Below are 288,358 nucleotides of genomic sequence, written 5' to 3'. Positions count from 1 at the left end.
TCTTAATCCTTTGTAAAATGCATGGGAAGTTACTTATGTTTAGGAAATCGGAGTCCTTCCCTTTGGCAGATAAAGGAAAGAGAATGTACAGTAGATATCTAAGCACAACTCATTAGGATCAAAAAACCCCACCCAAAACACATGTTAAGGCTGTACAGTATGGCTCAGAAGACGACCCAGCTTTTTCCTGGTAAGTCATTGTTCATGTCAGCCAGGAGGGAGACAATATAACAGGATATCCTCATTCCAGTGCCACCGTACTCGAGTCTGAAGGTAAGCTCTTCCCTGAGCAGCACAAGCACGGAAGCGCGGCTTTCTCTCTCTGCGCGTCCTTGCCCGTACACAGCACCAGCTGCAGTAGCTGTAGCTCCTACCCCTGTTTTATGTAATCCAGTTTCTTCCACGAGGTGGTCCCGCAGCGCTGCCCCTCCCCTGGTGTATCAGCAGAGCACAGCAGAGCCCGTGCTCTGCCTGAACCTCGGGAGGGCCACGTGTGCAGAGGGCCCGTGAGCGCTCCGGGGGAGGGATGAGCCAGCTGACAGGACAAACGGCACCGGGCAGGCTTGTGCTCTGCCAAAGACCTTGGGGAACAGAAACAGCTCCAGGCTTCTGCTCTGCCCACCTGCTGAAGTCAAAATTGGAGGCCTTTCTCCTGGATGGAATTAACTGAGTGGTTCAAAAACTGTTTGTCAGGAAGTGAAGGAGGTGGCAGAGAGCAATGTGATTGAGTAAGTTCTCTGTCCCTGGAAAAAAGTGGGTAAAAATATGTCATGTCTGTAATGTCAATAGGTCTATTGCCAACAGCACACTGTAACAAACAGATGAAGTAGTCCAGGAAAAAAAAAAAGATTAAATTCAATGCAAGGCACTACATTTAGGCACAACCAACTGACTCCTCAAATACTGGGTCGAGAATGCTTATCCACTGGTGTAGAAAGTAATTGTGAGGTTATAGGATAAGAGAAAACATAAGTAATGTGAAAAAATAAATGGAAATGAGTTCTATAACATCTATGGTTCATGAATTGAATCATACAGAACTCTGTTTTCTTTGGAATTGAAAAAAATGGAGACTTGCATCCAATTTTTCCTTTGTGTCTGTCTTGAACAGCAGTGATAACCAGAGAGACGCCAGAACTGCAACAGTTGTAGGCAGAGCTCTAGGAAGTGCTGAGTAAAGTGCTCTAGGGAACCCTGCTTGGGTAGGGAGGTTGGACTAAATGACCTCCGGGGTCCCTTCCAACCTTACCCATTCTGTAATTCTGTGAAATGAGTGAAACAATTCAGGTCATTTAGAGACTGAGGTGATGTGCTAACCATACCTGCCTGTGTAAAAGGGAACGGAAATAATGTGTAATCTTGCTTGAGAAGACAAGCATTAGCCAAGTCAGATTACAGCATACTTGAAGCCCTGCAAGTTGTGGAGTTTCCAATGCTGAATCTTCAAGGGCTGGTACCATTTTTTTCCATCTCTGTTTTTTTCCAGTTGCATGTAATGTATTTCTGCAGTTTTTCCAGTTCAGTGTTGCCTCTAGAACTGCTGCTGAGGCAGTGGAATAGTCTTACTGTTTGCGTTCAGTTTATAAGAAATCTTTGGATTTGCTATTAAAAGTAGTTCTGCAGGATTAGTAAAAAGTTTGGGCAGCTTTTATAATAATTAAGGGGTATTTTCCTAAGTACTGTCAGAACTTCAGAATTACCACAGATTTCATCAAGCACTAATACAGCAGATCGTCACTGTTTTTCAAAATGCTCACATAATATTCCTGTGCAGAGCATGCCTACATTTTATGTGTACATCTCCTATCCAGCCTCCTTCTTTGAACTCCTTTAGCTGTCAGTATCCTGCTGATTTAGGTAAGAGCTGCAGCTCTTAACTTGGAGAATTTGGACAGTGTATTTTCTGGGCCTGCTTCTAGAAAGGCACAATTTAGTTCTCAGGCTGCTGAAAAAGTAAATGCCATGTGTGAATTCTTTCTGGGAGCTTCCTTCCCCTGGCCGACCACATCAGGTGTAAGAACTGACAGGGAGTTGTACAAATATGTGGTCTGTCCAGCTGGGAAAGAGGGAGGAGTTGTCCATGTTAGAAATATTTGCTCAGCTGCTACTGGAGTAAGGCCAGTCAAAGTTATTGTTTACAGTATGAAGTGTGCTGCAGTCCATTTATCTTCTAAAGATAACCAAACAAGATAAAGAATCCATTCTTTGGGACAGTTTTGGCTTTATTTGCTTGACTGCAGTATACTATTCCCTGTCATCCTGTACTGACCTTGGCATTGTTTAGCCATGCCTGATGGGAGCAAACTGTGGCACAGCTGGGGACCAAAGAGACACCAAGCAGCCCATCCAAGCTGTGGAGCTTCCTTAGTGGCTGTCTAAGCACAGACACATCTGCTTTGCACAAACCCCCTGCAAATGTCAGTAGTGTAATCTCAAGGTATCTGTTGACTGAATGGATGGTACGAAACTCTCCTACAACCCCTGCACACAGTGGGGCACTTGGAATACAAACAGCACTTGGAAAGAAACACACGAAATAGCACTAGTGGTATATGCCCATCAAAGGAATGTGAAAAAAAAAATTAAATGCTTTTCCAGGTAGAAAAGTTTTGTACAAGAAGTTCTCCTGAATGTCTTTTGAAAAGTTTCTTCCCCCTCTGGAATACCAAGAAACTTTGTACGTATTGGGAAGCCTCTATTTACTTCCTTTTAAGAAAATGTTTCTCTTATATCTTATTATAAAGCCATTTTTGTCTTGCACACGTCAAGGAGCTTTAGATATACTTTTAATGCCTTTACTGTCCCAGGATAGCCTTGCCAGGGATTTTCAGTTGTCAAAGAAGTAGAATCATGCTTTGGCTTTTTTGTTTTCTTCTTTCTTGCTCTGATTAGTGCCTGAGGCTGGCAGATGCCAACAGCTTCCATGCAAAATCCACAGTAGCTACGAAAGAGCAAAATACATCTCATCACCTTTAATTCCTTCCCCTGAATCTCTGTCATTGGGTTCATCTTAACCAAAAGAGGGAAAAGAAACTGCTCTCCCACTGTTTGTTTCCTCTATTTTCTTTAATTTTGTGTGACTGTGTGGACACAAGGAGGAACAGACTTTCTGAATAGTGGAATCAGACCTGAGAAGGCCTAGTCTTCGGTTTCACAGCAAAGGCAACCTGATTAGAAAATAAAAGAGATTTTCCTTTTCTTAAGATGATTGCTTAGGTATGTCCTCCCTCCACAAATAATGAATTCTTATCCAGTTCTGCTTTGCTAACAGAGAGTAAATTGTCAGTAGTAAAATGGTAACTTTACTTGTGTTTTTAGCACTGCTATAACCTGTATTTAGGTTACCAGTTGAAGTTCAGGGCTGTATAGGAATGTACAGTTTCATTTTATCTGCTTAGCTGTGATAAAATCTAAATGTTGTCTTATCTAAATGGAACAGAGCAAACAGAAGAGAGCAAGGCTGATAGCTGGATGTTCAGCAGAAAACTGTAACTTCAGACTGATTTTGTACTTCTTTTGCATGTTGCCTCTACTGTCTAGTTGTCATTTCCCACTTGGTCAGGGAGGACAGAGGTTAGATCAGTATCAGAGCATGGAAACAGAAGTGCTAGAAGATCATGTGAGTAACCTCAGCACTTTCTGGCAAATCCTCTTAAATGCCGCAAAGGAATTGAAGCACAGGTCAGCATTCTCCTCAACCCTCACCCACATTCCTCCACATCCACAGAGCTCCACACCGTGGAAGTTGTGCCTGTGTCTTTGGGACAGGTGCTGATTTCCGGGGCTGTACATTTCCAGTGCATCACATATTTGCTGAAGATAATTTTGTATGCATTGACAAATTTAACACCAGTAAAGGGGGATAAAGAAGGCACCCAATTAGTGGCACCCAGCAGGGTTCTTAATGGTTTTCATGGACTACCCTTGTGACCTAGTGCAAACATGATGGCCAAGGCAACAGCAACTTTTATTTCTGTAGTTCACTGAATGTGTGTAGCATTTCTTGGGCTCCTACTTAAGCATTACTTGAGGTAATTCTGTGCAGATCTCCAAGAACTATTATAAATTCCAAGTACCTTAATGATGGGAGAGGACAACAAGCAAATGTTGTACTGAATTAGCAAAAATGCATATTCAGATAATGATTATTACCATTTTGGTCTTCTAATTCTCTTTATTAAAAGACAGAATCAGTAACAAAAATTACAATTCTAATCCTCCTTGTTAATACTTCAGGATAGGAGATCAGTATGTTTTCCTGTTTCTTGTTAGATACATTAAAAACTATTTAGTCATTATATATTGCTGCTTGTGAAAACTGTTACTGAGTAGAAGTTTAAGCAATAAAATAGTGAGGAATAGCTCACTTCACTAGTACTGACTGTAGCAATTCCTACAATGCATTTTTACTCAGCTAACTTTTCTTCCATCTACGAATAACACTGTTAATAAAAAGTGAAAAACCAGTTTCTCAAGACCATCCTGAGGAAGTGATACAAAGCATTATTAGATGTGCTTGAGGATGACTCAGCGGTTCTTAAGTTACATCATGCTAAATAAATTATGCCAGAAGTTTGGCTACGACCACAAAACAACAGGATGGGGAAAGTAAACCAGTTCTGGAGACTGAAGTACAAGCATTAGTTTGAAGTGAGAAAGACAGTTCTGTCTGGGTTTCACAGAGAAGCAAAGTAGGACTGATAGAAGGAGAGGCATGGGAGACTGGGATGATAAAAGGAAGAAGGAAGTGCAGCAGCCCAGCAGGAGTGTGTGACACAGGATATGCTGCAGAATAAGGATCACCGGTTTCACGGGATTACCTCTCTTCTGGTCATTTAAATCACTGCACCCTTCAGACCTTCAATTTATTCCACGGACATTCCCATCTTTCCCTGGTCCCTTACTCTGAAGCATCACTTGGTCTCCTGCAGTAAATTGCCTCTAGATCCTCCTACTGCCTCTGAAATCACCTGGACTAAGACAGTGTGTACCATCCTACTGACACTGACTGAAAGTTAATTACTACAGGTTGTTTGTGTCTCAGGCTCAGTGACTGCAGGGGATCACCATTTCTGGATTCTGAACATCTCTGTTACTTGCTGTTGAAATCTAAACAATTAGGATCATGAAGCAAAATGTGTTTGGGGACTTAAGGAAAAAGAGCAGCCTGTGTGGCAGAGACCAAGAGAAATTACCTAGTTAGAGCTGTGCTGAAGAGTTCAGTGGGTTACTCATGAACTTGTGAGAAATACATAGCGCAAAGGTAACTGTGCTTATTGTGTGTTGAGGGTTCATTCTGTATAGCAGAAATATGTTGCACAAAGCACCTGTAACCCCCTATGCCATGTGGATACAGCAGCTTTGCTAAAGCAGCAAATTAACTCAGCCTGTCTCTTCAACAGACCCCATGTGCCCAGCCTCCCACAAGTTACAGTTCTGTAAAGGAAACTCTGGAAACACCACCCTCTGCTTTCTGAGTGAACTGCCCTCCACAGAGACTGGAGAGCCAGGCACCCATGAGATTATTTTGCTTTTCAAAGATGGATTTTATTTGCAAGAAAATTTATGTAATGATATGTAAGTTATAGATAAAATGCAAGAGCTGCAACTTCAAGTGGCTGTGGCACTGCAGACATTTTTCTTACCCCTCCTATATTAAAAAGGGCATGAGAATGTTTCTTTATGTGATACCCAGACTCTTGGGTAAAGGTAACAGAGCAGATGGTTAAAGGGTAATACACTTTCTGCTTTTCCTAAAAACACCAAGGTGTTTTATATGGTCAGAAACTACATGGATGGCAGTCAGCCACTGCAGAGAGGTAAAGTCAGCCAGAGAGGTGGGATGTAACACTCCCACACAGAGCAGAGAAAATATTTCTTCCCTTCTTAGTTTTCCCTCTACAATTTTGCATTGCCTGTCCCCTGGCACTTCTGGTGAGGGGCTGCTCTACTTGACCTTTCTATTCCTTTCCTTATCCCTCTCCTTATCCTTAACACTCCCAGGGTGAGGGCTGGCAGCCGCTATGGTGCAATGGGGCCAAAGCAAGAGGCCCTGCACACTGGCACAGGGGCTGGAAAGAGGATGGGACTTGTGCTGCTGGATGAGGGGTGTCCAGCCACCTCAGACAGATGTGTCCAAGTTCATCCCAGCACCCTGCATGGCACCCTTGCTGCCGATAAACCCAGGACTTCAGTCTAGGGCTCTGTCACACTGGGCCACAGGCAATAAGGCAGAAGGTAATGAGGCACACAGAGAAACTCAGAGGGCAACTCTTGTCTGTCCTTTCACCGAAGTGATGCTGAAGGCCAGAAAACACAGTAATTACAAAGCCTCTTAGAGAACATGATTAACTCCAGCTGGAGCTTTTCATCTCAAGTTTTTAAAACCTCTCCCTCCTCATTAAGGGCATTAAGCAGTGACTTTTTCCTAGATCTCAGAGAAAATCACTTTCCTCATATTAATACAATCTTTAAGTGGCCAAGAAATGTTTTTTTCTCCCCTTTTAAGAAATAACTTACAAATCATATACAGAGAACATCAGAGTTTCAGCAGGAAGGATTACAACTGAGAGATCTAGGTGTGTAAAATGGCAAGTAAAGTTTCTTCTGAGGTGTGTTAGATGCAGAGAGCTCACAGAATGCTTTGAAAAGGTTTTGGTAACATTCTATTAAAAGCTGATATTGTGAAAGGGAGAACTACTGTAGGAGAAAACATATTTGCTCTTCTCTTTCTCTCAAGGAGACAGAAAAGGTAGGAGAATGCTTTTTCATGCTTTGTGACCAGCAACTAATCAGCAGGTTGGAACAATAGGGAACATTTATAGCTTGTATGTGCTTTGCCAAATGCAATGCTATTTTTGGTATGAGTCTAAGGGCATGATTCAGCAGTTTCTTAGCCAGCAAGTAGTTCAGACCTATCTATCTCAAGAGTATTTTCAGACTCATGGTATCACATGTTCCTTAGTAATAGTTTTCCTTTCTTCTTTTATCTGTGATTACATGGTAATTCCATTAATGCACCACTCATTAGTAAGTATGGGAACACATTGGGTTATAAAATTTAGTGAGAGAACTCAGTCAAATAGATACACTGATCACTAAAGGTGTTCCTGCTGAATAGAAATATCTGAGGTGCTCTTTAACAAACTTTAATTCTTGTAAGACAGTTAATTTGAACTAAAGATAGCTGAAATCCATGAAATATAATCACGGCAGGGTCAACTCTGTACCATATTAGTTTTACTAACTTTGCATGCAGGTAGGAGGGTTAGCACTCTTCTCAAGGCTACTAATACAGAGGAAGCAACTTGCATGTATTTTTAGGATTGGGGTTCTGATTGCAGTTACTCATTTGACATTGTGAAGAAAAAGATGCAAAGGTCAGAGGTCACCTCTAAGGCTGGAAATTTGAACTGTAAGTGTGAACATAAGTATAATGAGAAAGGTAGGATTCAACTATCTTAAAATACAGGGTGTATGTGAGAAGCTCTTGTTTAATCTGCAGTCAGGTGTGCACTAGTCAAGTTCACTCTTTATATCAGAAATACAGCTTCATGAGCAGCAAGCAATGTTCTTGCTGCCTTTGCCAAAAATATCCTGATTAGAACTAAAAAGGAAACAAAACTCACATGATAGAATCTTGAGCAGTTTAAATCCCCTTTCTTTATTCACAATGAACACTTTGCACAGATCCCCTCTCCCCACTGTCCTGCCATCTCAGTGGGTAACTAGCTAAGAGCATGTGAAGGAGCTTCCCTGGGAAGAATCCTGATGTGGTGGTGTACTGTGGGAAAACACTTTGGCCTCCTTGTTACAGTAGCCTTCTTGTTCCATAAACTCAGCTTTCATGGTTCCTTCTCAATTTTCAGGCAGAAAATAGGATAAAGCACACCATGTCCCTTGGCACATTCACCCCATTCCTTGCATGCAGAGGAAAAGAGCCTGTGTGGGCAACTACCAGTATCTGTGAAATCAAACATGTTCCTCTGGAGAAAAATTTCATGGTATTTCCTTTGCAGGGAAGGGCTGGGAATGAGAGATGGAAAGAATCTGACCTGATAGTGCAGTGCTCACTGAAAAAGTGAAAAATAAACAGCACAGTTCTCAGTGGAGGTAGTGATTCCTGTTGCTCATGTGGGAATCGGGCACCAAAATGCCTTTGCACCTTTGGTCCATGATCTAGCTCTAACGTGAAGTGTCCATTAGTCAGTGGAACTAGATATTGGTTCAGTGACTGAGCTGGGGGAAAAGAGACTTCTTGAGTAGGTGAAAACAATCCCAAACACATGGGTCTCACCCAGCCTCAAGGACTTGGATGTTCTTGGCAAAAACAACAAAACATTAACAACAAAAGGAGACACACTCCAAAATATATTTTGGGAAAGACAAAATACTGAGCCTTATCCAAAGTGTGACTTAAAAAGCTGCATCCTCTAAACAAGAGTAACTCTGCAAAGTAGGACATTAAAATGTCAAACCCCAAACAACTTACTTGTTTTTGGTTTGTTTTTTTTTTTAACTCTAGTGAAGAGGAAAATTTGTGTATTTTGTTCGAAGCTGTTCTGTGATTTAAACCAAATTCACACCAAAAATTCCTCAATGCAATAGTCCCAGCCCACTGATTTGTATTTTAGAGGGGTAAAGGTTTATGAAAACAAAATGGAAAGAATGGGTGTTATGTCACATCAAGGCACCAGATTTAACCAAACAATTAACAAAATAAAACTCTTCCAAGAATACATCAGTTGTCCTTTGGTAAAGGTAATAAGAAAATGGCTGTTGAAGGTTTGGGGGCTCCCATGTTCCCTCAGCTGTTCATGAGCAAGGTTAAACACTTCAGCAGTGAAATACAAATGTGGGACATGTCATGTGAGGTTTTCTCTTGTGTGTTTCTGCCAAATCAGGGCTCTTTAGGTTAAGAGATGAATAAATCCACCCTATCAGGCAGTATATGGTGTGTGTGGGAAGTCTTTTTGAGAAGGTATGTTAAAAGAATTCTGTCATAGCTGGGTAGCAGAGTAAAAGCCAACCCCTGACTACAGGCTTAGCACAGTGTGAATTAGTTACTTACAGTGAAAGCTTTCTCTTCCCCCTGGATTCCCACAGAGTTAACAGTTCTGTAAGCAAGTAAAGCCAAATGAAAATATGAAAGCTGCACAGACCTCTGGCCTTGTCAGCCACTATGTAAGGCAAAGTTCAGCTCGCTGCTCTCCATTGCTGAGATTCTTGGCAGGCAGGACAAAGCTTTCCTCCTACCACTGCTGGAGCCTTGCCACAGCTGTGCTGAACCTCTCCCTGCTTAAGGCTCTGAGAAACGGATGGAGGACATTTGACATTGTACCTGTATCTTTTTTTTATGGGGAAAAAACTAAAACTGTACTCTTGCTGCTGTGTTTGTTCCTTGAGAAATTCTCAAAGCACTGAAATTTGGTTGGAAGCTTCAAACAGATCCTTCTATTAGACAGAAATCTTCGGCAATCTAGAACACTGGTAAAGGTAATTATTTTACAATATCTTGCAGTTGTTTCAGATTCTTTTAGTGAAGGTGCTCATGAAATTCCTAGGTGGTGACAGCCTTTTCTTTCTGTCTTTTCATCTCCTTATAAGAAAGCCCCTTACCAACACACACTGTGCTTCTGGATGGAGATAATGCTTTGTTTTTACCTGCTTTAGCTTTATCCTTCTGTGTGAAATATCCTGTTACTCAGACTGTACATGCCAGTGGTTCTGGATGCCTGGAAAATCAAACACCCTTTGGTGTAAGCACTGAAATCACTTCACCTGGATAACAGTGTTTAATGACAATGGGGAAAAATCTGTACAGGATCTTCCAGCATTTTAAAGATAAAACAATATTGCCTTTACCAGTCAACTTCATTTTTGGATTCTTAAAATGTTTATTAGAATGAGGAGGATATAAACTTAAAGGTTGAACACCAGAAATGCGATGTCTATTGATTTGAGGCCTAAACCTTTATTTTTTCAAGTAAACTTTCATTTTAAACTATTACATCAAGCACTTTACACAGATTCCCTGCACGGACTATTGCCGTCAGGAATGAGAAGGAACTAAAACCCTTGCTTGTCTTACTGGTAAAATGTTATCAGAATGACAGTTACAGCTGATCACAGAGTAACAGTCCACTTTTCTGTCTGCAGTTCTCCTCACAGGGTCAGGAAATGTGTGTTGTCTATTCTCAGACAGGTTTATTACTACTAATACATATTTTGAATTGCATTAAATCACAAACCTGAATTCCGATTGCCGAGTCACAAAACTGCTCTTGCAGAACACAATAATGTATCTCCTTAAGTAGGAAACAATTTGTTGCTTTGAGGTAAAATAGTTCAAATTTGGTTGCTAAGATTTTTAAATTTTTTGCAAGTTCAAGTTCTTTTCTAGGTTAGCTTCACACACAAGGAATGATAGGAACCAATCACTAGAATGATTTAAGCTTTGTGGCACTCCAACTCAAATAATGAGTTCTCCCTTTGCCTGTAACAGTGCTCGTTATTGGTTCTGTTTCCTGAGTTAAACAAAAGCCAGGAAAACTGCACAGTTTAAGATGAGAGACTACAAGTGAAAAATCTGCATAGAAGTTTTCCAAGCAGTCTGGGTCCTGTTGACTGGCTGAGGTGTAGGAGTGGACACAAGAAAAATTTTCTGCAGTAACCAAAACTCTAAAAGAAGCTCTCATGTTTTGAGAACAGATTGTTGTTGCTCATCACCCTTTGCAGAAAAACAACACAAATTTGTTGATTCTGGTAACTTCTACCTAAAAACTACCAGCAAGGTAGAAATTTCAGCTGTCCTGCCCTCGAACAGAGTGAATAAAGGCTCTCTATGAACTGGGAGTCAGCCACCGTTAAAGGTTACTTTGATATTCAGACCTGCTGGACATCTTTAGCTTAATATCCAAGCTTGAGGTTTTTCCTCCCCTGTGCTTCCACAAAAGTGGTAGCACTTTGAAGGGGTTTGTTAAGAAATGTCTCAGAGCTCCTGCCCATACTAGCCCCACCTTCCCCTCCATCCTCCCTGGCACACTGCATCTCTAAACACAGTGTGACACAGGCTCAGTTCTTAGGCCACAGTCCTGTCATAGTGTGTCTATAACTGGAAAATTTTAAGCTAATTTTGGGGCAATATCAGTAGTCTTGACTATATTTTGTTAGGCTTCAAATACTTATTTACTGACAAAATAGTAGAAATACTTCCTTAGAGATGCAGGGTACAGTAAAACATTTCTATGCACACTGAAAAGATGTGGATATGAGGTCAGCAATGTAAAACAGTATCTGCAGTGTATCAAGTCTGTGCTTAATTTACACAATGAACTTCACCTCAGCCATGAAATAAATGTCTTCCATGCAGCCACTGATAAGGAAGATTGTGCTGGAGAGCAGATTCATCTGCTTTTTCCAAGGCTGGGAATAGCAAGGATGCATTAGCCACTGAACAGCTTGCTCCAGTGCCTAGTCAACATTAGGAGGGCTTACTGTTCTCTAATATGAGGATCTGTCAACTCCAAAGCATTACTTCTGTGTGAATCAGAAAATTCATGTGGTGCCCTTTACCTCAGGGTCACTTGTTAGAACATTGCTGTTCTTTCTGTACTTAGAAAGAAAAACTCATGTTTTTTCAGCACAGATATTGCAAATGTAATTATGCTGATACTTGTAACTGGAGAGTTTCATTTCCTTGAAGTTCTTCTCTTTCCCCTGTCCTAGGAAAACCAGAAATGCACTTAGGAACTTAAATCGCTGTCCATTGCCTATCTATGGAAAGTTGGCACATTCCTCACATGATCTCTATTTTTGCCTTGAAAAGAGCTAATGCACCCTCACCTTGCATGTGGTCTAGAATGAACCCCTACCTCTTGTTTGCACTCTTTCAGAGAAGTCACTTTTTTTCCTAGGAGAGGCTTAAAAATTAAAACCAAACCAGACCAACTTAAAAAGGAAGATCAATATTTTATGGGTTATAAATATGTGCATAATACTAGTTTCAAGTAACTTCAGATTCTAGGATAAGAAGGGATTCTCAAATGAAATTTTGATTAAAAATTTGTTTTGTAGAAATGGTATTTTGGGCCAAAAGTAATTTTCACATGATGCAGACACTTGCCAGAGAGGCAGGGATGGCAGACAGTGACTGTGGAATGACTGTGTGTTGCCAAGAGGCTCTGAGCAGAAAGATGTTGTAAAGATGTTCAGACACTTTGAGAGGTGAGTGGTGTAAAATGAACTAGAACAGGAAAAAAATCCAGTGACGTATGTAAAATCCTATTCTGTCTGCCTACAGAGCTGTAAGGCTAAATTTGCTTATCTGCTTATCTGCTGAAGTTAGTTAGTCAGGCATTTTTTTTTGCCTTTTGGTGAATGAAAGTTATTTTTCACTCTATTAACTTTACTACAGCATCAGAAATGCAATTTCTTTATAAGTCCTGAAAATACTTGTGCCTCTACAAACAGGGAATGTGGGTTTCTCAGAGGAGTTTGGTGGTTCTCTCTGGCGAAGACATACATGTTCAAGGGAAAACAGGTTATGCTAGATCAGCTTTTGCACTTTGGTACCAAAACCACAATATGTGCACTGTGCATAGTGGTGCAACCTCATCGAAGCATATATGTACCATCAAACTCTACAAGTGCAAAAAAAATTGGTATTTTAGAGGGGAAGTTTCTTCAAAAAGGAAACCTTTGCTGTAAATAGTCTATTTTGATAGATCAAAACCTGAGTTTAGTGCGTTCTGATTCTAGCAATAAGCATGCTCTATGATTTGTCCCTGGGAGCAAGCAAATTCATTGTGCTCATGACATGTAAAAATATACAAGAAATAATACTTCTGAGGTTTCACATCCTTTCACAGTGTAATCAGAAGACCCAGGAGTAGATGTCTGAGCAATGATAGGAGTACAGTAGAGTCATATGTTTCCCATGGAAATCATTTGTGACTTCCCTCTCTTTACTGCCACACATCTTCAAAGCACAAAACCAGCTTGTATTTTAAGCAGAACAATTATTTGCTTTACATCAAAGTTTTATGTAACTCTTAATTCAAACTGGATTTCAAAGGAGTGAAGTTAAGGGAGGTCTCTGTAACACATGGGTGGTGATGTGTTTTCTGCTCCTGGTACACTTTCTATTGATATATCTTGACATACTTTACAAACATTAATAATTCAGCTGCTTTGCCAGAAAGAAAATATGGTTTGCTGTTTCAGAAGAATTATTGCCAATTCCTTCTACTTTTGCAGAGAATTGTAAAAGCAGTCATCTTCACACCTTAACTGCTGTGTGATTGCAGTGTGATTATGGTGTGGTGTATCTCCAAGTGTTTCAGTTGAAGTGTCTGGGTGATCTAATCCTATATTTTATAATTTTGCCTTTCTGAACCCTTTTTGCTGCTTGTGTTGTTCCTATGGGTCAGAGTTTTAAAAAACCAGGCCTGTTGTATTATATTTAATTGGGTTAAACTGCTGTCTGAACAGGTTGTTTGCCATCACACTTATGATACAACTAGAATACTTGGAAAATTAATTAAAAGTAGAAATAGGATTACTCGTACTATAAAAATCAATACTTTTACTATCAGCAGAGGCAACTGTTAAACCAAATTTTTTATCCACATGTTAGACAATTTGTTTCTTCCTCAAAAGAATAGTTCAGTGTTAACTAGTAAAAAAATGGGGACTGTAATATTATTTTGTTTGTGCTGATTGGATCATAAAACAGCTCGAAGCCTTGTCTGTGATCACTTGGTGTGATTGTGTACAGTTTGTGTGGTGACAGTGGCCCTCCTGTACTGTGGGACTCTTAGTTCTGTCTGTAAAACTTCTGGTGCTGCAGATTATTTGTAGAAGGCTGGTTGTGAACATTTTGCTTTTGAAATTCATGCTCAATCCAAAAGTTGTGTGAACTGACTATTGTTTCTGTTTTCTGGAAAGGTCAAAATGGCTTCAATTCTGTAATGAATTTACACTAAACTACCCATTTGAGCTCTTATGTCTGTAGTTCTGTCAAGAAGTTGTATGGCTCCCTAGGACAGGAGGTGCAAGCAGTTGGCTTTCAGTATTACATTTGCCTCATAACCCTTTACAAAGGGCTGTCTAGACTTGATGGTTTTTAAGTGGTATTAGGTCCTGATTATGTCAAAGAACAAAACTAAGGAAAAAATTATTTTCTTTTATACTCTAGTTCCTTGTGGTCAGGAGCTGAGGTAGCAGAACTATTTTGCTTTCCAGGTCACTGTTGCACCAGTAACAGCCAGATTAGGGATGTCAGGTCTTATGTCAGCAGATAAATAACTGTGTCTTCCTGGTTTTGTGACTGAGATAGGCAAAGGCTCCTCTCAGAACAGGGAAACCTCTCTCCTCAGCCCCAAACCTCCATCTCAGGTAAAGTCCCAGTCAGGACCAACAACTAAATATTTCCTTTTAGTGTCTACCTCTTTGTTACTCAGTGATGTTAACATTTGTAATTTATAGTTTTACTTTAAACTTCCATGTTTTCTTTTTCTACTTAAAAACTCTTGATTCTTTAGTAAGATGAATTTCTTTCCAGGCCAAGAGACATGTTTAGGGAAGAGAAATAAAAAGGAGTGTCTAAGGAGTCCAGTTTAAACAGTGTGCTTTCTTCTTATGTTTTCAATCCCCTTAGACAACTCTGCCTGCCTTCAGACGACTTGTTTGTTCACACTGAAAGACTTGCTGGAGTCAAATCCAAGGGGAATAAAATACATTCCATTAACCCCTTTGAATAGTCCAGTTCTCCCATGTGTCACTCCTCAGTGGCTCTGTCTGAGGGCTAATTTCCATAGTAAGGGACAGAAAAACTTGAAAATTTAAATTTTTTCTAGCAACCAGAGCCTAGTGGAAGTCATCATTCCCTTATTCTCCTTCAGTGGCAGACAGGGTGAATTTGCATGTTCTGCATTTTTCTTTTTTTTCTTTTTTTCTTTCTCCCTCACAATGGATTTTGGGTCAGGATGGCTACGTGGTGCTGCTCAGGGCAGGAGAGCTGCTTCCACGCCCAGCCCTATGAAATACATGTCGTCCCAGGAGGGAAGCCAGCTTTGGGGAGCTGGAGGAAGGAAATACATTTCCTGTTTTGTATTGGCCCAGAGACTCTAAAGCTACTTTTGTGATTAATTTAGCCAAGTGCAGTTTGAGAGATGTATATGTTGTTAATCTCTGAATGTCTTTCCTCTTTGGAATTCAAGCATGGTATAAAATCCTTGGTACAGGTATATTCTTTAAATAAAAGGCATATTTTTTTTTCTTAGTTATGCAGTTACCACACATCACAAATTGAAGATAAAAACACTCACTTAAAGGCCCACTTCATGCTTTCTCTATCTCAGTTATTTTACAGTTGGTTTTTTTTTTTTCAAAAAAGTAGATTTTTTCCTGGACAAAAGTTGCCTTTGTTGACAGCTTCTGCAGGATGAGGCCACACAGCACAAGGTGTGCTTAGTAGTGTGAAAAACGAGGTTCACTCTCCTGTAGAATTTAAAAGTTTAATAAAAAGACAGTAAGAGACACATAAAATAAAGCAAAGGGATAACGGCCGGGTGCCTTGGCGCTCTGCCCAGAGCACACCTGATGCTCGAGGTGAGTCCTTTTTATACCATTTTTAACTGTCTGTTCTCTGTGCATATTCAAACTTTTCCCGGAGCTGTTCTGCATGGCCACTCCTTGGTCCCACCTTTTTAGAGCATGCGTAGTTCTCTGCCTTGCGGTTTTACTTCTTTTGATTCTTGGGCTCGGTAGGTGAGAGTTGATAGTGGGGTGGGCCTCTGAATTCCGCAGGCAGTCAGGGCTGATTGCAGCTTTGGGCCTCTTTGCCCCGCCCCGGGCAGAGCGGGGATAGCGGCTCTGGGCCCCTTTGTTCGCCGGGCGGTGTTGATAGCCGCTTTGGGCCTCATCCTCTGTTCGCTTGGAAGTTACCTTGCTCGCTCACACTTGCTAAATTCTTGCTAAAAAGAAAGAAAACTACATCCACACAGTAAAAGCAGTTCTAACATTATATAATATTCACCTTAATATTTGAGAGGAGCCAATATTACGATGTGCGTTTTTAACAGTAGGAAGTAAATGATTAAGGATTGTCTGTGTTTCTTGTTACGGTCCTTTCTGTGGCTCCAGAGGCCTTCGTGGGAATATATTCCAGTGAAACAACAAAACCATCCATTACTTTATCTACTGTGTGGTTCATTCTTTAGCAAAACAGTTAAATAAGCAAGGTATGAAAACTTAATGGAAAAACTGAAAAAAAATCCATGTTAAAACAGGACAGGGGAGCACTAAAACAAAGACTGTGCATTACTCAATAGTTGTTTTGTTTTTTGTGGTTAGTCAAACTGTCCTTTCCCTGCAGAAGTGAGGATTGCTAAGCATGAAACATCCCCTTTTGTAAGTGATCCAAGCCACAGCTTATCTGCTGTGTCGGCTTTCTCATCGCTTTAGGTACTGTGAGCAGCAGAGAAGTGCTGTGACTTGTGACTGGTTCAATGACCACGAGTAATGGTTAAGGAATAAAATCGACCCTCAAGTCATATGATTTTGATCTGGAGAATATGTTCTTGGAATTAAGGCAAAGTTTGCCATGTTTTTCAGCTTTCATTTACTAAAAGACAAGATACTTCACATGGCAATATCTCAATTTAAAAACCATGTGTGAGAAATTAAACACTAGAAAAGATTAAACAGTTTCGGTTTACTGTCCCCAGCAATATTATTGTCCCATGCAAGATCAGCGTTCTCAGTAGTGTAAGTAGTTATGGACCATGGCTTCAGCTTTAATCTTTGGGGTATATGGCCTGAAAACTGTCTAATTGTATATGATAATGCAAATCTGGCACTATTTGTATACTGTTTAAGTTTGTGATTGTAAATTGGGCTTGTTTTAGTTTCTCCAGAAGTGAAAGCAAGTGCTATTTATTTAAACATCACCAGTGTGCTTGGAGGCATTGCTGCTCATTCAGGCACTGGTGCCTCCAGCTGGGTATGCAGTAAGAGGCATTTGTTACCCAGTACAAGATTTCCCTAATCCTTTACATAAATACAGCTTTTTTTTCTCATATTTATTAAAAGGCTGTAGGTTTAAAAGTTTTTCAACCATATGATACACGGAACAAGTTTCTCAGCAGGATCCTTAACTTCTCCAGCAGAGAAGCCTCAAATTGTGCAGTAGTGCTGATGGTTACCCAAATAATCCCAAGAAACAAGCCTTTAGTATGTCCTTGACACAAGAACAGGCTTTTCAAGGAGTTGGTTTTTTTTATCCAAGTGTTCATAATTTAGGATTCATAAATTCCTTGACTGCTGAAATATTGCAGAGTGACATCTTGGCTTTCCTAAGGATGCAGGGAGTTAATATCAAATTACACATGATTTCAGTGCCATGGAGCAAGAGTCCTCGTCCTTTTGGTGGCAGCCTTACTTTCAGGTTTGTGGATGTGTGATATAATTTCTCTCTTAGAATTAAATGGTTTGAGCTTCCCACTGCCTTTACAAGCCTTAGCTCCTTGTCAGGGACTACTGCAGCAGATAACAGCTCCAGCTGTGTTAGGTAATGGGTGTGTTACTCAGAGACAGTGCATCTCAGGGGCATGAGGTAACCTATACCTGTCAGGACTCTGAGAAAGGCTTCATTCCATATGCTTGGAGATAGAGAAGTATGTCATGGAAAATGTGAAAAAGCATCCACAGATAAGCATTGGTATTCCAAAGCCATAAATTCTTTTAAGCCACACAACCTTAGCAAATACAAAGTACAAATATAATTATGTGCCTGATTACCTTGAATTGTTGTTATGCACTAGAGGCATGAACCAAGGAAGATCAAGTTACTGTTTGCTCAGCTGAGACTTTTGCTCAGCTGAAGGGTCCTATCTGCCCAACTTCTCCATCTGATTGATGTCATGGGCTTCAGCAGCATTTGTTTGTAGTCCTAGATGTGGCTGTAGGCACAACTGTTGTCCAAGTAAGCTTTTCTTTTGGTAGATCTAGAAGCTCAGGTCTTCGGGGAGATAAAGAATGTCATCAAATTTTACACCAGTAGCATGTGCTTAATCTTTTGGAACCCCTTCACCTTATGTGGTGTTGGAAAACCAGAAGCTGGTTGAGCAGCTGTGGTGCCGACCTCCTTCACATGAAATTTCTGTCTCCTCTCCTACCCTCATTTCCGCTCCCTGAAAGGATCTAGAAGTCTCTGATCTTTGCAAGTGTGTATGTAAGTAATTCCTAATGCATCTGAATTGTCCCAGTAAATTGAATTAGACTAACTTTATGTGCTTGAACTGATGCAGAAGGACTAGGTCTTCCAGTTTGTAACTCTAGTGCTATTAAAGTTCTGAACAGAGAGAGAAACTGAGAAAAATTCAGATCTTATTTGGACTGGTAAAATTCAACACACTAGAACTGCATCTAGTATTGTAGGAACAACTTCTCTGGCAAAGTGAACAGTTTCTCTGACTAGATTTAGTTAATTAACAGTGTCCCTTGGTCTGCTGCTCTACCTTGTCTGCACATACAGCTTTATGTAGGGCTTGATTTGGGGGGAAATACTTATTTAGTGCAAATAAACTACCATTGCAAGCTAACTTTGATTAGAATAGCTTCTTTTTGTCTTTTTAAGTACTACTATCTGCCCCAGTGTTTTAGAAAAATTAAACTAAGAAAATAATAAATTATCTATGTATATCATCTGGTTCTGATTACCTAGTTTATTTTCTAAATAGCAGTGGAACTTATTCAGCAAATCAGTGTACAGTCCACAAATGTGGTATTAATTAATGAGGTACATGCTTTGGACTTGTCTGCCACCAGCTCAGTGGTTTCTGAGCATGTTGGTGCATTGCTGAGAGTTCCTGATTTCTCTGGCTAGCTCCCAGCTGGGAGTTGATATTGCTTAAACTACAGGCATGGCAAAATACTGAAGGAAATACATTCTTTACTATGGAACAGCACCCTGTATTGTATTTATGGAGTGCTCAGAGGATCATTTTACATTAATTATGATTTCTGTAGAAAAAACTCAGAAGTAATTGGATCAAGTATTATAGGAATATAATTTAATTACAGGCATGAAATTAATGTAAATAAATAGCAGACAGTTTTCTAGTAACTTCTTTTGGCTAAGATGATTATAAAAGTAGATAAATAAAAAACCAAATAGTCCCCAAGATTGTATTTCCTCTTTCAAAGTAACCAGCTGTTTTCAGAGGGCAGAAATATACACCATTGAAAGAGTTTAGTGGAAGAAGTGGTTAGTAAGATCTGTCCAGGCAATGATACCTGTCTTCACAAGAATGATACTTGATAAAGTAAGAAATTCTTGTCTTGTTTTATGGAATATACCACTGAGATGTCAAATTCCTTTAAAGAGGTATGAGACATGTCTAAAATGTGTTCTACCTTTCTATCTTTTCATTTCCTCTGGTTGAAGACAGCCATGGAACTGTATTATATTAGTGATGGGTGCTGTGTTTGCTTGCCAGCCAGTTCTGCAGACCTTCCCTACGCTGTCAGATGGGCCTTGCCTTGTGTCTCTGAAGAGAATATGCTGTAAATCCCAGCATCTGCTCACACACCTGTGGGATGTGCCAGTGCATTTGCAGGAGGTGGAGTAACAGAACAAGCCACAGACCCACTTGCCAGGTTACTGCTGCAGTATTTTCCCTCTCTTGAAAGAGCAGAAGTGTAACAGAACTGTGTCCTCTAGAAACAGGAGGCTGAAGGTAGACTACCGCCAAGAAAACCTTTCAGAGTAACTCATACTTCTTTTATTTCTATCCATTGTACAAGTGTGATGTGCCTTCCACCCCTTGCTTCCAGATATGGCTGTAGCAAAAGAGTACATAAAAAATTAAATTAGTTAATTTCCAATAGTCTGCAAACATGCTGCGAACTTTCTAAACTACTTTTTGAGGTTACTCATTACTTCAATCAATTAATGTTTGTTCAAATGCAAACACAGCTGTTTTGTAGGGTTGTTTGGTTTTTACCCCACGCATGAGGGACTCACAAACTGAGCAAATGAAACACTTTGGGTTAACAAACCCCATTTCTCCAAAGCCCATAATCTCAAATGACAAATATTATTGCTCTCCAAACTGGGGGCTTGAGGTTGAATGGGAAATCGGCTCAGGTTTGTTTGACTTTTTTCTGATGTTGTTGCCTTTTGGTTTGTAACCCTCAAAACCATAAAATTCATAAAACTGAACTTCCAGTAATTGCTTTTAAGATGGATTTTGTCTCTATCAGTGTGCCAAGAAAAGAGAAAAATATGTTTGCAGTGTCCCCCTTGTGCCATATCTGGAATATATATTTGGCCTTGCAGGCCCCAACAAACCTGGTGTTGACTCTCATCCCCGCTTGTGCCAGTGACCACACACAGATCCCCTTTGGCCCAGATGATGTTTGTGCTTTATTTAAACAGCAGACACCCCCCTGTATTACAAGACAGGCTTTGCCTAGTCAGAAGAAGCAATGATAACCTTTCTCCCTCAAAAAACTTGGACCAGAGTAATATTTGCTGGTACGTTTCAACCCCTCTGATCCACAGTATGCACGCTGTAGCCCTATTTCACTATTGTTTTACAGAAAACAGCCCCAGAAATCCCCCCTTTTTTGAATCTCTCTCAATAATACCTTCCTAGAGGGCACTTGAGCATTTCTCAATTGTTCATTTTTCCAGATTTCTAATATTCTAGTTTTTCTTCCCCTAAGCAGATATTTCCTGCATTTACGCTATTTTTTCTTTTGCGAACATAAAACCCTAACCTTTTTGTGGGCAAGTAGTAAATACAGGATTAGCAAACTTGCACAATGGCTTGGTTCACATTTCATTCTTTGCAGTGTGATCTCATTAATGAATAGTCAAGTTGAATTTGGAAAATGAATACAGGATAAAAAAAGCTGCTTTGTACCACTCACATTCTGCTTAAGAAATAATTAATGTTGACTGGATCTAATAAAAAGGTAGACTTTTCAATTTATCATTTTGAATTGAATGTTTGCTATGGAATTTTTTATTCTTCTAATTTCTTGAGAAATAGCAACACCTAAAGATCCTGAGATCATTTCCTTGGAACCCTGCTGATTTCATTCTTACTAAATTCTATAGATCTGAGCCTGTAGTTATTATGAAACTTAAAGTAAAATGACAATTAAAGTGATTATTTCAGTAAAATGTTAGGAAAATTAACCTAATCCCTATTGTTAAGCAGACAGATTTTTTTCCCCTATGGAGAAAAAAGTTATAACTAATAATTCATTAAAAGTTTAAGTTTTCTGAGTTATGTTAAGCTGTTCATATTTTAAATTTTATTTTGATGAGAGCCACATCTGCACAAGTGTGGATGTGGTTTCCTTGTAACTCTTGAATCTCTTTAAAAAAGATGTCAGAAACAACCACATGATTCCTTAGTGAAAGCAGCCTACTTGTCCAGCTCAGGTCTGTTTTCTTGTAATGAATATTTAGCACATCAACCTGAGCACAATGGCTTGTTCCATATTTCAGGCTGGATATCAAGTAGCTGTGAACCCTTCAGTCTCTTGCATTCTGTTTGATCAGCAAATACTTGTGAATGGATTGAAAACAGCACAATTCACAGTTCCTGCCAGGGCTTAGCTCGGGCAAACTGCAACTCACCTATGAGAACCACACACATCATGTCCAGAGCCTGATTATGTGTGGAAATTAAAACAGAAGCAAAACAGTTTCCAGGAGCCATCCATATTATCCTTCCCTCTAAAGCTTTGATATTTTTAAAGAAAAATTTTTATTGGTGTAAGGCTCTAGGTTCTGTGAATTTGGAGCAAGCTAAGATGGTAATTAAAAAAACAGAGATCAAAACAGATGAAAGTAAGAACAGCAGATGCTAAAGAAAACTGTTACAGAAGAAATTCATAAGATAAGACTTCAGTAAATCTACAGGAAATAAACATCAGTTCTATAAACGTCCAACTGATAATCACAGGAATAAAAATAAAAGGAAAAAAAATCTCTATGAAAAAGAACTAAAAATCAAACCTTAGAGTCAAACCCCAGAGTCAAACCTAATCTGTTGTTCTCTGTGGTGTGATCTGCTGCGTTGCACATGTAGAGTTTTTGGGTCATCTCTGGTTGAACAGCTTTTCACTAATTACTGTAATAAAACGGTTACGGAATTTTAGTTATCTTTCAACTCCATTTGATGTGCCTGCAGGAAGCCTCCTTTCTGTTCTTTCCTGATTATCCTTATTTAGAACAATGACCTACACTAACTTTGTTAGATTTCATTTTTTGGAATCTATTTTAAGTCCATGGGTCAGCAGGGTCTTAACTTTGTTAGATTTCATTTTTTGGAATCTATTTTAAGTCCATGGGTCGGCAGGGTCTTAATGTGAGATTCTTGTCCCTGTGCATTTGTGTGTGATCATCTGGATCCTTTTCCATCCCTGGTACTGCAGGTGGCCCAGTGTGTGAGTACAGGGCAAAGGCACAGCAGCTGCCTCTCCCACTTGGCATGATTGCCTAGGAGGGAGTTATACAAAAGGAGAGAATTATTTCTACATCGGTTCCATGAGAAAAATGAAACTTCCTGCAATTTCTCTGTGTTCCCTCACCCCCTCTCCCCTTCCAAATAACTTTTGAACCCTTTGGTCAGTTGTGGCCCTGTTGGATCGGGAGGTTAGGCTGCAGGAAGTTAATTGAGATGAGCAGTAGGTAAGAGGAGAGAGTCCATGAACATCTCAGTAAAGAGGAGCCTGTGGCTCGGCATCCAAAAATTCGTACGGAAAAGAGACCTGAATGCTCCAGGCAGATGAAAAGTAGCCATTGGAGATCAAATCAAACCCAAACCTACAAAATTATGGGAAAAACTAGCAGCACTGTGCTGTGCACAGAACTTTCTGATTTTCTTTCTCCTGAAGCTTTAAGGAATGTTTCTTTTCAGCCTATTCCCCTTTGCTGCTCCTTCGCTTGCTGACACTACTCTTGCAACCTGCGTGGTACCTGTGAGTCTCTGCAGATTCATTCTTTCTTACCAAAGAGCTAAGCATGCTTAAAATGTATTTCTCTGGATGCAGGATTTCCATATTATACATCACACAGTTGTATTTAGTCTGAAAAACTATTTAAGAACTTCTGAATTTTTTTGGAATGGAAACAGGAAGCTCTCCTTTTTTGACATGTTTGTGTTTCCACTGGTATCCATCCCTAAGTTAAGGTCTCAAGCATGGTTGTGTTACATTTATCTATCTTATCTATGGAGAGATCTTTGCAGCATTTCTACAGGAGCTACTGAATTGTTTTACCTGAACTGTGTAAGTGGCTTGATTTACTTACGAGCTGAGAGGGGCTGCTGGAAACCTCCACTGTTTGTATATCCCAGCCTATCTTTAATTCTTTTGTAAGTGGTTCTACTTACATTGCATTATTCCAAGTTGAAATGTTTTTGGAACATTCTTTGCTGGTTAATTGGAAAGCTGTTATTTATGGCTTCCAGGTGATTTCACTGATGGGCATTCAGGGTGGTTTTCTGGCTTCATCTAAACCTGTTGATTTAGAAGTGGGTTTTGATTTTGTAATTGATGTAAGTTTTTCTTTCCACTTAATCCTTGAGATCAGCTAGTAGATTCCATAGAAAAGGAAAGATAAACTGTCTCTGTATCCTGAGCCTACTCACAGAATATGCAGTCCAGAAATAACATACTGTGCAGACTGAGGGAGCAAGCACTAGGAAAATTTTCCTTTCCTACAGATGTGATAGTTCTCAGAAATCCAGCTTTCATTTGCGCTATGCCAAGTGAAAAAGGGCCCTTTTCAGGATGGTTTATTTCAGGGTCTAAACAGTCTCGTTGTACTAAAAGCTCATGCACTGTTTTTTACCGTTTATATTTTTGGTACTTTTCCTTCTTTGAAGTGATAGGGGAAATGGAGCAATCTGCACTCACAGAAAAATCAGGAGGCTAAAGTGATCTGCCCTGGGACTTGCAGTTCATTGTCTTTGCAGCCATGATCCCAAGAGTTGATGTGCTCCTGGTTGGTCACAGGGTGATAACCCAAGGTGTCAAACCCACTCTGATCCTTCCTCTGAGGCATGATTTAGTTGTCTTTCATACTGAGAATTTATCTTAACATAATTGTAATGCATAAGATGAACTTCTTGCTATGTTAAGCTTGATGTTCAAAGTGGAAAAGGAAGAGGATTGTGAAAGATGTCCCTGCTTTCCCTGTATTTCTTCCGTAGAAGAGTTAGGACTGCAAGTAAGAGAGGAGCAGCACCAAGGAAACTCAAAGCACAGAGGAAACTTAGCCTGAACAAAACCTTTCATTGCAGAAGTGCTTGACTTTGGTGAAAATTATATATTGCTTTTGAGTAGCAAACTTTACGAGAGTGCCAAGTTACTTTATTATTTGTAAAGTCAGTGACTAAAAATGAAAGAGATAACATCTCAGATAATGTTAGAGAGTTTGTTTGTTTGTTGGCTTGTTTCACTGGTTTGAGGAAGAAATGAAAACTCCTTTGGTCACTAAAGGAAATCAAATAGCCAAGATATTCAAAGCTTTGATCACAGTCTTGAATCTAAAAATATAATAAACTGAGTAGCACTGCAAACAAACGTAAGTTGAGGCATCAGTAACTGATAGCCAGCTTTATGGCTGGGATAATTTAGCTAGTTTAAAATAAAGGAGCTAGCAGTATAAGAAAGACATTTCGAAAAACTGGCAAAAACTCTTGCTTTTCTGGGCATTACCTTCTACCTCTTCCTTTGTTGCTGCTCTCATGAAGGCATTAGATGAGTTAATGACTGCAGTGTGTGTTCTTGAATGATAAGCCTAATTCTTAGTTACACAGTTGCATCTGGAAAGGTCAACAGAGGACAAAGGTCATGGCTCCAATAATGATACCTACATGCTAAAAAGTTCTTTAACAGTTTTCATTTTAGAAGCTGACAGAATAATCAACCCCAACGGTTTAATGCCATCAGTCTAAAAGTATTTTCTTTGAACTGCTGGCCACTGCTTTATTTGTTTATTTATCTATTATTTTAGGAGAGGAGGAAGAGGGAGTAAGGGGAAACCAGGAATTGCTGCATGAGAGCTGAGCTGTCTCGGGTATCACACCAAACAAACATCTCTTGGGAATGTTCTAGGTGTGGTTGCAGCTCTCTTAGCACAAGGGACAGGCTCTGGGAAAAACGAGTGAAGTTTGGGTGTATAACATTAAAACTTCATGTCCTGAGCATAGAAAAACCTCTTGAAGAAAAGTCCTGCTCTGTTCTCAGTGGGACTGCAGTTCTGTGAACATCTTAAACTATTTATTAATGTATTATCTGGTTTCATTATAAGCAGATTTTTTTTCCCCAGCCAGTTCCCCACAAAGGCAATGGGAGCTTGTGTTGGCACAGAGATGCAGGAGTGGGCAGCAGATGTTGGCTGGAAGGTGGGAAAGCTTCTTTCCATGGTGGCCACTTACGTGTTCAAAGCATTTGAGAAAGCCACAGCCTCAGGAACTGCTGATATGCAGGTTCCAGAGCTGTGTGGTAACTTTCCTTACAGCCACATCATGGTATTTACCTAAAGGGCTTTGCTCCCTGTATTACCAACAATATTAACAAGAAATTCTTTGTAAGAAGCTTGGGCTACTTTCAAACCACACATACAACTCAGAACACTGCTTATAGCAGTATTTTAAGGTTTAGTACTTTACCTTGTTGTTGGCAATGTGACTTTGTGACCCTGGACTATAGAGTCAAAGGGTGCTTTGTCAGTGATTTCTGAAGAGTAGGGATTTCATCCTGACTTGGCTTTATGGTACAAGCACAAGTGTTGTTCATGATTTCTGCCCTCTGATAATGATTTCATATTGTGAAGAGACTGTGCTGTGACACAGCTCAACCCTTTACGTTAGTGAAGCAGTTAAAAGGCAGAGCTGTTCAGAGTATTATTTAAATGTCTTTTGCAACCTTAGAGGCGAGTGACCTTGCTGCCCTGGCTAAATTCCAGTTTACATCATTACAATCTACTACTTAACTCAACGAAATGCTGTGCAGAGGCCAAAGCCAAACCTGCACTGTTCAGTCTGAACTGGGATATCCACAGAAAACAGTGCCCTGCAGGGATTCTGCATCGGGAGAGGTGTTTGCTGTGAAACACTGGGGTGTTAGCTGATGTATAAATTGCTGCCTTTGCTGCTGCCATCACCAGAAAGACTCAGATACTAAAGGTAATCAGCAAGGAGTACAAGCCAGAACAGAGAAAGAACAGGCTTTAGGACTATCCAGAAATGTATTAAATGACCCTGACAGGTTTTGCCCTTGAAATTATAAATTAGTCAGAACAGTATTTGACCTGTAAGCCATTAGCCCAAAGAAGGGCTGAAAGACTATTCTGGTGCTGCTAAGGCCCAGGGAAAAGCAAAAATAAAAAGTTAAAAGGGATGATATTTAATTTAAAGGAAATAGAGTAGCATGATTTCATTTTTTTCTAAAGATTGTTTTCAAAGAATGGAATAGAAATTTTGCAGGAAAGGAAGATTACTTCTATTAGGAAAAACTGTGTCTGTCAGAATAGGTAAGCACTGAACAGATGCCATACCACAGAATGGCTTCTATCAGAGGTTTGCAAAATTAGACAAATATCTGTCAGGAATAAATATACCTAAGTTCCTCGGCTTTGGGGCAGAAGGTCTGTTCAGGTTTCTCTGAGTTATATTTGAAGTTGCTGTTGTTTTCCTTTGTCCTGTTCTCGGCTGGTTCTAATTCTGGCTGTTAGCATGTGCTTTAGAAGGCTCACTGCAGACTGGGATTTGGCAGATTGAGGTATCTAAAAGAGCCTCCCCAAGGTTAGACAGACAAACAATTGTTAGGCTGAAATACAAAGAGCCAGGTGATCCTAAAACACGTGGCACAATTTGCAGGGTTTATTCCCCCTGTTCTTGAACTCAAAAATCCATAGCAACCACTGTTAGTAATACCAGCCCCTTTCTCACAGCTTTCCTGCCAAGTCGGCCCACCAAGGACAGGGCACGTGTTGGAGCTGCTGTTAACTAATAACTGGTTTGGGCTTCACAAAATACCAATGCACTGCAGTGGTTTTCAGTCTCTGTGGAACTACACTTGACTGCAACAAATGGGTTAAAATTACTAGTCAGCTCTTCTGCATTTAGAGCAGCACCTGAGCAATTTCAGGGAATAGCCCCTCAGTCAAAGCCCATTGCCATGATGTACTCCATAAGGCCTTGCCCGTGTATTTATTTTTTGTAATGCTTGCCATAGCTGCTGGAATTTCAGGCCCTCATGTTTATCCAACCCCTTGTCTGAGTGGAAAATTTGTGAAGTAAACAAGTCCCCTTCTAGGCAGCTGCATCCTTGTGTGGTCTGTTCCTCAGCCTAAATAAAGCTGTGACTGCTTCTGTGAAAATTGCTGTCCTGCTGTGATGCGCAAGGCACCCACAGGTATTCAATGCTGACCTCTACATGTCGCTGAGGTATTTTCTTACCTGTTGTATTTATCATGTAACTGGAATAGTGAGATTAAGTTCAATCTACTTCTCTGTGGTCTTTTGTGTCAAATCTTTCTAATAAAGAATAATAAAATCTTTGTAAAGTAGCCTTTAGAAGGAAGAAGGAAAAGCCAAAATTTAAGGTTTGACTTAGGGCATTACAGTAAATATGTGGACTGTTCATGGCTACTGAGATACACGAGATTTAAAAAAAAAAAAAAAAAGTAAAAATACTGAGTAACACCAGGAAACTGTTTTAAAACTGAAGCATTCCAAAGCAGCCACAGACGGATCAGTAGCAGCCCTCCCTCTGTATTCTTCATTGTAATTGCAGTATCATTCAGAAGACATTTTCTAAAAGGTTGGTCTAGAATGTGCCTACTAAATGTAGTAAAACTGTAACCAGAAATGTATTTCCTTCTTGAGTAGAAAACACACAGAACTACAAAGTGAGGTCCCTCTTTGTTATCCCAGTATGTTCAGTCAAAGTGCAAATGTGCAAAGCAAAACCACGTCAGTAAAGACAAAAGATTTAAGTCTAACAGCTGTATCTTGATGAAGATTCCTAACAATGCACTACTGCCTGAACACAACACTAAACTGCACCTTCAGATGCTGGCTTGCATGTGAATTGTCTCTTGCTCATACCAGGATGGCTTCCAGGAAAGCACTTGACTTTCACAAGAACATGTGAATTTAAAAAAACCCCACATGAACAGATAGTAAGGTTTCCTCCTTTTTAAAGCCACACTTAAATGTTGCTGACACAGTAACACAACCAGGCTTTGACACAGCGCTTTTAAAGCAACATGTGTATAGATCTCTGCTCAACTCACACTTGTTTTTCACAGAGCTGAAGTCTGATGTTATGTAAGAAAAAATACAAAAACCTTTCAGTGTGCCTTTCTTAGTATAGTGCATATTTTGAAAGGGGGAAAATCTATTTACTGATCTTTTTATTTTCCTGTATTTTCTGTTTCTTAATGTTTCTGAGTTTTCAAAACCTATGATTTGTCAGTTACAGTCTTAACACAATTTCCCTATTTGTTCTGTTGAAACTTTTCATTTAGGGAAAAATCCACTGGGTCCAAGGTTCTGAAAAGGCTGTATCAGTTTCAGCTCCACAGATAAAGAGGGATGGAAATAAAAATTGCATAACATTTGGGGAGCTGTGATTTTTTTGCTTCAGCTATATATACCATAAGGTTATCTAAAAAGCTGTTATACAAAGGGAGAAAAATGCAAAACCAGAAAACTGGCGAGGTGGTGATGGGATTAGGGTGTTTTCCTTCTCTCCCTGTAAGTTTGTGATAGAAATAAAAGATAGATGAACTGACAGGCAAACTAAATTTGTAAAACTTTTACTGGTTTTAAAGTATTATTTTTTCTGCGTACCAAGGCCTAAACAAGAAAGCAAGATGCTTAAAAATTAAACACATTCCTAAAATTCTCAGCAATACTAGTCCTAGGTAAGTAATCTGATAGAAGAAAATGTGCCTCACAGTCGTAAGTTATGATGATCTGAAGAGGTGCAGTACCTGACTTTATTGTATGAGAAGATGCAGGAGCCCTTTGCTGCCATGAGACTAAGTTAACCCTAGCTGGTTTAGTCTGAAACTGTATCAATTAACTATTTTTCACATTATTGTCTGATGAGAAGGACATATAAAGAGTGGGCAAGGGACTATCATCACTCAATTCAAGCTGCATGGCAGACATTCCAAGGCTCTTTACAGAAACCAACGTCTTCTGAATTATCTTCATATCCCCACATTCATGTTTTGACATCTATGACAGTGAACATAAAGAATAAAAAGGTAAATTTTCTTTAATAACGAGTTTTAAACTAATTTTTGGCTTTTTCTTTTTTTTTTCTGAAGCCAGCACTCAGACCTAGTGGCAGACTTGTTTTTAACAGTTCTTTTCAGTGCCCGTCTCTATGGCAGTGTCTCCATTTCTCAGGGATTAAGACTCCCCCCACACCCTCACCATGGCAGGCCCAACATCCAAAGTACCTCACTCCTAAATGCAGAAGTGAAGTCACTGCTGTGCCACGTTCTGGGTACAACATCCATCCCTCCTGGCTGCAGCCTGGGACCCGTTTGACCCCAAGGCAGCTGATGATGGACCTGCCAGCACACCAAGGGCCAGCGCTGCTCACTAGGAGCAAACACTCTGCCTTCATGTTAAAATGGGAGAGGTAAACCTGCCAGCAAAATAATTCTGAGGTGCTTTCCTTGATGCCTAAGGATGACCTTCAGTCTTTCTGTACATGGGTGCAAGTGACAGATTTTGTCTGTTGTAGGATAATTTCCCCCCAAAAAAGAAAAAAGTGTTGCCACTAACTGCCTTCCACTATACGGTGGTAACAAAAGAGAGGAAGGAAAGGGTCTTCCACTTTGTTTTAAAGGCAGAGTAGGGAGAACTCAGGTTTCACTGACAGGAGTTGGATTGTCCTTGTTCCAGCATTTTTCATCTGAATAGTTTTAGCAAATATTGTTTCTTCAGAACTTTCAGTGACCTGTGCCATTTGCATCTGATTGCCTTCATACTGCAGCACCACAGGCAACTCACTCTTAGGCTCTCAAATTCACCACTTCAAACCAATTCTACACTCTGATATGTATTGTTAAATGATATATAGGAACTCCAGCTGATGCATGAGAGGCCTGTTAAACTGGCTGCCACATAAACTGATACATCTCCTACACGATGCAGTTGTCTTGATATTTGGAAAGGTTTCATTGTGCTCTGATACACTGAGTACCCTCTGCCTAAGAATCTCTATACTCTGTGAACTCCACAAAACACTGATATCTATATTCTCTAACCAGCCATGTTAAAGCACTTCTCATCTCTCTCCACACCTGGAGAGGAACTTCTGGGGAGGAGACTTGTTACTGATCTCTATAGAGCACTAAGAACCACCCTGATTTCCCTTGCCACACCTTGAGCTAAGCTCTATCGACTGAAGGCATTTGCTGCTGCTTCTTTGGCAGCAGTAACCCAGCCTCAGCGGAGAAAATTTTCAGCAGCTGAGCTGTCACTCTGCTAGCTGATCACAAGTCAGATAATGAACTCAGTTTTGCTATTAGCCTTTTAAATATACTTGCAAGAGGGGGGAAAAAAGTCCCCAAATCAGGTTAAATGTTTTCTAAGGTCACAGAGAATCAGTAATAAACTAGGAGCAGAATCAGCTTTTCAAACCTTTAATCCCTCCCCTTAGTTCTGCATTCCTTTGGAAAGAGAAGCTGCTAAAATTTTTGGCCAAAGGACCTGAAAAATTTTTTTAAAGAATATTTAATCCACAGAGCTTCAACTTGCAGTATAAAAAACCATAAGATGTCTGTTTAGAAGGCTGATATCCAACTGTAGTCCGTTTTTCTTATTTTTCGTAGTTCTTTTTCCTGGGATTTAGACAGTTTACATGTCATCTCTCCTAATAATTCCATATGGCTTGTATCTTCTTGTTCCATTTCTGTGGCATCTTCTTCATCTGAATCATCCTCTGCTTTTTCACTTTCCATTTCTACTTCATCAGCAACTTCTTCAGCACTGGAAGATGGTTGGAAACAACCCAATTAATAGGTACTCTCACATACTACAGTACTATGGGGTGAAGTTATCATGCAAATAACTAAGTAAACATTTTATCTTTTTTTTTTTTTCATTTCAGTCTACTTTAAAACTACTATACTTTTCCTGCCATCTCAATTTCAAGCCATTTTTCAAATAGCTTTCTTGTAAGTAAACTTTAAAATAGTTTTCTTTCTTGAAATGTAATACATAACTGCAAAGCAGGCAGGTCAGCGTTATGACAAATGTTACAACATCACAGTCCTACAGGATTAGAAACACTGGATAAACTGGTAGGTGAGACAGTATCAAGAAGGCCATTCTTCTCTTTCAAATCTGAAAGAGGTCACTTGGTCTTAAAAAGTGCAACAATACCTAGAGTGTTACTAGGAAAGACAAATTTTTTTTTTTTAAACATAGTTGTTTAAAGTGGCTGTTCTGTTCTGAGTTCAAGAGGTTTAAGCCTGTGCTGAAGTAGAAAGCAGAATTCCAAAGAATTATATGGAACAGCTACCATTTACAATGCATTAATTAATAGTATTAGTTCATGTATCTGTTGTATAAATATTCCAGATCTCATTAGGAGTGAACTGCATGGCAGAACAGTAGTGGTCTTCTAAAAATCATCTGTTCTAATACAAACTATTCATCACTCACAAAATGTAAATGGAGAAGCACACAGTAATATCATAGTGCCAAGGAAAATAAAAGCATTTAATGTTAATAATTATCCACTGTATAATATATACACTGTACAGGGATAAATTCTGGTCAATCTTCAAGGGCCCACTGCTGCAGCCCTTACATGGACCTTTAAATGCACAGCCATACTAACCATCACTGTCAAAGTACAAGCTCTACAAGTGCAAATATTTACACAGGTCACTGAACTCTCACATTCTTCAGAACTGAAACTAGATGTGAGTTTCCATGTATTAGATTTTTGTTTTGTTGATGTTTTGCTGTGCCATGCAGTAAGAAATCTTGCAGCAGTGGCTGGCACAGCGTGGCAGAAGCCAGGACACTGCTGTTATGGCACAACACAGAGCACACCGAGGAGCTGCTCCAGCTGGTGTTTGTTTCCAGGTGAGCCCCCGCCCAGTGAACCACCCGCTTGCCCGTCTGGCAAATCCACAACAGCTGATTCCAAGGACAGGTTTTCATCTCTGGCCTGGCAGAGTTTAATGAAACACTTTAAAGAACAGATGGCACAAAAATGCAATCATTTAACTGGCTTCAGTGTAAATGACAAGATATTAATCCTAAAACAAAACTACTGTCATAATCCCTGGGCCTGCATTCCTTTTTTAGCAGCACACATTGATCCCGAAGGGGTAAGCTACAATTTTAAATACCTCTCAAACTATTCTATTAAATTGGAATGAATGCATTGTAAGCCAAACTGAGGTGTGCTTACACTTGTATTTTGTAGCTTAATTAGAAATGAAATTTGAATTCTAAACAAATTCTTAAGACCAAGCTTCTAACTTCTTGGTGTATCTAGAAACTGAAACCAAAAATTATGCAGGAAGTCACAGTAATTTCAAATAAAGTTGAGAACCTAATATTTAACCAAAAAAAAGCCATTAAATCCTTGCAATAAAGTTAAATTCATAGAGAGCATCTGAGTGCAAAAGGCAGCATTTTGCATATAAGCACATTATGCAAAACCCAGCAAAAATAACAGCAACAAAAGAGCCAATACACTGAACAGCCAGACCATTGCCACACTAAGTATTCCACTAACTTACTGCATAGATAAAGTGTTGGAAAACTGCTTTTACACTTTAAATAAAGAAGTACGTAATTTAAAAGAACTTTGATAACTAAGGAGAGTTCTTGAAATTTTCTTACCTTTTGTTCTCTTTGGAGATGAGCAATGAGTTAATAAATATAGTGCAGAGGAAGGAAGCAGATGGCAAAACATGTGCTGGAGTGTGCAAAAGCTGCAAAGATAAAACAGAAAGCTTTATGAAAGATTCTGTTTGTTGTGATTTTGCTTGTACATTTGCTGGAATTACTCCTACCTCTTTAACAGCAGGTGAAGCTTGCTCCTGCTTATTATGAACAACTGGTTTTCCAAGGTCTATATCCTCTTGTGCTTGCTGATGTCTGTGCTTTCCCAAGAGCAAACTAAATGGGGTCACAGGAAGACTTTCTTCTACTGCCAGCTTGAAAAAATGTAAGTAGAATTTTAGTGTCACACATCTAAGTTCTATCTCCTTTTAAGTCACCAAAATTCAGAATAAACTCAGATGACAAAAGTTTACACTCCAGTTTAACTCAACTGAGCTATGTGGCTCTTTGTACTCATTCTCAGGGGTCTGGAGAGAATACTGCACAGAGGGTTGCAAAACTCTCCAGAATCTGGACCCAAGAACACCAGATTTTAGTTGGCAGATGTACCAATTAACTTCCAAATATGGAAGGTGGTGCACATGTCAGAAAACCAAGAATGGGTTTTTCAAGTTCCACTTTGGACCAAAAAGGTCTTTTATACTCCAGCATCATCTGCAGAGAGATTAAGTTATGTAACGGGAAGCAAAACATGGCACCTTGTCTTTTGGCATTTTCCTACATCAATGTACCTTCATCTGAGCACCAAATTATTTCCCCACTTTCCAAAGAAACAGATTGCTTATGCCCACATTCCAACAGGATTTTGTATTAGAAAGATACTAACTTCTACTTTGGTCTATTTTATCTAATCAAACAAATCAATCAAATGCTGCTATTTCAGCAAGTATGAAACACGTCTTCAACATGAATCAAAAAAAAAAAAAAAATCCAATTTCCCAGGCTACTTCTCCACAGAAATACATACTAGAATGCAATTCTGGAATTCCTCCTCACTGATAAGTCACAATTGACTAACAACTGCTCATCCTCATCAGAAAGCACAGTTCAAACCACACTCAAGGTTCCAAGTGTTACAGAAACCAAGAAAAGGAAAGAACTTACTCAAACATTTTGCTTCATTTGTGTAACCTGAATCTTTTAGAAAATGATTTTTTTTCCCCCCCCAGGGGAAATGGAGAGTGTCTTACTGATACTTTTAAAAAAAATTTTTACAAATAGCACTTCTTGTCAAAAAATAAGCAAATCCAGATTACTGCTCCTTCAGCTAAGTGCCTCCAGGTAAGGGTCCGGTGTGCATGTCCATGACAGAAGGGAATTTCAATATGACAGAATGAACACCATCTGAATTGTGAACTGCTCTGTCCGTCTGAGTCAGAACTTCTATGAGAGGTACCTGTTTGCTTGATGGTGTAAGCCTTTCTTCCAGAGACTTTGTGCTAAGTGTCATTAGCTCCTAAAATACAGAAGGAAGTAGCACAGTTATCACATGTGAAACTGCTTTCCATATTTCCATACCTTGCCTAGAGAAGCTTCCAACTAGCCCAAAAGCTTTTATCAGTCAAGTGGAAGAGGCAAAACCATCCCTTCCTCTTTATTTTGGAAAGAACCTGAAGAGAAGCAAGAATGGACCTAGAGGTTCTATAGACTTTTTGGGAAAACAAACAAAAAACCCCACACCCCCACCCAGAAATTACAGGGAAACTGAACATCACATGGAACATCTGTATAATCAGCAGTAATATATACAGCTTCTAGGTGATTGTTTAAGTTAAACTGCATAGGCAATGTTCCCAAGTTATCTAGTTTCTTCATTAAATATTCACAGTAGAAAACCAGTAAATAATTTTGAGCTTAGGCTGTTCTGGCAGTTGAAAGCCTTCAACAAAGCATGGCTTACACTGACTTGAAATGACAGAAAGAAACTCCTACACTCATAAGCAGAACTCTGAATTTGCATCCAACTATTTTAAAGACAACAGTTTTTCCCCAGGAACCACCTGCCAATTACTTTTCCTTACTTGTGTATCTGTAAGAAAAAATAGCTGGGATTTTCTTAGCCAAAGGTATTTTTCTGAGCTTATAATTTCAGGTTCATCTCTTGGAACGAAGGCAGCAAGCAGGATCTTTTCTTTACAAAGGTTTCTCTGGATGTAGATTGGCCGTGGCTCATTTGGTTTAAACACAAACACTGCAAAACCAAGAAAATGTTCTCATTAAATCAGGAAATTCTTACCCTCCTGGCAGCTGTCAAAGCTCTGCATTGTCAAAGTCCAGGAAGGCTGGACAGGATTGCCTCCAAGCACTATTTGCAGGAATATAACTGGGTAACTTTACTGCATAATAGAAGGTACCTTTCACAGTACTCCAAATCCAGAGAACACACTTGGAAATTAACATTTCTGTAGGAAGAGTTATCTTAATTTAATGTCAGAGCTCTAAAATGTAGCTGTACAGTTCTGCATTTATAAGAGAGGGTCAAGAACATTTGAGACTGTCACCCAGAAAGTGTGGTTAATCCTGAGCTGTATCCTACACCAGAAACTACCTGCAGGAAGAAAAGATAACATGCTTTGTTTGAATGCTGCTGTCAGATATGTCTCTGTTTCCACAGGTGCAAGCACACACTGAAGTCCATCTTGCAGCTTTCAGAGTCTGAATTCTAAGAAAACCTTTTCTAGAAATGGTGCTTTCCCAGTTTTAAATTATGACTTGTCAAAGAAGGCTTTGTACTTACAGCTGGACTCTTTGGAGAGCCATGAGACTGCAGCAATATGTTCAGAAAGGGGATCAGGTTGCAGAACCACGACGTTGAGGTGGGCACTCCACTCCACTGAAAAGCGAACACAGCAAGAGCCAGAGGTGAAAAGGAGCCAAACTAAAGGTCAAACAAACAACGCACAGGCCCTTAGCTGCTGGAAAAGGCAGCTTCACTCATTCCCTGGTGAATAAAAACACACAAATGCTACCAAGTTCTACACAAGTGTAAGAAATACTACCTTTTATTGGGTTATCATTCACCTAACTTACAATATATCTTGCACATGCACACAAAGCACATGCATGCTGGACAGGATACTATCCTAAGTATGAAAATCATCCCATTTCCACAGGGCATTTTGTAGCATGTAAATCTGGAACTGAACTAGAATTATTTCAAGGTTTCACAGTAATTTCAAGTATTAAATTATTGTAGCACACATTCAAGCTGATCTTACATGCACAAGTGAGCAGGTTCCAGCAACACAGAAAGCCATAATCAGTGGCACCAATAAGGTACTTGGAACATGTTAGTCTCCCAAAGCAGATGTTCCTACAGAAGTAAAAAGTCAAAACAAGTTAGTCACCTTCAGAGTTCATCTTTGTTTCTCTATGTAGCAACTACTAATAAATCACAAAAACCATTCAGTTATGATTTAGTTTTGACACCTAAATCAGAAATTTGCTTTCTCAATTAACCTCTAGTGGTACGAAACTCCACACACAACTATAAGGGAAGTTTGATGATTTAAAGTATGCATAAATATATAAGGATTACATGTTTTTACAGCATTCCAATATAAAGGAGGGATTTAAAATGCTTAAATAGATTACAAACCCATACATAATTTTACGTGTTCATATTGGGATTAGAAAATAACTTCCATATTTAAAGAAGGCCTACTATTGTTAAGGAAACAGAAAGATAGGAGTAGTTAAAAAAAAGTTATTATAAGCTGCTCCAGTTGAAGAAAGCATGTGATTTGATTTCTCAGTCTCTTGTTTGAAAGTAACAGAACAGCCTTATGACTTCTAATGATGAAAGATTTTCAAAAAAAGCTAATAAGGGACAGAATTTGTATATTAAAGCATAGCCCTTTGAAGTTATGCAACTAATACACTAATTCATTATATTCCTAGAGTAATTTGTTTCCTTTTAATATAATAAATAGTAAAGGCTATAGGAGCAGCTGGCCTGGGAAAAGCTTGCCACTGCACCAAGCCGGTGGCTCACATGCCTCCCACAATTTTCCTGCACACCAGTTTCAGAATACATTTCTCAATTTCTAATCTTAGAAGACCAATACAAAACAGACTCCGTAACACGAAAGAAAAGCTTACAAACATACACACAACACATGGAAGGGACAAATCTCTGTATGCTGCTATGATTCTTTGTGTCAGTAGTCTTTAAAACATTGTGACCACAAAATGTTGATGGTATCTTTTATCATGACAGCATAGAATGGAGCATTGCTGGGATAGTCTGCCAGGCAAACATGGATTTTCCAACAGAGGTTAAGGAGGATCAAGATATGTATTTCATAGTACAGGTAAGGTCATTATGCCTTTATTGATATAATTTCTATTTGCATGTATACATACACAAATAAAGCACCACTTCTTGTATTTATACTTTTCCAGGACTTTGATTTATCCCTGGATTAATGTGGAAAAAGAGAAGGGCTATCAACACACTACTTGTGTGTGCCCCATGATACAGATTTAAGGATGGGAGGTACAGGAGACATAAGCAAGTAAGAAGGAACACTTGATCTTATTTGTAATAGTATTTTTAACCAACCACCTAAAAGCCACTTTAGTCTTTTCTATATATGAATTAATAAGACTGTTAAATTCAATGTTTATGTGAACATATACAAGGTCTTGGACTGCTATGAATTGATTCTTTCTGTTCTGAGAGTTCAAATGAGACATAAATGAGCAGATGAAAAATGTACCTTATATTTCCAGGTGGATGGCAAAATGTACACTTAAGATCCCAAGTAAGTGAATCCCATACAGTGACAGTTTCTTCAAAGCTAACAGCAAGCAAAGAGCCATCTTCTGAGAAGCAGCAGTTTGTAGCTTGGTAGTTGTGGTAGCTGCCTACAAAGTCACAGCTCCAGCTCACACTCTGCTGTGCTGCGTTGAATGAACAAGCCAGTTAATTCAAGTCTATACATGACAAAAGAAGAATTCAAGTATTATTGCAAAATAGGCTCAAGAGAAAGGCAGTTTTCTTTCACAATTTTTGATGAGTACAGAGAATCTGCCCTGTTCTAGTATGAGGAACAGCTGGTAGGGTTTTCATTTGTCCTCAGTTTTGCATTTGAACAGTGAACCCTGAGACTGGCATGGTACAATATTCATGCTTAGTTTGCCAACTCCATTAACTGTGGTCTCAAATAGGCAGAGGTTAGATAAAATGATACTCAAATAGATTCAACACTTGTTCTGAAACATTGTTCTAACTCTAGCAAAAACACGAGCATTACTCAAAATTTGAACACAGGCTGCATTTAAGTCCAACAAAGCTCATGGTTCATTTACAGAAGATTCGAGGATCACCAAGTGACCCACCAGCATGCTTCTGTGTGTTGGTTCACCTGCCACTGCATTCTGTTGGGACACCTTTCCCACTGTGGATAATCACCATAAAATAAACCAGAGCAAAGTGATGTACTTACCACATTAACATACATTTCCCAGTATAAAATAGTTCCTACAGCATGCTTTTGAAACATTTGAGTAGGATGAGGAAAAAAAGGACAGTAAGTTCATCCTATGCTAAAATACCCTTTATATAAGGGCTACAAGTTGATGATTAAAAGACCTGACAGTAAAAAAAAAAAAAAAAAAAAAAAAAAAAAGAAAAAAAAGAAAAAAAAAAGCCAGAAACGATTGAGTACTTCCAACTGCATGGCACCATCTAGGGGCCCAGCAGGAGACCTGCTGCAGTTAACACATACCAGAGTGTACTCAACTGAGGAACTCATTGGTAAACTAGTATTTGCTGCAGAGAAGCTGCAGCATGTCAACCCTTTCTATCTGTGCATTCCTACTCTGCCCCAGTGGGCAAATACACCACAGCAGTCACCGCTAACTGGTACTTTTACATATGCCGTGAAACAGAACCATGTAGTCACTTAAAATACATCCTGGTGATGGCAGGCAGCAGACACAAAACTATTTTGTGGAAAGAAAAGAAATTTGGTTTCATCCCCAACTGACACTACACTCAAGACCAAAGTATCTGCTCATTAAGTTAAGATATAATTTAAGCTCAGAATAATTTATGAAAAAAAGCAAAACCAACACTCTTTCAGATACCATTGAGGGGGTTACTATTAATGCAGTAAATAACACAAAGGTTTTGTCTTTCTTCTCATCAGCAGCCACTGTTGAGGAACAAACAGCTTGGAAAAAGAAAGTTGGTTTGGCAAAGTTTGCCAAATGGAAACCCTAATAGCTCAAAAGTACTTTTGAACATGTTCTCACCTGCCCATGAAAAGACAGATTACTGAACTGCAAGCAGTTCAGCAAGACCACTATCACAGCTACTGGGAACATGAAATGACAAGACATCCAAATGGCAGCAAAGTGCCACTTCACTTAAGTGTGCCTGACACTGTAACAACATTTAAGTAAATGGAAATTAGTACGTTGGAAATCTTTTGTATTTCGCATTCAAAGGCATACAGAGCAATCAAAACACAGATGGTCTGTTTGAAGGAAGGGAACTTCATCATGTCTTTCAAGAGGTGAAATTTGGTTATTAAAAGCATCTCAGAAATACCTCAATACCCATTCTATGACCTAATGGAAAGGAAGGAGGTTCAAAAAATGAACTCTGAAGTGGTGCATCTGGAGAATGGCAAAAGAGCTATTATTTTACACTAAGTCAGCTCAAACAGAATAACACATTTCTGCATCCTGCTCCTTTGAGCAGGAGTCTCAAATGAAAAGCCTACCTAGAGGACTGACAAAAATCCATTTTCTCAATATGGAAAAATCATTACCACAAACAATTCTTTAACCAATAAACACAGGCTGCCATTCTCTTCTGCAGCAGCTTGCCAAGGTCTCCCTGGCTATTTCAGGAACCTCAATACCAAACTGTAATACTGTGGAGCTACGACAGAACTGCACCACAGGATGCTCAGGAGAACACAATGCTTCATACAGCAGCAGAAACAGATCAACGCATGGGACTGAGCAAATGAAGGTAGGGTCTTAATTTCTATAGCATGACTTCAAATGTCATTGTAGGTCCTTTCCAACTCAGGTTATTCTTATGGTTCTATGTTACAAGGTGCAAGTAAGAGTAAGTTTATGTTTTGACCATGCTTACCTTCTGGATCAGTGTCTTCTACCATCACCCAGACTTTAAACACACAGTCTCTGCCAGTTGTTACCAGTATGAGAGAGTCATCTCCCAGTTCATCCATGTCACGAAAGCACATGTCTGTGATGTGGTTGTCATGGGGTGTGTTTATTCTGGTATTCAGCTGAAAGCTATAAGAAAAGAAAACAGAAGCTTGCCATTCTATTTCATTTGGAACTTGGGGAAGACTTCAGTTAAAGCTGATTCTGGAATGGGCAGGGAGAAGAGCAATCAAAGTTCTCATTAAGACAGCTAAATAGTATTGCATTAACAGATCAGATTTCCCTAATGGCTTCCACAAAGTAACCCAGCACCAAGAATTATCACTAGGCAAGCATCTCTCAAAGTCTGAACTCTGGGCAGTCTTTCCACTACTTTAAAAATCAGTTACATAGCTGATCTGTGTAGTAGCTTTCTTTTGCCTTGTTTCTTCTTTAAGAAAATAACGATTTGTAGTCAAAATGTAATTTTTTAAATAGGAAAATTAGGGAAAGCGTTATTAACCAGATGCATATGTTTGCTAAAGACAAAGATCAACAACAGAATTATAATCTTCTGTACCTTCCGGAGAAGGACTAATCAATTCACGATGGATTACACACAGGTGGGAAAACTATATGGGCTATAGAACCATTCTGTCAGCTCCCTGATTTTTAATATCAGGAAAATATGTGAATTTAAGTCCCATGGTTACAACAGCCTCTGATTACTGTAAGTGTATTCAGTGCCACTCTGTGTTCTGTTGCAGATGCTGTAGCATGCAGAGTGAACTACCTAGATCTGGAAAAACTGCCTTTGCAAGGCAACGTCTGTGCAGGGATTTGTGTGACAGAGAGCTGGAAGGGCAGCTCTATTCTCACTACCTTTGCATTTCTTCATGGTAGAACCACAGTTTCAGCTGTAACTCGGGATCAGTCACTTCTTCACTCTCCTCTACTGTGGCCAGCCAGGTGCCCTGAGCACTGAATGCCACCTTCACCAGGTCTGACTGCTTGAGACCCGCCTGGTGGATGTACTGGCGCTGCACAATGTCCAGCTGCAAAGCAAGGCCAGAAGTGTATTTTAAAATTCAGGTAGAGCTATAAGAGATACCACTCATAAAACCATGGAGAAAGGATGTTCTGAAGGCTCCAGTTATACCTGACTGGGCTGTGGCACAAAACAGTGCCCCAACATGTGGGGAAAGCAGATTTGGGCATCTGTATTCCAATGATGCGAAGTGAAGAAAGAATGAAAAATAATTTGAAGTTGTTTTACCTAGAAATTTTTGACATTTAACAGGACAGCACACTGTTTTGAAGTACTTTTTTCAGTATCAATATTTAGACTTGCTTAGCAAGTGAAGTCTCAGATAAAGCCAAGAACATCTCAGTCTGGAATCCAGCTTTGTGGAATAGCTGCAAGGTTTTTTTTTCCCCTTTGCCATATTAAGTCTTCAAATAAATTCTGATTCACAAGTTACTTGACTGAGTAAATTAAAGTTTTGGTACAAGCCCATCCAACTTACACTGAACAACTGCTGGTCACTCTGGAGGGAATAGAACTGCAAGTGGCCTGGCTCCCCATTCAGGACCAAAGCTTTGGTTCTAGGATCAACTGCTAGTCCAGTCTTGACATCCCGACCTGGAAATGAAAATCAGGTGACAAATGACCAAAGCTGTCAAGTGACACATTCCACTCTCTAAGTGGAAGATAAATCTTACTGCTCTTACTTTTGATTAGCCCTTGAATACTTCTGGAAAACCTTAGGTTGCTGTTGATTATCGTAATTCCTGAAAGAGAAAGCAAAGTCTTGCAAAAGGCACCCATCTCCTGGTGGGAAAGGGACTGTAACCATCTGTACTGCAAATTTATCTTTGCTCAGTTTATGACACCAAGGTGGAAAGCCAAGTTACAGCAGTCACCAGGCAAATTCACAAAATTAATCAAAGAGCAAAAGATTACTACAAGCATCTGTTTTTTCAGATCAGTAATGAAATTTTATGCAGTTCCTAGTTAATTAATCCAAAATCAACAAAATAAAGCTCATACAGATTTGCATTTCCATTGAAGTGATACTTGGATGTGTTTTGCCTTACTGTTATCTGTGTGCAAGGTGCAGCAGAGAGCGCCGTCGGAGGACATGGAAATGTACTCGATAGGAGACCCCAAACGAGGCAGGAAATCCTTCTGGCACGAAGATTCATTGTGCCATTGGACTAGAACAGATTCCACTCCACCACTCAGCAACCTGGTTCCTTTTCCAGCAATAAAAATACAGTTAAAAGGTTTTGCTTAAAAATAAAATCAGCAGCCTATGTCTTTACAACAACAGACAGACATGAGTTTCTCAAAACTGTCAAAAGCAAACATATTAAGCCTGGGTAATACACATAAATATGTTTCTCATTATACCCTGTTAAACTGCTAGAGAAACTTGGATTAACTAACAGGAACTTGTACCTACAGTGAAATTTAAACAATACTTTGGCAGTAGTAGATCCATCACTTTCTGAATCAGCTGAGTATTTGTGCTAGGATATGGCTGAATTGTTCTCCTTCTGTAAGAGGTATTTTGCACTAATAAATACCTTAAGAATAGTTCAGATCACAAAATTCAGATACATGTGTAGTATTTCTGACAGCAGGTTTGAGCTCAGACAAGACTGGCTTGTTTTATTTGGATGGAAGTAAAACTGGAAAGAACTCATCAGTATTATTAATGAGATGGAAGGGGAGGGAGAGTGGAGGTGAGGGAAAAGAGGTGAGAGAAGGGGTTAGATTTTTTTCTACCACAGAAGGCAGATATTTGACATTATAAATGTCAGTCAAAATATATATAAAACAATAACAACTCCGTTAGTTTTTATTTCAGATCCTTCCTGGACATACTTAAAATTCTAGAAATTAACTTGTTAGTAAGTGGACAAACTTGGAGCTTCCTTGTCTGCTGCAACACTTCAAATTTGAGAAGGTTTTGTTTGTTTGATGGAGGTTTGTTGGCTTTTTGGTATGTTTTTTTTTTTATTGCTCTGTTTTGGTTTTATTTTTCTTTTACTCACCCTCCATAGAAAAAGCCAGATCCATGACAATATCATGATGCCAGTGCAGTGTGGAATATGTGTACTCTTTCCTGTGGTGGAAATTCCTCCTGTGTAGAGAGGAACAGAACAGTTCTTTACTCACAACATCAACAACAGAGTAAACAAAAGGAAATACTGAATTGAATCAATTATATCATCCTGTCCTCTAACTTTTAGACTAGTTTATCCTATGCTTAAGTGATGCAGGAGGGCAGGAACCAGGCTACAGGTTTTCAGAACTCTCCTGGTCCACATCTGAGTTATACTGAGCAACTCAGCCCTGGAAGCAACTTAGCCATGCAACGTTTTTAATCATGTATTCCACTGGTGTGTTCTCCTTAGGACTCATCCATAAAGAGTTATTTAAGCTGCTCTTGCATTACCTTTTACACCTAAGTTTAGATTCAATGGAGCATAACTTAACATAGGCATTTTTTCCACATTATACTGTCAGCACTGCAGGTTCATTGCTCATTCTGACTTCTGAAAATGGCAATGCTAAAGACAAATTAGATTGCTTTGCTCAGGTTTGACTTAATTCCTACAGTGAGAGGAGTTTATGGGATACACAGTTAACCAAAATGCACATACCAGAGGCGAATCTTTCCATCAGCATGGCCAGTTGCAATACAATCCTCCGTAGGATGGCACACGACGCAACTGAAGTGATTGTCTCCTCCTTTTGTCTTCATTGTACTTAAAGAAAACCTTCAAGAGTTAAGAAAGTAACTTCAGTTATAAGAGTTGGGTTGGTTTTTCTAAAACAAATCTTCAAAAGGATCAGCTAGTGCACATAAAAAAAAATTCTGGTTAGCAAAATTAAACATCTTCAAGTTGTTGTGGTTACATGCACTCTCAAAAAATAGTGACAGACTTACTTTTCTCTTGATTTCCTTAATTCTCTGCCTTCAATCAAGCTGAAAGAGATTTTGCTTCTCTCTTTCTCTCCCTCTTCCACTCTCTTTTCTCCTCCTCCCCTCCCACTTCCTGGGCCCTGCCCAAATGATGTCACTTATTTCAGTTCAGCACCAACCTAAGTATTTAACTGAAAAAAATACATTCCTGAGCTGTAAAGGTAAGGTACCACTGCCACTGATCTGCTCACTGTTCACTTCTAGAGGAAACTTCCTACACAGTGACTACATCCCCTCCAGCAGAAAACCAAATATGAGATCATGTGTGCACACATCACGAGTTAATAAACATTTAGGACATACCAGACTGAATCAATACCTGATATTTTCATTCTCATTCTTACCTGTTCAACAGTTTCCGTTTAAAAAAATAAACTTGGAGATTCACATCCTTCACTGATGCGACATATGCACCCTGTTAAAGTAAAGCCATTTAGGACATACAGATTATGTTCTTACACAAGAAAAAAATAAAGCACATTTCACTACAAAGTACTTTACACTGCAGGCAACATATAAGCTGATATTAAGTACTTTTCCATTATAAATGTCAAAGTTTCTTTTATTTTTTGTAATATAAAAGAAAGCATAGGTCTTACACTGATTCATTTACTTTCACTTTTGTTCCACTAATGCTGTGCTTGTATAAAGACATAAACAGCACAGAGTTCATCTGAGAGGAAAAAAAACCCCATCCAACCAACACCCCAGAGAAGAAAAAAAGCCAAAGGCGAACATACTTCTCTTCCAAATGCAATGTGCTTCATTGATGTACCCACACCATCCAGAACCACTGACAGCTCCTTGGCTTCCAGATCTTGGCCTGCTCCTTTTGTCAGCTTAACTGAGACCAGCTGGAATGTATCTGACAAAAGAAAAAAATCTGTTTGAAACCAACAGTAGTACTGAAGAATGAGGACCAGACACTGGATATCAGTGCAAGAGTAAGCAGAAACCAAGGGAAGCCATACAGTATTTGCTCTTGCTCTGAAATAGCAATACATTATAGTACACAGTAAGGCCTAGATGTATTTATTGCAGACAAAATCCCATAAAAAAATATCTAGGCATGCTGTTAATAGGACAAGTCTCTTTATGTTAACACTGCCTAAGGTGGGAGGAAAATCTCAAGCACTCATACCCAACTTGAGTACTACAACCTGTACCTTGGTGAGCAATGCTCAAAGATTTACTGCATCTACAAGATCACATCCATGCAGTACGTGCTTCAAAAGCAAAGATGAGCACTCTTCTAGACAAGTATTGGAAGGATAGATGTCATAGAATGAAAACAAAGGAGTACAAAATGCAGGACTACAGACATCTGCCACAGGATTTAAGAAATATTTCACAACTAACATATTAAAGCCATTCTTGCAGCACACCGTTCACTGCTGGGACAGTGGCACAGACACAGAATGACTGAGATGACATGGATGATGCTACTTGTACTGTACCTCGTTCACCCTTCTTTGGAATGACAACAAACACTGAGTCCTCAGCACTAGCAGGTGTGTACAGTGCCAGAAGTTTGGATCCTACAGTGAAAGTCTGAAGAAAAAAAGAGAAGGAAATCAACAATTACTACATTTGTGTGTATGTCTTTAAAGTAAGGAAATCATATCTTATAGAAACCTTCATGTGTTAACTGAAATTCTCGACTCTAAGTCAAATAAATATATCTTTATTCTAGCAAGGACTAATACAAATGTTAAAACAGTAGTAATAAAATATGAGACATCCAATTTACTGAAAAACCTTTAGATACCTTACCCCTAAAACAGAGCAGAATACCCACCCAGAGGGAAATATTTAGCAGAAAATGTGAGCAAAAGGACAGTCAGCAGCCCACATTTCCAAGCCATTGTAACAATTCCTGTTGGTATATCCCAAACTGCAGCACACTTTCCAGAGCTACACTGGACTCCAAACTGCAACAGGTAGCAAAGTCAGTATGTCAGTACATCTCCCATCTTCTTCCCCAAAAGAATCTGCATCATCATCATCACCATACATTCTATTACTCCCATAATTAGATGGGTTTTAGGTAGTGTTCATAGTAGAACAATCCATCTCAGACTGATTTGTGCCCATTTTTGACATGCTCTTAAAAAGAATAACAACATACTTTAATGGGAATCCCATCCATGAAGTCCCACAGCTTAATAGTGCCATCGAGAGAGGAAGAATAGAGCTGAAGAAAAAAACCAACTATATAAGTAATAGCAATATATCAAAGCCAGATTTTACATACAATCACAACTGCGATTCCAGGTAACCGAATCATAAAAAACTCAGGACAGACACCAGCTCTGTGTGACCTTCAAGGGAGGTGCAAGGGAAGTACAACACTATTACTCTAGTTTAAAATGTACATTGTCACAAAGTGTGAATGCACAGATACCCATCACGTGAACATCTATTAACACCTACATTAGATTTTGCATAGCTAATATGCAGATCAGTCCCTCTTGTTAAATAACTCTTGTTTACATATAGACATCAAAAAAGCCCAAGCAAACTGAGAGCAGGGAAGGCAGGCTGGGGGCAGAGGGAGCCACTGGGCAAGTTAAAGGGATTTAGTCAAATCTGTATCAGTACCAGCAGATACAGAGTGGCTAACACCAACCACAGTATTTCTGATCTTCTCACGTACTTCTTTTACCCTTTCAATCAAAGAACCGGAAATTTTGCTGATATTTCCGTTTTGTTGTCATTCCATTCAAGGAGTGTAATCCAGACGACATTTCACGTTTGTGTTTGTAGGTAACTGACACAGCGTCTACCCTTCTTGTCAGGTTCCGCGAAACATCAGCCCAACGACGCCCTAATGACTCCCAAACTCCAGGCAGCCCCGGGACAGCCCCCGCGGAGCCACATAAGGGTCAGGGGCACCCGCGACCACCCCCAGGCCAGACCTGCCCCCGCAAACCTGCATGTGGTTGTGTGGGTTGAGCTGGATGCCGGTCACCAGGTCGGCGTGGCCGCCCATGAGCCGCAGGGTCTCCTCGGTGTTCACGCTGTACACCTTCACGAAGTCCCCCGAGGCGCACAGCAGGTACCTGCAGGGGGGGAAACGCCGTTACCCCGGCGAAAAGGGCCCGGGCGTCCCGCGGCAGCCGCAGGCCGCGGGGACACCGGTGGGCAGAGCTCCGCTCGGAGCTCAGGAGCCCCCCCGAGCGCGGCAGCCCCGGCCCTCCTCCCCCCTTACCTGCAGTCGGCGGAGAACACGGCCCTGGCGCCGCGCAGGGCGCTGCCCCCGCACCGCACCACGCGGAGCGCGCCCGGCGACACCATCTTGTCCCGCCGCCACCCGCGCGCCGGCCCCGCCCCGCCCCGGCCGGCGCTGATTGGCGCCGCCGCCGCCGCGTGCTGCGGGCGGGCTGCGCGCGCGCCCCCTCACGGAGACACAGGAGCGGCGCAGGTGGGGAACGGCCGCAACACCCCCTCATCAGCCGGAGCCTGGTACCCAGTGCCGCGTCGAGACTCTCCTTAAACACCTCCAGGGACGGTGACTCCGCCACCTCCCTGAGCAACCCCTTACAACCACTTTTTCTCTGAAGAAATTCTTCTTAATGCCCCTCCGCTGGCACAGCTTGAGAATGTGTCCTCTCGTCGGTTGCCTGGGAGCAGAGCCCGCCCCTTACCTGCCCACAGCCTCCTGTCAGATAGTTTGTAGAGGGCGCTCCAACCTCCATTAGTGCCCCTGCCGAGCGCCCCTCAGAGCGCCGGCGAGTGTGGGGAGCTGGGGAGCTAGGGCGTCTGCGGGGCTGCTGCCCCTGCCCGGGGGATGCTGCTCGTGCCCACTGCCATGCTCAGCCCTTCGTCTGAAACATCCCCTGGCCGCTGTCTCCGGCCATTCCCAGGATAAAAGGCGGCGGGAGCGCTGAGCGGGGCTGTGCCGCTGTCACTCCCTGAGCACTCCGGTCCCCCCTGACCTCAGGGCGTGGCACGGGCTGCCAGGGCACTGCAAGGGAGAGTCTTCTGGCTGGGTTTGGAATTGCGCCTGTCTGAGGAGAAAAATGCGTTAACTCCCTTGTTTAAGTGGGCAGAAAGGCTGAGCAGAGGAAACTGATGGGTAAGCTTTGCTAAAACCCCCCTCGTTCGCCGACGTGGACGAGCTGTGGGTATGCTGAGTTACGGAGCACATCGTGTTCTCGTATCTGGAGAAAAACCGCTGTTAGAAACAATGTGAATGTCTGGAATACACCGTGATTTATGGTGTCTGGGCCCTTCACTGCTGCTTTGGAACAGCAATTGCAGTTCTTGCGCAGCTGTGTAGTTTTGGCGGCTGTTTACGCCATTGAAGGTATCTCTGGTATGCTTGTAATTGATTTTTAAACAGTCGCCCTTCACAGACAGTAATAGGGACAGGTGCGTTCTGGGGGAGGTAGTTGTGATCGTCCTGCTGTAAACCAAGTTATGTCCTTTTCTTGCCTGCGGACTGAATCCTAGTTCAGAAGTTAACTGAGGATTGTGTAGGGACAGTAGCACACACCGTGGAGTATTGTGGTCATAGGGAACGGGGGATGAGTGTGAGAGAGCACAATGCACCCAGAAACCTGGCTGCCAATCTCAGATGCTTTGACAATTAAACAGTGCACTCTCTCTGGAGCTGAGAGCAGAATCTACAAGTTCTGCCTAATTGCAGTTGGGTTTAACAGTTGTGTCATGCTCTCATTCTGGTGAATATTTTAGAACCCAAAGGCAGATGCAAGCTAGTGCTCCTCCTGTATGGGACAGTACATCATGTCCAAGTTCTGAGCCAGAGGCACTGAGTAAAGCCAGAGTTCTGTCATAGGGGGAAAAAAGCAAGGTTTCTAGGAAAGGACAGTCCCTTTAATCCACACTATTATGTGAATGGGACTCTTTAGTCCAGGTCTACACTAAACATAGTCAAGTCTATTTAAAGCACAGAAACTTGGCCTGTTCATCTTTCCCCTTAATGAAGGAGAAAGGCAAATACCTTGTGCATCTTCATGCATATGTTTTTGCAATGCACATTTATTTTTATCATTTTAGGAAATCTGCCATAAGCTTTGAAGCTGATAAACCATGCAGAGATCAAGACTACCCCCAAACATATCCTAGGGCAGGAGCACAGATAGATAAAACAAACCATATACCACCAGCACCAGTGCACAGCACTGTTCTCCCACAGCACTGCCACTGCTTTCAGGACTGGGTTTCTCTGCCTCCAGAAGCACAATTAATTCGATTTTCCTTCCCACACTTCAGCAGAAAAACCCAGTAATGCAGCTGCAATTAATGTGATTTCAGTAACAAAAGACTGCTTGCTTGTTACTATACACAGGGCTTTTTCAACTGTAGATGCTCTGTGTAATTCCAAGTAATGCTGCCCAAAGTTATTAGTAGTCCTATTCTAAATATGGAACATGACTGTGAATGAGATTGGGTCACTATGGCAGAGTTTAAAAGGCTTTTGTAGTCAAAGTTAAAATAGCTGCAATAAATTTATTAGGAAATAATAATAATTGTAAATAATTAATTATATATGAGACATAATTATATATAACTATTAATAAATAATGAACACACACGGTGTGTTTTAAAAAAAAGTTGGTTTTTTTTTTTTAGATGCACTCAGTCTTTAATTCATTGTCATAACCTGTATTTTAAGTGTGGTTTAGTGCACAGGTGTATAAAGAACTAAAGCTTACTTGTCCCAGTTTTTGGAAATTGAGGCAGTAGGAGATATTGAAAGTATTATCTGGTATTCAAGGGAGTAAGCAGCAAAACTAATCTTACCTGTTGTTTGTTTTTATTTGTTTGAAGGGGTGGGTTTGTATGCTTTTTATAATTTATTTGTTTAAATTTACATTTCCAGTATACAAAATTCATAGGTTTGTCTGTCTGCAGAAATTTGCTCTTGTCTTTCCCAAAGAAGTAACTTGATTCAGTAAGGATTCTAGTGTATTCAGCTGTTGGTTATTTAGGAGGAATTAATCAATTGAATGTGATTGTAAGTATTACAAGGTGTATTTTTGCAAATTTAAAAAAAATTGTATTGCAATGAATTGGGCAAGTAGCTCATAGATCATAGCAAATAGTTTTGGCCAAAGATTGTTTGCATTTAGAATTCACTGTGTATTTGTGTAAGTAATTATAGGTAAACTATAGTTTCCCTAGTTGGGGAGAATGCAGCTGTAGTTCTGAGACATCTATTTTTAATGTTGTAAATAAAAATAGAATAATTTTAAATATGTTACCAACTTAGAAGGAAATCCTTCAGGCAAGAGGCAAGTTCTTTCTAAACAAGTGTTACTAGTTAGGTTTATGTACTCTGTCTAGACCGTAAGTTTCTAAACTGTTCCAACACTTGTGAAATCCCATGGAAATAATACAGTGTAAGAGTGATTAAGAGGAAAAAACACTGTGACTTCAAGGAAGCAGAATGACCGTCCCTTAAAGCAGGGTGTGATACACTACAGTACTGCTGCAGTTCATTAAGTCAGTGGTACAACACAGGACAGATGTCTAATTTGAAATGCTAATTACATTTTATATTTGACTTTTTTCAGCAGGTTTCTTACTTTCCTGTACCCTATGTGATCTCAGCCTTGCTCCTTAATAGAATATCCAGCGATGTATCACTATCTGAAGCCTGGGAGCTGTGGTAACTCCCTTGTTGTCCCCTGTACTCTGCTTTCCCACTGGGATGCTGGTTGGCCAACATTTCATCATGGGGCAAGGTATCTGGTACACTTCAAAATCTGTTCTGTTTGTAAACTCCACAGTAGCTCTCAAATGGCTTTTTGTCTTCCATTTTGTGTCTTTCTCAACCAGCTTGTGGCTGCAAAGACAAGAGGGTTCTGAAATACATGCCTTGAAGTCTTCTGTAAGGAAATCAGTGCTAAGAAAGGCTGCTTGTTAAATAATGCCTTCATGTAGGAGGTGATGTGACTGACTCAAATAATTGAGTACTGATCTGCCTAAGTAAACTTAAAGCAAAGACAGTCTACTCATATGTTGACTTCAGTTTGGGGAATATATTTATTTGAAGGGAAATCACATTGTTTTCTTTGTGGTACACAAAATGTAGCATCTCATTTGCTGAAAGAAAAATTAACATGACAGAGATGAGAAGTGGGTATGCGGCAGGAACACGTGGTGTTGTGGGAAGGTCCTGCAGCAGGACACATCAATAGTTTTCAAGTTGGCAAAGCAGCTGTGCGGGGAGGGGAGGCTTGGTTTATAGAGAGAGGGTGTCCCCATTATAGAAACGAGTCAAAGCCGCCGTCAGCACTAGAGGGTGCTGGAAGAACGACTGCAACATGAACAACTCCGTGTTTGAAGTCCAGAGCCCCCGAAAAGGGGAGCTTGCCAAAGGTGTGGTGCCCCTCAGAGCTCTCTGTTCTGACCCAGCCTTGCCATAAACAGCACACTGATGTTCTCCTACGGGATCCGCTGCTGTCAAAGGGAAGGCAGGCACCTTGGAGGGACTCTCTTGTGTGACATGCTCTGTTTCCTTAGCAGTGCTCCACAGGTGATGGCAAAACAAATGTAAACACTTAAACCACTTTTTCAAAGAAGTTTTGTTTAGAAACATCTCTAACTAGGGGGACTAAGCATATGGTGAGAATGAGTAGAGGCAAACTTTATAAATGGAAATTTGAATCTTGATAGTGATTCTGAAGTTGCTCTTTAAAATAATTTCCCGTCTGTATGTTTTGATGTCTGATAAATTGTGAAATAGTAAACAGTATAATTTCAGTTTAATTTAAATAGTTGATTTGAATGTCCTTTTTTCTTTTGAAGATCATAAACTGTTTAATACTACAGAGTTCTTGATTATGATGTCATCCCATACTAGTTTGATTTTACAAGTTCTCTAAGTACCTTGGAAATATTGGCCAATACGTACTGCAGTACATTTAGTTTGATGATAGAGCTGTTTGGAATTTTTGTTACCAACTTTTTAAGATAAGGAGATATCAGTTACCTAGTAAGGAGGTAATGACACAAGTGAGAAGCCTTGCAAGTAAATAAAATGGATATTTCATATAAGAATTTGACAACATGGATTCCACTGAAATTTCTTCCCATTTCATGCATTCCTTTTTTTTTTTTTTTTTTTTTTCTTTTTATGGGAAAGAGGGAATAGAATTTGTTTTCTGACCATTTCTAGTAGTTAGAATAGAAAATACTGTAACATACAATGACAGCAGGAGCTCACCTTGGGGTGGTGTGGATGTAGTTGACCTTTTCTTCATTCATTGGATTGTGCCTTTCCCTTGAAAAGGGCATTTTGTGGAGATGTGGTACCAGCTGACCTCCATACGGGCACAGCTGGGCTGTTGTATCCAGGTTGTGAATAACGAATAACCTTCTAGCCTTGCTGTGGCGACTCTATATGGTCCTGTGTATGTGTTCCCATATGGTGGTTTCTACAAGCTGTGCATTGTAGGGTATGCCCAGCCACTGCCCTGGAGGGACATCTGCTGAGATAAGGAGATTGCTCAATCTCCCAGGAGAACTCCCCTGGAAAGGCAGCCACTTTTCAGTTACGGCAAGAGAAGAAGACAAACCCAGAACCCTCTGGGAGACCCTATGCAGATCCTTTGTAGCCCATTGGCCTTTACCCTCTGACACCCCCCCCCTGTATCCCTATAAGAGCTAGCCCCCTGCCCCTGAGAGGGCAGAGAGATGCTCATCCCTGGCTTCCCTTTGCTGGGTACGGACCAATAAAGCTGCCTCGTGTGGAACAGCTACACGGGCCTCTTGTCTCTCTCTGGTCTGGCCTGGAGGCTGCCCTGCAGAGCTGAGCTGGAATCACGAGCTGACAATCACTAAAGAGCTGACAGCTTCTGCACGGGCCCTCCTAGCCAGCAGCTGAGGGAAGACACCGGGCCTCAGGAAGGCGATTCCTTTTGGGACCATCTCTCTGGACTGACCCCTCACCAGCTGTCATAGTGCATCATCTGCATTTTCTGCATCAGTATGTGCCTTACACCAAGGCATTTACAGAAGAGTCAGGGTTTCAACTGGAGGAACAAATGCCTGGTAGGTGAAGTGCCAAGAGTCTTCTAGATTAACCCAATAGCGCGGAGACAGTGTCGCTCCACATGCATTATACAGCTCATTTTCCTAATTGAAAAACAGAGATGATGTCTTGTACACATTTGTAATGGCAATGCTAGTCAAATCCCATGGCTATTAACTGCTTATTAATACCAGTCAGGTGTAGAGGCGTGAGGCTGGTTTTGTGTTCTGGTGTCTCTCCTGTATTCTGGTAATGAAAAGAAGCTCTGAAATAAATGATAATAAGTATTTCCTAATTAGCTATGACACTTAAAGACTTTAAGTTACGTTATCAATAAGGCATTGGCTACTGCTGGACACTTTTTCCTTTCCACAAAAATGCGAACGGAGCAACTCATAACTGCTGAAACAGATGTTGAGTATTCAAAAAATAACCTGAGAAGCCAAACAGAACCTGCACTTCTAACTTCCTTCTGAACTGGAACTGTTCAGTGCAGAGACTCTGCTACAAAAAGACAGGCATACTCTATTTTACTGTATGTGGAGGTCTTGCTTCAAGGGTTTGTTCTTTAAATAGTGGGTGTTAGTAAGCAAGGATACAGTTTAATGGAAGCAGTGCTAAAATGGGCCTCCATTTTATTTATGTTAAGCAGCTGCTAAATCTTTAGTATCTCCTGTCTCATGTCTTTGAAGATTTAATTTTTTTCTTACTGGTAGCAGAGGAGACAAAGCTTTCTTCACCTAGGGAAGGTAAGTACTGCAATAGTTACAAAAAGATTCTGGCTTAAAAGGAGAGACTCTCAGTCTTTTAGAAGTGTTGTGCCTGTAGTCTAACAAATGTTCACAGCCTTTCCTCTGATACAAACCAGCTGTAATCATGCATTACTGTGTGTAAACAGTGTTCTCCTGCTATAAGTGTTTCCAACAACAAAGCAGGAGATACAAGGTTTACTGTTCTCTTCTCAACCGACTTGTGTTAATTCCCTACTACTGATAATCATCCCATTTTAAAAAATCCTGTCCCATTCTTGAAGCCAGCAAGAACAAGGGCCAGCACTGGATTACATGCCCAGTGATGGGATGAAAGCTGGCCTAAGAGACTGGGATCTTGGTGCAGCTTTTAGTGTCTTTGTGAAAAGTCTCATTGCAAAATCTTGGAACTCATGGAAACAATGTACTTTTTATGCATTAGTTCATCAGGATAGCCACGGCACTACTTTTCAAGAAGGAATTCATTGAGCAAGCATAGACTCTTCTTTTTTTCTTCAGTGTTTCATTAATTAATTTTAAAATATTCCTTACTGGAGGTGGTTATCTTTAATGGGAGAGAACTCTAAGAGGAGCCTCAAGGGTTCATAGATCCGAGTTAGTGATACTTCAGAACTGGTGGGTGTCCTGAGTAATGTAATGTAATGGGTCAAGTAAATATCCACTTTTCCTTTTCTGATACTGCAGCTAGCAGGGTTACTTGTTCCTTTCTCTCATACATCTATTTCTTAAAAGAAATGTACCCTCTACTTTTTTCCTAAATTTTGCACTGATGCCTTGGCATTTGTGGCATCTGTCTGACACAAATGGACTGACTCTGAAGGGTGGATTCCCTTTGCTATTTGTGTCTTCTCTGAGATAAAAAATGCCAACAGAACTCTAGTTTGTAAGTGTATTCAAACTGAGGTAAAACTCATTTCCCAAATTATTTCCAAGCACCAAGTCCAGATGCCTGTTGTTAAGGTTTGGATTTTTCTCTTGCAGCAGCTGCAGAGTGGATTTTTTCTGAATAGTTGTATTGAGTTTCATAGCAGGGAAAACTGCTTTGTTGCCAAATGGTTGTTACCATGATTTCTATTGAAAGAAGGATTTTGGAGGGAAGAGTGAGTCCAAGTGTGCTGTTTATTTCAGAGTTGTGTGGTATCTTTTAATGCACAATGTTTTTAGTAGCCTGAGTAAATTCTGCTGCTTTAACTAACAGGAGAAAACCAGCATGAACCATGATGTATTCTGAACTGGGGCTTTGTAACTGTTAGAAACAACAGTTAGTCATCATGGAATAGCTTTGTATTTTAAGGCCTATTGAACTGAAAAGTGTAAATTAACAGGAGAATATCTCCTAGCTAATGTGCAAGTAACAGGTTGTGTGAAATGTGGTTTAGGCGCTACACCCTCCAAATTCTGTCCTGCCTAACCCAGACATGGCTGCTCACTTGTAGTACTGCATACCTGCTCTTTTCACATTCTTCATCCACAGGCACTAATTCTGTCTAAAGGATCTTCTAAAATGCTATGCACATCCATTATATCCTTCACATACTCTTTCCCAAAGTTTGCCAGAACTTGGTAGCTGGTGGAACAAAGATTGCCTTTGGGTTTAGGCTCATGTTGCCTTTAGCAATTGTTGTTATCACTGATGTTGCTAATGTTCTGTAGCTTTAATTAGGGCATTTTTTTTCTGAAGGCTGCATGTTCTACTGGCACAGCGTGCTCTATATCCACATGGTGCACTTGGAGGGCCCTGACAGAGTGAGAGTTCATAGTAATGAACTGCAGCTGATTTTGTGGCTTAGGAGGAAGGCATTGCTCCAATGAACTAACAAGGATAGCACCATATTTTTGAAGGCAGCAGTAGCACAGTCTTTGCTGTCTTCAAATGATGGCAGGTCTTATTGAAGGATCCCAACACAAGTAGTTGCATGAACTTCTGGACTTATTTCATGCTATTCCTGAAATGCATTATTGCAGCAAGAACCTGAAGCTGCTACAAACCATGCTTTTGGTTCATCTGGAGCAAACACTGTTAGACCCCCCTACTTTTAGAAGTCTCAGAAGTGGTGGAATTTACCAGATGTTGGATACAGTTTCTAATTAATTAAATGGAGGTGAGAGAAAATGCTCTGTGGAATGGAATTGTTCATTTGGATTACTTTGGTATTGTTCATGAACACTAAGTCAGTCTTCTGTTCAAAATTATGCTTAAATATAGTTTTGCTCTCTTTCTGTTGGACTAAAAAGTCTTTTTGAATAAGCACATTAGGTTGTATTGTTTTAGGGCACCTTTGTAAATTTATGCCGATTTAGATTCTTTGTACATTGTGGTAAAAGTAATCTTAATCTGATTCACCTGAGCGTCCATACTTGTTGGTCCTGTGAGAGAGAATCTTACTGAGATACTTGTTCTTCTAAATTCTTACCCAAACCCTTTTTCATTGCAATTATTTGCTTATTTGTCTTGGTTCCGTTTGTTTTTTTTCTTTCATGTAAATGCCTTCTCCTATCTTGACTATGTATTTAATTCATGGCTTGCTGTGAGTAAGTTAATACATCCTCAAGCTATTATGGTTTCTATGGCAGATTTTAGTTTGGCCTTATTACTTCAAGTTCTATTCTATCCTCTTTGAAGGTAATTAGTATAAATTCTTGTGGTATGTTCTGTGTAGTTTCACTTCTAGATTCACAATTGCCTTTCATTGTCTTCAGTGCTATTCTGCTTGTACACTGCAGTAAAACTGTTAAATGTGTTATATGTTTGGGATTTTTTTTTTTTTTTTTGTGAAGCTGAGTGTGTTTACTGTGCTACTGCTATATTTTTCCTGCTTAACATACTATTCTTTTTCATTTTCAAATTGTTTCCTTCCAAATTTCAAATATTTCACTAGTTTCTTTATCAGTATCAGTGGTAAATAAACTGACACTCCCTAGAAGTTTCCTCTGTCTCTGAAGAAAAATGTCCCCAGCACAGCCCACAATCTAGGGTATGGTGTGTCCTGCTGTTTTGCTGCCTTAGTAGGTAGGTGTCTGGGTAGCTAATGCCCTTTAATTTCAGCAAGATTCTGCCACATGCCCACTTCTATCAGTTAGATTGACATACCACATAGGTATTTCCTATCTCAGGGATGAATAAATAAGATCATATTTGACATTTGTGGATAAATATTTTGCCTCCATTCTTCCCTAAGACTTGCAGCTGTCATGATTTAGGAGAACTCATGGTTACTGGCTGTGAAAGGCCAGACAGAGCTCCTGCCAGAGCCATGAAAATCTTCTGTTTGGTCAGCCAGCAGACTGGCTGTTGAGCAATTTGAGACCCTCCCTTCCCCAGAGACTGGGTATTTTGTTACCGCAGTGTTTCCAGGCACTCCTGCATGGACGAGAGAAAGCCATCGGAAATGTTTAGTGTCTTACATGTTGGTATAGGAGGAACTGCAGAACTTGGCTGGCAAGGCAGAATTTGATACGTTTTCAGGCTCTCTATAAAACAGATTGTTTGTTAGCCACACGATGACTTCTGTGGAATCTGTGCTCTTCAGTAATTGTCAGGGTTGAGGAGCAGGACCAAAGGTTACAGTTTGCAAGTTAAATAATCTTGTCCTAAAGGATGTGTAGCTTTGGAAATATCCAAAATAATCTAGGCTGTCAAAGTAAAATAGCAAAGGTATCAGCAACTGACATTTTTTGGCTGAATTTTCAACCTCTGTTGAGCAATAAGGTCTGTGGACAAAAAAAAATTCTGAGAGCTCCACAAGAGAGTGGCTGCCAAATACAACAAAGGTTTCCTGTGCAAATCTAGAGAGCCAGGCTTCAGTCAGCCTTATGGCAATTGCTGAAATTTGCTTACATCTGCATTTTTTTTTGACTGGGTGTGCTTCAGGCCCACAGGGGTAACCAGTTTTAACTTTGTGAATTATGAATTTTCAATTTAAGTGGAAAAAAAAATGCAAATAGTGTAAGAGAAAACCATATTAAATGGTTTGAGCGAAATGCCATGAGGTTTACTTTTACTTGTATGCTGCCATTTATTACTAAGAGCCCACAAGCACAAGAACTCTGATGCCGTTGTATTTATAAACTATTTCCATGGGCAGTGCTGCAGTTCTTCCTGTTTTCTGTTACTTGAAGCCAATTGAATGTTAACTGATGAAAGGTAATTTCTGGGTATCGTTCTTTTATGATGTTGTAACAAGAAGTATTTTGTTCCCCACTAGCAGACCTTCCTAGCTGGGTCTGGTGGGCAGGTACCTGGCACCAGCTGCTTAGTTGTGTCATTTTCCATGTTATTCTCTTCCTTGGGTACATGTTGATGTCGTAAGAACGATTTCTCACCTGCTTATGCCCCGCGTTGTGGTTGTAAGTCTCTTACAGCTTTGTGCAGGAGTTGTGGTTGAGATACAGGTGTGTGAAAGGAACTGAAGCATAGCACAAAATAAAATGGAAGGAATATGAAAGTTCTGGGACAAACCCTTCTGTTTGATATGGACTCACCAACAAAAATATTTTTCTCTGCAACATAGTATGTACACTTCTGTAAGCTAGGCTATGTGCTGCTTTGGAAGTCAAAGGGAAATAAATGTTTTATGCATACTTTGTCACACTTTCGATTAAACAGGCTTTCAGTATAGACCCTCCTTTGACCTAGGATGTCCTGATCTTAAAAACACAGTCACCTGAAACTAAATTGGAATCATCTTGAAACAAAATCACTGAAGCTTTAATTTCCTTTTTTATTTGTGGATGCATATGGAATAATAATTTTGCTTCATAACTTCAAGCTGAAAAATAGCTTTTCATATCTATCAAGATTTTCTTTCAAATGCATTTAATATTTTATGCTTGATTCCTAAGAGGTATGTTGATGTTAGGAACAGGGAAATGAAAAAGGACTTCCTCTTCTCAAGGACAGATTAAATTTTTTTTTTTAATTGATTAATTTTTTGTCTCTCTGTGACTTTGAAAGCTAGAGGACAGCTGAATTTTCCAGCGGCAAAAGAAGTGATGTATAAAATACAGGAGGCAGGGCGGGAGAGTCAAGACAATGAAGCAATGTAGTGTGAAAATAGAAATATCAAGTTTTTCTTTTGAAAGTATTGAAAAAGCAGTAGGTGAACAGAGCATATATTAAGTGAGGGGACAAATCTCAGTGTGATATTACGGCTTTCTGACTTGTTAAGCACACCAGGAATTCTTACAAAAGAAGGAAAGACTGTTCAAAGCTGAATGTTGTGAACTATGATTAATCTGAAAAGGCAAGTCCCCTCGTTGAAACTTTTAGACTTAGCAAAGAGGAGTGTCGTTCCCTTTGTGCCCCATATGGAAGGATCTGAGAAGATTTAGATCAAGAGACAGAAGAGATGTTTATGGAATGTCAACAGCACACGAAGAAGCAGTTTGTATTTGTGGTGGAGGACCAGCAGAAGCAGAAAGGACTCAGAAGGCCATGAAACTGAATTACTTTCATTTGACCTTTTTCTGTGGATGGTCACTAGCCTAGAGTTTTGGAAATGTGTTGAGCCTGTTGAAGAGATGCTATATTGCCAACTGGCTGTGCCGTGTGGGTGAAATCAGAGATCCTAGTTTTCATCATCATCTTCCACTTCACTAGCCATTAAGTTACATGTAGTCTCAAAGAAGTGAAAACTGCCAGCATGATCTTTCACAAAATAACAAAATGAACTTATTTGTGGCAGCAAAAAGAGAAGCCTTTTTTCATCAGGGTCTTTGTATCCCTCCCAAAGGTTTTTCACTAGCGGTCTTTGTACAGCACCAAGTATGGGCATCTAACCTTTCAGTTTGCACTGAATAATCACAGAATTGCATACAACCATACTGTAATTCCATCAAAATGGACAAATTACTTGAGTACTTAAGGTCTGTTTACCCTGAATAGGGGAACAGAAGGACTTTTATAGAGGTTTATTTCTATATTCCTTGTGGATGATGCACAGTGCATAGAGCGAAGTGAACTTACCTGAGGGGAGCTTGGTGATAATCTTTTTTTAGGACTTGCAACATCATGCAGTCTGGACGAAACCAGCCGTTTTGCTTTGAGGATAATTTGAAAAGCATCTGTTTTCAGATACTTTCATTAGGTCATTCCATTAGAAATGGAAGCGCTGGAAATATTTTTGATGGGAATTATGCAGTGGAAAAAGAATGCAGTTGTATTTTATCTCTAAATGGCTTTGTATTTCAAAGAAGTTTACAAAAAAAGTGGGCTTCTAAGCATGTCAAGCAAGTTTGAAAGTGTGAAGATCAAACTGTAAGTGAACTTGATAATTGCATCTCCAGTTTTGATGTAAAAGTGGCATTTTGGTGAACACTTTTGTTACTCAATTTAATAATGAAATTATTTCCTGTGAAACTCATTCTCGTATTAAATTAGAATTTTATCTAGAACTCATATTGCCTATATTTGCTTGAGATTAATGTTAGATGTGCAATGAGATGGTACCTTGAGATGTATTTTTAATGTGATTTTATATGTGATACTGAGGGCATGCTATTCTTTGAGAGCAACTTCCATAGCTGCTAGAGCCTGCTGTGCTGCCTTGTTGAATGTACCCCCAGAGCTGAGGAAGTCATGGTGACAGTGTCAGAACTGGAGCATTCTCTTGCAGCAGATCTGCAGAGAGGAGACAGAGACAGGTCATTAAATACTACCTGCAGAGGGTATTGCCAGTGTCTGCAGACAGCAGAGACTGGCATCATGATTAATGAGAAAAAGGACAGATTTTACCCAGAGAGGGTATTGTGGATCTCTGCATCAAAAGGGTAATGTCAAATAATGCCTTTTTCTATCATGTAGATAGAAGCCTCTGTCATTGGTACAGCACGTGAAAACAGCCTGGGGGAAATGGTGATTGTCTGTAGGAGCTGGAAGTGATGGATTATCAGGTGACTGTGTTGGAACAGTTGGATATGTCTATAGCTAAGAGAGCTGACTGGCGCTTGGCTGTGTCTAGGGAGGACATGGTGACAACACTTGTGTTTTCTTAAGTACTGTTTCCCTCTCAAGTTACTCAGTTTAAATGCAGGCATTTAATTTAAAATGCATTAAAGAAACTAAAACTAAGAGCAGGTATGATGTTGGTAAGGGTTATTCTCTCAGGTAACTAGGTTAGTATTTACAGAGAAGACCTGTTTGCCCAAACATTGACAGCAGTGTTTTCAGTTTGCTTCCAAAGGTAAAAGGAAAAGAAAAAGGAAAATCCAAAGAAAAATCAAAAGATAAAATTTCTGTGGTCTAAATTTGTTGAAATGCTAAATGAGGGAGATGAGAGAAGGAAGGTGCTAGACACTCTTTGACTAGAAGGGCTAATATGAAATGAAATTTGAAAACAAATGAAGACAGGAGGTGGATGAATAACTTCTGTGAAGCTTTTGGGTGGATTTGTAGGTTGTTTTGGGGTTTTTTTTGGGGGGGGTTTGGGGTGGTGGTGGTGTTTGTTTTGGTTTTTGTCTTGGTTGGCTTTGGAAATCTTGATTTCTGTTCTAACTGTTAAGGGTATGGAGTGCTAAAGCAGGGAATCTGAGTGGGATAGATGCTGGTTTAATTGCTCTGCAACTGTCAAGAGCGTGCAACCCCTTGGCAACTTCCCTGTGTTCTGACAGCAGGCTGATGGACAAGCAGGCAGAGGAACAATCTGATCACTTTTTCCACTGAACTAACTCCTGAGCACCTAGTGTTATGCACTGGTGTTTAAAAAATTAGCTCTCAGAAAGTGAGTGGGGAGAAGTCACAATTTATGTACAGCAATAGGATATATGTTTAAATATACACTGTGTAGATACTGATAGCTGCTCAATAAATAGTCACCATAGCAGGTGCTAAAGGACATCCCTGTGTTTGAGCTTTGGGGAGAGTACAACTGTGGTATACATTAGGGAATCTGCACCAGATCATATTGTTCCATGGTGTTTATTAGTTCTTTATCTACTTACACTTTCAAAATCCCTTTCTCTGCTTTCTTTGTGCCAGCTCCTGCTTTTGGATTCAGGGGTCAGCCCTGCTTGAATGAGCTTACATGAAGTCAGCTCCTAAGTCCTCCTCCCCACAAGCTGAGAGGTGTTTTGGCATAGAAAAGAGGAGTGGCAGGAGCCTAATGAGTCATACCCAGCTGTTAAGTAAGATTTATGTTGATCAGTTAATTGAAAACAAAATAGTACCATTTCTGTTTCGAATGAACTGCATAGTCTTCTACTTCCCTTTCATAAGGGTCCTTCAACTATTTTCTAGCCATGCTTTTTAGTCCCAGGAGACCTTACTGTAAGTAAAGAGAAGGTTGGAAGTAACTTGCCCTTTGCTTAAAGGCTTAGTTTTGCTTTTAAGTCTGTCCCCTGTCAAACAGAGCATCTGCTTTCCAGAATGTGACTCATAATTTTTAAAGAAAATAAAATACTAATTACTAGCTGAAAATGCTAATTGCTAACTGCTCAAGCAAGAGCAGGACAGTCTTCTATTAAATTTAAGTGAATTCCTTTTGGTTCTCTCTGCACTAAGAGAAGCCTGAATTGTGTGTTTCCATTTGGCCTTTGGGAGTACAGCTGAGACTTGAAAAGATATACTTTAAGAAAAATTTTTTGTCTTGGAGAAGTAATCACTTGTTCTGAACTGAGATCTGAGTGCCAAAATGTGTATGGTGCTTAGGCAGGAGAAGGGAAAAGCCTGTATATCACCCTAAATAAACTAGCTCCTCCTAGGTATATGTAGGAAAAAGATTAACTTGTTCTAGAGTGAGAGATACAGCATGGTTAAAAAGAAAGGCATATTCAGTAGTTAGGAGTTCTCTAGCAGTGAATTTGTCGTGGTTCTTTTGTTAGTTTGTGAATGATAATGAACAATTTGTGGATTGAAAAGAAGCACCGTTCTGCTACATCCAGCTTGCAGGTAAAATTTTGACATGAACAAAACATTGGGAGTCTAGAGCTACACTGGTTAATGTATATAGTTAACAACATGTATTCTGTCAAGGGGTTTCTTACCAACATCTGTCATTACATATCCCACATTCTCCTAGTGGTGAAACTTCTCACTTACCAGTATTCTACACATAGATTACTTGAGCTTATAAACTATTCTTTCATGTTTTAGTTATTTTGAGCATCAAAACAGCCAGGTTTTCTTTCCAGTGTTTACTTAGAACTGCTCCTCCCAGAGAGTAAAAGAAGTATCCAGACCATGTTATTTTTAAGGTGTTGCCTAAACCCATTCCAAAGCCAGTTCTTCAGAGGAAAGCAAAGACATAATTCATCTGCTGAAAAGGAATAACTTTTTTTTCCCCCTAGTTCTGGCGGAAAAAGCATTCCCTCATTTTGTTAGACAGCCAAGCAAATCCATGACAAGTAATTAATCAAAATAATATATCAACTTTTAGTAAGAAAAAGAGAAGACTTGTATTCCTACTCAAGAAGGTGTCTTAATGTTTATCTATACTGCAAAATATGTATTTGTATTAGTGACTAGCAGTAGGGAGAGAATTTGATTGTTGTATGTTTACTTCTGTGGGCCTATTTGAAAGTCGGGGTAAGCATTTTCCTTTGAAATAATTCAGACACCTACAGAATACCATCCTATATTGAACAGGTCAGAGCCAGCATCTTCCAAGGACTTAACATAATGCCATATCAAGTGATACTTGTCTTCCTAATTCTGGGGTTTTGTTTAGCCACCCATCTTCCTGGGAAATTTACATGATCCACTTATTCAGAGAACCAGGCTTTAAAGCTTAGGATTGCAAACAGAGGAATAAAAATATTCACTTTTGGCTTTTTTGTGTTTACCTTTGTTGTAGGGTTTGTTACTTGTAAATATTGTGGATTCCTCCACTCAGCTCTTTTGACTTCATTGCACTGTACAGCAGTTAGCAGTGTAAATTGTGATCCAGGCTGGCCTTGCTACCAGAGATGATGCCACAAAAGGTGGGGATGGGAGTAACTGCAATACTCTCAACCAGAATTTTACCTTCAGGATGACAGCAGTAGTACTATAGTAAGTGGATTCAGGAGGTAAACTGAAAACAAAAGTAATTTGTGTGTTGTAAACTTCAGACTAGTTCAGTCGTAAAGGCAGTTTCATGGGCTATGCTTGAAAGCACACACCCAGAAGAGAAACTTCAGGAGGAGCAGCACAGTACCCTGCACAACCATCCTCATGATGTTGCTTTTCTTCATGTTGCACTGCCCTCTTCACTAACCTCTTGCATTTCACAGACTCCATGGCTGGGCACCAAACTTTTTGTAGCGAGGTTTGTGATTCTCCAGCAAAATGCTATTAACACAAATATTTTGTGTTCTTGCTTCCACCTTGCTTTGGTCAGTAGTGGGATAATTTTCTCTTAATCCACCTACACTGCTTTATGAAAGTGTGGCATTTTAAAAGGGACATGAAAGTATTAGATACCTAAATGAACAGCTTTGGTTTGTATTCCTGAGATATGAATTAAAAATAAATGAAAACAGATGTGTCTTATTTCTCATTTAAGAATGATTTTCTTGGCTAATATACTATATTCTTAGTTCAAGGCTCTCAGAATAAAATACAGAATACAAATATAGTTGTGCAGGTCACTATTTTCAGTCATATTTGCATAGGTTGGGTGATTGAAAGTCATCTAGAGAGACCAGTTCTAGTGGGAAAATACCAGTATATGTTTGACCTATATATGTGATTGTCTCCTAACACCTGCTGTTGGCCGTGGTTGGTGATAGGAGAATTGGTCCATTGTGTTTTTACAGTAGGATTAAAAATAACTTCTGTTCATTCTGGTTTGTTTTTAGTATACTAAACCCATATTCTCTTATTCTTTTTGAACAACATTTTCAGTGTTCATAAAGGTAGTAATATTTTTAACTTGAAAAAATATTCCTGCTAACTGCAAACTATTTTTCTATATTTTGAAGCTGCCATGAGGTAGTTAAGATATGCTGAATGTGGCTCCACAGGAGTTTCTATTCAGCTTTCTGTTTCACTTGGTTACCATTTCATGCAAACTTAGCTAGTGTTGCTCTAATAAAGAATACAGAAAACCAGTAATTTGATCTTAATATCTAAAAGATCTGTACCATCTTGGTTCATGTCTGTTTGTGCCTTTAGCTAATGGGACCAGAAGGGTTTAGCTTTGTGTTCCAAGGTCTGTTTTTTAATAAGAGATTTGGTAAGTTAAGAAAGATAACATATGTTCATGTGCTGCATTACCCAGTTAGAGCCCAGGCTTTGTCCTGTCTTCAGCTGTCTGGCTATATGTGGCGCATCCTGAGCAGCCTGGCATGTGTAAGATCTTTATTGCCCCGTAGCTCTCTCCGATGGTCAGCACTTGCCCCTGAACATCACAGCCCAGCAGTAACTTCACTTTATTCCTTGCTAACTGGAAGTGTGCAAAGTTCTCCTGCTTTGGAGAAGTGACATTTGTCATTTGTCAGGAGCAGAAAGACTGAATAAAATTACTGATGTCTGTTAGCACTCACTTTGCTTTCTATTGGGTGTTCCCTTGTTAATTGCATTAAGGGTGGGATTTGTAACATGTACCTTACAATGCAGCTCAAGCTGTGCCTTAAATTTAAGATTTATTCCAAATTCCTGCTTCAGAGGTGTTCTTCTACCTACTTTACTAAAATCACTGAATCTAATTCAGTTTGTGAATAAGACAAATAGTGAAGTCTTCTAGCAGGACCTGTGGAGAGAGAACTGGAAAAGTTAGGTCATGTTCTTAGTCAGTGTCATGCCCTGCTGGTCACTGGCTTGCATCAGGAAGCTGAAACTTCCTTTTGCTTGGTTTATTGATTATTTAGGGATATTTTTTCAGAATACAGAGAAACAATATTTGAAGACTTGTCAATAAACTTTTTAAACTCCAAGACACTCTGGCATCTGAACTGTAGAGGTTAAATTATTCAGGCAAAATACCCCCAAACAAACAAAACCAAAAATCCACCCCAAAAAGCAGAAAGAAATTCACAGTGATATTTTCACATTATTTAAGAATTGCTGTGTGATGGGTTTTTTTTATTTTGCAAGTCATTACACTTTTAGGATGATGAAAGAAACTATGCTGTAAATGCAGTCATCACAGTTTTGGAATGTCCTTGCTTTGAAATGTATTGCTTTAAAAGTATAACTAGACAACTTTGATTTGTGTTCTGCCAGTGTCAGGTCCCAGGCTTTGATCAGCTTTGACCAGTGCTGTGGTTTTTCTCCAGAGAGAGACTGACACAAGGAGAAGGAAATACTTCAACCCTAAGTATCTGAAGGCATGCTTTAGTGACCATGTTTTTTCTTCATGAAAGAAGAGGATGGAGGAAAAGGAGATGGGAGGCTGAAGGAAAATGAAGTAGTTTTTGTTTTGTTGTTTGCATTATGCCACTGGAATGTTTCATGCACTTACTGGCAATAATTCAGAAAAGTTATCTTGATAATTTACACAGTGGATCTCTGGATCTCTCTGAAGCTTTTCCCCTTCCTCTATGAATGTCCGTGTCTTTTAACAGAGACGACTTGTCAGCTGTGTCTTTGCCTGTGATACCTAAAATGGGTACCAGCACTTGCATTAGAGAATGGTATTTTTCTTCAAGTGGTACTTTGTTGGCACCTGGAATAATGAGATTACTGTTGTCTTGTTTTAGGCATCATTCAGGTGTGTGATGTATATAGTTGACATTACAAGTAGGTGTGCTGCCACACACAGCAGGTACAGCTAAAGAAGTATTATACCAGTCCCTCTGTCCCCAAGGACAGTTACAGCCAGAGGTAGTAAATCATATGCTCTTGTTGGTTTGGATCTCTTCTGACTACTCTGCTGCTGTCATATACATCATTAAAGTAGTTTAAAGGGAATTGCTTCTGTGTGTAGCTGTAGTGAAAAAGAAATTTTCACTACTGTCTTGACTATTATTTTTGCATAACATGTTTGAGATGAATGGGAAGGAAAAAATGTGGCAAGCTCCTACTCTAAGATAAATTAGATTGGTATGTTTCAAAACACTTGAGAAAACTTCTGTTAGGAAGTTGACTTACAGATAGGTTGATTTTGTTTATCCAATGCACAGCCATAAATATTTTGAATTTTTGTTAACAAAACCAAAGATGAGTTGATAGGTTTTTTTTCCCCAAGATCTCTATTTCTTTTGATTCTTCATTAGAATGCCTTGATCCATATACTTAAGAGTCTACCTTAAAGCTATGCCAGTCCAGCTTTTTAGCTGTCCATGTCCAGGTGACTGGTGCATTTTTCTTGAACCTGTCTCTTACTTTCGCTTGACCTGATGTACTCCCCGTTTTGAGAAAAACTAGATAGTTAACCCTGCTGATTTTTCTGCTATTTACAGCTACATTGATTAGCCACCATCACCTGAGTTCAAGGCACAGTTGTCTAGGCTTCTGTATATTTGGGCAAGATATTGACAGAAATAGCCTAATGAATGTTTTTTCTAGAATTCTTAGCAACTGCTTTTGATGACAGTTTTAGTACCACATATATAATCTCCTTTTTTGGAAATTCTACTGACCTTATGATTTGTAAATCTAAAGAAAAGCTCTTCTGTATTTATCTGTTCTCTGTCCTTGCTGTGACAAAGTGCAAAACCTCATGTCTATGGCATGTTTTTTAAGTTAGGGGGGAAGAAAGCGTATTCATTAACCATTTGCCAAAGCATGCCTTTGAATTTTTTCTGTTAATCTCTTTTCAAATATGTATATGCTGTGAAATGAGTGTTTTGTGCATGAAAATGGATTATTGGCAGCTTGTCTTCTGACCAGTATTGTCAAGTACACTTTTTAAAAGCTTTCTTCCCCTTTGTGCAGCATTCCCCAAGAGATTCTATTTTGAAGGAGCACTGAATTTTCTCCTGTATTTCAGTCCCAGTTTGTCTTAATTAAGCTTTTTTTTTTTTCAAACAATAGCCTCACTTTTTAATCTAGTGTTACAGTGAATTCAAACTGAGAAGACATTTTTCTCATGCAGTTCTGTTTTTTTCTGGCGTTTAAATGCTCTTAAACTGCACGTGTTTGAATTTTTAAGAATCTACAGCACTTCTCAGAAAAACAGATGCCATACATCAAAATCCATTTATAAGCTGGTGTAGCTTGCCTCTGCAATCACAAGTTTCTGGTTTGGGTAACAGCTTAAGTTCTAGATGTGTATGTTTTTTACTTTTAATGGGTCTGCTGGAGTGGCAGTCATGACATCAGTCCAAAACAGAATTACACAGTCACTGGAAAATGCACACTTTCACTAGCCAGCAGTGAAAGAAAGAAAGAGTGTGTTAGACTGTCAGAGTTTATACTGTGGAACAGATAAAAGGCCAAGTGTAGCAACTGCCAGTTAAATAATTTCTAAAATAAGCCAGTGGATTTTTTTCAATTGAAAGATCAGTTTTTCCATAACTTCTCTAGTTACAGTTCCTGCTTTAGAAACACTACTGCAAAGCAGAGGCAGCAATACATAATCCAAGCTTTTTTTTTGTTAATGTAGGTTTTATTTACATATGTGTACAAATTACATGTATATAATTTATTTTTTAAAATCACTCTCATTGCAGCATGAGGCACTATTTATCGTCAGTCTGCCTAAGTCTTTGAAATAAGCCCTGGTGAATTTATTTTTTAAGTCTCTTTGAAGAGATTTGGGAAATCTGTGGCATCTCAGATGATGCTATCAGTTAATGAAAATGGGAGCGAGGGTCGTAGGGCTGGAAATAACTTCCAAGTACTGAAGACTTGGCTTCCTGCATGTCTGAAAGTACTGATGTAGGACAACTGGCAACCTCTCCCCCTCTTTCTCCATCTGGAGCTCTCTAAACTCTTTTTCAGGAATTTTTGAATATTTTTTCTTCAGTTATAAAATTTAAAATATTTTGCATGAAAATTATCAAACAGCATCTTAGTTCTGTACGTGATCTGTTCTACTGTGATCTGTTCATGTTGCTTTAGCTTCAGAATTGAGACTAAAGGTGACCAAGGCTTTCAACAAAACCCCTTTGAATTTCAGTTTGGAGTTTAAATTTACTTATATCTGAATCAGCTGTGACTTGCTCACATTTTTGTCTGTGCTTACAAAGCTTACTTCAAGCAGGATAAAAAACCAAAACCCAACATTTTTCATCTCACCAGCCTTTGGAACATTCTGTGCTATTTATTACAGCTCTTTCCATCCACAGTGTATTCAGTGGCAAAAGATGCATTGCAGCTAAAAACCTACTTCTGGTTTTGTAATCCCACTTCTGGTTCCAACAAAACTCTCAGTACAAATGTGAATTGAAACTTTGTCACAGGTTTGTAAGAGATCAGGCATGTGAAAACTAGGTTAATTTAGTAATTGAGCTATTTGCTCATTTAGAACCAGCCTTCAAAGATCTCTTTCAAGTCAGACTTTGGAGCTATGTGTTTTAAGTCATAGCCTGCTTTCTCGTGAAGTGTAGGATTATAAGGTCCAGGACACATTTTGTGTTTTGTCTTCCTTAGTGTGTTTTTGCTTGTTAAAGACAAAGACTATGTATGATTGTCTCTGGCTTTCTTTGTTTCTTATTTTGGGAGGGGGAGAAAAGAGTAATACAACTAATTGTGTTCATGTAAAAAAGATGTTTAGAGCCTGATGGACCATGGAGTTTCCAAGCTTTCAACAGTTTAAGTATTCATACACTGTAGATTTAATTTTCTCAGTTTCGCATACATAAAAGCAAAACTTGGTTGGATATATACCAGCAACTTTCCAACACAGTAAAATGAAACAAACTTTTGAACCTCTTTAAGGGGTTGTTATAGAATAATTTTTCTTTCTCTTCTATTACGCAGTTTCTGGCTCTGTGGAGTATTCATTTTCAAACTAGAGTTGCTTTACCTTACTGCTAAGGCAGTTTCTCCCCATTTCAGGGTTGCTTCACAAATCATTTGGGTAGGTTTAAGGTACAGCAAGACAAAATTTGGAAAAGCTTTGTTGCAAGGGAATAAAAAGTTAAGGGTTTTCCCACTTAATAGGGGGTATAAAACTACAGAAGGAGAATAAACTTGGACAAACTGTAGTAGATATTCCACAGATTATGTCCAACTGGTTTTGATGCCATAAATAGAAATCCAGGAACCATCTAAAACTCTTGCCAGTCTAACAAAAATATCCTGAAACTAACCTTTGAACTTCATTCATATTCCTTGGAACTGCATTGACCAAGTACATAGCATAGCAGCTGCCTGCTTTGTAAATCAATAAGAACTTTATTTACCCATTGATTTCAAGCATTTTAAAGAGTTCCTTTCTGGATCAGTGGAAAGCATGTTAATGGGTTTATGTCTGTCCTCTTATAAATCCATCTTTAATGTGCCAGCACTAGCCTATGCTTTGCAGACATGCTTATTTTTCTTCACATATCACCTTCTCTGCCATCTCCCTTTGTTGGGGTCTCCTCCCCTGCCATGTAGCCCTGGGAGAGGGGCCCTGAGGGCACAGGCACGGGGTTTCCTGCCCCTGCTCAGCCTCGTTCCCATTGGTTGGTTTGTGTTCCCTGCGCGGGCAGAAGGACCCTTGGTCCCGTGACTGGAACAGTTCCTGGGCAGAGCCCCGGCCATGCGGCTGGAGAAATAAACATCTCTCTGAAACAGCTATCAAGAATCTGTCTGTCCATTATATGTATTTCCTTTCCACGGGACTCCTGGTTTGATATATGCATGTTGCAGTATCCCCACTGCAACAAATGGTGGAGAATGCGGGCAGAACGATCCCCGATCCCTAAGCGACTGATTTGTGTGAGTAAACCCTGGAAACTTTGGATTCCTCTTCTTGGTTTTGCTTTGCTATTCCATATCTGAACTATGGAGGAACCGTGGGAAGACTCTTGGCTCTCAGAGCCGCATATGGACATTTATCTTAAACTTAAAATGATTCTTGAACAACGATTTGTAAATTTTAGCTTGATTCAAGCTCAAAAAGAACTGAAACACTTCCTGGCATGGTTGTTTAAGAACTTTTTCTATGTTTCTTGGGATTTAATTCTTACCAAGGGCTTTTGGAAAACCGTTTGGACACAGTTAATACTGGAGTCAAAATATATGCCGATGGAAGAATATTTTCGTGAATATTATTTAGTTACCGAGAGTGTTGAGCAATGTCAGCTGTGTCCTGGCGAAGGGAAGCGTGGCGCAGGGACCGTGCGGCCCAGGCCACGTGCACCGAGCGCCCTGCGAGCGGCGGCGAGGCAGTTCCCGCGTGCGGGCGGAGCCACGCGAGCCGCAGTGTCGGTGCCGGAGCGAGGCGCGGCGGGACCCGGCAGTGCCCGCCCGGTCCTGTGCAGTGCGTGGTGGAGCGAGCCCCATGAATGCCCGACCGAGAGGGGCGGCACGCGGGCGGCTGGCGGCGGTGGCGGTGGAACGGAGCCGTGCCCAGCCGAGACGCGCGCTGGAGCAGGGCGCGGGGGAGTCGTCGCTCGGGGGCCCGGCCGAGACGTGGGTGCAGCGCCCGGCAGCGGCAGCGAAGCTGCGACCAGAGGAGGCGACGCACGGAGAACTGAGCGGCGGGGCCCGGCCCGGCCCGCACAGCCCCGAACGCGACCCCGGGAAGAGCGCGCAGGCACGAGCAGCCCCGACAATTCCAACACGGGAGCGACCGAAGGAGAGAGCAAAGACGCAGCGAGACAGAAAACAGCAGCCACTCGGAAAAAGGAAAAGATCATAGCAACTAAGACCTTAGGGATAGTAAAATGGTATAATGTTAAGCAAAATTATGGTTTTATAACAAGGTGTGACAACCAGCAAGACATATTCGTGCATAGAACTGCTATTAAAAAGAATAACCCTGAAAAATGCATCCCAAGCTTGGGAGATGGAGAGGTGGTGGAATTTAATATTGTACTAGGGAGAAAAGGGTTACAAGCATCGCAGGTCACTGGGCCTGATGGTGTTCCTGTAAAAGGCAGTATATATGCAAAAAATCGTAGTCATGTTAGACAGTATCTCCATTGTAAGCCCCCCCTACAGTTTCCCTTTCCTAATCCCACCTTTCCCTTTTACCCTATGTCCTATTACCCCTAGTGTATTCCCAATCCGTTTTTTCATCCATGGTTTCCCTCACAAAACCATGCTTTTGCCAATTGTTTCCCCAAAAATCCCTTTCCAATGCCGAGTGGGGGATGAAAAGGGGGAGGGAAGAAGTTAAACCCTCTCCTGCCTCAGTTTCCCCACAAAGCATGCTCAGAGAATTCTGTCTCCCTTCTGTCAGCCCTAAGATGTTCCAGAGAATCTGTTTGGACATTTAAAGACTCAGGAGGGTGGCTTGTTTTGTTTTGAAACTGTTCTTGTTATGTTTATCCAGTTGTTTTCATTCTCCTTTTATTAAAATAAAACGGGTGAGGTGTTGGGGTCTCCTCCCCTGCCATGTAGCCCTGGGAGAGGGGCCCTGAGGGCACAGGCACGGGGTTTCCTGCCCCTGCTCAGCCTCGTTCCCATTGGTTGGTTTGTGTTCCCTGCGCGGGCAGAAGGACCCTTGGTCCCGTGACTGGAACAGTTCCTGGGCAGAGCCCCGGCCATGCGGCTGGAGAAATAAACATCTCTCTGAAACAGCTATCAAGAATCTGTCTGTCCATTATATGTATTTCCTTTCCACGGGACTCCTGGTTTGATATATGCGTGTTGCAGTATCCCCACTGCAACATCCCTTTGCTGTGTTATGACTTTAATTGCAAGTTTGAGGATTTACTAAGCAGTTTTATTGCATGCTTGGTGTTAAAACAACTATTCTACCCTTGCTTTTGATGAATCTGCAATTGAGCTCAGAGTTGCACTGATGCCTGGTGCTGTCACTTTACACAAGCATATCACAGGACCATTTCCTCACAAAAATATATTTACCACCATAATTTCTGGGGAACTGAATGCTAAACTGCCACCACAGTAAATGCTTTTAGAGAAAAGAAAATAATAAGAGGGTTTTAGTACATGTTTCCATCTGCTATTGCCCTTTCTGACTCTGAAATAACATGTAGCATTGTCATGATAGAATTTTCCATGAAAAAACCTACTGGCAAAACCTTGGTTTCTGCTATTGGAAATTATTACCTATTTCTAATAAGTAGGCCATTTCAGCCAGATAAATTACTCACATTATTGAAATATTAATTGCACTAAGAAATCATCTCTGGAGAAGGTGTGAAGCTTTGAAATGTAGTACGAGTTCAGTTTTGAGAAGTCTAGGAGATCAGTAATTAATAGGACTTAGCTCTGTGGCAGGGCCAAATAGAAAAATGAAGATGTATGAATTGTATCAAGAAGTATTTTCTGAACAATGAATAATATTTTTTGAACTAGTACATGCATTGATTTCTCTATCCAGCTAATACCCTGGAAATTATGGAGAGGAGATGAAATTCTATTGTATAAAAAAAAAGAAAGGCCCTGGCTATAAAAAGCTATCAAAATGTATATGTGCCTGTGTTGCATGTTGGATTTGAGAGGCCTTCCAGAAAGACACAATACCTTACAGATTCCCTCAAAACACACATTTGTGGTAACTGCTGCTGTAATAGACAGAGCTTTCTCTTATCTGATGGCCACAGAAATTTAATCCAATTCTCAAAAATCTTTCCTTTTATATTTGTAAATCAAACCCATTTTTAACAATAGCTTCTAAGGAGTACCTCTGAAATCTCTCTCCACTCTTAACTCATTTATCCTACATCAGAGGAATCACATAGATCTAATACCCAGCTGACCAATTTTTAGTCCGAAGTCTCTTTCAAACTCTTTACAGGATTTGAATAAAGGACCTGAAATATGTATCTAATAAAAAAGTCTATCATGGCCAAAGGAAATAACTTTTATCTGTGTTCAAATATTCTGTTCTGACCCACTTTCCTAGGCATCCATTAATTGCAGTATTTTTACAGATGTTAAAGGGCATGAGTTTATTTTAGTTTTTTGCAAGCTCTAAATTGAAAACAAAGAAATAATCAACAGCCTGGTAATTAATGTGGAAATAGAAAGAACAGAACACTTAGAAATGTTGAATATGCTCAAAAAGAATCAGCAACTGAACTTGTACGGCCTTCTCTCGAAATAGTCAAATTTCTGTTGTCCTTTGTGGCCCTTCTGTGTGTACATCAGTGCCAGGTAGCTTTGTGCTTCCCTATAATTTATAAACTACCCTTAAAGTCGGTTTTAAAGATGTTTGCTTGAACTCATGGTATTATATTGTTCCTTCGTAAAACTCACACATATAACTCCTTAACAGTAGAGGATACCACATCTATGTAACAAGAAAAACACCATCTGTGGTAGATTACAGAGTAGAACACACATGGTTCAAATAAGGAAAAAAATCCATTGTTTACTAGAATTTTACATTCTGCAACAAATACCGCATGAAACTTAGGCAGGTTTTTTCAGGCTTCTGTGTCAAATGTCAGGGAGTAAAGCAGGAGGAATGCATGAATTGTGGCAGAAAATCTAGTGTTACGTGTCTTTTTTCTTGAAGTATGCCCAAAATTTGTTTGTTTTCAGAAAGGGCAGCTGTAAAGCGGGAAGGAAGGAAGGAAAGAAGTACTTTCTCTGACTGTCTAGGAAGTCAAGCTTAGGACAGCCCTAGGTATTCTGTGCATGTCACTATGTTCACATGGATGTAATAAAGCTTTCCAGGCATGGATGCACTCCAGACTTGCATCCTCACCATGCAGCTTACTACTCAGTGTGCCTCCTGCACAGCAGATGAGTTTTCCATTGCTATCAGCAATGTGGTGACGTGTACATGGCCACCATCACCCCACCTATTTCATGTAAAGTAACAAGAAAAATCTTCATGCTATTACATTTCCCAAACTACTTGAAGCAGCTGTGAGAAATTTTTAAATTTTATTTTATTGTTAGTAGGAAAATCCCAAATATTTATCCCCTACCTTTTATTGTAAACATAAAGGTGTTGTTAAAAAAAAGGTATTTTACATTGTCAAGCAAGCTGTGTGTTTGACTTCAGGGTGAAAAGCTTGCAAGGGCAGCAGATTTGGTTTTGCCTGGTAATTCTGTAGATTTATGTGCACTTGTAACAAATTACCCTTGAACAGGTGTGCATTAGGGAATGCATGGTCTGTTGAGAGAAGGTTTTGGAGGCACGTATCTGCATTTTTAGGATTTGTTTTGGGTAAGTAGCCAAAAATAGCTGCTGCTACATGGTGGCTAAGTAAGGAATCAGCAGAGATCTAGAAAAAAAATTTGAGAATGTAACATAAGTAGTTCTGAGCAAGGTGGGTGATACAAGGAGGTGGTAGTAGAAGTGCAAGAACAATTTCTCTGCATACAGGCAGCTTCTGAAGGCAGTGTGTCTGGGTCTGAGTCTGTCTATTTTTATGATCCTCATGTAGGATGTTCCAGGCTTCCACACTTGTCTGAGCTTCTTGGGTGCCCAGAGCACAAACTTCAGGCAGTATCATAAGCTATCTTGAGGCTTCTGCATATGTATACAAGGTTGGTTTGAAAGCAGACTCCAATCACTCCTTGGGGTCTGTGAGCTGGCTAGTTTTCTGTATGTACAGCTGGAGCTGTCTTGCTGTAAAACCCATCCAGAATGCTGAGAAATTAGCATGTGTGTGTTTTCACACACATTAATGTGTGGAACAGTTGATACCAAGTGCTACATCGCAGGTTAAAATCATATCCCAGTGAAAACAATGGAAGATTAACAATTTCATTGTGTATATCAATATCAGGTTTAACTGAAATTGGTAAAACTGCTTAAAAAATAAGCACAATAGACTGAAGTTGGTCCCAGTAAGATTATTATTTCTCCTGTAAACCCTTTTAGATACTACATGTGTATCTTGTTTAATAACCTCTTACTCAGAAGTCAACTGTCCCACTGTAGAGACTGCAGAGGGAGCAGCAATCCCTCTCTTGCTTTCACAGTGCCTGTGAAAGGGTTCTGGTTGACAGTAGTGGAAACTCAAACCTTTCCTTGGCGAGGCCTTCATGCTGGTTACTGCTGGGAAGGGCAAACTTTTCACTCTGGCATTGTGCCGTTGCCCAGGGAACAAACCCGTCCTGGTGCAGACTGCAGTTCCTGGGGCCATCCCATGGCTCTCACCTTTCCTGGAGCTGCTGGTGAGGTGTTTGCTGCAGCCGGGAGAGCAGCCAGTGCAGGGGGATCAGACACTGCCAGTTTGGTGCTCCAAGCTATGCTGGATAGGAAAGGTTACACAAAAGCAAAAATTTTGTGCAAATTGATGTTGGTCGGAGGGCAGGCTCTTGTTTTGTAGCAGAATAAGGAGGAGATACAAGATGAGTGAAAAAATATTTATTCTGGTAGTTGAATGTGTGTTACAGTTACTGTGATGAGAAGGGCTTGGAGCAGAAATAAGCTTGGACTGCTTCTGTGATTGGAAATTCTTCAAAGACAGACACTTGCTGACATTGTACACAGGAATCAATTTAGTATTCATTAAATTCTTAGATCTTCTTGTAGAAACCATTTTTTTTCTAGTTGGTTTATTTGAAGTCTGAAAACAGTGTAGTATTAAGCCCCAACAGGCCCCAAAACCGAGGATGTTTTGGAAGTGCCTGTGTGACAGTGCAAACCCCTCCCTAGTCCTTACAGTTGTTTTCCAGAGACCTGGGTTTATAAGAGCATGCCAGGAATCCCCTTGTCCTAACTATGGAAAGGATGGGAAAAGGTGAAAAAGAAGGAGCATGACTGAGAGCTTGAAGAAGTCAGAAATGACTACATTGAAGTTTTACAGTCAGACAGGGTACTATTTACTACAGAGAGACTGCCCAAATCTAAAATTGTATAATGATGGGTCCTGAATTTTAACACATACTGGCAGAAGAAAAATATAAATTTCATATTGCAAGTATATGGAAGAAATGTGAATTTGTAGTTCAGTGCATTATTATCAATTGTCATGCAATAATGTTGAATTTTGAAATTGTAGGGAGGCTTTGTTTCACTATGCCTGTGGGTTGTATCACAGAGAACCTGGTTTCTCCTTGGCCATACTTAGTAGGAGATGTAAAGATGTAGAGGTCAATTAGCAGTCAGTAAAGGCATAATTAGAAAAAAAAGATTTTTCTTTTGGCATTGAGCGGGCAACTGCAACATGTTGTAGTTAGCCAAGCAGTAAAGCTGTTTGTGTTGCAGGCCAGTGAATAGGAAAACAATCCATTCTGGTTGAATAAGCTGTTAGTCTGATGATGAAAATCTGGAAGTGAGATAGAAAATAAAGCAAAAAGGACAGTCTTTACTGCAATGTAACATGATTTGAAATTATAAACTGCATGGTGAGCTTTTATAGTAGCTGTGGGAACTTTATTTGCCATTGCTTCTTGCCCAGCTGTCTGCTACTGTGCTTGAATTGCTTTAATTCCCCTCCCACAGTGAATTCCTTCCATCTTATCTATTATCTAGAGAAGGAGAGTTTCACCTTGTTTTCCACATTCTTTGATTTACAGTTATTTTTTAAAAGTAATGCACACTCCTAATGTAGGGCTTAGAGACCATCCATAATTCAAGTGCAATTCTTGTAGTGACCACATACTGAATTGCAAAAGCAACCAGTAAAATAAGGTGCTGTAAACTGTGTGCCTTCTATACTTGCTCATATTTCCTTACAGCAGAAGCTGCTGCTTATTAGGGATTAGAGAACTGAAATGTCCTGGCATCTCCTGCAAGCAGGAAAATTGCAAACCTCAGCCACGCATCTGCTGAAGTAGCTGTGGTACTTAAATAAAGGTCTTGAAACCTTAATTAATTAAAATGGAGTGAAAACTAGTCAGTAACACTTGGCACTGATCAGGCAAATTGTACTTTAATTTTAGTTGTTGCTATTGCACCTCCTTCCCTGCACATACATTCAAAATCCTGAATAGTGTTTTTCCCTACAAAATATAGTCCCTTGGATTCTGGGATTTCAGTATCCCTTGTTCTGGGATTTCAGTATTTTTGACTGTCTCGATTATAAAATAAAAAAAAGAAAAAAAAATCTAAGAAAAAACACAAGGAAACTCTATGTTCCAAAACCTCAAAACTTCACAAAACAAATGCTTTTCCATTCATGGAACTTGCAGAGCTTATTACTGTTTCCGTGTTTTTTTAAGGAGGTGGGGTTACAAAGTTATCCAAAGTGTTCTCTTTGGATGGAGGCTTGGTGTGTTTCTCTCAATCAGGCTTTACTCATGTAATCACAGATTTCTGAGGCAGTGTTAAATTGGATTTCTTAAGGTAACAGAAACCTCTTTGTCTGAAACCTTCAATTCTAGAAATACCAAAGTGCAGCTTAGAAAAAAGAAATAAGAAACATCTGGTAAGTCAGGATGCTGTCTGCACTGGCACAAAGATGCAATAATAAAAAGCCATTTTTTTCCAAGTCTGTTCTTGCAAATAACATTATTACAAGAGTTTGCTGGCTGCAGAGTGCCTTAGGGGAACAAGGACATGTTGCAAAGTGTTTTGCTGCGTGGAACAGCTACACTTTGGAAATAGTTCTCTGTTGGCTACTTGCATGAGAGAACAGTGAGGTTGGCTTGTAATTGGGGCAGGTTTGTGCATCTCGCACAGACACATTCAAGCTAACAGCTGGTAGCAGAACTAAGTGCAGTGTAAAAGCTTAGTTTCTTAGTAGGTAAGACAGTCATACTCTGTTGTAATTGGTTCTTCATAGGCTTGAAAAAAGTCTTTTAAATACCATTGGGATCATCCTCTCTGGTGTGTCAGCCTGTCTTTGATATTCTTGGTAGTGAAAGGCTGTGGCCTACAAGGAAATGGACATTACGTGTGCATGTAAATATTGCACCCCAAGCCTTAACTGTGCTAGACTCATTGATACAGATTGGGCTCAATGCTCCATTGCCTAGGGACAGTTTGTTCTGGGCAAGTAGCCAGAAAATGCTGGCACAGAGGGATTCTCCAGCCCAGAAAATGGGACATGTAGTGGTTGTAGCAGTTCAAGCAAGGTAAGCTCGTGCCAGCCACAATCTAAGCCCTTGCTTTCAGAATGAAACAACTCTTCTGCTTTTTCTAGTGTGCAAACTCTGCTCATCCTGGCACAGATAACCCTAATACTGTTTTCACAAAAATAGAGATCTCTATTTTAGCAGTAGCTAAAATTATCTTGAGGTACGATAGCCAGTAGCACCATTTTGGAAAAAGTGCATTACAGAAAAAACATTACAAATGTTCTCTCATTTTCTTCTCCTGGCTTTAAGTATGTCCCTGGCACTTTTACTGTTTCATTTCTTTTCCCTACAGTCAGACTCTGCTGTGGTTTGGTTCTGAACAGGAGATGCTGATTTGTCTTAGTGTCAAACTAGCAACTCTTCAGTGCAGTGTGAAGTGGGATCTTTGCCCCCGTGTAAAATGGCTCTGCTGGCACCAGATGTCAGTGTTGGCCTGTGCTAACCGGGCACAGGGCCGGGCACGTCTGTGTGTCCCCCTCTGCCCCAGGGGCTCCAAGCGCTTCAACAAGGCTGGATGGTGAGAGCCTACTTGTGAGGAGTCATCGTCCACAATTGAATTATAGATGAGAGCTGCTTTCTGGTTAAGGGATTATTTTAAAAATAAAACCATTGCTTAAAAAAGTGATTTGATAAATTGTATCAACAAAACAATAGCCATTTTGCTCAGTTAATATGAACTGTTGTTATATAGCCAATTCTAGTTGTATTTTACCTCCAGCTGCTGTAACTATACTGAAAGTGCAGCCTGTGGAAATCTTCACAGATTTTGCATTTATGTTGTGCTAATTGTTTACAAGCAAATTATTTTTACTAGACAGTGATTACAAAGAGCAGACTAAGATAAATATATTAGCTTTACCAAGATGCCTCATAACCTAAAGAAATAAATGGTCATTATTGTAAGTGAATAATAGTCCTTGATGTAATGAATGACACAAATGATGCCAACTCAACCCATTGCAGTGTGTGTATGTGGGAAAAAGGAGTTTGGGCAAACTAGGAAGGCAGATGTTTTGAGGCCAGTGACTGAAACTTATTTCTGGGTCAGATTCTGTGTTTCACCTTTGGGAGGATTGTAGAGAATTCTTGGCTTCTTGTGATCTATGGGCTGAAAGAGCTTTTCACATAACTTTGCCAGGGAAAAGTTACTCTGTGTAATGGAAGCAAATGCTGGCTGGCTTTGCTTTTAATGGCCACAGTGATGTGAAACCTGGTGCCAGCATGTTTGGCCAGCACTGCTGGTAAAGGATGGCATTCCTGCATAATGGGAGAGTCACAGTTCAGGGTTAGGGATGCTATTTATTGACTGAGACCCTCACTTTCGAGGGGAGTATACAGCCTTTTGAAGTCATTTAAGTGAACCTAAGTAAAACCTTCTGTGCCTTGAATTGCCTCTAGAGGTTCCTGTTCATCTCTGATCATCAAGGGGAATACAGCAAGCAGTACCTTGGGTTATGGACATCATTTAAGTGCTTAAGACTTAATGCGATTGATATCTTATTGTTTAATAGATCTTGATAAATTTTTCTACAATTGCTACTAAAAAATTGATACTTTCTACTATCAACTTACAAAAATGCGTTTTGCATTAGGCCCTCAGAGGAGGGAGAAGGTAAAGAAAAGCAAAACAGTAACTTCAGCTTAGTAGTACTGAAAAAAGAAATCTTTTTGGTAAGAGAGAATACTAACTGTGAGAGAATAGGAACATTGCTCTGATTGAAAGGAATGCTGAACTAATGTTTGTATTAGAATAAATTACTGGAAAAAAAACAAGAGAAAGTATGAAAACATATCTAGACCACAGAGTCAAAATAGATGAAATTTTAAGAGAACATAGAAGTGAACTGGAAATTTCCTGTTATTCTCCTAAGTGTGATTTGTAATAGAAATAAGAAAGTGATCTTAGCTAGAAATGTATTTCATTCTTATCTCTTGTGTCCTATTACCTTGAAAAAACAGGATAATGGATATTAAAAATAAGAGCTCTATGTGCCCTTACATACATGCTTTGCTGGTTTATATTTTTGTTGGAAAAATTCTAATTCATATTTGTGATGTAAATTAGGGTATGAATGATATGAAAAAAAGAAGCTTTTTCCCTAATTGAGAATAAAGGGTACTCCCTATCCTGCCATACCCCAGGATCTGAACAGAGAGCAAAAGGACATGAAGGAATGGGAACACTGGAACTTTAGAAAATATTGAAGTATTAGCAGGTGCTATTTGATGCTGACATCCTCTAAAAGGAGATAGTGACTAACAATAGACTGACCTTTTTTGTGAATGTATGTGAATATTTATATCAGGTCTTTTAAATTTTCTTTTTAGAGGTGCGAATCCCTACAAACTTGGGCTTTTTTGTAAATATTAAGATTTCCATCCTTTTTTTTGGGGGGGGGTGGGGGGGTGGGGGGGGGGGAAGGAGATGGACCAAGCTCTACAAACAAACAAACAAAAACCCCAAGGAAGAGTAAGTCTATATCATATTATGGATGTTGTTACATACCTTTTGCAAACTCACCTCAATGACAGCTCAATTTGTCTCACATCCAAAAGTCTGTTTTTCTGCAAGAAAAGTACAAAGTGTTCTATAAGTTGTAGAGGTTGCTTCTGGGATGTTTGCATCCAAATTAATCCTACTTGTACTCCATTTCACAGTACAAATTTAATTCACTTCTAATAAGTAAAGATATTTTCTCTGACACTCCCTTTTTCAAATGAGTTTCTAGGTTGGAATATGTAGCTATGAATAAGAAAGGATCTGGATATTTGTATTGTCCATTTAAAAGTTGTATTTCATACACTGTTTCATAAACTATCCTTACAAGAAGAAACCCCTTACCCTTGCCCCAAACCCCAACCCCTACCTGGGGCCCTCTTTATAACTCCTGTCAACCTGGAGGTATCTCAAATACCCAATAATATTTAGCCAGGAGATTAATTCTAATTTTATATTGCTTAATCATCCTATCTGCTTATTACTTTGTAGTTCTGTCTACGATTTGCAGTCCCACCTGTCACACTCACTTCTCTCTTACTATTTCCTGTTCTCACCATAATGCTGTTATGACATAAACTTTGCCTGGCACTTCTAAGGCCTTCCACAAAATAAAATTAAGTCGTCAGTTGTTTGAGTATATTCTGACAAGAGTAATCTAAAATATGTTAAAGCTGTAATAACTTGGTTAATAAATGGAAATACTGGTCTATTTTATAAATATGTAGAAGCCAAAAAGTAGCCACAGCACATATTATAGCTTATAATTCTTGAAGAATTACAACCTGTTAGTGTATTTCTAGCTGTGTAGTAAGACTGCAAATTAAATACTCTATTTACTGAAATTTTCCTTTTTGGTGGTAGTAAGACCAACTGATGTTATGGAAATGGTATGTTAATAATGTTTTGAGAGATGAAGTAATATTTTGAGTACTAAAAAGGATTGTCTTTCTTTAAGAATCTTTGTCCTGATTTACTGAAAAAACTGAAGAGCTTTCATTTGTGTGGATTTTATGTGTTTTATCCAGGGGAAAAAAGTTGTCATCTTCTAGTTCAATGTCACAGATCCAAATCCTATTGAAGTTTAAGAACTTTCTATCTGTTCCTGTAGGTTTTTGCATCAAGTTAGAAAAGAATATCCTTTTGACTTTCATGCAAGTGATCTACTTGTGTCTCAGATCATAAATCTAACCAGCAGTGCAAGTCAGGCAGAAGAATGCCTCTTTGTAGGCACTGAGCCATTGTCTAGAATTTTTACACTCACTCTTTCTCTTCTTGTGTGCAAGTAATGACTGAGCAGGACTCAGCTTTCCAGAGGTGAGGGCTGATGACTCTCTTCCCCATTTTTTCCTCAGGGAGCAGACAGTTGTTCTCCTTCCCCAAGGTTGCCCAGCATAGTGTCCTCCTAAAAAGGCAAGAATAAGAAGAATGTTTAGCACAATTATTTCTCACATTTCTTCCTTTAATTAGTTCTGTGCTTTATTTTCCTTGTACTGGATTTACTCCAAATTTTACATCATGAGCTCAGAGTTTTACTTAAATCACACATCTGTTAAAATAATCTATTTGTGTGTGGCAGACTGCTACAATGATTAATATTTCCCATCTTGGTATAGACAGTTGATGCAAAACACAGGATAATATTTTCTAAACTGCACATTTCTAACTAAAATCCTATTAGCAATCTTTTCTAGACAAAAATGAAGGGTCATGTCTACACTCAAAGTGAAGTTAGTTTAAAAAGCAGACAGAAAATATAATGTAAAAGCTCACAGCATTTTCAGACCATGCATTGATATATGTAGCTTTAAAAAATTCCAGGGTGTGAGTTTTTTCATTTCTGGAAGAAAATACAGATATTCGAACTCCAGCATTACCCACAGCACTAGTCATGTTTTCCAGGTTGGCTTCCTAGATGGACTGTAGTTTCCAGTCTATATCTCTGGGATTCCTCTTCAACTACATCAACATCTGGCATAGTGATTTGATACTGTTTTGTTATTACTTTCCCCATTTAAAATACATACACCATGAAAAATGTTACAGGATGGTGACATGTTATCATAAAAAGGAAAAAGGTTGTCGCTGCAAAACATCACCTCTGCTTTAATGGTTAAACATGATTTAAGTCATGGGAGGATAGAGACCCTGGTCATAATTTAAATTTCATTCTATTTTTCTTACCTCTGAATAAGAACCTTCATCAAACAATGATCAGTGATAACCCAGGCATCTGAATTAAGCAGAGAGAGTGGTCTGTGGAGCAATGGAAGCACCAAGAAAGTTCTCAGTCACAGCTCAGTGACCTTTAGCATGGCTGCTGTGATACAGCCCTCCCTTTAGCAACACTGAAAAAATGCTACTGACAGCAGAAGGTTTCAAGGAAGGGAAAGTCAATTATGGGTCTTGTTCATTCTACTTAAGGATGATAAAGCAGGTAAATAACCTATGTGTTGCACAAAACTGAGTTTTGAGAATGAAAATAATGCCCAAGGTGAATTTGGGGCAGACAGGAGAGTGACAAAATCAGCTGACAAAAAGTGACTTAATCACTTTTGATCATTTCTATAAGTCATTAGTTTGTAGCACCTAAATTGCAGGGTTTTGTCTTCAGCCTTAAATCTCTCATAAATAAAAAAATTGACACGCTGTATTTCCATTGCCTTTCCCAATTCCTAATGTAAAACTGTGGTTTTTATACATTTAATTATATGGGGCCTGTGCTTTATGATGTCACGTAAGGTAATTTCTACTATTTCTGCCCAGTTTCTGTCAGAGTTTCCTTACTGTGTAGTTCCATGTGCTGCAGATACAATCAGTAGAGCTTCCAGAGCTATATCCCCCTGCTATTAAGGTGGCTGGGTTGCACATAAAGCCATCTTGCTGGGGGTCAAAGACCAGGGGATTTTCGGGACTTAGAGTCAGATTGAACTTGGTGGCTTCTAGGGATACTGGTAAACAAAACATGTCTCTGCCAGGCAGATTAAATGTTTCAATTTTAAATTATGGAAGAGGAAAGTAGTAGCTAGCCAAAGTTCTGTTTTAGTTTAATTGCAGTTTATATAATTAAATTAAATCATCTAGTGCCTTAGAGGTAGATTTCAGAAATTGATTTCAAATTAATAATAAAGACAATTATTAGTGCTTACATTAACCTAGTTCAGACTGTTCCAAAACCCAAAGCAGAAAGGTTGGTTTATATCAAATTTTATGTTCTGAATTTTTCATTTCATCAAGTAGTCCTACATGGCTGTCTTTTTCCCTAGCCTGAAAAAGGCAATTGGGATTCACCACTTCTGTGGAATGAAAGAGGGGAGCTGAATTCTGAGTACAGCAGTAAATGTAACACTACCTATATTCCTTCCATGCCCACTACCCTGTAATTCAGAGAGAGATGTCCAAATCCGTCTATAAACACTCAGTCATAAAATATGAGTCTCAAACACTAAACCTTGATATTTACTTTGAAAAGAATGCATATGAATAAATCACTTAATAAACACATTTACCACTCCCAAGCTTTCCTAGCAGTTATGCCATTGTAAAGTCTTGCTTCCTGCTCTGTGCTTGCATTCTCAGAACTTTGAGAGTACAGCTTTGACTTCCTACTGTAGCATCTCAAGTTTGCCAGAATTTCTGAACTGTAGTCATCTTTGTAGCTGCAACCATGGCAAAGTCTCTTGTCTTGTGCTCCCCTGAGAGTGCCTCTATTGGGATTCTTGGAAAATAAATCAGTGACTGTTTCAGCCCACATTCTAGTGAGTGGACGACCTCTGTATCCCTTTGGATAGCTCTGTAGTGACTCACAAGTCTTGTCCAGTCCTGGCTTTCTTAGCATTTTTCCATTCACTTCAGTTGCAGAACAGTGTTTTTTCTGCACTTCAGTTCTAAGAACACTAGGGAATTCTATCTAGCTTACTTTAAATTAGTTGACTAAATCTGTGCCTCTTACTGGGTTCTTCATGTGGCAGTTCATTTCCTTGTCCCTGCCATGAGCTTGTGTTGGATGAGGTCGGGCACTGAGCAAACCAGGCAGGCATCACCTGGCTGGCTCTTGACTCTGTGTGCCAGCAGTGTGACCCTTCTCTGGCACTGCACAGATTGCCATGCTCAGCCTGATTTAATTTACCCGTTTGCAAAGATTTTATTTTGGAAAAGAAATCTGACCATGCTGATACGTGGAACAATGTGTTGACAAAACCTCTGTATTGCACTGTGGGAAGTTAGTGATCTGTTTGCAGAAATGGACAACCCAAGTAAAGTATGCAGCTGTGACATAAAATTTTTAAAAGTATAAAAACCTACCAGGAATATAGCAGACATTAGATTAAGACTTAGTTCTCATACAGCATTTTCAATAATAACCCTTAATTGAAAACCAGTTACAGAAAATGACGTTTTATTACATGTACTCCCTCAGCATGGATAATGAGGCCTTGGGAGCTGTGGGTTCACCACTACCGGGTTTCTGTAACCATGGCATCAGTGTTGGCTCCCCACATTTTGAGGAGGTAATGGATTTCAGCAATATGCTTCTATAAGACAGCTTTGTCCAGTCCATCAACAGAGTTCTTTTCAGCGGTTCCATAAACTCTATCTCAGTTTAAAATACCTTGTAATTTACTCTATCAAACAGCATGATTTCTTATAAGAAGTAAAACTGAATGTTTTTATATTTCATAAACTATGAAAATGTATAATTTTCTTTGTATTTTTCTAATTTTGGGAATTCATCATAAGTGTTGTACATTGGCAGACAAGCAACCTGAGATTTAGAATCATGGAATGATTAAATCCAAGTTAATGAAGGTATTTATCTACCTATCTTAAGATTCACGTCAGATGTCTAAGGGCAGATCTAAAAGACATTTAAACAGACAATAAAATGCTGTTATTTGAACGGTTTTTTACTCCGCCCTCTGAAAGACTTTATAAACTGAGAAATGCCAATTTTAGTTTTGTTCTGGTTTTGAACACAGTATGAGTGCCATTGTTCAGGCTGTACCAGTCACCTGCTCTTGCACAGAACCTGCCCAGGTCTGTGTGGGCAGCCAGGCTGTACCTGGGCATTCCATTGATGTCAGGTTTGGGTTTTAGTCCAACTGTTTCTGGCCATAGCCCAGCCTCAGTTGCTGGGCTATCCTGTCCACATTGCAGACAAAATCCTGTCAAATAAAGCCAGATTTAAGATTGTACCGTGTTCCATGTAAAACACAATATCCATCTGCTGGGACAAAGTTCAGCAATCACAATGATGGGTTTATTGTGTGGTATAAAAGGAGCAGGTCTCCTGATCCAAGTCCTGAAAGTTGTCTTGTATGCATAAACATGTCTATGCAACAATCATTACACAGGGGAAGGCACAGTTGTTTGAAAACAGAATGTGTAATTTTTAAAATATAATGTTGTAACTGGAAATTTTTATCAGCAGATTTGATCTACTTGGCAAGAAAGAGCTATTTTGATGAAAAAGATTGGATCTGAGTGATGGAGTCTTTATTCTGAAGGAGAGATTGCATGCAGTAAGTAGCAGAAATATTTTGTGATTCTTATTATATTCTTAAAATATTTAAGACTCCATCAGAGTGTGCAGTAGAAATGGTTTTATTGAGGCTGAGTTACTCATGTTTAATACTACCAGCTTCTGGAAAGGCTAGAGCTCAATTTCTGTAAAAGGTTAGCTGCCTTACATTGTTAACATTAATTTGGCTTTTTCCCCCCCTTTTCCAGTTAAAATTAACTACTTGAACACGTTTAACAAAATATTGCTCTATGACTTCACTGAGCTGAATCCAAGGGCACTGATGCCTTTCTGTATTTATGGTACGTACTGTATTCTTCCAGCTTTCACTTCCATGTGGTGGTGGATGAAAGAGAAGAGTCACTGATCTCAAGTAAAAACAGCTCTCAATGGCACTTAAAAATAAAGATCTGAATGTTGTATTAAAAAGCTGCATTTCATGTATTCCACTGTTAAATGGGGCTTTCTGTGCTAAACCCTACCCTTTAAAAATTTGTTCTTTTTTAAACACTAGAGGTTACTTGAGAGATTGTTTTTTTCAAATAGGGTAATGTCTTAGCAAACCTATGCCTGAAAGGTGTGTCTTTTTAAGAATAATTAACTGCTGAGAAAAGACAGCTTTGAAAAGGTATAGCAACCAATTATGGCAAAATGTTAATTAAAAAGCTGGCTTTGCATTTGCAGCTGATTACGTTTCTGTGATTATTTCTCACAGCAGCCAAGAAATAGGTGCTCACTTGTTAGCAAAAAGAAATCTTAATGACAGTTGTGAATCATCCAGGTTGCTAAGAGGTTAACTCACAAACCAGGTGGTACTAGGTGGAGTTGAAAAAGTGTGCCAGGTAGTGTAGGAGCTTTTCTTCTGACCAGCAGTCAGAAGAAACCTTCTCCAGTAGCGCACAGCTGTGTCAGCTGGAGGTTCAGGGTAGGTGAATTGTAGCCTTCACTAAGATCTTGAGGAAGTAACCCTTGAATGTGGTGTTTCTGACCTGGACTTCTAAATGTGCAACATCTTAAATGAAAGAACAAAATGGATCAACAGTCAAGTGGAGGAGTTGATCTCTTTGCGTTCCTGAGAAGTGAGTAAGGTAGCTTCATTGCTTAGGTACTTTGCTTGCTTTAAAAACAACAACAACAAAAAACCCCATCAAACCAAAATTCTACACTAATCCCCCCCTCAAAAAATCCAAAAACCTACCACCTGAGTATATATATCTGTTAACCCGATTTTTGAGATGTTTGCCCTCATAGAGCTTATATGTGACAGAGTATCTGCCGTTTCAAATCTTGCCTGCATGTATAGACAAAAATGAAAATTGGTAGGTATTAACTAGAGCAGTAATAGAAATTGCTAAAACATTTCCTTTTATCTTTCTGAAATAACCATAAAGAGCTCTGCTGCAAAATTCTACTTTTTTTTTTTTTTTTTTTTTGGGATTTCTACTTATGTGATAGGACGGGACCACTTGGTAAAAATTACCAAATCCTCTAGATTCCAGAAATCTAGAGGAATGTGGGTGGTGTTGCCACCAAGGCAAGATAACTGAAAATATCAGTTCTGACCTGGTGTATCTTTACTTGAACCAACAGAACTCTTCAGAGATGTCAGTTACTGTTGTGATAAATCTTGAGGAGGGAAATTTTCATTGTTTTCCGTTAAAATTTTTGAGAACAGGGTCTTACAGGCCAACTCCTGAAGTTTATGAATTAGAGATGTGACACACAAAACCCCACAGGCAAATTCCCTGTGCCTCTGGGGCTGGTAAATCAGCCAGTGTTTAGAACACTAAGGAATCGGTGGTAAAAACTATAAAATCAGTAACTAGTAACATTTTTTTTGTATGTGCCAGCATTCGTGGCACAAAAAATGTGACCAGTTTTTCAAAGGGTGATCTAAAATGCCTCTTTGAGTTCCTCTGTGCAGGCATGTGTGGTGTTACTGAACTGTGTTTACCCAACAAAATGATTTTACAGGTGTGATATTTTGGATCAAAATAACATACCTGTTTATATAGAGTTTTGTAAGTCATAAAGGTATAATTGGGCATTTTATATGAGCAGTATCTAAGAATGGTTGTGTTTTAATAATTCTGAAAACAGTAAAGCTTGCACAAATTGTTTGCATTAGCCTTTGAAGTCTGTTTTCTTAACATCTTGAATTCTGCTTTGGCTTCCTGGCTTTGTGACAGAGATGCTCCCTGGAATGATTAAAGAATGGTAGCAACTACACTTGGGCGCAGGTGCTTCACTGAATCCTGTTTTTGGTACATGGTTCTTACGGCTTCCACAAAAACTGTAATTTAAAATTGGCAGAATGAAGAAGTCTCATTTGTAACATCAGTCACAGTAATGTAGTCCTTGCAACTTCTGCCTGCTAGAAAACTTGTAGAGTTAAAATTGTATGAATTTGTTCTGTATTTCTCTAAAATTGAGCAAAAAAATCTAAACTTTATGCTCATAAAGCTTGAATTCATGTGCTTTTGTTCCCTCTCTCCTCTCATAGGAATTTTAATTTAACAGGCACTTAAAGCATTGAAGTAAGTCACTGTAGGACTGATGCTTTTCCATGCTGCACAGATGTGTGGGGTTTTTTCTTAGCTGTGATTCTCATCAGGTAGTTTGGATTCTTTACTAAGTTATGTAGCAGAAGGGAAAAGAGAAGAGGCTTGTTAAAAGGGAGTTTAAGACCAAATGATACATGGGAAAGGAGAAGAAAAACTTTGTTATCTCTCTAAAAAAGTATTGGGTTTTTTTTTTCATACAACCATTTCCTCCATATTTGTTAGACTATAATTTTCACATAAATTTCATGTTTTATTGAAAAACATGTTTTTTTGGTTTTGGGAAATTTTATTCTAAAAAAAAAATAAGGTTTTGTGTTTTTAACTAGGTGACTTATTTCAAAAGCACTTCTAAATTCTACTGGGTTTTATGAGGAAGATTTTCACAGCTGTATAGTGAGGTATTCCCATTCAAATTCAGCTGTAGTGGAACACTGAACTCCTATTCTTTGAAAACTTCCCAGAGTACATCAGAGTATTGGGAAAGGGCTGCATGGCTACCTGCAAGCTTGTGCAATGACTGGAACATTCAGAAAGCAGCTTCATTTGTAGCTTCTAAAAGCACTGTATGGGAAAATGAATAATAAATTGTGGTGAAGGATCTAACACTGTTTTAATAATTACACTGATGAAAAATTATGAGAGAACTTGTAAAGAGAGGAACAGCCAAAAGAAACCTCTAGCAACAACAAAATTCCAAACCAACTGAAATGCTGATTTCGGTGTTCTATAGTTTTAATAAAGAAGTAAATGCATGCACCCCACACCCCCAAAAAAACCCAACCCAAAAACAACTCAAACCTGAGGGTCTATAGTGTTATAAACCCATGATATGCTATTTTTAATGCAAATGTGAAAACTCACAGTGGCCAAATCATGAGTTCCCCAGTTTAATAAATGTATAAGTCAACAGAATATACTTCCTAAAACTCTGCAGTCCAATTGCTCTTTTTAGATTAAGCTGAAAAACCAAAAAATTTGCCTGTTATTAAGGGGTTTGTTTTCACAGTGGGTTAAACTGTTACCAGACTATTTCCCTGAACATCCTTGGAAAAGTGAAATTTAATAGATGTTCTAGAGTGTATTTTTGGGGTGAAAAAGTTTTATAAATACTCCATGCCTGTAGGACAAGAATAGTGCAAAATTAGAAAGGCGGAGAGGGGAATGCAGTAGTGAACACAATGCCAAATCCCAAAGAAGCAGTGCCTGCCCCACGCCCCTTCTTGGCAGTGGTATGGGAACTGTTGTCACCTTGAGGTGCTTATCGCTTACTGGGTGACATTTGCTGACAACTAATTTTACAGTAATTGGAAGAAAAATTTTAAAAAGGCACTTGTAAATGACTCTAATTCCCTTCTTATATGCTATGTATTAGTAATCTAACTCTCAGAGTTAAGCTGTGAATTAAGTGCCTTTGATGTAACGCATCGAAAACCCATATGGGCAGTGGTCTCAGGGTTTTCTGATGTCTGGCACTTTGCCCTGGCTCAAATTTCCACAGATACTCTAGAGAGGAGTAAAAGGACACCTTTCCCTCAGTCTGTAAAAAGCTGATGGAGCATCGCTTGGGTATGAAAGACAAAGACCTGTCTATGAATTATTCAGTGGAAACTATATGGGAGAAATTAATACTGTAGGTATGACTCTCCTTCTGCTGGGTATTGGCAGTAGTTCCAGGTTATTGCTGTGCAGAAGTGCTGTATGTTACTGACAGAGGGGAAACTTCAAGGCCCCATGCAGGTCTGGAATATTGCTTCAGAAAAGCAGTAGAAAAATTCAGTCATGTCAGACCAAGTAAAACGGTAATGAAGGAACTGTAACAGGAACAACAAAAACATTTGCAGTGTCTGCCTTCCTGGTCCTCCCTTGCTACTCTTCCCTTTTGCTCCTGAGCCTCTGGTAGCAGTCAGTACTTCTTGGTTTTGTTTGTGAATGGCTGCTCATGTTCTAATTAACTTACTGAGGAAAAAAAAGAAAACCAAAACCCTCCAGGAATTAGGATGAACAGTTCCCACAGACAGCAAGAGTGGAGTTTAAAAAGGAGGGCTGGAGAGGACTTCGACAATTCCTGTCCTGACCTCCTTAATGCTTTATCTGAAGTTGTATCTGAGTTTTTGTTCAACAGTTTGGGCAAAGATTGATTTATGACACATCCAGTTTTCATCTAAAGCTGCACTGAAGTTGTGAATGGGTAGGATAGGATTTGCTTTTGTGAAGGCATTATAAAAATAGCACTGTTTGGAAGCAATTTGAAGAGTCCCTGCAACATGAACAGCACACTATAAAGGCTTTCTGATTTGTAAAATATTTTCTGCTCCATCAGACTTAACCCTTTGGTGACTGTAGACATGTAACTGCTGACAAGTTACATACATACAGTGATGTGATCTAGCAGTAGACAAGCCAAGAAGGACATAAAGTTAAGATATTATAAACTCATATATACTGGTATTCCAAGGATGTGAGGATAGATTATTCATCCAAGTAGCATACTGCAGATTAAATGTCCTAAATATTTGTGGGTTTTTACTAAACATTATATAAATAGATATCATATTTACATATATGCATAGAATTGAAATACATGTGTGTTTCATGCTTTAGGTACATTTTTCATTAATATTAACTGGGTTTGCAGTCTGGAAAATATTTGGACTTAAAGTGTTAACAAACACTGTCCCAAGAGCACTTTCTCTCTCATAAAAGAGAGAGCTTTTATGTAAGTTGGAAGTGCCTTGCTGTTTATCTATAAGTGCATTCATAAAAGGGACATTACAGGTAGGTGTGTAAAACAGCGTCTGCAAGAAGTTTGTGGCCAGCTCAAGCTGCAAACTTTTATCTGTGCCTAGGGATGTCACTTCTTGTAACAACACTGAAAGGACTTTGCTCTAAAACTTTGATTTCTCAATTGCATTTTTAATACAAATAAAAGATGTGTCTTGCCTGGAAGTAGCTGATAAGATTATTATTCTTAGATTCATGTTGTCTGAGCTGCTCTTGAATTGAAGTCCACTGCAATTTCCCTTGTAGCTTTAAAAGAAAAGTGAACTGTTGGTTTGTGTTTCCTTAAAATTCTGTGTGAACTGTGCCAGCTGAGGAGATGATTGCTGAATATTCCAGTTGCCCCAGGCAGCTGAGGCTGCTGCCTCAGCAGTTATCCCAAGCCAAGTAGTTTGTCTTTGTGGTCAGTGAGCTATGGCTTATTTCTCTTTTCCAGTATATTTTGGACTTTAATGTACAGCTTTTTCTATTCCTTTTTCCTTAAAAAATCATGAATTGCAGTGTTACTGAGCTGAGAAGAAGAATGGCTGGTGTCCCAATAAATGCAAGGTGGCTGAGGCTGGCAGGGTGTTCCTCCAGGGCCAGTGTGGGGAAAGGGAGCTGCAGGCAGTGCAAGTGCTCCAGACACAGTGCAGCATGGAGAGGGCTTGGATGAAGAGCAGTTTACTGCGTGTCTGGATAATCTACATTGAGGAGGGCGTCTTTCTCCATTGAGATGTTGTTTTTCTATGTGATCGGGTAGATTGTCTTCTCTGGCTGGAAAGCAGAAGGCAGAAAACCACAGTATATTAGAGCAAGTCAGAGGTTTCGGGTTCTACAAGCAGGAAAACATACATTTCTGGAGGAGCATATCTTATTGCATAAGCTCTGCTTAGCAGCTAAAGGAGAAAGCAAGCACTTTCTCCAGGCTAACACCCACTCATGACATGCCTTTTGCTCCAATCTGAGAAGCTCATGAAATAGCCATTTACTTTGTACAAGTTTTCCATGTGAGCTGAAAGAATAGCTCAGCTTTATGATTGCAGCTATTACTTTCATCCAGTGTCAAAGCTGAGTTCCAGAAAAGTCTGTGTTTAGTCTCCACCGAATGAAAAAAAAGTTCCCTGCTCCTACTGAAAACTCTCTCATCTTTTCCAAATAGCTTCTGTGTGAAACAGAAGATGTGTCTGAGCAGTAGAGGTGGCAACAGTTATGCTATGCTTTGGCTACGACTGGAATTTGCAGAGAAGTGCTCTCTGTCTGGAAACCAGGCTAAATATCCCTTCCCTTGAGTAACATGCCCATGAAAAAGGCAGGATAACAGAAGGAAACCATGTCGCCTGTGTCTGTGCTCCCTGCTTAGGGATGCACATGAGCAAAGCCGTAAAAGAACAAAGCCTGAGTGAACTTCAAAGTGCTTTCCTTTTATGAAATGTTTCCTGCTTTATGTACTAGCTATTCCTCTTTCTTTATATACCACTAAACCACTTGGTGGAAGATATTTAATCAGGAAAAAAAAATATTGCACCTTCAATTTTGATTTTTATTTTATGTTAGTTTGTAAGATTAGAAGTGCAAGCATTTTAGAATTAAGATTCTTTAGAGTTTTAAAAAAACATTAATTCAGTGTGATTTTTGTTATTTGGAAGTAGTAATGAGAATTGCCATATGGTTGTGAAAAGATTTTTAGGTTATTCTGGTCTAAAAACTGGAATCAAAACTGCATTGTGTCCTTACTGTTCTTCATACTTGTACAGAAGCAATATATGAAGCTGTTGTCTTAGAGAGGTGGGAGTTTTCCACATACCTCCATCAGGTACAAATAGATCTGCAAAGAACAAAGCAGAGGAAATCAGTCTCTGGTTCTCAGTGCTCTTTAACAGCTTTAGCGTATGACATGCAAGGTCTCCGTCTGCTTTTCAGAAGAGAGGAATTGGTTACGGCAGCGCCCTGGCCGGATTCCAGCAGGGAACTCCAGAGCTCCATCTGCCAACTCCCTCCTGCGGTTACAGATGGGTAACTCTTGCCTAAATAAAGCATCCAGCCACTGCAGGCTCTCTCCTGTGCACAAGTACATGCAGTATGCACAGTTTAAGTGTCTTCATGCATATATCTAAAGAATCTTGTTATTATGATAACACAGCAACTTCTCACTGTTGGGTGTTACTTGGCATGGATGTTTGACCCCCATCAAATTCTCTGAAATGCTGAATTATTTTCTTCTTTTTTTTCCCCGTCATCTTTGAGCATGATTTTGGCTTTAGAGAAATTTTTTACTCTCTATCAAGTTCAATACTGAAGAGGAAATTGGTAGAAATTTCTTTTGTAACAACGTCTAGAAGTATCAAGTGCAAAATGAAGTACTATTATATAGGAGTTGGGAATCTCTGTGAGGGAAGGCAGAGAAGGCTTGGCATCTCTCAGACTGAGGATACTGGAAGGAGGGAAACTTCTCTCTCCATCCAAGAGTAGGATTTAGGTTTTGCAGCAGACTTTGACTTTTGAAGACAAGCTTCAAAGAGGCAGTCATTGTAGTTTTACCTACAGGAAGTCTTTATATTGCTTCTCATGCAGAAATCAAGATGTGTGCCTTTAGCAAGATGTGACTGAGCATCTTTTCCAGCCCTGGATCTTTGCTTTGTTTTGCTTCTTCTAAACTGGCTCCTTTGAACAAGAGACAATATGAAGGAAACTACACAACAGCCTCCCAGGAAGGACAGTGTTTGTTTTAGTGAAACGAGAAAAAGAGGTGCCGTTCAACAGAGGCACCTGATTTGAAAGACATTTGCAGACAGTGGCACAAGGCAGTATTAGTATGACATGATGAACATCCTGAGTCAACAGTTGCATTGCCTTTTCATTTTTGCTGTCTGCAAACCAGAGAATTTAAGCCAATTTATCCTGACCATTAGTGTTATATACATGGTATATGCAGGCATTTTCTGATTCCAAGAGAAGTAACGAACATCTTTATTTGATGCTGAAAGTATATTTAAGATTACTGTTTCAATGTATGTTTCTATTTTAACAGAAACATAACCATTATAGAACCAAACCTATGCTGGTGCTTCTACAGTCTTTGTAGTTAAGTGAGGGAAAATGAAGTTCCTTATCTCTAGTTTTCAATAGATTTTGTTTTCCCATTTCCCCAAGGTTTAAGAAAGCAATTGCTCTTTGGCAGTCAAATTTGCAAACGGATTTCTTTGGCATATGTGCTTCTGGCATAGCTGTATGTTGATAATCAGTTTTACAACAGAATGAAAATAAGAAATAGCTGATAGTAATTTAGTATTTCCTTGATAATAAAAGGGTTATTCAGTATGTATTTTTGTACCTTAGCCCCAGATTTATGTTAATTGTTGCTAGACTCCTGCAGAATGCAATTATTTATAAACTCTTGTCAGTATCAGAAAAATGGACAGTAGTTAGAAATCTGGGTGCATCAGATGCAAGTAGGTCTTTCACAGTGATGGGATTTCACCCTTGGATTATGCTGAGAGTTCTCAGTCAAGAGATGCCTGAAAGCTTAAGCAATTCCTTTTTTTTTTCCTACTGAGAAATAAGAAGTTGTTTCAGGCTTATGTCAGAATCCATCTGAGTGGGTATGGAAGCAAGCAAGTTCCAAAATCAGTTTAAATTAAAAATCAGGCCAATGATAGTTTGCATTCCCTGCAAGCAAAAATTTCTCAGTATCCAAAGATAGCTTTAAAATGCATGGCCCCAGGGAAGGATTAGTACCATTTTATGATAAATATGATTAAATAGAATAGTCTATTTGAAGTTCCTCTGGAATTTGCCACTCCTATATTTGTACACCTTTAGCTACTCCTGGAGGAAAGTGAGTGAAAGGAATTTTTCTGAGATTTGTATTTGCAGACTTCTAAGAGCCAAAGAGTCTTAAATTACTCTAAAATTTATTTGGACAATGAGAATGTGAATCTATGCTCTTTTTCATATTTTATCATATTGCTGATAAATAAAATGTTGTGACATTTCAACAACAAATCCAGAGAAGCTGTCAGTCTTGTAATGCAGTACAAGATTTGGTGAACTATTGAGTGAATGGTTTCTATTTTGAATGTTCAGTAAAATGAGTGTGAAGCATACACGGATTGAATTTACATTCTGAAATGGAATATTGTGGTGAAGGGACGGAAAAAACATACAAGGGCTATCCTCTAAGCAACATTCACAGAGTAAAAGTATGAAAAAAAAAAGAATTCTAAAATGTATCAGTTTAATCTCCAGGTTTTGTGAGATGTAGCAGGCTGTGGATCAGGGTCTTGGCAGAAAATTAATGCATTTAAAACTTAATGTGAAAATATGGGAGGGCATGACACATGCAATGAATGTTCAGGGAGTTGTGTACTGTGGTGTTTTGGTAGATGATGGCACAATGTGGCTCAATGGATCTTCTCCTTCCCTCATTTGTTTGATTCCTCATATCCCCAGGACTTTTGTCTGAACAATTATTGTCATGGAAATCACTGGGTGAGCAGTTCTGTAAATGATTGGTACCACGGTGATGGTCTTGGGTACAGAGGTGGAATTTTTTTGACTGCTAAAGCTGTTTGTAGCCATAGGCACACTCAAGGGATCAGGAGGTTGTAACTGTTTCCTTGTTAGATACTGCCCTCATACTTCATTCTGTTTGTATGGATTCTATACGTGTGTATAAATATGTGTGTGTAGAGTGTGTATATTCATGTAGAGTGAGTGAATTTTGTGAAAGGAAAATTCTTAATTTGGCAGCATATTAGCAAAATGATTGGGAAGTAAAGGAGAGTCTGTCAGGACAGTAAGGCCTCAGATTTTTTTTTTTTTTTAAAATTTAACCAGACATAATACTTGGGAGATATGTCATGTTGATAATACTAAAAAATAAAATTTATCTTTTATGAGAACAGACTCAGTTTATACAGGTATAGATCAAGCTGTTAATTTACTTACCCTAATTCAGAGAGACAACTTTAAAGCATGTTTCAGCCTCCAGGGCATCTTTTGATGGATAGTTGTGACAGTTTATGTACTAATAACACTTGTTCACTAGAAAATAATTTTGAAACCATAGATCACCTATGTAGTCATCCCACAATTTAACTTTCAATCATTGTTGGACTCTACATTTGAATCACAAGCCTACCAGTCAAAATATTTATGTTTCTTTACAAAACCTCTAGATCCTCTTGTCTCCCCAGAATTACTTTATTTAGGTACCTAAATAAGCTGACATTTATTTTAACACAATTAAGGTAAATAATATCGGTAACTTAGAAAATCAAAGTAATCTTTGGCAGGGTTATGCGAAATGAAAAGTCAAGCTGGTGTGTACAAGGTGGGTGGCTTTTATAAAATAGAGCAAATTCATTTAATAGCATACCTTTAAAAATTCATGACCTCAAAAATTCATTCAGGTTGCTGGTGTCTCCTTTGCAATGTAGGTAAATAGGTTGCCTTTGACAGCTGCAGACACCATGATAGCATACAGGCCTCATGTTTACTGTGAAAAGATTGAATAAAATTTGCAATTCCTAGATACTTCTGCTACTTTTAAGACTATCATAAGTGCCTCTTTCCCCTTGACTGGCTACTGTGTTTATTTTTTACAGTGGAAAACCATGGCTGATGGTGAATCATCAGACAAGCAACTACCGGCCTTGTCTGGAATGATGTAACTGGTAGTCAGATGCATGTGAAAGGCAGTCATTATCTGAAACAATGCTAAAATTACAATATTCTAAACAAAGAAAAATAAAAAATCAGGTGCCACAGTATAAAGGTTGCATTTGAGAAGGATACTTAGGTTACTCATGATACTTTGAAAATTATCATAGAATGCTGGATCCTTTCCTGTTTGAAGCAGACAGTGTTGTTCATATGTAAGTTTTCTTCTGAGGAACTACAGACATGGTGTGTCATATTTGCCCTATAATTTTATCATCACGTGCTATATGGCTGCATAGTTGACTTTTAAGTTGCAGCTTTAGATGTGTTCATGATGTGTTAAGTTTAGAGTGATCTATATTTAGCAAGTGCAGTGGTTTTCAGGATAGCATTGCTCAAATGTTTTTGGCATATATTACTCTGTCAAAAGGCAGGGCTTGAAACAGGTTTGTGCAGAATTCAGAATTTAGTGTTTGGTGAATGGAAGTTCTTTCTTAGCACCATAAAACGGCAGCAGGTCCATGAGCACTGAAGATTCACAGCCTATATATTTTTAAACAATGAAGAACACTTTAAATGGACTACATTTAAACATTTAACTGTCAGAGAGGTACTATTAATACCTTAATTAAGAGCCGTTCTTACTTTGCTCCTCAAATGCTTTTTAGACTCAAACTAGAAACACAGAGTGCTTCAATGCACTGTTAAATGACTTATGCTTTCTGTTGAGTCACATCCTGCCCCTTTTTTAAAGGAAATGAACATTGGAGACATTAGATTTTATGCCAGCAATTGTATATTTAATATGAAACACTTGGCGCTAGCAGACCTCACTTTCTTGCTCATGCTGATTTTGCAGATCAGTAGCTGCACTTAGTTTAGTGGCACTAGTAAGATTTCATCTTGGAGAGCAAAGATGTGTTCACAAAGAGTAAAATGCAGTCTTCAAAATGCATTAGCAATGGCTTTGGGAAAAGCAAGAGTTTTTCATTTTCTACTCTACATGAGGATATCCATAATTTCTACACTAAGCTCCTTATGGTAGCTGGGAAAGGCAGTATAAATTCATTAATGCCTGGATAGAGAGGGTTGCTCTCAAAAGAGAGCTTGAAACAAATAATTTTAGTGTCATGTTATTTTATTGGCATTGGTAATTAGGCACAACAGTTGTTGTAAAATTCTGTAGGTGTTTTAGAGACAGAAAAGAAATTAAAATACATATTTCCTGTGTCTCTGCAAATTTTTCTGCAGAGATTTGTTTTTTTAATGAGACAGAGCTAACAATTTTTCTATCATTAACCAGACCAAAATGTCACTTTGTGAGATGACTTTTAGTTAAACTCCTGAATGGTTTCATGACTGTCTTGAGATTTCAATAACTTTTTATTACGTGGAGTACAATCTTATTAATAGCCAATAGAACAATGAGCTAACATTGTAACACAAATGTCTTGCCCAAATGGAGAATTAAAAATGGGAAATGTTAATGCTGCAATGGTCTGTGAAGTGATTTGTTTATGGTTGTTCTGTGCTGATAGAAGTAATCATCCAAAGAAAACAGATGGGAGAGAGAGGTGCAGTTTTAGGGAATTTGATGACAGATGGATTGAAGGTGGAGAGATGCTCCCTTATTTTGGAACAATTGTTGTAAGCACCCAGAAAAGTCTGCTCCAGAAGCAGCATAGGAGAAACAGTCAGCAGAGTGTGTCCAGTTTGTGGACAGGCAGGAGGTGACCCTGCTTTGCTTCCTTCTTGCAGCAGGACAAGGCTCTCCAGCTCCTCCAGAGAAAGGGGTTGTGCCCAGAGGTTTGTTCCAAAATTTTCATTCTGGTCATAGTGCAGTATTTCCCTTCGGGTCCAGGTTTCAAACTCTTGAATGAATTTTATCATCGGTGTTGAGACTTTGGACACAATTTAGGTTTATATCAACTTGCTTTTTAAAGATGTGTATGAGATTGATCTCTTGCCCATGTTTGCTCAGCAAAGGTATTTTATTAATTAGGCTATGAAATATGACTGCCATACCTAGTTTAAAATTTTGGAGTTACTTTTTAAGTCAAGAGGCATGCAGAAAAGAACCTATTCCAATTTCTTCTTTTTTCGTAGAATCATAGAATGGTTTGGGTTGGTGGCAAACTTAAATGTCATCTTGTTCCAGCTCCTCTGCCATGAGCAGGGACACCTTCCACTAGACCAGGTTGCTCCAAACCCCATCCAGCCTGACCTTGAACACTTTCAGGGATGGGGCATCCACAGCTTCTCTGGATAACCTGTGCCAGGGCCTCACCACCCTCACAGTAAAGAATTTCTTCCTAATATCTAAGCTAAACCTGCCCTCTTTCAGTTTGAATCCATCTCCCCTTGTCCTATAACTACATGCCTTGATTTTTCTTATACTAGAGTGTAAACCATATTTACAAATCTTAGAAGTTTACATTTCTAAAACTGCAGATTTCAAAAAGTACCGTCTGCACTGTTTCTTGAAAACATATTAAAAAGATAAGACAAAATGAGTGAGCTGCTCCTTAAAGAAAAAAGGATATTCTAGAAAGTTTGGGTTTGCACATATTCAAAATAAGGTTTTTGTTTCCTCATCTTTTTCTTCTTCATTTCCTTCACTTGAACATAGTTGTGGAGAAGCTTAACCACTCTGGAATACCAGACTACTTTGGTAGGAACATAAATGATGACAGATGAAACTATTTTGGGGACTGAAAACTGCTAATCCATGTAATTGTAAAAACACATGAAACTCCATAATGGCTTTTTTGTACACTGAAATGAAGATGCTCACCGGCACTCGTCTTTAAGCCTAATCTTAAGAACTCAGGGCAATCAGACTTCCCAAGAAACTGTGGTACCTCAAAAATAGAGCACTTAAATCTGAATTGTGAAGTTAATTTTCTCATGTCTTTCTTAAGTAGGGTTGCAATTAGAAAAAATGTTTACAGAGGTGGAAAAAAAAAATCTTTATGACCCAAATGAACTTACTTGGCCTGTTTTTTCTGAAATGCAAACAAACAGCATCTTTACATGATTTACAGCTATTCAACAATGTTTGATTGTACTCCAGAGGAAGTCTTTTGATTGAATGGAAAACTCGGGCTTATAAAGTGGCTATTCTGGTTACCATTCCCCAGTTGCTATGCAGAACTACTGTTTTGTTAAAAAAGGAATATTGAGATGTTTGTGAATTACTGTGAATTTCCATATGACTTGCCTCAGATTCTTCACTTGGCACAAGGTAGTTTCTAGCTGCCTTTTCTTTTTCCTCTCAGCTTCCAACCCTCATTTGATATTACTTCAGACTGGTTGAAATAGAGAATGTTTATTATTAGACTACAAGTGTATAGTGGAATTTTCAAAATCCCTTTTGATTTTTCTTTAATGGACTAAAAGGCACACTTGTAAAATCATTTGAAAATTAAATAAGGGGAAAACCAGTTTCATTTTCTCCATATTTGCTTTGCAGAACTTGGAGGAACAATAAGAATGTACGGTCTAATGCCTAAATAGGACTATTGCTTTGCAAATCTGGTTTTACACAGTTGCCTTTTTTTTGGTTTTTTGCAATGTATCTGAATGTCTAACATTCCTTTTCTTCACTTTGCAAAGCAGATGTATGACAGTGGTATCTTGGATACTGGGAGATGTTTAAGCAGTAGGAGAGAAGTGTCATTCAACTGGCATTAGGTTGGTTATTTATACTTAAGACCAGCAAAACCCACTAAAACCCCATACCCTTCCAAACAGCCTTTTCATGTAGGAAGCTCAGTGGTTAAATTCATCATTCTCATGTTTTCCTTGGATGCTTTTTGCATGTCTTTAAACACAGCTAAGAGCTTTGGGTAACATCATAAGATGGTTTGCAGTCACCTCTGTGAGTTTTTCATCCTCAGACCCTCCCAGCTCCTTTGCAGTCTGTTTTCATTTGTTTACTTGCTGTTTGGTGGCAGCCCCACATACCTACTGTTAGTTTCAAACCCTTGCAGCTGGATTATAAATGTTTGTTAACAACATTAGTAATGGCTAGTGCCCTCGATTTGGATGCAATTCAAATACATTTTATCATATATATTTCCTGACTCTGTCTGTAAGGATCAGGATGTCTTTGAACTATACTAGCACACAATGACCAACCATTTGTGCTGCTGCTGTATGAGATCTCTGGACTTCTCGGCAGCCTGAGATTCCCTGGTAGGCTATCAGTGGTTCAGGAAACTTCATCAAGCACAGAAACATGTACAGAGATTTAATTTGCGTCATTGCTTTTTTGAAGAACGAAAGGGGTTTGTTTGTTTGTTTTGTAGAAAATGAGAAAACTCAAAATTTTACTTTTCTTGAGTAGAAGTAATTGAAATTTCTGTCTGACTAGAAGTTTACAACAGTGGGGAGGACATTTTCTCTTAGATTTATTGTTGCAGCCTGTGCTGAAACTGTATGGTCTTTTTAAAATAATATCTGCCTGAGCTTTAAATGTTAACTACTATGGCAAAACAGCTATCTCCAGGTTAAAAGAAGCACTTCAACACAACAGGGCAAGATTGATCAATTCAGATTGGGGCTTGGAAGCAAATGAATTCATGAAGAAGAACAAAAATTAACTGGAAAACTTTTGTCTGCTGAGTGTTAGCGTGAAAGGTGTGGCTCAGAAATTCAGAGTTAGCAGGGAACAAGGAGCCTCCAGAGCATTTTATTTCAGACAGAGATCAACACTTGATTCTCATTCTTATTGTGGAATTCTACTCCATATAAATTATTTTAAAATACTAAAAACTCACTCCTCAATAGATGGTCTTTTAAAATGTGCCATCATTTTTTCCTTAATACTGTGCAGACTAAGACATAAAGTTAGTGACTTGCAAAAGTGTAGTGAGCTCACAGGACAAGCCAAAATAAAATCCTGGTGTACTGATAGTGAATAGGGCTCTGTTTTCCTTGTGCTGTGATTGGATAGAGATGCTTCCACTATAATTGTACCAGTAAGTGAACTAACAAAAATCTCGATTTTTATCTTAATTTCTTTAGCTCCTATTTATTGCAACATTTAATGACTTGGATCAAATGTTCATATCTAGTTCCTGAGAAAAAGTTGCAGGAATTACAAAAAATGTTTTTCAACATTTGAACTCCACCCTTCTCGGTGTTCCAGTGTGTTTTGTGAGATACTCCTATTTAATTAAGCTAGTATGTCCATTTGTAGGTCTGTGAGAACAGTCATAAAGTTGTATCATCTTCCCTCCTCTGTCTCCCAGCTTCATGAAGTAAATACTAATGTCGGCACTGCTGGAAGTTAAAGAATTTTTAAAACACTTCACAAGGAGCAAGAAAGATGAGTCAATCGTGATTCATTTAATTGTTTGGTCCTCCTTAGTCTTGTAGTATTTCACATCTCACTAACTGTATGGTCAAAATTCTGGCAACCCATCTAGTAGTAAGTGGAATAGGCAGTTTGTGCTTTCTCTGAAGTGAAAATCCAGCTGTGATCCCTGAGGATGTCAGCAGGCAGGTTTGCATTGGCCTCCAAGCTAGGTCTTAAATGACATTGTTTAAGGTCCACGACTGCTTGTCGACTGCATCACTTCTACTGTCTGCTCTGAAATGCCAATATTTGGTCATTTAGAGTCTCCTGTTAGATGGCACACAGCTGTTTCCTTTTGTTACGTGTGGCTGCACATGTGAAAAGACATCTCTTCTATAAGCATAAATTGGAAAAAATTCCATCAGAGAACCAGACTTGTCTTACCCGTATAACTTGGACAAAGTTTTCCTTGGAAGCATAAATTCTTGGCATAATCAGTCAGTGATGGGTACAAATCAAATTCATTTGAAGATCAAAACTGTAGAAAAGCCAGTTGGCTTCTAGGTTAAAAATAAGGTGGATTGAAGTGAGAGTCTATTTAACAACAATTAATAATAACGGGAACAAGATGATTTACTGAAAAATATTTGCAAAAATATAAATAATATAAAGGTAAATATAAGTACTATATATTAGAAATCGATTACATAAGTTGTCAAGAAAGAGAAATTACATCTGTTTCTACAGAATTATTTCATGTAGCAAACATACAGCAGAACACAAATTCAGTGAAATGTCAGTGTAGAAAACAGCATTGCACAATTGCTACATTTTGTATTTACATGATGGGCAGATAGATTTCTCTGCCTGGAAATGCCTTTCATAATTGTGGTCCCTGTTTGTGCCCCTCAGGTGACACAGCTAGCAAGGGTACAAACATAACAAGGAAGTGTCTGTAGGGAAATTCTGCACAGAAGTTGGGCATGCTGCTGGAAGAGCAGCCCACATTACACCCTACTATATCATGGTGGCAGGGCTGGATTGTTCATCACTGGTTTTAAAGGGCAAGAGTATCATTAAATTGCATTTCTCCTTTCACTCTAGGATACCACGAGGTAAAACTAAGGGCTGCCTGAAAGAGTTTTGTTTGCTATCAATTAGACTTGCAGTGACTGAAAATCATTAAAATAGCTGAATGTGGAAAGACTTCCAAAGTAAAAAGCCAGTTGCTTGTTTTATACAGTTTCTCAACCTATGTGTTCCCTGCTTACCCGGGAGCATCCACAGATGCTTGGCAATGCAGGAAATGATGCATAAATCATTACTGCAAGGTCTGTAAATTCACTACTGCAAGTTAAACGTTACTTGTGTTCAGAGAGAAGCAGTAAAACCTTTTAAATAGAGGTTGTGGAATTCAAATAAAATTTGAACAAGCAGATAAACATTCTAATATGATATATGTATTTCTACTTTGCTTTAATAATGGCAAATTTAAATTTTTGCATTTAAGGCTAATTTTATCTTTGGTTCTTTGGTCTTTTCTGGAAATGAGAAGTATCACCATTAATGTGAAAACCACATTTTATGTTTTATGGGAAGCTTTTACTCTCTGTATTTTTTCAGGTAAAGCTGTGACATTCTGTGTCTGAAGCTTGACTGCTCTCCTATTTTTCTGCCAGCAGCCCACACGCTCCTGGCAGTGTAGCTGCTCTCTGATTCTTAACCCCATTTTTTCTGGATGGATCTGGTATGTAGGCTCTTGGAGCGGGAAAGGAGCAATAGCAGCACAGAGGTCTCAGTCTCTGCACCCGCTACCGACATCCCTGTAAGGCAGCTACGGTTGCCCATTCCTGTGGGAGTTGCCAGCAGGGATGTAGCACATTCCTGTCAGGCTGGGGAGATGTTTCCCCATCAGGTATTCCCAGGGGTTTGGAGAAATGCATTGAGGCCCAAGAAGTTTATTCAAGGAGTTTCATTTAATTCAAGTGCCCTTATTATCTCTCAGTTAGCTGCTCCCATTGTTATGGTAAAGAGCGTTTCATTTCTCTATGGCAGAGCTGCCAGGACACAGGCACAGTCTTGGGTAAGAGCTAAAACTTTAGCTCAGAGAAGGAATTAAGAATTTCCTTTCTGCTTCAGCCCTCTTGTGTAGGACACCCACAAACTGCAGCCTCCAGAACTGGCACATCACAGCACTGTTCCCCTGCACACTGATGCACTCAGAGATCAACAGTTTGGTCATTCCTTCCAGCTCTGGGAGTATGAATATTACATGGACACATGGATGTTTTTAGGCACACAAATGAATTTCATCATTTTCTTGTCTCTCTTCCTTGTAGTTATTTTGTACCTTTCTGCTTATTCTTTTACTTATATTTGTCTCAGATGTCTGTCTTAGTGCCTATGGCCTTCATCTGATTACTGACTAACAGGGTTTGGATGCTGAATCTTCCGGCTCCAAGTTTTCTTCCATCCCTACCTCAAATAAAAGTGAATTGCTTCTACAAAAGTAAATGCAATAGAAGCCCTGAACAATATTGAGGACAGGAGTACTTTTGTATAAAGAGTGGTATGTGGACAGGATTTTTTTTCCTATTTCAAGACATACAATCAGTAGTGCTGGTTATCCCAAAATACTGTTTTTACATGTTGAGCTTGCCCATTCAGGAATGATAGTATACCTAATGTAATGAATGGTCTTGGCTCTGATTTTTCCTACTGCTGGCCTGTTCTTTTAAGCTGGTCTTTGCCTGGTTGGCTATTTTTTAGTGTAATGATCTGTATTCACTTCTGGACCACCAACTTCATTTATCAGGCAAATTCCATATTTCAAGTTTTCCACATAGGCAAACTGATGAAACTCTCATCTCATCTGTAGACATTGGCAAGCTTCAGTCAAGGCATTGCCGATATTGCATCTAGATCTGCATCTTTGTGATCTGTCATGACATCCCATAATGTGGATTTTCCACTGGTTTCCAACATTCCATCTGCAACTTTTTATATGCAGTTGTTACTGCTGTCTTTCCCTTCGCTAATTTGTTAATTTAAGATTTTTCAACTTTATGTTATGCTAGGAGCTATCACCACATTTTAACTAAATAAATTTTAAAAATGTTAGGATTTTTATGGACACTGACTCCATCCAAGTCAAACTTTATTGTGGATATTGATATGTGGATATCGGTGTTAACAGCTGTGGGCAGAAAAACAAAAATCCATGCCCGTTTTCCTTGCTGATCTACTGATTTTTGTGTGTGTGTGTGTGTTGGGAGAAGATGAAATACTTTTATCCTAGACCCAAGGCACAGGTACGGAAACCTGTGAGAAAACTGAGACTAAAGGATGAAAGCAATTAGGGAATAAACACCATTGCATAGAAAAAGTACCATTGCACAGTGTTATAAAGCAAGTTATGGAAGTGGCCCAAGTATGCAAATATTTTCTAATCTACTTTTGAGTAGGGAAAAATGTACTATGCCCCAAATACAGAATTGTTTTTCCCATCCAAACCTGCTCAGCACTCCTGAACTTGAAGAGAAATAGGACCTCTTTTAAAATCTATTTTTAAAGGATTGCAACCTAGCAAAAGGAGTGTCCACATAAAACACACTGTGTTTTCTCTCAACTTAGGCAGTTGTACATAATCTTGTATTAAAGCAATGTAATCTTTATGCCCAGTCACTTTGGTTTAATGCTTGAAGTACCCATGGGAATCTCTCAGTTCAGCAACAGCCTCTGTGTCATAGCCTTTGAGGTGACATGATGCATCTCAGAATGACATGTTCATCTCGATGCAGTTGAAGAATTTTTAAGTAAGAGATCATTTTCCTCTGCAAAAGTACAAGGCAACAGGTTTGTAATTACTTCAGTTGCTTTCAAACAATATTATTTTTCTATTATCTTTTGCATGTCCTCCTAAGATGAAAAACTTTAAAGTCTCATTTTTAGCCATTATTAACACTTTGCATTTTAAACCATGTTGCTTCACTGTGGAACCATCTCTTCACTGGATGTTAATAAAAAGCAATTGCAAAAATGGAAAGCCGGCTGTAGTTTTCTCTCTCCTGTTTGCTTATTCTCAGGTTTTCATTCTGTTTCTCACTTTTTCTTTTCATGTAATATGTATCTACCAGGTTAATTAAAAACAAAGTTTTCTTTTCTAGGCAAATGGTAGACCATGTGTTACTTTTGAGAAGTATTTTGGGCATCCTTTCACAAGACTTGAGTTATTATTTCTGCAAATTACAAAGGTTACCATTATTTCCTCAGAGCTTTCTTGGATTCAGGAATACCTTAGTCATTGAGCTCGAAACCCTTTACATTTCACCTTTTAATAATTTTCCAGTTGCAGTGGTTGTCTGTGTTGTTTTTTCTAAACCCAACATATGTAAAAAAATTTCTCTAATTAAGTGAAAACAGATTGAAATGTGACTCATCCTGCTTGTCAGGGATTGTTTTGCAGATGTAATTTTACTTTCTATAGCCAAAACCTGGGAATAGTTATAACTAGTCTAACATGATATTATGTTTCTGTTCAACTAAATTAAATTTCAATACTTTTAAAAAAAGTTTCAATAAGAATTATATTCTTTCAGCCCTCCTATTATTAAGTAAATTTGAGCACTCCACAAATCAGTCCTGCACTCCTGCATGTCTCACTAGAACTTAAAAATCCAGGAGGGAATTTTTGAATAAAATAGCAGCTTTTATGTTCCAGTAAGAGGAATTCTTGGTGGATGACTGCACAGCTCTAGTAACCTCATTGTTCAGGGGAAAGTGAGGTATTCCTTAGCATAATTCTGAGTTTCCAATCTCCCTCTGTATTTTCTGCGGGACTTTATTAAGAGACCAAAAAAACCCATTTTTAACATTGCATTGCTACAGAAATACACAGGAAGTTAATTTTTGATACATTGTAAATTCTTTGGTTCCGCAATGCTTTAGCTCACAATCTCTTTGCTTGCTGGGAAAAAAGACTTTTAATTTACTTTTAACTTATGTGGGAGAAGGAGGGAGGAGCAAGTAGATTAACATCTGAGAGAGAATTACAAAGCTGGGAAATAAAAATAGCTTTTGGGACGGCACTGTGAAGTGAGTCAGACTTTTGGTTAGGGACTCACATGAAGTAGGACTATGTAAAGCAGAGAGCCAGCTGCTGAGGGATGGCCTGACAGGAGAATCGTTGGCTATCTGATGGAAAGTGGAAACCTCAGGCATGTCTGTTGCTTGAAGAAGATGGGATTTTAAAGGGGGATGATTTATTTCATGTTTCTCAGCTCTCTTAATCTGGCCAGAATTGTGTTTCTTGGACTTTGCAGACCTTTGAATGTCCTGAGCTGGGCACTTGCATGAAGCTTGCACAGGAGAACTGTCTTTGAAACAGTTTTTGGTTCTCTGCTTGGCTCTGCCCTAACCCTGACCTGCTATTAAAGCCCCAGCAGCTTTCATAGCAATTTAAAAGGATGTGTTTGAAAACCCTAGTGAGAGGTAGAAATGGGCCCTGAGGAAACAGGACCCTGCCAAACAAGGGATCAATTGTGTCCAATCTGCAGTGCTGCTGTGTGAGCCCTTCCGGAATTTCATCACTGGGTGCAGACACAAGCAGCTCTCCTCATGCCCGGGTCTCTTTCTGCGTAGGGGAAAGCTCAGAGAGTAAGAGGCTGTCACTTGGATGTGACCTCCTTTGAATTGGCAGTGCTGGGCTGCCAGGCTGAGTCCCTCACTGTGCCCTGGCAGGGCAGGGACCATGGGAGGAGCTGTGCCCTTGTGAGCCACAGCTGTCGGCAGCTCCATATCCAGTACCCAGAGCTAAGCCTCAAGCTAACACAAATCCAAAGCCAAAAAAGTTGATTTGTCTGTTGAAACATACTATGGTTTTTTCAATTTTAAATTGTAGTCTGGCCTACAGTCATTCAAGAAGAGCTGCAGCTGTAGGAGAGTGTTTTGCCCTCAACAAATGTATAAAATGTCAATTAAGTTTAATGGGACTTACTCAGGTGCATTGATGACCTTGGGATTTCAAAGTATTTCATTTTTTGTTTGAACACTAGTGACTGAATTTTCCTGCCTGGCACACAGCTGGCTTTCTTACAAAAATATTTATCTCCAGTTAACCATTTAAACCCTTCTCCATTTCCACAATGGGAACAGAGGATTGCACAGATGAAGAACTGTGCTTATTTTACCTGATTTCCACAAACAAGTTCTGTAATTACTCATTACGTCTGAGTATACACATAATTAAAAAAACTGAATGTGACATTACACCCTTGGGGGGGGGGGTCATTTCACAGTTCTGCATTCATCAATTCAAACGTGAAAAAGTAATATTTACATGAATTGTTTGCTAGCTCTTTACTTTAGAAGTACATTTGCTTTTAAAGGGATATTGTGTCACTCTTAAAGGATATGGAAAAAGTATTCACTGGGAACATTTTGCTAGATTGTTAAATGACAAACTACTGAAATGCTTTAGACACAAATTTTCTTTCAGAGATGGAGGAAATAGGTGAATTTGTAGAATTCCAGGACCAACAGAGATAACTTGGAGAAGGACTAATTTCCATAAGCCTGGTGTAGATCATGCATGTTTGCTAAAGAAGTGGATCAAACTTTAGTTATGTCAGTCCTCAATAATATGGATAGATTCACTTTCAAATAAAAATAGGACAAAACATTTAGAGCACACTTATCATATCAGGATAAGTATTGGGCATCTCTATGTTTAGAGAGGAGTATTGTTGACAAGCCAAGCTGTAGGATTAAAGCCTTCCAGTACGCCCTGTGTAAATGTGAATGAACAAAAGACAGAACTACTTTTGGTATATCCTTCTTATTGACAGTGGAGAATTATTTCCATGAATGCTGGTAAATATCAGAGACTTAAGTTTCAATACCACTTACAATAATTGTTTCTGCAGTTTCTTTGAGTCATTTCTCACCATCATTAGAAACACAGCATTTGGCTTTGGGTTTTCTGACATTGGCTGACCTCTGTGCTCAGGGCACTTAGAGCTGACTTGAATCTGACTGTGTAAATGTGACACTAAATACAGCTTGAAAATAAGCAACTCCAAACAGTCTTTAGATGCATTGAAGGATTTACTGAAGCATCCACTGTTGTAGAAACTAATGGTCTTTTGGGTACAACACATATCTAGAGTTTTAAAACCTTACAATAGCACTGAAGGAGGATGCTGTTGAAAAGGATCTAGCTTCATGAAAATAAAGGAATCGTTCTATGATTATTTAGCTGTTGTTTTCTTTCCTGTATAACTTTGGGTAGTGTCTTTTTTTTTGGAGTTTGAATACTTTAGTTCCTGCAAAAAGTGCATGATTTGACCGTGTTCCTGTTCATACAGACTCATTCTCTGCCAAAGAAAATATTTGTCTGTGTGCCACTCTAACTAAGTACTTCCTCTAGTCTATGTGTGTGTTAAGTTCAGCTTGGCCTTCTGATGGTCTGTTGGAGCCTATTTATAAGATAGTGGGCTTTTAAAATTCCTTGTTATAGGTCTAGCAGCAAACATTCAAATAGCCACTGCAAGATTGTCAAAATGATGTTGTATTGTGATCCCATGTCCTCAGTGTGGGGTCATGGAGAATGTAAAAGGCTCCATCTGCCTTGTTGGTTTTTTCACAGAATCTGTATTTTGTTATTTTGTTGGTGACAGGAAGGTTGTTTTCCTTTGCCATGGTAGAAGCCCTGTTCCAGGACATGCTTTAGCAGGTCAGTGGGCTGTTTCTTCTAGTACTGATGCTGAAGCTGTAGTGCAATGAGCTCTTCATGGTCTGTAGGTCCCCCTCTTCTCCCTGCTCTTCCCCCCAAATGAAAATGGCTTTATTCTACAATTTGAGTGATTTTTCAGGGGCCTAAAAAGTCTCCTTCATGGGTATAAGTAGTATTCTCAAACATCTGTGGCACTGAGAAGAGGTTAGGAGTAATTTTTTCCACCTCCTTTCTCTTCTCTTCTCTTCTCTTCTCTTCTCTTCTCTTCTCTTCTCTTCTCTTCTCTTCTCTTCTCTTCTCTTCTCTTCTCTTCTCTTCTCTTCTCTTCTCTTCTCTTCTCTTCTCTTCTCTTCTCTTCTCTTCTCTTCTCTTCTCATTAGAAACCTCACAAGATTATTCAAAAGGGCTGGTGTACAAGCCAGAATCTAAGATTTCAAAAAGACTGAAAAAAAAAGAAAAAGAGAAGATGTATTAAATAAACTGAGTCCTGGAGAATGTCTAAGCCCTAGGGATATTTGACCAAATGCTGGTGACTTTTTAAGAGTTTGCTATATCCTTGAGTTAACATCTGCATGGAGCCCTGTGACTTCAGTGGGGCTTGCGACACTTGTGACAATTCCTAAGGGAGTCTTACAAGATAAGGCTGGGATCAATGTCAAGTTCCTGATGGGACGTTGCCTCTGACATGTGTTTGCTTTCTCTTCAGAGGGACATTGTCACAGGCTTCCTGAATGCAAATAAATTAGGTCAAGATTTTATATTAAAAGTTTTCCTGTATTCTCAGAAGAGTAGGGCTAGAACTTCAGGACAGTCTCTTATTCTTAGGTGTAATTATAAAAACAGTTCCACGAAGCAGATAAAAAAAATCTGAAAATTCCTCCAGCTTCATTAAAGTTGTATATGACTTGAAATTTTCTATTGCAACCTTTATAAGTAATAATAAAAAATATTATATGAAATAGTAATAATAGGTAGCTAAAACTTGCATTCTAGTTGCAAAAAATAAGGTGTTTTTTCATACTAAGCAAAAGCATCTATTTCATGCTGCTTGAAATTATCCTTCATGCAATTTAAACTTTGCACTTCATAGGAGAATTTAGTGCATTGTTGAATGTTGGAAGTATACAGAAGAAATTGAACCAGCATTTTCATCTATGTTTTCTACCTAGTGTATGAGATGCTTAAATATAAGGATAAAAATAGCTAATTACAATCAAAAATTTCATTCCTGTTCTCCTAAAATCTGTGGAACATCAAGTACTTGCTATTCAGTCCTCTTTTCTTCATAAAGATGTGATTGGGAGTGTATTTAAAAGACAGTAATGATCACATTAAATAAACAATGCCAAACAATCCTTCTGAAGGTACCCTGAAAGATTGGTAGGAATATTATGATCAAAATGATAACACAGTATGAGATATCACTAATCAACCAGCCTGATTACAAGAAATACAAGTTGCAATTAACTCATACCTATACTTGTTTTTTGTGGATGTGTTTGTGCTTGGATTGTAAAAAAAGCTTAATCCAATAAAGTTTGAATATATGTGACAATTAGAAATATAAAGTAGTGGATGTGGAATGAAGTAGACAGAGAATATTAAAAATCTGTCTTCCTACTGCACATGTGCAGAGCATCCTGTAGTGCCCAGGGCTGCATCTCTGAGCAGTGGGAGGCTCAGTGGGTGCAGTCTGCACTGCATGGGCATTTTCCACATGACTGTGGGTTTGGTTAGGGGATCCACATGGAAAGCACGTTAGCTGATGGAAATAAGCATGGTGAAAGAGATCTCTGGGGTTTGCTCACATTTTGTGTGGGGCTTTTTCATACATGGCTTACTTTGTGTGGGCTTTGCTCTGTGCAGCAGTGTTTAGACTTGATTTGCCTGCTGAGGTAATGTGGTTGTAAATTAATGTCCCAGCAGATTTGAGGGAGAGTATATGTGACATGGTCTGATACTTCTGAAGTACCTGAATATAAATCATCTATGCAAACCCTTGCTTTCTAACAAGAAGTCTAAATCTTCCCCAGATAGCAAACAGTCATTAACCGAGGGGAAAAAGAGCAGTCCAGTTACCCACTGTGGCTATTACTTATCTCTGGGTACATTTTAAACCACCCCATCACTGGATCCAGGGTTACAAGGTGAGGTTGTGTTCCTGTGCTGCAGTGCCACCAGGTTTAAGTATGTCAGCTGCTGTCAGAAGTGACATAACAAGAGATATAAGAAGACCACTTACAAGTTTTTGCCTACCATGGGCATTTAGGGTAGGGGGATTTTTGAGAAGGAAGTAAGTTATGCTATTGTGGAAATGTACAATCATCTCTAAGCTTTAATAACTATTCTGTAAAATGACTGAGACTCATCTAAGCTATCAATCTTTAAAAAGGGTAAGAGGATGATTTCCTGAACTACATCATGAAAGCAATCAGTTGAAGCAAAATAAAGCATATCAGTGAGTATGGAGGGTAGATATTCTCTTCAACAATCTGCTTCAGCCCATTAAACAGATGAAAATCCACTTGCTGATGAGTCATAACTTTGCAAATAAACCTACCTCATAAAGAATTCTGAAATAAAAACTTCAAGCAGTTTTCTAAAAGGGCTCAGTTTGCACATTTTTTCACAGCAAAAGTTAGATGTAAACTTGATTAAACTATGTTTTCAATTAGCACTTAATGTTTAAAGGCAGTCCAAAATGTGCTCCACACATGCATTCATAGAATCTTAGTGCAATAAGGCTCATAAAAGCTATAAAATATTGGAAAGAAGACAGCATGGAAGGGAAACGGAAAAGTAAAACAGGCAGAATAAACCTTTTTTGCATTCTCTGTTTGAACCTAGACACAACATCACTGACATTTATTTAATGTTCTGGGCTTATAATTCTAGTAGTGACACCAACACCCCCAGTGCTAGAATTATAACTCTGTTACAGAAATTTTTCTATGTTTCAGCTTTGTGTGAATGTGACGCTGAAATTCAAGTCTTATATCCCTGACTTACACAAGTGCTGATTTCTTTTTTCCTCCTTTTTCTCTATTACTTCCTTCCACTGTTGTTGCTATTCCCCTTTTATTAATTATCCGTAATTTTATCCATGTCGGCCCAGCTTTTCCCTGGCTGCTTAAAAGAAAGAAATAGGGAATGTCTATGTCAACATGGAAAATACTAAGAATATGACAAGTTTTCCTTTTTCATGATTTTTAAAATTGTTTTTAAATTGGGTTTTATGAATGCCCTGATTTTCTATTTATCAGATCTTATCACCTGATAGAGGTGGATCCTATTTTCTAGAAGAGGACTCACTTTTAAGAGAGAATATAGCTACTATATAAATCACATTTTCTTGCTAGAAGAAAAATAGTGCTGGAAAGAATCTAAAAGGATTATCTCAACTCTTCCAATTCTTTAAAGCAGATTAAAGATTATGTATTAACAGAGTGATGAAAAGATGGGTAGAAAGGGGTGGAAGCTTCCCTCACAAGAGAATACATTAATTCAGTAGCTGAACTACTGCTGCTAACTTCAACAGGGGCAATCCTTCACCTGTGTCTACTGCTTTGATTTGGTGTCAAAAATGCCTGCCCCAAAATCATTAAATCTATTTCTTCTTACTCATTAAAGATATTAAATAATGTATTTTAAAAAGATTACTTTATAAAAAGATGAGCAATTCCAGTAAGATGCTGAGCAAGCTAAGTTCCTTTTGTCAATGGAGCTGAGGCCTTTCCTGATTTTAAATGGTAAGTAAGTAGAATTAAAGGCACTTCAACTATCCCGGACAAAACCAGTATGTTTAAAAATGGGGATTTTCTGGAAAGTGTAAATTTAATATAGGGCCTTATAGCAGAGAATATGCTGAGTTGGAAGGGACCCATCAATGTCATTGAGTCCAACTCATGGCCCTGCACAGCACACTCCAAGAATCCCACCACGTGCCTGAGAACGTTGTCCAAACATGTCTATATATACTGAACATTCACTAAACATCTGCTAAGGTTTTTTTTACATGGAAAACAATATCCTGTGTAAATGGATCCCTTCAGTCCTACTTTATAGTGTGTGTAAAGTCACAGGCACTTTGTTTCATATGGATGTAATAATAAATATGGGGTTTTAGGGGGAAAATATATTCCTTATTTTAGTGGCCCTTTCCCTCCAAGGGAAGACACTTCTTGGACCTGTCTCCACTTTTGGCTTGCACAGTATCCCATCTGCTCAAGACACTCCCTTCTGCAGGCCACCCAGGGTGGTTCCCCCATAGCTCCCTGCAGGCAGCAGGCTCAGGCCCAGAGCAACTGCTGACAAAGTCTCATTTTGAGCTAACATTTGGTTACCTTGGGGTTTATCTCACTTGGAAACTCAGTCTGTAGAGCCTGATCAGTAACTAGCTTTCCTTGGAGCATTATGTATATCTTTTTCTCTAGATTAATTTTAATGTATGTATTCTGTGAATAGCTTGGTGATTCTAAAGTCCATCCTGGAGCTGCTTTAGCCATTCTCCAGTCACATCTGTAGGCCAGCTCTGTTAATTGGCATGTAGTGTGTACAGGCTTTTCAGCATTTTTATTTTGCTAGGAAATCAGATGTAACTTGGGAGCAATGTGGTATGTAAGACTGCATTCTGAACTTCTTCCTCATGTTATGATTGGTAAGAATTTTGCTACAAACTTAAATGTTTTATTCCCCAGGTTTCAAGTAGATGACTCCATCAGCTTTGGATATTCCACAAATTCAACTCTAAGGCTGAAGATCAATGCTTTAAAAATAACAGTGTAATGATAGGGAAAACAATTGGCTGGGGTATTTACCATGCTTTGGTCAAATATTACAGAGTCTGATTGCAGCCAATGGGATGTTAGTCCATGAGACCAACAATGGAAACCACAGTCTCTTTTCTTACCCAAAGTGAAACAATTATACAGACAGGAGAGCTGAACACAGGTCCAGGCAGCATGCTGTGATAATATGACTATTTTGCTTCTGGTAGTTGGGGACACACACTTTTAGGTCCTTACCTTGCACATAAATACTGGTGACTATAGGGTTCCATCTGCATGGGACTTTAGATAAGAGCATGGGCAATAAGAGTTTAATTGAGCTCCACATCTTCTTCCTGTCCTTTCAGTGGGGTCATTGATGCTTCTTACATTTTTGAGAATAATTTCTGTAATATTTCTGAATATGTGAAACCTGCAGCAATTACATCCATTTAAATAAACAGCAACAGATACAAAACGTCAACAACAATGAATAAAATCAACAGATTTGAATCATGTCCTAAGTTAACACAATTTAAGCTCTAAGAGACAGATACAGTGTTTTGTTTCTTAAAGACAAGGTATGTTATACTAGGACATGATGACAAGTTACCTAAGGGCTCATTTTGTGCTTGGGGCTGCACTGAGCATATTAAAGCACAGTTTAGTGGTCTGAAATCTGTGTTAAGATGAAATAGTTCTACAGAGTCTTGGACATGAATTTTAAAATAAAGGAATGACAATGAAAAAATATTATTTTAAAATTGTGGATAAAGTTTAGTGGTGGTGATTAAGTAGTCCTGAGCCTCAACACATCTTGTAAAAAGCCTACTCCTACAAGAGAATAGAGTTAAAAATATACTTTCAGCCAAATTCTTTGTTTACAGTCCCATTGGTTCAAGTGATTCCCTGGGTGAGAAAAATTATTGGAGATATGAATATGCTTGTTGGATAGGACTTTAACTCCTTTTGCAGGGACTTTAAGTCAATGTAAAAGAACAAAGTAAGCTATCTTAGGGTCCCTAAGGTAAATTAATTAAATATTAGGCAAAAAAGCCAGTGAAGGCCATCAGTTGGGACCTATTTGAATTACAGATTAGCATTTGCCCTTGCCACTTAAGTGGGTAGCTTGCTGTGATCCTTTAATGTTCTCACTTAATCAGTTTTTTATGCAGAAAAAAGCCAGCTTGACAATGAATTTGTAATAAGGAATAAAATAATGATGCTGTTTTTCCTGTTCTAGGTAAAGAATAAGTATAATTTTCAGAAGACTTCATGCAAGACTTTCCATAATTATTTGCCTAATTAATTCCTTGACTTTTTTTTCTTAGACTAATGTTGAGTTTAATTTAATTGAGACATTCTAAAGGAAAGGCTGCCAGTGCCAATAACTTACTGAATACTGGGTTTGGAGTTCTTCATAGCAAAAGCCCATTTATGGTGACTGGCATAATCCAAGACTCCACATTAGCAGTTTTAAAGTGACGTATCATCCTATGTCCCTAAATTAAAAATAAACTGAAACAACATTACAAAGATTGAATGCAACCAAGAAAGATATCTTTCCTCTATTAGGACTTAAATTCATTTATTAAACCTTCCTACACAAAGGCTGATGGGAATATTCTCCTGCAGTTGGGCACCAATATTACTGATATAGCATCGTTTAAATCTCTAGCTGATCCTTGCTTTTTTGGTGGATTTCTCTGCAGGAAGATTATGATTTTGAGGCTGTGCAGTTTGGAATATAGTCCACTTAAAAATATGATTGAAAAGTAGTATAATATTCCTCTGTTTTCATTCTTGCCCTTTTCTGTAGCTTCCTATTACATTTTCTCATTTTAAATAGCAGGATTTTCTCTCCTTTTACTATGTGAAAAACCTGTGTAAAATGGGAAAACTGATTCCTTATGCAGGAATGGTCTTAAAAGTGCAAAGTGAACACACTTCAAAGGAAGAACTATTTTCCTCTCATATATTATTTCAGTCATGTTCATTTTAATGGTTAATTCCAAGAAAGGGCAAGCATTTTATGTGGACTATATTTTTGTTAGTTAAATATACGGTGTGGCAATTTGCTGCCTTTTTTTTTTAAGCTAAGTGTGTGATCGAAGAAGTTATACAAGGTGGAAATTTCAAACCGCGCTTACCGTGGATTTAACTGCCTACATAAAACTTGATGGCAACTCTCACATTGACTTGAGCTCCCTTTGGTGAAACGACACTGCTTTGCAAAATCTTGCTTGTCTTTGAACAGATACCTTTTGAATTCAGCTAGAGCTTATTTCCAGTTTCCATGAATGCACTGATTTCATATTGATCTAAAACACTGGCCCAGGTTCTCAATCATAGCAGATAGCATGCTCATTTAGATGAAGATATCTTTTGTCAGCTTGGTACAGATTAATTTAGAACAGGAGCACTGTCACACTGTACGTAACAGCGTGAAAGGTGTGAGAGGCCCTTAAACTCTAGTGGAGAGACCCTCATGGAGATTGGATTTTAATTGCTCATACGTATGCATGCTCTGATGCATCTGAGGCTGCTAAATTGGGTTTTTCTGGCCTGACTTTGATATTTTGAAAGGTTTAAGTGTGTGAATTATATTTTAATATATTTCTGAGTCCTCACAATTAGCTAATAGTATTCCCTAGCCTCATCTATCACTCACAATGCTCTTTGACTTTTGAGTAATTTTGAATTTTACATGCAACTTTTAGGTCAGATATCTGACTAGTACTGACTTACTGGCTAAAAGTAGGTAATATCAGCAAACAGGATATTAGGGAGCATTTAGTTTTGGTTTTTTTTTTCCAGAGTATTGTATCTTGACATTTCTAGGAGTGTCCTAGCTTTGGGGACAGCTTTCATTTCACAGAGACTTCTTAGAGCTTATCATTAAGGAGGACACACTGCTTTTGTGTGAAGATTTTGCTTACTGTGTTGTTGTTTCCCTTCATGTTGTATAAAGATTCTTCAAACATGAAGGTTGCTCTAATGTGAAGCATGAAATACCTCTCCTGTGAAGACAGGCTGGTGGAGTTGGACTTGTTCAACCTGGAGAAGACTCTGGGGAGACCTTATAATATCCTGCCAGTACCTAAAGGGGGGTCTGTAAGAAAGATGGGGACACATATTTTGGCAGGGTCTGCTGCGATTGGACAAGGGATAATGGCTTTTAAGTAAAAAAATGAAGATTCAGACTAGACATAAAGAAGAATTTTAGGATGAGAATGATGAAATGCTGGAAGAGGGGTCTCAGAGAGGTGGTGGATGCCGCACCCCTGGAAACATTCGAGGTCAGGCTGGACAGCCTGATCTAGTTGAAGATGTCCCTCCTTGTTGCAGGGTGCTTGGACTAGATGACCTATAAAGGTCCTTTCCAAACTAAACAATTCTGTGATTCCATTAGGGAGTGATTTTTTAATCATGTCATATCACTTTTTCATCTCCTGTGAGTCAATAATCAGCCACAAATTGGTAACTGAGACCATCCTGAATTCCAAGTGTCTCCTGCTGGTGGAAAGAGCCCAGGTTTGTGTTCTGCATTTCCACATTTATTGCTCTACTGAGATGGACTAGACAAAGAGGATTCAGTCCTACCACTTTGCAATGTCTCTGTCTACTAAATTTGGTGTGGTTACATACTGTAAGCTGGATGTATAGCAATTATTAGCTTGAAGGTGGATTGGAAAAGAATCTGCTCCAGGAGCTGGGGCCCAGGATTCTCCTCCCAAGGAATTTTCTTGTGTAAGTTTTCCTTGGCACAGAAGAAAAATGAGCTCCAAAAAAGGCTTTACTAGTGAATCCATGACCTTGGGCTAATTTGCAAAATTCCACATTCCTCTGTCCTTACAGAATCCTAAAATCTATGGAAAAAAGTGAAAAACCATTGGAGAGAAGTTGCTACATAAATGTACAATATTATTCTATGCAATGTTGGCTTCTCCCCTCTTGGGAGGAGGAGGGGAGAAGTGACACTGAGCATACTTGGAATTATTTATCTGCCCACTCTTAATTGCTTAGTCTGACTCTGTTCACAGTGGTGCTACCTGAAGATTTTCTCTCACTCATATCCAATGGGATGCTATCAAATAGGTCAGACCTGGAAGTGAATTTGTTTAAATGAAAAATGGTAGACTTAATGACTCCATATGGTGCTTGTAATAAAACTGAAAACATCTTTAATGCAGAACCACGATAAAAGGAAGTATTTATGAGGAGGCATAAGGGGATGGATTCAATTTGCATCCTTTTCTGTTTTATTGTTCATCTGTTTTAGTTATATGTCATAATTTGTTGGTGAGACCAAAGCAGAATTAGATATGAAGGGCAACTTTTAGATATCACTGTAGGAATCTCTCCTAGGAGTGAAATGGCAGAAGGTATCTTTGAATACCTCAGGAAAAAAAAAAAGTGTCAACACTGCTTGGTGCAAGAGAGTAGGGGACTTTGAAGTTGGTCTCTTTCAGTGTATGCTTTCATTAATCTCTGGTTTTACTGTTAGAGTAGGTTTGATGTAGCATCGAAGTGCTGTGCCATTTTCTGGGTTACCTTTCTTCTTCTGGGCATGCTGGTCCTTTGAAGAGACAGAAGAAAACTTCACAGGCTTTAGGATTCTGCATCACTGAGAGGTGCTAAATCATGCTGTAATTAGCCAGGGAGTTTCCAATCTGTATGAATCCAGGTGAAGATATTTACTTCAAATGGGATTGTTCTCAAGCCAAAATGGCTGAACACAGAAAATCTCCCAGCAGATGAATCTACCTTGTCCTGCAGCAGGTATAGATGACCCCATTCTTAGCTAATGAGGGGATTAGTGACTGAGCTTCCTTTCAGCAGACCATAAACACTGTGGGAAGAAAGAAATTTAACATTCTACTCCCAGTTGCAAGTGATCCACAAAAGAGATTTGCTTAGTGCTCACACTAGAATGCTAATTAAGGCACATTGTTAAGGGCTAAATACTAGGCTGGGGCTTAGGTAGGTTTCTCAGGGAACAGAGGCAGAGAACCTTGAACAAAAGCAGGTAATTGGATAGTTTGAATCGTCATTCTGGTGTTAAAAGTGTAGAGCATCTTCCGGTGATTTCCAACAGTCTTCCCAACTGGTAGGACAGTAAATATAGAGCACGTAGGCATTTGAGGAATGATTATTCAGCAACAGAATTCATTTGAGAATGATTATTTCCCTTTGGGTGAAGGGTGCTTACTTAAAAGTTCCTGAAGCAAACTGCCTTATTTTAGCTCTGTGAGCCTCTCTTAAGGAACTGGAGTCCCGCTTGATAATGCAGCAAGGCCGGGTGCACTTATCAGGGGAGAGGAGGAAATCCTCTGGCGCGCTGGAAGGGATCACGTTCCTAATAAGGGGAATCGGCTCCAAATGGGACTATACCCTCCATGTCCAGGAAGCGTGCGCTGGGTGTGTGAAAAGCAGAGCTTTCTCTTCCCTACAGTGTCTTAAAACTCTGCTTTTGCTTGCTTAATGAATGGTCCTGACAAAGCACATGCACTGCACAGCAGCAGGAAAATATCCTGCAAGTGTGCTCGTAAAGAGAAAAGTTCAAGGAAGAGTGAAGCCAGCTCTGATTCGGTTATTTACCATCAATCAGACTGTTGCTTGGCAGGGAGTGGATGATTAGGAGCCTGAACGAGCTGAAAAGGGGCAGGAAGAAAGTGGAGGCAGCATTCTTCCTATTTAAAGCTGCATCCCCTGAAAGGAGTGTTTGCAGACTGCGCTGGAATTGGTGCTGAAAAGAGGGCTCGCAGACTTTGTCCTGGAACTGATGCGGAAAGGCAGAAAGACTCCTCAGCTGGCTTCATGGTGCTAAAATAACCTTACGATTCTGCACTTTTTGCTGCCCAGGGAGGATACATGTCTAATATTTAGGCATGATGGCAGTCTTGGTACAAACGAGAACTTTTTTCATCCTCGCTGCTTTATTAGGCCGATTTGTAACCATAAAAGCGCAAGAAGTGGAGGAGTATGAAGGTGGTGAGTTTCTCTCTACCTCTAAAACAATTATCATAATCCCCCCCTCTTTGCATGCAGTGTGTTTATTGTGTGATTTGGCTAGTAAGCGGAATGGAAAACCTCTGGGGTGCGAGAGTAACTAGACTTTTGCTTTTACCTACTGAGAAGGGGGCAGAGAGGGGTTTGCGCTTAGGGTTTTTGAGCGGAAGACCGAGGTTGGCGGCGCTCGCTGCGGGCACAGAGCGGGAGGGGCGGTCAGAGGCCAAGTGCTGCCGCGGGGCGCTCGGGTTGAGCCCCCCGTCCCGGCGGGGCTGCGGCCGCTGGGAAGTTCCCAACAAAAGAAAGGGCTTGGGACGGGGCTGGAGGACAGCTGGGCAAGCGAGCTGGGAGAGTAAACACCGAAGCCCCGAAGCCTCGCAGGGCGGAGTCGTTTGCGCTGAGCTACATCTGCTTTCTCACATTCTTTGTTTTAGAGAAATGCAGAAACGTGGATTCTCCCTTTTTTTTTCTCCCCTCCCCCTTTTCTTTTTATTTTCCTTTCTTTCTTTCTCCGACTCCTTTCCCCCTAGGCTCTTGCGGAGGGGCTGCTTGATGCCGAGGATAGCACAGAGCCTCCCCTCCGCCCTGGGGTTCGCAGAACGGGGCAGCTGCGGTTCGCGGCAAGCTCTGTGAGGGCAGGAGCGCTGGCGAGCTGCGAGCCTCACCCGCCTAACCTGCACTGTCTGCGGCTGCTTGCTAGCCCCTTTGTGGTTAATGTAATTTCAGTGCCTCTGAGAAAGACACTGATGGTCGGGAGAAGGCGTACTGACCCTACTCTTTCATCAGTCGGGATGGATGTGGTCTGTGTTGATTTCCTGAAATGTGAGCAGGCTGGTTGTGGGACAGTCTGGAGCTATTGTACTCCTGAACATACTTCCTAGGCTTCTTATATGTAACACTGACTTCTTTTCCAAATTATGTCCTATAAAGGGACTTTGTAGGGCCTTCCAGCACACTGTAGGATTTACCCTACAATGCAGTTTGCACTTACTTTATCGTGTATTTTCAAGAGTGTAATTTTTCTTGTAAATGAATTTCTCTGGTAATACGCTGGATTGCATAAGTGAGGAGGAGTCAAAGCCTAATGAATAAACCAGTGCAATATTTCTGAGACTTTTGTTCTACAAAGCAAAATGAGACTGTCCTGCCCATGCACAGCTGTGTAAGAAGTCCCATAGAGGGGGCACTTTATATAAACTTTTGAGTGTAATTCATATACTTGCCATAAAGGGAGGCATATTTTATGCATTTTTCAGTTACTTGTCATACCAAACAAAACATTTGTGAGAAGATTAACCTAATTTTTGGTATCCACTTCATAAAAATTACAGCTTTTTGCCTGTTAAAAAAAATTTCACTATTTATATGAGTTTTCTGTGGGGTTATTACATGCCATTTACTGTTTTGTTGGTATTATGGGATAAACCAATAATGTAGTAACACGTTATGGGACATATTTCCCGTGTCCTGATGGCTGAGGCAACTGAGAGGTACGTGGTAAGTCAGAGAGCAAAATATGTTGTAATAAATTAGTGACATCTGTTTACACTTAGTTCACTTACTCATCTTTCTGTTTGAGAATGTAATAGCTTTTGTCTACTATTCATACCCTTCTCCAATGTTTGTTATTTGAAAAAAAAAGAAACCAAACCTATTTTAGTGTGATGTGAGGGTTGGTGCAGTGAAGATAGAAGTAGGGTGCATTCTATACGTTGGTCTGGTTTAATTGCATAAGAAATGGATTTCAGCTTTTATTTAGTTCCTGATTGAAGCCTACAAATGCTGAAGAGTGGACAGGTTTTACCCTTAGTTTGTCTTGGGTTTAGTACTTATGCAGAGGTCTAACATCAGTCAACATTGTATTTTACTGCAGGTGACTTTGTCTATACAGCTGCTTTGTTTCTCCTTCACATGGTCAAATGTACCACTTGAATATAGGTACTACCAGGTAAATAAATATTGGAGGTATCTGGGAAAGCAAGAAAGGCACTTCAGGAAGTGTAGATTAGAAAAAAAACTATCAGACTTTCAGAATGGTAAAATACTGGTTTACATCCTGTCATTTTTCGTGACAATCCTAGAAAAAATAATAATTGAATGCTGCTTGTCAACTTCAGCCACAGTGGAAAAAAGAAGTAGCTCTTGTGGTAGTATGTTACAAAATTTATCGTAAGGGGGATCGATATTGATAGATAATAAACCAGGTAAAATGGTTAAAAAACCTTAATGAAGGAACTGTAATACTTCTTCAAACCAAACATACTGCTTAACAGTAATTTTTTACTTTTTTGGCGCTTACCATTGCTGTGCTTTTAAGTAATGCTGGTTTCTTTATTAGTTTTTTTTCCTCTTGAAACCATTGCAGATTGATATGCTCTGTACAAGAGCACTTGGCTGGTAGTGCTACATGGTGCACATGCTTAAAATGCATGTAAAAATGTGAAAATCAGACACTTTCAAACATAGTACAGCAAAATTGGTCATTTTGAGACTGACTGTTTAAATGTGCCTATTTAAAAGTTATTAATTAATAAGGTCAGTGTGGCACAATCTAGAAGGACTGAAAGATCCTGGTTTTAATTTCTGTGTAGAGACCTGGTCTAGTTCAGAAATGCAATAGGATCATAAAGTGCCCAGGAGGTGGCTGAAATTATGTGCTCTTTAAATACTGAATACTGAAAGCTCTGAACCTTTGGGGTAGGGATTTCCACACAACTCTACAATCCTTCCTCTTTCCATAGGGCTTGGGATAGAGGAAACTACTAGCAGAAGCTGGGTGTCCTTCTGGGATCCTTCCCCATCCCCTTGGGAGTGTAAAAAGTTTTTTAAAAAATAAATTAGAAACACACCTTTAGTGGAAAATCAGTACACTTGAATCAGATCTGAAATTGTGGGAATCGCCTTGTTCAAGAGGAATTGCCTGTGCAAATTGCACGTGGGCATGGCAGTGGTGGTTTATTGCCGCCATCTCCCATACTTCTTTTCAATCCTATACATGCCTTTGGTTCTCATCAGTTTTTGCAACATACCCTTGTCTGAATTCTGTGGTGAACTATATTTTCCTGTCCACCTCCTGTGGTGTCTACTCTCCTTCAGCTGAGATCATTGTGAGACCTGGTATTGATTTAAAAGTATCTAATTTGCCATGTTTGACAGTGTGAGCAAGGGAAAAAAAAAAAGCATGGTCATTTTTCTGTTTGGATTAATGATCCTCTTTGCCTTCTTTGAATTCTCAAGGTCTTTAATTTTGTCTGGGAACCGTGCAAGGGAAACTTTGGAGACAGAAACAGCTCAGCTGGTGGAATGGGAGCTATTAAATCTGTCCATTATCTTCTCACTGACACTATCTTTAGGGAGATAAGACGTTACATGGCACAGTCCCCATAGTGGGGCGAGTGTTGGGAATAAGTTGACAAGGAAAAGTCCTCTGTAGCTGTGAGAAAGTAAGAGAATTATTGAGTATTTGTGCCAAATGCTTCTTTAGCTTTTATGGCTCTTTCATCTATGTAGAGTCCTCACAGCTCCTAAGGAGAATGATATTGTATGATTCTATATGAAAGCGGAAAAATACCCGTTTTTATGATTGTCACAATTTTAGTGAGGATCTGATGGATAATATTTAGAACTTCAGAATTATTGTTTAGGTTGGAAAAGACCCTTAAGATCATTGAATCCAACTGTTTGCACAGCACTACTTCAGCAGATTGATACTCCAGCTCAGCTTGGTGTTGGCTGTGAACTTGCTGTGATCCCCTCGTGCAGATCATTGGCAAAAACATTAAACAGGACTGGGCCCAGAACTGAGCCCTGGGGAGTACCGGTAGTGACCAGCTGCCAACTGGATTTAACTCCATTCACCACCAGTCTTGGGGCTTGGCCATCCAGACGGTTTTTTACCCAGTGAACAGTGTACCTATCCAGGCCATGAGCAGTGAATTTCTCCAGGAGAATGCCATGGGTAACAGTGACCAAATCTTTACTAAGTTCCAGGTAGATGACACCCCAGCCTTTTCCTCATCCAGTAAGTGGGTTACCTTGTCATCAAAGGAGATCAGGTTGGTCAAGTGAGACGTGCTTTTCATAAACCCATGCTGGCTAGGCCTGATCCCCTGGTTATCCTGTATTGATTTTATTTTTTCCCAAAAAGTTCCAGATCCCCAGATTGTTCTATTATATCTGTACCTCTGCTTTCTTAGTGAGAAAGCATGCATTTGTGTGTGCGTGCATGTAGGTATATATATTTGGGGGTTCAATCATAGCAAATAATTAAAAAATAGACATTATTATAGCTCTAAATAAGAAGAAAATGGCAATCTAGTATCCATTAAACAAAGTCATAATTCTGTGGGGACTAGCTCATTGACTTTGAATATTTGGGGTTGACTTTCCTCACTGTAAAGGATATTCTACAAAGAAATTTCTACAAGAAGAGTTCTTCTGTTCAGCCTGAGCAAACCTTTGGTCAAAATTATGGAATACATGAAATCGAGGGTCATGTTAAACTATCCATATTATCTTGTACTTTTTTTGGAAAATACTTTGTGATTGATGAGTAATTGCTTGCTGTGTTTGTTAGTGCATGCATTTTTCCCCTTTTATGTTTACAAATATGGATTATTGCCATAGAAACCAAATGGTCATTTCATGACTCATGCTTTGACATGCTCAGTCTTCATTTCTTGGTGAGGTCTTTTCATCCTTGCAATTTGTTTCAGTGTGATGACATTTTATCAGCTTGATTTGTTCATGTAAAACATGCAGGACTGGTCCTGTTTAACAACAGTTAGTTTAACTAACATAAGTTAGTTAAAAATAAGTATTTTTTAACTTGCTAACTCTTTAGAAGTTTTCAGAAAAAAAGAAGTATCTACCAAATCTCTTGACTGATGATAAATGCACCTGGGAGCAGCTCCTGGTGTTGCAGTTGTATTTCCTATCTGGGTGAACTGTGAGTTGTGATTTTTCTGTGGTTAGAATTAAACTGGTCAACTAGCCGTATAACTTGGCTTGTGGTGTTTTTTGAGAAAAGAAACACAAATTCTTGTGTGTATGTGCAGGGAAGCAGAAACTGCAAAGGCAGATCTTTGTGCAACAATATAATCCTTTAGAAAAACTGAGCAGATGTTCGTGGCCTGTATACAACTATTTTTCTGTATACAGAGAAAGGCTACAAACTCGGTGCCAAGAAATAACAAAGTAATAATAAAAAATAGTCGAAATTCCAGCTGGAGGCATGTGATCTGTCCTTATATGTACACTGTTTCACTTATGTTTGTCATTGTGACCCTGCAGATTTTTGTGTGTGAAGTCCTGATGATATAATTTTCTCAGAAATTCTTCTTAGAAAGAATCAGTCAAAGTGCTAATCCAGTGGATTCTCAGTTGGGTCAGGGAAGAGAGACTGGGCTTGCACTTCAGTTTATTGTATAGACACCCCCCCTGCACCCCTCCCCATTCTTAATATAACGAACAAGGCAAACCCAAGTATCCTTTAGTGTAAAATGAATAAATTAATCAGATTAACTTGGAATTTCAGTTTTTGACAAAGGCTTCTTGGAGTTTGAACTTTGAGAGCACGAGGAAGGATTGTTGCACTGCCTGAAATCTCAAGCTGCAACAGACCCACCTTGTTCGACTGTCTTTGAATGCCCTGGTGAGACTGTCATGTGCAGAGGGTCATTTGAACTGGAGCATAATTTGAACTGGAATGTAGGATGCATTAATTCCAAGTTTAATGAAGAAAATATATTTCTTTCCATAGTATAAAATAAGAAACCAGGTACTTTCAAGCTGGAGAAAAATGTCTCAAGTCAGGTAACACTTTGAGGAATAGAGGTACCCAGGGGGTGGCATCATGTATTGCTTACATCTTTTATGTAATCAGTACATTGTGTGTGTACAAATAATACTGTTTCTTTAGATACTTTTTTTTTTGTCATGGGTTGTTCTGTGATTCTGTGCTTTTCCTAACTTGGAGAAATTTGAAGAGTTAGTGCTGTTCCTGAACTACCAGAAAGGATAAACCAATGGTACTGACTATAGGAAGTAACACAATTCTTTTCGTACAAATTCTTTTTTCATAATTTGATTTATAATTATGAAAGCAGTAATGTGCTGGAAGCTTTGGATGCTGGTAAGCCCTTGATGCCATGGTAATTAAAATATCCAAACCGTTGCTTACAATTATCTCTTCTTAGTAAGCAACGTACATTTTTCATAGCCTGCTGTGCTGTCTTTTATTCTTGCAGTGAGAAACAATTCCATTATTCCACTATCCCACCCGCATTTGCTATGGAAAGGTCATGTGTTATATAAGCACGAAGACTGATTGTCAGAGGGCCAGCGGTGGGATACTCTCTGTTCAGGGAGCTTCTATTCATGCAGACCCTCGGGATTCTGCTTGTATCAGCTGCTGAAGATAAGTCTTGTCTTTGGAGAACTGTCCTAAGGTTGTTCCTTGGCCGTGCTGCTGCCAGCTGAAACTTCATTGGAGCTTTGGAGAATTTGCATTTTTCTGCAGCTTTGTGTGAGCAGTATAGTTGGGAGAGTGATATAATGAAGTTGTTTTTATACTGAAAAGCCTTCATGGTATTTTGTCTTCATTACTTTTCATTTATAGCTTTTGGGCTATGTAGCAGTAGCATGGGAGGACTAAAGAATTAATTTGAATCTTTGTGCCCTTGTTCTTTGGATAATGTGGCTGAATAGAAACACAAACAGCGACTCTGATACTGCTGGCAGGAATTCAGAGCTTTGGACATGAACTCATTTAGAGTAAGAACAGAAGAGTAAACTGTCTCCCTGAGGCCTGCTCCCTGCTGTGCAGTAGATGTCTGGCAGAGGAGGTCCATACAGTATCTTCTCCAAATATTCTTTGGTCATTAAATGCTTGCCAGCATCCTTCAGCAAGCTGGCCACCTGAAGTGCAGGATTATGGGCATAATGACAGTGTAGTGCAGGAAGAGATTGAGGGAGGTAAAAGGAGTCATCACAGAATCACAGAACTATTCAGGTTGGAAGGAGCCTTAAAGCCCATCCTGTTCCACTCCGTGCCTGGGCAGGGACACCTTCCACTACACCAGGTTGCTTTGAGCCCCATCCAACCTGGCCTTGAACAGTTCCATGGATGGGGCAGCCACAGCTTCTCTGGGAAAGCTGTTGCAGTGCTTCATCCAACTCAGAGGAGAGAATTTCTAAACCTGCCTTCTGCCAGTTCCTGAGTTTGTCCTGGTCCAGTTGCTCCAAGATTATTGCTTCACATTAAAATGATAGTGAAAATACAGCTAAAAGCCAGAAGGAAACTGTTCCTCGTTTGAAGAGAACTGCCTCTGGCCCCTGTATTATCATAGGTAACCTCCGAGGTTATGCTGAGTGAGCATTTTGTTTAAAGCAATTCTGTCTCTTTCAGGAAATCATAGACAAGCTTGATTGATATTAAATCACTGTCTAGTCTGAAATCTCATGTCTTCTGTCAGGTTAAACATCCCAGTAGATCAAGAAAAAATATTTAAGGAAAAAATTAAACAGAACCATCAAACAGAAGCCGTTTTACACTCAGCTTTTCACAAATACTTTCTTTACAGGGTTCTATCAAATCTTTTGATGTAATAAAAATGTGCTGAATTGCCATAGTGATTGCTATTCTTTGACAGTTATTTATGACTTATTTTCTGTCTACCTTAATGTACGAGTTTTTTTTCCTCAGCTGGAGTGTCTCAAATTTTCCAAATATTGGGGATGATTTAGTCATCTTTAATCCATCCATGCTATTTCAGAAAAGTCAAGTTACCCTGAATTTAGTTGATACAAATTATGAATTATAATTATAGTTAACAAGTGATATAATCAATAAACTAATAAACTTTTTTTTTTTTTTAATCAAGTATGATCTATTTTTGGCTTTCTTGCTTACATAAGTGATGAACTTCTTGGTAGGAAAGATACCATTGAATAACTGGGTTATCTCACTCTTCAAAGGCTTCTGGAGGCTTCCTGCAATTCTTCTGAATAATCCTCAGTGTGTCTAAAGCTCTGAGAATAGAAGACGAAGGGAAGCAAGAGGCAGGAACTTCCAAAGAGGTGTTGGGAGTGTGGTGGGGTGTGTACCTCTCAAGGAGCCCTCAGCTCCGTACAACCGAGGGGTCATTGTCCTGTTGTGACTTAAGGCTGTGGAAAAGGAATGGAAATAGCCTGCATTTTCCACTCCTTCAGAGGCTATCTCTTTTCCTCTATATTAATTTTCCATTGGAGTTACTTCTTTTGTCCTTAAAATTCCCAAACCAGCACACATAATGCATGCATTGAAAACCTTTTGGTTTCTAATATTAAAAAGATTTCATGCACTAGAAAAAGAACACAATTCTAAGAGTAAATATCTGTACTTTAGAACTCCCTCAAATCAGGAGTGTTCTGGTCTGTAAAGCTACCCAGGATATATGCTTACATCTTTAAAAGAAAGTAACATGTGTCTGTAACTTCCTGCATGTTAAGGATTAAAGTAGGTTAATATATAGTGTGTTAGATACATGTAGTGCATTTTACATATATATGTGAGTGTGGCGTCTTCCCCCTGTATGGGAACTATAGTGCAAGGCAGATGCATCTCTCTGGTGAAAGTAATGGAGGATGATTTCCAGATGTTCAAATGCTTGCTTTGGCAAGAGGCAAGAAGTACTGGAACATGCATTGGCGGCAACAAAGGAAGGGAACAACCTGATGTCAGAGGCATTGAGCCTGGTGACAAGGAAAGCAGAACATGGAAAAGGGAGCCATGTGGGGAAGGAAGAGCCAACATGACAGTATGGCTGCTGTCACCATACTAAATCTTGAAATTATAGCGGTGACTGGCAGAGTGCTGGGAGTCTACTTCAAAAATTAGGACTGAGGTTAGACAAATTGTCCTTTACTCATTTTTTTATACTTCTTTCTTTCTTTTTCTTTTTTTCTTTTTTCTTTTTTTTACCCTGGGGGAAATGTTTGCTGTAATGATAGAAAATTCCATCTCAACCTGGACACTGAGATTGAGTAACTTTAGCATGCTTTGATTTTATATTTTCCCTGTAAAGTGCAGGGCCTTCCTACGAGTTTGTGCAGTGCAGAGCACAAAGCATCCTTGATATCAATTGAAGCCTTAGGGTACTACTGTAATATACATACTGAGTCATTGTGCTAATAATACATTTCTGGAATGGCATGGATTTTCATGTTGAATAGCTGGCTGATTTCAGAAGTAGAATCTGGATCCTCAGCAAGGAAATCTCTAGCTAGAGAATCACCTGCTTGCTGTAAGGATTCAGTAGGCACTTCTGTGGGGCTGGCCGTCCTTTTTAGGGTACTCTCCAACACTCTGCAGCTTTACCACATTTTAGCAAAATGCACTTCTTGGTTTGGTTTGTTGTTTTTTGGAGAGCAAGGTGAGATGATGGGGAGAGGAGAGCTAAATCTTGATCTCTTTAGGCTGTGCATGTTTGCCCCTATAAAGAGTGCCAGGGCCAACCAGTGGGAAAGGCGCTGCTTTAATTTTTGTTAGCAATACCATTGTAATGGTTTTTAAAATGAGGTTATGGAGCACTTGGTTCTTGGGGTTGGCTTTTTTTTTCTTCCAGCTGTTCTCTGTTTCTTTGAGTCTTTCCTGGTTTCCTAGGAAAACTTTGCAGTATGGAATTTATCTTTTTTACAGGCAGTTTATTTTGTTTGTGTTTGAATGTAATGAACATGGAAATTAAATATTTGGTTATTTGAATCTCCCATGCAGGAAAGTACTTTAGAACCTAACTTGAGGCACTTGAATAGTCTTATTTCTTGTAATGAGGTGACTTACACCTAGTTTATTTGCTCCTTAATGAATGAAAACTTTAATTACTTCAGTTTTTCTTTTAAAAGAGGGCAACAAACTTCAGGATCTGTTAATCTGAAGTATGATTTGATTAGGTGAAATGCAGCAGGGAGTTATCTTAAATAGAGTAGTTATCTTAAATATCTTTTATCAGTTACATTGATATTTTTGCACAAATTCATGTGACTTTGACTTCCTGTCATCGGTAAACACAGCCCAGTTTCTGGTTTCACAGGAAACCAAGGGAGTCCTGGTGGCTTTGCTTTGAGTTTGCTTTATGCTCAAATCTGACGTAGTACAGGACGTTGCATCATCATCTCAGATATACATGTACAGAAGAACATGGAAGTTAAGGCTTTTGGGGTTCTCAAGATGACATGTGTCCTTAATATGATAGATGAACTCCTGGTAAATTTTACATGAAGCTAGAAGAGATTCAGTAAAAGCTTAAGTTTGGGACAGAATTCAGTATGCCTAGTCTGTTTAGTAATTTGGCATTTGGTGCGAGTAATGTCCTGATCTGTAGCTTTGTCTGGAAGAATGCTTCAGGACCCCTAGGCTGGAGTGATGATAGCACAAGGGAATGTGACTGCCTGGAAGGGGGATGCTCGTACGGTCCTGTTTTCTAACAGGATACAGCTGTGGCTTACTCTGAGTCCTATAAATGTCAGTGAGTGTTGTCTCAATGTCATGAGAAGAAACTTTCTGGTGCGACAGTACCCTGCCTTTCTCTTACTGGGACTGGAATCACAACTGAGCAATCCTGACATGCATGCAATTTCAAAATGCCACAGAAGAGAGCATGACCCTGCTGCTGCTTTTCATGACTGCATCCAACATCCCTGCATTCAAAGCCCAAGTTACATCATTGGTACCACCTGCCAAGTAGAGTTCTCTTGAGAAAAGGAGTAAGGCATTCTGCCTGTGCTGCCTTTTTTTTTTTTTTTTTTCCCAAGTCTACTTATCCTATTGGTTAAGTGTTTAAACTTCTGAAAAGGAGTCTGCAAATACAGCTGAAATACAGCACTGCTTTTTAGCTAAAGCTGGTCTGTGGGCTGAACAATGAGTTGGAGGGGAAAGCGTGCACTCTTAAATAGTATTGTTACCCAGACTTAGAAGGCACCAATACTCAAATTAGCTGGGATGGTCTTAGGATCCAGGTGTGTAGCTCCTGGGAGTGTACAGCTTCATTGAATAATTCCCTACATGACTTGCTCTTGGACACAGCTGTGAGACACTGTGCAACACTTACTGTAGGGAATTACAGTAGAGGTATAGGGTGTGCTGAGCCCATGTTTAAAGACCTTTACCCAGTTTGTCTCTTTGCTTCCACCCTCACACAAGAAGAAAAGGTATGGCTTTAAAGGATGCCTGTTATCTCCCAGTATAATCATATAAATCTGAATCTGGTTATGAGTAATGGAGTGGTTCACCTTCTGACTTTCAGTTGTTTACTTTGAGAGCATAGATCTGGGGCTGGTTTAGCAAAAGGTTATGCTTCTACTAAAATTAGTTTCTAGTTTGTCAGAACTGCCAACTTATACTTCTGGTCACCAAAACCAAAAAATCAGAATTACTTTTTTACCCCAAAGTGGATTTTATTTCTTCATGAGATGGCTAAATAAGTCTTCATCTTTTTCTTGTGTGCATGTACTTTCTCTCTCTCTGTCTCTGTCTCTCTTTCTTTTTATTTTTTTTTCCCTTTAAATCTCCTCCCTTCCGGAAGCTGAAAGACTGAAATTCCTCCTTGAAGTTTGCAAGACTTAGAAAATTCTAAGTAATTTGTTTTTACAATGGAATGCAGCGCACAACGAGATGTAAATACCAGCACTCTGATCCTCTGGCTTTTGCTTTTGTCTTGAATTATAACTATTTATTGAAATGGCAGAGTGAGCTTTAGGACATTTTGTCAGAATCAGGCAAGAAAAATAGCTAATTATTATGACCCCTTTTGATATCTAACAAACTGTGAAGCTTGAGGCTAGATCTTGCTTAGGCCCGGTTCTTTTAGTGCGTGCCTGAGTAGACAGGAGGCAAGATTTTTTCACAGGGATGGATGGGGGTGGTGTAAGTGTTTTTAGATTTTTGAGGGGGATGGGCATTATTTTTTTTTTCCTTCCCCCTGGAGTTATCTAGAATAAGGATGATGAAGATTTGACAAGGGATTTTAGAGCTAATGCAGAAGAAGCTTCTCTTGCCCTTTGTGTGTCCTGTTAAAGCAATGCTTCTTGTACTGCTTGCCTTGCTCTGAGAAGACAACCACAAATGGTATAGGACAAGCCTGGTTAAGGCAAGTTTAATAAAAGAAATTGCAGCGGGTTCTGGCTGACAACAGCCTCTGTCAAGCTGAAAAACTTGCCTTAAGTTTGATTAGGAATAGAATTACAATGTTTGAGGAACACAGATATGAAAAAGCAAAGGCATCTGCTGTGTAACTTGTAGGTTATTGCAGAGGCAGTTACAGCAATTACACTTTTTGTGCAATGCAGCACAATATCTTCAGGCATCTAAAATGTTTCTTTCAAGTCTTAATGAACTAAAGATAGCCCCTGTCCCTGAGAGTGATGTAGGTGTGTGCCATTCTCTGCTATACGTTTTTGTAGCCCAGTAGGAGATTTGAGGCTGGGAGAAATTGCAGATCTAACTATTATCCCTAATGACAGATATACTAGTAAAGAACACAAAGTATTTCCTCAAAATGCCTTTTTTTCTATTCTAGCTTACATTACTTTTCTTGGTGGTGGTTGTTTTTTGGTTTTTTTTTTTTAGTTCCCATCCTGTGGGAAACTTGTAGGAGCCTGCAACCAGACAGCTCTGGTTTTGGAAAGGAGATTGTCTTCATGCAAAGTGCCTGAAGGGTAATGTTTTCCTTTCAGTCCAACTAAATGCATAATGAGTTTTCCAGTACCTGTGTTAGCACACTCACAGCCCTAAGAGGAAGAGTCTGACATGATTGCAAAATCCAGGTTTTTGTAGCTGGTGAAATTTCTGGTATGTCATATGTGACTAAAGCTCATGTCTTGTGTTGCACCAGAGCTTTTAGACCATGCTTACTCAGAGAAACCTTCTGCAGAAAGAAATGTGAGTCGTAGGAAAGAAATGTAGGTAGTAGGACCCTAATGTGAACTGTTTGGTTAGGGCATGAATATTCCTTTTCTAATAAAAAAGGAAAAATTTGGTGATGCCCTAAACAGGCTGGTCTGTATGTTATGCAGTCTGCATAAGAGTGTAAGAGCCGAACAGAGAGCAGAAAAAATGTACACATATTGCAGCTCTTTTTGATCCAAACTGACTTTTCATTTCTGATTAAGGAATATTCTCTGAGTCATTGGGCATTTGAATTCTCTATTTTCATAACATGTGAATAGTTCAGCAATTACCTGAAATTAATCAGTTGTTGTGTAGGAAAGTTTCCCACTCAGTTTAAGGTGTTACCTGCATTCATAAGAAGTTAATATTAGGGAAGATGGTACCAGGACATCAGGTGCTTGAGGCCTGATTGAAAGGGAGTGAGTTTGTAAAGCCAGTTCTGGAGCCTGTGTGAAGCATAGCTTGGCTCCTGTGCAGTGCACCTCTGAGGCAGTATTATGAGCTTTCCTGGTCTCTCAGGCTTGATACTAAAAATAGCAGGAATATTCAATTGTGTAGCTCAGTTGCACGAGAATGTTTTGCAAAAGACTGTTACACACATTTTGCTGCCTGGTTTGAAAGAAGATGCTTCTGTAACCAGGTAGATGATTGGACATCAGTGCTGTTCTGCGCTTTCAGTGTTTATTACCAGGTGTGCATCTGGGATTTAATTTATTGCCCTTGAGGGATTCCCAAGGGTAATTATGTTCTGAGTAAAGCAGTCACAGGTTCTGTACCTTACCAGTTGGCTCTTCTGTCTTTGTGCCTGTATCACTGGGCTCCTCAGATCGTATTCTTTTCAGAGAGAGCTTGCCAGTGAGACCTTTTTCCATGTTGACATCGAACTGTTCTTAATTACCTAAATCCAGCCAGCCACAGAAAATATACTTAATGGAGGGACCTTATAGAGCTTAAAGTGCAGTTGAAATTACATAGCAGTTATGGGAAATGCATGGTTAGTTATGCCCTAAGCTGTGCCTTCCCTCAATTCTGCACCACGAAAGAAAAACATCATCTGTATCATTCACTCCAAATTTGCTTTTGTTGTAGATGAATTACTTTGAGGGTAAAAAGGGAGAACTGTTTTCTTTAATATGTATCAATTCCCATTAGTAAAACAGTTAGAAAACTAGTGCTTAATGATCCTAATTATAGTTCTGAGTTGATTCCTGCATTGGAAAAACAGAATAAACATGTACACTTTTATTGTTTGCCTTTATAGATCAGCGTGAAAGTAAGAAAAGTGATTAATTTCAAGGCAATGTTTTGAACAGTGAAATTTTATTATCACAGTTAAGATGGTTGTGAAGTGGAAATTTGATTCTGATATGCTTGGCACTGAACTACCAACTTTAGATATTTTACATGTAGTGAAAATACTTTTCATGAAGTAGGCACTGAAATAGTTTGAGGGAGAGCTGCCTATGCAGATTTTGTGTATAACTGGGATGATAAACACTTTATTTGAATGTGATATTTACAGGTTTATTTGTACAATAAAAATTTTAGCTGAGAAAATGATGAGTGAAACTTTTTTTTCTCTTACCATGCAGCTCCCAGGAGCTTCACATGTTTTATTTGTTTTTCTTCTGGTCTCTGCAGCATGTAGTGTAAATTCAGAGCTTGGTAACCAGTGGTCTTTGGAAAATTGCTTGGAAATGTCTCCCTTTCACCAGACGAGGTTGGGCCTGATGTCAGTGCTGAGACCTAGGAGCAGTTACTGATCCCGGGGTGACATCCAGGCTGCCACTGTGTGTGATGAGCCTGCTCCCTTCTTTTAGGCTGGTACCTTTAAATGCCAAGCCAGTATTTGCAATTCCTGAATTTGACACAGAACCAGTGAAATAAGGGCAAGCCACCATTTATTTACTTCAGCTTTCATGAAGGAGGCCTATCTCAGGCTCTGGGCAACCTGCCATCAATTATCCACACAATTCATAACAAAAAAGGCAAAAAAGCAGTAAACCATACCCACGTTTGCCAACTGCCTTAGCTTAGGGGAAATGAAATCATCCAGCCCCTTGCATTCCCTTAGGCCCTGTAACTGCCCCTATCAAACATTTGTTCCAGAGACAAGCTATGTCTCTGTTGGAGTTAAAAATGTACATGTTAATATATTCCAACAGATCATGAAATTTCCTAGCTTAGAAAGCTGGCTGTGCCAAGCTCCTCTTCTATAGACTATAATTTCCTTTCTGAAGAGAGAAGGAGCATCTGGACCTACTCAGTCCCCAGCACAGAGCTTGTCCACGTCAGCAAACTGGAGCTCCAGTGCAGCTGCCCAGGGTCAGCTCTGGACTGCCTGGAATCTCCTTATTAAACAAGCCCAGAGTTTTGGATCTGGACCAAACCCCTAGAACTGAACATGCTGGGACATTTGAAAAGTCCTGTTTCTATACCAGAACGCGCTTGCAAAAGGTCATTGATGCATGCTGCAGACATTTCCCTGAGTGCTCCAAGTCTCAGATTTCAAGTGCAAAATCTTATCCGAGCATAACTGTGATTAAAAACCCAATTAATGGAGGGGTCTGCTTTCATTCGTCTCTCCAGCGGACAAGGGAATAGACTGTGTTTAACTTTCATGATCAGAATCAAACTGTCAGTTTAAGATTATATTGGTTTCTTTAGAAGAATTTGTTTAGATCTTATATTCTCAGCCATTGTTGCTTGACAGAAATTTTCCAGTAATTAAACTTCTGTCAAAGGCCATCCTTGAACTGTGCTAATATAAAGGTATAATTTGGCATGAATGGTAGATTATTAATTTTGGGGAGAGGTTGGTGTGATATCTAATTTCATTCCTGGTTCTGGCTCCATGGTTCTTTCTAGATGACTGTTCTTCTGACTTTGCTAAGAGAGAATACAGTAACATTATTCTTGGCACTAAACCCAAGGATTATTGGCTACTGACATGCTTGGTTAGAGGGAGACATACAAATGGGATCCTCAGTACACATTAGTCAGGGAGATTGGAACAAGATGCTTCCACTGGACAGCAGTTGTCTCCTGACCCAATTGCCTCAAAAAACCCCAACCCCAAACCCCACACTAAAACCCCAACCCCCTTATCCCCCAAAGAAAACCAGCACCAGTCTGGGTTTTCTGATTTTCAAGGTGCTGTGTTGGCTGCCAAGTCCCACCTAGGATGTTTCTGAAAGGCTTGGTTGAGCAGCACTGAAACTGGTCACATCTGCAGTGGATTCTCTGGGGTTGGTTTACAACACCAAATAATTTTGCAGTATGTTTTTCCTTTGATTGCAATTTTATACTTAGGTAACTAATGCATGAAAAAATGTACTGTCAAGTCAGATCATTTGACTTACTCTCCTGACATTTCTTTTTGGAAGAGGCAGATCTTGGAATAGGTTTTCATCTGGTGTAAATTACAGTGCTACTGTTACTTCAGTGGAACAATTTATGCAAGCTAAAGGTCTGCAAGATTATCCAGAGGCCAGGTGTGCCACACATTCTGTGTTTTACCCCACTCTCTGTAAAATTGTGATGTATTAATGACTGATGGGTTCCTATTTTGGTATTTGTTGGGGTGTGTATAGCTAATGCTAATCAGTGTTAGCAATCATGCAATGAAAGTATTATCCTTAGTAAGCTTCCCTTGCGTGTAAAGGACATGCATGAATTTGGAAATATTTCCTAGCCTCCAAGCTGTAATTTGGGGTTAGGAGAAACTCCCACCAATGCGCACACACTTCTTAAATTGGAGAAATGACGCCTGAAAATGTAACAAGTTATTTGCTACCTTTTGGGTTCTCATCCAACACAACCCTGAAAAGCCTGAATTAAAGCTCAGATTAGGGCCTCATTCAGTTGTTGTGATGATGTACTGAGATTCACAGTTCTTTGTCCTAATTGCAGAACATGAAAGATAATTTTTCTGCCCTCCTGGGTGAGAAGCTGGGCCCTGTTATGGCCTCGTATTGAGTGGACAGTGGATGCCATTTCAGGTATCTTGTGATGTTGCCCATGAAAACAGCTGAATTTATAGCCCTATGAAGTTTGCATCAGAGATGAGGACTATGGGGAATGAAACAGACATGTTTCAGTGTCTTAATTCCCATTCAGAAGTAGATAACTTAGTATTTTCACTGATACTACTGTAAACATTTTGAGAGAGGAGCAGATCTTTCTGCCTGCTCCCTCAGGACTTGGGTAAATCCTCGTTAGGACTGCAAGTGTTGCCTTAGATTCTGTGATATTAGTAAAACTACTGATACTACCACCTAAATGTAACCTAGGAAGCTTGTTTGTCTCCTCCTGACTGAAATGTTTTATTATTTAAATTAAACATTGTGGTATCATCAAGCTTGTGATCCACGGAAATGAGTAAAATTAGGCAAATTATGTCCATGTTGTTCTTTCCTGTATTTTAAGTCAGGAAGAAAAGCAACTGGTAAGAGTAGTATCCAGGTAAGTGAACATTTGAAGTTCTGTAATCTCCTGGAAGTATAGAAATCCCCTGATTGCTACAGAGCTCTTCTTAATAGACCGGGGCAAATGCTGAAGTGTGTATAAACAAATATGTGTATGCATATGTGGGGCAAAAGTAAGGAAAACATTTATTATGTTGATGAATGAATATTAGTGTATCACTTAAAAAGAAAAGCAAGACATTGTGAATGTTGGCATAGTGAGATATTATTTCTTTTTTTCCCCCCAATTTTTATGGAAATGTTTAGGAATAACTTATGCTTTAAAATTTCTTTCTCTTCTGGTCAAATCGTATTTCCAAGAAAGAGGTAGAAAATAGTATAAAACAAATTTAACTTGTTTTAAACAAATAAGATTTTTATTTCAGCAAAATTGAATTACTAGAAAAAAATGTACTTAGATGTCAGGCTTTTTACCATAGGAGAATTTCTTAACTGATGTCCATGTGTAAGTAGTCCTCAAATCAATGAGATAAGGGCCTCCCATCTCTTCCACAGCATCTGTAACTGCTGTCCCTAAAACTAGGGAGATCACTGCCCTTGCTACAGCACTACCATGGATGTTTCCAGTACTGCTGACTTGCCTGAAAAATTATGTAAACAAGAAAAATGGACATGGAGCCAAAGAATTCACAAGCCGTGAAACTCAATTGGGGAAGAGTTGAGTTCCATGTTGAGAGGAGACATTTGTTGTTTCACTGGTTCCTGGCTTTGCAGCATCACACGACAGCACTGGATTGTTGGGGAGAACTGGAAGGAAGAAAAGGGGGAAAAGGGAGGTATACCTTTCTTTCAATCTTGTGCTAAATCAGCAGTTTTCAATTAAAACGTAGGGATTTGCTGGTTTTTTAAGATCTTCAGTTTCCGTGCTATTTAGTGTTCTCTAGAATTGTCCCAAAACTTAGTAACCAATATGGTTGAATGTAAGTTATTGTTTAATATTGTGTATTGGTTAATAATATGCCTTATGTTCCAGAACAAAAATAATCAAGAAAACATACACAAAAAGAAATGAATTAATGACATGACCTGTTTTGTATTTAATGAATAATTATAATGGGATATGTTTCTTTGTTTCTCTAAATAATTCTGCCCTCTTTTTTCCTGCCATTTGATAAGCATAGTTTGGGAAAATGGAAATACGAAATGTGACACTGATATCAGCTTTCTAAAATTTCATTCTGACAAACATTTTCTGTACTTGATTGGATCCTGACAGAAGTGCAATCAAAATATTTTGTAGCCAGTGCAGAGAGGCAGGAAACACTATTAATCTTTGTGGGCCATGGTCTTTATTTTTGTAGCTAGGGATTAAAGCACTCCCCTATATTTGGCAAGAGAAGACCCTTATTTGATAATACTTAGTAACTTGGCATCACATCAGTTTCCATAATTGCTTTTGCATGTATTACACTGCAGCTGTTTCTTTTCCAGTGATCCAGGTACTGCACTCTGAGTTACCTGAGATGAAACCCTTGTACTGTGTTAATAAGTATCTCTCCTGTAGGTGTAATGGTGGTGAGACCCTTTAAAAAAAAAGACTTTCTGTTTATAAATTAATTGGAAGCGTTTCTGACTGTAAGTATGTTTGTCACTCCAGTGTATGGAAAAAACGCTGCAGGTTCTGGCTTGTATATCTGGAGAGTCAACATAAATGCTTAATTAAAACAACAGCAACAAAAGTTGTGTTTTCCTATTGGAAGGGACCTTAGGTTGTGATGAAGGTAGTGTAAGTAACTGTGTGTAACAGATGATCCTCTTTTCATGTGACAAAAGTTTAATGTGGAGAAATATTTATCTTAATTACGGAGGGGACTAATGAGAAAAATTACAGAATAGAAAAAATATGCAGAAGTTAATGTGTAGTGTTTAAGTGTAAAATCTGTTCAAAAAGTGCCCCTAGAAAGTTTAAAAACCTGCCTGTGGAGTCTGTGCGTATGAAAATGGGGGTTTCCACCTAGAGTCAACTTAAGCACCTTTGAGGCAGTCAGAAGCCATTTCTTCAACTGCAACAACCACGCCAGAGGATGAAATGTCCTTGCAGAAGAATTGCTTTGAGGAAAGGTACCAAAAACGTGGGAACTGGACATCTTTATTTGTGTTCGATAATTGCTCATGAGACAGAATCGGACTGAAGTAGTACCATTGCTTAGCTGTTGTCTTTGGTTGGGGTCAAGCTGTAGTTCAGCATGACAAAATAGGACATGCAGTGTATTACAGAGACTTCTGGCTGTGAAGAGCAGGGAGTCATCGCTTTCTAGTAAAACTGCAAAAAACCCCCAGATGCTTGTGGATCATCTCAGAAAAAAACAGATTTTTCTTTTTTTTCCAGTGGATGAAAGGTAAGTGGTTGAATGTGTCCTTTCAATACCAGTTTTGTTAATGTTGCATCTGATGTAGCTGTATTTCTAAGTAAGAGATACCTTACTTAAAAAAAATCTCTAAAATACTTAAAACCTTAGCAGAATATACTCAGCAAATTTAACTTCTTGTCCTTCAAAATAAGGTGAAATTAGGTCCGGTCCTCTTGAATACTTTTAAGATGTGACCAGAGAGGCAGATAAAATACAGTATCACTCCTGTAAAATTCTGGGAACAAATTTCTTTCCAGGAAACAGAATTACATGACTTCTCACAATGTATGATCAGGCAAGCAATGGTGAAATAATTATAGAATCATAGAATATCTTGTGTTAGATAGGACCTGAGAGGATTGTGGAGTCCAACTCCCATCATCACATGTTAACACCAAAATCATCATTATTATTATTATTATTATTATTGTGGAGAAGCAAGTAAACTGAGCAAAGCAATAGTTTTCAGTCTGATATTGAAAATGCTGTCAAATTTTATAAAAGCTATTAATTGACACAAATCAGGTGGTAAGTAGAATCTAGCTTAAAAAAAAGAGTGGAATTTATCTTTCCAACTTAGTGCAGACTAAGGTCAAATTTCTGCAAAGTGACCTCTAGCTGGCCTGCTAAGAAAAAAAAAGGAGGAAGGAATGTACTTGATGAGTAGCCATCCTTACAGTGTCTCAGGGTGAATGGGCCTACTATTTTGGAGAGGTTAAGATTTCAGTGTTCTAATTTGGGAGACATGTAGGCCTGAATTTTTGAAAGAAGCAATTTATTTGCCCTTTTTACTTCAGGTTGAGTGGTGGTTGTACATCATTTCATTAGAAAACAACAATAAAAGAAATCTTTCCAGCTGAACAACCACAAACAAGGGACAAATACTTTCAAATACTACACATTCCTCAACTGTAATATAGGAACAAAGTAATATTATATAACCTACATTTTTGTTTTTTTTTTTTTTAAACTTTGAAGTATTTGATATCCTTTGATGGAATTAATTAAGTTTCAAAATATTTTATGTACATTAAATTTCATCTTCAAATTGCTGTTTCATGGTACAATGGCAAAAGATCCCCTTACATTATAAAATTTTTAAAATAATTTCTTTAATATTAATCATAACTAAAAGGTAGTGTGCTCAAACTACATCTATACATTTGAAATACTTGAGAATGTATACAGAATATATGCATAGTACAGAATTTATGCAATGCAAAGGTAAGGATCCTGATCTTAGGAGGAGATTGTACAGGAAACTTCACAAAGCCTGTGTTTTCTGAATTCATTCAATGAACAGAAAAAGAAATCATCAGGAAAAAATAAATTTCAAAAAAGCTATCTGAGACTAATTAGCATAAGTAGTTTTTAGGCAGGGTATGTGCAAACTGTGTCCCTGCTTCCATTATTTGTCATGCTACATCAGATGTTTTAAGGACTTCAGAATTAGCCAACATACTCTGTGTTTTCTGTGGAAGGCACTGCATACTAGGAGAATATTTTCAACTTCATTAGAATTTACAGCACATGGTTCATGTTAATTTGCAAACTAAATATCAGGTAAGTGATTTTCATGTTCATGATACAAAAAAAACCAAATTATGGTTTAAGGCTCTAAACAATTTTGCAGCTGGAAGATTACCTAATGATTGTATTTGAATTCAAACATCAGGTTTTTGCAAAGCCAGACATGTGCAAGCTGAAATTGGAGTTGAGTCACACCAAAACACAGGTTATTCTACAAATACTAAAAACCTCCCAGCCCTGTGTGTAGGTTATTCAAAAGTAGCATGAAACTTGCAAATCAGTGCCAGCTACAATCCTGTATCTAACAGCATGACCCAACCTGCTGGTGAAGCCATGTGACAGCCTGCTGAATGCACACATGCTTTTTTTGCACACCTCAGAAAAGTAGGTTTTTTTATTTGCTGGGCCTACTTAGAGGTTGTGCACACCTTGGAATATCACTAGATAGCCTATATTTAAGCAACCAAATCAAGTCCAGTATATTGATGAATGTGTGCCTGTGTAAGTTTTTCTTCTGCACTCTTTAAATATGTTTTTGTGACTACTTTGCACTTGAACTAATATTCAGACATTATTTTTGTCAAGTGAAAACCTGAAATTGTTTTTTTGGAGGGTAATTCACAGCCACATTTAAATTACTAGTTCATTTAATGTAGTATTTTGAATCTTATAAAATGCCAAGGAATTTCTAAACTGAAACATATATTTTACCTGTAATTTTAATGAGTGTGAAATTGGACAACTAATAATGATGATGCAGTTACAGAATAAAACCAGCAAGCACATTAATAGTCACCTATGCTAAGTCTGTATTGAGAGGGTAATGGGGAACCAGTTGAAAGTTGTGTGGCAGGTCATGAGAAATGCAGCCCAGAGCAAGGTTCTCAGTGATAGACAGACATTGAGGGAAGTCAAGGATGGATCAGGAGAACTAAATAAGGGAATCCAGAGCAGGAGCAGGAATGAGAGCTCAGGAATCCAGAGCTTAGTTTTGTGAGGATGTCTGTCAAGCAGAAAGCTAACCCAATAGCTTTCCCTTATATAAATAGCATAAATAAATATCTGATATGTCAGGATTTGAGTTTGAGGAAGATTGATTCTGAGTAGAGCAGACCTGCCAGAGCCTGACACTAAATGTGCGATCCGCAGCAGGCCAGGGCTCATTAAGTTTTTTCTATTCTCATGACCTGGAAAGGATTTTATGGCAAAATACCTGAGCTCCATTTTACTTAAAATTGAGTTGTTTTCTACAAGGTGAGAAGGTAAACTAAGTTCAAACTACTTGATATGCAGAAAACCGATGTCCCCTTCAGTGTTTTTGGATCAATGCATATGATGAATGCCTGATACTCTGATGCTGACTAAATGGGAATTTATTAGTCGTGGGTTGCTTTGTGTTTTTTTGTGTGACTCTGTAGATGGTTTGTGGGAGGAGGACGTAGGAGCAAAGGTAGGAGTTGGGAAATGATTAGATGTGTCTGATACATACATTGCTGATGTTAGGCTTTTCTTGAAAACTGGGGAAATGCACATGCAATTAATTAAAACTTGGGTACTAAAAAAGCATTTTGAAATGGAAAACTAGAACTAAACAAAAAGAAGGAACAGTCTGATGATGATAACAGTAAATGAGGTTAATGTCATGAAACTAAAATAGAGTTAATGCTGTGTTGCTCATTAAGATCTTTAGTTCTATGAAAAGTTAGCTGCTAAAAGTCTAAACCGTGACTGAACAGTACATTTGTTGCCAGAGATGATATTATTAAGCTTGTATTTTTTGTGTAAAAGACTTTAACCTCTCAGAAACAATAGATTAAATGCAGCCAAAATGTGGGAGGATGTTCTCTGTTTACATGCAGGGGAGATGAGCAGACAGACGTGTGCAATTCTTGCAGTGACTGCTCTGTGTGAAATCTGTGTTTGAGTGTGATGGCTGCAGAGCAGGCCAGTGTGTCTGGTCTTCCCTGGGGCTTGTTCACATGTGCAGTCAGGTAACTGCAGTGTTCTGTGCAAGGTCTGGGTACTGGGTGTCTTTTACCACCATGATGAGGTATGGAGGGGATTGGTTACAGTTTGCTTCATGCATTTTTTTATTGCACAAAATGTGTCAGTGGGTTGGGCTGCAGCTGTGGGAACATAACAAAGGTCTCTTTTTTAGAAGGTTGAGACAATATACCAAAGAAGAGTTTTCCTGAGTGTTAGGAATTACAGAGTTAAGTGTAAAGTCTTAACAAGGGGCAACTTATAATTCAGAAACATCTTAATAGATTATGTCAACCTTAGCAGAACCTGTTTATGATTTTTGCCTGAAATTTGTAAAATTCAGCTGTGGCTGGGACCCCACTGGATTTAAGGTAAAAGGCACAAATGTATGCTTATTTGGGAGCAACTCCACTTTTATTTTTCCTTAATTTATAGATTTGTAGATTGATAGTCTTCTCTGATTCTGTCTCCAGCATAAAATGGAGGTCTAAAACAGAAAAATCAGAACTAAACCTGTGTGGTAGTGAGGCTAATTTTACAGATGTCTTTTGTTCATTTGGCTTCAGCTGCTTAAAACTGCAGTGCTTTAATGGTTAGCAGGTATATTGATAATTAAATAATTAAACATCAGGTATATTGTTAATAAACACCAGAGGTGCCTCTGGATTAATATCAGCCACCAAAATGAGAGCTGTGCATTCTAAATGAATCTGTGAACTGTTTCAATACTATGAGATGGAATATACTTGAAAACTGATTTTGTGCCAAAGCGAACAAAAAGATAGCTCTGTCCTCAGTGCCAAGAATATGTGTTTTCACCACTAGATAATTAATGTGCATTTACTCATGCCAGTGTGGAAAACCAGCCTGGATTCTGCTGTAAAGTAACTGAGGTAGAGTTACTCCAGTGATGGCTGACCTTGTCTCCACTGGGATTTTACAGTGCACTTTCTAATGCTGGTTTTCCCACTGTGGAGAAAAAAGTCCAATAAAGGAAAAACTAAAAACAGCTGTTTTGCTCTCATTCTGAGAAACCAAATTTGTATTGATAAAGATTTGTTTTTTCATAGTAACAGTTATCTTAGTCTATATTTATTCTTTCCAACCAACTGCAATTATACCAGGTAAGGAACATGAGTAGGGCAGGTAGTTTGAAACCTGGAAGCCTAGATAGAGAGCGAGAGAGTGGCAGGGACCGGGGTGTTTCTTTCCTTTGTGGAAGGACAATAGAGAATTTTAGGGGATGGTGAAGGAATATTTTAGGGAATGAATGGGACTGAAATTCAAGGGACAGAACATGCTGTGATTTGGTAAGGAAGGGGATACACTCCTGACTACACACTTCTAAAGGAATTGCTGGAACAGAAATGTGTCAGTATTTCCAATTCAAAACCTTATGAAATCATGAGTCATATTAAAAAAAATTTAAAATAAGATCAGCTTTTTAGTTGTCTTCCCCACTTGTTTAACTTTTTAGGCTTTCCTCCATGCTTTTTTCTTTTTTTTTAAGTTACTTTGTGTTTTAAAGATTTCCTTTGCACACTTGGGGCTATAATTCTCTTTCTTTTCATGAAAGATTAAATCCTTATAAGTAATATGACCCAGAACCTAGAGTTTTAAGAAAAATACCATGCCTCTTCAGACTCATCATCAAATCATGAGAGGATATAGAGTAATTGATCCACTATACGTTACTCCTTGGTACTGACAGATGTGATTATGTTTGGATCATATATAAGGTGGAAATGGGTAGAATTCACATTAATATCCCATTTAATAATGGAATAATAACTCTGCTTATAATAATCTTTATTATTACTGTTATGATAAATATGTTCTACTCAGGACCAGCAGAACAGATGCCTTCCTGAGTCATAATGAAAAGCATGAATGTAGAATTTATTGTCTCTCTATAAATCACACTTTACTTTAAAATGAAGATTTTAAAACTTTTGCATTTTATTTATAATTTACACACTTTATTTGTTGTTTTGAATTACGCAGATATACACATTTACTCAAAATAGGAAGGAATTAGAACACATAATGCATGTGTTTGATACACCTGGAAATGTCCAACCAAACTAAAACTTGGTGCTACACCACACAACATGGTGCAATACAGTTTCTAAATAATTTTTTGTACCATTGCTCTTAGAAATTTCCGGAGCTGTTCACTATCTGTAAGAAAAGATGATACTGACCTGACTTCAGAGGTAAATGACAACTAAGAAATAAAGTTCAAGTGTTTAAAAATAACCAGTCTGAAACACTCTCTGAAAAAGGTATTTCGGACCACACCGTACCTTAATTTTTCTGTATGTAAGAGAGAAAGAGATGATCTAATGGATTTTTTTCTAACTAAACTCTAGGAAATTATTCTCAGGTTTGCAGCTCCTGTAAGTAAGCGTTGGAACAATGTTTTCTGAGAGTAATTGATAAAACCTGCCATCCTTTATGTAACAATTAAATCCATAGATGAATAGGGGATTGACACTGATTTGCCTCAGAGGGCTTGGTAGTTTTCAACTCAAAGATGAAACACTGTGGTTGGTGGTGTTGGGCTTCTTGAATGCTGTTCTGGTTCATTAATGTAAAATAATGTGTCATCAGAGGAAAAACTGTGTACTGGTCTCTAAACCAGTATAAAGAGACACAGTTGTCTGAACTGTGTGAATCCATCTCCTTTTGTTATCATTGCTACAAATATATTGATTTGTGCCTTAGTGCAAGCTATGTATAAATTCTACATTTTTTTTTTAATATATATATCTATATATATATAAAATACATTGTTGTTATAAGCTGAAAAATGGGAGGGAGCTGATGTGATCTTCAGTTGTGCCATTTAATCTCTAGTGAGAAGAATGACTTGTGTGGAAAAATGCTCTTCAGAAAGACATAGTGTGTTTGCAAGGGACCTTTTTGTGGGAATTTTGCCACCAGGGAGCCATTGTCATAAGTAAGCTCTGTGGCTAGTAGCATATATGATTCTGTGTCAGTGAGTGCCATGTGTCAAAAAATGTAGGTGTTTTACATATGAAGAGCATTTTTAGAAATTGAAAATCTGAAGCAATTGAAATTTAACAGACAGGAAGCTGGGTGGGCATTGCTTTACTGAAAGGAAAATGCTCCACAAGTGCCTGCTTTGCATTTCCCAAACACGCTGTGTGGTGAACGTGCAGTTGCCACACTGAACAAACACTGAGTGTATTCATTGAAGGCTTATTGGAGCTGGTGGGATGTTCATACTCTAGCATGGGTTCCTATAGCTCTCTGGAATTGCTGTGCATTTACTATGATGTTCTATTTGCTTTATAAAGTAGATGTCGGTTAATGCCATGCCATGAAAATGGTGTCCTCTCACCACCCACTTGGTAATGCCTGCTGGCCATGAACTGCACTCCCCATAAACTCCCCTTTGGTGACATGTTTGAGATTAAAAAGCAACAGTGCCAAGCAAGCAGCTGAATTAGCGCTCAGCTCAGTGGTGCACCTCTGCTGGATTATGCCTTTCTCTTGCCATGAAAGGCACCATTTCAGGTGCCGTTGCCTAGAGCAGGCTTTTTCTTTGAGTAAGTCAGGGTGATAATGTGAAATAGAGAGGAAAAAATGCACAAGCAGTGATTTGTTGAGTTTAAGTAAGGAAGGAAATAAACTTTGGCCAAGGGCTGAAAATGAATCTCATCAAGCTAACCTGGGCCTTCAGACTGATTTGTATTCCACGTTTTCTGGATTTAATCTGCTTTGGGATTTCAGAGATATTTTTAAAGAAATAGAATAGTTTTCTGAACTCTGGAAGACTGAAGCTATTTCCGTTTGAAATGGCCTTGCTGGCTGTGTCTCAGTTTCCCATATGTACTAAAATACTGGAAAATGTGCTTTAGTTCTTTAGTAGTATGATAGGATGTAATTAGTTATAAAGACAGATGAAATGTAGATTTATTTATTTTTTTTTTCCCATGCTTGGGTTAGTAATTATAACTGTCAGGAATTTTCCCTTATCACTCCTTCATATTTATCTAGTTCTCGGAGTACAAAATATATAGGAACTGCAGGGGGCAGGGGTGCAGTGACTGCAGGAAAGGAAACCCACAGATATTTGCTATGAGCAGCTGATCCCTGGAATAATGGCTTTTCAGCATTTTTTAATATGAGGGCCCTGAAAAATGTTGGCAGTGCAGTGTACTGCAGAGCATTTTAAATCTGCTAACAACACATTGCCTTTTCCACTGGCTTTCTTTAAGCAGAGGGGCTGAGGTGCATGTCTTGACTGCATCTCAGTTCTATATTGGAAACAAGGGAAATTTCCACAATCCTGGCTTGTTTGTTTCCTTTTATGCCCTGGCTTTTTTTGGGAAGAAGTGTCAGGGGCTGACTTAGAAGTGGCCTCTGATGTCATCTGGTCAGGGCCCAGGTTTGGAATATCAGGACACCTGGTTTCAGCTAGGATACACAGCTGCATTTGCATTTTATGCACTTCATACACAGCTGTAGTTATCTTAGGGGAACTCTGTATGTTAATACTGGATACATGAAATTCATTTTTAAGGAACGTGAAATATTTTTAAGGAACTATTTAAATATTTTGGGTTTAAATATTTTTTTACCATTTTATATGGAATTTATTGTGTATATTTAATATGCTCTTAGTTTGATAAGCAAACACTTCTATTTGCTTGTAGCTCCCAGAGCTATATGGATGATTTTGAGAGTTTAAGTTTGGTAGACACATTTATAAAACTGGTAAAAGTAGCAATGGAAAAGTGATTGGAAAGACATTTGCTTGATTATATTAAGAAATGTATTTGGATTGAGTATTGCTAGAAATTGGTGGCCATGATAGCAACACCATCCACACATGGAAAAAGAAGTCTTTTTCAGGAATCCCCCCAACCCACTTTTATTGTCTTTCCTGTAGGGAAATTTTCTGTCTTCAGTGCCTCTTTGTATTGCTGCACTTGGATAAATAAAAAATAGGTAGGATAAAAGAATTATTTACAATAATATAATATATTCCTAATACAAGTATTTTGATGCCCTCTCTCAAATTAGTTTGAACTTTTAAAAAATGGAGCCCTACCATCCTATTGTGGCCATGGCCTCCTATATTATTATGGTGTCCCTTATTTAACTGGTCAGAACATACACTAAATGTCTGTTAAATACAGCAAGTTGAATCTGGTACATTTCCAGACTGGACTATTTGAAAGACAGAAGGAAATTTCATGCATATAAATCCATAAAAAATTCTGAATGAATGAAATCCCAGAGTGATCATGTCTGTTTTCCATTTATTATATATGCTATCCTGCACAGAGCAGGATATTATAGAATAATGTAATGCATAAGTCATGAACAAAAATTTTGTGAGGGATTTTAATTCATGGAAAGAAAAAGGAAGACTGTGGCTCACATTCCTTGAAGTCACAAACTCCTTTACCAAGGACAGCAATGTACATTGTAACCTGGTGGTAAGGTGCTACTCCAAGTGAAACAAGTTTCTAGAAGAGATTCTGCACCCTTTTTTACCCTGCCATGTAATGTATCTTTTGGTGAACAGTGAAATAATCCACTGTGTCAGTAATTTAGATTTTGTCTTGCCAACAGAAGTTATTATTTTGGGTTATTAAAAAATTCTGGTTTAGGCTCGAATCCATATCTTAAGAGTTCCTTTGTAAATGTGAGATAATTCTTGGTTTAGTTTAAAATAGGAAGAGAAGAAGAAATCTCCTGTTACTTTATGCTGTTTACCATTATAGACAGATGTCTGAAAGTACTTTTTAAAAACAGTTGAGGCCATTTCCTAACAGATAAAATAGATCCTGAATAATGTGCTTGTTAAGTGCAGGGGTGTGTCTGATTCAGCTGCTTCAGGTTTCCAAACCATCAAGCAATGGAAAGGAGTGCAATAGGGTCAAGTCTCCTGTTCCCCGAAGTAGGATTGACTGCGGTCCTAGGGATGAAATAACAGAATCACAGCCTGGCTGTGATTAGCAGCCAGTGCTAGAAGATAAGTAAATAGCAGCAGGACATATTTCTCCTCACCATATGAGAGAGAACACTTAAAAGGCAGAGCTGCTAGTAAGCTCTATATAGAAGAGTCTGGAAAATAAACTCCTGCAGCATCGTTTTGATTTTCACTACATGTCTCAGAGCTTTGAAGTTGTTCTGGCAAGTGATGATTGGTTTGTTGTTGTTGGATACCTCAGCATGTATTCTTTATGCTTGCAACAGACATGAAGATTGCAAATAAATTGGGTAAATCATTCAAAATATGCTATGTGCTGTAGACAGAGGAAATTTGAGGAATGTGTTTAAATGTTAAGCCCTCACCACCTGTTTGCAGTACAAAAAAAAGCTGATAGATGCTGTCTCCTTTTTGACCCTAAGTTATGGGTAACTTCTGTGGAAGGATTCCTGTAACATAAAAGTTGCTTATGTCTTGGGGGTAAGTGTTTTCAAAGTGATAGTTCAAGGTCCTTCATGCAAAAAATAAAAAAAAAAAAAAAAGGAAAGAAAAAAAAAAGGTAGTTGTTTTTTGCTGTAGTCAACTTCTTAAATTTTACTCTAAATAATTTGTTAGTGCTGGTAGAATTTTTTTAATGATGAGGTGAAGCAATCTAAACTTACAGAGAGAACAAGGAAAATGGACGAAAAATGGTGTTAATAGTTTAGTTTCTTATCTATCATCTCTTGGCAATATGCCACTACAAGGAATTATCTTTTTTTTGAAAGAGAAAATCCAAGACTGAGCATCAGTAATGGTCGCAGAGGGGAACTTTTATGTGTGTTAAGGTGAATAGCTGATGCAGAAGATGGATTGTGTACTGAAACTTTATGTTGCAAAACTTTGATCAATGCTTTTTTTAAGTTCCTTGATCTGTGTTAAACTGAAATTCCTCCTCTGGATGTTCTGTTCACCATGAGAAGCTGCAGTATGAGTGGGTGGATCTGGCCGGAAACTACCACTTTTAGCCTAGAAAAATGATCTCCAGTGGCATAAAAATAGATACAAAATGTGGCACAGAAACTCTTTTGTCTCTTGAGTTTGGATGAGTTTCTGTGAGGATGGAAATTCATATGAAAGTGCTTATTGGAGGTATTGGTCAGAGGTTTACCAGTCATCCACTGAAGGAAAATGAAAGCCGTACAGGTGACTTTTGAACCACTTGAGATTTGGGAGCCAAGAAGTACATCTGCAATAGTTGAATTGAAGTCCAAAGGTGTTAATTGAGTTAATCTTACATTAAACAAACACAATTACTGTAGTTTAAGATAGTTTAAGTCTAGTTACTTTTCAGAAATACTTTATTAGAAGATTCAGTTTAGTTTTAAAGCTTTTAGAGCAGATCTTCATGAAGAATGAGAAAATCAATGAAGGACAATTAAGGCAGATTTTAGGCTTTGACTTGGAAAAGGACTTGTCTGTTATTGCAGCATGGGAAACAGTGCATCAATGTCAGGGGACAATATGCTTTGCTTGGCATTGAAGAAGTCCTTAGTTACCTGTCTCTCATTCTTGTCAAGTTGCTTTTGGACTGTTTTGTGAGATCTGACATTCCCAGTGGGTCTTTGTAGCCACAGGTCAATATTTTGGTTTCTGCATTTATGAAAATACATGTCAGTGTTTCAGTTTTATTAACTCAAGCTCTTGAGATGAAGACATCCTGCAGAGCACATGGTGACAATCTAAAAAATGTTGTTTTTGTTGAAAATAACCAGTTTACATGTATGAAAGCTTTTACATACCAAAGTGGCAATAAGCATCTATAGTAGGGAAAAAAGTAATCAGTCTAATGTAGTAATTTAAGATTAGTTATTTCATAAAGCTTAGTATGCTGACTCTCCAAACTGTTCTGTTGGTGTGGGCATCCAGGCAGTTCCCAGAGGAACTGCTGGCTTGCTGCAGTGCGGGATTTAGCATCCTGCTGGCTCTGTGCCATTCCAGCCTTTTTCTGGGATCCGTGCTGGAACTGCCCAAAGCTTGAGCTCACCATGCAAGCAGAGTGCAGGTGTGCAGGTTTGAAGATGTCCATGGAGAAGCTGCATCTGCCTGGGCAGGCAGAATCTTCTCCACAGTTCTTAAATACCCTCCTGCTGCTCTCTAATTGACTCAGCAGGAGATGGAATTTATCACTTAGGACTGCTTTGCTAGGCACTGCAAATTAGGCTTGGGTTGGGTATCCTGCGCTGCACTGCATGCTAAGAAATTTGTAGAAATCACTGGTTATGAAAATGCTCAGGAGTATCATTGGTGGCTCTTTTCACCACCCTGTGACATCCCCAAACCTTACCTGGATTTCGAATCCTGGACCACGTATTCTCACAGGCCATTGTGATTTAGTGAAGTTTCGCTTTCCTCTTTTATTATCTAAGGTAGCATCTTTGTCACTGAGTGAAAATAATTTCCTATTTGTGGAGATGGGAAAGTTCCCACCTTTTGAAAGGAGCATTATAACACAGATATGTTAAGGCTGAACCTCATGCTATTTGAGTAACTGCTTAGTGTCTGTGCTGTGTATTTTGACTTCAGGTTGGAAGTGGAGTTTCAGACGGCAAACATGGAACAGACGTTGCTCAGTTCTATAGATGGTAATATATATATATATATATAAATATATAGAGCATACATAGTGAATACGAAAAGTTGGGGGTCCTTGTGTATTTACAACTTCTAAACCTAAATGGTCAGTCAATGCTGAAGAGGGAATTTCACCACTGGGAAGAAGGTGGTATGATGTTCATCTGTAAGCCATGGGTTTCATCCCAGAACTTTTCTCCAGTATTTAAAGAATAATTCTTCCAAAGTATTTGAGTGAACTCCTTATTCCATAGCACTAATAAAGGATCCTATAAAATCATATAGTTTGGAGTAAAAATAAATAAATCATGCTGTCCAGTTGTAAATATAGATATGTATAAACCAATAAATTCTGTAGCACTTTGTTAAATTTCTGAAAGATTATTCACTGGATTCTTGTATTTGGAAGTACAAGTAACTGTTAGATCATGTATTATCTGACCCTTTAATATCATATTTCATTTGCTCTCACCACTTTACCTTGAACCCAGTATTCTGTGTTTATATTGATTACATCACTATTGAAAAATGTAGTGTGCCTCATTATCCTAGTTCTTCCAGAATTGTTAGAGGTACCTTTTAATTTTTTGATGGCTCCTCACCCATCTAATTGGAGAATACAGTGTCTCAGGGAGAGGTTAGGTTCTTGTGGACACTTGGTTCCCATCTGTGCTTCTGGATAATGTCAGTGGGGTCTAGTACATTTGGTGTGGTCTAATGTCATGTCTGTTTGCATGCTGGAAGTCTTGGGATCTCAGACATGCAGATTGAAAGGTATTGTCTGGTATCCACACTCTCATTTCCTAACAGGACATTATCTTTATTATTCTTTAGTGCCTCAGCACTAAAGCTCAGCAGTGATTTCTTTTCATTAGAGACTGGAAGTTTTAGATTATATCAATATTCACATCTACTAGAAATCTTGTCCTAGTATTGTTTGGGGTTTTTTTTTGAAGGCTGACTACAATGTGGTTATTCTGCAATAGTGGCCAGGGATCATGGATCCCACTACAACCTGGGAGGCTCCACTGCCTCTTACAGTGAGATTTAGTGGACATGCTTTAGTGGTATTTACCTAGAGCTGTGAAAAGGCCTCAGAGATCAGCTCTAGTACAAATAACTTCCTTTGCCTTTGTAAGAGTCCTGGAACTGCTGCTAAACCAAGTGCGATGAGGCACGAGTCTCAAGTAAATTACATTATGGATAATAAGGAAAGACACTAAGAAATCATACAGAATTGAAATGATTTTTGAGAGAAATAATTTGTTCAGAATCCAATCATTATGCTGAGCTCTAATTGCGTATCTAATGTTATTTCTTTAAAAATGAGCAGTGACTGGCCTAGTAACATAATATTTAAGAAAATGTTAGATTAGCAGCATAAATTGAAATACTGTTTGAATCAGATCTTGAAATGTAATTACCAAGTCCTGTGTAGTCATTATGGAGAACATGGTTGCTACAGATGTACCTGATAGTGTACAGAGGTGATCTACACCAAACCAAAGCTTTCAAGTCATTTGACAGGTTATATAATAGAATCAATAAATGTCAGTGTCTAAGAATGAGTTTTATGGTGTAATAATTTCAGTTTGATCATTTGCAAGCATTACTATCAAATGACATCTTTTTTTATATTTAGAGACTGTGTTTTCTGGTGATCAAATAGAAACTAGCAAGTGCAGGTATTTCTGGGTTTTGCATTCAAAACTAAAGAATACTAAGACTTTTAGCCTGTTTCAATGGCCAGATACTCAGCAGCTATGCAAGATTATTTTTTAGAATGGACATTTCTTATTTATAATTAGTTCTTTATTAATGCCACAACTGTGTCTCACTCAGCAGTCACCATTCTGATTTGTTGGCAAGATTCTGTGAAGTATGACAAGCAACATCTGAGCTATGTGCTTTTGTAAGTTGTTATATTTGATTTATAGACTGTATGGAGTGTAAACTGCACTGCTCTGCTTAATATCAAGAGTATAAGGGGCCCTGAAACAACAAAGCTGTTTATATTCTTGAAATGTTGATATCCAAGGAATGCATCAGAGTGAGGTTTGCTACGAACACAATGTATTTATAACTTTATATTATATATTTATAACTTATAACAGTTTTATTTATAACTGTTAAAATGGCACAGCCAACCATGTGGAACTTGGGACTATATAACTGGTATTGTTCTTCTGATACACTGAAAGGATATTTTGCATCCCAGAACCTTGTTGATGCAGCTCTATCGAGTAACTATGTCCTAAAATATGACTGGATAATTACAAAAATGAAGGTATACTTTGTAGAACCAAAAGAACAGTCTATGTTTGGCATAATATAGTTCAGGCATTAAGTCAGACTGACTTCTGGTATTTGCTCCTGGTAGGAAAAAAAAAAATCAGAAAACCTGCAAATTACACTGTTATGGTTTTAAATTACTAGATTTCTAAACTGGTGAGCATTGTATTAAAACCAAATCAGAGTGATTTCTATGTAATATAGCAGTTTCAGGTGTGCACAGTGGGGCACTTCTTATCTTGAAAGTGATCTTCTCCCTATTTGTCCTACAATGCATCAACAGGGAAGGTTCTCCACGCACCCAGAACTAAACAAATTTGTATCAATTTTTTGTGTTTGAACTTAGGGGTTCAGAATTGCAGAGGAGGCTACATCCCTGCTGAAATGTCACAGAGCTCAATACTCAGCTGAATTGGTCATTCACTCAAAATTCTTTCAAAAAACCCCCAACCAAATCCAAAAACAAGAGTCTTCAATTTTCTAAAAATTGCCTATTGGGAAAATTTCTCTAGTAAAAATCCCATGTATGTAATTTACATAATATGTAACTTTATATATACACATCTATATATGTGTGTGTGTGTGTATATATATATATATATAAAGCTATTGCCTAGCTTTAGGTGGGTGCAACCTTTGTTGCACTTTGTACATTTTCATGGTTTACATATGAGAGTAATTGCAATAGCTCATGGCATCTGATAAAAATGTAATATGTCATGTATTAATTTTCAGTGCCTCCTACAACAGTAAGAAAACCAAAACAGCCTGCCAACCACAAATAAACCCTGTCAAAAATTCCTCTGTCAAGTGGTGAGCAAATTCCTTGTCAAGAAAGGATTTGTGATCCAAATATAGGAAATTCAAATGCCCCAAAGTTTCTAGCAGAAAAACAGAGAGCTAGTCAATGTGAATTGTAAATGTACAAAGAGGAGCCTGATCCAAATTTAATGAGGCTAAAAAATGTTTTTGTAATTGTTAAATTAAGGGGGTCTAAACTTTAACATTAAATTCTGGGTTGGATCTATAACATTGTTATATTTGTTTTCTACATAGGTCTTCAAAATCTTTAATATAGATAAAGTTATTGAAAATACATTAAATTATCCCCAGTAATCTTAATTTCTAGATCAAAGCAGTCAATGCTTTTGGGAAGGAAAAAGCTGAACTAATGTTTTCCAAAATGTATCTGAATGTGACTTCTTAACTGGAGATTTTTTTCAGCAGTAATGAAATCTGTGCTGGCTCATCCATTAGACAGAGATTTTTACTGGTGTGTTTTTTAGGACTAACCTTTCCATCTCTCACAAATAGCTATCTTATCTGTGTTATTTTCAGTTTCTAACAGGTCTTATTCTTGGTTTATGACTATTCTTAAAAATACATATTGTGTCTGCACCTTTGTGCATAGATGGCACAGTGTTTGTGCATGTTGGACAGCCCAGGACAGAGATGCTGTGGGTTGGGGTTCCGTGCGCTGTGGGGTTGCCGCAGCAGTGCCTGAACAGCCACGGAAGCCGGCTGAGGTATGACCGTGCACAGCCACTCCTTTCTCTCAGGAATCTGCTGGGATATCACCACACCCTCTCCCAGGCTGCCCCCACAAACACCTCCCTTCTCTCTTTTCCAATGCTAGCTCAAGAATTACTCTTCCCCCAGTTTTTCCAGGTTACTCCTGCGATTGTATCTTGCTATTTGAGGTAGAAATGTTGCCTGCCAGCTGGAAACTGCTGGAAACAGGGAGGCCTTTTATGGAAATGCTGACACAACTTTATCTATAGCATAGCAGTGTAAAACATCTGTTTCCAATAAGGTGGTTATTATCTTTTCTTGTGAAACTTATCACTACAAAAATATTTTCAGTTTCTTCAATAAAAAGGGGTGCAGTTATAGACATGATAAGAAGGAGCTTTATGAAGGATGGTTTTCCCTTTTGATACTAATTTATGCATGTTTATTTCATTGCCAGAGGCAAAAAGCTATATTCCTTTTATATTCTCCCAGTTCATCAGTTTTGGTAGTTCTTCAGAGATACAACACAGAGGACCACATGTAGACATGCATCTTATTCTGCAGCTTTTAAAATTGCTACAATCTCCTTGTTTAAAAACTGGTGCACAGGTGACTGTGCTGAAGGGCAGTTGTAAACAGTGGGAGAGTCTGTCAGTGAGGATGCTGATCCATGAACTTCATTGCAACTTTACCTCTTCACACATATTCCGTACATTTAGTCGTGAGAATTTGTCTGGTTTTCTCTTTTGCTCACTTAATGCAGTTCTGTCTGTTGTTTTATCATGTGTAATAGTAAGATTCGTGACAACAGCTAGAGGTTAGGAGAGCACAGGCCTTGAAGGATTTTACTTTAAACATTGAATAAGGCCCTGATGAATAGAAGTAGAGAATTAATTCATACGGTGTTATCAACTCAGTGCTGAAGGCCTGCTTCTTGTGGGTGGTCTACAAGTATCAATTTGTTTTATTACTGGCATCTAGTATATGTTGCAACATTACTGAAAGCCTGAACTCTTACATGAAGTTTTGAAAAGAGCCTGGCAGAAAGCCCTCTCCCAAGGAGATGTGCACTGGTGTGTCAGCAGTTCCCTTTTAGATCACTGCTCTCTTTAAGGCAGAAGTTATGTTATACTTGAAGGCTGGTGAAAAGCTATTTTAGAGTACTGGCTGTTCACTGAGTATTTGGGAGGTCTGGTTGCAGCACACAGGTGAGGCACTTCTGCCTGGGATGAGATACAGAGCTTGGCCTCGCTGCACAGAGGACAGTCTGGCTCATTGCCCATATCTCACCTCGGTGTTCATGCAGATCAGTTGTGTCTCGTGTGTTGTAGCTCTACTGTGGGACACTCCTCCCTCAGAGTGCTCTGTCTTGAGCACTGGTGTGCACCTTTAATGGCTGAAATAGTCACTTCTTATGTCCTGCAGCACATTTTATTTGAGAAAATTTGATTCTAACAGCCCTTTAATAAATTTGATTCCGAGCCTACTAACCTGTTAGGATTAGTGATATTTAAAAAATAATATAGTGATGATATATTTAGACTTATTTGCAGAAAGGATTGTTGGGAGTAGCTGCATGAGGCTGTGTTAGCCCAGACCACCAGTGGAGAAGGGGTTAGTGAGGCAGGGCATTGGCAATACTGCATTTCTTCAGTAGTGTAAATAAATTTAGCAATAGGACACGGTGTTCTGGAAATTGTCACAAACCTCCTGTGCACTTTGTGGATAGATGCCAGCTATTTCTAATCCTTTGAGAATTGTCCAGTAGATAGGTATCTATGTGAAAAACAGTTCCTGATCAAGGGACTGTTAAGTCAAAATCTTCAGCTGCTGTAAACTGGAGAAAGTTCCGTCTACTGACAGCTCCTGATTTCTCAGAGCTGACTCTTCTAATCAGCTGTGAATGCAACACCCTATTTCCAGGCTTCTTCTTCAAGAAATATGAGTACTTTTGGTGGTGCCCTTTGTGATTGTAAACTTCTGAAGGAGCTAAAAGATCAGATTTGGTTCAAAAGCTCTGTTAAGTCTGCAGTATAACATCCTTAACTGATTAATTGAATTGCAGTACCAGGTAGAAGAAAACATGTTAATATGCAGAGATGTTCCAGTCCTGCTTTACACAAAAATGCGAGTAGTAACCAGGCAATAAAGCCACCTCTTAAAGGACTTGAACATAAATATCTTACAGGCTTTGAAGAACCAAGATAATGTTCTCACTTCTGTCCTTTGATGATCACAAGCATTGGACTTTACCGTTTCCTAGAGTGTGTTCCAAGATGTCCAGTACTTCACTGAACTGGATTCATATTTCTAAATTAACAGTAAAAAATCTCAAATGACTGTCTATTTAAGGTGTTGTGGTTTACTTCTTGCTATGGAATTACTGACCCTTAAAAAGTCTTATCGAGCCGTTCTTGAATGGGACATTGTAATGTTAAGGTGTCTTCTTGGTGTAACACTCGGATGTGTAAGGTGGAAAAGTAAAGTAAATATGTTTTTTACTTAGGGAAAAGGTTTCAAAGAAAGAATTTGGACCTTGAAGGGAAAAAATGAAGTGGAAGGGCTTTGTGGTTCAGAAAATGAAAATGTGTAGGAATCTAAAAAGATAGGAAATGAGGGTGCTTTTTGAGAAGTAAGACCTTTGAAGACTCTGGTGAGCTTGTGATAAACTGGAGTTTATCTGAACCAAGCAAAACATTATTTGAGCTTCCCCAGGGAGTGATTTGAAAAATACTGCAGAGATTTGGTGAATGGACTTGTATGATGTTTGTATGCCAAACTGCTGTTTCAGTCACAGTATATTGTTTTAATGCAAAACCTGCAATAATTCCCTGTTTAAATAGAGCCCACCAGGCCCTAAAGTGAACCTTAATGTCCTTTATGAAAAGTCCTAAACTGTCAGGTTGAAAGAAGTAATTGGGCTGCTGTTGTTTGTTGCTCATATTGCAGTCTTAAATGCTGTGTGAAAGATGTAATTTGAGATGCATTTCTTGTAGGACAGATAATCACTTCTAATGATCCACTGCATTAGAGAGAAAAAACCCAAAACTATGCTGAAAGGTGTGTATAAGGAATTGATATGATGCATCATGAAATTTTAGTGCCTCTAAATGTAACACAATAATGCTTTACATGGTATCAAAGCCCACTGACATTAATAGGTGTCTTTTGATGCCATTAGCTCTGTCCCCAAAGGTTTATCATTTAATGGCACTGAAGACTGAATTAAAAAAGCTGGTTTTCAGCTGGGTTTGTGCTACTATCATGTAAGTTTGGAGATGACTAAACTAAGACACTTTCACCATTAAACTGAGTCTAAGGTGTTGTGCAGGACTCCTGGCTTCCAGCTGGTGATTTCCACTTCAAAGCCCAAAGTTTGGTCATGTTAGAGCCCAGTTCTATGTCAAGGTTCCCTGTGTTGTTTATACCGATTTCTGGGTACAGTGAAGGACCAAGTTTTGATATGAGCAATGGGGCATAGTCACACTAGAATGCCCACATACCCTGAATTGTTCCCTAGAAGTGATCATTGAATCTAATGTTTGAGTTACATCCCTTAAGAACGGATGCTTCTCTCAACCACACACAGGTTTTCATTCTTTTATAGAAATGTTTTATTTTCTCTTTTGTATTTTATGCATTTACATGAACCTAATTGCAGCTCCTAGCTCTGCTTTCGGAGTTAAGTGATTCAACAAGATGTCAGTATTCAGAATGCTTTGCTTTGGAAAAAAACGTTATTGTAACTTGGATGCTGCCTCCTTGGGCTTTTAAAGGCTGATATCAAAGAAACAATAGTAGGATAAAATTAAAAAGATCTGAAAAATGATGAAATAGTTTTGAAAGGAGGAACTAAGGGAAATGCTAAGTAGATTATGTTCAAAGCAAACAGTAGCTGGAGGTGATGACGGCTGGTTTGTTTTAAACTAGGCATCCCTACTTGAATTTTAATTCATTCCAAACTTTTTAGTATGGATTGTTTGCCTGACAGAAGTTCATTATGCTTCCTCCCTGAAGTATGGAAAGATATCCAGTGATTAGGAGCAGGAGAGCCTGCAGGAAAGCCTTTCATTTCCTCTGTCCCAGAAACCATAATCCTGCACCAGAGCAAAGTAATGGCTGGTATGTATCCATTTATTACTGCAGTGCATCTAAATGACAGGGTGGATAGTATGTCGTCTTTGCTGATTTTTTTTCTTTTTTTCTTTTTTTTTTAAACATTTGTATGGACCAAGAATTGGGACAGTAGCAAAGACAAGTTAGAAATTAAATGGAAATAAAAATTTGTAACTTTATTCCAGTGCATCATACAGTAACACAGAGTCTCCAGGTGGCAAAGATACCTGTAGTTCTTCTTTCATGGGATTTTTCGTGCCAAGTTAATGTCCTTTTCTACTGTTGCATCAAGGCAAAATAAGAAACTGGGTTTTATTTAAAATTCCTTCTTAAATTTAATGAAGTTATGCAGCACTCTGAAAATGGAGTGAGGACGTTCTTCACCTGACCTAGCTCTGCTCTTCTTCCAGTGGGATTCAAAGTACGTTGGTCCGCAAATATGAGTCTACTTGGAGTCATCCTTGTTGCAGTGTACAATCACCAGCCTATGCTAGAGGGGAAGCTGCTCTTAAATAACTGAGTTTTCCCTAGTCAGCCTGGATGAGTTGGGGGAACCTTGAAAAGGTCTCATTACTCAGAAATGATGAAAAAGATGGAATTGGGTCAGGTCAATGAAAACATTTTTCCGCAGCTTGACTTGGATGTTTTTTTACAAGACTTTTGTTGGTGTGACGTTCCCTCTAGCAAATCCCAGTAGGTTTTTTTGACTGAAATAGGTGATTTCAAACATCGTGAGAATGAAAGAAAAGGTTTTCAAGTTATGTAGCTAATAAAAGGACTGTCCTTGGTATTTTGGTAATGAAATGCTTTCCAACAAAAAAAAAACCCTCAAAAAACCCACAACCCACATTGTAGAAAAATTCTTGAGCAATACTATTGTCTTTCTTTTATATTCAGTCTCAAAGATTTTTTTCATCCCAAACCTTTATTGAAATGAACTGAGTCCTATTCACTTGTTACTTACTAACATTGTTACTTTTACACACTGAAAGGAGGAAACTACTTATTGCTCCTGTATCTATAAGTAATAAATAAGTTTCACTCTCTCGTGGGCATGAGACGCATCTAAATCACTGTCTTTTCCTCATGTACATGTGTGATTATCTTCAGGATTACACTTGAAAACCAGTCTGCTCCTTTAGAACCTTCCTCCCTGATGCTGTGCAGAAAGCAGCCATGGTGCCCTGAGGGCTGCCGAAGTCTGTTCCATGTCAGCTTGGAACCAGAAGCTGCTGACTGAGCTGTCTGAACTGTGGTAAAGGTAATGGTGGCAGAAAAGAAACAAGAGGCTTTGTTCCTGAAACTTTTGCAGACTTTTTTGCTTACCATTCTTCTTTTTTAATTTCTCACAGGCCCAGAATTTCAGCAAATGAATGGCTTTGCTGTACAAACAGTGTATTATGAGTACTTTCCAGCAATACCTTCCTACTCCACCCAAACACTGGGTAGTTTTCACTTCAGTTTGAAATGCTGAGGCTGTTGGAATGCAAGGATTTTTAATTATGGAATTGAATTTTCTTGCTAATTACAAATCTTTAGTTGAAAAAGAGGGTGATATTAGCCAGCAAGGATGCATTTAGGGGATTACAGGAGTCCACTTTGCAAACCGCAATGTAGAATAGCTTTGTGGAAAAGGCAGTGTGTAATGATAGGTTTCTCTTGAACTTTGATGTGTATGGCTTCAAAGAATGAGGGTGTTTGGGCAGCAGCAAGTGTGTTTCTCTTAGATATAATAAGAAAAGACATCCATATGCATTTTGTGTGACTTCAAAAGAGCTAAATCCTACAAAACAAGGAAGGCAAACCAGTTACTTTGCAGTGCATTGCTATTTTATTACTTAGACTCTGAGTATTAGAGCATATGTGAAACTGGTACAGTGGAACTTGTAGGATTTGGAATGGATGGGTGCAGAGAAGAGCAGACAGCAGTTAGGGCTATTTATTTAATGCATTTTCCCCTTTCCATTAAATTGATTGAATCTGATTGCCTTCTACAGTGAGATGATAGGCTTGGTGCATAAGTGAAGATGTTTACTTTTGGTTCAGCAACGCTTTTGACACCATCTCCCGTAACATCCATTGGCAGTCTGGGGAAGTGCTCAGTATGGGACTGAATGGGTGGGCAACAAGGTGAATGAGGACCTGGTGGGACTGTTGAGTTCAAAGAGTAATGGTTGGCAATTCTTAGTCCAGCTGGTGGCTAGATAATGGTGACATTCCTCAGGGATCACTTCTGGGAACATCAAGAGATGGTAATTTCAGAATCTGGCTGACACAGTGCAATCTTACCCCGCATGGCTTGTTCCTTGGGCCATTGCTTTCTGGCTGACTGCACAGCCAAGGTGGTTTCTTGTGAATTGTCCATAGATTTACTACAGGAGTGAGTGGAAACTGTCACTGATAGTGACACAGGAAGCAACTGAGAAAATTTTGTTCCCAGCCAAAATGCTTTATTTTTACTAATTCACCAAGTCCAAGTCTGGCTTTTCGAAAGACCAAAATCAAACATTTATGGATTCCAGAACAGGGAGCCAAAATAGACTGTAGAAGAATATTACATTTTCGCTGTAATCTTGCTATTTTAGACTTAAGTTTAGAAATATTATGTGCAGTTCGTTATGTCCTAATCAGATTGGCTTTAATTTGCAATAGCAGCAAGTTGGGCAGAATTTCCACTGTTGGGGTGTGTTTGCTTTCAGAATGAAACCTCTTATATTTTAGGAAATGTGCTAATTGCAGGTTTAGTTTTGTTTTAATTTTGAAGACAATGCCTGCATTGCTGAACTTGTGTGTGTTCAGCAGTGCCAAGCCCAGGCCCTGCCTCCACCGCCTGAAATGGGTTTGCTATGTGTTCTCTTTGTGAGTTGCCCACCAAAAAAATCTGATGTTTCTCTGGAACCAGCCTGTCTTCATGCAAATGAAGTGATTCCTCTTAAAAATGTCATCCCTTAGTCAAGAATGTGCTCCAGCATTTTGCTTATAAAACTGAATGATCTCTGTTGCCTCAAGCCTCTTTTGAGATAATAAAACATAATAATTGCCCTTGATAAGCACTTTCAGGCTGCTTCTGCACTGAGTCAGCAGTAGCTCAACTGACTTTAACTACCTTTCATGACAAAGTCCAAGCTGAGCGTTTGTGGCCATATGGACTCCAGCAGAGACCAGGGACCCCGCTACCGACTTCAGCTTTTGACTGATTTGCTCCAACTGCTGGAATCTGCAATAGTGTTTTCTCAGGCGTGCCCTGAATGCCTCCTCATTACAGTCTCTGTGCAGCCTTAGACATTTGGAAGTAATTTCATTTCCCACTGTATGCTGGAGGCTTGATTGGTGTCATCTGAGAGTATTTGTATAAGCACTGCTGGCATATCAGACTCTTCAACTCTCTCCTTCACCCTATTCTCCTGCAGGCACCTAGTGTAGGAACCCAGAGTGCTGAGAATATTTCTCTGCCTGTTCTTAAGGGTTTTTACCCCCCTGGACACCACTGGTATAGCTTTAAACCTTGGAAAAAATTACCAACAGTCAGATAACAGCTAGAAAATACAGTGGTGTGAATTAGGTGATAGACTACTATGTATTGTCACGGGGTGAAAAATTTAGAGGTTTTAGGCTTCTCTTTATAGTATATAGATAAGAGTAAAAAATACCAAAATGGAGGATTGTTGTTGTTCTCTAAACCTTCTTCTCCTTCTTCTACCACTCCTTATTTTGCAGTAAAAGTAGTTTGGAATGACTGGATAGAAAATTCCGCAGTTCCTAGTCGTGTTACTGAATAATTGGTAAGAAAGTAAAAATAATGTACGTTTTTAGTAACTATTGGTTAAAATGTGTTTAAAATGCTGAGTGAATCTTGATAATGGCTCTCACTCCTGCTTTTCCTCCCTCCATGCTGTACCTGGGTCACGCTAGTGGCTCAGTTCCTCTGATAAGACTTCATAAACAACTATCTAGAAGCATTGAAACTACAGAAGAAGTCTCGTTTTATCTTTTAAGCGCCTTGCAAGGACTTTCAGCAAATTCTCTCCCATCAGGAGAGACTCGATTTATGGCACGCTAAAGTGTCACCTAGCAATGTGTCCAGCCAGCCTACTTGTGAACTGAAATAAAACCAGAGAAAAAGAAAGTTAAACATGTTTATATCTAACCTTGTTCTTGGGATAACTCTAATGAGTTAATTTAACAAAGTGCTTTTCAAATAGACTGGTCCAAAACTGGGATAACCAAAAGGAAAGGACCAGTCTGACTAAACTTTGAGCAAAGTTGCTTCTGCAGTGTCCTGCCTTGTCTGGGGTGTTTACAAGGGTTGAGTCCTGTTTAGCAGCTCAGGACCAGTGAGCTTAAGATGCAGATACACCACCATGATTTGCTTTTGAATAGTATAGTTGAATAGTATAATAAACATTGGATAGTGCTGTGGGACCAGCAAGAGAAAGCCTTTTTACTGGAAGGGATCCCAGTGTATTCTGCCTTTGTATTCAGCATGTGTTGGATCTAGTTGTAAAGATATTGTTCTTGATTGTTCTGTCTTGGAAATGAAACTTATCCATAAAAAGGCAAGCAAAACTTCTGTTTGCCCTGATGGAGACATAAATCCATGAACCTGTGAGAAAAAGGGGAAATAGAGGCCACCAACCCAAATGCATGGCAGAATTGATTCCATCCAGATAAGTGTAGAAGCAGTTGTGTACTTCACATATTGATATAAAATTAATTTGGAGGTTTTTAACTGTATCCTAAGCATGGTTTTTCCTATCCAGTTTTCCCCATTCAGTCAAAATTGAAATCACAATGCTGAGTGGAAAATAGATTTATTGATTTATTTTGGCACAATTTTCTGGAAGAAACAAACCCCAGCTGCCAGGTCACACTAAGAGTGCCCTTTATCTGAGAGATTATTTCTTCTCCCGAGTCAGGGTATATCGTTCTGCTGTTGCTTTCTGCTTCTAACTGGTGTTTAGAGCTTGGAGGCTGGATTTTCTTAGTTGGTGAATCTCAGACGGTGAACTCCCTCCCTGTAGTGCCAGCCAGATGGAGTGTATGGCTTTAGGAAGGCTTCATTGATAGTCACAGCAATTTCAACAATTAATTAAGTCTCTTCTTGGGGACTGACTTGCACCTTCATGCTTCACAGTATTTATTCATACTTACTGGTATTTGTGGCCTCTGCAGGAAAACCAGTTGAGCCTGTAATTTTCCAGGTGAAAATATGTGTTTTAAAATTACCTACATCATTTAAGGGAACACCCTGGAACTTTTCTATTTCTGAAGGCTTGCAGCTCCTTGTCTAGAGAGATGGCCTCCCCAATCACATTGACACTCACTTGGACTTAAAAGCATTCAACATCTTTCATTCTGTGGAATGCTGTTAAAAAGGTTTATTAATTGTCAACTTTGCAAATTATCCCCTAGGATTTTTTTTAAGCAGGAACTCTGGGGGATACCCCACCTCTTTTCCTAAGAAAAAGTTCTGATGAAACCCAGTTTCTTACAGGTTTGTGTTTTAAACTTCATGCTTGTGTGCATTCCCAAAAGTATAATGCAAGGGATTTGTTCTTACCCACTTTTTTACAAGTGAGGTGGGGCAGTAACTTGGAGCTCCCTTCTCTTCCTGAATGTGTATGTCCACAAAACTGTGTATCAGTTCAGTCTTTTATTAGTAAAGTATTCCAGGTTCATCCTCATGTGTGTAACTGTAAAGTACTGATGTGAATTCTCTCTGTTAATCATCATTAACAATAATTGTTTCTATGTAACAAATGCAGAATAGATTTTGTATTTGTCAGCACTCCTGAGAACTATCTGATTTTTCAGAATAATTGATGTTTACATTATAATTTGTAAGTCACAGTAATTTGGATAATACGTTATTATTACTCCAAAAAAAATTACCAAAATATAAACAAAACAGGCAGTCTGATTCTTATTGGAGTAAATGAGAGGGTTTTTCCCATTGATTTAATGGGATCTGGATCAAACCCTACATTATTGTTGCAGCAGGCTGACAGTCAAACATTATTAACACCAAGCTCCCGTTGTCCCTGTCTTGGCAGTCTGCACACATGCACAACAGTACATCTGCAGAATGATTGTTAGCACGTATCATCTTTCACTTTGATTTACTTCTGCACCTCTGCTTTGTGAGTCAGTCAGCAGGATTAACTTTTGTAATTCATATCTCAAAACTCAGCTTTTCATTTTCTAGCTTTTTAAACTTTAAAACCACTGTATCTGTGTAATCTCGTATTTCCCTATGCTTTTCACAAACTAGCGCAAGGATGACAAAGAGAGGATGACAAGATACCTGTGCAAGCTGTTTTATTTCGAACCTTTTTTCATTAAATAACTATACCTCTTCTGTTCCAGTCTTTTTATGTTAAGCAATGCAAAAGAATTGGGGTTTGGTTACACTACACATCAAGACGCCCCTCCTAGCAGAAGAAAGCCTAAAACTGGCAGACTGTGCTTTCACTACCAGTCATCGTCTTTTATGTTTTTGTTAGGCTGTGTACTCTACCACTGTAGGTCTGTCAGCCTCTAGATTCCTTTAACTAGCACATTGGTAGGACCACTAAAAATGCAATGAAATGGAGCTGCTTTGATGCCAAATCCTTTCCTTTTCCTTGCCATTTCCTCTATGAACCTAAGTTGTTCATGTCTGCAGAAAAAACTCATATCTGCAGGTTTTGCTCGGGCCATTTATTTTCTTCAAGTAGATCACTGAGAAATGTATTCCTGTCCTTCATATACCTGCCATCACCTCAGCTGAGGGTAGTGGTGGTTCACCCCTTCTACTTTTTATGGTGCACATTTTTGTGGTGTCATTTTCCCTCTTTCTTTATCTCTCTCTCACTCTCTCAGTCTCTCACTCTCGTTTGTTTCTACCCAGTTCCATGTCCAGGCCTTACTTTCCTTTTTCCATGTGCAAGATGTGAACCAGGAATCAGTGAAAGCAATATGGGCACAGCAATGTGAAGCACATAACTTTAAACAGCAAATGAAGCAGCAGTAAATTTCTAGGTGTTGCTTTCAAAATGATGTGGTGAAAAATTGAAATGATTTAATATGCTGTCTTTTCAAACCCTTGTCCTGCTGTTGGCTTGTTGAGGAGTGGAATTCACCTTGAGAGAGATGTACTCGAAATGAAAACAAGCTCAGCTTAAGCAGCCCAAAGCAAGGTAGGCCTTACACGCCTGATCTGTTCACAGACTTTGACACTTGCTCGTGAAGACTGATGGGCATTGACGGCCATCTAGTGGCTGGGATGACATGTTGGGGTCCCTGTCCCCTTCTTCCTCCCCCCAGTAATTAGTACAGCTTCAGTGGTGACACCAAACTGGGGCTGGGTAGGTCAGTGCCTGATGTGATTTTTACTTCCAAGCTACTGATGCGTAGTCTCTGTGTCTGAGGATCCAGTAAATTACCTGTAACCGACTGTTTGACTGCTGATAAATCAGTTCCTTAAAGTAAAACCCATATTCCAACACATCAATATATAGCAGAAAGAAATTGCATTTTACTTACTGTGCTTTGCATTGAAATCCTCTTTCTCAAGGTTGGTTGTTGTGTAAGCTCATGAATGAATGAGTCCTTAAATATATCATTGGCTATTTCCCCTGCCTCGCCTTTTATATTTGCAGACTGTATTGAAACTCGATGGGTTTTGAATCCTGTTGGATCTTTACTCAGGTCCAATACCAACTGGAGTTGTACTTTTTAGTTGGTAAGAAAAGAATTGGTGAATGGCCTAGCAGATCCTTTTGCCTCATTAAAAATTTCCAAAGCTGCTTCTCAAGCCACTTGGCACCTTGTGTTACAACTGTAGAGGTAGAAAGAACATGTGATATATAAGAGTTTGTAAGTTGGTCCCTGTGATTAAAACAAACCTGCAAATTTCCAAGCTATAGAGGAAATGGTAGAATGATTTCCTTTGCTGCCTTTGCTGCTCTGGGTGTAGCTGGATAACATGCCTGCAGTTCAGGCCTGGGAATAGAATGTCAAAATGTTCTTGTGAAATGAGTTGGCTTTGAAACAGCTGCTCTTTCCAGGTTACTCTTTCAGTGTAATGCAGTCACAGCAGAAAGAAAAACTAGGAGCACTGAATTTAATCAAAAGATGTACAATTGTCTTTTCTGACAATATTATATGATGGTGGGTTTTTCCTTTTGTTTCTTGGTTGGTGGTTTTTTTTAATGACCATCATATCTGCAATCTGGTAGGGAAGCAGACTTAGTAGCTTTCAGAAGTTGGTATATGCTTTTTTCCCCTGTGTTTGTCTGCCCCGTCTTTCCCAGCCGCTGAGCGGGACCCAGGCAGAAGCTAGTCACCATCTGGCTGAGCTCTGATTTGCCAAAGCAGTTGCTATGTGGTTTATTTGAAGTTATGACAGAATGCTGACTTTGGGCTCAATAACTTAGAAATTTCATTTATGCAAACTGCTGCTCTTTTGAACAGCACAACGAGTTCTGCGGGTGATACGTTAAAGAAGACACAGACCATATGCCAGACATCTGGGGCGAAAAGGCTAAATATGTCAGACAGTGCATTATGTCATGCTCACAAGGGAGAAGTGAGAAGAGTGGTTTCCAAAATACGATCTGCAGTTTGGAAAACGATTCTCACAGTGTCATAAATGGACTGTACAGCACACTTGGTTGATGTCTTTACTTCACACTGAAAACATTTCCTCCCGAGCTTCTGCAGCACCTCTTCGAGTCATTTTGTCTGTTGGTGTAATAAAGCGGTTGAAGAGGAGCTGACCTGGTGAAAATTTCAATTTGAGTTTGTGTTAGAGAGCTGTTAGTGATGGCAGGCAACAGTTAATGACACATCTGCTCCCCTTCTTCAAGCTTTGACATTGATGGAGTAACTGGACTTGAGATGAGGCACGAAGCTGAAATTCCAAATCTGCTCATGTTTATTACTTCGTAATTTTCTGTTTACATCTGGTTTAAATTAGGACAGAAATGTATGGAACAGTGAAATTGTCCTTGTGCTTAGAGCTGTTAATTTTTATACTAGTAACAAGTTTGCTTAAACAAACAATGGTTGTGATCTTTGACTAAGGGGATGTGTCCTGTGTATATAATTGACCTTACTCTCAGTCTTGTATCAGTTAGAAATTAGACCTGTTTGGGAATTTTCAGCAGTAGTTTTAACTGGATTGTCCAATTTCAAAGAGATTTTTGAGGGATTTCTGTGGTCAGATGGCGTTCCCACCCATGTAAGATCAGTCTTCTCTGCAGCATCTCAGGGGTCAGGAGAATAATTTTTGGACTGTGAGTGACAGCTTTGCCGTGTATGGCTCAGAAACTGTCTTGGCACTGGGATTCTTGGTTTGCAAGTTTTGACACATGCTCTAGGGACAGCCTGGGGATGGTTCTTTGGTCTTGCGGCTGCTTGCTCTGTTAAAGGATGAAATATTCGTTGGGACAAAATGAAAAAATCTTTTCTTGCTGCTAGGGGATTCTGTAAAATACTGGATGCACAATCAAAACTTTCCAATTTAATTCATTTTTGAACTCTTTCTCAGACATATTTTAATTTTAGGAGAAGATACTGAGATATACTCAGCTAGTGATTTAAAAAAAAATTCCAAACATATCTGGAGTGTTTGGCTACAAAGTAGGAAAAAAACAAAGGCAAAGACTTAAGTATGGGTAAAAACAGTACAAATGTGAGTAAATGTGATTGTGTGAATAAGTACACAGAGAGAGGGTGTATGCATATAGTCAGTCCCTACTGGTCCTATATAAATAGTGACGTAGGATGGTCTTTCATGTATGGTTAAAATATTTAAGGGGTATTTTGTATCCAGTTAAGATATATCGTGTGTGTGCTGGGTTAATCATGTGGGGCCATGACCAGCTGGATTATAAAAACTGAGCATAAATCATGTGAGGAGCCTCTCATCACTCAGCTGGAGACACTGCTGCAAGTGCCACTGCAGTGGGTGCTGCTGTTGCCACTGGACAGAGGCTGGCTCTCCTGTTCAGAAGATTTGATTCTTTGTGCTGGTATTCCCATACACCAATAAATAAATCTTACCCAATAAATGGGATTGTCTTTTTTCTTTCCCCCAACTGCTGCTGTGTCTGTCCCATCTGTCTGTATAAGCCAGCAGGGAGCAGGCAGCGTGTACCGTTCTGGACAGAAGTGTCACAGGTTCTTGTCCCTGGTCAGACCTCTCCAATGCCCTGTGCTCAGCACTTACACAGAGCAGGGAGTTGGCAGGAGTTCCTCAGGGCAGAGGCGACACCCCTCTGAGCAGGCTGACATCCAAAAACTCATGAGGCATTCACTTGGTACTGTGGAGGAATTGTGCACTCCATGGCGATTCTATTTTTCTTCTTTCTGATCAAGAAATAAGGTGGTAAATTAAGAGAGACATGTAAGATGACTGGTATTTAAAAGTCAGGAACATCAGCTTCAGCTATGCTGGTGCACTGTTTCCTCTGCATACGTGATGCTGCTTCTCATCTTGTGCTCTTTCCTTATCCAGTCCTCTTCCTTTGATTTTGTGGTTGGAAAATGTGTTGTATATTCTCTCCTCTGTCCCAGGAGAAGATGGTGAAGAAATAGCCTGCACTCAGAATGGACAGATGTACCTGAACAGGGATATTTGGAAGCCCTCACCATGCCAAATCTGTGTCTGTGACAATGGAGCTATTCTTTGCGATGAAATCCAGTGTCAAGATCTGCTGGAGTGTGAGAACCCCCAGGTGCCCCCGGGAGAGTGCTGTCCTGTGTGTCCCCACACATCACGGGATTTTGACCCCACCATTGGTAAGAGCCTTTTCTAGTTTGAAAGGAGAGACAGCCCAAAGAACTAGGAAGCATGTGATATTGAACTTTCTAAGGCTATTTTTATGGTGAAAATTTAAATCTGAAAATGGTAGGTAGTTGACACTTAAAATCCCTCTTGGGCTGCCCCACAGCTGACTCAAGACAGTTTGCTTTAGGTTATGAATCTGATATAAGCCCAAATGGCTTTACAGCTAAAAGGTTGATCTGAAATCCATCTTGATATTAGGTCGAATACTTGCTTCTTTTTGTGGTTCATCTGAAACATAAATATATATAATAAACATATTAAGATAAATATATATTGAATACATAATGATATGTAATAAGTGCATTCTTTAAAGTGCTCAGTTCGGGGACCCTCTAATAGATGAATAAATGTAAACAGTGGAAAGTGTTTCTCCAAAGTGAAAACAGGGATCCTTTTGTGAGACATAAAAGAAGTGCGAAGTATTATTAACTCCCTATTTGCATCCTTTCTGTTATATACCTTGAAGATTGTCTTTTCCAGTCAAGTTCTTCTTCCTGGAGAGATGTGGATAAAGGAATCCTTCCTCAATTTTTCGAAAAGAAAATTTCTTACTGTGCAATGAAAGCTACATAATACTGTGCAATGAATTATATAAAACTATGTTCAATGTATAATAGTTAATTTCTTCAGGAGATAAAATTGTTGATCAGCTTAATATTGAGCAAAGTAGTGATAAAGACCAAAGCAGAGACTTGTGTAATTGAGCAGTGGAGCAATATGTGGTGAGTATTAATAAAGAAATGGTGCATCCTGCTCTGTTTTTGGAGGCATTGGGCCAACACCAACAGGGTACAACCAGCAAATATAAAAGCAGTATGGATACATTCCCAAATACCTTACTGGTATTTGAGGTGTTTATAAAATATTCTTCTGAAGGATTTTTTTGGGCATGAGTGTGGCTATATGGCTCTAAATGCAGGCCCATGGTGTAGTGCAGGTGCTTTTTAAACAAGAAAAGGTCAAAAATCCCCCTGTGAGCTCTGTCTTCTGAAAGATACCATGTAATATGTTGTGGATCCATCAACAGTTATTGTTGGAGTCAGTATTAAAGCTTCCCTTGACTTTCTGTCAGTCATTAAGCCAGCATCTGACAACCCCCCACAAGATACTCTGCTTTCCTGAAGTGTTTTTCCTTATTCTGTGCAATGAGGAAAAAGGTTGAGGATCAGAGGACATTTTTGCAAAGTGTTTTGGTTCCTCACACCTGAACAAGGGAGTATGTGTGTCCCTGGGATCTCCCCCCAGCTCCCTGTAGGCAGTGCACCATCCACTCTGCATCCAGGATCAGGGATGGCTCTAGCTGCAACACCTTCACTCAACTCTTACTGTATTGTGTCTCTCCGAGTAAAACCACTAATTTCTTCTCTTTTCTCCTTTGTCCTTTCTCATAGGTAGAGGAAGAAAGGTAAGATTTCTTTTACTTTTTTTGTAATGTATTACTACTGTTAAAAGATTCCCATGTATCTCCTTGAAGCACATCACAAAAGATATATATATAAGCTCTGTTAAAAACATTTAGTTCTTTCCCTTGACCTTCCTTGGTGGCTAGGGAGATTGCAGTCCACATGAAAAAAATGCTGGGATGCAGGCAGAAATCCCGATCTTAATACAGAGAATCCCCTGGCTGAAAATCCCTGCTGTCTACATCAAAGGAATTCCAGTTTGAGTAGATTGGTTGTTTCACCTCTAGCAGTGCCACAGACTGAGGGAAGGTAGTAATAATGATGTCAGTAGATGCTGAACTGTTAAAGCTTGCAGCTGGTTTTTGTGCTGAGGCTGAGCTGCCCAGCGGGCAGGAGGTAGCACTAGGATCATGTGTCTTTGCCCAGAGCCACGGTTCTGTGGGTAGCTCCTCTTGTGTGCAATTGAACAAAGGGAAGACCTGTTCTTACAAGAGAAGTTAAAATGTATTTCCATAAGTAGGCCTCTAAAATAGTAAGCAACTGCAAGAAATAATTGAAATTATTTTTAGATGATCAAGTACATACACTCACCAAAACTGAGTACTCTCTCTGCAGAGGTAGCTCATGGAAATAAATGGACTGTAACATCCTTATTATTACTTGATAGGCAAGGCAGGGAATTTTTTATCTTTACAAGTCCTCTTCTTTTCCTTAAAAAACCAGTTACCACCAATAGGCCTAAGCCCACGTTATTTGCTGCAACATGTAATCATTGTCAACACATTCAGCTCAAAGAAAAGTCAATTGTTGAATGCTGTTGTTCTTCACTCTGTAGCTATGCAATATCATTGTCTTCTGTCCCTAGGCTGCAGATGGATTCCTATGTTCATGGATTTGATGATACATATTTTAATTTAGTATCTTGAAGAAATGGAAACTGAATGCTGCCCCAGGCTCTGTATTTCACATGAATCAAATCATCCAACAACAGAACTTCAACATATTTTCTAGCACTTTCTAGCGGTTCTAGCAGAAAAGTTTCATATTTTTTTAGTTTGATTCTTCTTTCAGACAGTATGTTATGCAGCTAGAGAATAATGTTAATTTATAGCCTTCATTTAATCAGTGTCTAGTCATTAAAATAATGCGGATTATTTGTCACAGGTACTTTAATCTTGTATCCTTAGAGAAGCCTTAGTTTTTATCACAGTCACAGGGATGGTATTGGTGAAACTGGTACTGTTAATTGTACTTGTTTTCTGGCATCTGATGTTTTGGTGTCTTTTTTCCTGCAGGGACAAAAAGGAGAACCTGGAGTAGTGCCACCTGTAAGTCAATATTTTCTTCATCCATCAGCACACCCTAGAAGTGTGCATATTAGTGCTTTAAAGCAGAATTGCAGTAATGTAGTAAATACAACAGAACTGTACAGCCTGGGAATGAAAGGAATGAAATTAAGTATGCTGTTTCACGTATGTAACATTAGAAATTCCTGTTAGTTGCATTTCGGGTAAAGTTCTTCTGCCATAATCTTTATTTTTATGGTTAGGTTTTTGTGGGAGTGTAATGGTAAATTAGTATCTAGAAAGTGGTGAAATAAAATTTCATTATCTATTAATTCCTTTCTAGTGTGAAGGCAAACAGATTCAAATAATCAATAAATTAAGCCTAAACCATTGTAATTGACTTATTTATTTAATCTTTTTTAGAGTAGCAGTGATACTTCTAGGATTTCGCTCACATTGCTAATAAAAAGACTCCAAACTGGAAAAAGATAACCAGGGGAAATTTTATTTACTTTTCTTCTTCCCTTTCCCTAAAAAGCCTTTTAAATTGCTTGGTACTTTAATGTCCTACCTTGCTATTTGGTTTTCAATAACTGATTTTCTGTAGAGCAGTCATGACAAATGCAGCCATGATGTGTGGTAACTTTAATTTGTATTCCCTGCTCAAGGTTTCAGGGATACGAGGCCGCCCCGGACCAGCCGTGAGTACTTTTCGATCTTCTGCTTCTCTGATGAGGCATCTGCCACCTTCTGCCATTTCCGGTTTGTGTTGTGAGGGTGATGTGAAGGAGAACTCTTGCACGCCTCAGTGGGTATTGTCTGCAGAGCCACTGGCTTTGAGGAGGCAAGAAGGTTATGGGATGTTTTTACCAGTGTGAGGTCAGCCCATGGCAAGTGAATGGATGTGTGCTTGTAGCACATGAACGTCTGAGGCCCTTCGTGCCAGGTGGGTGCTGGGGAATGCCTCTCCAGCAGGGACCAAGCAGGAGCAGGAGGAGTTGCAGGATGCTTTATGCTGTGGCTGAGCAGAGAGCAGTCCTGGACTAGCTGGGAGGGTGTCTCAAACCTGTACATCTCCACATGAAGAGCCTCCAGCATTCAGAAAATCTTTGCTGAATTAACCTGTGGAGCATGTGAGAGGTGAAACCATTTTGATCTCTGCATCATGGTTCTGCTCCCTTCAGGCAATGTACAGTTGAGAAGAAATACTGAATACTTGGTGATTATAGCTCGTTTCTTCATGATGATGTAGAAAACCCCACACAAATTAATTTTCAAATAAGCATTGGATTTCATATTTGCAGAGCTTTATTAATCATTATGTAGTTTAAGAGACTTAATATTTCTGGTCTTTCTCTTAGGGACCTCCAGGCTCACAAGGTCCACGAGGAGAACGAGGACCAAAGGGAAGACCTGTAAGTTATTAAATATCTCAGAAATAAATTACCTGAACCAACCTCAAAAGATTAGATGGCTTTAAACTGTCTCTATGTCTCCTAGAGTTACCAAAACTACCCGTATTTTCCAGGAATCAGGTAACAAACAGGAAAACATTTCTATTTCATCATTCCCAGAGTAGATTGAAACCTGAATATTTTGAGAAATGGACAGAGGTTTAGCAGTAATTCCATTAAAAGCTATACTTTCTCAGCAAACATTCTCAGACAGAACTGGAACATCATGCTCCCTTGATTAGAAGTCTGTGCCTGTTTGCTGGTGACTGCTGTGCAGCAGAAGCAGTGTGAGCTGTGTGGCTCAGAGCTCTTCAGAAAAGACAAAGCTCAGAAGTTAGCAGGAGTTAATATGTGACTACATTTGTTGGTATGCTGGTGAATAATGTAACCAGGATTGCTCAGTGGAAATAAAGACTTCATAAGGGAATTTCGGTGTCTGCATGTGGAGAACCACAGAAAGGCCAAAAAGGAGTGCTGAAAATACCCAAGATGACATGTTCCTTTTGAAAAAGCTAGGTCAAAGAGCAGAAGCTGCTAAAAGCAGATTTTAGAGTCGAATCATTGTAATTTCAATGTGGATATTTTCCTATCCCTCAGGAAAGAGCAAGCCAATACTGAGGTTAGGCATAGGCCTAAACCAGACTCCCTTGCCCTGTTTCCAGTGTGTGCCTGTTGTGTGTGGATGGTAATGGTGTTTTTAAAGCAGTGGAGTAAGTGTGTAGCCTCTTTGAGTTGGTTGCCAATCCACTGCTGCTCTTCAGATCTCCGTAAGAGATTTGTCTGAAGAATGAGTATCAAAATGCTTAATAGAGCTCTGGGAGTAATTGTGCAATCTTGAGATGCATAGAGGGATCTTGACTGTGTTTTCTGAATCAGACTGTGTCTGAAGTGCTTTCCCAATATGCAGTATTGTCAATGAGACACTAAATAAATTCTGATTGCCTGCCATGCATCTCTCGTGTCTCTACAGAGTGGTGGCTACAAGCATCTAAAATCCCAAAAGGTTGTAAATGCATTTGAGTCCTTTTGACACAGGTTATTATTCTGCTTTCAAGGAGTAACAAAGGATTGAGAATCAGTCAGCTCCTTTGCAAATGTTCCATTAGAGGTTCTGGTGAGCTGTGTGTATGTGAGTGTAGGTCTGAGACCAAGAGCACTGCTCTCAGAGTCACAGTGACTGCTAGTGCAGGGATTTTATTTTTACTTGTGGAAAAGAAATGTTAGCTCACACCTGCAGTTTATATTATGAAAACCCCTCATGGAGCAGGTAGCCTGGTACAGACTGCCTTTATAAAATTAATCCGGGTAAGTACGTTACTCACTGGGGTTGTTACTAATGCACTAAGCACGTTTCCGAACTATTTATTTCTTCAGATTATTTTTTGTTGTTCTTTAAAGTCAGGCTCCTCCTGACTAGTGAGCAGAAGGACTCTGCCGTGGGTCTCTGCCTTCTACAAAAGCAGGACCCTTGGGTATAAAATGAATTCAGGAATATTAGCATATTTTTTTACATCAGATTTTTTTCTAGTGTAACAGTGAGAGACAGCTAGGGAATAGTGTGGCTGCATTTGCAAAATGCATCTAGGGAGGGGGAGTTTTGGAGCATGATGATATTTTAGTTGTTTACAAATGATCTTTTGAAGACAGAAAATAAACTTGGACATCCTCAGAACCATTCATATGTTTTTTCTTTCAGTGTGGATTTACACTTGATTTTACTTGCAGTAGCAGTTTCAGTAGATAGAAATTTAGGAGTGTTCTACCATGAGCTGCATTTCCCCGTTCTAACAAGAGCTGCATTTATTGCAAGCAAAACCTTTGTTTCCTGACCAGCAGCAGCGATAGGCCAGAATGAGACAATTGTGTGTTTAAATGGTGCCATCTCGTGGCATTTGTGAGAATGTTTTTCCTTTTTCCTCTTCGGTTTTTTTTTTTTTTTTTTTTTGGTTACACTTCGCTGACCTTGAACTGGTGAAAGAAAAGGGCTCTTTTCTATACGTATAAACATGTAAATACTGTAACATTCATAAAATTAAAATCAATATTTCATTAAAAACCCACCAAACTGGTTATATACCACTAGTTACTTGCTACCTACAAATACAGACGTGCGTTTTGGTGACTTTTTGGTTTTCAGGTATGTGGTTGCATTTTTGCTCTTGAAGCAGTTTGAGTTTTGGTGACTAAAAAGCAGGTCCTTTTCTAAAAAATAAATTTAAAAAGGCACTTTTTCTCTATTAGATTTTGTTAAGGTGTCTTGTTTGGGTATTAAAAATCAGCAATCCTACAAAAACTTGCTAAATTCTTTATAGGCAACTGTGGTTTTGTGGGTTTTTTTTTTGTCTAATGCTTAGCTTTGTTTTCTTTTTGTTTTGAGAACAAACAAATAAGGTATCTCCATTCTTTTCCTCCTTGGGACAGTAAGCACTTTTAGGTTTGGCAGTGTATACTTGTGTTTATAATTGATATATTAAAGAATGAAGTTTTGTGCTAAAACCTTCTGTTTCCATCCAACATGCACAGACCTTCTCATTTGTTCAGAATGCCATCTCTTCACAGCTCCTTTTGTGAACCATATGAGTTCAAACCATACCAGTTAAGATACAAATTCCACTGAAATGTGTTGCAGACACAGTCCTCAGCTCATGGAAATAAAAGCAATCAGTCTGATTATTAATTGTGTCTGAAAAGATGACTCAGTGAGCCAGGCTTCTAAAATTTTCTGTTTAAGGATTCTTAAAACAGAAGAGCTATTACATAGCCTAAACTTCTCTTTGCTTTGGTCAAGCATTTTATTCTAATGAAAAAAAGGAGTAGTAACAAGCACTTTAAAGTCTGTATTTCTGACTGAAGCATGTCTTTATTGGCCCCATTACTACTCATTTTGTTCCACTAATGTTTTATTACCTGCCTCCATATTTAATTTTAGTTCTTACATGAGTAAAGATGTGTGCAATTTAGGAATTTAAAGTGGGGATGAAAATGAGAGCCATAGGATGGGCTCCTAACCTATTCTGTAAATACTAGCTAGAGGTGACTTCAACACCAGATAACTTACCCTGCGTTTCTGGTATTATAACTGTGTTGAGAATTCAACAATGGTATGAACTGGCTAAACCATTCATGATGTGAAGTAGGCTGTAAAAATCCAGCATTACTCTGGAGTTTCCTAAGCTTCTGTGTGTCTTTACATTTATCTGAGCTGTACACATTTTAGAAGTAAATTAACTTTATTCCTTATGGTGTGCAAAACCAAATAGTTTTTCAGGAATAGGATACTCTAGTATGGAATGATAGGAAGCCTGAGTTTTCTAAAAGAGCTTCTGATAGAAATTACTGCAGTTTACTTATGTGTTGGATTAATGATTAATGTCAGTGCTTCTGATCTGAAGGTGGGAACAGATCTTTAGGGATGTTGTTTGTTTGAAGATCTTTCTGTAGAAATACAGATTTATCCAAAGAGGCAGGTGTTCATCAGTTATAATGATTTCAATTAATACCTTTGCACACTGTTGACATTCCTGATTTTCTTTGTAGGGTCCTCGTGGTCCTCAAGGGATTGATGGGGAACCTGGCGTCCCTGGCCAGCCTGGTGACCCTGGTCCTCCAGGGCATCCCACTCACCCGGGACCAGATGGAATAAGCAGGGTAAGTTTTACATTTGCTGTAGCTGAAAGTGAAGCGAGTGTTGGGCCAGATCCACACGATATAAATGGTATCTTGCCTTTGGTTCCATGACCGTGCAACCCTGTGCCCATGCTTCCTCTCTCCCAGTCCCGAGGGGCAGCAGCTAGTGGCACTGCAAATCCTGCCAAAAGCTGGGGCAAGCTGAATGTGAGAAACCTTGGAAAGGATGCAGCTTTCACAGCAGCTTTTAGCATCTAGAAAAGCCAAACTGCCCTAATCTAGAACCACCACGAGGGTTCTGTCACTTCCACCAGCCAAGGGATCTGAGAAATAGCACAGAGGAAATGAGCGCACCAAATTAGGAATATAGAAAAGAGAAAATGAAGAATTATAAATAATTAATGAGAGAAACTAAAATGTGGTTGATTATACTTCTTGCTGGAATTATTCAGACCAACACTGAGAAGATTAAGAAAGAAATTGTTTGTGAAAGCAATGCTAACCAGCCATAGATACAGACAAGGTATTTGGCAAGATTTCTTTTCCTCCTCCCTCTTCTATTGGACACTAATTATGGTTGATAATTAAGTACATATTTGAATTTATTAAGTGTATTCAGTTACACATTTATTGCTGTTTTGACACCTGTTTTGACTTCTCATTTCATTGTTCCTGATGTGTTACTGGAAACAATAGAGTTACAGTGACAAAAATCTGCAATATTTGTGTTAGGCCAATGGCTTGCAACTTTGGGCAGCATTTCATGACTTAACCACATTTCCAAATAGTCCTGAATCCAGCAGACTCAGACCAAGTAAATATCTTCAGCAGACAGGAATCTCTTAGAATCACAGAAGCACCATAATGGGTGTTAGGCCATTATCCTACTTAAAATTCCATGGAAAATATGGAAGAAAGGTGTGGCTGGAAATCTAAGACATTTTAGTTTGTATTCCTGTCTCTGACGTCAGGCAATCTCTGGCCTTTAGAAAATGTGTTTGGGGACCAATCTAATGAGGAGCTAACTGTAAATGTTGCGAGATTTGAATCCACGTTTGAGCAGTTGCTCCTTCTCAGCCCCTGTAAACTCTGGCCTGCTGTGAATGAGGATCTGGCTCTGAATGAAGCAAAATAAAACTGTTGATTTCAGCTATGTACTTGCAGAACAAGGAGGGCGCTGTAGTTTCTCCCTTCTCTAACTCTTTGGTCTCTGTGAATTGATAGGAACAGCAGTGCCTTTCTGCTTTGCTGGATAAGGGCAAGATACTTAAAAATTCTAATCTGCAATCATAAAATTGGCTACATTTCTGTTTATCTTAAGATATTTCTGAACTCGAAGCATGGTAAGTGAAAAAAAAAGGAAGGAATATGGTAGTTTTGGTTTAGATTTGAAGGTCATGAAAAAATGTAATTATTTTAATGGGAGGCTTTCCTCTTTTTAGGTTATTTTACTACTTGTTTAATATTAAAGTGGAAATAGAATAATAAGCATATCATGTATTCATGGTGTCTTTGAAGCTTTAAATACCTCAAATTTACAGGAAGGATAAATTTTGTTTTGGTGATTAAAACAAGAATTTAGTTGTTAGTACTGCAAAAACAAGGTAAATAATGAAGATGTGATTACATGGATTTTTGCCTTATAAAGCATCACAATGACTTACAGCTAAAATCACCCATCTTATTTTTCCAGCCCTTTTCAGCTCAGATGGCAGGACTGGATGAGAAATCTGGACTTGGTAGTCAGATGGGCCTGATGCCTGGTGCAGTGGTAAGACCACATTAGCCCTGTACAGTAAGAGAGGCTGGAAGTGGAGTGCATGGACAAAAACCTGAAAGCTTCCTATGCCTCTAGAACCTGGATAGAACCTCTAGAACCTCGAGTAGAGTTTTGCACAGTACCTGGGGAAAAAAGTGAAAAAACCCCCGTTTTTCTGTAAAATGGCAGCTGCTTCTCCCAGCTCTAGCCTCCCACCTCTATCCTTCTCTCCTTCTGAAATATAGCAGCTACTAACAGCAAGGCACAGGAGAAAAAAACAGCTCCTTTTGAGTTGCTGCAGAGTGACTGAAAATTGTCAGGTATAACACAAAGCAGAATAAACAAATACGTAACATATTTTCACATGGTGACATCAAATCAGAGATTTTTTTTGTAGAAATTTAAAAACTTATTTCCAAAACCAACTCTTAAATCTATGCTTTGTTATTTGAAGACAGACTTCCTGTTTCTCCAGTGGGTCCAGTTTTCTCACTGGCATTCCTCACTATATTAGATATGCCTCACCTCATTAGATATGCTCTTTACTTTGAGTGCACTGGGGACTTTCAATGGTAACATTGAAATTTTCTACTGTCTGTGAAAGCTGTTTCACCACCCTAAGTTTTTTCTTCTGGGACTCTTGGGGTTGTTTCTTAATAATACCTCTCTTCACGTTTGATATCTTGAAAATACTGTTACCCTCTTTACCGATATTTTTTAACATCCATTCTGAAGGAAACCATCTTTTAGTGATTTTACTGCCCATGAGTTTGCCCACCTGAATCGTACCCAAGTCCCCACTGGTAGCCTTCAAAATCAGTTCCAATGCCATACAAAAGGTTCTAAAAATAATTTGATATTTTGCCTTAGGACTAACCTTTGCAATGAGTTCTTCAAAGAACTTTTCGCTGAAAGTCTCTCTTCAGTGAATTTGCTTTCTGAACATAACAATGATTTGTTCCACATGTCTGTCCTACTTTGTTGCTTACATTGTTTTGCTTAATCCTTTCACTCAGTTTGTCTCAAGGTATTGCATGTCTTGTACTGCCTCCTCTCTTGTCATTCTCAAATATGGTTAATTTTAATGTTAATATATCTACGGCCTTGCACAAAATCTGCTAAAGTCAGCTGGCACTCACTTGTGGTTTTTGGATCGATTCACCATGTTACGTGACATCCTTTTTTTCTTCTCTTGTAAACTGCGTAACTGACAGCTGAAACATTGTTTTGTTTCTAATGTTCATTAGCTTTTTTTTTAAATGGCCCATTGCTAACTCTTCTACATTTGCTTTGTAAAAATTATTAAAAATTAATGAATTTTAAAAGACATAAATCTTGAATTTCTGTCAAAATGAATGGTTGTCTGTTACAGCTATTTTTGTATTCCTAGAACCAAGATAATGACTTTCAAACAAGAAAATGTTTATTTCATGTTACAAGTTACAATTAGATTTGAGATTTTTCCGAAAAGTCCCATATGACACTTTCTAAGGGACAATCTGAGTTTTGTGTAACAAACCACAATGATTTGGAAAGCTCTTTTGGTGGTTCATATGATATACTTAAACACATCCTTTCATTACTGCTTTTCAGCTCATGACTGAGAAGAACAAGATGAATTTATTTTGTCAGTGATTCCATTATGGGATTCATCTGAGTAATGAGATTCCCTTCAAGTGAAGACTATTCCCCCCAACTCTTATTTTGTTACTACATTTTTTTTGTGGAGCTAGACAGACAGTTTGGTTATTCTGATTCCAGAGACTGTGAGGTTGCAGAAAGCAGCCAAGTCCATATTTTCAGCTGCTAATGAAATTATGCTCCTGTGGCTTTTGGACTTTGAAGATTTCATTCAACATGCATTTGTATTTCATAATGCCAGTTTTGAGTAAAAGCCTTTCTGAGGTTTGACTGTAGAAATGCTCATGGTCACTATCAGGCTATTTTGCTCTTTCTAGTGTGAATGTTACTTGGGAAAGGTTGTTTTCCAGTGTGTAACAAGTTGTGTGTTCAACAGGGTCCAGTTGGTCCACGAGGTCCTCAGGGTCTCCAAGGAAAACAAGTGAGTGCTTCACCTCAGGGGATTTAATTGGCCAGAGCTGAAGGCAAAGCTCGTAGTGATTGGGGTTTGTACGTCTCTGGGGCAGTGTCCCTCCTCAGTGACTTGTGGCTGAATGCACCTTCATCCAGAAGGGGAATTTAAACAAGGGCTCTGCTCCACATGGACTCTATACACAAGAATTGGCTCCAAAAGAACAGTTTATTAGATCTTTAACAGGGTTTTAACCCAACACATTTTTTAATGAGTGAGCAGCAAAGAAAATGGAGACTGTTCTGGTTTTGTTATTGGCATGGTGTTAAGTTTCCAGTGGCATTTGTGTATGGCACAGGATTTATCGACAGCTTGAGGGGTTTTAGTATCCAACTTTCACTCATATGGAAATGTGAACCGGTTCTGAATTAGAATCCAGACTCTCGCATGGGCTGTGATTTTCCTGGTCATGGATTTTAATTTATATCCTTATAATTGCTTTTGGAATTTGTAACTGTATTAATTTTTGGTTAATTTTAGGGTGGTGCTGGCCCCACAGGCCCACCTGGTGAACCTGGGGATCCAGGACCAATGGTAAGACCAATAAATGCAAACATTTCTACAATAGAATTGCAAATATGCTATACTTTTTTATTTTAGAACAGAATTTTTGTCATGTTGCTTCAGCTGAAACTATTAAGTAACTTCAATGAAGAGTTGTGGTGTTCAAAGCTTGTTGTCCTGGATCTGTGAATTTGAATTGTTTTGAATGTGAATAGCAAGAATTATATTATGAACAGTCATTGTTTTCCAGCACAGGCCTGAGGAAAACCATACCTGATAGTGTACGCTTACACAAAGGGTGATAAGACTATTTTTTTTTGAGGCAACAAAATGATTCAAAAGTAAAAGCAAGAACCAGAGATTTGAAGCAACAGCAACTGTGATTTTTAATGTTCTGTTTTTTTTTTCCTGAAGAATTTATCCTATAATTTCTTATAACATAATGCAGATTTTCTAGGGTCAGGATGGTTAAAAGAGCACCGCAAAATTAAGCAAGTGTGCTTGGGCGTAAAATCTTCCTTTTTCTACATCTTTTTTTCGTAAAACCAGACTTTGAAATGGAGCAAATAGATATTTTAGTGATGGCTAAACTGACTTCTCAACAAATATATTTATTTTGTAGGGGCCAGTTGGCTCTCGTGGACCAGAGGGACCTCCAGGCAAACCTGGTGAAGATGTAAGTTTGTTATTCTTTGTATCTTGTTTTATTTTTAATAAAACAAACATTGGCATCTGTGAGACAGTGACTAACTAGCAGATGTGCCTGTTCTAACTCCTATTGTCTGCTTACTTTGCTTTGTAATTGTACTCCTCATTAAATCCACTGTCACAACTGTGAATCTTGGCAACCATTTTCCAACCCCTCCTTTCTTTTCCTTACATGTCATCATCATACCTAAAGTCTAAGCACCAACTATGCTATTTCTTGCTTCAGTAAGTTCTTAACTGATATATCTTTCTTGAAATCAAACATAATAATAAATCACAGTTATAGGGGGTCAGCTGGAGGCATCTCATGTCTTTTGGGATCGCATGTTGGGGTAGAAGAGCTGTAGTGGCAGCATACATGTGTGTCTGGACAAGATTTTAATATTTAATTTCTTTAAAAAATTGATAATTGATATTCTTAACAGATTTTTTTTTTCTCTATCCATGTATGCACACATATATATGTAAAATGTATGTTTTATACATGTTACATGAGTGTATATGTACTGCACGACAGCCTAAGACCTTACTGGTCGATGTATATTATTTGTTTGCAAATCACATTTAATCCACCTGAACTGTAATTTATAACTTGGAAATTAATTAGAAAACTGCAGATGACATTTTAGTATGGAAATTAATTGTGTAATAGCTACTTTCCCATTAAACTGTACAAAAAGTTTTAAGAGACCTTGGCAACAGTTAACTCTCAGCACAGGGAAGTCAAATCTTGACACTGTTCTAAGAACTTCTTCCATTTCCATTGTTTGGGTGTCTTTAATTGCATTTATGAAACACTTTGCCTTTTCTTTGACCTGCAATTATTTTTCTGAAGCCTTTCATTTTCCTACTACCCAGCATCCTGAGTGTATTTGAACTGATTGATGCATGTAAAGGACTGTTTGGCTGTGACTCTGAAGGGCTTTGACTAATCTTTGAAATATACTTGTTTGGTTCAGACTGACCGTATTGTTTTTCCTATTGCATTACAGAGAAACTAGTCACTGTCCTAGAATGAAATGATACACATTTTAAAACTTTTGAATGGAAGGAGAGTAAAAAGCTACAACGCAAGTAGTTTTAGATTGCTGTGGGAAATAACAGCAATTTGATGCTCTGTGGGAAGATGACAGTAGGTTGCCTCATTAATTTCCATCAGGGAAACCAGGTGACAGCACCATCTCCTCATTGCTGGGATGCATTGTAGGCTCAGCCTTCAGCTTTCCCAGCCCTCAGTTAAAAACCCTTCATAAGTTAATGTGTCTAATGCACATTTGCTAGGCATGTGTGCAGTTGGTTTATATTACTGACACTGTTTACAGCAAAGAGAGGATGCGTAATACTGATGTGAATGTCCTCATTTGTTTGAATGGAAGAATGATACAAAAAGTCCATTTTCATATTTCCTGTTTTAACATGTTCCTTTTTTTCCCCTCCTTCCTTAGGGTGAACCTGGCAGGCCAGGACAATCTGGTGAGCCTGGATTTCCAGGATCTCCAGTAAGAGCGTGATTATTTACATTTTAGCAAAATAATCATATGTCGTCATATGATACTGGTTTCTTATCGCTTCATCCTCATGTGACTCATCTGTTTTGCTTTTAATTATGAGTGCAAAGTTCTGCCATTCAGTATCTGCAGTCCTTGTCTTAGCTTGCTCTTTGGCTCCAGATTGGTGTTTGCTTTGTTGCTGAGAGGATATCTTGTTATCTGAGATCTTTGTTCTAAATTCATATGACCAATATTCTGACACAAGGCACTTATCTCCCTTCCATTAGCCTTTCCAGAGAAACTTGGTAGGAAGCTAAGTGAAAGAGAGCTTTGGTTTAATTGCTAAATGTGTTTTAGTAGCAGTGGCTTATCATGTTTCTGGACTGGCATATTCTGAAAGAACAGGTACAGTGTGCAGTTCTGAGTTTCTGTTTTATTTTAAATGATTGTTCTGAGTTTTGATCTCAGCTTAATTAATGTTTCTCCATATTAACCCTCAAAACTTGACCTGCTGCTCCTCTTATTTCATTGCTTCTGTTGAAAGTTGAAGTTTGATCACACAGCAATGTAAATGATAAAGCTTTTAATGTCAGTGAAGATGTTAATAATGCTGAGACTAACTTCAAGGCTGTATAATCTGTGACCTGTTCAAATGTTGTGCCTCACTATGATGAAGGTGAAGGAGTGTTAGCAATATTAGTATTACTGCTGCTGCCCTTGTCCCTGTTAGCATCATTATTGCTCGGTTTATCTGCAGAATCAGGATTGGATTTGTTTTTTTCTTTTTCCTACCTAGGGCCCTCGAGGCTTTCCTGGTGCTCCTGGTCTCCCAGGTCTCAAGGGTCACCGGGTAAGAGACAAGGTTTTCCCTCTGTGTATAGATGATATTTCCTGGCAGCTTCAGAATGAAGTTTTTTCTTTGTATCTGTGCAGAATTTGCCTATACTAGAGACGAGGCAGCTGTAGCAGAATTACTGACATTTGAGAGAAAGAGGGCCTTGCAGAAAATCAGCACTATTCCCCTTTAAGCTGACCTCTGTATTACATGCTCCAGTGCTTTCTTCATTCTATTTTCAAATGTTCTGGGAATCTGGAAGGAGTTTGCATGAGCCCTGCCAAGCTTCAGGAGGCGCAAACCTGACAGTTCTCTCACTTTGTTGGCAAGTCTTGTATTAGGGTGGGGAACTTGAGAGGTGGATATGTTTGCAACATGGAGTGATTACAAATTACCAACTTTTCTGGCCAGAATTTTACTTCAGGGAGGAATAAATACGTTTCCTATGGCTCAGAGCCTCCTCCTTGTTGTTTTAGGATTTTTTAAAAAAACTTTCTTGTTTTAAAAAGGAAACCAAATCCAAGGAAATGTACCTTGTACAAATGGTTTCCATTTAGGAAATGTTTAAAAACTTTATTCCATCTGTTTTTTTCTTCTTTATCTTTTTTTTTCTTTTCTTACTCTTACCACCTCAGATCCATTTTTAATCCTTTAGTATCAAGTTACTTTAACAATAATAGTAGGAATGTTCTCTGTATGTACACCTATAAATACAATTTCTTCATATTTTTATAACTTACAGGGATTGAAAGGACTTGACGGTCCAAAAGGTGAAATTGGAGCAGCTGGAGCAAAGGTATTTTCATGGCCCAAACAACTAAATGGTTAAGCATGTTTTCTGTCATACCAAAATCATGAAAGGCAGGAGATCTTTCAAACACAGCTTTGCACCCTCCCTGACCTTTGTATGGGGAGGGAGTTCAGTAGTGCCAGTCCCAACTTCAGCTGGGGCTGCTTTAGGCCTGTAAGGGATCACTGGCTGAGCTGAGTGCTCCATTTGTGACACATATGTGATACTGAAGACAGCAGAGTCTGTTAGCAAAGGGCCCTTGCACTTCTTGCAATTCTCTACTTGAACAGTTCGTGGTTCTGTTGGCTCTTTGTGACCAAGTTGAACATTTTTTAATATAATCAAATAAAGCAATGCATAACTAAAACCTGATTCTCCTCTTTCAAATTATGAGAGATTGGCATAAAAGAAATAGGCATTGGAGAGGAGAGAGGGGATATATTCTATGAAACTGACTATTTTATTAGTGTATTCTCTTAGAATTTTTGATCCCCACTGGCACTGCACCACTCTTACAACTTTAGATCAAAGCAGTGGTAATACAGGATAGCCAGCTGGAGTCAATCCTTTCAAGATAGGTTAAAAGATGTTTTAAAAGAGCATACTTTTTTCAAGCTTTTTCGCTTTCGTCAGTACTGATACTGAAACATTTTTGGCCTAACATAGGTGATAATTGAATGTGGGACAGAACTATTCCTTTAGATTAAAAAGATAGTAAATGAAGTGAATCTTCCAAAATCTGAATTTAAATGTGAGATCCATAGTTAAGGAGAGTTTATGTAAGAAAACATTTCTTTCCCAAGATTGCCTACCACTTTCGGTGGAGGCAGCAACAGCAGCAGTCTTGGCAGAGAACGCATAAACACTGAGAACACATTGACATTGCATTTCCATCAGCATGGGGAACAGTGTCCTTGCCATGTGTGATGCACACAGGTACCTGTGCAGATCTGCCCCCACGGTCCAACATAAGCATGGACGACAGGGATGAGATGTGACTCTATTTTCCTTTCACCTTTTTCTCTAATTGTGTCATTTTGCTTCCTTTTCTAGGGAGAGTCCGGACCAACGGGAGCCATGGGTCCAACAGGTCCTCTAGTGAGTGTCACATGCACTGGGTATTGCAGAAGTGATTGTAAATATTATTGCCAGTGGGAATTTCAGGGGTTTGGTACCTGTATTTGAGCTCATGGAGCTGAACTTTCTCTTCATGAAGGCTTAATTTTCTATTACTCTGACAGTGAATTTGGTCCACTGTAAGCTGTTACTGCCCTGCATTCACAGACATAGGTAATAATGATAAGTCAGAAGGCTCAACAGAGACTTGGCTGCAGGTGTGGTGCTTGTTTCCCTCATGTAAGTGTAGGGTGATAGTTTTTGCTTTTTTACAAGTTGATGCCTCATATAGAGTGATTTCAACATAAGAAAAACTGGCTTAGGTTGCTCTGAGATAGAACTGGAGTAATTTAGATCAGGAGTAAACTAGGTAAGAAAACCATGGACAGAGGGTTTTGGAGGTTATGGTGAGGATAAGTATGCATGACCTGGAAGTGAAATGGAGAAACTTTTTCTTAGAGTAATCTTCATTCAGATGTGGTTTTGGACGACTGAATATGTGTGAGTAGTGTTACATGACAAAAATTGACTCTTGGCAGTGCTTTTGGAAGTAAAGCCTCTTTCTGATATCAGATAAGGGCATCTTTCTGTGAAGCATTATGTTGTGTGTAGAATGTAATACCCCTGAAGTGGAATCTAATTTGTGAATGAGATTTAGTGAAGGAAGTTGCATTATTGTCACTGGTGAGAAAATACAGAATTAATTCTAGTGTGTTTAAAACTGGAAATACTGTTGGAATGCAAAAAGAGAAATTACAGTTTATTAAGTTTCCACTTGTGAGGCTGTAAGGATTTAGATGAGCTGCTACTTCTTTTCTGCTATAGGACAAGATAAGCTACACCTGCAGGAGTGAAAAAAACCAACACTTTTTATTGTTCTGACATGAAGACCTCCTAAATGAAGCACTTTTTTTTCTTTCTTCAAGGGACCTAGGGGAATGCCAGGAGAAAGAGGACGAATTGGACCACAGGGTGCCCCTGTAAGTAGCATCTTCCTTCTCTCTTGTAATTCTTCTCCTGTTTTACTTAAATTTAAATCCCTGAGCCTAAAAGTGTTTGTTAATGTGACTTGCTACTCACTTGTGTGGTGAGTTCTGCTGTAGCTTAAGAAAGTTAAGTCTTAGCAGTTTTGTGGGGTGAGATCTTTGCTATAAATTTTAGAAGTTAAAAACAGTTTTAAAATGAGAATGGTTACTATATGGTAATTTCTTATAGCAGAGCTGCCCATGAGTCCAAATACCCTCACAGCACAATTTTCTGGGCTATAAAAATGTCTTCTGTGTTTCTGTGGAATTTCTTGAGAGAGGTTCTTTTCAGAAAAAATTATTTAACTGGAAATAATATGTTGCAATTTTGTCTGGAAAAAGGTTTAAAATGAATGTTTAGATGCAGCCTTTCCATTCAGATTTCAATTTAGATGAAATCTAAAAATTTAAATCCAGATAATAAGGCTATCTTCTTAAAAAATTTTTGACTTTCAGCAAAAAGAGAGATTATCCTTGACATGAGATCATATTTGAGTTAGAACTTTCATCCTGCTGCTTTTATGTCCAGTGTCAAGTATTGTTTTTCTGGCATTTCTCCCTATGACTTTCCTATGCTCCACTTGTGTCATGTGCCCTATACAATGACACTCTCAGAATATCGTCCTTTCTGAAAATAGAGAAATCCATTAACTCAAATGGGAGCATAATTTCTTCCAGACGTTTTCCATGACAGTGTTTGGAGGAATTTGCAATCCAGCATTTCTTCAATCACTTTAGTATATATGGCTTTATCACAAATGCTGACGACACATAATTAAAAAAGTAGGTCGAGGTCTTACAAATAGTCTGTGTTTTCTGTTTTCATGTCTAGGGTGGACGTGGCCAGCATGGTATGCCTGGGAAGCCAGGCCCAATGGTAAGGGATTGGTTCTCAACCACCTACGTTTTCACTTCATATTTCCACTTGCCTTTCGACACTACCCAGAAAAACCAAAAAGAAACATTGGCAGTTGGTGGTATCAGTTAAGTGCATCTGGAATTAATTATCTGAGAATGATTCCTAGTTCTACTCAGTTTTAATGCTGTCCTCTGCAAAATTGTCCTCTGTAGTTTACTTCATCTAAAGGTTTTAATTTTCAGAGGAGTAGGCCATAGCATTTCCCGGGGAGGTGATGCTCTGCTGCTCTTATGGAGTCCATATGGTAGGGAGGAAAGTGCCTGCATTGCAATCTAAAGCAGTTCACAATTGCCTGTTATCTTCCTTCACATGCAAAGTTGGCAAATGAGGCTGTACCCGTTGTCAGCAAGAAGAAAGGCGCTCACTGATAGCACAACTTGCTCCCTGCAATTGTTCCATTAGCAAATGTGTAAAAGAGCCGTTTAATTACGGACAGTCACTTTTTGAACTGAAGAACCAGAAGCCTGTGTCTGAATGTCTGCCAAGCTGAGAAAGCCTGGCCTGCATGGCTGTTCAAGTTCTCCCACCACGGCAACAGGGCTGCAGAGGAAGATGTGGCTGTTTACACTCAGAGTGTCAGTGTAGCAAAAGATGTTGGTTTTGATCTTACAGTCCAATCTCACACTGCATTTGCAAAATACATTTGTGTATTTTGCAATACACGTGAGTCAGGGATTATTCCCATGCATACAGTTAATTTGTGTTGCTTTTGCATGTGAAAACTAGTGATGATTTTGTACTATTTGTGCAAGGCCAGCTTCCACTTTAAAAATGTGGTATTTATGTTTGCTTTTTTTTTAAAAGCACCATTTGTAGGATATGGTGGACAGCTCCTATCCGTTGATGTAGTCAGCCTTTACTGTTTTGCAATGTTCAGCTTAGAAAAAACCAACAAACTGAACACAAACCCAACAACCAAACGCCCCAAAAGCAGTGCACCAAAAACCCCCCCTCAAAACCCTAAACCACACCTGTCTGCAATTAGAATTTCCTTCTGTGCATACTCTTGAAGAGACTTTCTCAGACTAAGTTCTGAGAAAAATTCATTTACCTGTTTCATCTTAATGAACATACTGTTTTATTAAAAACTTCATTAAAAAACAATTAACTGTAATAGAAGCTCAAAAAATAAGTGTGAATACCTAAAAGCTACAAAACTCAATTATTTAGTTTATCATGAAGGAAAGGTAAGTTGTTATAAGAAACTTTAAAACAAAGAAACGATTTTAAAAAAAAGTTCAAAAAAGCTGGGTTGCAAGCTAAGAGGTTTTACATGAAGCTTGTAATTTTTCTTTGGCATAGATTGTGAACTCAGCTTCACTGGACATGATAAGTGGTTGGCTAATATTTTTGGAAAATCCTACGTAGTGTCACAAGGGAGACACTCGTCCTTAATGCACATGTTTCTCATTGGAGAAAGTGTTAATAAAATGGGTTGTTTGGGTCAGTGCAGTGGTGCACCAAAATCCTGGAACTCTTCCTGCAGAAAGAGAGAGATTTGGCAGACATTATTTGTGATCCAATAAACTGGGACATAGGTTTTCAAAAATATACTTAGTGAGCTGTTACATCAGTTCTGTAGAAATCCAGTGCAAGGTCACAGCAGAAGTGTTGTTAAGCAAAATAATCAGATTGTTCTGATTAAGTTTGTCAGGAGAGCTTTATTACATAGAACATTTTTCTCAGTATGAATCGTATTTTACAAAAAGAAAAGCAGAAAAAGATAAAGAGGAATTATCTGGGAACAGTGTTGCAGTGAGTATTAATAACCACTGTGTGCCGCTATCCAGAGACTTTGGAATACAGTAGAAAGTTCTGTGAATGTCTTGTTCAACCCAAGAGGCATTATGGAAATGGAAGCATCTCTGCCTCTATAGCCCTGAAACATTGATACAAAATCTGTGTTTTACAGCTTGAAAATGGATTTGCTGTGAATTTAGGAATCTTAATTCCCATAATTGTTAACTGTGAATTGTGTATGTTGCAATTTGGGCATTAATAGCTGAATCAAGAGGTGTAGCTTTGCTGAAATCAGCAAACACATTTTTAAAGAACTGCACCACAATTCCATAAAATGTATATGTATCTCTTAAAAACCTGATATTTATAGTTATTTTGGTTTTGTTATAAACAAATGTTTTATGACCAAAAAATACATGTAATCCTAGACCCACATTTACCCGGTGATGAGATGATAATCTGTGGGATCTAAACTGATGAATTACAGCTTTATGTGTCTGTCTTTTATAGGGCCCACTTGGCATAACTGGTTCTCCGGGTTTTCCTGGTGTTCCTGGTGTAAAGGTAAAAAATAAAATGAAAGTATCTTTTTAAAATGTCTAACAGCACACAAGTAAAAACGTGGACTAGACTACACAAAGCTCAGACTGACGTGTGTACAGATCCCCAGGAGCTGCTGTGAAATCAGTCTTAAGACCTTCAGGCAGAAGATAAATGAAAAAAAAAAAGCCAAATGAAGCAATTGCAATTCACCACTGTTAAGATACTTTCCTTTCCCTTTTTCTCATGTCAAGGGGTAATTATAAGATAACTGTCATGCTGTGCATCAGGAATCTTGTCCAGTATATTCAAAGAATTGCAAGATACATATTTAGAAGTGAGTTTGTGGGGGCAAGTCTAAGACAATATGGAGGCAGGACCTTCCAGTGCTGAAACTGCTAGTTTTGGCCAAGAACACTTTTTGAGTTGATCTGGACTGGTAAAGGAAATGCCTGAACCCCAGCAGAGATGTGCTGCAGTTCATCACAACAGAGCACATCACAATTACTACATTTTGTGGCTTGGAGTGATTGGGCTGTGAAATGAAAAACTTTCATTGGCTGCAGCACTGTCTCTATGGCACTTCCCTCTCTTGCTTTTCAAAAAAGTGTTCGGGTTTTTTTTCTTCTTCTTAGCCTTGAGACAAGATAGAAAATACACTTCATACAGCTTCCTTCACCCAGCTGCTCCTCTTTGTTCCTTTACACTCCTAAAGCCTGATAAGAAAATGTTATACAAGAAGAAACTCTCAATTGGTCGGGTAGCCAAGTTCAGCAGATGTTTTGTGTTGTTGTGAAGCTGGCAACGTTCATGAAACTGTTTGGAAACAAGTCTTAATAACAGTATCAACTTTATAATAGAATAGCAGGTTGAAAGGGGACCTCTAAGATCATCTGCTCCAACCTTTCTTGGAAAAAGTACACTCTAGACAAGATGAGTATACAGTTAAATGACAGCTCTTGTAGTGCATGTCATAAAATGTTTTAGTATGGCTCAGCATGATATTACCTAAGTAAATGTTTGAAAAAGCTGTCACATGGTGAATCGATTACAGCTTTTGAAAAGGAGAAGCTACCTTCAAGTTTGATCATCAGATGATGTAAAATTGGAATAGTTGCTTTGAACTCATGAAAGCTCAGCAGATTATACAATGAAGATGTGGATTTGAAGTATGAAGAAGTGATATTAACAGCCACCAGTTCCAAAAGGCATATTTCCTCATAAAATTAAAATTTGAAGAAGATGCTGGGAAGAATTTTTTGTCATCCAGTCTAATCTTACAGGGATTTGATATTTAATAGAGTGCTGTAACAGTGAGTTCATCTGTACTGTGCAAAATAAACCCCAAACCAACCAATTCCAGATGTGTTATCACATCTAAGTCTTGAGTCTTGCTGTTATGAAGGTAAAAAAAACTTGTAAAATTACAGATAGTAATTACACATAGTGGGATTTTAGAAAGACAGGTCTGTTCGTGATCTGATTTGGACTCCTGGATAGTGCTGCTTTTCTGCAGAGTTTCCTTGTCTTGTATACATTGAGAAAAAACTCCATCTATACTTTTAATGTTGGCATTCACCTAGAAGTAACAGAAGCAAAATTAGGTAAGCAAAATCGTATTTTCAGGGTAATAAACTATGTCAAACATGAATTGGTTTTCTGTTATAGCTCAGTATTCCTCCTGAGATACTTTATAGTGCTGCTTTTTAGAGCAAAGTAATCTCCAGTTGTTTTCTCATGTGGAATCTTAGGGTGAAGCAGGCCCAACAGGACCTCGTGGCCCTGAAGGTCCTCAAGGACAAAGAGGTGAAACAGGTCCTCAGGGACCAGCTGGGTCACAGGGTCTTCCTGTAAGTACATTGAATTGAGTTCCTCAGTGCTCAGCTTGTGCATGTTCACCTGCTTCGGGGGGTTTTTACTGCCCCACCCTGACAATGAGTTTTATTCAAATTACCTTTTTTCCCAAGGAAAAAAGGTCTCATTCCTTTGTTTTGTGCTAATTGTACTGATAATAACTATTTGTTATTTTATTACAAGTTGGAAAACTGGCAGTTACACAGCTTGATACAGTCTCAATCCTCAAAGTACTTTAAAACTTAAGCTTAAACATAAGATCTTCAATATTAAAAATCACACTAACTTGCCTGCTTTATTGCCCTTTTTAGCATTTGCATATGTTGCTGCATTTATTTAGCAGCCTTTATTTTCTAGTCTTGTAACGTGGATAAAATAACTATCTTCTGCTTTTGTAATTGATGCCCTTGTCATTAAAATGATTTTTAATGATTGGTACCGTATCTTCAGGGTGCTGAAGGGACAGATGGTTCCCCTGGTGCAAAGGGCCCTACTGTAAGTAATCATATATCCTGTTGAAGAAATTGCATGATTTATTTTTTTTTATTTCCTTATTTTGCTTGTGTTTCCTTACTGTGCTTGCTGTTTGTATTTGTAGGGATCTCCAGGCACTGGGGGCCCCCCTGGTTCATCAGGCCCCCCTGGTTCCCCAGGACCACAGGGCAGTACTGGACCCCCTGGGATTCGAGGCCAGCCGGTAATGGGGTCCTTGTCTCTTTGGGAATTGTAATGTCTGGCACGTGTCACTCCGTGGAACTAAAGCAGTGATTAGCAGTGGGCTTCCTTGGAATATGGCAGTAGCATGCCAGGGAGAATGCTTAGACTCAGATCCTGTGAATCTTCTGTGTGTCCAAAATACCATTACTTCTTTGAGAAAGAAATGTGTCTTTATAAATCTGGGAAAAGAGATGTATTTTTAAGTTTTTGTCTTGATAACATAATAATAAACAAGCTTAATAAGGGTAAAGACAAACCATTATAAGCACTCTATTATATTGCCTACAGTTAGTGACTAAACTAGGAAATGCTTCTCTGTTTCATGGCATAATACAAAATGATGAAGTGGTTTATGCAGATTTTAACTTTACGGGTGCTATTCATGTGTTTGTTTTCAGGGTGACCCTGGTGTCCCAGGTTTCAAGGGAGAAGCAGGACCCAAAGGTGAACCTGTAAGTCTCCATATGCTTTTTAAGATGAAGAGGAAACACAGAGGCTTATAACCATGTAACTTTTGGCAGAAAACTGGCTCTGCAGACTCTGAGTTGGTTTGTCAACCAATCTTTAGCTTTTCTTTCTCACCAGTTAAATGATCATGTAATAACTGACAAAAATATAGAAGTAATAGTTTCTTTACCCTGTCTTCTCCTTTGAAAATTTCTATTAGAACCTCACTGAATTTTGACTCCTTTGCAGCTTGACCAAATACAAATTATTGTGGGTGATTATAAGAAGCAGTGTACAGCCCAACTGCAGAGTTAAAGTTTATTAGCTTATAAACATTGTAAAAGAGAAAAGCAGATGCTGAAAAGCTGTTACTTTTTAACTGATCCAAAACTTTACTATTTTTTTCTCCTTTATTTGGAAAAATGTTTATAGTGTTCAAAAGACAGTCTGTTTCATTATGCCTGAGAAATGGTGAGCTTAACAACTTTTTTTTAAATAACATTTTATTCTCACTAGGGCCCACAAGGTCCCCAGGGTCCCATTGGCCCCATAGGTGAAGAAGGGAAAAGAGGTCCTCGAGGTGATCCAGGGTCAGTAGGTCCACCAGGTCCTGTTGGAGAGAGGGTAAGCAACCTAGAGGAATAATATGTTTTAAGAGATGCACTGCTAAGGTGAAAAACCTTTTGACCTACCCATGGATATTCTTACAGCTTCATTGTGGATGTAGTCAAACTTTATTTTCCTAGCAGTAGTTAATACTGTGTGTTATTTTTTTTACACTGGATACTTTTATGTGGAGATCCAGTGCAAAGGATAATATGGTAGGAGAAAGGGTGGAGATAGGACAAGCTTATCTGCAGACTTTTTCCTACACCTGTACAACTGCTCATCTTTGCTTTCAATGAGGCTGTTCATGGAGAAGGAGCTGTCCAGCATGCATGAATGAGACATTGATGTTTTTACCACTCTAAGTCATAAACCTCCCCCAAGTTTAAGTACTGAAGTAAGAAAACTGTAAGGAAATGAACTGAACCCTCGAACCATAAATCTGGTCTTTTATTTGTAATAAGTTATGTAAAAAATAAGATAATCATCTCATTTCTACTCCTTTTCCTAGGGTGCTCCTGGTAACCGTGGTTTTCCAGGTTCTGATGGCTTGCCTGGACCAAAGGTAAATTAAATTAAATTAAAGCGTCCATCTTTTATTGTGTAGTTTGTTAAATTTTCATACATCCAGACATATAAAAAGCAAGAGTTCCGTTAAAAATGTCTGCTTCTGGGCAAATAGGCAGATCCAATTTACAAATGCCAAAAGGGGGTCTGAGTGTTTAGAGGCAAAAATTTTTTGGGAAAAGTCACTTTCAGTTCCCATGATGTTCAGCTTTGCTTGCTTGTCCCTGGCTTAATGCTCCCTCATTTTGAAATGTGCATGGATAAGGGATTGACCTGTTCTACTCCTGTATTGCTTTATGTATTGTTCTGTAGGAGGTGGCTCTGAAAAATTGCCTATTCTTTGTGTGTGGTGTGATTTTCTAGACTTGCCCCTTAAAAACAGATGGGTTTATCTGGCTTTCCTAACTGCTCTAACACTTCCGGGGAAGTGACTCACATAGGCATTTGTCTAGTACTTCTGTAAATTCCTAACATGGTAAAAATACAGGGATTCTAAAATGCTTCTATGAACTTGCTTTAAGGAAGAGACAACTTTTAAGTAATCATTTTGGGGAGAAAAGATAACAATTAGAAAACCAGTAATAAAAAAAATATTAATGATTTGTAACTTTATTTGCAAAAATAGGTCCTTAATAGAAGATACTGGTTTTATTTAACCTTCTCCTGCTGTCACTGTTCTAGCTGTTAACTTGTAGCTCACTGGCATCTTTCTAGGGAGCCCAAGGAGAGCGTGGTCCAGCAGGATCTTCTGGACCTAAAGGAGGTCAGGGAGATCCTGGACGCCCTGGAGAGCCTGGCCTTCCAGGTGCACGGGTAAGGGACTAATAGCAGTACACTATAAACTGCGGTACCTTTCATTTAGAAGCTGTTATACAAGGGCAGACTGGTTTCAGTGGCGCTAAAGGCCAAAAGACCAGTCTTTATTTCCTGCTGATGTTGGGAAGCACAGGTTTTGTCTCAGAAAAAGGAGAAATAGCCCTGATTGAGAACAGCTAAAGCAAATGAAGGAAGTGTGTTTGTAAAGCACAGTTGCCACGGAAAACGTGGATTGAAGGCCAATCTTCATTAAGTTGGTGATTGATAACGTAAAAGGTTGAGTGGTGTATATCACCTGGAGATTTTTTTCAGGAAAATTATTGGAGGAAAATTCAAAATACCAGAAAAGGGGATAAAGGGAGAAGTAAAATATGATATAGATCATTGGGGAATGTTGGCAGAAATAAGGATGAGCCTGTGAGAAGCTGAAGAGGTGTAAAAGCAAGAAAAGAGAGAATAGGGAAGAAGGAAGATCAAAGACAGTGAGGGATGAAGCTGTAAAGTGAAAATAAGGATGAAGACCTTTGATATAGAGAGGTTTGTGCTATGGTAGTAACTGAGCATTTCTTTGGGATTTATTTCTATTTCTTAATTGTTACAGAATTATAGAACTAACCCTAACACCATACTATTCCTGCTTTTAGGGTTTGACAGGGAATCCAGGTGTTCAAGGCCCTGAAGGAAAACTTGGCCCCTTGGTAAGTGACAAAAATTAGTTTTTTTCAGTTAATGTCATAGTAATTCAAAGGTCCTACTAAAATTGCTTTTATTAAGATGAGTTTCCTTGATTTATTAAGGCTCATCTTCTCTTTTGATAGTTCCCTTACATACTTTCCTAACTTCAAAATTAATACCAGTAATGTTTGTTTAGTTTTGTCTGTGTAGCAGTGTCTTTTGTTTAGCAGCTGCAGCATCATGGTTAAATGTTTGAACTAAATATTTTTCTAGTTGTCACTTTAAGGACACAATAAAGTATTTGTACATGATTCAATTCTAATAATTGCATAGCATTTGGTTAAATCCAGCAGTATGGCTATTGCTATGTCTGCTCTGAAGACATTTTGACTGATAAGTGAAGCACTAAGCCACATTAATGTTATTTTCTTTATATACACAGGCATTTTCTAGGGGTTAATAAGTTCATATTAATAAATATATTTAGAATTTAATGTGGAAAATCCTATATCTCTGCAGGGTGCTCCTGGTGAAGATGGACGTCCAGGTCCTGCAGGTTCCATAGGAATCAGAGGTCAGCCAGGCAGCATGGGCCTTCCTGGGCCAAAGGGTAGTAGTGTGAGTATGGCAATCCCTGTTTAACCATTTTCGTATATTTTAATGGATGAAAAACATATCCAAACCTGATCATTTTTATTTCTGCAATTTAGGGTGATCCTGGAAAACCTGGAGAAGCAGGCAATGCAGGTGTCCCAGGGCAGAGAGTGAGTGTGGCTGTTATTTGCAGTGATTACAGAAAATAGTGCTTTTCTGTTATGTGTGTTCACCATACAAGATTTCTTCCCCTGTCATTTCAATGTAGGGAGCCCCTGGTAAAGATGGTGAAGTTGGCCCTTCTGGTCCTGTTGGCCCACCAGTAAGTCAGCTGCTACCTCTCTGCCTGCCTGCCTGGCACTCCATATACTCACTACTCTTTTGGCTTCTATTGTTATCAACTTTCATGCCAGTTGTTGATTCAAAGCAAAAAATTCCAAGAACATTTAAAGAAAAAATTGTCCTGGAAAAATTGCTAGCTTTGTATTAAAATATATATATTAGTAGTTAAGTTCCTTTTACTAACCATCACAAAAAATAGTGCAAGGAGTAAAATATCCTCATGGTTCGTTTTCCGGGCTTTCTTGGTTTTAATGGAACTGAGTGTTTTTCTGTTACCAGAGAACCTTTACGGGAAGGATTTTAAAGAAATAATACACATCTTACTACATCTTCTAGATAGGCCGTCTTGTCTTGGGATAAGTAAAAATGTACAATAAACAAATACCTAATGGAAAATATGCATATTCAGAGAAAAGAAAAATGGTGGAGCCTGCCTATATTCCTCTACTGTTTACTTACTACTTCCTTTTGTGTAGGGTCTGGCAGGAGAAAGAGGAGAACAAGGCCCTCCAGGTCCTACAGGGTTTCAGGTATGTGCATTCATTTTTTTTTTTTTTTTTTTAATTAAAAAATAAACAGCCATGTCTTTATCAATTTAAATTGGAGAAATTCAGCCAAGTGATGTGTAACGTAACACAACCTCCGAACTAAGGCACGGATGTTCAGAATAGTTAATGATACATAATTTTCATATCAGCTGTGCACTAAACCGAACTGGCAAAGGCTTAAATACCAGCTCTGTATCCCTCAAGAAAACCTTTGATGTTATTAAGTTTTGATTTGAAGATTTTTCAAAAAAGTTCCAAATACAGAGCAAAATAATTGTCTTGATAATGAAGTGTTAGTTAAATCATTATCTGTTCATAGAGAACTTTACTTTTAGGGCTGATGTGTCCTGCAAATGTTAAGGGGAAACACTTTGACTGCAATATTTAGAGAGGGGGAAACACTTTGGTGCAATATTCATATAATTGTTCCTTGGGGACCTCTGAGGGTGTGCTCTTGTACTGAGTGTACTGCTACATTCATAATCTTGGTGTCCTAGTTAAATCTAGTTTTACATAACTTTCTATCATGTTAGTGACTATTTTATTTACTTTTTTCAGGGCTTGCCTGGGCCACCAGGTCCTCCAGGTGAGGGAGGAAAGCCAGGTGATCAGGTAATATACGTGTAACATAACATTAAAAAGAATACACTTTATAAAGTAGTTTTACATTTTCTTCTCTTTCTAATTGAATTTCCCACTCTTTTTCAAAATACACACTGATGTAGTCTGCAAGCTGTCCAAGAACTGCTTTGGCATAAAATAATTACAATAATCTGTGTTCTTGGACTGAGATGGATTATCACCTCTTGCCATTGACAGATAGTATTTAGAACTGGCCATTTACATTCACAGTGCTTTGGAAATAAAAACATTTGTCTCTAATTTCCATAACTATAAAGTTATGAAAAAGTATTTCATTCTAATGGTGAGTTCTGTTTTGCGTAGGGTGTGCCTGGAGATCCTGGAGCTGTTGGTCCATTGGGCCCCAGGGTAAGTGTTTTCTTTCAGAGTTTAAATATTCATAACAGTTCTCTGAGCTTGGAAGTTGACATGTAATATGGACTTTAACAGCTAAAGTCAGTATTTGACCTTTTTCCCCACCAACAAAATGTTTGTAAATATGGATATGTTTTAAGATAGTTTCTGTAAAATCTACCACCTTTAATTATTTTGTAGCTCCTGAAATGGTGTCGAGTACTAGCTGCTGTATTATTGGTTTATGCTGTGAAATGAGTTTTTAGTTTGCTTAGCAACATATGTCCCCCTCCTCTAACAGTAAAAGCCTAAAACTAGTTTTTATTTGATCAGTTCTCCTAGAATTTGTTCACAGGCTCTACTACACTTACGTGTATTTAGGATTTTGTCTACCAGAGCTCTACTCTGCCTTCTAAATAAATAATAATCTTCCATTTTGTAGGGAGAACGTGGCAATCCAGGGGAAAGGGGAGAACCAGGTGCATCAGGACTCCAGGGTGAAAAGGGTATGGCTGGAGGCCACGGTCCTGATGGTCCAAAGGTAAACTGAGTGGAGATTTGCATTGCTGCAGTGATGTGATGTATAATTCTGCTCATTTGCATGAACATGAGGGAGCTTTTTTATTATAAATATGAAAGGCATCTCCTTTGTTTAAGGAAGGATGCATAAGTTATTCCAATTATAACAATATTAATAATTGCAATATACTTAAATGTTGAGAACTCACAGTAGAACTGGGCAAAGCCATTGCTGAACTGCAGAAAACCTCCTAGCAATGTTTTACGAGCCATGCCAGTTTACACAAAGACACTTGGCAGGGCTAAGCAATTAAAAGAAAATGCTGAAAGCTTCACACCTGCATGCATGTACCTCCTATTGATGTGATTAGGCCAAGAAAGACAGGGCAAGCAGGGAGTGCCTCTAGTTACGTGAAACCTGTAATAGACATGAGCATCTCTGTCCCTGGCAACTTCGACCTGTACCTACTTTTAATACTAAACCTATGTGGCATCAAGGTCAAGGCAGAAAGATGCTCAAACTTCTTTTATTGTCTGTTTTCCTCTCCAGTATGCGCCAATTAAATACTAATGTGTTTGGAAGAACTATGGTATTACAGTTGAACTTCCTGAGTAACACAATGGGAAAAGAAAAGTATTTGGATGTGAATAAAGTCCAAATTTCACATAAAATTATTAGTTAAAACTGTACCCCAGAGACTTCAAAACAGGCACAGCAAATTCTGCAGCCTAGAGACAAAGATGCTTCTCAGATGAATAGGCAACAACTTCTTTCTCTGTTCCAGGGAAGCCCAGGCCCTAGTGGGACACCTGGTGATCCGGGCCCACCAGGCCTTCAGGGCATGCCTGGAGAGAGAGGGATTGCTGGAACACCTGGCCCTAAGGGTGATAGAGTAAGTCTGCTTGTTTCTGTCCTCCTGAGTAGAATCACCTGTCCCTTAACACTGCAGTTATTCCAGGGTATGACCTGCTCATCATTCAGTGCCATAACTGGGACTTTCTGGGTATTTTCCATAGGGTGGCGTAGGTGAGAAAGGTGCTGAAGGTACAGCTGGCAACGATGGGGCAAGAGTAAGTAAATCTGTCACTCTCTTCAGACCCACTCTTCACACATTGATTTGTTTACTGTGCTAGGGGACTCAGCTTGTGGAGTTAAACACTGTGCAGTGTTATCATGGTATATCATGGGTTTATAGTCATTACCTCACCCTCTAAATTTTCAAATTTTCAAGACTGCTGTGCACAACATTTTGGGGTGTCTGTGTTCCAAGCCCCTATTTTGTGTCATTATTAAATGTGAGCTAAGAGGTCAATGGAAAGGATTCACAGTTGATTTGGGATTCCTCTAAGTTGACTATAGTAAAAAATATGAAAAAATGAACAGGTAGAAATGAACAGGCAAAAAGCAGACCTTCCAGCTCTGAGCCATGGACTGAGGCAGATGCCTCCTTATTGTCTACACTGAGTTGTCCACAATCTGTCCTGAGTTTGACAGGTGAAAATTCCTGTAAATGTACTAAGCTTCACATAAACAGTAAGTTGCTGGCGGTTCTGGAAAGTTTTGAATCTCCATTGCATAAATAAGGTCTCTAGTCTGCTCAAGATCTGTTCAAGACACATTGCACACACACTGCTGCATAGACCAACTGTGCAATTGCACTGGGTTTTCTTTGTGTGCACTGACCATTTTTCCGTCCCAGATGTTATTTGAGTTATTTTTTACGTGAATTGAAAATGTATCTGAGATTCTTGGGTTGTGCAAACCAGTTGGAATACTAGCTGCTAAGCATTTGGAAATCTTAGGTACAGTCAAAATATGAGGATCCTGTCTGGACTAAATTTATAGTTAAAGAGGAAAAATGTTTTTGAGAAACCCTACTACATGGAAGCACTAATGAAATGATCATCTGTGAGCTGGAATTGGTTATATAATTCAAACATTATCCAGAGATACCGAGTGGTTCTTAGCCGTGGTAAGGGATTTTTAGAACTTACAGGGGTTAATGAACAGATGAAGTAATGGTGAGCTGACGGATCATTATGTGGAGTTGGTGGGTTTGGATGGAGAATTTGCAACCTCTTTGCCTAACTGCCTCATGAAGAGAGAATCGACATTTTTGAGGAGTTTGCAAGATCCAAATGAATCTTCAGAACTAATGATGGATACTTTAATTTAAAAAGTTAAATGCGAACATAAAAGAAAGAGCTCTCAGCAAGTGGAGAAAAAGGGCATGATTTCTTATTGAGAGAGTAAAATAAAGCTGGGGCTTTTTTTTTTATATCATTGGCCTTATTTGTGAATACTACATAAAGATGATGAAATTAGAGAAGAGAATGAGGGAAAGTAGCTCTTTTGTGGGGAGTCTGGTCATTGGGAGAAGAAATGCAAGTCAATTTTAGATAAAGAAGACAAAAGAAATTTCCAGAGATAAAGTAGAAGAATTCAAAGGAATGAAAAAGCATATGGGAATGGTAATATATGAGAAGTTTTAAACTAACTGTTTTGGAGCATCACTTTTCTAACTTCCTTTCATCTTAATTGTTCAAAAGGGTCTCCCTGGTCCAATAGGCCCAATGGGTCCAGCAGGTCCCACTGGTGAAAAGGTAAACAGTTTTTTATTCCATTCCCTACTGAAGTTTCTTAATACTATCAGACTTCTTTAAAATTTTAATGAATCAACAAGTAAGTTACTTGGGAAATAAACACCTTCAATTTTATTTTAAGGGTGAACCAGGTCCTCGAGGTCTAGTTGGTCCTCCTGGCTCTCGTGGAAACCCTGTGAGTAAACATGCTTTGTTTTTGTCTGGTATAAGTTAACAATACCTAACACTGATCCAAACTCCAGGCATTTTTCTTATTTGCTGATATATTTTCCCCTTTTTCTTTCCCTTTCTCTGTAGCTAAATGTGAAGTGCTGACTTGTTGCTGTGCACTTGCAAAACTATTACCAGATTTTCCTCCTGTGACCTATACTTGTGTTAGGGCAGGCTTTATAGAGTTACCCTCACTGACCTCACTCCTGAAACTATGCCACCACTTTTAATTGTGTCAATGTTTTTAAAAGCATGCCCCTAGCAGATACCACTGTACAGACACAAATATTTAATGGGCAAAGTGCAGAGGTCATCCTTAGTTCATCCAGTTATGTAAGTCTTGTCATCTTCCATCTATCAGTGATTTTAAGTATTTTAAGGGTTGACTTCAATTAGGGAATTAGAGGCTCAGCCCCTGTAGATCCTTCATACTGTTTGAAATTGATTATGTCCCTGTCATAAATCAGAACAGTCTTATTTCTAGTATAATTTGGAGCAGCTTCCACCCTTTTAGGGAGTGCTGGAGTTGGCAGCCTTCAGCTACTTCTTTTCCAATCAAATGTTGTGGGGAAAGCTCAGTTGAAGCCTATTCTGACCTTATAGAAGAGTACATCTTTGAACTACTGGTTTTTTGCCCAGTGTGATTGGAATGGTAGGTTGCATGCAGTATGCGCTCTTTGGCCATCCCTGGAAGGGGGTGGGTTGTGACCAGAATTTCTCCTAGTGCTGTTTTAGTGCTTGCCTGTGCCTTCCATCTCTGAATTCTGAAAGCTCAATATAGCCTTGAACACATGGCAGATTTTAACAGCATAGCTAACATCCTTTATTTTATGATTAAAAGATCATTTGATTCTGATTAATAGAGCAAAAGTATAATGGCACTTATGACATTAAACAGTAACATCCTTTCTTATATATTTAACTGTAAATGATACTGTTTATTGAAAAATGGTCGTTAAATACAATTATTTCAATTTTTCTGACCAGGGTTCCCGAGGAGAAAATGGCCCAACTGGCGCTGTTGGTTTTGCTGGCCCCCCGGTATGTGTTTTGGAGCACTAATGAGTTTCCTTTACTCATGCTTTGACACACTTCATTTCCTTCATTATGAATAATATTGCAGTGTTCTGGATCAGGAGTCACATTTTTGCTGCAAAAAGAGCTGTTTCTTTTTCCCATCAGTATATCAAGTGAAGAAAAGGGCCAATAAGTGCCCTAGACAGTTGAAAAATGGTTTTCTGGTTAAGATTATGTAATTGCTCACCAGATTTCATATTTTCATTAATATGTTATGTTGCTCCTTTGAGATTAAAATGAGGGGAGTTAAAAACTGTCTACTGAAGGTAGCAAAGATTTGCACTGTGAGTACTGAAGGCTGGAATGAAGTGATGGACCAGATGGAATGGAATACCCTAAACTTTCCCACAGCCTAAATATCCTGTTTCAGGATCCTTTTTGCAAAGAGCCGTGCACCTGCTTCCTTTGGTGGGGAAAAAAGCCTAGAAAAGACAATGTTTGTTTTGTAGCTGCTGAGGAAAATAGAGAAGAAAAATATGAGCTAGATAAGTAAAATATTTTAAATGGAAATACTGGCTTCACAGAAGGTTCAGAAAATCTCATGTGTGATCTTCTAAAGACCACGCTGAATTGATAAACAAATGAAGGGTTTTCTGGACTGATTTGTACCCCTGGTATTTTTTTTTCATTTAAAAAATTATCTACAGAATTACTTTGTTGAGAAAGATTTGGTATTGTCTGACCTGATGTTTCTTCTAAATATTATTTCTTATAGGGTCCTGATGGTCAGCCTGGTGTGAAAGGTGAACCTGGAGAACCTGGACAGAAAGGAGATGCTGGATCTCCAGGTCCACAGGGTCTTGCTGGGTCTCATGGTCCACCAGTAAGTATGAATACCATCATCACAGAACCAGTGACATGGGCTGATCTTGCTTAATTAAAAAGTTCTGGGTGTTCACTATCACCCCTCTCTTTCTCCTTTCCTTTTAGGGTCCTCCAGGTGTTCCTGGTCTGAAAGGTGGTAGAGGAACTCAGGGTCCACCTGTAAGTAGACTTTATGTGTTGTGACCTGACTGCAGATAATCTAATACTGAAATTTTATGTAATGTGAGTGTTATTCCTTATCTTACCTTGTTTTGTCAGTCTGTAAATTTAACATATGCTCACTAAGCTGAGAACATTTGAGGTAACTAGTGCTGTATTCCTTTTGATAAAGATGACATTAAAAAGGGTTATTTTTTTTTCAGGGTGCTACTGGATTCCCAGGATCTGCTGGAAGAGTTGGGCCTCCAGGACCTACTGTAAGTCAATTATAATTTTCCTAATAGGTGTGTTTTAGAAAATGGTCATCAAGAATCTGAAGACTAAATAAAGCAGGAAAGGTGAAGCAGTGTTTAAGGCCTGATGTTATTGAAGAGAGCAGTTTGTCAACACTGACTTCTCTGATTGTTTGTATCATTAAATAAAGCTCATTATTCTTTAGCTTGGTCCAATGCCTGATATTGGTCCAAGGCTTTCCATTGGGTTGAGTAGCCTTCCAGATTGCTGCTTATATTGCTCCAATGACTTGATTGCTTACAGGAACAAAAAAACCACAACTTATATTTTCCTCTGTATTTTATTTTTTGTCCCTTTAGTGGTGACTGAAGTTAGGACAGTTTTTGGAAGAGAAAGAGCCTCTTCCGGGCTCTCTCACTGGTGGAGTTACTCTCAAGTTCCATTAATATACATTCAAAACAAACCCACAAACACAAAATCTCTTGTGTTCAAACATTTTCAGAAACACTATAAAAAAATAAACTAGCTGTTGATCAAGTTGAGGATTGAACTCCACACAGAGAGCTGTGTCATGCTTCATATGCCTTTTAATGTTATGATGAGAAAAACAACTTGCAGTCGTTGTAAGGTTATCAAATGCAAAGTTTATGGAAAACTTAATATACATGTGAAGTCTCAAAAGTATTTGAAAAATAAACAAAGGACAGTTAAAACACTAATTTGTACCATGGGAATGAAAAGTTTGGATGTAGACTTTAGCTTGATGATACTAGAAAGAATGGGCAAGGGTGAGTTTTCTAGCAGTGGTTGTACACTTGAGGGGAAAAAAAAAAGAGAAAAAAAAGTGTCTTTTAAAGGAGTGAGTTTGGAATTGAAAATGAGGGGGGCATGGGTGGAGCTTGGACATAATTTGATGAGATGTTTAGTTAATTTCATTTATTTGGTCATAAAAGAGATGATAATAGCTTTTAGCTCATTCACATTTTTTGGCCTTTCTGAGTATGTATATTTATAGTTAATCGAAACACAGTCCTTAGAATTTTATTGTCCTGATCAGAAAAGGGTCCAATGTAATGAGGTGTTTTAATTTTCTTAGGGTGCCCCAGGACCTGCTGGGCCTATTGGTGAACCAGGAAAAGAAGGTCCCCCCGGTCTTCGTGGTGATCCCGGTTCACATGGCCGTGTGGGAGATCGAGGGCCAACTGGGCCTCCTGGTGGCCCTGGAGACAAGGGTGACCCGGGGGATGACGGGCAGCCAGTACGTCTCTTGGTGTTACTGATTGTCCCTACTCCAGTTCCCGGCTTGGTCTCCTTGTTTATTGCTGCTGACATGACAGTGACATTGCTTTCTCCTCTGTGGATTTCAGGGCCCAGATGGCCCCCCTGGTCCAGCAGGAACTACTGGTCAAAGAGGAATTGTTGGTATGCCAGGACAGCGAGGGGAAAGAGGCATGCCTGGGCTGCCAGGTCCTGCAGTAAGTAACAACCAGGCTATGTGCCACCAGCCTGGGTGTTCTCTGTGTGGGATTCACAGCGTAGTGCCCCTTAGCAAGAGCAGAAAGCTGGAAAACTCCAGTTGCAGGAGTGAATAGAGAGAGAATAGTAAAGAACTAAATCTCATACAAATGCATGGAGGTGGAAAGTTAGTTTCTGCCACAATGCAAAGTCTGAACCTGAATTGAGAGTAAGTGAGCAATAGCATTAAGGCTTCTGACTAAAATGTTTCTATTTGACTTAAAACTCGATCCCTGAAAAAAACAACCTCAAACTCTTCATTTAGGTACCCAAAGGTGACTTGAATGTGAGTAGATACTCCGTAAGCACTGTTTCATGAATTGTGAACTACAGCCTTCCAAACTGCCATTTGAGCTCTCTTTGCTTCCATGTAGTATTTGGAGATATTTATTGGATAGCCTTATGATCCAGGAGATCAAATAATTAAATAGACTATTAGTAAAAGTGTTGCTATGCAGGATCTGTCATTACCATGGAATCTATTAAGTCACTTTATAGCTAAAGTTGGCCAGAAATTATGCCAGGCTAACAAGATTTGTCAGTGTTGAGATAGAGAAAAATCATGTTAATTATTTCAAACTGCTTTCTATTTTTCTGAAATCTAAAACATCTTACCTATTGCAGATAATGACATCAGACTTACTGATTTATCAGTAACTTCTTAAAAATACAAAGTATATTACGTATTCAAATTCTATAAGAACCTTTTCTTTAAATGTCAGGCTTTTTTTCATTTGCAAATGTAGATGGTATTTCACTATGGATTAATGAGTAGTTTGGCAGGTAGCAGGGTTTCTGTGCTTTCTTTGATTTATGATTAAATTTTTTATATGATATTTCTCATCTTTTTTAGGGTACTCCAGGAAAGCAAGGTCCCACGGGGCCACCTGGTGACAAAGGTCCCCCAGGGCCTATTGGCCAGTCAGGTGCCACTGGGCCTGTAGGTGAAGCTGGTCCAGAAGTAAGTATTACAGCATTGTAGCATGCAAGAAAAGACTAGTGGTTGTTACCCACAACTTGAAGTTAGAGGTGGAGAACAACTTTCTAGTTACTCTTCTCGAAGTGCAAGATAACAGAGTTAATCAATAGCTTTATTTTACCCATAACTCCAGGGACCTGCTGGTAATGATGGTACTCCTGGACGAGATGGAGCTGTTGGAGAACGTGTAAGAATATATTATTTTCTTAATTTTCTTCTGGAAATCCCTGTTTTATTATTGACTTACTGTTGATTTTCTTTTCATTCAGTTAACCTGGATGGAGAGCTTGTTCTGAAAGTGTATCACAGCTTTGAATATAGTACCTGTCAAAGCTGAGGATGTCTGGCTAAGAGGCTAAGAACATCTGCCTCCACAAACTCAGAGTTGAGTTTTTGCAGCAGGAATATCTTTGTAGGCTGCAATTGCTCAAAAATAGACTGGCAGTGCTGCAGTTTTGTTGCTTTGGTCTAGACCAGTCCTCTTTAGATAAACAGTTGAAATTCTGCTTTGCAGGGTGATCGTGGTGAACCTGGCCCTGCAGGCTTACCAGGTTCTCCAGGAGGTCCAGGAACTCCGGGTCCCGTTGGCCCTCCAGGAGATGCAGGACAAAGAGGTGAAACTGTAAGTGAGGCTTTTTTAAAAAATCATTTGTTTATCAAAACCAATTATGTATGTTTTTTGTGCATTGCTTCACATACTTTCTGTATGCAATCTTTGTAGGGTTCTCGAGGTCCGATGGGTCCCCCAGGACGTGCAGGAAAAAGAGGTTTGCCTGTAAGTTGCCCATGGTCACTGTGGTTTTATCTGAGATACCTTCTACAGGAAAGTGTGTGAGGAGTTCAGCCCAAATTAGAATGCTAAGCAGGGCTTCACCTTGTGTTCTGACTGCAAGTAGGTGCAGGTAATTCTGAGCTGCAAAGCTGCACAAAGTTGGATATTTGTATTTGGATACTCCAGTAAAACTTGGAAAGCCTCTTTGGAGCATGTTGCTGTCTGGATAATGGTAGGACCTGAGTTAGCAAATGGCTGGAGTCTGGTCTAAATGAGGGTAAAGAAATGAATGCTGAACAAAAAGGGATGTTTTTAGAAAAAAATGGCAGAAATACAACAAAATCACCTGCTACCATTAAAAGGCCTTAATTCAACTCATGAACTTCCGATTTCAGTCCAAAAAGGAAAATAAACAAAACTCCTCTTTTTTATGTTACATAAGTCTTTTACAATCCAAGCCTGGAACAGAAAATTAATTGCAAACTTGGGAAATTCAAAACAATGTTGTCCTGTCCCTAAGCAGATGTCATTTGAGAGACTGTAAAGTTTATTGAGCAGTTAGTGATAATGATGCCATTGATAAACTATTTGGAATCTGGCATTGAGAAATTTAGCATGCAATTTGAGCTGAGAAATACAGAATTGAAAACAGCAGCCACATTTTCCAGTTATTCTTGAATTAGTGTAAGAAGTTTGCAATTATTGAAACTCACAACAATGAAATCGTGACAGTAATAGAAGCAAGGTATTTGTGTTGCCTGGATGTTGTTGTCTACAGTTAGGGAATGAAACTTCAGTTGTACTTTAATCATAATGAAGGTGAAAGAATCTGCGAGAAGTAAAGGTGTAGCCTGGATGATTTCATACTCAAAATATGCTTTATCATAATGAGTCTGTGAGAGATCAGCAATATTTCAATCTCATCAACAAAAATATTTTGCCATATATAGTAAGGCAGAGAAATATATACCTATTAAAAAATTTGGTTGTGTAAATTATTTGTTATCATTATTACAGGTTTGGTTTTTTACTGTACTATGTTGCTAAGTAGAATAAATTTGTTTCAACTGTATTTAAGCACAGCACAGTTTTCTGTAATTATTTACTTATTCTTTGGTGAAAAATTAAGATTTTTAGGGCTGCCCTGACATCATCATCTTTCCATCTTTAAAAGGGCAGGAGGTCTGAGTGCAGTGTTTAAAAGTAAATGAGGGCTTTTTGAGGTCGGGGTTTTTTTCCCAATTCAGAATTTTACGTTTCATTGTTGATATTTACAGGGTCCCCAAGGACCTCGTGGTGACAAAGGTGACAATGGAGATAGAGGTGATAGGGGCCAGAAAGGACACAGGGGTTTCACTGGACTTCAAGGCCTTCCTGGCCCTCCTGTAAGTTGTTCTGCTTTTACTAGAATTTTATTTGCTTGGTAGTTAAATAGTGTATCAGGAACATAGTTACTTAAAATGGGGGGAAAAAAAAAGCACACTGGTTGTTTTTTCCACACAAGGTGTTTGAGTGGCCTGCTGTCTGTACTTGCTAATATTTTTAATGCAATTTTACAATACATGTAAATATTTACTATACATGTTGTGTGATGAGGTGAACCTGTTCTTGCAAGATGTGTGTTCTCCTATTCTTGTTCTCTTTGCAAGACCAATCCCTGACAATCAATGACCTGTAAGCACAAGGTAGTAACACAAGCTGGTAGTTTCAGATAAGCAACTTAGAGTGTGAAATGCTTTTTGGCAGTGTTTGAATTTGTAAGAGTCAAGGAATCCAGTGTAAAATCCCAGAAGGACTTTGAGAACATCTCTTGCTAATACTTTCAAAAACTTTGTGATTTCATTGTCAGTTGAATGGAAATATCATGGAAAACTTGCTTTTTTTTTTTTTTTTTACATTTATTCACTTGGTCCTGTGCAAACACTGGAAGTTTCAACACGCAGGAACAGCAGCAACAAAAAGACCTTGACACCCAAATTATCTTTTCACTTTCTCATAGCACTATTTACTCTCTTGTAATCCACTCTGATTATAAATACCTCAAAACCAAGGCTTTTCTAGAGAAACAGCTTTATTATATATAGCCAAGCACCAGTAAATTCTATTAAGTTACTAAGGGATTAAGGGAAGGGTACCACCCAGTGTTTATGTATATTTTAGTCCTATTCATACCAACTTGTGTATATCACACACTAATGCCTTCAAACTAAAGTTATATGCTCTAAATGGCACAATGATAAGATAATTTCTTCTGTTTAGGGTCCAATTGGTGAACAGGGCAGTCCTGGCATTCCAGGCCCATTTGGTCCTCGAGTGAGTATGACTTTTAAGGTTTTTCTTGCTTGGGTTTTGGTGGTTTTTTTTAATGCTCATATGTCTATTTCTGCATCACTTTATTTCAATAACTTTCTTTGACTTCGGTATCATATGGTGATTACGCTGATATCTTTTGCTGAGACATCACCTTGTTTAATACAGTAAAGCTTTGTCATGAGCGTAGTTTATAGGTAGATAAAAATGTCGGCTCAGGATGACTACAGGGCTCCAGTCTCTTTTAGGAGGCACTTTTGCTGCAGCTGATGCAAAGCCAGATACGTGGCAGCTCTGCTAAATTGCTACTCTGCATCTCATTACCCCCATGTATGTCATTCACTCAAAAGTAAAGGAGAAATACTGTCCCTGGGGAACATCCAAGGGAGGCATCTCCCTCTGAGCCTGTATCTGTGGGTGTACAGGAGCTACTCCAGTCTGCACAGCATCTGGAATCTGGAACTGATCCCACTTAAATGGTTAAGGAAAAAATACAGTTGAGCCAAGTTATATTGTCTGAGGTGATTCACTTGAGAAGAGCAGCTTTGAAACTCCCTTCTTGCTTTTACAGAAGATGAAAAAAGGTGATTTTTAAAAGTTTGGTAATAGGCACAACTAATCAGATTGCTTCCTAACAAGATGCTGCTTGTAACAGGCTGTTTTGTAAAACTTTGTTATTAAATGCTAAAATGCATTCCTTCTGTCTCCTGTATTTTCTAGGGTCCTCCAGGTCCAGTTGGTCCTTCTGGAAAAGATGGAAGTCCTGGTCCACTTGGGCCAATTGGGCCTCCTGGTGTTAGAGGGACTGTGGGAGAAGCTGGACCTGAGGTAAATTGATGGGAATACGGAGGGGAAAGGTTTTCTTCAAATAATGAGATTTTTTTTTTTTATAGTCCATAACATTATTTTCTTAAACATCTATGAGTTCAAGGCAAATGATAAAATGTGATAGCTTCTTCAGCAAACATCCAGGGCAACTGTGAAATTGAAAGGGTTCATTTCTTACTCATTTTCACCTTCTGAACCTGGGATGATCCCAGCCTCACCCACCTGTGCTCTCCTTAGGCTGAGCTGGATCTACTTCTGCAGTTGGCTCAGTGGATCCAGCTGGATCTGTGGTTCAGCATGGCTGTTTGGTGAGTGGGGCCCTAAGCCCTCAGGCCTAAGCATGGGCCAGCAGTAGCTCAAAGCTGGCAGTCCCACAGAGGTGGCACTGAGTGAGCACAGCCACGAGCCTGACTGCCAGCACCCTTCTTGTGCTGTGTGTTAGGGAGATCCTCCAGTCCAAATAAACAGCCCAAACTCTAATATTGAGCCCAGCGGACCTTCACCCTGATCTGAGGTTTACAGACACCAAACATGAGCTGATTCACTACTGATGAAAACTGGTTTAACCAGTTTGGAAATAGTCCTAAACCTTTGCTGAATGGCCTAGACATATTCCACATGTACCAAATCAAAATATCCTGTCAAAAAAGGGTAGTTACACTATTTGAAAGAAGATAAATTAAAAAAAAAAATAGAGGAATTTGAGAATAGAGTGACCTGGGTAATCATGTGGGGAATTAAAAAATTGATATTGCTTATTTTGTGGAAGAGGTGGAACAAAATAATGAGCAAAACAAGGGAGGCAGTTTTTGCTGTCTTTCTGTTTGGTAAGACATGGTGTTTCCTGTGTTTATCATGTGCTAATATTCTCCCCATTTCATTTGAATTTCTACTAATTGTCAGTATCTCCACTTCTGCCCAGGCACCAAGACATGTATGAAAACTTTATGGCAGAGCGTAAGAATAGAATATATCTAGATACTTCATCTGTTAATGAAACCATACAAGAAATATCACATTCCAGTATTTTTAGTGCTGCTTTCCTTGGGGGCTTGCATGCACCTATAAGTTAGAACCAAAAAGCAAGAAATAAAAGTTGAGATTTCACTTGTCAGACGCAGTGTGTGTTAGTTTGGATGTGTGCTCTGTAGTAACCATTTGGAGCACTAGTTATGAGTTCTGAAGTACTGACTCTCAAAGGAAGGGCCAGTTCTGATCCACCACCTGATGCACCAGAGCATCAAACTTCCCATAAAGGTATGTTGCAGACTTTGTGCTGCCAGAGAAGAGCTGGCAGGGTGACACATGGTTGTTAACAGATACCTTCTCATGTGTCACAGTGCACGGTCACAGACAGACCTCACAACCTGCCATTTGGGAAAATTTACTCAGTCAGGAAAACACCTGCTTTTCCAAAGTGAGGATGATTTAGATTCTTTCCCACAGAAAGACCCAAGTTTGGTGGCCAGAGAGCTCAGCACTGTGCTGGAAAAATACAAAGATATTTCTAGTGCCAAATTTTCCATCCAGGAAAATGAGCCTGAGGTAATTCAGGGGAAGCAGGAATTTTAAGAAATGAAGTTATTAGCCAGGTATCTGCACAAAAAAGGACAGATGATTTAACAAAGGAATGAGGGCATTCCTTGGTGTTTTTCCAGCTGTTTAGTTTAAAATCAGGAGTAAGAAAAAATTGAGCAAGGCGTTAAGGCAATCAGAGAGGACATGAATCAAAGCGAATACCTCACATGCAGTTGTAATCTCTTACCCCTGTTCTTTGAAAGGTGAATTGTTTATATTTGAATTATTCCCTGTGCTTTAAGGTGACCAGTCCTGAAGTTTTGGCTTTTTTTTTTTCGGTGGGAGGTGTTGCTGTCATTTGGCATAGTAGTTACTCTACTGGACCTCTGTCGCCTTTTTGTTTTGAACCTTAGGGCCCACCAGGTGAACCTGGTCCTCCTGGCCCTCCAGGGCCTCCAGGCCACCTCACTGCTGCCATTGGTGACATCATGGGACACTATGACGATGCTATGGCAGATCCACTACCAGAGTTTACTGAAGATGAAGCAGCCCCTGATGACCATAATAAAACAGACCCAGGAGTCCATGCCACACTGAAGTCCCTGAGCAGCCAGATCGAGACCATGCGCAGCCCAGATGGCTCCAAGAAGCACCCAGCACGGACCTGTGATGACCTGAAGCTGTGCCACCCGTCCAAGAGGAGCGGTGCGTGTTCACACCCTCTGCTGTGTGCTGTGTGAGGCTGCCTTGTGTCCAGCACGGGCTTAGTCACTGGCCTGTTCTGCACTGCTGTAACGTATTTCTGCTTATGTCTTCCCAATTGTTTCAAAAATCTTTATAAAGTAATGGAATCACTTCTTATGTTCTTTGTAGGTGAATATTGGATTGATCCTAACCAAGGATGTGTTGAAGATGCTATAAAAGTGTACTGCAACATGGAAACTGGGGAGACCTGCATTTCTGCCAACCCATCTACTGTGCCCCGCAAAACATGGTGGGCCAGCAGGTCCTCGGACTTAAAACCTGTTTGGTATGGCCTTGATATGAACAGGGGATCACAGGTAAATAAATACAGTCACTGTTAAGAATTGGCTTCTGTAAAACTTGTTGCCTTGTGGTTTGGAACTTCATCTGCTGCTCTGAGCAGGTTCTGCTACAGTCAGAACATTATACTTGTTGATTGACTGGCATATATTCAATTGATTGTTAGTACCATAAAGTAAAGATAGGAAATAGCTGGGAAAAACAATGCAGTATTGGCTAAAGTAGACCACTGCTGGAATGGATTTATTTTTCTTGATCCCAAAACCATCAGCTTCTCTATCAGTCTTTTACTAAATGTCTATCTTGTCCTTAAGCAAGTGTACTTCTACCCTGGTACATAATCCAGATCCCTGCTGTTTTAATTGAATTCTACTCTTCCTTTCAGAAAACTCTATACTGCTAAGAATTACAAAACTTACTTTATGAATTTGTTTTTGAAAGAAAGTATGATTGTTATCATATGTGTCAGGTTGATCCATGATGAATCCATCAGTCTCTAGGCAGAAAAATTTCCACTCAGCTTTTTGCTGGATTTTTCCTCAATAGTAACATCTAAAATTAGGCTTAATGATCCTAACAAATAACAGAAGTTTAGCCTATGCAAAGTATATAATTAATTAACTAGTTTTTGCCATTTTTTTCCTAGTTTATCAAAAGCACAGAAAATATCTTCAAGTGTTATTTCATTGAGCATTAGTATCTTTAAATTAAGTATTTGGTGTGCAAAAAATAATGCTGTTATCAACTGGATTACTGAAAACAGTTCAGAACTTTAACAGCTGAGAACAGATGTGATACTGATGGCTTTTTTGAGATGCTTTAACTTATTCCTAAATTCAGGAAGTCTTGCCATGACCCAACATATCACAGTTGATGTTTAACTGCAGAGCTACACAGAGGGGTTTGTAAGGCAGATGCTCCAAGGCAGATGGAGGAACAAATTATCTTCAGGAATATTGTAAAAGAATATCTCATTATTTTTGAAACACTGTAAGATTTGGTAACTAACAGTATGAGCTATGTAATAGTCACATGCACTCCTTATGGATTTTAAATATAAATATGTCCAAGATGACTAAACAGAGGAACCACACTTTATACATTGTGACGGTGCCAGTAAGATTTTCTCTTCACGATTTCAGTGAAATGCATGAAGTTTTAGTCATTCTTGACTGTTTTTTATGTTGCAAGGATTCACAAAACATGAATAAAATGAAACCTGCACAGATAGGGGGGAAAAAAATCTCAGGAATTTTAGAATTTCTGTTATTGCTAGAAAAATTGCTTGTTTTTTGTAGAAACAGTGGCACTTTTTAGAACATTTGTCAAACTTCCATGCAAATTGATTCGTTGATAAAGCCTGTATACAAATGTATAGTTATTTTTATACAGTCCAACTTTGGTAAAAAAAGGGCTTCGGTGGACCGATGCTGCTCTTGTCCCTGCTGGGTCCCTCGTGGATGGCTTAGGCAGCACTCTGCCAGCACCTACGTGGGCACACAACCTCACCTGCGCAGGTGGTTGTGAACAGCCGCTCACACCCACAGTCTGTGCACGAACCGGAGACACAGAGGCGAGAGGGGTTCTCTGTGTGCAATTCTGAGGTGTTTGATGGCAACACCCCAAAGGGAACAGAGGCAAGAAGAACAACAACCGAAAGCCCGCGCCCATTTTATCCCGAAAACTCCCGAAGGCGGGCAGAGCATCCAAAACCAATAGTCTGAGGGCTAGGGGGCAGAGGCAAGGTTGAATGGCATAACAGGGACCAATGGGAAAAGGGATGGGAGGGGCGAGAGGGCCAGTGACCAGCAGAATCTAGACAGAGGGAGAACTTTCTAGCACAGTGTTGTGAGGAGAGACCACTTTTAAGGCAATTTTAGGGGTGTAAAGTGGACTTCGCCACTGCAACACATTGGCTGTTTGTGCTGCTTCTAATACAGCACAAAGCCTACAGAAAACAAGTTCCTAAAGTTGCAATATAACAGGTACACTCTAAAATGGTTTTCTGTGCCTGATATATTTTACTTGATTTAAGGTTGCTCTAAGCACTATTTCTTATGTAAGAATCCCTTTTGGAAATGAGGCAGAATTCATTCCAAAGCTTGACATGTTTGTGGAGGCCCAACTTGAGTTGTTCAGTTGCAGAAAATTACAGTTAAAATTCTCCAAAATTCTCCCTGTTACAGAATGTTTACATTTCTTTGTCCTCAAGTGGCAGCAAATTACAAAAGAAACCATCCTTAGATTTTATGTAATAGGGCTCCTACTAGTCATGTCTGACAGATGGCAATAATGGCAGATGTTTCTAAAATTCGCCAACTCTTAATGAATTCCAGTGTACTCTAAGTTGACCTATTTCTTTATCTCTGCAGTTTGTGTACGGGGATACAGCTGTCACTCAGATGACTTTCCTGCGCCTCCTGTCCAAGGAAGCTTCCCAGAATATCACCTACCTTTGTAAAAACAGTGTTGGGTACATGGATGACCAGACAAAGAACCTGAAAAAAGCTGTGATTCTGAAAGGGGCCAATGACCTGGAGATCAAGGCAGAGGGAAACAGCCGGTTCAGATACACTGTTCTGCACGACAGCTGTTCTGTAAGTTTGGGGCTTTTGCCATTTTCTGGGGGGGAAAAGGACTTCAGTCCCTTTTCACTTCTCTCTTGAATTAGAAAAAAAACCCATACAAGGAAATAATTAAAATGCTGCAGGATTTTATAATGAATTCTAGATGTAACTGATCAAACAGGGGTTTTACTATAATTCTAGCTTCACATAATAGAAATCTGCACTATTTAGAGGCTGTTTGCAAATTCCTTCTTAGCATACTGAGATATGTATCTTGCCATTTTGGATTTCCCAATACTTGTTTACCTCTGTGTGGAATCACACGAACTGGTGAGATAACCACAAACTTCTGTCTGCCAGATGGGCAAGATTATTGCAGCAGTACTGTGGAGGAAACTTACTGGTACTATGACTGAGCTGGAAAGGAATATGTCCCCCAAAACTTCGTGGTGGGCACAGAGACCAGCAAGTAGTAGATTTTTCATGTTCAAAAGCAGTTTCAGCCAAGTCCAACATAACGGCAAATATTCCTTAATCTAGGCTTGTACCTGAAAAAGCTAAGTACTCTCTGTGCTTTAAAGTAAGCCCCCAATTATGTGTGCAGGAACATATTATTAACACATAGAAAAGAATTTCATAGCATAGAGAAGCATCAGCCCTGATGTGTCAGTCTGATAGATCTGCTCATTACTGTATTTAGATACATTTCAAAATAACCCAGGTGCAGGACAGACAGTGTTGCTCAGGGTGTTACATAGCAAAGGTACAGTGAGACCCTCCTGAACAATCAGACAGCTGACTCACCAGCTGCACTTTGGGCTGGTTTTGACATGAGCTCTGGCCTAAAGCCTAATTTTTTTTTTTTTCCCCCCCTTTAGAAACGTAATGGGAATGTGGGCAAGACTGTTTTTGAGTACAGAACGCAGAACGTGGCACGCTTACCTATCATCGATATTGCACCGGTGGACATTGGCAGTACCGATCAGGAATTTGGAATTGAAATTGGGCCAGTTTGCTTTGTGTAAGAGCGAGGGGGGAATATAACACACTACCCAGCAACAGCAGCAATTAAACATGAACTTAGACTGATTGAAGTTAATCCTGAGACTCTTGAAGTAATGGCTGATATTGGATCAGCATTGTATATACAGCTCTTTCTAAATGCCCGGCCTCCTTTTGAATATTTATTTTACTTACAAACCTTCTGTTTTCAAAGTTGAAACCAACTTTTTAGTACAATTTTAAGAGGATTGATGACCACCTTCTAAAAGTAATATGAATCCTTTTCCTCAGTTTTGTTTCAAATTATTTTGCCATTTCCAGGTATTCAAAATAGATAGTTTTCATGCAGAACTATGTAAAGCTGTAATGATTATTTCTTTTGCTTGGATGTGTGCTGAATAACAGAAAAGTAGAGCACTTTTGTGAACCATTGGCTGTATTTCAATCATACCTGCTCCCTCTACCCCAGTTTGTGTTCCTGTGGTTGCCAGTACAATAGCCATTCACGGAAATCTGTGTGTTTTGTAGAAGAAAATCTCTTCAGACAAGACCATCTTAATTTGGCATTGTTTTTCTTGCACTTTTCTATGTACGTCTGCTCGGAAGAGTGATCCATAGCCATGGTTAATTTATGAAGTGAAAGCATTACTGGGGTAAATATGAGTTTTCAGTAGGGGTGTCCCATATCTTTAATTTTAAGGCTAGATTTCACTTCTCACAATGTATCTGTGTAATTCCATTAAATTATCCTTAATCTTCAAACTACGTCTTAAACCCAATACTTGTTGATTTTCCAATATTTGCCCATCTAAGAAGCCATTACGTATCAAATTATACAGATGTCTTATATATGGTGCCAATTTCTGTACGTTGCAGACAATTCACATGTATACCAGACCAATTGCTAATAAAGAAAGTTTAGAAATGCATTGGTTTTAGCTGACATCCAGACGTGCATCACCAGGAATTTGACTTACTAGCCTTGAGTTGTCAAGGCAGGAAATTTCCATCATTTCTTAGCATGAGCTACCTCATCTCTGGAAGTTGGGATGCAATTAATACTCCTGTTTTTATTTTAGATATTAAAAGGTGCTATGCTTCTGTTGTTATTTCAAGATAGGAGATAGGCAGGGCAAAAAAAAAGCAACAAAGTGATGGTGCTAAACGACTCTCTAGAAGGCTGACGAAATAAAGATGCCTACTGTCAATGTCATGTTCAGAGCTTAGCTATTAGGCTTACAGTGTTTGAGAGAACAATGTTACAGTGCATTTATTTGTTGGTCATTCAGTATATAGAATGTTTTGTACCTCCACATGCTTTATTTTGTAAAGTATGTGGGTACAAACTTACTTAGGTTTTTTGTTTCTTTACTGCATCTGTGGTCTCCACATTTTTTTGTTTGTTCCTTAAAAAAAGAAAAATAAACAGCTGGGGCTCTCCCTAAAGAAAGTCATGCACATAGCTTTATTCATGTATCTTTGCAAAGCATTTAATTAAATACATGCTTCTCGCTATGTAAGTGGTTTCCTTTTTGTAAAACTCCTTCCAGTGTGTTCATTCCGTATCAGTTCATTCCTAGGAAATTAAAAATAGAAGTATTTAATTGTTGTTTCGTTGCTCTTTGCATAAATCATTTGCAAGGCATTCTGAAATATTTTGAAGATAGGAATATAGGACTATTTGTATAGTGCCTTCTGTGTCAGTTTTTACAGGTAGGTCATTTGTATGAAGAAAATCAGCAGGCCTAGAAATAATAGCCTAATAATAATAGCAGGCCTAAATAATATTGTTTGAGACTCCAGAGAGAATTTTTATTCAAGAATGAAATGTGATTTGGCCAATTCCTAATGGCAATGTGAGTTAATGCTGATAAAAAACAGTTTCTGGACAAGCCATAAAGTTGCATTTGTAGAGAAGCAGGCCAGAATTTCCCTTCCTTTCCTCCTTCTGAAGGGGCAGGAGTTTCTAGGCTGTCTAAATGCATGTCCCTGCAGGGGAGGGAAGGACTGGAAAGTTGACAGGTTCACACTCACGTTATCTGTTTGCTTTTGCTGCCCATGCAGGAACCCTATGATTTCTTTCTTACTAGCATTAAATAATTTCTATAAATATGTGACTCAGGAGTTAACTTATCATACTGCATCATAGAGAAGTTTTAGATAACATTCATTTCACTGAATAGCTCTAAGTGTAATGGCTTGCTGGAGCCTGCTCAAGCGCAGGGGCTGTAGTCTTATCTCTACAGCACATCTACAGCAGATGCACAAAATCAATAACATTTGGAGTATAGGTTTATGTTTGGAATTTAGTTTAATCTCTAATTTTAATCAACAGTGTGTTATAATCCATGTTTGGTATAAATAGTTTGTAAGTTTGTTGAATGAGAAAAGGATTTCATTACAAAAAGTACTTTTCCTTGTCTTTTCAAGTCTCTGTTTGCATCTCTATCTCCATATGAAGCTTGCAGTATTTCCTCAGCCAGGTGCCTTGAGCACTGAAAAGGAGCTGTAACTAGAGAGTCATTTAAGGTAATATTCTGTAAAACTCAGGGCTGGAGAATCACTGAAAGAAAGTCTGATTTGAAGTGCAAGCTCTCAGGTAGTTAACTGAGGAGTCTGTAATGCAAGTGTTTGGACATGCTTTTCTCTTCTGGCTGTGTTCAGAGCATACGTAGATATTGTGCTTCTTTCCGTGTTCATGCATTTCTCAAAGTATTGTAGAATCATTTTAAGAAGGCAAAAAACAGGGGTGCGATGGGACATTGTCTTATCCAGGCAACATGGCATAGCCTCATGTAAATACAGCTTTAATTTCCTGAACCAAGAATGAAAGAGCGAATAATTTGCAATTTATAAAGTAGCATTAAGTAAATGTCAGCCTATCATTTAGTGAAGTTCTGTCTTAGTGGCACATAGCTTCAAAAAGGGTAAAAAAAAAAGCACTTTTGAGTGATTAAAATAATACAGGGTGATTACAATAATATTATATCAGACATTGCATTTAAATTAAATTTGAGTTACAAGAGTTGGTTCTGTTTTCTATAACTGACCTGTCCTTAGTGAGAAACAAACTCCAAGGCTACCAGCATTGACACCTTCTCTTGGTTTCTCAAAACCAGTAGTGCAATATTTGTGTGACAACCGTTCCTAAAAGGCTCATCTAGAAATTAAATTCCCAATCTCCTTCCTTGCCTTCTGTTAGCTTCATTGTAGCTATGATAAGTTGTTCTGACTAAAAAGCTTCTGTAGAGCACCAGCAGTACTACATGCAGTAGAATAATGCACCAAGCAACACAAAAACATAAGAAAGAAAATACTGTGGCATTACAGCTAGAAACAACACAGCCAAAGCCCACAAAATAGCAAGAAAATGGAAGATTTTTCTTCTCTGTAAAGGCAAGTAAAGAGTCTAAAACCAGTTTAAGAGCAAAAAGCATTATTTTTTTTCTTATATAATGCAATTTTTGTATTATTGTAGAATAAGAGGCCCTATGGCTTTCTTTTATCTCCTATAGCTGCCTGAGATTGAGCATAGTAATTGAGCTGGTAAACACTCATAATCTATGGATATTTTAATTACTTTTTCAGGAAATGCAGGCTACACTGAACGTTTAATACTCACTGGGAAGTTCTTCTCACTGAGAGAGGATTCCAGAAAGAGTAAAACGATCACAAAAGGAAAAGCAAAACTAAATAGAAATGTAGAAATGCTAAGATTCTCTGCAAGTATGCAAGTATCATAGAGAAAACAAGGTAAAAATTATAGCATTAGACAGTGATGGCATTATGGTTTAAAAAACATAACAAAAGGTAAAACTAAATCAGCAGTTCAATAGCTGAAACAGAAATGCCTTAGAAGCTGTGGACCCACAGACAAGTTTTATTGTGAATTTGCTGCTCATTCCTGTGAGGTGATTATTGGCCAGCATCTTCAGGAACAGTAAAAGAAAAAAAGCCATTTATGCTTTTTCTGCAAGCCGAAGGAGAAAGGGCACAATATCAGAGCCAAGGGCCTGTGCAGAGCTCAGCAGAACCTGAGCAGAGTGGTGCAAATACTAAAACTGAAAAGTTTCATGGTATTACACAGCACCAGAGAGCTTGATTGCTGATCTATCTACTGTGCTACTGCCATTACATGTTTTATCCTTTGCTGGGAGAAGGTCTGGAAAAGTACAAAAATATCAGGCAACTCTACTTTGAGCAGGATGCTGAAGAATCCCTTTTTAACTCCCTCCCCATGTTTATTTTGTGCACATTCTCCTTTCCTTGCTGGTAGAGTTAGAAGCCATCTTTCTATAAGCTCTGGCTTAAGTTTTGTTATGATCTGTTATGTTCTCAATATCAGAGAGTAGTGCACTATCAAATGTTTCTATTGCCAAATTAGTTCCTTAACTGAGATATTACTGTCCATCCTCCAGGAAAGGCTGCAGCCTAATTTAGGAATGTTTGTGCATAGAAAAATGAAAAAACAACCAAGCAAGTTCACATGTGCCAAAGCACATCACAGAACTGCTTTTTGGCCTTTAGTCAACTGAGTGAAAAAATCTGATAAAAACCCAACCAAGTATAACAAAAGAATGTTACTACAATTCTAGAAATTCAGTGAAATATTTTTGCATGTTTGGTATGGTACGATCTTCCCTGCCACAATGAAGCATGGCAATGACAGAAGAGTGTAATGACTGCAGGAACCATCACTGTAATTCAGGAGCCTCTGCCCTCTGAGGAACAAGCTGTGTGACTCTACACAAAAATCAAAGTCAAGAGCATTTCCTTCTGCCATATTGCTGGGGTTTAACCCAGCCCCTAAACACCAGACAGACACTTGCCTATTCCTCACCCCACTCAGTGGGGCAAGGAAGAGAACTGAGGGGTAAAAAAATATGAGATTAATTGGCTGACAAAAAAGGAAGAGAAAATAATGAAAATAACAAAAGAATTCAAATATACAAAACAATTATGTAGAATGCAGTTGCTCACCACCCAGTGACCTATACCCAGCCAATTCCTGAGCAGTGGCCCTTGGCCAGCTTCTACCACAGATTTATGTGCTAGTGATGACTCCATATGGTCTGGAATGTCCCTTGGATCAGTTGAGATCAGCTGTCCTGGCTGTGTCACCTCCCAGCTCCTTGTGCTCCCCCAGCCTCCTTGCTGGCAGGGCAATGTAAGAAGCTGACAAGGCCCTGACTTAATGTAAGCGCTGCTCAGCAACAGCATCAGTCTGTCAGCAGCAGGATTTTCATCCCAAATCCAAAGACAGTACTGTGAAGAAAATTAACTCTATCACAGCTGACACTTACGAGCCATTTCCTAGGAATTTTGATCCCTGCTTTATAGATGCACCCAAACTGAAAAGAGGAGCAAGCAGACTTTTCCAGGTACTTGGAGTTGTTATAACAAATATAGTGAAGTTGAAATGCAAGTTACAATAGGAATATTCACAAAAACCCACAGAAAGCACATCTCCAGTGCCTCCAGGACTGACCTTTTGATGAGTGCCTTTTCAGTGGATGTGGACTCAACAACAAAACAAACTTTAGTCCAGAGATGCCCATGGCTAAGGGGTATACTGAAAGGAGAGAAAGTTTGGATAAGCATAGCTTTGCCAGATACAACTTAAGGATTAAAAATAAAAAAAATAAAAAAAGATGATCAGTGGCTTTCTCAGGAGACATCTGAAGCAAGAGGGGCGGGCTGCTGTGATGGGGAAGCAGGAGTGTGCATTACAGTCACTCTTTCTAGAAGACACTTTAGGGTGAAGCTATTGCAGGATGAGGAGCAGTTGGGAAGACAAGACCCACCAGGATTTGTTCTGGTGGACCTTATCCATCCTGGACCAGCAATCCATCAGTGTAGTGTGAACTACATTTGTTTCCTCCCATTAAACAGGTAGGCAAAAAAATCGAAAGCATCTCTTCATTTCCCAAATCCTAAAACCTCCAAAATATCTTTCTATTCTAGTTCTTTAAACAGAGGTGTCTACAGGTTTTCTTTAACATCATAACAAGATATAATTGAGGACATCTGATTACAAGCACATGTTGAATTAAATACACTACTGCAGCTTAAGATTTTTGCAACATTATGTATCTCATTACTCACATTTCCAGAAGAGAGGTACTTGGTTTAAATATGGAGTTTGCTAGACCCAGATTCTTTTCTGGTGCAAAGAACTGGATATGCTTTTTCATTGAACCATCAGGCTTTTGGCCTTGGTTGAAAGGACTATGAAATTTGTATTAGGAAACATATTCTAATTGTCTCTGATAACACAAAATAACACCTTTTCCAACCTGTATGAATAACATGCACCTGACAAGGAACACTGGACTTTAGATTTTCCTGGTGAAGGTGTCCAGACAGCCATAGCATAGCAAAGCATGTGTAGGGAAGACCTTTCTCCTTTATTAATTCAAAATTCTTATAGACAGCTCTTCCTCCAAGTTACTGCCTCTAAATGGAGGTGTAACACTATTTAGCTGACACCAAACAAAATGAGGGCTGCAAATTACACCCCATGCTTATTTAAATGTTGATTTGTTTTCAGAGGGGAAGTTATTGACAATTGGCCAGCTTCCAGAAGAAATTTGAGCAACTGCTCAAATCCGGAAACCATCATGATCCCACTCTAAGAGCTGCTTTACCCGGGCCTGGCTTTAGCTGCCAACTTAATGTTGGAAGAGGGGTTGGGGAGTGTTTAAAGACACCGCCAGCCATGGTGGCCATGGAGAAGCCTTGCCTGTCTCCCAGAGGGAGGCTGAGGGTGTAACCCACTGAGTTACCGGTGTTTACAATTTGTTTGCAATTAGGGCCTAATCAGGTAGCAAAGCTTTTCTCTTAGACAGGGGTTGGCTGGGTTGTTGTCATGTTCTAGGGTTTTGTAAGCATAATTTTTGTAAAGAATGTAGAAACAGGATGTTGCAGTAGTCCTTGTGCCACAGACAGTAGTCAGGAAGTCCACATTCACCAGAAGAAGGTCTCTGGTGTCCTGCAAATGAGCTCCACCCTGAGATGACAACTTGCAGTTAACTAGAAAGGCCAAGTTCCAAGGTAATATTAAAGCCTAAATTACTGATATTTTAAAGTCTTTGGTATGCTCTGGGAAACTGTTTGAAGGAGGGCTTTTTTCTCGTTTCTTTTCTTCTTGTCTCGGAGAGCCATGAGAATGTGCTGCTGTGAAGCATATGGGTATCAGTTGGTGTAACAAGTGACTGAATGAGAAGCTGTAGATCAGAGTAAGAGATTTCTTGTATCAGTCTTATTATGGTGTGGGCAACTTCTTTCCTTGTTTTTTTCCTGCCATTCATTCAACTTCATGCCTCTCTTTCAACCGTGTAGGCTACAATATTTTCTTCTTTTCTCCAAGACAGCTTTAAATTTAAATGCCAAAGGAATATGCACTTGAATGTACCTAAAAACAACTAACCTTAAAGCTTGAAAGCAGGTCTTGGTGTCTTCATCTAGACCAGTTTATACTGAGCCGTTCTGGATGCTTAAACTCTAAGGAAGGCAAACAGGGAATTCATGGCTTCAGCCCTCTCTGAGTGAGAGGCTTTGTTCAAGCCACAGTTTTGGATTTATGCACCTCAGTTTTAGACTGTGAAGAAAAGTTTACACTTTTATGGATTTTTCCCTCTCTGGAGGCAAGTAAAAAGTCTAAAAATGGATTAAAAGCAAAAAACCGTGATTTTTTACTACTGTAGGGTGAGGGCCCCTAGGTTTCTTTGCTCCCCTGTAGCTACCTGAGACTGAGCAAAGTAGCTATTAGACTCATAATCAATGGATATTTTAATTACTTTCTCAGGAAGCTGAGGCTATACTGAAGGTTTAATTTTACCAATATTACTGATAAGGCAGTTGGTCTGGCTGAAAGAGGGTTCCAAGAAGACAGCGAGTAAAACAGTTTCAAAAGGAAAAATTAAACTAAATGAAAATGAAGGAAAGAAGATTCCCTGCAAGTATGCAAATATCATAGAAAGAACAAGACAAAAGTGATAGTTTTATACAATGATGGTATTATACGTTAAAAAATCATGGCAAAAGGTAACACTAAATCAGCAGTTCAATGGCTGAAGTAGAAATGCCAGAGAAAGTGGGAATCCATTGATGTAGTTGTCCAAACTGTGTTTATGCTAGAAGGAAATCCATAATCTTGGATTATTGTGTCCAGTGGATCACAGTTTGCTTGCTGGGAGTTTAGTGGTTTTGTTGAATGGTGTGATTTCAATCCAATGCTGCAGAGTTCAGAATATCCACAAGGAGCCTGTTTGGGCAGAATTGCTGCCTGAGTAGCAGAAGATTTAAACTGGTTTTAGCCTGCCTATTTTACTTGCTGTCATGCTATTCAGAAATTCAGCCTGTGTTAAGATAAGAGGTAATGCTTCTTAATGTATGAAATAAAGATGAGAGAAGATGAAGATGAAGGCTATGAAGATATTATGGCTGAGAATCACCTGTGTTCAACCAAGGGAGCACTTGTAGGCACAAAGGGAGCACCTTGAACAACAGAGCAACTTTCTTGTGAAGCTGTTGCTCATTTCTGTGAGGAATTGGACAATATCTTTAGGAACAGTAAAAGAAATCTGCTTTTTTCCACAAGCCAAGGAAGAGGAGGCTGGGTAGGTAAGTGAATGAGTCACAGGTGTTTATAATTTGTTTACAATTAGGGTCTGATTAGATAGCAAACTCCTTCTGTTGGAGAAGAAATGTTTGCTGCATATCTGCTGTGTTTTAAACATAATTTCCATTAAAAAAATGTAGAAAGGAGGGGTTGAAACAGTCGCCATACTAGGGAGTCTATCTTCATCAGAAGCAGCAGCTCTGGTGTCCTGCAAATAAGATGCACCTTCAGGTGATGACCTCTAAGTAATTGAAGGTGAAGTTTCAAGGCAACATTGAAACCTAAACCAGTGATATTTTGAGCTCTTGGTATGATTCAGGCAACTTTTTGTGGTGGGGTTTAGTTTGTTTGCATGTTTGGGTTTTTTTTTTTGTTATATTGAATGAGTATTTTGATTTTTGGGGAGTTTTTTTGTTTATTTTGGTTTGACTTTTTTTTGGTGGGGCAGTTGTTTTTGTGTTTTGTTGGGATTTTTTTGCATTTTGTGATCATTATTGTTGCTTTTTTCTTGTTTTCCCCAAATAGTAATGTGGTGATATAAAAGTACAGATATATGAGGGCCATGGTAGCATAATGGGTGACTCTCTGAAGAAAATGAAGGTTTTTTACATCAAATAAATATTTTGTGGTCTTCGTTATTTCTTTGTGTTTTCTACAAATGTTCCACAAATCACCTTGCATTAGTAGAAATTAACGAAAAACTTGATGACTGTGTGTGCTTTAGAAAATAGCCCCCAAAGCTTGAGTTTTAAGGTTGAGTAATTGTTCCCAGCCACCCACCTGGCCCCAGTAGCACTGGAGATTGCAAAGGCTATTTTCTTCTGCCATGAGGATTAAGAAAGGTGTTTCCAATGCATTTTTCCACCAGCTAGCATTCTTACCAGCTGCTTTTCTAAAACTCCAATCAAAAGGCTTCCTACCATGTAATTTATGTCGGATTAATATTTTTATGTACATGTAATTCTCATTTTCTGTAAATAGTACTTTATTTTCACCATCTATGGGGAGGGAAATGAGGAGGTTTCCTGCAAGAGCCAGGACTTTTTATGGATTGTTGGCACTATCCTTATATGTTGCACTAAGTACACCCATGCCTGTGGTAATACTGCATTTGTGCTGTTAGGGTCTCCCCAGAGCCTCACTCTCTTACTTCTGTGCTAGCATGTCCAAATTCTGGAATGCCAAAGCAGGACAGTGTCTTGGCCCGGCCTCAAATCTGGTGAGATTACTTAAAAAACAGCATTTCTTTATTAATTTTTCCTGCTTGTGCTAATCAGAAAATATTTTCTGAGGATGCATAATCCATATTGTCAAGGAGAACATTCAAGAATCTGATTTTTTTTTTTTTAAATCCCTAATTTTTGTTATCTGATCATGTTGTAGAGTGTCTTTAATGATCCTGGGCTGTGGAACAATGTATGGCTGTGCAATAATGTTGTGGGGACAGGCTCTGGACCTTGCTCTATGGGAAAGGCTGAGTGGCATCTGTCAGGATGTAGCTGTGGGAGAGGATTCCTGGCCTGGGCTCCTTGGTGCTGTTTTTTTCCTTCTTCTGGCCTCGAGCTCAGGCACTACCAACAACTGTTGCTCCTTAAATGTTGCTGTGGTCTCTGTTGTTCCTTAAATTTTTGCTAAGATCTGGGGATGACTTAGTTGTACAGCTCCATTGGCCATAAAAAATGCCAAGATGTTTAAACTGTCAGCTTTGTCAAACTGCTGGTGCTTCTGGCCTGCTCTGTGGGAGCCTTAAGCCATTTATTTAAGCTGCCCCCTGAAAGGCTGGTAGCCTGTGACTGCCTGGTTATTCAGACTGAGGCAGGTTTCTTGGAGGAGGGAAGGTTAAGATCTTGTATTTCCTCCGAACTGACCTGCTTTGGTGCATGGGCTCTGTTCTGGATGTTGCTGTCAGATCTGCGTCTGTGCTCACCATGCCTGCAAAAGTGAGCCACTGGATGGAGAGGAGTAGAAAAAGCAAGAAAGAAAATTTCATACTAGTACACCATGAACTGCATCCCTTAGGATTACCAGTGCTACCTTCAAACAAAGGAACTAATCTTTGAAAAATCAGTTATAGTGGTACCAGAGTTGTGTCCTGCCTTGTTCATTTGTTTGAACAAAGGTATAAATAGTAAATTAAAAAAGAAGTCAGTTTTATGAAACAACAAGAATTTTTATTAAGATATTTTATTATGTGTCTCTGTAAGGAATAGACCAACAACCATATAAAAGCTTAAAAAGATGGTTAACCTTCAACACTATAAATGTGTTAACGTGACAGAAGAAATTCACAATTTTGCATCTTTATTGACTTTTACAGGGTGAAGGGAAAAAATTCTCAACTATGACATGCCAATGACAGTCTTTGACAGGAGACATTTACACATGCTTTAAATCTTTTTGGTTTTTTGAGCAAGTCAACAACCCCGACTTGCAGAGTTAGAAGTGAAAAATACATTAGCACCATCATATTAGTCTTTTACACTTCCCTAATTTTAGTGGTCTTGACCAGCAATGACAGGAAAGTAGAGAAGCACCTTTGACAACAGAATACAATCCAACAATAAAATTATGGTGACTACTGACATTAAGGTATTAAACTCTTAAGATACACTGTACCTTTCACAGCTAATCGGTACAGAAATAGACAATTTTGTACCAAATGAATCCACGGAATTGACCACTGGGTCCAATGCATTTTGATTTGATTGATTTTTGTTTGACTCATCAGACACATCCCAGTTTCTGTCCGTGTTGAGGTAGTTGAAACAGGGAGGTCTTTCTAGCTTTATGGACTGCATCTTGGAAGAAAGGGTAAACTTTGGTACTGGGAGCAATCAGTGCTTTTTAAATTGGCTAACATTCAACTAATAGAACACAGTGTTGTTTTATTAAGTGTTGAAGTTTTATTATAGCACCACGGAGACATGTTTCGAAGATGGAATTTGGTAAAAAAAATAGAGCACAAAAAAAGCATTTTTACTGTATTTTGTGTAATAGCAAAAAAAAATGACCCTTGATATCAAATTGATTTTTCCCCCAGAAATTTTGTTAATAAATAACTGGGATACAGATGGGCATCTGTGCTAGCTGACAAGGCTGAAAAAAAGGAGCACGGTTGGAGTGTGAATCTGTTTGCTGGGGTTTCAGAAAAAGCGGGATCTTTGATTTATAAGAAGCAGACTGGGCCAATGTCCACACCAAATTCCTGATCAGGACCACCAATATCTAATGGTGCAATATCAACCACTGGCAACCTCATTGTCTTGCGCGTCCTGTATTCAAAAACGGTTTTACCCCATTCACCAGTGTGTTTCTGTGAAGTTAAACAGAAAAGAAACAAATGTTAGAGACATGAGCGCTGGGCTACGTGGATGTCATCCCACAGTTTATCAGATTTCCTATCTCTGTAATAACGAACCCTCTCAACCTGTTGAAAACTGGTTGCAGTCTCTGTGGACATGAGCCCAGGAGGGAGAAGTTGTGGACAGTATTAGTGTTTTCCATTTGTTACTGAAAAGGCTGCAGGTGCTGCCAGACCAGCATGCTCCTGGGTGTTCCTGCTCCTCTCCAGCACTTTCTGCTGCGCTGACAAGGCACAGGGAAGCAATGCTGGATCTTCAAAATGACTGTGTCCCTTGCCCTAACCACAGCCCATAGCTTCAACCAGCTAGCCTTGGTTTGGTATGACTAGTTTTAGCATTGGCATGGGATGGATCAAAACTTGGTGACTGTGACTTGCCTGACATTGACTCTAAAGCAAGGAGATACCTGCGAGGCACAGATTTAAATGGAAGTACACCTCACTTCCTATGGTTGCTACAGGAGTGGCACTTCTGTACAGAATCTAGGTTCCCCCTTCTAGCTGCAGCTGTATCTTTTCCTTACCCAGGCCATACAAAGCTCTTTCTTCCTTTATTGTGTCTAGTCCTCTAGATGGAATTATTTATTAACTACAGCACTAAATTCCTGTTTACTTACAGTACAGCCATCTTCTAGAACAGCATATGTGAATTTGCTGTTTCCTTCAGCCTTGATCTCACTTTCCATAGAGCTCATCAGTTTCAGAGCTTTTTTAACATTCCCACTGTCGTGGTCCATGTAGGCAATGCTGTTCTTGCAGTGGTAGGTGATGTTCTGGGAGGCACGGCTGGAGAGGATGCGCAGGAAGGCCAGCTGAACTTCGGAGACATCCTCTGGAAGCTCAGGATCTCCATAGCTGAACTGCAGAGTACCAACACAGGCAAGAGTGTTTGTTTAATCATGTCTAGGGACAGTCCACATCATGACTTTTTCACATACTAATTGTCTCATTCAATTTCAGAATTATTTTTTAGTGTGTTGTGATGTACAGTTTGGGCTGTTAAATGTGCTCATTTCTCACCTGGAAGCCTCCATCCATAGATTCTCCAAACCAAATGTGTTTCTTTCCACTGTTTGCACTGGTCCACCAGTTTTTCCTTGGCACAGTCCTGGGGTTAGCGCTGAGGCAGGTCTCACCAGTTTCCATATTGCAGTAGACTTTAATAGCATCCATCTTGCAGCCTTGGTTGGGATCAACCCAGTACTCTCCTAGAGGTAAGGAAAAATGTTAAGGGGCTTAATATATTTGGAGAAGAATCTAACTGCATGGTGGTAAAGCTTATTTCTATGCCAGATTTCTGAGCCAAATTAGGAAGCCTATTCATTTTGACAGAAGAGATGCCACAGGAAATAAGATGATATAGAAAGGTACTGAGTTCATGTGAATACTGTAAGGAGACTGCAATTTGGAATAAATATAGAACTTGTAATATTTTTTTTCCCCTAAAATTATTTAAACATGTTCACTTCTAAGGACACAAGGAGTACAGTTGAAGTCAAATGTATATTCTGTGTAAATGCATAGTTAATTATTGTTTAAAATTATTTTTACATTTATCATCTTTTTCATGACATTTGTTTGAAAAAAGTCAAATTTTTATGGAAGATATCTGCATTTAAATACTCAGGTTAGAAAAACTAAAAACCAAAACAATCCTCAAGACCTGCTACCATCAGTGAAAATAGAATCTAAACATACCGCTCTTGAGCTCGGGATGGCAGAATTTCAGGTCTCGGCAGTTACGAGCTGGATTCTTCTGGGACCCATCAGGACTAATGATGTTTTCAATCTGGTTGTTAATTGATTTCATTGAAGATATGATGTCACCCAGATTGATATCATTTTCTTTGGGATCATCTCGAAATTCATATTGTCCGTAGAGAACTGGACCTTTCTCACCTCCAATAACACCACCACCACCACAACATGGACCAGGAGGACCAGAAGGACCAGGAAGACCAGGCTGCCCTGGTGGACCCTAAAAAAATAGTGAACAGGTTAAAACTAAAAGTCTGTGTGGGCCCTAGTCTTAAAAAAATGAGAATTCTTACACAAATATTTAGTTTACTTATTCATTAATTAAACAGATGTTTAAACATCTGTTAGATTTTCCAGGCCTTTATTTTTTTAAAATTGTTTTTTTCCCCTAATTTTGTCAAGTTTGACTGTCTTTATGTCTGGCCTTTGACAAGGAACCCTTTCCACTGAAATCCAGAGAATGACCATTTCTTTGGAGAGCTTTGGAAAGCTTTTGGCTTTAGGAGGTGACTGTGATAGTGACACCTTTGCAGCCCTGGCCTCTCTAGAGCAGTCTAGGAAATGCATTCCACGGCTTCCCAGACCCAAAGGGAGTCTGTGTGAGGAGGAGATCCCAGTGTATGCAGAAAATTCAATGATCAGCCAAGACCAACACAACACCCAGGGCATCAATAATTACACTAAGCTACAAATGAGCTGCATGGTTTTGGATTTAGCCTTGGTAACGAGATACCTCCTGCCACAGATCTTGTATATGAAGTAGAGGATTTCTGAGGGAGATATTTAAAGAGTGGAGCATCCTATGTTTCATGAATATTCCCTAAAGATTTGCTTGTGTGAATTTACTTACGGCAGGGCCACTTTCGCCTCTGGTACCGCGGGGGCCTGGAGGACCAATTGGACCTGGGTAGCCACTGGTGCCATCCTTTCCAGGTGGCCCAGCTGGTCCTGGGGGACCCTAGAACAATGAAGAACACAAATAATATGGTCAAAATAGTTTATCAGATAAGTCAGAAATACATTTTGAGGTATTTCAAATACTTCTGTATGATTTATCTGGTTTTTTTTCTTTCTTCAGCTGCTGTCCATTAAGATGGCCAATTAAAATTTGTCTGTATCTATCTGAATATTAACTAAACAGTCTGAATTTTCCTTGCAGTTAGACTGAGTAAGGAGTTTTTCTTACCCTTGCACCTGAAGCTCCTGGACCTCCAATTGCGCCTTGTGGACCCAGGGGACCCTATGAAAAAAAGGAAAAGTCAGTCATACACCTCCTGGTAATATCTTGCAACTAGCTGGATGTGCCTTAAATAAAGACACTGAAAACGTCTTTAAGATTATACAAAAAATATCCTTATAGAAAGGCTATGTCAGATATGAGAGAATGGTGGCCATTCTTTAATCACAAAAAAATATTGAGTGCTCTCTATATGAAAACATATTAGAGATGTGTTATTCAAAATGTAAGAAAGCCAACTGACACCAATGAGCTTTGGATGAACTCTTATAAGAATATGTAGCTATAGCCAAAATGCTGTAGTTTTAATAATATTACCAGTCATGTTATTTAAATAATTTGACAAACACTCATGATTTCAAATACATTTACAAATTTGCTGTCTGTGCACTGCAAAGCCATTTGTTTAAAAGTTATTGATCATCAAATGAGAATTTATCAATTTTTTTTCTCATGTTATATGTTAGACTCCAGGTTCTAATTTGTTGTTTAATAGGTTGGTACTGGTACCATCTTTGGTATGTTAATAGAATGAGCTTTGGTTTCTTGATCTCACTTGTATCATGCGGAGTATTGGTAAGTCTTTTTCAGTATAAATCCCTTCTTAAACTTTTACCAGTCGTAAATATCCATGGCATGCCAGTCTATTCTTGCCCTTCAATTCTTTTAGCTATGTTCAAATGGTAATGCACGTTTACAGTTCAGTAGTTTACAATTTCCTGCCCATTTTGCCCCAGTATTATTTTCTATAAAAGATACATGACAGAAGAGAGGTATTTGGACTCTGAGTAGCTTTAGTTGTCTGTTTAGGACAGATTTCTAATAGGTGTAGACATTTCAACCCCTACTATCTTTCCTAATTGAATCAGGAATAGCCTGTATAAATGAATATATAAGAAGTTTTTATTGAAATGGTTATAGTAAACCCATCTTTACTTCCTAGCAGCTTCTTCCAGTTCTTTAATAATGCTTATGTGAGACTGATTCAGGGAATTTGAATTTTGAAGCACTTGACAATCAAATTTATATAGATTCACATCAAATTAGCTAAGGTTAATTAGGTACCTGGGGCCTAAACACAGAAACAAAGATCAGCTGTAATTCCCAATCCAATGCAAAATACTCACAGGAGGACCAGGGAGACCGGGGGTACCAGGAAACCCTCTGTGACCCTTTATGCCATTGCTGCCTCGTTCGCCAGGTTCACCTTTATCACCACGAGGACCTTGAGGACCCTGTAAGAGTAGATTTGCAATGAAAGGAAGATAGAAGGAGATAAGAGCAATGCCAATATAACAGGAAATTGGGAATGGACGACATCACAGATACTTTAAATATGACTTACAGCAGGACCACGAGCACCAGCAGGACCAGTAGAGCCAGGAGGGCCAGGTGGACCCTGTGACATGGTAAGAATGAGAAGGTATGGATCACTTGGAGCTGCTGAGCCCACCCCTTTATTTCCAGATAAGCTGTATGTTCACAGCTAGCAGGTGTTGGGAAACGGGGAAGCTCCACACACAATATAATCAGCAAGAATCCTGGCCAGGCCATTTCTGTACCAATGCCAGCCTTTCTCAGCTGCCCGTAGGCACTGATCTGTACAGAGGCACTACAGCTCTTCTTCCCTCTGTGAGGGGCTCACTGCTCAAGATGTGCTGGTGGCAGCACTCATGAGAAATAACTTGAGGGCTTCCAAAGTTACTCCCTTAGTTTAAATAACTAACACATTTCTTGTGCTGCATGAGCACCAGATGGGATGGAAATTAGGATAGGGCCTGGTGGGATGATGTACGTTTTGGCATCCTACAGAGCATGTGAATTCTGAGCTTAATACCTATACAGTTGTCAGAATGTAAACCGAGATGTCTTTCCCCTGGATATTTTTATAGAAGAGGTCCTTGACGTCAAGAAATGCTGACAGTAACAAATTTATGACTCTTCAAAACTTCTTCTCTATTACTGCGTGAAATGGGCTTTGCATAGGAAGGGTATGCAAGTAAGCAGCAACCTATTTGCTTAGGTCTTACCTGAAATCCTCTTTCACCGGCTTTTCCAGGTGCACCAGCATTACCTGCAGGTCCAGGGTGGCCAGGGGGTCCTGGAGGGCCAGGAGAGCCACTTTCACCACGGTCACCCTGCAGATAGTAACAGATGACAGGATAATAAATGTCATGTTTTGTAGAACTCAATACAAGGAGTATATTCAGTGGAGCACAGGAGGTTTAAGGAACAAATTTACATAGCACAGAACCACATATATTGCCACGTAAAGTTCATGTGTCATTTATTTGGTAGTTTAAGGATATTGGTGATTTCTTACTTTGCCTCCTGGGGATCCATCACGTCCAGGCAAGCCATCGGAGCCTGGGTTACCCTGCAAAACAGTGGTACAGTTTGTTCATAAACTGAATGAGCAGTAGACAGCTTGTTTCCCATTAAGCTTAAACAATGCTCATCAAAGAAAGGGTTTTCAAGACGGAAGAGTTCCTGGAGGCAGAGTGGCTCCTAAAAGACCTGTAACACCTGCATTATTTTGTGGGCATACAGACAGTGCAATGTCCTGTTCACTTCCAAGTGGGACAGATTAGGTCCCTGGGCAGTGAAGGGGATGGCAGGGACAGGAGGCTAGACCTCCTTACAGGAGGGCACAATGTGCCCAGGCCCCTGTGCATCAGGCTCTTGAGGGAGGCTTTGTGAATCGTAAAGCGTATTTTCTCCCAGAGTCTCCCGTTTGTAACTCACAAGCTAGCAGGGAAATCCCACCCACTCACATCTCTGCCAGGCTCTCCAGGTAAGCCTCTTTGTCCAACAGGACCTTGGGGACCAGGAGCACCGCGTTCTCCTGGGATGCCGTTGGTGCCTGGTTTACCATCTTCACCCTGAACAAAAAGGGAAAGGATTCCATTGCAGATAATGCTCTTAGGAAATAGCAGTGTATTTTGCATCTTATTAACTATGCAGAGATTTTGAAGGAGACCTAAGGAAGCGATGGGCCAATGTGGCTTTGCTGGTTGTGAACACACAAGAGATAAAAACTTGGCCAAACTGGTTTCTTTTCATTTCTGGTAATAGTCATGCAAGGCCATTGAATGTTCCTCATTGATTGTCAGCTAAGAAATTATAAATGGGTATATCTCTTCTCATGTGCCCAAAAATAATGGCCAAAGCAGTTAACCAAAAAATGCTGGTCTGTATTGGTGATAAAATACAAATCAAGCCATACCTCAACTTTTCTGAAGGGAGGTGAAAGTATTTTTCTGTTTGGGTAATAATATTTAAGCAAAAAACATCTGGAGAATTAAGCAAAGGTAAACAGCTAGTGCTAGGTGAGACTATGACTTGGATCTTATACCCAGGAGAGGTTACAGCCTCCTCGTCATGACCCTCCAAAGTGTGTGCAGTAGGTAATATCCTAGATATATAATCTGAAAGACAATCCCACAGCAGCTGAATACCGGATATTTTAAAGCCTCATTTTATCAATGTAAACATAAATAACTGTAAATTCTCTCATCTCTGGACTAAAAAGCGTTAAACCCTCCAGACCCCCAACACATTTACTACTTTTTGTGTCTCTAAGCTGGTTTTAGCACTTTTTGTGTCTCTAGGCTGTTTTTAGCAGCTGGGTTAGGGTTGTGTTAGGGTTGAGGCTGTAGCTGCAGTGAAGGGCACTCACCCTGGCCCCTGCCATCCCAGGTGGGCCACTGGGGCCGCGCAGACCTGGCAGACCCGTGTTCCCCCGGCCGCCAACAATGCCTTGAGGACCTGGCTCACCTGGTGCCCCCTGTTTGAGAAAAGGACACATCAGTCAGTGGGAGCATCTTTAACATTCCATAGGTGGCTGCTTGTTCTGGACAGACATAACCCCTGTCTCCTGGTGGAACAGTCCCTGGCTGAAGGGGCACTTACCCTTTCTCCTCGTGCGCCTGGGGACCCTTTTTCTCCTGGTGCGCCGGGCTCACCTCTGATTCCAGCAGGTCCTGGGCCTCCAGGAGCACCAGAACTACCAGGGGGTCCGGGAGGCCCATCCTTGCCTGCAGGTCCTGCATTACCAGGGGGACCTGGACTACCCTGAAAAGAGTTTTAAAGAGGAAAGCGTGAGCTGCACACATGTACTGGCATTGGTCTCATGAAAGGCATCCAGGCTTGAGTCATTGCCTGGAGGCAGATTTAGGGTCCCGCCCCTGAGCACCCAAATCTGATCTGGTGTTGTAAGAGAATCCTTGCATGTATCACTTTCACAACTGGTATTTTTTATCCTTATTGTCTGGACATAGACCTGCACATTTTGGATGCCCAGTGCCTGTAATGCATACAACACAGGGTACATATTCCTAACTCATGGCTGTACCACAAAAATTGGAAATAGTAGCAGGCCCTTCTGCTCTCTTGAATCACTCCTGCCATATGCCTTTAATAGGGTGTCTTAGACATGTGCAGAATGAAATGTCTTTCATTACAATCTTAGCTGAGCCAATGCATAGTAAGAATTGCATTGACTTTAATGGTACCTTAATTAAAATCCTACTTTCTATTCCATAGAGTAAGGAGGGTTAAACTCATTTTTGTCATTTTTTGTCCTGAAGTACAAGCATCATATTCAGAATTTTTTTCATAATATATTTTAATGTATTAATATATGTCTAAATGTATCCACAAAGTAAGAATAAAAGAAAAGGGGGATAAACCAACTTACATTGTTACCAGGGGGACCAGGTAGACCGCGGGCACCAGGGAAACCAGCAGCACCCTAGAGATCAAAGAGATCAATAGTTTAATTGTCATTTTCTGAAGACTGGAAACACATGAACAAATTTATTTTTACACACTGCTGGGTTTAAATTATAGTCATGTTTTGTTTGAAACCTGAATTAAATGTCCTGCAACTGAACAAAAAAGTCACTTTTTTTTTTTTCTAGGAGAGTTCACATATTCTCCTCAAACTTGAGCTAATGGACAAACTTGAGCTAATGGACAAGCTTGAGCTAATGGCAAAGATGGCAACTAAATATAATAACTGTTGAGATAAGCCATTTTAGAGCTTTGGGTCATCATACCAAAAGCTATTTTGGCACCTTACTTATATTAAAATCAATGTAATCCAGATTACTAAACACTTCCACTTTAATTACTCCTTCTAGAATACTTTAATTATTCTTGAACTACCAATACTAAACTCATTGAAGTTCTTATTTTTCATTTACATCACCTTCAGTGTAATAAATAGAGCATTTAGCAGTGACTAAATTGAAGAGATACTCACAGGGCCGCCAGGAGATCCACGGTCTCCTTTTATTCCTTGGGGACCAGGTGGACCCTACATGGAAGGAAGTAGATAAAGCACATGATTTGATAAAGATTAAAATTATAGGAGCTGTCAATAAGTTTCAGGCAGTTCATCTCCTTGCACTTGGGCCCAGCACCCTGAGGCTGAGGGAAGCCTGAAGGAGCCTCTCTGTAGCAACAAGGAACAGCAAACACTTACTGGGGCTCCAGGGCCGCCTTGTGGGCCTGCTGCTCCGGGGGGTCCAGCCTCTCCTCTTAGACCAGGGGGGCCTCTTTCTCCTTTCCCACCAGGTTCCCCATTTTGGCCCTGCAGAAAAATTATATTGTTATATTACCACTTAAAAAGGTAGATGATATAGGGATGAGAAATGCTATCCAGGTAGTCTTCTGAAGGGAATTTAAATACTAAATTAAATGTGAATGCAGTTGAACTCTATTGGCCTACCAGTGCAGAAGGGGAAGGACAAAGCCATGTTGCCCTACTTGTGCCTGAGTACAGAAAGAATAGTATAGACACTTACTGGGGCTCCAGGGAAGCCAGCAGGCCCAGGAAGACCTTGTTCTCCTCGTTCACCCTGTGGAAAACCACATGTCAGCAATGGAAGATATTAGAAAGATAAACTTCGCTTTAAAAGTTAGAGAATACTCCTATTGATGCTGCTGAAGTTTCTTTGTCTTACCAGCTTTTGGAGGAAAAAACCTCAAACCTCTGATCCGGAACAGCTGTTGCTCGTAAGTGCTAAACACAACTGTTCAGGAATTATCTGATAATTACCTAAAATGTGATAAACTTAACTCAGCTACACCTATATAAACCCTGAGCACAATCCATGGTGTTCCCTAGATCCAACTGAGATCCCAATGTGTTCAATATAAAAAAAATAAGTACAAGAAAGAGTACTTTTAAAAGTTAACTTTAAATTAAGATGGACGTGACTATTGCTCACACTCTTGCCCTGCCCTGTCACCGCAGCCCTCGGACCCCTTTGCAGAGCTAAAAGCCCTGATTTTCTGAAGACTAGTACTTATAAATCCCAAAAGTCAACAGGAGCTGAATGTGCTTAGTTTATTTACAACCCAAGCCACGTTTTCCTGACAGGGTTGGTGCAGCACTGATGTCTATAGGCAAGAGGAGCCATGGTAAAGTTATACAGGCAGAAAAATTCTGTCACTTACAGGACCTCCACGGGAACCCATTGGACCAGGGGCACCTGCTGGGCCAGTCTCCCCCTGCAAGGAACAAGGATGGTCACTGGGTGTTTGTCTGCTTCCCATGCCCTGGGACTTCTTACAGTACAAACACCATTATGAGGAATCTTTACCTTATCTCCAGGTGGGCCGGCAGGACCAGGAGGACCGATGGGACCTACATTGCCCTAAACAATTGGAAAATTAGAAAATGGTATATTTTGCATCAAAATATGGCAATGTTAACTCCTCTGTTTTGATCAATAGTGTTCATGTTTCAGTGTAAACAGATTGCCAAAGATATTTAAATGAAGCAAGTCTACTGTGCCAAAGTGCATTTGCACACCATGTTTTGGAGTGATGTTCTGAAATCAAACCATTTTGCAGTGTGAGAGATCTCCAACCGAGTGATTCTTTTTTTTCTCCCACCATCCAAACCTGATCAAAAACCACCTGAAGTTAACAGGTCTCTTTCAATGGAATACAGTAAAAGTGACCTGTTGCCCAAATTTTCAGATAGTCAGGAGATGCTGAATATATGCTGAAGAAATGTGAATCAATTATCTATCTCCCTGACTTATTTCTTTCTTGGAAATTTAATGTGTACCTTATGGTCTGAAATAAATTTTTTTGTACTTCCTCCAACTCAGCCAAGCTGCATTTTTCTATTTGTCATCCCTCATTACTTTGATGTATATACTGCCTGCAGGTACTGATTTGATAGATGTACGTATTTCAAGTGTCTATTTTATGTGCATTTGCTATATGGATGTGTAAATATATCATATGTAGTAACCTGTAGGAGTATGCTGTATGAGAATATTTACTATCAATGTCTTTTTGTGATTCATTATAACGTTAGTCGGGTAGATTTTCTCTACTTCCATATGATTGCTTTCCCTCTAAAACATTGCCCCAATCAACTGCAATCTTTCTGCCAAAAAATCCATTATGTTTACCCAAGGAGAAGTAATCACAAAAACTAGTATTAGGTCTAATTTAGTTTACAAACCCCATTTTGCACTGCTGGAATGAAACACTATGAGATTACAACTTTATGTGTCCTAGATAGTATTTTTCCACTGTGAAGTTACTCATGTTCTAAGTGCAGGCTGTGTAAAGCTAATGGATAAACTGTTGGATGTTTAAATACTCACTCTCTCTCCTCTTGCACCAGGAAGGCCATCAGCACCTTTGCCACCAGGTTCTCCCTAGGAAGTTTAAGACATAAAAAGCATGAGCAAAAAGGAAGTATGAGATTAGCCTAAATGGGGGGAAGGACCTCATACTGAGGGTCTCTGAATAACCAGATTTCCTTATTGAAACTGGGGATGATATTCTGCCCAGTATTCAGCATCAGGTACTACATACTTTGATCAGAAAAACCCCCAAATTGATTCAAAATGAATCCCAGGCCACATTGTCTGCCCATTGTATGAACTATTCTCATCGTTCATTAGATTCATTAGAACTGTTTTGATGTACCCATCCCCCAAGAGATCCAGTGCAGCAAGGTATCTAGCATGTATCAAACTGAGGGAAAAATCCCATATTTTTCAACATCTAGGACCCACATCCCATTGCTAACTCAACGGTACTGCTACAAAATCTGCACCTCTGAAATCAGACCAGAGTGAAGACGTGGACAAGCCCAGTGCCTTGTGGGAAGCTAACATTAAATGAGTATAAAATCAAAAGTGTGTATGTGTTACCCTCTCCCCTTTTGGTCCAGGGCTTCCAGAAGCTCCTCTTTCTCCTGGCATTCCCTGTAAGCCAGGCAGTCCTGTGCCTCCAGGGGGACCAGGTGGGCCAGGAGGACCCTAAGGAGTGACAAAAATAATTACAAAAACCAAAATTAACCCAAATGGAATGCAGAATAGCAGAAAAGGAAGAAAGTCTGTGGGTACCTTGGCACCTTCTGTGCCAGCAGGACCTGGTCCACCTCTTGTTCCTGGTGGTCCTGGAGGACCTTGTGCACCACGTTCTCCTGGGATACCATTTTCACCCTGTGATAAAATATGTGTTATTCTTTGTTTTCAAGCTCATACTTTGTTAATTCATTTATGTCATTACAAAAAAGTTGCTTTATTATTTACCTTAGGGCCAGGGAATCCGGGTCCTCCAATATCACCTTTTGGCCCCTAGTTATGAGAAAATAAATGTAAGTTATCCATGAACTTTACTCAGTAAATCTTCATTGTAGTTGGCATCCTGTTTCTCTCCCCTATTATTCCTAAAATCAGGCTTTACTGCTCTGAAGAGAGCTGAGAGCTGTCTGAATTTGAAAATATAATTTAGGAAGGACTTCTCATTAATTTTTTGTTACTTAAAAAAAAAGGAATTACTACTTACCGGTTCTCCAGGCTTTCCATTCTCTCCAGCTGGTCCTGGTCCACCAGGCAATCCCTGTATTAAGGAACAGTATTATCCATGTTACACAGATAAATTATGCATTTTGCATCTTCAGATTTTTGGTTTTGACACAAAGATGCGTGGCCAATTCCTTCCAATCCTTCAGAAAGAAGGAGATGCCAATTCGATGGCTGAGGGATTTAGGTGACACAATCTCAGCTAACCACCTGGTTTGCAATGATCTGTGATGCAGTAAATTCTCTCAAGTGGTTGGTCTGTTATATTCTATTATATTCAAAATATGATGACATGCACTCCAATGTAAATGTTCAGATGCCTTTATTGTTTTTTTTAATTTTGCATGTGGGTGTTAGTCTGTTAAAAAGAATCAGAAAACAATAAACACACAGCACCTGGAGGCCAGGTGGGCCTGCTGGTCCTGGTTCTCCTCTCTCCCCAGAAGCACCCTAGAATCAAACAAATGAGGAAAGAAAATCCATGAACTTGCCTGAAAACACTTCAACATATCAACACCTCCACACCACCCCTAATCTATGCCTCCTTATCATGACCTGATGACAACATTGCACAGTCTCAAAACCTAATCTATTTTGGTGTTCTGGTATTAGCTCTTTTCACTCCAACTCTTAGATGTGATTCAGCAGACACATTTTAACTTGATAGGAAATTGAAATGACATAAACATTAAAGGGAGCAACAATACACCTCTCTCTGAAAAGACTGAGAGCTCTAAATTGACTTTTCATTTCAATCTACACCAGGTATACCTGAATCAAGTTTCTCCCACCAAAGTTTCGAGTATTCATTCATTAAAATAATGGCAAAGAAGAGCTCTTTTATTTTTCTTCATAAAAGGAGATTTCTTCACATCATTAAAAATATTTTCCTTCCCTTAAATTCTCAGTGTCTATCTGTAGATGTCAGACCCCCTAATCATTGCCTCGGATTGGCCCACCACACTTACAGTAGGTCCTGGAGGACCTGGAAGGCCAACATCACCATTCTTCCCAGCAGGACCCTATTGAAAGACAAAATAAGGCTATGGTTACAGAGTGATACCATTTTTGTAAGACTCATCAAGTTATTATTAATATTGTGCATTAATTAATATTAATATAATTAAACAAAATATTAGCAAAACTTACAGGTGTTCCAGGTGGTCCACCGGGGCCTCTTTCTCCATTCTTGCCTGGTGCACCCTTACAATAAAGAAAGATTACATTTGAAATACTTGTTTCTGGTCAGTGGACAACAGTCTAAAGCAGCAGTGTGAGATAGCCCCGTTGTGGAGCAATTCAGTTTAACATTTGACTCATCAAGGATCAGCACAGAAAAGGAGAAATCCCACTCACCTCATTGCCCTTAGGACCAGGGAAACCCATCACACCTGGCTGGCCACGTGGGCCTGCAGGGCCAGGGGGGCCAGAGCGTCCAGATTCACCCTGATTACCCTGGGATAAGTGAATAAGAACGGGAGATATGGCATCTGTGAGGTGAAATAAAGCAATACCCATGGCTCATTAAACAGTGAGTGAGGGTGAGACGCTGTTCAAAACTCATTATGTGTTTTGTATTGCAACTCTTGTCCCAGAGACTGTATTTACACAGTATGAAATGACAGGGTTTGCAGGCTGCTCTTACAATGATACAGCATAAAAAGTGCTCAGGTAGTTAAAGCAAACAGAGAGGAGACGATTAATCTGGCTGTGATAACAACCTGTCATGTGGATACTGTGGGATGAGGGTAGGGTTGGGTCAGTAGGAGGACTAGGATAAAATATTTGCACAATATACATACAGGAGGGCCAGGTTTCCCATCACTGCCTGGGCTTCCTGGAATTCCGGGCAAGCCCTGCAATTGAAGAAAAAAAAGAGTGTTATACTTCAGCTTAAAAAGTATATTATTAAATTTTAATTCATAAATATAAATATATATATCTATAAAAACTACTTGCTTGATTTCATCCTCTTTAAAAAAGATTAAAAGTCTTCCCATTTCCCTCATCCCATGAAGGGAGAAGATTGGAGAAAGCAAACAAATTCTGTTATTATGGGTTTATTGCTTTTTCTGAGAGTTGTATATAAACAAGACACCAGACATTAATCAACTAGCACAAAAATTTTGTTCTTTCATTATGTGGGAAGAAAACTAATTTTAGATGGAAAAAACAAGGAATGAAACAATTCTATGTACCTCTACCTGAAAGCAACACAATGTGTAGCACTTTTTCCTTAACTTGTTTAAATTTCTAAACATTATTTTTGTTGTATTTTAAATAATTCATTTTCATTGCCAATAAAATCTTGTTTAGTTCTCAGAAGCCTGCAGTTGGGCTTTTGAATGTCAATATATTTGTTGTTAGGAGTCGCTAATTCCTAGTACAGCTCTCAGAATGTTGTTCCATGTACACTTAGGCATTGTTACATTCTGTCAGTATTACACAATAGGCCAACCCTGAAATCTTACTGATATGTACTGTAAAAAACTGACCAACAGCTTATTTGCTTTAATTGCAAATAAGCAAAAAATATAATACTTAAGTCTATTGAAATACTTAAATTATTGTCTAATTTAATTATTTAAACATTTAAGACTATTTCCATAATAATTGAAATACAAATATATTTAAATAGAACCTCTAAATACCTAATGTTAGAATTTGCTGAAATGTGGAGAGCTAATGCAGAAAATCATCCAATGCTAATTCATGTTAAAAGCATTTCTCATGGCAGGGCCAGGCGTGCTCTTGGAGCCTCTCCAAAGCCTCCCCAGTTTGTTGTGGCAGTGTCCTGGGAAGGCCCTGTGTCTCTGCACAGTGACCTGTCCCACCATGAATGGATGCTACTACTACCTAAAGGAACTCATAGAAAGGACTTCCAGCTGGACTCCTCTATCATATCAGCTCAGATGAGTCATCTCTAACAGAGTTTATCTCATTTTCTTGGAGATAGCCTGTCTTACTCTCATTCCAGGAAGACCTGGGCCTCCGTCTTGTCCACGCTCTCCTGCGGGTCCGCTGGGGCCAGGGGGACCTGGGCTGCCACGCTCACCTGCAGGACCCTGGAAAGAGATGTGGAGATTCACAGCAAGGGAATCAGCACCACATTGAATCTCAAACTGTGCACCCAAATTCACATAGATTCTCCAAAAGTTTGGAGGACTTTTTTGGAGGAAGATTTATACCTTTTCACCTGGAAGTCCATTGCTACCGGGTAAGCCACGGAAACCAGGGGAGCCCTGCCAGATAAAAGAACAAACTATGGATGGTAGGCAATGTAACACAGGTAATGGCAACTGGGTTTTTCTTCTCAACAATTTACCACTAGACATATCAGTGTGAAAATTAATGGGAAAAAAAAGATGGAAGTGGTATTTCACTGTAGTAAGAAGGACTACAGAATATTTTCTCTGTGGTTATAATGCCCCTGCTGAAATTATAGCCTGTCTTCCTTTAATTTTAACTGGTCCTGAATCATTATTTATGAGTTTTCTAAAGTAATATAAAAACATAAAACATCACATTCAGTATTAAATAATTATTTTCCTCCAATTCAATACTGAGAAGAGCTCTATTGTATTATTTTAATACTTCTATTTACTACTATCTTAAATGGTTACAAGAAATTTGAATGATAAATTTCATTTTGCAACCCCATTTACATATTTAGTATGATTAATCAGTTCATTCTGCATCTTTGGTTTTCTCATAGCTTCAGCAAATACTGCAATCAATTATTAAGTTAGGACCTACAAATAGGTCAGCATAATTTCCTTTACTTCTGATGGGAGCATAAATGTAAAATTTGTAATGATGTTGCTATGTATTTTGTTGAATAAAACAATTAGTGAATTCCTCTGTGAGAATTATTAAATTTTTGGAAAATTATTTAACATACTAGCCAAAAAACCTGTATGTAGTATTGATATTGTAGCATAGAAGACATCCTGACAATATTGCTGTTATTGATATTTAAGATGCATTAACAATAGAGATGTTGACATAAAGACATATCTTGAATGGAGAAGTATTTGCATTAATTTCACTTTCCAGAGTGGATTATTTTTGATTACTGAGAAGTAAGTTTGAAATTTTTATTATTTATTCCCCATTGTAGTTCTCAGAGCTTATGATTGTTTTTCAGCAAGAAACTTTTGATAAAACTACCAGATACATAAGATCACTGCTTCTTCTATATAAACAAACTGAAAGAAATTAATTTATTTCCAACTGAGATAGATCCAAGAGCTGCAATTCAGAGGAGAAACTAGATAAGAATTCTTCCCAGTTTTGTAACCCAGTTTTACATCTGGAATTTGCTGAGAAGAGATATGGAGTGAAATTTCTCCTGCAAGTGTTTTGAACTTCAGAAATTGCTGTCTCTGTCTTAGCTCAAAAGGTCGTGTACCACAGCTCACCCTTTCTCCAGGGGTACCAGGTACTCCATTCTGCCCGGGTTCACCATTTGCACCTCTTTTTCCTTCCTCACCAGGAGGTCCAGGAGCGCCTGGGGTGCCATTTTCACCCTGGCAACAACAGAAACCAAGGCTATCAGTTAATTAGAGGTCTCCAAAAAGCCAAACAGGTTTGGTATGGGGAATGATTCAGGGTTCAGACTTCCTTGAAAGAAGTCTCTGGACACATTTTGAAATCACTTACACGCTCGCCTTTTGGGCCTGGCTCTCCTTTTGCGCCATCCTTACCAGGGTCTCCCTAAAAATGGAGAAAATCCCATTAAAATTATGGGTTGCAACTGGGTATCATTCTGGACCTACTAGATGTACTGAAATATTAGGGAGTAGACATGATATTCCAAATTATTGACTCCTTTTTATTATTTAACATTCTGCAAAGAAATTAGCGTGCACTGGCTGGACCTGGAAGTCATGGGACTCCTTAAAAATCCGGTAAAGGAAAGAAGTGATACAATCTTAAACACCATTGAGTAATATTTTATGTCTGTTCCTGAGCTATTTCAGACATCGTTGAGTCTTTTGTTTAAAGTCCCTGAATATTTTCTCTGACAAAGAGCTACACGTGGTGTTAGGCTGTAAGAAAAGGGCCTGCTGGGGTGTCAGGATAAGAGTAGGTACCACTCATGGGGTGTAGTGGAGTGTGGACTCAGCCCTTGGGAATTTAAACGGGTGAAACTAGGATTGTAAAAGAACAAATTTTGTCTGATGTAGCCAATTTACACAAGCTGTATCTTTCTTGTATCTGAATTGGTGGATAATTTAGGAAAGCAAATAGGTATTATTACCATATTTATGTGTAATCCTTATATATAGCAAACGTGTCAAAGAAATGTTATATATTTATAAAAATAATTGCCTATTTTCATTACAAAATAAGTTATTAGGCCATTTCAAGTGGATAAGAGAAGATCAATGGGGTTTTTTTTAATGGTTATCAGGCTTACTTCCACCATATTTGCTTGTACCACCAATGTAAATACCATTAGTAACTCACCGGACTGCCTTTCGCCCCAGGGTTTCCACTTGCACCTGGAGGACCAGGAAGACCACGGCCTCCTGGCAGACCAGGAGCGCCAGGAATACCAGAAGGTCCCTGCAGAGAGAGAACAACAGACAGAGATGAAGAGAGAATGGCATTGATGGACTCTACCCAGTCCAGTGACCCTCACCAACACAGTGCAGCAATGGCAGTGATATGAAAAGTACCCACCATTTCACCCTTGTTGCCAGGGCTTCCAGCTCTTCCAGGAGGGCCCTGGAAAAATAAATATATGAGTCACCAATGCTGCTAACCCAGGACCAGAACAAAGGACACCCAGGGCTCTGTGAAGAGCAGGTGACACAGCACCTCTCAGCTCCCATGTGTTACTGATGTACCTGGGGCCCAGGTGGGCCGGCATGACCCTGAGGACCAGGTTCTCCTCTCTCTCCAGGACTACCACTAGCACCAGCAGGACCAGGAGGACCAGCTTCACCCTATGGAAAAAAATAGTAAAAGGAGAAAATGAAGGCAATTTTAATCATCTCTAGGTCAATAAGCATTAAACTAATGGTTTGTTCTACTGTGGCATCTTTGTGTGATTTGGGAAGAAGGCTTCCAGCACCATCACCTGAGTGCAAGAGCCAGATGAGCTGAGGCACATAGGATGCTGGTGCTCCAGGCAGTACATGGTGCACAGCTCCTGAAGCTATGGGACATTGACTCCAGTCCCTCCCACAGCAAAACACAGAGAATGGGGGATCCATCACTTAGTAGTGTTTTGTACACTTAGTAGTGTATTCATGAAGATAATGAGGATTGGGTTTGTCTAGTGCTGCATGTGGCAGCACATCTGTTCTAGGCTTGCAAACTGTAATAGCAGCCAGGAAAAGGAGGACTCATAAAATGGTGATCTACAGTGACATAAGCTGTGTAAGTAGAGAAAGGACCAAATCCCAGGTAGTTATGCATCTTTAGTTGAATACCTTAAAACCTGGAGAGCCTGGAAATCCTGCAGTTCCAGGGGGACCTGGGGGACCCTTAAAAGTGAAAGAATTACTATTAATGCAAAAGGTAAAAGCCATATGGAATTAATCTTAAGTTAAAAAAGAGAGTCTGATTATGGGATTTTTCTCTGAGTGAGGAAACACCTGGCAAAACAGCAAATATAAATCATGCTGTAAAAGATGAAATTTGGCTAGTCCTAAAATATCACACCTATGCCTTAGTTACCCTATTACATGTTCAGCTGAATTTATGTGTTTTCAAACTAAAAACATGAAATCTATCATTAAGGAGATTAAGTTATGAAAAACGTTCGGAATTTGTTCTAATTATAAAAAAGGAATGAGTAAAGAAAGCCAATACAGCTGTTACACACACAAGTGGACATGCTCAGATTTCTAGGCAGATGAGAAAGAAAAATGTTTGCCCACTCCAGACAGCTAAATAATATAATTGAAAAGATCATTCAAAATTTGAACTTCATGGAGTACAGCAATTCCATCCATCTATATGTTCTCTGAGAATAATCTGGGTTTGGATTTTTGCATTTCCTGATTTGGAGTGGTAAAGCTCTCCTATTGCACTGTGTCCTTTAAGTATCTTAACCAACACAATTATGAAATACCATTAAATAAAATGCTCATCCTTCAACAAGTGCACCCCAATTTCAAGTTTGCTGGCACTGCAGAACATCAGCTAGAAGTAATTAGACTAAAGCAGCACAAATACTTAAAGTAAAGTTGTCTCACAGGTGGGCCTGCTGCTCCTGGAGATCCGTCTTTGCCGTGGGCACCCTACAGGAAGAAGAGAGATGTTGGGTACAGAACACTACCCCGACACAGAACCCACATCCTTTCAAGTCCATGACTTGGAGACCATATTCTTGTGTCTGTACATCCCCACTTAGTTTACGAAGACCCAAGGATTCCTTAATTGAGAAATTCTAAAGTAATAATTAACTAAATATTTTGTGAAGGAATATCCAACACTTTACATGACTTGCACTGAGACAGGAAGATGTAAAAATACATTCTTATTACATTTCTTAAGGAAATGACAGCTACAAATCATTGTCTGTATGAATAAGTAAGATTGCAATAGACGTATATTTCAAAGTAACAGTTACTTCTGATTCACATAAGAGAATAAATTTCACTCTAAAAACCTGATGAACACTGATGATTTAAACCCTGTTGCCTGTCTTGTAGTCATATTAGACCAGATCCTCTGCTCAGGTTATGCAGTGTCTGCACAAACAAGGTGCTGGCTGTTAAACTGCTTTGTTGGTTGTGTTGAATGCTATGAACTAAGAATTCCTTCAGGGCAAAGGAAGTACCCCCTAATCTCAGCCAAAGAGGAATTTTATCTCTTTCCTGCAAGTTACTTCTGAGATTGCATTTTTTCCCTCTCTCTGCCTTCTCCTGGCACTCTTTGCTTCCACTCCTCTTCCCTGCTTCTCTTGGCCAAACCTGAGCTTATGCCGAAACACTGAACTCTTCCTCAATGTGTAATCTATTAATTTTAAAAAGCGAAACAGGAAATAGGATCGTGAACATGTTGTGGGTTAGAAGTGTTACATCTTTATTGGGGACTGAAAAGTTTTCATGTGAGATTTTTACAGATGCTACATAGTTTTTTATTCCTTTGCATTAAGACAGCTTTAAGAAAGTAGGGAAATCTCAGCATATTGAATCCAAATATAGGTTGCCTCTGGATAAGAACAACATCTGCAATTACTTACAGGGCCACCGGGATTTCCAGGTCTTCCTCTTTCTCCAGCTGGACCTCTTGGTCCCTAGAAAACATATAAAAATGAATCTGTTAAATGCCTTCTAAAATAAGAAGGCTGAGCAAAGAGACATTGCTCTTATTTGCATAGCTCATTGTTGTTCATTGCATATGGTGGAGTAATTAAAGTTAAAAGATGAGGAACAACTCAGTTAACATTTAAACACTACAGGATGCACATATTTACCGGTTGGCCCGGTGCTCCATTCACTCCAGGAAGACCAGTTTCACCCTGTTATGGAAAGAAAACAAAATGAACTTTGATGAGAACATTTTTTGGTTTATCCAAGGGGAAGAGACACAGAAAAAAGCTCAATTTGTTGTTCCTTTCTAGTGGTGCTGGGTGTCCCCAGCATGGACTGAGTTCTGAGAAGTCTAAACAAGTGTCAAATCAAAAATTAAACAGGATATAAAAATCAGAAAGACTCAGCTTTTAAAATAAAATGCAAGAAAGTCAGATGACCGAGACATGTCCTTTCATTTTGGTATCTCATGTTTATTACAGCTGGAAAATTGGGACATGAAATGGTTCAGAACACCTAAATCCTTTGGAATGATTCCTATTTTTTCATGGAGATATTAAATGGGTTTCTTGAATGCTTATTGTATTTTTATAATTGGTTAAATATGCAAAGCACAGCTATACAACAAATAATGGGGGTCATTCATCTGCCTACTAGAAAGATGACACTCCAGATTTTTACCTTTGGACCAGGAGCACCACTGTCACCTTTGGCACCATCTTTTCCATCAAAACCCTGTGGGAAAGTAAAACCGTATCTGTGAATTGTATTCTTCCTGCATTCTGGAAAACTTGATTCCTCTTGGCAAAATATTAAACCCCCTAAAGGGGCATATTTTCAATAACGAGTGCTATCAGGTGTTGGAACCCTTTTTGGCATTAGGATGGAGCTCTACAATTGAGGTAACCAGAATAAAAGTAAGTCTTTGTTATGGAAGTCCAGATTACATTGTGCAGAAATTAACTTTAATTCTATGATTCAGTCTTGGAAAGGATGACTGAGGGATCACAACAGTGCAACACCATAATTCAAGGAGAGTAACAGACACAGCTATACTCAATATATGCAATACTTACTCGTTGACCTTTCATCCCAGGCATCCCAGGCATTCCAGGGTGTCCTTTGTGACCCTAAGCACATAAAAATAGAAAGATTAATAAATCACGTCCTTATTATATGAAGGCCACAAGCCAATATTCACTGTGTGTCATGTTCACTTGACTAACTTGAAATGGGCAAACAAAACCTCTGGTAAGAAGACCTTTGTTATTGTGGGCTTTTCCATACCGGTAATCCAGGGATTCCACGATCTCCATTCCTGCCTGGTCTTCCTGGTTCTCCCTATTGAAAGAAAATAATTTTTTTTTAGTGTTTTGCTATTGCTTCACTTACTGGCAAAGCACCAGTTGTGGTAGATCAAGGTGAGTTGGAGGAAGCAGGTGAAACTCCCACCAAAGACAGTGGGGAAATCCTATCAGGGTGACAGTTCCCTCTGTGACCGCTTTCTGGAAAACAATTGCCAGAATTTATAAACTCAGCTTTTAACAAGATTCTAGTTAATTTCTAAGTTACTTGAAGACAAACTTTAGAAAGAGATGATCCCAGAAAACTTATTTTTCTTAGTAAAACACTCAAAATGGACACAAGCTCTAGATGTTTGCCTTGGCTGGTACTACACCTGTTTGTTTGTGACACAGAAAATGGTGTTAATAGCTGTAAGTCCCATAGTAATATTTAAAGGGAACAGAAAACTACCACTACTGTCTAGTTTTCTTTATAACTGCTAAATTATTTTGCGCCAAATAAATACCATGTTTTGTGCTTATGTTGGTTTTGTTTTTTTTTTTTTTTTTCTGGTGTCAATCAAATTGCCTGCTAAAATTGAACTTTTTATGGAATGGACAATTAGACCTAAAGTGAGACAAATTTACTTTCTTGAAGTCATGTTGTCAAATGGAGAAACAGGGAGATGTTAAAAATTCTCAAATGCATTAATATCTCTGTGCTCTGTTGTCTTGAAATTTAATGAACTTTTTTTCTTCCTATTTATTAATAACTGAATGACTAATAGTGAACTTACATCTTTTCCTGGTGGACCAACTGGGCCTATCATTCCAACAGGGCCTGGAGGTCCCTGTAGAAAAAGAATTAATATTATCTACGATAATAACAAATATTAAATCTCTTTCAAATTAAAATTGCATTAGGCATCATAAAATACTTTTACATTTGACATGCAACATAGTAAACAACTAGGATGAACTGCAAAATTTCCATCCACTCCAGTGGTGACACAGATTCATGCTTTTAAGATCATGCTTTTAACATACACAGTGATACTGAATGGGTACGTACAGGAGGGCCAGGTTGTCCTGGTTCTCCAGGGGATCCTTGGTATCCAGCAGAGCCCTAAAATGCAGCAAAATACTCACTTAAGATGTGAACAACTACATACATGATTTCATAGTGCTGTTATATTTTATAATCTCGTAATTGTAAGGAAAATTGTAGTCAGATCAGTCAACAAATGACTGAAGGTGAAATTACCAGAACCAAGCAGAACATGCCTCCATGAAAACAGAAACTGCTCCTCTAAAAGGAGATGGACACTGAAAAACACAGACCCTTTGTGTTGTTCACTGAATGTGTATCTTCCACTTTCCTTTACCTCCTGTTAAATTTTTGTATGGATAAACATTTGGGAATATTAACAGGATGGCAGGCAGTGGCATGTCTTAAAATAATGTTAGCTGTCACCCCATGGACTTGCAGAGATCTCAAGGGGTACACAAGGATTTAAGCCAGCACAATATACTGGCCTCAGCTCTCGAGTCTTGCTGATGGTACGGCCCAAGACGACATTTATGCATAAAATTCTTCAGCATAGTATCCAGATTTATCAGTTGAAAAGGTACTTAATATTTATGACAGAGAAAAGGAGGAGCTAATATAAAAGAATAACAAGACAGTTATGAGAAGATTAATGTTACTTACAGGGGGACCTGCATGACCAGGTGGGCCAGGGGGGCCACTGGGGCCAGGGGGTCCTGGAAAGCCACTCTGTAGTGTAGATTAAAAAATAGTAGTTATATTCATGTAATATAGCTATAAAGCTTAATAGAGGTGCTATAGTCAACAATAACTGTGAAATAAATTTTTACATAATTAGTACAGAGAAAAATCCTTGGTGACCTGGACTTGCTGCAGTAAAAAGGAAGCAGCAGTATCTACACACAGTGCAGAAGAAGTACATTGTCTAGTTGTCCCTTCAGAAAAGGCTTCACTGGGTTGCTCCTTGCAGGCTTGGCTAACATCCTCCCAAGGTATTTTCAGAGCTGCATCTTTTCCTTTTTGAGTCGCTATTGCCCTTCTCTAGACCCCAAAGGGTTGCTTAGCTCAGCTCTTGTGCTGCCTGAAGGGGAAGAATAGAAACTGGATCTGAATTTGTTAACCACAGTAAATGAGCATCAGCATCTCCACTGTGTAACTGAGCTTAATCAGCTCAACACTTGAGATTTCTCATGACCTAGACATGACTGAATTAAGGCCATACTTTTGTTGTTGTCAGTAAGGCAATCATTTTCACCAGTGAAGTTCTTTTCTGAACTTTAACAGTACCAAGCCATAAGAAAGAAATGAGGTCTGGATTAACCAAAACCTCAATATTTCTGCTTCCTGTAGCAACAACCACAAAAGCATTTGATACTGCAAAACAGAAAACATTTAAAAGTTAGCACAGTGGTCTACTGCAGCTATAGGGGGTTCTTTAAAAAAAGCTTTTGTTAAATTAAACTCTTCATGTGTTTCATACAGCCAAAAGGATCACATGTATGAATGACATGAGGATCGCTGTGTGCCGCCGTACTGGCAGAATATTCCATAGTTAATACTGCATATAATGTGTTTCATGGGATGTTGTCATATTGTGTCAGAATAGGTCACGTATTACAGGTGTTACATGAACCTAACTTTCATAATACAAGATTAACAGTATTGCTGTGCTCTACTGGCATGTCTAGGACAGTACTGTGCTATACTACAAAAATAAATAATATTAGTTCACAGTTGTCTTCTGTCTAAAAAAAGTCAGCCATTTTAGTATTTGCTATTTTCTAGGACAAGAAGTACAGCAAGAGGCAGAGCTGTTAGGGTTTGGGAAATGTGGTTGCCATCGATGTGTGAATACAATGAGCAGTCCCTGTTAATTGTTAGAACTAATTTGGTATAAGGTAACTATAGATTCAACCAGGATTAAGCCATCAACTCATCAATAGCAATCAATCAATTAGACATACGGCTATAAACAAATGAGATATAATTTTTTCGAGTTACACACTGAGGAGATAAACTGATAGTTAGGGGTCTACTTGCTGCCAGCATCTCCAAACTGGGAACAGATGAGCATCCTTCAGTTAGAGAATGTGCACTGGTGGAAGGAGACAAAGACAATATGTGGAGGTTACGTGAGTAAGTGAAGAGAAACTGTGATGTAAAGCACAAAATCAGTGTACAAGCAATATAAAGCCATGGGAAGAGAGCAATGGAGAGGTGTGTGATTGAGGAAATGCCAGGCATGGTAACCACACAAGGACAAATGTTGGTGCTGTATTTTTTTGCTTTGTTAATCTTGCAAATTATTTCAGTTTGGATATTTATTCATTAGGAGTATTTAAGCTGAAAATTGATAAATGTATAAATAAAGAAATTAGTCTATATAATGCTAATTATAAGCATTATTTAGAAAAGTGATTTCAGTCACATCTGCCTGTAACTGCTAGTACTTTGTGGTCTTGTATGGCATGAAGCAATATAAAAGACCTTATGACCTGAAACCATACAGACAACCCTGAAGATATTCTAGGGTGCCCAGTAAAGTAGTTTGCTGGGGTTCTTTAACCCAAGTCCAGGAGTCAGAGCACAAGAAATCACTAACCACTTCCAGGGAAAAAGCCAAAACAGAGAGGTGTAGCCATAGTTGTTAACTGAAGGTCTTGGTTACCTGCCTGGTTCAACACATCTGCTATTAAAACACCATGTAGAAGAATGCAGATGGTATGATAGCTGTGAGTGAAAACTGTGAGGAGTGAATATGAATAAATGAATAAACAAAGACACAAATGGATGGTTGAAGAAGACCAATGCGTGGATGAACACAGTAGCAAATGAAGGAGATAGAAATAAAACAGATTAAAATAAAGGGGAGAAAATAATGACTATATTTCAGGAAAAACAGCTGTTGTGATCAGTAAACCTTATTTCACAAGACAATCTGATGGAACCCTGAGAAATAACATATTTGCTTGGAACTAACTTGATATGCTACAACATATGATACCCAAACCGTGTTATGCAGAATTGGGCTGAAAATAATGATTATGCTTAATGAAGCACAGCCAATTTCCAGTAACAGCAATTCACCACATCCTCTATGTAGCAGATTGCTTGAATCAAGAACACTTCATGTTGAATATCTCTAAATCCCAGTGCCTAAAAGGAAAATCATGAGATGCAACATCCAGATTTATTTTATACATCAAGCATAGCCCGGGTATAACTCTTTGAGGCTTTTTCTCACTTAAAAAACTGAAAAGCTTGGACCAGGTCTAGCAGGCAGATACAGCATCTTTAGCACACAGTCTGAGCAGCTGCGGGTAAAAAATGGTAATCATAAAAAGTAAAAATATTTTGAGCTTTGGAATGAATAAAGTTTATAAACAGGATTTACTCAATTGTTATCAGGTAAGTTTGAATTGTGGAAAAGTTAGCAAGTATGGAGTATCATACTGAGTAAAGACAAATGATACTGAGTGGGTAAAGGAAAATTAAAGGCAGTGGAAGAGGTAAAAATTGTTGGAAGGAAGGGAAGCAATTAGTGGAAGAATATCAAGCAGATGAATAAGGAATGTACATGAGGCAGAAAGGGAAAAATGTTTAGGTGGTGTAAGAAGGTGAATCACAGAGATTAGGAAAAGGAAGGTAAGAAACTGAAGAAAGAAACCGAAAAAGTAAAAAATCCACATGATCTATAGCTACTTTCTAGAATATTGAATTGCTGAACAAACTGCTGCCTTACATCACATTCAACTTCCAGGCAATAATTAAATGAAAACTTACATTGTTAGATTAAAATCAGGATACATAGACATCCAAGGTATAATCTACGAGCAGAAAATTTGTTCTTTAAAAAGAAGAAAGAACAGAAAAAAGGTTTTATCATCTTACAATGGGTTGTGGGTACCCGATACCAGCTCCACCAGCCTTCACATCATAGGAGTCATACTGTGGAGAAAAACTCTGTAAAAGAAATAGAGAAAAAAAAAGAAAAAAAAGAAAAATAATGTGATTGCTCCAAATCAAATAAGACTTTTTTTACATTGGTATGGCAGATGCATGGAAATGACTCATTTGTATCTGCTGAGTAGTACTAGCTAAACATACAGCTGCCATATATTTACATAAGAGAAGCCCAGCCAATGTCTTCCTTCTGAGGCCATGGTGACATTAGCTCCCTAGGCTGGGCACATCCATTTTTCTTCTTGACAGCTGGGCCTCAGCTGAACCACAAAATTACCCTTCTCTCTCCTTTTACTCTTGTTTGACTCCTTCTTAGCTTCTTTCTCTGTCTGTCTCTTTTCTGTTGGACTTAGTTGTCACTCAAGGTAGTTGATGAAATATTATCTGTTGCACTAAAAAACAGAACTGTTTATTATTATTATTATTATTATTATTATTATTATTATTTTCGTGATTTCTTGCACCTGTGCCTATTGAATGACTCATTTCACATGAGCAGACTCAGTCAAATGGTGTGGCATTAGTGCAGTGATGCAGTGATTAGTGCAGTGACCCACAGGTAGTTAAGCAGGAAGGGTTGAACACATGCAGTGTTCTGCCTGCTCTCCCAAACCACTGTGGATCCAGCTCCTGCACTGACCAAGTGCTGGACTCCTGTGATCCTGATACCAACCCTTCTGTCAGGATCCAACACCACATCTTTGATACAGCATTGGAATGGGAGATTAATTCAGCCTGTTATCCTTTCCTGTGTTTGCATCTTCAAGCCCCAAACCAGTATCACCGTGATGCCCACTGGGACTGGTTAACTGATCCACAGCTCAGTCCTGCAGAGGCAATCCCTTTCAGAATTAAATAAAAACAAGGCATCCTTCCTCGGTTCCTGGCTTACCTGGGAGTGGGAAGTGTTTATGGAAGTTATAATCAGCAGCCTATATTCAAAAGTAGTAATTGTTTAAACATACAGTTTTTATCAGCTTTGTGCTAAAGAAGTCCCTTCTTGTAAATCTCAGCCTGGTGGCCTGCATGGATGACAATGGCACCTCTTAACAAAGCACTGCCTGGGGCTCAGTGTTAATAAACTTTAGTTACTATTAGCTCTCTTGTTGAGTGCATCCAGCTCTTCAGAAATGAATTCAACATTCAGTGAGCCAGAAATAAAGAGGGATCATGACAAATAGTACTTGCATGGCACTTCCCTGCAAGCAGAGGACCAGTGCTTCAGTCTAGTCTCATTGGAATGTTCCATTATTAAAAATGAATTGATGAAATACAGGAATGTAGGAGAGTTCCCTAACCATTAAGCTTATGGGGAAATCCTCCATCACAGTCTTTCTGATCAGATTATTTCTGAGTTATATAAGTCCTTCAACAGAACTGGCCCTAAAAGTTTTAAAAAATAAGGTAAGGCAGAGATTTAATTGCACTCCAGAGAAATTTTATGGACAAACCCCCAAAACAACAGCAAGACCCCACATACCACCCAGCTCTGTTTTCCAAAGGCATAAATGAGATGGATGCCACCTAAAGCAAAGCACCTGGGGAGGTGCAAGGGACAGGTGCCTACAACATTGCCTTTCAGGGTTATGAGCACCAAGGTAGAAGCTGAACATAACAATGACTTACACCTCCACTTATACTGGGACATGACTGGCAGATTCCAGGGGGCCCAGGAGCTCCAGGGCTTCCTGGTTGTCCCGGTGGGCCAGGGGGACCATTTCTGCCTGGAACTCCAGGAGAACCCTGCAAAAACACAAACAGAACAGATATAGATGTTGCCTCCAACTGCAAGGACATTGCAGAACAAACCTTTCCATTCCTAACAAAGTCTATGTGACTGTGGTGGGAAACCTCTCCTAAACAAGGCCACAACCAAACATTCAGAGAGGAGAGACAAAATTCCCACATGGTAACACTTGGTTGCTGGAGCCTTATTACAACTAATATATAATCAAACACATTAGACATATTTAGCAGTTCAGTTCCTGAGTCTAAAATTATTACTGCTAGTGGAGTCCAGTAGATTTTTTTGCTCCTTCTGTAAAGAAATATGACAAAACCTAACAAATGTGATACATTTTGGACTAAACTCTGTGTTCTTTCAGTTTAAATTTTTGAGAGTGTTGTTGAAACTAAAGTTCTGCTTCAAAACAACTATATGGTACAGTCCTGCTGCCGACAGTGCAGACATCAATGAAAGCAGGATATCTTGGCAGCTTGAATGGCATATATAGCACTAGAAGAATGGGGTCTTGATTTAGTTCATTTCCTTGGGGAGAAAAAAAAAAAAGTTGCACTTACAGGGTCTCCTTTGGGGCCTCGGCTGACTACTCCAGGAGTCTATTAAAAAAAAAAAAAAAAGCAAAGGTAATTAAATTTAAAAAGAGAATCAAAATAAAGCAAAAAATTTGCACATAGATACAAGAGCAAAACATTTAAAAATTTGAATTCAGTTTTATCACATGAATTCTATTAATTCTTATTCAGTATATTTAAAAGCTGTAGAGTTTTTGGTCAGTGTATCTCCATTTGCTTGGATCATCCATAGAATTACACCTCCCCTGCAGGCATAAACATGACACTAACGAAGTCAGTACAGCTTTGCCATTGAGTGCAATGGGGATGGAAGTCCATAGTGGAATGCTGTGACAGTTTTCTTGTGTCCTTCTCAGTCCACCATGTGAAGTGTGATTAGCTATTTTAAAAATTTCAGCTCTATGGCTCTAATTTATTTATTTTTCAGTTAATAATTCAGTTACATGTTACTACCGGGATTTTCAATTTTTGTGTTCAGCTGCTAGCAGTAGCAAAGAATATCCAGCTGAAACTATCTTGGATCTTTCAAGGTGGCATTTCCCTATACACCACCCAAGGTCATCAGAACAGCTCCCAGTGGGCTGACCTAACTCCTATATCAAAGAGAGAGGCTGGGGGAAGTAGTCCATGTGTTCTTCATTATCAGAACCTCCAGAACTGATGAGTCTCTAAACACAAGAGAGGGAGGTGTACTTAAATCTCCACCACGCTTGTCTATACCCCTCATTTCCACCTCTCAAAAGGTTCAGTGAAGTAGCTCAGGTGATCCCCGAAGCAGTGGAGTTGCACTAGTGTGGTGCAAATAAGACTAGGGGACATATCTGTGTGTGACGTATTTATGTGACTTCCATATTTAAACAGATGTGCTATAGAGCTTCCACACATCTCTTTCACTCTCTTATCTTCTAGATAAGGATCTTCAATGTGTCTGTGGAAACCTATGTACTTTAACAAAGTCTCACGGATCTTTAACACTGTTGAAATGTTCAGATAAGCTGAAAGCTCAGTACAGCTGGCTCACTCACTGAAGCACTTAGGCAGGGGACCTGGCATGTACTAACATTCTTGATTTTCCTGAAGTTAAGTTGCTGCAACGGGTTTATATAATATTGATGTCTATAAAAAACCTGATGATAAATTAGGTGGGTACTGTATAATCACCTTTCCTTTTCAGGGCATTAAGTCAGCAATAAGCCTGCAAAAGGAAATTCATTCTGTGATGATGTAGAATTAATTGAGTTGATAAGAAATGCAGACTCACAGTATGCTATGAAAGTTCTCTAATTTTCTTTCACTCTGTGTTGGTGTTATTTTCATAGATATAGATTGAGTATGCAGTCAAAAATAAGGTGTTTGCATAATTCCTATGCTTTTCCATAAAATGAAAAATATAATGGCTAATTGTGGCCCTCTGTCCCTGTCCACTATTTTTGGTGCGCGTTGTCTGCATAAAACTGAGCTGAAAGGCTTAATATTTTTCAGCTGCATTGTCCATACTAAATATTTGCCTAAATTCAGAAAGTGGCATTGAAAAGAAAAGAGTTTAAGAGCATCTAAGCCAAAATGAATTGAGGTTGACATGCATCAAGAAGGCAGAAACACTAAAGAAACAACACTGAGAATAAACTTACTCTTGGAGGTGGTGTTGTTGTTTGTGGACAAACTGGACAGCACTCTCCAAAAGGAATCTCTGGGTTGGGGCAGTCCAGCTCCTGATCATCACAGATGATGTCATCGCAGAGAACAGATCCCGAGTCGCACACGCAGATTTGGCATGGCTCTGGTTTCCAAACATCCCTGTCAGCATAAGCCTGCCCAAGATGGGTACATCCTGTGACTGGAGAGACAAAATAGTGTTGGATATTATTTCAAATGTGTTTTCCAAATTACAAATGAGTAACATGAAAACTGTTGGATAGTTTGTTTTGTTTTCTGGTTCATGCATGTGAAGTAAAAGGCTAAATGCTCCCCTTCAGGCACTGGGAGGATCTGTTACATTAATTGAAGAGTCTCCTCTGAGTCTATAAACAGACATCAATGGAAACCTCCTGGAGCTGAGCCAAAGCCCAGTTAAATCTCTGATAATCTTCCGTCTTGAGTAATTATAGTGTCGGATTGAGTTACTGTCTGATTAGCAATCAAATTCTCTGCTGCAGCTAAAGAGTAAATGTGTCAAAGACTTCCAACAAGAGTACCACTGGCCCCATGAGCCAACACGAGCACTTGTACATGGATGTGGAATAAGCCATCTGTCCAGCACCAACTCCTGTCACCAGCATCTTGCAGTAATAGCTGCCACCAAGGGGTTTCAAAGAGTTTTTTGAAAGCCAGTGTATGTGACAGATCTGAAAGGACGCTCACATTAATTGCCCAAATGGTTTGCAATTATTGTATCAGCTGGCCTGCTCAAATGTTACAAGTGTCTTATTTTCAGAAAAAAACATTGTTCATCTGTAATATTCATGGATTTGTGAATTCATTCCAACAGCTGTTTTACTGATCAAACTTGTTATAGATAAAAACTGCCTTCAAACATTAAACTTTGGGTTGGTATTTTCTTAGAAAAACATGATCCAGAAAGCCAGGTCATTTAGGAAACCAATATAAAATAACACTAAGAGCATCTAATTTGAGTTTTGCAAGCTCATTTTAAGTTTTGCAGACATTATTAGAAGTCTTTGATTGCAAACAGAAGTATCAGTGAATGTCATGAATAATATAATAATTTTTTTCATGAATAATTAAAAATAATTCTGTTTATAAAAGCAACATTCTGGAGAAAGAGCTATTCTTGTGCCTACATCATTCTTAAAACTTTAATACCAGAATAATTTACCTACTATACACCACCCTTCAAAAAGAAAAACAAAATGACAAAATATGTAATTCAAATCTCTGACATTAAAATTGCCACTGGCTCCAGGCAGATATTTCTGAATGCCATAAAATTGTAATGGCCACAATTATCTAGTATGAGACTGAGCCCAAATTTATAGTGCAGCTCCTTCCTATGGGTTATTCAGTCCCCCTTTGTGTTTCTCTCCCTGCATCTTTTATCTCTTTTTTTTTTCTCTTTTCCACCACTGCATTAGCACCCTGGTCTCATTTTTTTCCTTTTTCTTCCCCTCTGTATTTGTGGGTGTGTGTTCCCATTCCACACCACTGTTCTTTGGCAATGTGCACACTTAGATGTGTTTCCTCTCTTCTCATACTTCCTCTGCATTTCACCTTTCCCATAACATGTAGCTTCCCTTTTAATCTTCCATAAATACTCTTTTATTTTTTACCTAAGCAGTTCCTGTTCTTTATTGCCAAGTACTCAACTGAGCTTGGTTTCCCCCTGCTCCCTTCCCACTTTCTCACTCAGCTGCTTTTCCTTGGTCCTATTAACCTGACACTTTCCTCTATTTCGCCCATGAAGCTCACTGCCTCCTATGAGCTCTGGAAGAGCAATGGGGAGCATAATCATGGCTTCCCGAGGGGACAGCCAGAGTGCAGATCTTGGGTCAGAGCACTCCATGGGACAGGAGGGTTTCTTTTCCCAATTTCAATCGTACCACAGGCTGACCATGTCTGTGCACAACCTCTTAAGTTATTTTTGCACTTTAATTATAAAAGAAGCAAACAGGAAAATGTTGACTTGTTAAGACGGGCACTCCTTATGTCTAAGAGTTTATTTCAACCACTCTCTTGATTAAAACAACCAGAACAACAAAGCTTCAAAACCCTTCACAGACATTTTCAAGCCAATATTTTTTTCTTTGCCTGATATCAGGCTGGGATCCAGTATTTTACCTTCCTTTGACAACACAAAAAATCTTAAAATCAAAAACCTTCCAATGGCATATGAAAACTCAGTCCCCTCAGATGTTCTCTATCACTTAGAAACTCATTTTTCCCTTTTCCACCCCTTTTGGGCCTCACTAGAAACTTCATATTCTGCACAAGAGAAATGGAGAAGAACTGCTCATTTCCAGGACAGCCTCTTCCCCACACCCACATGTCACAGGGTTACAGCATCAGAGGATGCTGCTTCAAAGGACACTGCCTGAGCACCTTTGAAGAGGATCTAGACATCCTTCCTTAGTCTGCCAAGCTAGAGCTAGTTTCTAAAAATGTTGCTTGGCCTCCCAGTTCTCGCCCCACGGAACCATATCAGTGAATCCCAGGTAAATAAGCTGATTCTCTGCTTAGCTAAGTGCTGACTGTTTCTGCAAAAAACACTTTCCTCCTTTTCACAAACCAGGACCTTGCTGTGGTCACTTAGGAAAACAAACTGCCCAGTCTTGACAAGGCTAATGACAAATGTTTCCTGAAAAACAAGAAGGCTGCAACGTAGAAGTGAAAGATTATGAATGAAATCTTTATAGCCTCTGTAGTGACTCAAGAGAAAAACCAAATCATGGAGTGGCTCATTGCACACATGAAGCCCTCGAAAGCTGTGTGTTGTTGGAGGCAGAACGTCAGCAGAGCTGCTGGGGAGGTTAGAGTTTGCAGTCCATCTCGAAGGAGTGGTTGGATGCGCCCTGAAGAGCATGGATGGGCACAGATCCATGTCACTCATAGCAATGTCCTGCTCAGCTGTCACTCCGCTTAAGCACCTCCCAGCTCCACAGGTTAAAACGGTCTTTTCATTTACAAACATAGGAAGGGAAGAAACTACTTTTCTCTAGGGAAAATCATAATTGTAAATACCATTATATGGAACTAAAAGAACTTAATATTGTTACTATTTGCACTTGTACAGTTATATGAATTGCATACACATATAAGACGTGTATTGCACACACACCTTTTCTGCACCCAAAAGATGTGTTTGGTTAATTGTAATATTCTCATTTTCAGCTCCCAGTATCACTTTCTTAGTCTTTCAAAACCATGTATTTTTTTTTATTATGTGCTTAAGACAACAAGGTCCTTATTCACTAGGAAATTCATATCCAAGGATTTTTACTTTCAAAAGTCAATTTTTTCATCATTCTTACTTCTTTTTCATTGATTTGTTTTGTTATTTTCAGAGATGTGATCCTGCTGCCTTACAGTGAAGAGGACAGCTCCTATGGGGAGCAGAAAAAGGCCATATTTCCCCTATTTTTGCACTGCTGGTTAGAAAAGATTATGTTTCCAAGACAGAAATAGAGTCTTTTCTCATTGCCCGATTTTTCACGCTGAGAATACTCACCTGCCATGTATTATTCAAAAATATCAATAAAAAATTATTTAAATTTAAAATATGTCAAAACAACTGATAATTTTACATTAATAAGCAAATAAAAGAGATTTCTCTGCATTTTTACAAGTTTGTCATTCAGTTATGCTACAGTAGATGGCATCATTTAACAGGAAGATGACAAAAATTTTAAGACATATGGATATAATGACATTCATATTTGCTTCTAACTTTCTGGACATTGTTAAATGAATTAAGAAATAAGCTAGGAGAGCTGCAATGAGAAGTGCTGTGGCCTTTGGCAGAATGAAAGTATTAAATAGATTTCCAAAGGAAACTTACATCTGGGAAGACTTAGTGTGTTAAAGACACCCCCTCTGTGCTCAGATGTAGATCTTTGTGTCAGCATGTTATGACATAATGCATTTTGCATTGCTCATAAAGATTAACTGTTAGCTCCAAAATCCTTTGGAAAGCTGATTTGTGCTAAAGCACTGGCGAGTAACATACAGGAATATTGAGGTTATAAAAAAGCTGACTTTTCTACTTCTAGACTTGTGGTATAACAGTCACAGACTTGCCTTAGCCAGTTTTTCTTATTGATTCCTAAACATACGCATTAGCCTCAGATTTAAAAAAAAATTAGAACTCAATGGTATTTGTCTATAGCAGTGCAAAGTCTTATTCTTCCTCAAAAAGCCCTAAATATCATGGCTATACAGGACTTCACTTCTGTGGCACTTACTGCAATGCTTTGTTGGAAGCTCTGTCAATCTCTAGTGCACTTTAAAAAGTTTAATATTTGAAAGCCTGAATTAATTTGAAATTATGCTGTTTACTGAGCACTCATGTTGTTAAAGGTTTTGCTGCGAGTAGTACTTCCCCGGGCCAGTGTAAACAGTGAATAAAATAAAAAAAGGCAACACAGTAATTGTCATATGCTGGTTTTGACTTATTTCCCATTCTAAGAAGACTGGCAGCTGTGCATAAGCAGAACAATAGTGAAAGCTGAAAGAAAAACCACAATTTAGTTCCAAAGGACCTATAAGTGTGGTACATAGAAGAGCCCAAATATGTACAAGGGAAACAAATATGGCTGTTGTCATATGGCCTGAAAGATGACAGATGTCATATGGGACATAATCCCAATCCCAGTGAGGTGAAGGGGATTTGTTATCACATGCTATGACCTGAGAATCTGTTTTGTAGTTGGTTTTGGCTTTGCATTTGTGCAAGCACCATGACTGTGACTTTACCACAATAATATGGCAAAAGGAAAAAATTTCCTAACAGTACCCTCAAAAACCACAGGCTTTTCCACTTTGGACAAAGCTGATGTCCAGCTATTGCATTAGTAGCAGACTCACATATCCCATTTGCAGAGATGTGACTAAAGGGTTAGAAATTAAAAAACATCTTGAACTTGTCTGGTTCTGCTTCAGAGAGGGCAATAGTCCACACAGGAGTGACTCATGATCCTCCAGCAGCTGCCTGATGATGGCCTGGGAAGCAAAACCAAGGAGCTTTGGTCTGTGAGAATCTGATCATAAACACAATGAGTCAAACAAACAATTTCTGCTGTATTTAAAGTGAATTTGGTAAAGGCTAAAGCACCAAGATGAAGAAGGCCTTGCCTCTGACTTTGACAGAATCCAAAGCCTGATGAAGCTAAGAAGGGCATTTCTGTTACTTTTTAACTGTACAAAGCCTGTGCTTCCTCACCCTGACCTAGTTTTGGTCATTTGCTTTACAGGATGAGTACTTCAAAAATTGTTTTACATTTCTTCTGTAGTAAATACATCTGTTAATTGCCAGCACTGTTTGATACATTGTTTGACCAAAGGACAAAGTAGAAAGGAGATATGCTGTCTATTTTCAATGGAAACGCTATCATTCTTCCCTGCTGGAGTAGGTGGAGGAATCCACCCCAGCATGTGCAGAAATGCTGCTTTCCATTTCCTGAGCAGAAAAGAATGCCACAACTTCTACCTCGAGGCAAATGGTTTGGGCTCCCTGTCTGGTATTATGATGATGTTTATAAGAAACCCAAACACACTCATTCCATCCCATCATTAGTAATGGAAACAAGCGGACACTCATAATGAATGAATTGGCTGGAGGAGACGGGATGGCCTGGTTTGTTGGCATGTCAGGTCACTGCTGAGTACTTGAAAGGGCTCAAATCCTGTCTGGGTCACAGGAGCCAGGAAAAGAGGTGGAAATAAAGGAAAAGAAATGGATTAAAAGTTGGGTTTTTTTCAACTGCAAGGCCTTCAGACATTCTTTCAGCTGGAATTTTCTTAAACAGCTAATTAATTGAATCTGGTTCACACAGTGCATGAGGACATAAGGGCCCAATTTGGGTATCCATACCTATTAGGATATTTCCAGGTTTAATAGTACTGATGTAATATTTTGTAAGGCTTGTCCACGTGATTGGAGGTAGTGAAACCTCCATTTATAAAACACTTAAATGCAGACTGTGAAAAGCCAGAGCGGGTCAATCTTAAAAATCCTTTAGTGCTCTGTGAGCTGTAGAAGGAAGAGCTGCTATCAGGTGGAATTGGAAAGGTGTATGAACGAGTAGTTCACAGATTTTCCAAGTTTCACACCAAGAAGGACGGCTATATCCTGTGCTTTCAGAATGAAACTGAAGCTTTCTTACTTCTAGGGATGCTTGTCTGCCGAGAAAGCTGGCATTTGAACAGTTCTGCCACTGCACCAGTTCCAGTTTTCCCCTTTCTCAGATGCAGAGTAAGAAAGACAAATCTGCTTAAAAGAATGCTGGTTAAGCATAATACTGTACATGTTTCTCAGAGGTGTTGCAGGATGGAGTCACGTGCTGTTTTGCTGGCAATGCGCAGAAGAGTCTGGATCCTCAGGCAAAGGATCCTTGTGTCACATAGCCAAACTGTCCTTGCTTCGAGACCCACCCAGTCTGTATGTCAGATTACAAAATAAATAAGAAAAACCAGGCCTGCACTGGCACAAAGAAGTGCTTGCATTTTAAACAACTCATTCCTTATTCCCTTCATTCATCTTTATGTGCTACCAATGCTACAACCTTTCTGCAGCCTTTAAAAAGTTTTAGAAATATCAGGATTAGAACATATCCTAAGCATATTTGTTACCAAGTAAAACACAAAATGCTTCTATTTTCCCTGCAGGCTATTGGCTTTTTTCTAATCTTTCAAAGTGTTATTTAAAAACTAATTTTTCTGCTTTATCTTCAGAGGGCTCTTCTTCTCAAAAGGTAATGTGGTCTAAAATAGCTGATTCTGTAATACTGTTCCATCTCAATATATATATTTCACAAATTGATCTATTTGGGCACGCATGCTGACACTGTGGAATGATGTTCTTCATACAACTTCCAAAGGTCACCCTGCCACAGCAGTGCTGCAAGGAAGTAGTAACCAGAGATAGCCCATCAGAGATGTTGTTACGCAACAGCCTCACTGCTTCAGCTGGCATGAGAAACCGTGGCAAAAGAACTCCCTTGTTTCAAAACTGGTAATAAACAAACAAAGTGCAAGGCTGTTTCTTTGCTGTTTTAGTTGGGGAGGGTTGTTTTTTGGCAGAACAGTCATCTCAAGCTGAGTCATACAAGGGGCAGGATAGAGCACACTGCTGTATGTCTATCACCTTGCTTCTTTTATGGGGCTGCCCAGAGAATTGTTGTCTGTTCCTGAACTCATAAAGTAATTTAGAGGAAAAACATCCGATGGGTTCAGGAGCCAGTTATACCCCTTTTGTTCTCAGCTATTCCTTGACAATGTCATGGGCCAAATCGCTTTTTGCATAGGAGGAAGATATTCCTGCTTGACCATCTGTATTGAGATGTTATTCTGGGATTTCCTCTCCAGTGTCTCCTCTCAACAGCCTGACTCTGTGACCCAATTGTATTCATGCTTCTAAGTAGAGATCAACCTCTTTTTGCCATAACATGCAGAATTCACATAATTCCTCCCCAATTAAGTGTAATCACTGCCTGATCAGAATCTCCCTTGATTTTACTGGGCTTTGAATCAGACCTAAAAAATGTCAACTTCTAACTATTCTGGTGGTAACTGCAGCTCTTCAGTGACTGACAGATCAAATCTTTTACTAAGGGTTACATTTGCTTTAGAGCAGGACACAAAGTGAGAAGACATTTCATCATAATTCAGTGCACTCAATGCCTTTTAGACCATTGCACCATACTTCAGCTACTCTTCAATTATTGGTATAATGCCTATGAGATTTTTGCATCCCCTCTCTTCTTATATTACAATATTTTTTGGCACATCGCCTTTATTGCCATTTGGTGTCATGCTAAAAATAAGCAACAGGCTGAAAGAACTTCATTTGTGGCTATTTAGTTGTAGTGATGGCATAAACTCTAATACTATTCTGCAGTAATATGATTTTAATATGTTTCTTGTCTTTAGAGTGAATGATACCAAATTCTTGGCATAAAGACTTGTGTCTTAAACTAAGCAAAAATGGACATAAATTCAAGTTCTAATATGATTTCTGATGATCTAATGGATTTATTAGTTTCCTTAAACATGCATTCCACTCATTCCTTGGGCAGTCAATGAAGACTTCTACAGTCAGAATCCAAGTGTCAAGGTAATGTTAGTTTTGAACACTTGACCACTTCCAATTATATTCCGTAAATAGCTGGCCTAACATTTTCCTAAGGAAAAGCAATAGTTCAAGTTCAACATTATTAGGATCAATTAAGGGGAAAAATTTACTAAAATATAGCACAAGATTTTGCCAAACTTAAAAAAAAAAAAAAATCACCCTCAAGGTGTGGCTCAAAGACATTCTTCTGCATTCCTGATTTTACCTAGAACCAGGAAGAGTTTATAACATTGGAAGGTCCATTGAAACATTTTTTGCAGTAGGTCTGTCCTGGGAAGAATAAAGAAAAACTGGAAAAGTCATTGTACACAGGTTTTCCGGACTTTACAACCACTCTGACAGATCCAAAGCATCATGAAAGAGAGATGGAGCTTTTGATCTGATAAGAGAAAGGGAACAAATGGAAACTTATAATTGTTAAAGCTTGGTCTACATAGCACCTAATGCAAAATATCGAACCACAACTAAATTAATGATGCTTTAAGCTTCTGGCGTGATAAAACCTAAATACTGTGTGGGGAAAAATGTATGACTTTTGGTTTGTGTCATATAAATTTGTAATTAAAACAATTTTTGGCAGGTAATTAAAATTTCAAGAGGCACACAATCCTCTATTTCCCTTCAACTCTGTGAGAGGGCTAACAGATTTATGCAATGCTGTTTCTGTGTTTTGCCTTGGAAGAGATCAGCCTGATTCAATGCTTCTCTCCTGAGGCTGAAGCAGATGGGAAATGTTACAATGGCAGTATAGTACATGTGGTAATATCATTTGTATTTTCAGATACCTTGGACAAAGTCAGCCCCAATGTAACGCCACAGCCATAGTGAATTTACATCTGAGATGAGTAAAGCAGCAGGGGGGCAAATTCTACCCTAGCCTAAGTCCCTGCACAATTTTATTGGTTTCCCTGTAATTTCAGAAGTTGGAAGTAAATGAAGGGTTTGGTTCTTGCATTTCATATTCCAGTGAAGGATTAAAGTGCTCTGGCATACTGTCTAAGGAAAAGAATCATATCTTTGGCTGCCAATAAATTAAGGGTATTTGTAATTCAGAAGGTTGTGGTGGGATTCTGAATGCATAGAGCATCATTAACCTAGTTTCATCTGTAAAACAGTTTGTATTCATTCAGTCCTTATTCCAGTTTGTGCTAATTTACCACACATCTATTTTGGACAGTTTGTTGGATATGGATGGCAGTATTTGAAATTCCTCTTAATCTGCCTCATAGAGGATATTAAATGGCTATTTGTACACTGGATACAATGCTCTTATTGTCAACCTCCTAGGGCTACTAAAGTAAGTATTGTGAGGGTTTTCTCAGGGTACCAAAGACAACTTAATTTTGGAGCCACTTTTAAATATCAAGTTCTATGCCTGGCCATTTTTCAAGCACAAAACCTTCCTGACTAATTCTCTCATGAGGTGAAAAATCACACTTTTGGTGCTATGAAGAGCCTGCAAGCAGAGAGCTGGCTTTTTATTAATATCAGAGGTCAGAAGCCTTGCTACTGAAGTGACTGCCTGAGACCTGGCACACATTTAGCTCTCCCTGCTCTGTGCAGCAACAGCTTCAGCTGGCCCAGGGCGAGAATAAACAGCACCACATAGCCCAGGAGGGTTGGAACATCTGCAGCAGACACAACCCAATCCAGCACAGTTTATCTGCTGCAGCCCTTAAAAGGTATGAGTGGAAGAGCCAGAGCCAGAGAACACCTGATAAATGAAACAGCTCTGTACAATTCACTTTTTTTTTTTGATTCTTCACTGAAAGACATTTACAGCAATCTTTCTCTCTTCAGCTGCTCTGAAATAATCAGTTGGACTTGCAAACCTCTCTTCTTTCTTCCCCCCATTCCTCCATATTAATGCTATTCTGTTCATACAAAAAAAGAGGACTCTACAAAGAGGACCACCCTGCCAACAGCTGAACCACCAACAGCCTTAGAATATTGTGCAAAGAATCTTCAAAATGTCTGAGCAGATTTCAATTACCCTTTTCAAAGATTTGCAATTCCCACTACACAGCCCATTGTTTGCTTTCACTAGGACATTCTTCTCTTAAACAGCTGGCACAGAATGACTGCTGCTCTGTAGGGAAACAAGCAAGCACCATACAGTAGATTTAAAGACAAAACCAGAGAAGATGTAATTTTTTTTTTTTTAAAGAGGCTCTCATGAACATAAAAGTGTTTTCCAAGAAAATATGAATCCTATTTTTGCTGCTTGTAGCTGAAGGAAAGCATGGGGATGTAGTTTATTCTCCTTTGATGCTCAGCATGGCTATTACAGTGAATATCAAAGGAACAATGAGCAATGCTTCCCATATTTCCCATTAACTCTGTTCAGATGAGCAATTGTTTCTGTTGGGTCTGTTTGAAAAAAAAGATGCAATTTTGTTCTTGCTTATTTTCCTGAAAGAAAATGGAAAGAAGGAAAAGAGAAGAAGCAGCACAAAGGAAAAGAAGAGAGAAAAAAGGATGTTTGCCACAGACAGCCTTCTAATGCACCGACTGGTCACTGGGCGTGAACTGCAGGGAGTTTCAGTGGGAACTAATTATGTCCAGAAGTTTTCCAAGAACTGCCAGAGCTGAATTGCTGTGGGAAGTAGTTTCCAGACACAGATCATCCTTTCATATCTACTGCTGCAAAACGTGCCTGGGATGTTCCTGTGATTCTGCTGCCCTTTGCAGTGCTGAATTTGGGAATAAAGCAGTGCCTGAAGCTGCCCTAGCAGCTCACAGAAGAGCTCCACATGGGAGGAAAGGTTTCACCTGGCAGGAGAGCAGAGGTGCCTGTGCCACCCTCCAGGGTGGGATGCACAGTGACCTGAAAGAGAAATCCAGCAGCAGAAAGGGATGTGTCTCCCGTGGCTGTGGATGACTGCATTTTGCTGAAGGGCAAACTCTGCTAAAGTCTTAAATCGACAAGTCACATCCCTCATTTCTTGGCAGTCATTTGGGTGTCCCTTTAGCTGTAGGAGAAGGCCTAGGCTTTCAAAACAAAAAACCACATTCAACCTTGAAATATGTATGTTTTCATTATCCTTCCTGTTCAAAGTCCTGTGCGTGCTCTCCCCTCCCCAGCAGACATCTCTTCATGGAGTACTTGTGTGAATCAAAGCAGGACAAAAATGTGCAGACATTGTTAAAGGAGGTACCATTTTCATTCCCATTCTGATAGTTCATGTTTAAATGAAGAGTTTGACGTAAATGGGGGAAAATGGAAGTAGTCTCTGAGCTAATCTGAAAGGAATCTCCTCTGCTAAACTAAACAAAGCCAGAAGTCCCAGAGCTGAAGTTTATCCAAACTAAAGCCAACAAACGGTTGTTGTTGGACGGGGTTATATCATGTTTTCCATTGTCCTGTTGACATGAAACAGGCAAAGGCTTCCACTTTGCAAACTCAGAGACAAGATTGGCTCTGAAGTGAAAATAAATAAATAAAAACAGTGGCTGGAAGCAGGTTAGGTTTTCTCAAAGCAAAATTCAAAGAACCTTTCATATGTAAAAGAAGATGAGAAAAAATATTGACTGCTTGAAAATACAAATGAAAAATATGATTTACTATACCTTTGTGTGAAAGATGTGCTACTCTACAGCCAATGGTGGATCTCATTCCTCCTTGCACCCTTCCAGCATTTAAGATAGGGTTAGCAGATCTCTCTCTCTCTCTGTTGTACTTACAGAAGAGACTTTCTGATTCCTGTAATTTGTAATTTTTTAATGCCTATGGAGGTTATCTCTTGATTAGCCATAATCAGAAACAATGCAAGGGTTACTGAATTTTTTTTTATACAGTCTCAAAGCCACATGAGAAATATTAATAGCATGGTCACCACATATAAATATGTAAATCTTATTACCCTGAAACAAAGTGTCTGACTTTGTTGAATGGAGAAAAATCAGAATATTCTGTGGGATTTCCTTACAGATTTTTCCAGTGACAAAATGCCTCTTGTCAGGAAAGCCACAGAGAGGACAGAACACAAATTTTCACAAACCCTGTGCATTAAAAGATTCAATGGAAGAAAGAAAATCCCTAGGGAAGTAGCTGTCCAGCAGCAGTAACCAAGGCAGAGCACTGGCTCCCATACCTAGAAGCAGCATGGCTGCAGGAAGCCGACAGCAGCCAGACGCCACACAGCACCTCTGCCACAGGGACACCACCGCTGTGACAAACATGGCCCTACACAGCTGTGCCACCAGGAGGAATCCACTGCATCCACTGGGCTGGAGATGGGCAGCATGCTGAGGGCCAGGGCCTGCAGCATTCTCTGCACCCGGCCACGCTGCCCTCAACAGCCTGACTTGAAATTACAGAAGTAAAATAACACTTCTTGCAGCTCTCCTGGAGCAGGAATCACATCTGTGCCCAGTTCTCCTTCTGTACAAGGTGTATTATCACGGATACATAGATGGAGGGATAGGCTGGTAAAGTATTGCAGCAGGTAAAATGATGACACTAACATTTTTGTTCCATTTCAGGCTGAAGGTTATTTATCATCTGCCAAAAAATGAAATCAGAATGTCTCAAAATTATAGACAATTGGTGGTAGATGCTGAACTCTAAACCATGTTAAAGTCATGTAATCTGCAATTTACCAAGCTACTACATGGAGAATGAGCTAACAGTAGCAATGTTGAATCAGAACAGATTTTATTATACCTTTTGCAAGTCTTTTTTATTTTTTTTTGGGTGTTGCCAATAATAAACCGAACGGTGTTCCATCATATTGAACTGCAATGCTGTAGGACTCTAATGCAGTTACTTTAAGACCATAAAAACCCCTATTTGTTAACAACGTATTTTTGCCATTGCCAACAATTTCCCTTTTCTTAACAGAGATCTTTTGCCCAGTTTCTTAAACAAGCATGACTAAAGGACAGCACAATCTGGAGTATTAATGGTATGACCATTGCACTAATTTCTAATTGTGACTTTTGATGAGTTATTACTTCAAACCAACAAATTAGATGTTACACTGTTACAGCAGCTGTGGCTTGTGCTCTTCTGCAGACTAGGAACCTAACACAGAAACATCCAGAGCAATACAGTGCTCCAGGTGCCCGCTAGCTGAGGAAAGTGCACTTTGTTATTGTTTGCCCCTCCTGGTAGGCTGAACCTTTCAACTCTGAAGAGGTTGCTTTTAACCCCAAGTGCTAAATGCCACTCTGCATCACTTCCGTTACCGACCCTCAGCATGCTGTCCCAATTATGAGGGCAGGTATGGCCCATTTCCTGCAGATTTCTGATTAAAACAAGGAGTGAACAACGTTAGCACATAACTAGAACAACGACTAATGGAACAGTGTCAGTCTGGTTTCTCAGCCAGCCTGTGGGAAAAAAGTGATAGTAATTCCCTCCTTTCTTTTTCTTGAGTACAGCTCTCCCCCAGCTGTTGTGTAAGGCTGGCATCAGCAGAGTTTGCAAGTGACACCTGGCTGCCTATTTCAAACCTCAACACTCTGGCAGAGGGTGGAAGAGGAAATAGGATCTGCTTGTAATCTGCAGCGCTAAGAGGAGAGCAAACATAATGACTCTGACTGAGGCATCAACAGTGAGGTTTGTGCCAGTGTCAACACCCTTCTCCCTCTGCCTCTTTCCCCTGCAATAAAGCAGTGGATGTTTCCAACTCCACCTCCTCCATTAGAAAAATCAGTCTGTGTAGATTTGGTGATTTGGTCTAAAGTCAAAAACAAATCTGGAAAATAATGAAAGGGTTATATAACAGTCTCATTTTTCCTAAGGCTAATGTGTTCCAGGGATGTGTGATATAAAATGTGTTTATGAAATTTGTCATATTTCCAAGAACATATATATAATGTTTAGAGGGGGTGGATTCCCCAGGCTTTCATTTAGCATGATTTTTCCAGACCAGAAAGGAATGTTTCAATTTTCCTATGCATAACCTTGTCTGCCATGTGCTTGGTAAAAACTAGTCAGGAAAAGTGGAAGAAGAGGAGTAGATCCCTGATATTTCATTACTTCAGATAGTCCAGGTTACTCACAATGGTTAATTATCCCTTGGCACACAGATGTGCCTCATCTGGTTTTACTGTCAAATCTCCGGAGGGGAACTTTACTTGGTTACCAAAACCTTTGAGGAGAGATAGCTCTGACTGTTGTTAGCATTACCCTTAGACTGGAAATTTATCAACAAAGAACACATGTGTGCAGTGTTCCATACAGCTAAGTGCTAAACATGACAGTCTGGCAGGCTCACAAATAAACTACATCTGTACAGTGCCCATCTATTTCACATGCCATCTAATCCTTGCCAGTTAATTAAGAAAAAAAAAAGTAAAATGGCCAAATTAGCTGTTTACAAGTTTTCCTAAAATATCTTTTTTTTTCTCGAGGATCAGGAGTGGGTGCTCAGCAGGAAAAGTCATTTGCATACTGCCTCCTCAAACCTACATGTAATGGTTATATATAGTTTTAAAACTGCAATTTGCAACTGCAAGTAATATGAAAGGTCAGCATTCAGCCTCAGAAATGAGTTTCCTGACCAAACATCCAAGATAATACTTGCATTACAAGGAAAACACTAAATTACATTAGAGCAAAAAATTACTTGGAATAATAAAAAAGAGTTTCTGGCATTGCTCTCACACTGCTTTCAGAGCAGTAGAGTTTTCCTAATGACCTCGGTGAAGGTCCTCAAGGACTATGGGTGTACCTATGGGAAGTGTCCCGCTCTGGCTGCCTGAGGTGTCCTTTAAGCATCGCAGATGCAGCTGAGACAGGCCCAAATCCATCTGGCTTCCCTTTGGCACTGATGTGAGGACGCTGTGGATGTGCTTCCTTTGTAGGCAGTGGAAACTGCCAAATACTTCCAGTCTGTGTAGCTAAAATTTGTGCCGTCTTCTGGAAGTAGCTGTCATGATTGCCTCTACAAATTCAAGATAAATGGGATGAATGCAGGCTGCAAGGCTTAGCAAATGCTTTCACAAGTTATGCTCACTGGGTGGAGAATGGATTTCTTTCCTAAAGAAGCATTCTAAGATCTTACACTTTTGAGTAGTTTAATATGCAGGATGTGAAGGTGCCTTCAAAAAGGTGGAACAGAATACACATTGCTGGACTTGGAATCATCTGTCCTGTCCAAAGCGCTGGCTTCGTGTCCTGTCAGCCATCAGCAGGCATCTTATCTTGAACATGGACAGGGCTTGAAAGCTGTGGCACACATCAGAAAACCTGGATTGTGTCAAGGTGTTTTCACCTCCAGGCTAAAAACATCCTTGTGGGTTACAAGGACATACTGCTTTTGGTCATGGAAGTCACAGAACATTCCTTGTTGCACAGTATCCGGATGCCAAGCTCTTGAAGAGGTTTAGCCTGAGACTGTACTCAAATCTCCATTCCAAGCTATTACAGCAAGACAAAGAAACAGATAGCCCGGGGGTACTTCTGACTACCCTAAACTCAGTGATACTGAGCAGTTTCCTTAATATCTTGCCAAGTCTTGTCTCCTGGCAGGCTTTCCCAAGGAAAATTTTATATTGACTTACATTTGATACTAACCATATAAACATTTTTCTTGACAAGAGAGAGCATTTTAGCATGTCTGGAAATTCACTTTTCAGTTGTGGAAAATTTGTTTTCCCAGTCCATTCCCTGCCCTGCATGTGAATTAGTGATGCTAATAAGAAACTCCTTCAATTATTATTTTCTGTGAGAAAAGCATATTCAAATGTATGGAAAGAAACAGTCTAAAGTGAGGAAAGAATCCAATTTTTTGAGGGATAACTAGTGATTTATCAGTCTCTCTGTGTAATGTCATCCCTGTAAATAGTATGGAAGTTAGCCCAGTAAGGAAATGTTACAACACCATGAAACAGAAATGTGGCAGAGAAATGAGAATACTCATTCACACTTCATTTGTGTATTGTTCTTCTACCCAAAATTTGACATTTATTGAGTCAAATATATGTTGCACCTCAGCAATGTTCAGGGATATGACTGGAGTGAGGGAAGGAGACCTGGCACTCAGGAGGAATTTGTTTATGGGGAGAAATAAACTTGATGTTCCTTCTCTTTATATTGGATGGTCTCTTAGTCCTCTGATGATAGACATAGGTATATAAAAGTACACTTACTGCATGTTGAATATAAACAATGTATATATTATTTGCTGCTGTAAGCAGAGAAAATTCACAGCATATATTTGCTCGAATTTTATAATAACTGAATTTTATATTTATAATATCTACTGAAGATTATTGGAGGGAGTTTGTATATGGCAAAGCAGAAACAGAAAAGGATCAGTTCACAGTAAATTCTGTTTACTCTCTACAGAACATCTTTGTATGCATTGGGTGGTTTTTTTTATAGACACTTAGGCTTAGCCTGTGTCTGTGCTGGGTGAGGGAGGCTGCTGTTTGGGCATGCTGCTGCTGCAGAGGCTGACTTGCTCATGTACAGGTCCTCCTGAGCTCCAAGTGCTCCACTGCCAACAGGCTGCCCCTGGTGGACTCACACTCACCCCTCAGCAGAGATCCCTGTCCAGGTATGGTGAGACAGATGGGTTTGCCATGAAATGGCTCAAGTAATTGTTTTCATGATATGTGTCATACACAGTAGTGTAGGGTGTGGTGTTAAAGGTATTTGGCTTTCCTTCACAGTTTCTTTGGCTGCTGCTTATCGAGTTAATTCTAAGGTTATTCCTTGCCTCTGTGTAGGAACAAATAAATTGCCAATCTTTCATATTTACAGGAAAGAAAAGTGTTTTATCTTAAGGAAGGTCTGGTTTACAATATCTGGCAAGCAGGAACTGAGCACATCCAAAAAAGGTCAGCTGGACTTTTGGAATGTCATCTGTTTAACTTAAATACTCATACCACACTTATCTTCACTCTAGGTTGAACTATTGTATACAAAGTACTTCTCTCCCCTCTGAATTCCATGTTCACTTGGTATTTGGCGTTCTTGCTCTCTGTAAACATGCACACACATACTCGCATGGACTTCCACATACCATCAACTGCTAATCAGTCTTGTGAGGGGCTGAAACAGTCTGCAGATGCCTGATTCAAACTGTAGCAGCTGAGGGAATTAATTTACCCTCCTGGTCTATGCCAAAGTAAAAATTCTGTAAACTGACATATTTTCATATATCACTCTTAAAAACCCCTTCGACAAAACTGGTTAGAACTTTAAGGCTTTTTTCCTGCGCACAAATTGTTTAAAGAAACCCCCACTCTGCCGGTGTAAGACAAACAAGTACAAAGGAGAACTTCAAATAAAATAGTTGGAAGCAAAGACTTACTGCTTGTGACAAAGAGCTCCCAGGCAGCACGGAGCTAACAGTTAAAATGTTATTCCAAGAGTTAAAAGAAATAGCTTAGAATCTCTCTGGTGTCTGTAGCAGGAAAACAAGTAAGAACAAGAATAAATGCAGCCAAGGCAGACAGCACTGTACAGTCCTCCTAACTGTATAGAAAGCAAAGCAAAGAGAAACCTTTGGGACGGTACTGCAAGCCCCTGGAGCTTTCAACTTCACCATTAAATATCCGACTGCTGAATTAGTGAAGGAAAAATGTTCTGGTGAGATTCGTGCACACACATTTCTTACAAGCTACTAAAATTATTGGTAAAAATAAAAATAAAATAAAAACATGAAATCATAAGAAGCTTGAATTACTCACCGACTTGTTGTGCCAAAATAACTGAGGGTTGAAACACGGCAAGAATGAGCAAAGTAACTTTTTGCACAGAGCTCATCATGTCTAAATATTAGACATGAGACTCTCTGTGCAAAAATAAAAATGGGGGGGGAAGAAAAAATCTATTCAAAATAGCAACATCGGTTGTTCCCTGCCCTTCCAGCACCGGGCCATGTACAGAACTCAGCCACAAGCATTCCCCAGCTTTGGCCTTAAATAGGAAAAAAATTGGCTTACTTTTCTTTTCCACCCCCTTTACTGAAACATGAGAAGAAGACCCATCCCCTAACAGTAAATGAATGATTAATATTTCTCTTGGCTTTACAGAAGACTGAAGTCAACTAAACAAGATACACAGCACATCTGGAACTTTTGTGTGCGTACAAAATGCACACTGACACTGTATATGAACAGTTAGGGTGCAATCTATGTGACATACATGCATGTGAAAAAAGAGCCCTGTGCCAAAGCCCCCAGGGTGAAGCATTTTTTCATGTTAATTAGGAGTCAATGGGTACAACCCAAAGAGGATTTTTAAATCTTAGTGCTCCCTAACAAAGATAAAAGGTAAGAACTGAAGTAGCTGCACAGACTGAAAGAATCCCAGAAGTGAAGGACCAAACCTGGGTATTTGTGCTGATGAGCACTCAGAGTTAACAAAAGGAAGGACTGAAAAATCACAATCCTGTTCCGGTGCTGTTCTAACCATTTCCACCTCACAACACGATTTCATGTTACCTGGGGAGAAAGCAAACATAAAAAAAAAAATTATGAAGAGAACAAGACCGCAAATCACAAGCCTCAATCTCTCAAACAAAATCTTTTCAAATAATTCAGTTTGATGCTGTCATTACAACATTTGAAAGGAATGCAGAAAATTTTTCTTGTCTGTTTGCTCCTCAAACAAGAAGGTAAAGAGGACAAAAAAAAAAAATAGAAAAGAAATCTTGAGATTACTAATCCCTTTTAAACATAGCTATTTCTTTATTCCACACAAAACTTTACTGAGAATAAGATCAGAACACACAAACTTGTTTTCCAAATCAGATGGTGTGAGCCAGTTTTGTTATGAATGTAGTTTTGCTGGTAATGTAGCCTTAAGCCCAAGTTTGGGAGACCCCAAAGTGAATGTAGAAAGCTCTCACAGTGGGCATCTCTGCTAAAACAAAGATCAAACCAATTACTGCTCTCAGTCGATCAATCTGATCCAGGTCATGTCCTGCAGAAGTGCTCATTCATTTGTTCTCAAGTGTTGCTGAGATTACAGTTACCCAGGGAACCATCCCTCCTATCAATAATTTGTGAGTGCATGAACTGTCATCCAAAAAAGGACCCCATATCTCTGTATGCATCACAAAATAAGAGCAGCCTGAGGTTTAATCTGGTAGGTGTTGGATCTCATTTCAAAACCTATTTGTCTGACATACATTTCCACTTAAACAGAAACACCCTCTTCTGCTGGGGTCACCTGAGGTGGAGGAGGTTGAAGCAAGTATGAAGAGGTCTTAAATAATTTGATGTCATTTTTAACATATCATGAGTCTCTTCTTAGATGTTCATAAGGTATGAATGGCTTGATACATTCCAAATGAATTACACACCACTTTTTTTCCTGAGTCTTCCAATATTTCATGCTGTCTTTGTTGCATCGGCAGAACTATTTCCTGCAGGTCTGGGTTTTCATATCCGATATCATATCACTTAACAGGTTAGGTTATTTGGTTTATAGCATTCAAGTAGCTACAATCAACAAACAGATAACCAGCTCCTGTTGAGCCATTCAGAACATAAGACAACAGGCTTCAAATTTTTATGCATGGGCCTAGAAGGTTTTCTCCTCTTCTGGAGTTATGCTCAGAACATAAGATAGACCAAGAAATAAATCCAAGAACCTGGATTTACTTGCTTGTCTCTCTTCAATAAAAATGTATGAACAGATAAAACCCTGAATACAAACTGTTCTCAGCTGTGGAAAGACAATCAAACTGAATTAACTATTTAGCAAAATCACATGCAGGGCAATTTTCTGTAACAATGTCTACATGTTTGTCACAGCAATTGCTTAATTTTCATGAAGCCTAATGATTGTTACTTGGTAAGTGAAGTGTTCACATTTGAGGGAAAAAAAAATTCATGTCTTTGACTTAAAAACAATTTCACATTGAGTTCTGCAAAATATTTAGCCTATTTGACCACAATAAACATTTCCCTAATTTTCTTAAATCTAACCTTTCAAAAAAAGAACACTCTTGGTGACTCCCTTATTTTCACTAATGCTTGCCTTGGGTTTTTACACTACAACACTTTTCTGAGTAAAATTTAAATTCTAACTCTTCTGGATTGCCCACCTTAGATATTATGCTACTCTATAGCTAGATTATGAACCCAAATTTATCCATGACACCTCCAATTTGCCACAGGCACTGGAATAGCAACATGTGTGCTTGAATTTGCACAGAAATGAAGCCTAAGGTTTCTGTATAGAAGCACAGACCATATCTCTTGATGATTACATCCCATAAAAACAATAACCGTTCCTTGCGTTCTGCAGTGTATTTGCTGTGGTTCAAGTACAGCAATGCTCAGCTACACTAAAATTCCTCATCAGTGCTACCTTTACATAATAGTGGTCGTAGAATTGATTCTAGTGTAAAATTCTCTGGCAATTGCCATTTACTGTCACAAGCCAATTCCTTTTGAGTGGCATTCACCATTTTACTTACACGGCCTGAGGAGGCGGTGGCACAGCAACTTTCCTGAACATCCTCTGCACACTTTCTGTTCAAAGTCTTCCTTTTCACATCCTCTGTGCAGAAAAAGCCCCCCTAAAGAACAGATCTTTGACTCTTGCAGGCAATTTTGGATTACTTAGTTAGTAGCTCCTGGCCAATACTCAGCTTCCTAGGGATGCAATGTCTTGGCACCATGACTAGACTGGGAAAGGTACTTATTTAAAAATTGGTGCAATTTTTACGGAGGAACCTGAAACAATTACTTGTAAAAGTTATTGAATGTACCTGTGTTCTACTGTAGATACCATAAAAGATGTGTAAATAGGAACTGTTGACTACCTCTACATCAGATGCTGGAATATTCATGCAATCTGGGAGTCCTTGTGCCTGTTTGAGTCTTGTGGTTAGTGACTTTCTGCCTCAGAAAGACAAATGAGAGACTTGCTCTTACATATTTATCAGGTGACCTCTGGTCCACCACCCCAAAAGGTCAGTCCTGAAGTAAATTATATAAGTGTTGCTTTAAAAGTTCCCAAAGTTCTGGCCTGTAGAATCAGCTGGCAACTATTCCCTGTTTCCAAGAGCTTAATCTGAACTAAGAATCTTCAAATTTTGCCATTGCAGTTACTCCTATACCAGCAACAAGATAGTTATTTTTTTGGTTTTTGTGGATTTTAATGATAGTAAAGAATCTCCAAATTTTAAAAGGACTGTACAGTCTCACAGAAATAAAGCACTGTGAATAGTGAAAATAATGGCAGAAAGCATAGTGGGGTAAAGAACCTACAAGAAAAGCTGAATCTAGAGCCACTAAATAAAAAAACGCCAAAACACAGCCACGTACTTCTTAACCATTCCTGTTTGGGAGCTAGAAGCAATGAAAACTATGACTGATGCCCTAATGGACGATTACAGGAATGAAGGCAGCCAAGGCAACGAAATGGTTTCAGTCTTCTCCCATCTTGCCATTTTCACTGAAATATTATCCTAAGACAATGGGAAATCAGGTTTTGAGACCCAGCCTCTTGTTCGCATGTGCTCTTTTTTCAGCTTTGCACATTCTCAAGGTTTCCACAAACAAAAGTTATCTTTTTTTCCAAAGTCCTGTGCAGATTAAATAAAATCCTTCATCTGAGTCATGTTGGGAACTGTGTTACAGCACAGCTGTGAAGTCTCTTAAGGCAGAGCCAACATTATGATTGCATACGGGTGAAGCAGAGACAGCACCCACAGCATTTTCTCTTCACAGCAGGAGGGACAGAAGCCAAACCAGTTTAATGACCTCTGGGTGTACTGAATTCTGGGGAATTTGACATCTATGGCCAGGGCGGGGTTTCTCTGTACTGAACACGCACCTACTCCTGTCGCCAGGGACAGAATCTGTTAATTCAGAACACTGGCTCCACGCCTTTGTGAGGATGCTCCTCCTTTCCACGAGGTGTCAAAATTATTTTGAAAGGAATCCTTTCTTCTTGTCTCCAACCCAGATTTCCACTGTACAACTGAAAATAACCCCAGATCTTCACTTTTTAAAGAAATAGAACAGTCCTATTCACCTAAGGAAGTACTTAAAGAAACAGCTACAGGTCTTTCTGGCAGGAGATTGTCTCATAAAGACTTTTGTGCTCTACAAGTTGTGGTTGTTGAACATCAAAATAATATAAGATGGTAGAAAATATTTAAAAATTAAAAAAACCCCTTGGTTCTGAATTTGTGTCTATGCTTAATTTTATACAATCACAAAATAAATTGTATTTTGATATATCTCTAAGTAACAAAAATGCGTAAAATTCATCAGAAAGACAGTCTGAGAATGAATTATCATAAAAAGCAGGATATCCTTTCATCCTCGGGGCTGGTGTAGACAGTGAAGTTACATCATGCAAATCATTCCCTCTTGTTGGCTCTGCTCAAATCACCGTTGCTCTAGACAGTACACATAGTTCCCAGAAGAGCCCAGGTTTATCGTACTTCAGCTGTTGGTTCCTATGGGACCTCAGCATCAAAAGTTTCCAGGTTTTAGGCTTCAGCAATAGCAATCCAGTAGATTTTAGGAGCACTTTTTTTTTTTTGGGGTCATCTCTTTTAAACTAAAAAAAAAGAATAATAACACTAAGATATGGTCAATATCTTTTAAAAATCATTGTTTCACATTTTTCTGTTTGCCGATTTATTGTTTTTCTAATGAGGGAATAAATATTCTTGTTTAAGTTTACTAAAGAATAACAAAAGGCCATCCATACTCATGACTCATCCATTAGAAAAAACAGAAAACAGAAGAACACAGGATTAAAAGTTTTAACTCTTTATCTGTTCGATATTAACAGGCTGGGAAGCAAAAGAAATTACCAAGGCAAAAAATATTGAAATTTTGAAAAAAACCCAACCGATTCTAAATGAAGGCCACCAGAGATGTGCAAGAAGGTCAGAGAACACTGAAGTACAAAAGCCTTCCATTAACAATGAAATCTCAGTTTGGAAGGGAAAGAAAAAAAAAAAAGCAGTCTTCAGGAATAGAGTCAGCCCAGTTTTGATGGTATGAGGCAGGTATGATGTTCTCTTCTGGATTGTAAGAGCTCCACATGTCCCAAAAAGACCACAGATTTCCTGGAAAGGAGAAACAGCATTCAGCTGCTTTTCTGGAAAGAGGGGAAGTGTACCACGCTGGGGCCAGCCCTGATGCTGCTCACACTGGTGGGGGGACAGCCTGGAGGGCTGTCCACAAGGATTCTCTCGGCATCGATGTTATGGGATTTTTTCTGATCTGTGACCTCGTCACACTCTTTTCTCTGCTGTTAACTCCAGTATCCTGTCATAGGATCCTGTCATTATGCCTCTGCTACTGGAAAGTGGTGCCACTTATGAATTATGTCATGCATGGAAAAACTTGGGACCCTAATTTAGATACATGGGTTGATCTGTTCTGCTTTTCAAAGGCAGCTTTAAAAGAATCTTTCCTTTCAAGATGAATCCTGTCCTAAGAACATTACATCATCACCTGGTATTCAAGAGTCTTGAAGTTCATACCAACAACATCAAATATAATGGCATATAAAGAAGATATTAAAAAATATAAATAGGTATGCAGCCATGCTACTGATCTGAACTGATTTTATGGATAAGGTCTCTATGGGCTTGCAGGTTTTGTTTTAATATTACAGAACAGAAAACCTTCAAACAGGTCAGCTGTATGTCAGTAAGAACTGTCTGGGCTATGATAGGAAAGTGTGGGAAAGTTTTCTTAGATACACTGAGTAAAAAGATACCACAACCCCACACCCATCACCCACACCCCCACTCCTCCAAAGTAGTAACAACCAAGCTGTGGTAGGCTCTGGTGACCAAGTTAAATAGTTAGGAAGAATCATCTGGAAAACCAAATGAAAATACCACACATTCATTCATTTTCATCCCTGCAGACTCTGTGGCATGAAGAGTGGTAATAACATAACTATTTTAAAATTATTACTTGAAACCCTTATGCAAATTGGATTCAAACTATTCTGTGAATCAGAAAATTGTTGTGCCTCATTCAAGATCCACTTGCTCTTTGTTTCCTAAAGACAAGGGATGCTTTCTATCTACTATCCTACCAACTCTGTTTCATGGAAAATAGGAATAAATATAATAGGAGAAATCTGCTTTTTAATTGGAACAATATAACTTTTTTCCAATAAAACAGCTTTGAGGTGTGAAATCTTCTTACTCCTGAATACAAGAATGTATTCTTCTCAGCACTTCATTTTCTACACACATGGAAAATACAGAACAGTGCCTCCTCCAATTATCTAAATCCTTATTTGAATGGTATTAAACAACCTTTTTTTCAAATGGCAGAACAGTGAATAGGCTGGTATGATTAGACTGAAAAACAACACTCTTAGGCCAGCATTGTGACTACAGAAGAATACCATAGTCATGATTTTGAGAGCAAAGAATTGAGAGTATGCCTTAAAGGAAGACACATGTTATTCCACCTTCCCAGCCCAGGTAAACTCCCTGTCCCTCAAAGGGATATTCCACCAAACTCTTGCTAGTCAAGCTGCACGACCCACATCACTGAAGAAATCTTGCATGCAGAAAATTAAAAGAAGGAGCAGTTGAAAGAATCTCTTGGTGAATGCCACTATGCCTGATTGGTATTTATTCCAAGATTAGAGATCTGCTGTGGGTAACTCTTTCCTGATGTTTACAGCAGTGGCAGCATTCAGCCAGTTCAGTTGGCATTATAGGAGAGAAGCAGAGTCTTGATTGCAAAGAGATCCTCTGGTGGGAAGAGAGGACTATACAAATACCCCCTCTTCAGGGCAATCTGTATCCCACTAGCATGGAAAGAGTACCAGTCCCCTGCCACCCACTCTGCATCTCCCCAGTGGCTTCTGCTTGCTCCTGAGGCCAGAACACACAGCTCTCAGGAGGGCATGAAGCAAGCAGACACGTATACAGGACTGAAAGTCTGACCTACTGTGAAGCTTCGGGTTCTTTGCACTACAGAGAATTAAGGCTTGTTTCCATTCCCAGAACTTCTGGTGCTGGTTTTGATTTAGAAATTGCACTTCCTAATTTCTAGAGTCCAGGAGGTCAGGGTTGTTATTGTACTATGTTTCCCATAAGCTGCCTTTCTGTGCCTCTTTATGTTTGGCCATTTTGAACTAAACCACTGCATACCACGAATTTTCCAGCTCCCAAGGTATCACCCATGACCATTTTAACTACTCAGAAAGTAAAGGAAAGATTTTCCTTTGGAAGAGCAATGAAATTTCAAAATAACTAATTACTTCACGCATTTACCATCTCTGAGTACTTTATCAAGTGCCATCCTTATGTTAATCAAATGGGAAACTACAACATAAAGACGGGAGAATATTTTCTAAAAATACAAAATAAATATATGAGCAGAATAATGGTCCCATTCCAGTGCCATATTTAGTGAATTACAGTTTATGGAGACTTTCAGGTATGTCAGACTTGATCCTCAGCAGCCAGATGACACTCACCATTATTCCTCAGAAATATAACTGGCATTCCCATCAAAGTCTTGGTACATTTGGAAATAGAATGATGCCACCAGGGAATGAAACAGTAAAACATTCTGGAGTACAACACTGCGAATTGGTTAGTCCTCTGCGAGTTTTCAGATAGTGCAGATCCCCAGATTCAGTTCTTCTATACTTTTGGCTGAACTTCTGAAGGGAAAAAAAAAGGCATTTCTTAAATACAGGCACAGCCTAGAACAAATTTCTGAGGATGTATTTAATTAATATTCTTATAATGGTTAACATTTCTAAAATTTTGCATATGCACAAGCTACAGAGAGCTGCATTGCTGTTGAGATTCATGTTCCAAGCTAAATTGGGCACTGCAGTGCAAAATATATCAACGAACTTAATCAATTTTACTAACTGATACAAAAAATTTCAATACAAAAAATAAAAGGCTTTCTGCTCCATGCTTGTTCTTCTCAGTAAGTGCTATTCCTTCCATTTTCGTGATTTGAGGTGATTGTTGTAGGGAAACAACAAAAAAGACAGAACTTGCAGGATGCTTTCCATCAGTGTCTGTTCTAGTGCTTTATAGCCTGGGGTGACCTCAGGATAAGGTCTCACAGTAGCCTTCTGCAGGTGCGTGCATGCACGTTTGCCTGGGTGTGATACAAACCAGGAGCCCTGTAGGTTGTTAAGTATGAAAAACA

The 288,358-nt window shown here is 39.1% G+C and overlaps 3 protein-coding genes across 6 annotated transcripts; 1 reads left to right on the top strand and 2 right to left on the bottom strand.

Moving 5' to 3' along the window:
* Positions 1-30,690: 30,690 nt before the first annotated feature.
* WDR75 (WD repeat domain 75) lies at positions 30,691-47,370 on the bottom strand. Its single transcript, XM_048308701.1, has 21 exons — positions 47,265-47,370; positions 46,986-47,115; positions 46,182-46,247; positions 45,511-45,604; positions 44,794-44,918; positions 44,398-44,468; positions 43,731-43,847; positions 43,119-43,207; positions 42,156-42,314; positions 41,790-41,849; positions 41,585-41,700; positions 40,941-41,113; positions 40,045-40,208; positions 37,652-37,835; positions 36,149-36,243; positions 35,668-35,763; positions 34,952-35,121; positions 34,327-34,386; positions 33,101-33,244; positions 32,928-33,019; positions 30,691-31,052 (listed from the first exon to the last, which is right to left on the bottom strand). The coding sequence occupies exons 1-21, from the start codon at positions 47,348-47,350 to the stop codon at positions 30,848-30,850; spliced, it is 2,496 nt and encodes an 831-aa protein (XP_048164658.1). The 5' UTR covers positions 47,351-47,370; the 3' UTR covers positions 30,691-30,847.
* Positions 47,371-86,686: 39,316 nt separating this feature from the next.
* On the top strand, positions 86,687-221,362 carry COL5A2 (collagen type V alpha 2 chain). 3 transcript variants are annotated; one of them, XM_048308700.1, is made up of 54 exons: positions 86,687-86,756; positions 171,893-172,117; positions 173,558-173,571; positions 174,865-174,897; positions 175,524-175,556; positions 176,217-176,270; positions 179,847-179,957; positions 181,630-181,707; positions 183,713-183,757; positions 184,268-184,321; positions 184,914-184,967; positions 186,445-186,498; positions 187,286-187,339; positions 188,067-188,120; positions 189,168-189,212; positions 190,157-190,210; positions 191,088-191,132; positions 193,425-193,478; positions 195,206-195,304; positions 195,759-195,803; positions 195,907-196,005; positions 196,424-196,477; positions 196,989-197,096; positions 197,590-197,643; positions 198,360-198,458; positions 199,106-199,159; positions 199,656-199,754; positions 199,847-199,900; positions 199,999-200,052; positions 200,549-200,602; positions 201,179-201,232; positions 201,566-201,610; positions 202,038-202,136; positions 202,900-203,007; positions 203,132-203,185; positions 204,665-204,718; positions 204,840-204,893; positions 205,916-205,969; positions 206,721-206,828; positions 206,936-206,989; positions 207,193-207,246; positions 208,320-208,481; positions 208,591-208,698; positions 209,592-209,699; positions 209,851-209,904; positions 210,232-210,339; positions 210,439-210,492; positions 211,767-211,874; positions 212,749-212,802; positions 213,520-213,627; positions 215,559-215,850; positions 216,019-216,206; positions 218,562-218,786; positions 219,635-221,362. In XM_048308700.1, exons 2-54 carry the CDS (start codon positions 171,934-171,936, stop codon positions 219,779-219,781), a joined length of 4,347 nt encoding a protein of 1,448 aa, XP_048164657.1. In that variant the 5' UTR covers positions 86,687-86,756; positions 171,893-171,933; the 3' UTR covers positions 219,782-221,362. The 3 variants fall into 3 exon arrangements, with proteins under 3 accessions (XP_048164657.1, XP_048164655.1, XP_048164654.1); XM_048308698.1 differs by lacking the exon at positions 86,687-86,756 and adding an exon at positions 121,075-121,531; XM_048308697.1 differs by lacking the exon at positions 86,687-86,756 and adding an exon at positions 121,076-121,534.
* Positions 221,363-230,530: 9,168 nt separating this feature from the next.
* On the bottom strand, positions 230,531-280,134 carry COL3A1 (collagen type III alpha 1 chain). Of its 2 annotated transcripts, XM_048309595.1 has the most exons (51): positions 279,917-280,134; positions 262,098-262,303; positions 260,452-260,490; positions 259,777-259,893; positions 258,079-258,150; positions 254,851-254,916; positions 254,212-254,265; positions 253,937-253,990; positions 253,144-253,197; positions 252,933-252,986; positions 252,538-252,591; positions 252,021-252,065; positions 251,787-251,840; positions 250,795-250,839; positions 250,027-250,080; positions 249,439-249,537; positions 249,272-249,316; positions 249,056-249,154; positions 248,246-248,299; positions 248,005-248,112; positions 246,772-246,825; positions 246,550-246,648; positions 245,386-245,439; positions 244,940-245,038; positions 244,733-244,786; positions 244,552-244,605; positions 243,980-244,033; positions 243,567-243,620; positions 243,311-243,355; positions 243,122-243,220; positions 242,927-243,034; positions 242,372-242,425; positions 241,349-241,402; positions 241,203-241,256; positions 240,548-240,601; positions 240,226-240,333; positions 240,004-240,057; positions 239,437-239,490; positions 238,650-238,811; positions 238,417-238,524; positions 237,512-237,619; positions 237,061-237,114; positions 236,768-236,875; positions 236,083-236,136; positions 235,865-235,972; positions 234,687-234,740; positions 234,351-234,458; positions 233,441-233,720; positions 232,763-232,950; positions 232,360-232,602; positions 230,531-231,694 (listed from the first exon to the last, which is right to left on the bottom strand). In XM_048309595.1, exons 1-51 carry the CDS (start codon positions 279,993-279,995, stop codon positions 231,548-231,550), a joined length of 4,380 nt encoding a protein of 1,459 aa, XP_048165552.1. In that variant the 5' UTR covers positions 279,996-280,134; the 3' UTR covers positions 230,531-231,547. The 2 variants fall into 2 exon arrangements, with proteins under 2 accessions (XP_048165552.1, XP_048165553.1); XM_048309596.1 differs by lacking the exon at positions 240,226-240,333.
* Between the last annotated feature and the right edge of the window lie 8,224 nt (positions 280,135-288,358).

Source organism: Corvus hawaiiensis, chromosome 7, assembly GCF_020740725.1.
Source record: "Corvus hawaiiensis isolate bCorHaw1 chromosome 7, bCorHaw1.pri.cur, whole genome shotgun sequence".
NCBI lineage: Eukaryota > Metazoa > Chordata > Aves > Passeriformes > Corvidae > Corvus > Corvus hawaiiensis.
This window is presented reverse-complemented; position numbering and strand designations above follow the sequence as displayed.

Coding starts and splice junctions, on each gene's coding strand:
- WDR75 (XM_048308701.1), bottom strand. CDS start 47,350: ATGGTGTCGCCGGGCGCGCTCCGCGTGGTGCGGTGCGGGGGCAGCGCC. Junction 43,208..43,730: donor GATGGAAAGATTCGCCTCTG/GTATGTGCATTT, acceptor CTCTCTACACAG/GAGGAATTTCCACCACAGGA. Junction 40,209..40,940: donor TACCATGAAGAAATGCAAAG/GTAGTGAGAATA, acceptor CTTTTCTTATAG/CTTTCAGCTGAATACCAGAA.
- COL5A2 (XM_048308697.1), top strand. CDS start 121,432: ATGATGGCAGTCTTGGTACAAACGAGAACTTTTTTCATCCTCGCTGCT. Junction 181,708..183,712: donor GCCTGATGCCTGGTGCAGTG/GTAAGACCACAT, acceptor TGTGTTCAACAG/GGTCCAGTTGGTCCACGAGG. Junction 186,499..187,285: donor CTGGATTTCCAGGATCTCCA/GTAAGAGCGTGA, acceptor TTTCCTACCTAG/GGCCCTCGAGGCTTTCCTGG.
- COL3A1 (XM_048309595.1), bottom strand. CDS start 279,995: ATGATGAGCTCTGTGCAAAAAGTTACTTTGCTCATTCTTGCCGTGTTT. Junction 251,841..252,020: donor ATGGAGCACCGGGCCAACCG/GTAAATATGTGC, acceptor TATGTTTTCTAG/GGACCAAGAGGTCCAGCTGG. Junction 245,440..246,549: donor CAGGTCTTCCTGGAATGAGA/GTAAGACAGGCT, acceptor CTTCAATTGCAG/GGCTTGCCCGGAATTCCAGG.